Here is a 288,358-nt window from a genome sequence, read left to right on the forward strand (position 1 = left end):
TTTGGAGGTTCGGTGTGGACTGGTTGGGACAAAGGACCTAATCTAATCTACGCAGCCTTCAATAGAGAAAAGAAGGCACAGGTTAGCTTTGTGCTGCAAGATGGAATTGAAATGATGGGTCACATTTGCAAATTAAAACAGAACTGATTTTACATGGTTCAGTCAGAACTGGTAGTAGATAGAACATAGAATAATACAGGACAGGAACAGGCCATTTGGCCCATCATGTCTGCACTGACCACGATGCAGTGTAAACTAATCCCACCTACCTGTACATGGTCCATATCTGACTAATCCCCGCAGGGATGGGATGGGTCTGGGTGAAATGCTGTTCAGAGAATCAGTGTGGATTATATGGCCTGCTTCCACACTGTTCGGATTCTATGACGATGGTGACTTGACAATCACGATCATGTCTCTTAAAGGTATACTAACAGACTGGTTGTCAGATATAACAAATCCCTCTTTTTTTCCGAAGAACTTTTTCCAAACAGATATACACAGTTGTTTATAGCCAAATGTTGTCAATTTGATGATTGTACCAAAAGATAAAAAAAAGATCAAGATTGACATTTCAAAGTTCAGTGTAACACTTTGAATATTTGATGACACCTGCCCATCTGTTAATCATATCGACATCTAGAGAAGGGCACTTACTTGATAACTTGGTTAGTTGCCTTGCTACTAACTGCCACTCAACATCACTGCACAATCCCCATTGTTGGAGTGTTCTTCCTCACTCCCTTTGGATCTGATTGGTTTGCTGTACATTGTTCTGAGCTGCCTGCTGTTCTCTCAGAATGTAACTCCTTGATCAGTGATGTCTTGGCACGATCTGGGCTTGTTTGCTGGTATCCAAGTATTCGTATGTCAATTTCTAATTCACAATTTGTTGCTCAGTTTCCACTTCTGGTATTTCTCTCTCTGCATGTTACCTGAGTTAACATCAGTACATTAAAGCAAAGGAGAAGTCATCCAATAATGTGTCATGCTTCAAGTGATCCCAGGGTAAATGGAATGTGAGACCTGGAGATCCTCAAGTCATATACACTGATACAGAGATAACATCATAATCAAGTCTCTTAAATGTGTCCTGGTGTACTGACCATGAGGTAGCAGGATAGCTGGGTAAGGTGGTTATAAAGGTATTCAAGGGACACACTTTCTCAAATGTAATGGAAGCAGAGTCCTTGAGTATTTTATAAGGTATCAGTAGGGGATACCAGTCCACACTGACCCTCCAAAGAGCAACCCACCCAGACCCATTCCCCTACATATTCTGAATAAGAAAGGAGGAGAAAGCTTATTAAGAGTGGACAGGTCTGTAGAGTAATCAAATCAGACATGATCTTATCCAGCAGGTTCAAAGGTAAGTATCGCCTCCTCTTGCTCCTAATTGTAGGTTCATATTTTACTTTATTGGCTGAGATACAGAATTTAAGAACAGAAAGGTCATGCCAGTGCTATGTAAAATATGAGTTAGTCCACTTAAAATGCTACTTACATTTCTGGTCACCGCATTACAAGAAGGACTAGATTGCACAGAGGGGATGCACAAAGATATTTCCAAGAATGGATTTTTTTTAGCTATAATGAAAGATGAAACAGGCTGGGCTGATTTTCCTTGGACCAGAGGAAACTTTGTAGAGATTTAATTGGGGCGTATACAATTATAAAGGCCCGAGGTGAAATGGATAAGAAGGGCTTACTTCCCTTAGCAGAGAGATCCATTCGCAGTGAACATAAATTTAAAGTAACCAACAGTGGGGAATTCAGGAGAATTTACTTTCCTTGAGAGAGTTGTTGGGAAATTGAACTTGCTACCTGAAATAATTGTAGAGGCAAAAGATCCTCCACATCACCTTGAAATAATAAACTGTGGTGAAACAATGGAGGTGCTTTAACCTAAAAGGCTGGTGATCAGGAGCAGGGATGTGAGATTTCACTGCACTGACTCAGATACGGTGGCATCATTCTGGTGCAATCAATATTTCTATGTTTCTAAAAATAAATATGAATATGAATAAAAGTTGCTGCATTAATAGATGTTGAGAAAAGTTCTGACTTCTATTTAAATATTACAAGTGAAGGAGAAAGTTGGGCTGACATGTTGCTAATGCTAACAGCGTGAGGGGGTATCACTAAATTTTCACTGAACTATTGCTTAGCTAATTTAAAATAATGCTGGCACATTGGAACGTAGCACAATAAGCAATTCTGCTGCAAACTTCATGCCTGAAGTGTGTGAATAGGAACTTAAAACTTCATCCACAGAAATAAAGAATGTGTGGAATATCTGATTAGAGGAAAGAAATGAAGCAGCTTTTGATTAGGTATGAGATGCTAAGAAATCATTCTTGGAAGCTATTATAGATGACTTAATAATGTAATTACTTGACCAGGAAACAAGAAACCTGAGTCAAAATGACTGACCAAGCCAAGCATATTGCAGCTTCTCAAGTGCCAGAAATATATCAAAGGGACGGGAGGGATGGGTCTGATCACTGGTAATGATTCATTGAGGCAGGTGATAGGTCAACATCTTCTGAGCCAAAGGCTGTATGGCCTCACTTGCCACTGAGGGATGATTTCAGAATTCAGTACGAGGAGCACAAGCCCAAGCCAGCGCTAATTCAAATACTGTTCAGGTGTAGCCAGGTAGACTGTCTGCTACAAGGCAGGAAATCGCTGGGAACTGTGCAGCAACAGCAAACACATGGAAAATGAAGCAAAACAGACATACAACCGACATACTTCCCATGCATCAGTCAGTAACCTTACCCTCATTTAACATCCTCTTCTTGACCTTGCTTTCCCCAGTCTTTGTAACCTCCTCCTGCAATGCAAAAATGTTTATACCCTTCATTCTTCTGCTTATTGATGTTCATTGATGGTTGAATGTTCGATCATTCTGAGATGTCCTTCTAAATTCTCTTCCAAAGCCTTATGTTTAGCAACCTTCGGGAGTTTCTTTGACCAAGTTTTTAATTACTTCGCTCAAGTGTACCATTCAGTTGGCTGAGACGGTCAAGAAATCACAACAACATCCCTCCTTCTTCAGGAGGCTAAGGGAATTCAGCATGTCCACAAGGACTCTTACCAATTTTTATAGATGCACCAGAGAAAGCATCCTATCTGGTTGCATGACAATTTGTTTGGCAATTGCTTTTCCCAAGAAACTACAGCGTCTTCCCCGTAGTTATTTGAATGAACCTCAGAAATGTTAACTGTTTCTTTTTATTTACCCTTTATATGAAGTGATTTCTGCTGCAGCAAAAACACGTCCAGCTCCTTCTTACAGGATGCAAAGAAATTAATTTTGGAAGGGAGCACAAGAGAACAGATGTGATTTAAATAGAGAATAACTGCAGAAATCTGCAGCACAAAGGGATTTAGGGATACTTGTGCATGAAATACAGAAAGCTAGCGCACAGATGCTACAGGTGATCAGTGAGGCAAATTGAATGTTAGTCCTTATTTCCAGGGGTTTGGGGTTGTAATAGTCTTACTGTAATTGTACAAGGTGCTGGTGCGACCACAGCTGGAGTACTGTGAAATATCTAGTCCCTGAAGTTAAAAGATATTATTTTTGTTATTACTGAAGGCAGTTCAGAGCAGGTTCACTAGGTTGATCCCAGGTATGTAGGGATTGCTTTCTGAGCAAAGGTTAAACAAGTTGGGACTCAACTCACTGAAGATTAGAAGGATGAAAAGTGATCTCATTGAAATGTATGAGATACTTAAGGGATTTGACAGGGTAAATATTGAAATGATGTTTCCCCTCATGAGAAGGTCTAGGGCAAGAGGACATTATCGCAGAATAAAGGGGTACCAACTTAAGACTGAAATGAGGAGGAATTCCTTCTTTCAGTGCATTATGAGTCTTTGGAACTCCTTACCACAGCGAGCTGTGGGAGGTGGAGTCCTTGTGTATGTTTCAGGCAGAGATGGTTAAGTTCTTGATCGGTCAGGGAATCAAGGGTTACAGGGAAAACACAGGGAAGTGTACATGAGGAATCAGCCATGATCCTATTGAATGGTGGAACAGGTTTGAGGGGCTGAAAAGCTACTCCTGCACCTTTCTCTTATTGTCTAGTGGTCTATGTGACATTTATTACACAAGCTCATCATGTAACCCAGAGGTTCACTGCTCTCAGGGCAAAGAAAGGAATCATTTAACATTTGATCCCTTCTTATTTATGCATTTGTTAAAGGCATGTTCTCTCATCCTCCCAAACTAAACAATCAGGGCACACACAATCCAGATCTTTCATTGTTTTATATATCTCTAAGTCTAAACAGATCTAAATTAAATAGACCTAGCTCTTTAAGGCTATCTGCATAATTAAAGTCTATTGAAAGAGACACTACTTTAATCCAATGAATAACCTTGTTTTTAGTACAAGAATGGTTGGAATATAGTCTTAATCAGTTAATTTCCTGTGCTTCTAATTTTATAAAAATAATAAAAGTGCAATCCAATGACTCCCTTGGCATATGTTCACTCTTAAGGTGAACTATTCCAATTCCTTTCTATTAATGACAGCTGGATCTCACTCACCCTGTCTCTGACTTATGAGAACGGGACACTTACCTTAAGCCCGTTTGGTTGGATCTTCAGTTTCTTTAGGCCATCAGTCAGCTTAAGCAGCATGATTTAAAGACTGTCCCTTATTATGGAGTCAGGAAGCACCATAATTTAAGGACAAAATACATGTCCCAGGGCAAAGCATGACTAGATTATGTGTTTGATTAGGCAAGCTACTAAGGAAGCTGGTAAATTTACAAAATGTGGCCTCCTTAGGGAATAATGTTGTTATGATTAGCTCAGATCCTGCTGTATTAATAATAACTGTACCATTGTCAATGCTCACTGTTAACACAGGGCAAAACTGGCAACAAACTCTGACATCTGCATCTGCATTGTTATACACAAAAATCTGGAAGCTACCTTTAGTGATATCTGATCTTCCATAGGCAAGGAGAAAGTGAGGACTGCAGATGTTGGAGATCAGAGCTGAAAATGTGTTGCTGGAAAAGCACAGCAGGTAGGGCAGCATCCAAGGAGAAGGAGAATCAACGTTTCGGGCATGATCCCGAAGTTTCCTGAAGAAGTGCTCATGCCCAAAACATCGATTCTCCTGCTTCTTGGATGCTGCCTGACCTGCTGCACTTTTCCAGCAACACATTTTCAGCTCTTCCATAGGCAATACTATGACAGTCTTTGCTGATAGAATTTGTGTTGTATTACTGTGATGGTGTGAACTTAGTCTAATAACACAATACACTCACTCTAAGAATAGCTATCAGCGTTAGGGCTTATTCAATCAGTAGTAACTGAGGTTTTAACTATAAACAATATCTCTGGCCCTGATAAATTAATTTGACAATTTCTTCCCTGGGTATAAAATTACTAATTCCGATTTTTAGAAAGTGAAATTCACAATATTTTGTATAATTTTGTTTTTTAAAAGTGTTATGATTCTCTCTTAATCCTTTGTTGCCCTAATCTCTATTCATTTTCCAGTAATAAGGATGCACATGCAATGTATATTTCTTGCTTTCCACTTCCTGAACTAGCTGTCTGTTTCAGTCAAGGCTCTTTGGTCTGAATGGTTGTAAAGTCCCTGAGATACTTGGCCTATACAGAAGCCAAATATCTCTTGAGTTGATGGGGTTCAAGAGCTATTAAGTGATGAGAAATATACACTGACAGGTCTTTTAAAGGTTTGTGGGTGACTGCAAAAACAAAAGGCTTTTTTTTGGTCATTCATTGCAAAATCTAGGTCATTGGGCAGATATGCACTGCCAGTGCTGCTTCCAGGTCCCAATCCTGAAGGCCTCCCAACGACGTGATCGCCCCAGAAGCAGCCAATTATCAGGCTGTCATTCAGAGCTCCATCTAATGAACGATGGCAAATGGGTTGTGCAGGTGAGTGGACCATTTGGAGCATGCAAGCCTCCAGGACAATCAGCAGCTCCAATAGAGCACACCATCACCGTCACTGGCACCTCTGAATCATAAACATTTTCAATCAACTATTTTTCCATTCAGTATTTCCTCAGATTTCGAAGTCTGAGTTCTCATGAGAGGTTGAATAGGCTGGGACTTTTTTCCCTGACATGTAGGAGACTAAGGGATGACCTGATAGAGGTCTATAAAATCATGAGAGGCATAGATAAAGTAGTTAGCCCGCAGTTTTTCCACATGGTAAGGGAGTCTAAAACCAGAGGGCATCGAGACGTAGAGTCATAGAAATGTACAGCATCGGTCCAACTCGTCCATGCTGACCAGATATCCCAACCTATAGGTTTAAGGTGAGAGGGGAGAGATACAAAAAGGGCCAGAGTGGCAATCTTTTCACACAGAGGGGGTGAGGGTCTGGAATGGGCTGCTAGAGATGGTGGTGGAGGGGGGCACACTTTTGTCATTTAAGAAACATTTGGACAGGTACATGGATGGGATAGGTATGGAGCAAACGCAGGCAAGTGGGACTAGTTTAATTGTGAAAACTGAGCGGCATAGATACCTTGGGCCAAAGGGCCTGTTTCCATGTTGTAAACCTCTGTGACTGCTTTTATTGTGAATCCCTGTTTGGCCAATTCTTGATCAACAAATAATGTGTAAGTGTAGGTCAGTTCAGGAATAAAACTGATCTGTGATCAAAATGAAATCTCTTTGCTTAATTTAGCTTGTTATCAATGCCTTTGGAGGTAAGTTAGTTCAGTTGGCTGGATGGCTGGTTTGCGATGTAGAGTGATGCCAACACAGTGGGTTCACCGCCTGCACTAGCTCAGCTCACCATGAAAGGCTTTCCTTCTCAACCTCTCCCCTCACCTGAGGTACAGTGGCTCTCAGGTAAACCACCAGCAGTCATCTCCCTCTAATGAGAGAGCAGCCCGATAAGACATTATCCTTTAAATCAGTCATCATATTTCAGAAGTTAGTCGAGCTTCATCAATGGTCTCCAGTAGCTGTGACACTGCTGAGATTGCCAAACTGTCAGCCTCTGAAAAGAATAGAGTAGAAATTCATTGTCATATGTTCTTTTACATGAATAATACGGTAAAACATCACCACACTGCAGCACCTATTTTAATGACAGATGTTACTCATAATTTAAAAGAAGTAAAATTAAAATAAAGCTCACCATAGTTCAGTTAATGGTTCCAGGGTTCAGGGAAAACAGATTAAGGAACAATGGAACACTGTGATGACCCAGCCAGAACGAGACTGCGAGAATGCTACACCGGGCTACTGGAATACATGGGTAGTTCCAGTCTCCTTATCTCAACAAAGATATGATTGCCATACAGGAAGTCAATGAAAGTTCACCAGGCTCAGTTCCTGGTTGGTAGGACTTGTCCAGTGAAGAGAAATTGCGCAACTGGCCCTGTTTTCTCCAGAGTTTCAAAGAACAAGAAGTGATCACATTGAAACCTAGAAAATACTTTTCGAGCAGCTACAGGAAGATGTTTCCCCTGGGCAGGGACTCTAGAACTGGGGGAAGCACCTTTTAAAAACAAAAGGTGCCTCTCAGGTCTGAGATGATGAAAATGGTTTGAATCAAAGAGTTGCGACCCTTGGCATTCTTTACCACACAGAGCTGTGGAATCTCAGTCTTTGAATATATTTAAAGTAGAGAATGTTAGACATCTAATTACTGTTGTGGAAAGATCACCCAATACTCTGAGGAAATTACCAGGAGACACAGAAAATCCTTCACAAAGTTAAACTTATATTTGCGAATTCAAGCTGTTGCAATCAGAAAATGTCTTTCCTGTCTGCCCTCCCCTCTCTTGAGCCTCTTCTGTTTATACTTTGCTAGTTCTCGTGCTTATCTGGTAGTATTAGCATAATCAATTATACTTGCTTACTTTGTCTTTCTAAACTAATCCTCATCTGCCTCACTAATCTCCTGCTTACACTTGACCTATCGCACTAAGCCACCATCGTCTTTAGCATTAGCTCATCTATCACGTGATTTAACTAGCCTATCATAGTGTGCTACCACTATCTAAAGGAGAAAGTGAGGACTGCAGATGCTGGAGATCAGAGCTGAAAAATGTGTTGCTGGAAAAGCGCAGCAGGTCAGGCAGCAACCAAGGAACAGGAGAATCGACATTTCGGGCATGAGCCCTTCTTCAGGAATCCTAAAGAAAGGCTTATGCCCGAAACGTCGATTCTCCTGCTCCTTGGATGCTGCCTGACCTGCTGTGCTTTTCCAGCAACACATTTTTCAGCTACCACTATCTGTTACCTGAGCCCTGTAACATAATCCTATGCATGCATTACACCACGAAGTTAACTACATAACTGCCAAATTAACTTCCATATATTCAATAATACCAGTAGTGTAGAGGCTTGGGGGTGGGTTGGTGTGGGTAAAAGACAACATCAAAGTGTTCAATCAGCTATGATTATATTGAGTGCTGGGGCAGGTTCGACGGCCTGAAAGGTCTGCTCCTGTTCCCACGTTACCAATGTTTAAGAAAATGCATGTGAGCTCACAGGCCCACTAAAGCATAGTGGGCCAGAGTTCATTCCAATAACTGTGATGATAACATTGTATGAGTTTCAGCAGTCTTCACCTCCAGCAGTCACGGTCGAACTTAATTCATAGAATGGATGTTAATAATCATAATTCGAAATATAAGCCTAGGATATGAGAGCAGAAGTGTACTCGTATATTGGACATTGTATAGATTTGCACAGGCACTGCAGTAGTGTAGCGTTTAGGATGAGACTAATTTCGCATCACGTATCCTTGGATCACCTTTTCCACTCTTTGAGAATATTGTTGAATTGCCAGTCTAACTATGTCAAGTTATTTACATAAGCGATCTGGATATGAGCATAAGAGGTTTGGTTAGTATGTTTGCAGATGACACCAAAATTGGAGGCGTAGTGGATAGTAAAGAAGGTTACCTCAGATTACAATGGGATCTTGATCAGATGGGCTAATGATGTGAAGTGGCAGATAGAGTTTAATTTAGATAAATGTGAGGTGCTGCATTTTGGGAAAGCAAATCTTAGCAGGACTTATACACTTAAAGGTTAGGTCGTAGGGAGTGTTGCTAAACAAAGAGACCTTGGAGTGCAGATTCATAGCACCTTGAAAGTAGAGTCGCAGGTAGATAGGATAGTAAAGGAGGCCTTTGATATACTTTCCTTTATTTGTCAGAGTATGGAGTATAGGAGTTGGGAGGTCATGTTGCGACTATACAGGATATTGGTAGGTGACTTTCGGAATTGCGTGCAATTCTGGTCTCCTTCCTATCGGAAAGATGTTGTGAAACATGAAAGGGTTCAGAAAAGATTTACAAGGATGTTGCCAGAGTTGGAGGATTTGAGCTATAGGGAGAGGTTGAATAGGCTAGGTCTGTTTTCCCTGGAGTGTTGGAGGCTGAGGAGTGATGTTATAGAGTTCTATAAAATCACGAGGGGCATAGATAGGGTAAATAGACAAAGTCTTTCCTCCAGGTGGGGGAGATCAGAACTAGAGGGCATCGATTTAGGGTGAGAGGGAAAAGATATAAAAGTGACCTAAGGGTGGTGCGTGTGTGGACTGGGCTGCCAGAGGAACTGGTGGAGGCTGGTACAATTGCAACATTTGGATGGGTATATGAATAGGAAGGGTTTGGAGGGATATGGTTGGGGTGCTGGCAGGTAGGACTACATTGGGTTGGGATATCTGATCGGCGTGGACAGGTTGGACCATCTGATCGGCGTGGACAGGTTGGAGCGAAGGGTCTGTTTCCATGCTGTATATCTGAGTTTCAGAGACTTGAATGTAATTGTATCTCTACTACCTCCTCCAGTCCTTCTGTTGTTTTGTTTCTTCAACTCTGGTTTCTTCTGCAATCCCTACTTCTGTTGCCCCTGCATAGGAGGGTGAACCATCAAATTGTATGACCCTTACTTCTGTTGTTCTTTCTCTCAAACTGTCTGCCTCTATGTCAACCTTTAAGACATTCTTTAATACACATTTATTTGACCCATTTTTTTGGTCGCCAGTTCTAAAGTATCTTACTTTGGCTCAATGTTAATTTATGTCTGATTATACTTTTACAAAGTGTATTGGGACATTTACTGGTTTAAAACTGATATATCAATGAAGATTGTTGCTGTGAGGTCAATAAACTTTATTCAACATTGAAAATGGTGGGGGTCCTTCGGGTTTATAACGATAGCGTTCACAGCCATAGCCACCTCCTTCCATATTGCCCATTCCACTATATCTAATGGTATCTTCTCAGCTAATTTTAAATCAGAAGTCTACCTTCTTCTAATTTTGAACATCAATCTTAGAATACATCAATGCTCCTCTTTTTCCTTAATCAGCAGCCATCTAGTGGGTTCCTCGGTGGTTAGCGTTTCTGCCTTATAGTACCAGGTACCTGGGTTCAATTCCACCCTCATGCAACTGTCTGTGTAGAACTTGCATAGTCTTCCTGTGTCTGTGTGGGTTTCTTCTAGGTGCTCCAGTTTCAGTCCAAAGATGTGCGGATTAGATGGATTGGCCATACTAAATTGCCTGATGTCTGGGTTAAGTGGATTAAATCATGAGGAAATTCAGAGATAGGACATCAATGTGGACTCAAAGGGCTGAATGGCCTGCTTCCACCCTGTAGGGATTTGATAGGGTGTTCTCTTACCGCACCTCACCCAACCCCATTGTAGCAAGTTGTGCCATTGGTCTGGAATTTTCTGGGAGGAGTTCATTTCAAAAGGTATTTCCATTCCAGTATTCTGGTTTTTCAAACATATTGGCAAACATTCCACTGAATTAGTTGTTTAAAGTTTATAACTGGTCTCACATTATGAGTATGGTGAGCTGGTCAGACATCCACACTTGTATATTATTCTGAGAATAAAGTTTCACCAAGAATAATTGTACTACAAAATAGTTAAATCTATTACATCGATGTAACTCTGTTGGCAACGGTTGATAAAGTTTTTAGGCATGGCTTGGCCTTTTTTTTTAACTTCGGGCACTGGTTCAACTACTTTGGGGATATGGATCTTTCGGATAGGAGCAGGATCGTTGATGAAGCCAAAGGCAAAAACAGAAACCTTGACTACATTAGAATTTGTGAGGTACCAGCAATGGTTTTTGTCTTACAAATACAAGTCATTACTGCAGGAAAATGCTTCACACTGTTGGAATGAATCATGTGTTGACCTGGCAACTTGTGGTTGAGTTGTCAGGTCCTTTACAACATAAATCTTTACACAGCTATTTCTGGAGGATTTTGAATTTTTTTTGGTTTGATATATATATATATATGGAAATGCACTGCAACTGCTTCAAATAATAAACTCAATTGTGAAAAAAACAATTGCAGCCAGTACATAAGACAAAGTCATTATAATGAAAATACCTGTCATTTGTATCACATTTCTCAATAAAATCCTTCCAAAAGCTTCACAGAATAAACTCCAATTTGAGACCACTAACTTCTTCAATGGAGGGAAAAGCAATTCCACTGAAACAATGTTGCTTGGACAGGGTGCAATTTCTACAATATTCAATTGTGACCATGGCAGAAACTGCATGCAAGAAAGTAACTAGGAAATACCTGTAACCAATGTATTGTGAGATGCATCTGAGACAGTAAGCTGAGCATTTGTTGAGGGATTTGATGGAGTGTCATACTAAACAGCACTGATGGGCAGACATATTGAGAGGCTGGATGCATCATCTAGTCTGCCAGTCAGGAAGGAGAGATCACATCTGGACTATGGCACACTCTGAGCGAGTTTATAGTTTGGGGAATTTGGAGGCAGTGTGGGAATACAACTGGTAAATCTTTCTCTTCCTTCTCCATTTTAAAAGTTTAAAATTCAGAAGTCAAGTTAAAAGGTTACAGCGGGACACGGCCTGAATGAGTATATAGTTCAGGGAATTTGGAAGCAGTGTGGGAACTCGGTGAAGAGGGGAAGAGGTGCTTTTTGCTTCATTTTTATTCATAGTTTGCAACGTCTCTTTTACAGAATAAATTGAAGCTCGGGGCTGAACAAAAGCTAGAACAAAAGAAAGAGTGATGTCCCAGGAAAGCCGTAAGTTCATTGGTTGGTAACAGTTAATAGGGAAATAGAGTGTTGGCCTTTAAGACAAAGGGAATAAGAGTACAAAATTAAGAAAACTACTTACTAAAACCATACAAGGCACTAGTTAGACTACACCTAGAATACTGTAAACAGTGTTGTTCGTCCTCTTACCTGGGGATAGATATATTGGCATTGAAGGCAGTCCACTGAAAGCTCACTAAGTTGAATCCAGGTATGGAGGGATTTTCTTATGAGGAGAGGCTGAGTGGATTGGAGCAGGACTCACTAGAGTTTAGAAGAATGAATTTGAAATTCTTTAATGAAGAGCCCAGTCGAGGCAGGATTCAGATGAGGAATTTGACGCGGTGACATACAAAAGAGTACTGAGTGGCTGGCTGCATTAGCTGGTCTGCTTGTCTCCTGTCACTAACACAAGAACAGAAATTGCTGGAGAAACTCCAAAGGTCTGGCAGCATCTAAGGAGAGAAAACAGAGTTAGTATTTTGGGTCCAGTAACCCATCTTCAGAATTATTAGTAGCTGGGAAATGGTGGTGCATACGCTGAAGGCAGGGGGTCGAGGGAAAGGAGTAAGCACTTACATGGAGACAGAGCCCAGAAAGAACAAAAGACAGTTAGGCAGACAAAAAGCTAGCCTGGTAAGCCAGGGAGAAAGAAAATCTGATAATGAGGACCATAAGTAGGTGAGAATTGGTCAGTTGTGCTGAAGGCAGCCCATGTCATGATAGGGTCTGAGTTGTAGGAGTGGGTAAAGGACATAGAGGAAACTGTTCAGGCTCTAAAATGACTGAACTCAATATTGAGTCCTGAAGTAGGCATTGAGATGATGAGAGTCTCCTCTCACTGTCAAGAGGCATCAAGGAGTGCAACTCCAAGATAACAAAAGGCATCACATGGAGCTTGCTCTCTCTACGCACCATCAAGTGGACATGTTGCAGACCGAGAGGTAATGCAATAAACATCCCCGTTCCGGTTGAAGTTTTTGTGTGAATAGACAACCTAATCCCCTGCCTCCTCACGAGGATTCAATCAATGCTATCTAACAGGTCCAGGAGTTCACAACACCTTCAAACAATATTCCAATGCACTCCCATATAATCTGCAGTAGCAGAAGTTCCAAATAATGATTTTACCTGCAGGTTGAGTGGCTGACTTTTTAAATAATCATAGTGCAGGACTCTGCTTGCCATTCACTCTCTGAGTTTGCATTTAAAATGTTTTGGTCCAATGCTGTGACTCTCAAATGAGCTTCAACTGTGCAATAAAGATAAGTACAATGTTCTTAATCTGGGGAATCACCATTCTGTTCAGTATGTTGGCATAATTGCAGATTTGGAGAGCCTACAGTTAATATTCATGACAGTGAATTAAGAGACATTGAAATCATGTGAATTTCTAGTAATTCATCATTAGATAGTTGGCTTATATATGTTCAGATTTTCTTCAAACTGACATTCTAATCTGCCACTCGAAGACAGAATGAGGAAGTAAGTAGCTCAACAAGGTGAATTGAACCCAACAATGCTTCTGCTTTAGAATGAAAGGAGTAAACATGTACCAAAGCAATCCTGTGCCCATGAGTGAATTCAGCAACATGCTCACAGTTTATTAACATTGGGCTTCTCATTACTACACTCTGCAGCTTTTGGAAATTCCAATCTGCAGTTAAAAGCCATGCTCCGACTTTTTATAGTTGCTTTCTTAAAGTTTCCTTTCTTCTCCTGAATTGGTTATCAATTAGTCTAAGTAGTGTACCATATCAGGATATGATGGGGTCCATTCTTTGCTTCGTCTCCCAAATAGTTTTAAACCCTTCAATTTGAAATGTATATGGATGCACATCCAAGTTTGTCATGATAGTGGCTGATGGTAATACTGGACAGGTTAGATCTCAGAGTGAGACCTGGCTGGATCGGATCATGAGTTGTACTTTTGCAGTTGGTTACCATTATGGTTAGATATTGAACATATTCTCATCGGTTGGCAATGTTCTTAAAAGGACATAAGGTTATACAAAATACAAAAGAAACAAAGCTATGTATGTATATATAAACAATTTCAACAATTTGATATAGTGAGCAAAATGAAAGGCTTGACCTTTCTCCAAGCAATATGCTTTACTGTCATTCAATCCCAATAAAGTATCACTCCTAAATTAACTCTTTCATTTCTTACTGGAGTTACTGCTTCCGGTCCATTTCTCTGCATTGCTGAAGAAGCTTAAAACTTTTTCCAACTCTGAAGGCCTAGAAACTTCTTTCCAACATTGATAGCCTCGAGATCACTAACCAATTCTCACATCCTGGAGATTTCAACAAACTCAAAAAAAACATGGTTCTTCTGCTAGCATGACTTCTCATCGTCTGAACTCATCTTATTCATGACCCCTGACCACTTGTTTCTGTATCAGACAGTCTCAATTTTGAAGACATTCAGCAGTTAACCTTTTGAGGTAGCTGATTGAGTCATTTAACTTAATTCACATGCTTCCTTGGAAAAACTGTCCGTGGTTCACTGCTGACCTTTGTTTAAAAAGGTCACCTTCACAGAAATGAAAAATAAAATCTATTTTTCCTCTATTCAATTCCAAACTCCTAAATAATAAAAATATTCTACAAACCTTTATCATAACTTGCATATTCATATCAGCTTTACATGATCATATGAATGCTTCTGATCTTTTTTCACTCTCTGCAAATCAAAATATCAGTCATAATTTGAAGTTTTAGTGAAAAATGATGACACAGAAGAGGGTTAAATCGGCCCAACTATTGCATGTTGGTCTTCCAAATGAGCAATAAACTTAATCCCATTACCTTCCCTCGTCGTGTATTACTTTATCCATTGGTTTCTTGGAACAATTTGTCTAAAGGTTGAGATTATCCCTGCTTCGATAGTTCATTTCAGATTCACAACACTCAATACAGACTGCCCAGCCTTCTGCCCTACATTTTTTATATTGATATCATGCAGATAAACCTACCAATCTAGATTGCACAACCACTGGAAACAGTCTCTTTCTATCTCGCCTGGCCCAATTCTTTGTAATTTTAAGCTTTGTTAAGACATTTCTTAAAACACACTTCTTCAGCTGAGTTCTTGACCATCTGACCTAATATATCACTACATGGCTCAGCGTCATATTTTGTTTTATAAATCACGTGAGAAGTACCTTAGGATTTTTCATTATGTTATTAACTTACATTATTGTTAATGTTCCAGGGATTGGAGGACAGTAGGATGGAGCTGATCAAACTGCAGTCAGAAAACATATAAAGGAGCACAGAGGTATCCCTACATTACTATTTGAAACTAATTCAATTTAACTCTGCAGCTTATTACACTACATCCATGGCTAGCATGCTCCACTCAAAGCAGTTCAATTTGTCAGGGGATCATTAAGTTGCTTATTAACAGGTGCTAGGAACCTAGCATGTGCTTTTTGGCAGCCGCTCCAGATGAGTTTGGGCTCAGGACATTTTTCAGGTCTCCAAATGAGAGAAGAACAGTCCATGTGGGTGAGTCTGACTGTTTCTGCTCCCTGCTTTGCTCCATCCATTAGGAATGAAGAGTAGGTTTTCCTCTACTCAGGGAGACCTTTATTGTCACTAATCTGTTGACCACAAAATATGATGTCACCTGTTTTGGCAAGCTCTCATCTCTAAGTGCTCTTGCAAGGCTACGGTTCTGGATATAACATGTATCGTAGCTCGGTTAGTGCCACCTATTTAAAGCAAAGGCATTTCATATATTGTTCTGCAGTGGGTTCAGTTCCCTGTCGAATGAGTGGCATGTGGCTCAGTGACTAGCACTGCTGCCTCACAGTGCCAGGGACCTGGGTTCAATCCCATCCTCAGGTAAGTGCCTGTGTGGACTTGGCACCCTTTCTCCCTGTGTCTCTGCAGGTTTCCTTCGATTTCTTCCCACAGTCCAAAGACATGCAGGTTAGGTGGATTGGGCATGCTAAATTTCCCATGGTATCCAGGGATGTATGGGTTAGGTGGCTTAGCCATGGGAACTGAAGGGATAAAATAGGTCTGTGTGGGACGGTGTTAGGAGGGTCAGTGTGGGCTGAATGGTCTGCTTCCACACCGTAGAAATTCTATAATCTTCCCCTCCTCCATGTGACACCTGATCCTCCTTTTTCCTAAATCCCCACATCCCCCAGCCCATAGACAACCAGAGTATTCATCCATGATTGCAAACTACGAGATAGCCAGCAAAAGTGCATTGTCTGTAAAATCTTTTTCTCAGCAGGTAAACAGACGATTCTGGAGCTAATAAATGTACCAAGAAGTTAACCAACAACCTGAAAGGACAAAGTTCTACACAAGCTGTTTAAAATGGACTAATGAGTTCAACAAGTAGTAGTTATGTTTGAGATGTACTAAAATCAGAACAATTGATTAACATATTTACTATTCAGATGTGTGATCTCTTAAGTTAATTAAAAGGCTGATACAATATATCAGTCGACCAACACCAACAATCTGGCCTGAACCACACATGTTGATGTAACGAACAAGAAGGAACAACACTTCTTCTTGTTCAAGAGGCTAAGAAATTCGGCATGTCCAGAAGGATCCCCAGCTTTCTATCTGTATGCATCACAGCTTGGCACTGCAACTGCTCTGCCCAGGACCATCAGAAACTATAGACTAGAACATAGACTAGACCATTCCATTAGCTAACCTCCCATCTATTCACTCCATCTACATTTGTTTTTTGCCACGGAAAGGCAATCAACATCATCAAAGACCACTCGAACCCCGGTTATAATCTCTTCCGACCTCTTCCGTCAGGCAGAAGATACAAAAGCGTAAACACACACACCAATAGGTTTTAGCGAGTTTTGAGATTTGTAGCTCAAGTTGAGGTTCTGGATGTAGGTTTGCTCGCTGAGCTGGAAGGTTCATTTCCAGATGTTTCGTCACCCTACTATGTAACATCTTCAGTGGGCCACCAGGTGAACCAATAGGTTCAAGAACAGTTTCTGAATGGACCTGTCAACCAACATTGATCTTGCTTTTTGTGCACATTCTTTGCAGGTCTAATTTTACATTCCTTGCACTGTTTTACCACCCTTCGTATGATCTTTGCGTGGTATGATCTGCCTGTACTGCACGCAAAACAAAACTTTTCACTGTACTTAGTTACATGTGACAATAATAAATCAAATCAAATCAAATCAAACCAAATCAAACTTCTGGCTGGAAGTATTTGCAAGATTTCTGGATAGTCATTTGGTGGCTTAGGTGACTACTTAGTTGCCAAACAAAAGATGTTCACCATCAAATTTCTAGGCTGTAAAATATTGCCAATTGCCCATTCTCAGTATATTAAAATAATCAAAATAATGACAGATGTCATCTAGCTACAAATTTTAGAAAATTTACAAAGTATATTTTTCCGAGTGTTTTCTGTTACATGTGGTTGCAAACATGTTACATGGATTCGGGACATAGTTTCATAATAAGAATATTTATAACTATATTTCATAGAAATCTTGATCCAATCATAATCATATAATCACATTTTAAGCATAAGATTTAATGGCTAAGTAGTTGCAGATTTATCGTTATTTGACTGTACAATCATAAACAATTATGTCCTACAGCGCAGAGCAGTGGAAAATATAGTAATGAACAGTAATGCATTGCTTCATATAGACAATGGCCAATGGTTCACATAGCTTTTGATATTTTGCCAAAAATATACAGAAAATCCCGTGGTTGGTGTGTAATAGTTTATTTGTACCTGCAGAGAGAGACAAATACAGAAGCCTATTCAACTGTTTCATTCAAGTTGTTATAAATGTGCTAGTTATGCCAGAATCGGTTTTACAAGCTTACATCTGTATATAAATGTGTGTTTACTTGAAAACAAAGTGAAACAGTTCAGACAGATCCACACTCTATATTATACACAGAATTCAAAAAGGCAGTAATAGTTCTACAGTTTATGATCCTCCAACCATGGGAAGCTGTCTGTTTCTACAAACTAGTTGGTTTTACCCCTTCATAATTTTAAACATCTCAAACATATCATGACCAATCTGCTCTATCTGACAAAAAAACTCTTAAACCATCAGGTCTTTCTTCATCCTCGTACCAGATTCCATTCAAATATATTGGCCGTATCCTTTTTATGATCCTCATGCAAAATCTTAACATTTTGAGACTCTCCTTCAGATCTGTAGAATAACTGGTGGCATCTATGACTTGAGGTCTGGCTTTAGAGTCCATCACTTTGGTAAGAGCAGCAGCGATCATTAGCTGGGTGTACACAAGACAGCCTTTGTTCCTGAGCAGCTTCTGGATTTCTGTAAAGAAACAAAGCCAGCTGGAGTGACAGAAAACCTCAGGATTAACACATTACTACGGGATTGGACATTCACCAGCATGATGCATTGTGCAGAGAGACACAACACCACTAAACAGAATATTAGCCCCTTGTTGGTCCTTTATCACCATATGAGGGGAATACTGCATTAGAAATCCCACTATACTGGCAAAACCACATCCCTTCTCATCCTGCGTCTCTCCACTGAGGAAGAAAATTATATCTCCAACTAGCCCTTCATCTCCAAGCTGCATTGATAGACAGCACTCTCTTTTGCTGGCAAGGTTTCTTGGAGGTTAAAGTTCAATATCATAGTGACCTTTATAGTCACCAGCAGGACTGCCATCACTCATGGTTCAGTGACCATTTCTTTGTTCATTGTGAGTGACCTGTGGTACTACTGAGTGAAATGGAGGCGGGTGAAATTTCTCTCAAAAACCTGTGGCCAGGAGGGTCTTTCAGGGAGAGCCCACTTCCTCATCTGTCACTGTTGGGCTTCTCTGTCCGAGGCAATAAAAACACAGCTTCTATATCTTCTACAGAGTTGGATCATAAAACACCGTGTCTTCCCTGAATGTTCACATCAGCTCTACAAAATATCTCTAAACCCAATCCACAGCATTTCCACCAACACTGCTCAAAACAATATCTTCAAGCCCAATCTGCACAATCCCCACTAACACTTCTCAAAAAGAAGCCAAACATACCTCAACTGTAACTGATGGTTGGCTCTTTAATTAAAGCTAATAGGGATCCCTTCTACTGCTGAAAGCTTGATTAGCATATCTTTTGATGTGTGGTGCAGACCAGGTTTGAGGAAGTAAGTGCCTAGTCAGCTGGAATAGCTGGACTACATCATGGCAGAACCTACTCTAACTTTACCAGCAGATACAAAGCGCATTAGTGCCATCTGACTTAGAAGTGGTGAAGAGCACACAGGTCTTCTGTTGCACTAGGATCAGTATGGACTGAACGTCACAGTCTATATACTCAGTTGGGCCCCGTGTTTATACTGGGTTACACTCCCAACCTTCTTCCAATCAAGTGAATTGATAAGAACCAGGAGTAGGAGTAATCAATTCAGCCTCTCGGATCTGCTCTGGCGTTTGATATGATCATAGCTGATCTCATATCAGCCTCAACTCCACCTTCCTACCCGCTTTCCATAATCCTTCTACTCATTACTAATTAAACATCTGTCTATCTCCTGCTTAAATTTACTCAATATCCCAGCATCCAACATAGTCTGGGGAAGTGAATTCCACAGATTCATGATCATTTGAGAGAAATAATGGTTCTTCATCTCAGCTTTGAATCTGTCACCTCTTATTCTAAAACTATCACCTCGCATTCTAGATTGCACCAGGACAGGAAACATCAGAGTTCTGCAGATTTCTTTCAACCATCTATTTATTCATATCATATTTTGTTGATCATACATTTGAAATTTTCTAACAAGGGTCTTCATTTGCTTATACTATTGTTATATTTGCCTGTATTTTCTCATCTAAACAGAGCTTTTTGTAGTTTTCAGATCACTTACAAAAACTTCAAAATTTTAGCAAATACTTTTTTACCCTCAGTTTACACAAAACTTCTCAATTCAAATATCCTGATCAATTATAAACCCATTGCAGCAGTATAGATCACTTTCAGAATGTTACTCAACTAATCAAGATAGATTTTAGAAACTATCCTGCCAGATTTCAATTAGCTTTACAAAACCACAATTCCATTTATTTCATTGTCTCCTCCTTTCTCACTCCATTGAAGGGCAACAATGATAACAATCATCAAGATTTGGGGTGGCACAGTGGCTAGCACTGCTACCTCACGGTGCCAGGGACCCAAGTTCAATTCTGGCCTCGGGCGACTGTGTGGATTGCGCACATTCTCGTAGTGTCTGCGCGAGTTTCTTCCAGGTGCTCTCGTTTCCTTCCTCAATCCAAAGATGCGCAGGTTAGGTGAACTGGCTATGCTAAATTGCCCATAGCGCCAGGTGCATTAGTCAGGGGTAAATAATGGGTCTGGGTGGGTTACTCTTCGGAGGGTTGGTGTGGACTTGTTGGGCCAAAGGGCCTGTTTCCATAGTGTAGGGAATCTAATCAAATCTAAAAAGATCTTGTTCCGATACATGCGATGAGCCTTTGGCTGAAAGTAAGTTTACTTTTTTTCTTTCGTGTGGTGAATATTTGGATGGAATTAAACCTAAAGAGTTCAGTCTGGAACTTTATAATCATTAGTTAGACCATAAAACCATAAGAGAGCAGAGCGAGGTGAGTCATTCATAGGAAAGTGGAGCTGAAGACTGTCTTTCCCCCAAACTCTTGATTCCCTTACTATTAAAAATCTCACTATTTCCATCTTGAATACATTCAATGACCCAGCCTCAACAGTCCCCTACAGTTAAGAATTACACAAGATTGACTACCCTGAGAGAGAAGAAAGTCCTCCTCATCTGACTTAAATGTGTGACTTTCAGAAACATAGAGATGTGGAAACTAGGTGCACGAGTAGGCCATTCAGCCCTTCGACCCTACACCACCATTCAATACGATCATGGCTAGTCATGCAATCTCAGTATCCCATTCCTACTTTCTCTCTATACCCCTTTGATCTCTTTAGCTGCAAGGGCCATGTCTAGCGCCCTCTTGAATACAGCTAACGACCTGGCCCCAGCAGCTTTCTGTGAAAGAGAATTCCACAGGTTCACAACTGAGTGAAGAAATTATTCTTTTATTCCAAAAGTGTGCCTTCTGGTCGTAGACTCTCCCACAAGGAGAAACCACCTTTCTACATCTAAGCTGTCAAGTCCCCAAAGAATCTTGTACGTTTCAACAAGGTCTCCTCTCATTCTTCTAAACTCCAATAACCACAGGTCCAATCTATTCAAACTCTCTTCATAAGATAGTTTCTCAACACCTAATGAACCTTGGACTGACTCCATTTCCAATATACTTTCCTTAGATAAAGGATCTAAACTATTCACAGTATTCTAGTTGAGGCCTGACTAGTGCGGTGTATACTTCTAACAGAAATTGACAATGGACATTTTCAGCAAACGTGTAAAGCCTGAGACAAGAAACAAAGACAACATATGAACACATTAGCAGGGAAGAGGACCTCAAATCATGAGAAGAAAATATAGGATTGTCCTTCTTGGAATAGATGAGATTAAGAAGTAGCTTTAACAGATGTGGTCAAGATGATGAACTGGTCAGGTAAAGGATATTCTATTGTGCAAGCGGGTCAGAAAGGAGAAGAACCTAGAAAGTTCAAGAGGTCAATGAGGGTGAATGAAGGTGTAAGGAGAAACACAAAAGTAATCCAGTAATTATAGTGTTAAATTTAAAAATGGGACTAAGCAATATGCGAACCTGACATTTTGCCAGGAGCAAATTCTTAGATAGCATTGCAGACAGCGAAGGAGATATGAATGCCTTACATCCGCTTGTCTAATAAAAGGTCAAGCCAAAGACATTTCAACCTAATAAGAGATCACACTGGACTGGAGCATTAGTTTCACGACAGATTTGTTTGAATATCTATTTTGTTTTCTGTGGTTTTCAATTTGTTTAAATTTAAAGTTGAATTATTATAAACTACATTTCATTTACCATATACTCTATGATACTCATTACTACAATGTAATATCCCCAGAATTCCTCAGTCAGGAATTATACACATTGACATTGGTTAACTCAGACAAGTTATCTTTCATGCAACATGCTTGCAAATATATTCTATCTTGAGATAATGTTGCTAACTCCTAAGTGGGAGATATTTCATTACTAAATAGTCCTAGTCTTTAGCTAATAAAGATCTAAAATATGTTTTAGTTAAGGTTTTAGTCTAACAAAAAGTTCAACTGGATAGTTTTACCTTTGCCAGGGGTAAAGACAGTCGAACCATTGCCAAGGGATGCTGAAACTGAATTTACAATCCACTATTCTAAAGGTTCACTTCTTTATGAAACAAGATAAAATGTTCAATACTGTGAAGACTTCTGATCATAAATATGCCATTTAGAAGTTCATCTGCCTTAATCAATTTTAAATAACAATGACTCCTCATTTCTTACAAATTTCCTACTTTGTGCATATTGAAATATTTCAGACAGTCCTGGTAAAACACTGACATCTAGTGGCAAAATGCTTTGGTAATGAAAACATTTACATCTGGAGAAGAAGAAATTTGGGAAACAACAACTTGTATTGAGATAGCATCTTTAGCATAACAAAATGTTCCAAGGCACGCCACAAAAACACCATAAAGCAAAATCTGACACAGAGCCACATAAGACAATTGCAACCCTGAAAGTCAGAATTGAGGTGCAATAGCTCAGAACTGTTATTTCACATGCTATTGTTGCAGATCTATAGTATAAGAAGTAGGAACAGGAAGAGGCCATGTGGCCCCTCTAGCCTGCTCCACTATTCATTGCATCATGGCTTATTCCACATTCCTCACATTCACTTTCAGCCCTTTCCCCGTAACTCTTGATCTGCTACTGATCTCTGTGGTAAGGAGTTCCGAAGAATCCCAGCCCTCCGAGGAGTTCCTTGTCATCTGAGTGCTAAGTTAGTGGTCTTTAATTCTAAGATTTATGCCATCCTGTTTGGCCTTTGCTCATTAGACAATCTCTCTATCTGAATTGTCTCCAATTAAATAATATTTTTCTTTAAATAAGGGGAACAAAACTGTTCAGTGATACAGATATGGTCTCAACAGCACTTTGAACAATTTCAATAAGATTTTCCTGCTCCTTGAAATAACAGCCTTCCTAATACCTGTGTAGCTGGAGGACATCAAGTAAGGGAAAGGCAAGGCAAGGCCAGGCAAATAAGATGCAAATACTAAGATCAAGACATTGCTTTACCAGGAAGTAAGCCAGTAAGCACAGAAGGGATGTGTGAACAGAACTTGAGATAGTTAGGACAGATAATAGAACGTAGAATTACCTTAACTTTTCAAAAACTAGAATGTGATTACCAATGCCCTCATATCAGGACAAAGTCCATTTGTAACAAGGACAGTTGTGAAGATATCAGGTGAGCTGGGGTAGGAATAAATATGAATGATGATACAGAGCTGGAAATCATCCTGACACAAATATCCATCAACAGATCACTTTGGACCCAAATATGACTCCACATTTGTAAACAGTATGGTTCAACCTCAGTTTGCTAACCAAAGGGATGGTTGATAGCTAAGAAAGCAAGTTTATAGCAGGAACCCAAAGACAATCAGTCCCATTCTTTCCGGAATTCACCTGGCAGAAATTTCTGCTCATCTCAAAGTCAATCAAGCAGTTGGGGGAAAAAAAATAGTGACAGTGAAGAAAACAAACTCATTTGGGGCCTCCTGGTTCCAAGATACTATTGGACTGAAAGAGCATACATCATAGAGCATACTCTACAAATACTAGATAGTACTCAGCAAACAATGCTTCCTTCAAGGTCTTCAGATTCGAGACCACAGCGGACATGCTGAAACCTTCTTCAAGCTGCTTCCTTAGTACAAACAGCATTTGTGCACTTGGTGCTTCTAACCGGAACTCATTTTCAGGAGTGGATAGTCTTAAGCTGATGCTAACAGTGAAGTGATTAACATATTGTGGTGGGAAGTGGCAAGTAGATAAGATTTGCCTCGGATCTTCAAATCTTCTGCTCAGGTGTCTCTATAGGAAAGATTTCAACTGGAAGATATTTTATGTGATGGCTTTTCATTAAGATCTGAACAGGTAGTCAAATCAGTAAAGGTTCCAATTAGCCTATCAGATTTTACAGAAACACTGAGGAAATACATCCCCAAAGTCATCACCTGCTTACCTCACTAAATTTAACTGAGTCTCTGGCTAGGAATATATAAGGCCTCAAGGAGAGTGTGAGGTGGTGAGTTAAAGACATCAGGTCCAATGGAGAACTATTGCTAATATTTTACTAGAAGCTAGTTGCAGAAGGCCCACCTGGCCTTAAATGAAGTGAGGCCCTTAAGGGGCCAATTACAGAGTTTCCACACCTCTGGTATTTTACCAGTGTCAATTAGGCAATAAAATTGGAGTATCCATCCCCAAATTCTAATGACCAACTAATACAAGAGGGAGCTTACTAACTTAGCGCTCAGAAAAAGGGAAAGCATGCCATTCCCAAGTGCGTCTGTTATGACAGTTTTTTAGGTTTATTATTTGATTTTTTTTCTCCAGTTGGGTGAGCATCAGTTGGTTCAATAGCCCGTAACCTCCATTAACAGAATACACTGTGGAAGCAGCAGCAGTAGACCTTGCTTCAAAGTTAAAGCGTCTTTGAGATATGTAGATGATAAAACAAATGCAGGCAGGTCTACAAATTGTTCATTTAAAAAAAATCTACCCTTTCATATAATAACCACTTTACTGAATGTTTCCTTTGATCTTCTATCCATCTGAATGATTTCATACTGCTAAGAAATAAATATCGAAGATGTTATCCTGTTAAAGTAAATTATGAACTCTCACTATTCCAAAGCTTTTAAACATTTTTTTCAGATTTTTTTCTGTATGCCTTTATTCAGAATGAGTATTTGATATTGAAATTATATTCACAAATTGACAAACACAATCTGTAAAAGTGATACAGTACACAACCTCCTAAAAGGCTGATGTCTACAATGAACAATGTCTTCAAGGATGGACAGGGTAGACAAAAAAGACAAATAGAAGTTGGATACATGCAGGTTACCGAGAATTGATTTTTGACTAATGTTTGAGCCCAAGTGACTCACTTTTAGTTTCAAGGTTACTTAAGTGCATTGTAAAATTGTTAATGTGGAGCACAGAAATATTGTGAGTTTCGCCAATTCACAATTTACTACCTGAAATTGGTTAAACATACAAAAGTGAACCTATCTGTGGTTCTAGAATAAATGAATTGTGTTGAGCGCATTTGTTTAAACTTTCCATACAATACAATCTTAATGTTTGAAAATAAAATAGTGACAGTAAATTTTGTTACTACAGCAAACGGGTTAACTGCAATGGCTCCATTCAGTTGTATTTTAACTTGATAACTGCAATGAAGTTCTTCCACAGTTCTATCTACCAAGAATTTGAGCAAGTTCATACCACCAAAATCTATGCAAGTCTCTTTTTAAGGAACAAGAAGGCTAAATACCCTATTCCTCCCAGCAGACTTACAATAAAACTAGCCCCCAAAAATGATGGAGCACGTTTTTTCGCAACCCGAAAAGCAGTAGGCAGTACTGCTGACACTAAGATGTTGTTCACATTTCCCAAAACCTTCCGAAAAGTCCTTTGCTGTAACACACGATCATAATAAGTTTCTAAATTTGGCCGTTTTCCATTTCCCCAGTATTTTCTGGCAAGTCCTAGAAACTTAAGCCGATGCAATGTCACACTGAGAGATACATCTGCAAGACTGAAGAAGTCACCGCAGAGCCATGGCTGAAGTCCTTCATCTGCTTAAGAAAAAGATAAAGCAATCAATATTTCCACTAAGATGATGCAAGTTTAATTTTTTTTACAATTATTACAAGACAGTTTCAAAGACATCAAATTACCCGTTCAATAAAAACTCATCAATAAAGCAAAGATTTCAGCCAATTTTAGACTTGAATGTTCTACAAACTAATGTTTGGAGCACACAGAAACAGTTCTTTCTTAATTGTTATTTAATCCTCATTTTTGGTCAAACGTGCTACTTCCCAAGACTCAGTCACCATCTTCAACTGGAATGGATTATGAGGATTAGATCCCAGTTTCAAGGACAGATTGCATAGGTTGGGCCTGTGCCCGTTGGAGGGCAGAAGAGGTTATTGAAAGCTGAGGTTATTGAAATATACAAAATCCTTCGAAGATTTGACAGGGTGGATGCAGAAAGGCAAATTTTCCTTGTGGGAGACTCCAGGATCAAAAGGCCTTAATGTCAGAATAATTGGTCGCACATTTAAGACAAAGATGAGAAGGAACATCTTCTCTCAGAGTAGTGAACCTGTGTAAATTCTTTACCATAGAGAGTTGTCGAGGTTAGGTCACTAAATATATACAAGACTGATAAAGATTTTTAAATCACTCAGGGAATCAAAGGTTCTGGAGAAAAGGCAGGAAAGCGGAGTTGAGGATTATCAGATCAGCCAAGTTCTTATTGACTGGCAAAGCAGACTCAATGGGCTGAGGGAAAATATCACGTGCTGGAGATCACAGCAAGTCAGACAGCATCCATGGAGAGAAAGCAAGCTCAAGCTTCAGAGTCTAGAGCATTCTTCATCACAGCATCTAGACTTGAAACGTTAGCTTGCTCTCTCCACGGATGCTGTCCGACTTGCTGTGATCTCCAGCATTTTTCAGTATAGAATCCAGCATTTTTCAGCAATTTGCTCTTACAACGAGCCAAGTGACAGAACATACAACATAGAACAGTATAGGGCCTTCGGCCATTTACGTTGTACCGAACTTTTATCCTACTCTTAAGATCAGACAAACCTACATACCATTCATTTTACTATCATCCATGTGCCTATCCAAGGGTCACTTAAATTTCCCTAACGTATCTGACTCTACCACAAGCACTGGCAGTGCACTCCACACACCTACCACTCTGTAAAGAACCAACCTGACATCTCGCTAAACCTTTCTCCAATCATGTTAAAATTATGCATTTCTGCCCTGGGAAAACCTCTATCTTGTACCCTTCTATCAAGTCGTCTCTCACCCTTCTTCACTCCAATGAGAAAAGCCTTAGGTCCCTCAACCTTTCTTCCTAAGATATGCCCTCCAGTCCAGACAGCATCCTGGTAAATCTCCTCTGCACCCCCTCTAAAGCTTCCACATCTTCCTTATAATGAGGCGACCAGAACTGAACACAATATTCCAAGTGTGGTCTAACCAGGGCTCTATAGAGCTGCAGCATAACCTCGCGGCTCTTAAACTCAATTGGCCTGCTAATGAAAGCCAACACACCATATGCCTCCTTAACAACCCTACCAACTTGGGTGGCAACTTTGAGGGATCCATGGACATGGACCCCAAAATCTTACCTTACCAACCCTCCACACATTTTTGTTTTGGTCAGGAGGACGACAGATAGGAGAAACTACACATGTAGTGTCTCAGGCACAGCCACAGCCCGAGCAAGCCCCATCCACCCCTGTTGAGCCTTTGCTCCGCCTAGTTACAAGGTAAGTCTTTAACAGGAAAAGTTACCTTCCCAGCAGCCTCCTGGCCCACGCTCTCACCACTCCCGCTGCTGCCGTCTAGTTATGCTCCTACATTTTACTGTCTTATGGAAAAAGAAATGCTCAAATGTAAAGGTTTTTTTTGTTGCAAACCTGGTGTTTCCTCAATCCTTCGCTGCAGCTCAGTCTCCACTTGATCCAGAACAGCCTCCAACTCACAGAATATTTTTTTCAAGTAGTTTACATTATCATGGTCCCGTATCTTGGACTAAAGATAAAACAATTAAAAATTGGCAGCGTGCTTTATATAATACAGAAGATAAGGGTGAATAATACTTTTCTTCTTAACATATGCAAGGGATCAGTGGAATCTCTACAGTAAATCTCAAGAAATAATGATATTTTTCACAAATGTGATACTTGTACCATATCTGCAAACTTTCTGTACTCTGGACATGTCCCACACCCATAGGTAAAAGATTGGTCCAAAGATGTATGTATAAAACCTTAATTTCAAAAGATTTTGTGAAGCAATAGACATGGGGGCCCATGTTCTGGATGCAGTTAGGAGGATAAAACTGCATTATTCAGATTAATGAGTTACCATAAATGTTATAACCTAGATTGTATAGACAAAATTTAATAGTAGTAACTGGCCAAAAACAAAAAAGAAGAATTATCTTGATCACATTTGGATTGTCATAAGGCAAAGTAGTCAATCTTGAATGATGAGTCACATTGGTCTCAAAATCTTATGTAAAGATTTTTGATTATGGATTGAAATTGGAAGAGAACTGATTTAAAATCAAATTGTTGAAGGATGACTGCATATTTTAAAAACAAGTTACATGATACTAATTGTAAATGCTGTTTAAACTGGTTCAATCACCGGGGAAAGGATAATTACAATTGAATTGGAGCGAGAGGACGGTGTTCAAATGTAGTTTCAGCTTAAAATAAAAAGTAACTGATTGGTACCTGGTCACCATTGCACAGAACTACTGAACTGCCTTTCCAGTATTTCCTTCCAACCATAACACCCATTGTTGTATCTCTGTATATTCATGTCAAGGAGTGGACTGGAGTTTTAATTAGTAAGTTATATGCTGACACAATTGTTTATCTATAGTTAGAAGCGATACATTTGTCATAATTAGGAACTCTTCAGTTCAGAAACCTAGTCTATGCTTCTTGCCCACCTGGGTCTAAAAGGTGGGTAAACTGGGGGGGGGGGGGGGGGAAATCTGTGTAGATCCTAAAAATCTTAAGATTTTTGACAAATCCGGGAACATTGGGGCTTGATTCCCAAACTGTAGCCCGGTGAGATGGAACAGTTAACAGTTTCTCTCTCCACAGATGCTGCCAGAAAACATTGACTATTCCTGACACTTTGTTTTAAAAGTAGGCACTTAATCTATGATTATACATAGGGTATGTTATATTAAGTTCATATTTTGGTATATGTTTTCCATGGTACATAGGCAGCCTTACATTTTCTGAAATAAAAATTAATTTGATTTCATATCACTGTTTTTGCTTATAATGTCACAATTTAGAAACACATTTTAATGAAGTTAAATAAGTGTAATAAAGGTTTAGTCTTACCTTAATTTGTTTCTGCTTTGCTAAATATGCTTCACGCAAATCTGGGTGCTCTTCAGCAAGTTTTTTTAACTCAGATTCAGTGTTTCCAATTTGGCCTGAAAGTAAATGAAAGGGCACATTAAAGCGATAACTGAGTTGGAATTCAGGGAAGGGAAGGGGATTCAAATTCAATATTCGAGATATGGAATTTCAAAGTCATTGCAACTAATTGTCCATAATTAATCTTTTTATGTTACACCATATCAAGTCAAGAAAAACTGACAACAGCCCTGTTTTATTATGGGATGCAAGGCATTTGTTGTTCATCCCAAATTTCCCTCCAGAAAATTGGCGGGTTGTCTGTGCTGGTGGACCCACAGCACACAGAATCATAGAAAAGTTACAACACAGAAAGAAACCTATTGTATCAACACTGCTAAATAAACTAGCCACCCATTATAATCCCATTTGTCAGCCCTTTGTCTGTAGCCTCACCAATTCCATCAATTTATGTGCAAACCCTGGTTCCTTTGAAATGATTTGAGGTTTTCACTTTAACTGCCAAACTCTCACCAATGATGTTACTTAGTATGGGGTTTGAAATACAGCATAGGATCAAAGGGCTGCTCTCTCGTTAAAGATGACTGGTGCTGGTTTAACTGGAGGGTCACCACACCTCATGTGAGGGGAGGGACTGAGGACAATCCTTCATGGTAACCTCAGGAATTGAAACAATGCTGTTGGCATCACTCTACATCACAAACCAGCCATTTAACCAACTGACTCCACAACAGAACTGAGAAGTTTTGTAGCTCAAGTTGAGGTTCTGAATATAGGTTTGCTTACTGAGCTGGAAGGTTCATTTCTAGACGTTTCGTCACCCTACGAGGTAACATCTTCAGTGGGCCTCTAGGCAAAGCACTGCTGATAATCCCTGCTTTCTATTTATAACTTGGAGATGCCGGTGTTGGACTGGGGTGTACAAAGTTAAAAAATCACACAACACCAGGTTATAATCCAACAGGTTTAATTGGAAGCACACTAGCTTTCGGAGCGACGCTCCTTCATCAGGTGGTAGTGGAGGGCTCAATCCTAACACAGAATTTATAGCAAAAATTTGCAGTGTGATGTGTGATGTAACTGAAGTTATACGTTGAAAAATTGATTGTCTGTTAAGCCTTTCATGTTTTAGAATACAGTGATAGTTTCACTTCTTTCATGAGTAAATCACAAAACCTTTTTTATGTAAAAAGTTGCATTCGCGGGTTAGCTGTTAACAATGGTGATAGCTAGACAATATGTTGAAGGTGTTGGCCCCCTGTGTTCTCTGTCTATGCCATGATGTTCAGATTGATTCTAATTTAAAGAGTGAGATAATGGAGTTTACATAAATTCATGCAGTTTTTGAGTTCAGAGTTCTACATGAATGCATGCAGTTTTTGAGCAAAGTAATGTAACCCTGCAAGTACAAATTCACCACACAAAATATATGTGTGCATGTGGGTCTTTGTCTGTCTGTCTGTGTCTGTCTGGGTTGGGGGTTGTGAGTGTTAGAAAGTGTATGTGTGTGTGTGTAGTGAGTGCAGAGTGTCTTAGGTCTGTGAGGGGGTACACGTGAGAGTGTGGGAGTGTGTGTGTCTGTAAGGGTGTGTGTGGATGTCTGTGTGCTATCAGCCTCTGCTCAGCCACTTTTCTCTGCTGCCTGTCCCAAAGTCCACCTTGGAGGATGGTCACCCAAAGGTCCGAGACGGAATGTCCTGGACCACTGAAGTGTTCCCCAACTGGGAGGGAACCCTCCTGTCTGTTGATTGTTGTGCGGTGCCCATTCATCCGTTGTCAGAGCCTTTGCTCGGTTTCCCCAGTATACCATGCCTCCGGGCATCCTGGTCCAGGACATTCAGCCTCGGACCTTCGGGTGACCACCTCCAAGGTGGACTTTGGGACAGACAACAGAGAAAAGTGGCCGAGCAGAGGCTGATAGCTAAGTTCAGTGCCCATAGGGAGGGCCTCAACAGGGACCTTGGGTTCATGTCACATTACAGGGATCACCATTGCACTATACAGACACACAGATATTCTCTCTCTCACACACACAGACACCCACACACACACTCCTATACACAGACGCGCACACAGACACCCACACACACCCTTACAGACACACACACTCACACATGCACCCCCTCACAGACCCAACACACACTGTACTCACTACACACACACACACGCATACACTTTCTCACACTCATAATCCCCAACCCAGACAGACAGACAGACAGACACACACACACACACACACACACACACACACACACACAGACAGACAGACAAAGACCCACATGCACACATATTTTGTGGGGTGAATTTGTACTTGCAGAGTTACATTGTACTTTGCTCAAAAACTGCATACATTCATGTAGAACTCTGAGCTCAAAAACTGCATGAATTTATGTAAAACTCCATTATCTCACTTTTTAGATTAGAATCAATCTGAAACATCATGGCATAGACAGAGAACACAGGGGGCCAACACCTTCAACATATTGTTTAGCTATCACCATTGTTAACAGCTAACCCGAGAATGCAACTTTTTATATAAAAAAGGTTTTGTGATTTACACATGCAAGTGAAACTATCACTGTATTCTAAAACATGAAAGGCTTAACAGAATCAATTTTTCAACATATAATTTCAGTTACATCACACTGTAAATTTTTGCTATAAATTCTGTGTGTTAGGATTGAGCCCTCCACTACCACCTGGTGAAGGAGCGTCGCTCCGAAAGCTAGTGTGCTTCCAATTAAACGTGTTGGACTATAACCTGTGTTGTGTGATTTTTAACTTCTTTTTTGTTTGGTTTCTTTGGGTTGGTGATGCCATTTCCTGTTGTGATGTCAGAACATTATTTCAATGAGCCAAGACACACTGCAGCACAGAGCAACTACGCAGAGCAGAGGAAAATTATCTATACTGTGTATTCAAAAAGAATGAGTACCCAATGAACAGATTCTGTCGATTTCTCAGCAACAAACCCAAACAAGCAGAAAAACATGTACAGAAACCCTAGCCACACTCCCCTACTTCAAAGACATCTCGGAAATGACTGCCAGACTACTCAGACCCCTTGGCATCATGGTAACCCACAAACCCACCAACACAATAAAACAGCAGCTAATGAAATTGAAAGAACCTATACAGACAACAAGCAAAACTAACGTCATTTACAAAATACCGTGCAAGAACTGTAACAAACAGGCAGAAAACTAGCCACCAGGATACATGAACATCAACTAGTCACAAAACATGGCCCTCTCTCACTAATATCATTACATACGGATGAGGAAGGACACCACTTCAACTGGGACAACACATTCATCATAGGACAAGCCAAACAGAGACACGCATGAGAATTCCTAGATGCATGGCATTCCAACCAGAACTCTATACATCAAGTTAGACCCCATCTATCACCCCTGAGAAAAAGAACAGGAAATGACACCACCACCAGAAATGACATCACCAACCCAAAGAAACTCAAAACATATAAGTAGTAAACAGGAATTATCAGCAGTGCTTCGCCCAGAGGCCCACTGAAGATGTTACCTAGTAGGGTGACGAAATGTCTGGAAATGAACCTTCCAGCTCAGCGAGGAAAACTTACACCCAGATTAAAGAACAGCAAGAAAATGGTAGTTCCATAAAATATAATTACAAATACTTAACTGTTAGGTTAGCTGTATTTTCAGTGAATTGGAATCACAACAAACAGGGAGAAACACATTTCAACTCTAACAATTCTGTTTGATAACTTTACTTACTGCGAATTCTTGTGGTTGCGTATGCAGGAATCATGGAATCCAAAGTTAACTCTGGGTGAAGAATACAACCATGGGTATAAGCATCTATTGGGAGAGAGTCTAGCAGTTCTCGATAATGCTGAACTCGTGGATAATACAGGCTTCCTTCTTCTGGCATTAATTTGGGGATGTTTTCTAAAAGTACAATACATAAAGGATATTTTTATCAAAAAAAAAGGCAACTTGCTCAGAAAAGTAAATGGTCTACTTTCCGTGCAATTTATTTTTTAAAATTGGTATTTCATTTCCAAAGGGAACATTGATAAGATTGTATACATGTAAATATAGTGTTACAAGAATAAACCTTTCACATTTCTTGGATTTTCCAAATTCCAGTACTAAAATTGTTCACACACCATGCTAATAATAAATAAACCAGCATGAAATTCCCTTGTTACAACTTAACACAGGCAGTAAGCCATTTATTTTAAACATGTAATATCCCAGTCTGATTTTAATTCAAGATTTCTTTTAAAAATGCTTGGGGACTGCATTCAATACCAAATATGTTCTAATTTCCATAAGTAATTTGTTGGACATTGAAACAGAATGCTACAAATGTATCACAGAACAGGTTACCTCAGAAACTGAAACATTCCAGCTGTGGAGTCTGCTAGGTCTACATATTGTACATTAGTTCAAAATCACTATGACTTGACGTAACAAATGAATAACTGTAAAGAAAAAGACAAATGTGTAAATTTGCTCAAGAAATCAATGTGATTTATAAATGTTGAACGAAATATCAAAATAATGGGGAAAATAAACTTTGTCAAATGTGAAACAAAATACAAAGTTCTACAAGGTAAAGCACATTTACTCACAGTTCCCATTTATGTTCAAGTTGAAACAATATCACATGAACCTACAAGTTTCCCCCCCCCCACCCCCACAGCAGCACAGATGCCTACTCACAATGATGAAGACTCAGCTAAACTACCCAATTGAGGCAACTAAGAATTGTTAAAAATATCATCCAATTTATATATTTCACATGGCTATAATGACTTCCTATTTAAAACGCAACTGAATAGATAGATTTTCTTGACAATTTGATGGTTAAAAACTATATTATAGTACAAAACCTAGTGTTTAAATGCACTGACTATATGACAGTGCATTATCTTGATTGATTAGGGTCTCAAAGTTCCAGAACAATTCCTAGCCTATTCTAAGTTAGTTGACACTAAATGCATTACTTTTACAGTCTCAACACACTGGAGAAATAAATGAATAAAAAAGGTAGAACTTCCACTCATAGGTAATTATTTTTGTACAATAAAATAAAAACGTTAAATTTGGTTTTGTCCATTTTCTGTAATCATGCAAGGTACACATACTGTTTCACAGATCCCAAAATATCTCCCTACACGTTCATAACATCTTCTACGACAGTACCATAATTGGCAATTCCAAAAACCATTATTTTTAATTTTGGGATATGAAACTACTTATAAAGATGTAACTCGGATAAAGATGCAATTCTGAATTTGATCATTTAGTTATATTTATGGTTGTGTTAACGGGAATATAAACATTCCACAAAACTGTTAAATTGAACTCTTAAATTTAGAAAGTCATAAGTTAAAACAGCAGGGGATGCTGTACTCCACATACTATCAAGCTTTAAGATAAGCCATCAAGAGACAACTAATTCACATGGAGCTCAGCAACATTTACATTTCAGGCTCTCTTACCTATTTATAAAAAAAACAGATTTTACCATTTAAGCTTGTAACTGTATTTACCAGCTACATTTGTTTTCCAGACTGAAAATCTCAGACTTCAAACAACATTTAAAAATCCAATTTACAGGATTCCAGCTGGTCATGTCATTAAGTGCTTGAATCAGTCACAACTATTGTGCTAATCAGTCCAGCACAAGGATTGTGGCAGATTGCCAGAATCACCGTAATTCCATGTGGTTCAGAAGGGGAATCCTCTCCCAGAACTGTGAACATATGGATACATAGAACACAGGGTGAGGAGTAGGCCATTCGGACTTTCCATGCAAAAGTGAGTACTGCAGATGCTGAAACCAGAGTCTACATTAGCAAGATGGCCTTTGTGTGGAGCCGCAGGAAATGGGGCAGATGCTAAACGAGTATTTTGCATCAGTATTTACCGTGGAAAAGGACGTGGAAATTTTTGGGGATTTCAACATTAACCTGGATAGTTGTAGCATAAAGGACTAAAAGGAGGCAGATTTCCTGAAATATATTAGGGACAGCTTTTTATATCACATGTAGAAGGTCCAACAAGGAACGGTGCAGTGCTGGACCCAGTTTTGGGGAAACAAAGCCAGCAGGTGTTCAAGGTGGCAGTGGGAGTGGCATTTTAAAGTTTGTTATGGATAAGGAAAAAGATAGTCAGCAAAAAATAAGAGGTTTTGGACAGGGAGGTGGGGAGAAAATTTTACTAAAATCAGGCAGATTCTGGCCAAAGTATACTGGCAACAGCTTCTTCCAGGTAGATCTACTGAACAGCCGGGGATGCTTAAAATGGAATTGGCAAGAGAACAAGCCCAACATGTTCTCTGCAGGGTGAAATGTAGGAGCAATAAGCCCAGAGAAACCTAGATGACTAGGAATAGTCACAACAGGGAAAAGGAGGAAAAGGTTTTAACAGAAACAGAAGTCAATGGACATCCGAGTGGAGTCCAGTAAGTGCAGGGGGCACTTACAAAAGAAAATACGAGTGCAAAGAGAGACATAGAGATGTACAGCACGGAAACAGGCCCTTCGGTCCAACCTGGCTATGCTGACTAGATATCCCAACCCAATCTAGTCCCACCTGCCAGCACCCGGCCCTCCAAACCCTTCCTATTCATATACTCATCCAGATGTCTTTTAAATGTTGCACTTGCACCAGCCTCCACCACTTCCTCTGGCAGCTCATTCCATACACATACCACTCTCTGCGTGAAAAAGTTGCCCCTAAGGTCTTTTTTATATCTTTCCCCTTTCACCCTAAACCTATACCCTCTAGTTCTGGACTCCCCCACCCCAAGGAAAAGACTTTGTCTATTTATCCTATCCATGCCCCTCATGACTTTACAAACCTCTATAAGATCACCCCTCAGCCTCCGACGCTGGGAATTTGAGAAAAAACAGCCCTAGCCTATTCAACCTCTCCCTATAGCTCAAATCCTCCAACCCTGACAACATCCTTGTAAATCTTTTCTAAACCCTTTCAAGTTTCACAACACCCCCCCGATAGGAAGGAGACCAGAACTGCACACAATATTCCAACAGTGGCCTAACCAATGTCCTGTACAGCCACAACATGACCTCCCAACTCCAGTACTCAATATTCTGACCAATGAAGGAAAGCTTGCCAAATGCCTTCTTCACTATCCTATCTACCTGTGACTCCACTTTCAAGGAGCTATGAACCAACCTGCGCTCGAAGGTCTCTTTGCTCAGCAACACTCCCGAGGATCTTATCATTAAACATGTAAGTCCTGCTAAGATTTGCTTTCCTAAAATGCAGCACCTCACATTTACCTGATTTAAACTCATCTGCCACTTCTCAGCCCATTGGCACATCTGATCAAGATCCCATTGTAATCTGAGGTAACCTTCTTTGCTGTCCACTACACCTCCAATTTTGGTGTCATCTGCAAACTTAGTAACTACACCTCTTATGCTCATATCCAAATCATTTATATAAATGATGAAAGGTAGTGGACCCAGCACTGATCCTTGTGGCACTCCACTGGTCACAGGCCTCCAGTCTGAAAAACCCTCCATCACCATCCTCTATATTCTACATTTGAGCCAATTCTGCATCCAAATGGCTGGTTTTCCTTGTATTCCATGAGATCTAACCTTGCTAACCAGCCTCCCATGGGGAACCTTGTCGAACGCCTTACTGAAATCCATATAGATCACGTCCACCACCCTGCCCTCATCAATCCTCTTTGATACTTCTTCAAAAAAAAATTCACTCAAGTTTGTGAGACATGATTTCCCTCACACAAAGCCATGTTGACTATCCCTAATCAGTCCATGCCTTTCCAAACACCTGCCCCTCAGGATTCCCTCCAACAACCTGTCCACCACCGACATCAGGCTCACCGGTCTAAAGTTCCCTGGCCTGTCCTTACCATCCTTCATAAACAGTGACAATACATTAGCCAACCTCCAGTCTTCCTCCAGCTCACCTGTGACTATCAATGATACAAATATCTCAGCAAGGGGCCCAGCAATCACTTCCCTAGCTTCCCACAGAGTTCTAGGGCACACTGGATCAGATCCTGGGGATTTATCCACCTTTAAGTGTTTCAAGGCATCCAGCACTTCTTGCTGTGTAATATGGACATTTTTCAAGATGTTACCATCTATTTCCCTATATTCTGTATCTTCCATGTCCTTTTCCACAGTAAATACTGATGCAAAACACTCGTTTAGTATCTACCACATTTCCTACAGCTCCACACAAAGGCGGTCTTGCTGATCTTTGATGGGCCCTATTCTCTCCCGAGTTACCTTTTTCTCCTTCATGTATTTGTAAAAATCCTTTGGATTCTCCTTAACTCTATGTGCCAAAGCTATCTCATATCCCCTTTTTGCCCTCCTGATTTCTCTCTTCAGTATACTCCTACTGCCTTTATACTCTAAGGATTCACTCGATCTGCAGGGACAGCACGGTGGCTCAGTGGTTAGCACTGCTGCCTCACAGAGTTAGGGTCCCAGGTTCAATTCCAGCCTCAGGCAACTGTCTGTCTATGTGGAGTTTGCACATGCTCCCCGTGACTGCATGGATTTCCTTTGGGTGCTCGGGTTTCCTCCCACAATCCAAAGATGTACAGGTTAGGTGAATTGGCCATGCTTAATTGCCCATAATGTTAGGTGCATTAGTCAGAAGGAAATGGGTCTGAGTGGATTACTCTTCAGAGGATTGGTGTGGACTGGTTGGGCCGAAGGGCCTGATTCCCCACTGTAGGTAATCTAATCTAATCTAATCTAATCCTGTCTATACCTGAACCAAACCCTCAATTTCTTTAGTCATCCAACATTCCCTATACCTACCAGCCTTTCCTTTCACCCTGACAGGAATATGAGAAAACAAAGGGGTATGTTTAGGAAGAATCCCAAGATCTTCTATAAGTATATCAGGGAAAAGAATAGGGATCAAGTAGGCAATCTGTGCATGGAGCCAGAGGACATTGGCAGGATGTTAAACTAGTACTTCACTTCTGTCTTTGGAGGAGGAGAATGTAGGTATAGAATTCAGGAACAGGGGTTACGAGATTCTTATTAACAATTTGACATAGAAGAGAGAGGAGGTTTTGGTGAGGGTTAAAGTCAAAAAATCTCCATGCCCAGATGAGTTCAGTGCAGGGTGCTGTGGGAGACGATGGGGGAAATTACTAGGGCTCTTTCCAAATTCTTAATTCCTCGTTCTGGAGGACAACTAATTCAGTTTCATGTTTCAAGAGATAAACATCAGAATTACAGCCCAGTGAGGTCTCAAATCAGTAGTAGGGAAACTACTGGAAAAAATTCTGAAGCAATCATCACATAATCAGCATGACTTTCTCACAGGGAGGTCAAGCCTAACTTCTTCGTTTGAATTTTGCAAGGTGGTGACCAGGTGTGCAGATGAGGGTTGTGCAGTTAATGTAGTTTATAGGGACTTCGGCAAAGCTTTTGCCAAGGTCCAATCGGGAGACTGACAAAGAAGGTAAAAACACATAGGATCCAGGGTAACTTGGCAAGTTGGATCCAAACTTGGCTTGTGATAGGAGACAGTGGTGATAGAAGGGGTGACAGAGACCAGTGTCCAGTGGCATACTACAGGGATAAGTGTTGGGCCTTTTATTGTTTGCGAGAGAAAATGTAGGTGATAAGTGGTAAGTTTGCAGTTGACACCAAGATTGGCCAGGTGATTAATCATGAGGAAGGTAGACTGAGATTATAAAAGGATATGGAGAGTCTGGTCAGATAAGCAGGTCAGTGGCAGATGGAATCTAACCCTGATAAGTGTGAGGTGATGCACTTTGAAAGTACAAACAAGTCAAGGGAGTACCTTGGAAGCTCGGAAGGAACAGAATCAGCTTCGGTTGCTTGTCCACAGATCCCTGAAGGTGGCAGGACTGCTCAGTAGTGTAGTTAAGGAGGCATGCGGGACACACCTTTATCAGCTGTGGCATAAACTATAAGAACTATGTTGGAGCTGTACAGGACTTTGGTTAAACCACAGCTGAAGTACTGCATGCAGTTCTAATCAAGGCACTATGGGAAGGATGTGATTGGATTGGAGTCAGTGATATTCATCAGGAAGTTGCCTGGGATGGAACTGTTTTGCTGTGAAGAGTGGCTGAATAAGCTCAGTTTATTTTCGTTCAAACAGAGAAAGGTAGGGGGGAAACTGATGGAGGTATGTAAAATTGAGGGGCATGGAGAGGTTGATAGGAAACAGTTGATCCTTTAGTTGAAGGAGACATAATTTTAAGGACCAGGGCTGATAAGGATTTTGAGGAAATCTCTCTCACCCAGAGGATGAAGGGAATCCAGAATGCACTGCCTGGGAGGACACTTCAAGCAGAAAAACTCAACCAATGAGCATTTGAAATGTCAAAACATTCAAGGCTGTGGGCCAAATGCTGAAAATTGGGCCTTTATAGCATTAGAGTAGTTTTAAAAAAAACAGGGCAGATTCAGTGGGCCAAAGGGCCTTTTCTAGATGTTGGATGCTTTGATTCTAAAAATTCTTCATCCTGCAAATGAACCTTCTCTGAACTGGTTCCAAGTCAATTATATCTTTCAAATCAGAAGATTTCGAAAAGGAAAAATTACCCTTTTGCAAGCCCATGTCGTTTCTGCATGGTCATACCTTAATTTGCTAAGTCTCCTGCTATAACCTCCCTATTAATGGATTTTAGCACACTCCTTATGACAAATGTTTGGCTAACTGGATGAGAGCTTCCTTTGTTCTGTCCCCTGGTCACTCACGGCATCTAGATTAAATTCCAGCCATCTAGACTGGTCTTGCCACTCAGATAAGTCAAATTGAGAGACAGGCACAATTTTCACTCAATATTAACCAATTCACACCAAATTTAAGTTCATTATCTGCAGGCACAAAGCTCAGACAGACATTAGGTAAGTCTTGATCCTAATGTCTCCATAATTAGACAACCTGTCAGTACTCACTGTTGGAGCCAAACCACATTAACAAGTTATAAGAGATAACCAGAGAAAGGGAAAACAAAAATCAGCTAAGAGCAGAGGAGAACATACTTGGCTATGGGAATTCACCAAATCTTACCTTTTTATTTATATCAGGCTTCAAAAATCACATCTACACCAAAACACAGACATTCAGAAACACAATATTGTTTCACTAGAATATACCACATAAAATATTGTGATATTATAACACACAAATAAGGCTTCACTGAATATTACCAGCTTCAAAGGTGTTCTCCAAGTAGTCGATGATCTGAGTGGATTCACAGATAATGTTATCGCCATGAATTAGTACAGGCACCTCTCCTGCTGGGTTCAAACGCATAAACCAAGGTTCATTGTGCTCACTTAATGGTAGGTTAACATCATACTCTTCACATTTTAGACCCTTTTCCGCAATAACCAAACGAACCTGAAATGCAGCAAAGAGATATCATCAACACCATGTCATTTTTTAATCCTTTCACAGTGTGATATTATCAAAAGCACTTGGCTTGTTTTCGTTATCATATACACGTGCTTGACTTCTGCTTTTATTGACTAATTGTCATTGCAAAAAGAAATCTTACATATTAATTTTCTGTCTAAAATTATACAATGGAGTAACAATGTTTTCAGAAAAAAAAGCACAAAAACCATTTGAGAGTGAGGTTGATAAAAGCAAAGCCATCCTACTGCTGCTACTTACATCCCTATTCTGAATACTATGACACACCTGGCAAACAACTCAGATCAAGTCCAAACATACATAACCATTATTGAGATTACAGCAAGATTCCTTCCAAGTTGTTGTGTTATATTACAAAAAATGCAATCTACCACCCCTGAGGAAAAGAACAGGAAATGACACCACCAACCCAAAGAAACCCAAACATATAAACAAAAAGCAGGAATCATCAGCAGTGCTTTGTCCGGAGGCTCACTGAAGATGTTACTTAGCATGGTGACGAAACATCTGAAAAATGAACCTTCCAGCTCAGCAAGCAAACCTACAAAAAAAATGCACAAAAACATTCTTAGACCTTCAACATAAACCTTTGTCACCTACTTACTGCTAAAAACATGATCCCTGCGTGTATCAACCATAAGCTTACCTTGTCTGATATCCTGTGCAGCATCCCATATCTACCAACTTACAATCATTGAGAACTGTACTGTTGTTTGCATATTCAACTGAACCAAGTCACAGACAAATATCGCATCCTAGGCAAGTTCTGCAGCTCTTCAACTGCCGAAGCAAAACAATTTGAGGATCTCATACGTTTCAAATCACTCCACGGCACACACCCTTTCTTGGGTTTTTCCATTTAGTATTTCACAAGAGAGTGCTACTAGAAAGACCAGCATTTATTAACCATTTCTCTTTGTCCTCAAGGTGGCACAGAGTGTTCTTTAATTGCTACATTTTGTTTAGTGGTTATACTTTCATTTCATTAAGTAGTTCCACGATTTTAACCCAGAGGCAAGAAAGGAACATAGTTCATATATATATATGAGCTGATATGTTTCCAAGGAGAAAGTGAGGACTGCAGATTAGAGTCGGGAGTGTGTTGCAGGAAAAGCATAGCAGGTCAGGCAGCATTGAGGAGCAGGAAAATTGGGGTTTTGGGCATAAGCACCGCGACCTCAAGTTCACCTGAACCATCTCGGACACCTCCCTCCCCTTCCTGACCTATCCATTTCCATCTCCAGCGACCAACATCTACTGCAAACCCACTGCCTCCAGCAGCTACCTGGACTACACCTCCTCCCAATCTGCCTCTAGTAAAAACATCATCCCTTATTCCCAAGTCCTCTGCTGCATCTATTCCCAGGGTGACCAATTCCACCATTGAAAACCACAAATGACACCCTTCTCCAAAAGATGACAATTTCCAAAGATGACACATGGTCGACAGTGCCCTCCAGAGTATCGCATCCACTTCCCACATCTCCTGCCCTGAACCCCACCCTTCTCAACCCATCAGAACAGGACAGAACTGTACCCCCCGTCCCCAGTCCTCACCTATCTCACATCATCCTTCGCCATTTCTGCCAACTACAAACAGACCCCACCACTCAAAAATATAATTGCCATCTCTTCACTATTACTAGGTCGAAATCCTGGATCTCCCTTCCTAAAGGCTTTGTGGGTTAATTTACATGGACTGCAATGGTTCAAGGAGTCAGCTCACCACCACCTTCAAGAACAACATGGGACAGGCGACACCCAAGTCTCAGAAGTGAATAAAAAAGTATTATTGTGCCAGTTGACTGATTTTTTTTTTAACATTTAAACAAATGATAGCTTCAAGGTTACTATTAAGGGTATCACATTGTATTTCTTTTAAACTAATACAAAAACAAATTTGCAAACTGCTACAGTGGGATTTGAACTGACATCTCCAGAATATTAATCTAGGTCTGAGTTACTAATTAATTTGTTTCAATAAACTGTCAGACATTGATATAAAAATTTAAGGTAATTAATAATATTCCCAGAATAGGGTTATTTCCTTAATGACAGTTAATTCCAGCTAAATACATATTCCAATTACAATTCACAATCTCAAAATATTCCACCATTTGCTGATTTATTTATGAAAGGTCTGAATTTTGTCACATCTATTTCTGCTCAGAATTTATGCTTCTGCAGAATACTTTATTTAGATGACTTTTACAAAGTGTTATGGCCATCAGATTGGTCTAACACATGGTCAGTGAGCTGTTAATTTTGCTCATTTACTGACCCCCAACCATTCAATTTGAATAATTCAACTGCAAGGTAATTCAGCTTAAGGTGATTAATAGTAAGTTTATTCTAAATGACTTAAGGTTACTTAGGGGTAATGTTTTAACTAAAATTGATAGATATCAAGATGAAAATGAGTACTGAAAATTAAACAACGCTTAAAAGAAGAAAATCCCAATCAGTCTCGGTGATATTATTCGGGCCCACTGCAGAGTTGAAGCTGAAGCCAAGAGGTTAATGCATTCAGCTGTTTTCCTCACACTGCTGGACTTTCCTTCAATAGGCTAGAATTTCTCTGTGTAGCAATTCCGTGAAAACCTTTCTCAAAGCTCCCTCAGATGCCGATTACTCAAGCTTTCTTGGAGTTTGGCACACTGGCAGGTCCGGTTGGAATGCCATCCTTCTAGGAATTCTCGTGCATGTCTCAAGACATGGCATTTCAACCGGAACTCTGTCAACAAATACACTGGCTTGGATCCCCTTTACCACCCCCTGAGAAAAAGAATAGGACATGATGTCACCACAGGAAATGATATCACCAACCCAAGGATACCCAAACATATAAATAGAAAACAGGAAACACCAGCAGTGCTTCATCTGGGGGCTCACTGAACATGTTATCTAGTTATGGTGACGAAACATCTGAAAACCAACGTTCCAGCTCAGCCATCAAACTTACATCCAAGCTAAAGTATCACTATTATTTTGCAGGTATGAACAGGGAAAGAACAAAAGAATAAATTCCAAAACAATTCCTAATTATATTATTAGTCTACTACTGATAACCTAAAAGCAATGCATGGACGATTGGTGGCATTGTGGCGACATCTCTCTGGCAAAAAGCAAGGTGAAACAATCTAGAAAAGCAGTCATATAGTTGATAACTATGCATACAACATCAAGTGACTGATCTCTGTGTGGAGGCACAGGCTGTGCATTCCAAATTGTAACTCATTCCATATTAATAAATCAGATCACCAGTTCTCCAAATAATTTAAGTCCAAGTCGTATGGTACTGCCACTTGTCTGCAACAATACTTTCACTTTCCTTACTATAGCAAAATGCACCATTACTTTGACTCTCCAAAAACCTCTCTGTTCCAAAGCAGGCTAGTCCAGTTCAATTCCAACAAATCTCTTGTACCCTATTTGAGTCTTCACATTTTTCATAGTATTAACAATTTGTTCGATCAATACCTACCCAGTAGGAGCAAAATCCATGTGCTCAGTATTTGGAATGTTTTTTTTTAATAGACCACAAAGACTAGACTAGTGGCACCTAAACAATGGTGAGCACATTCCATGGGGTACACAAGGCACCTCTTGGTGGTTGGTGGGTGGGGGGGGGGGGGGGGGGGGGGGTAAGTGAAGTAATCTAATGGCAGATTTAACTGATATTTCCTTATTTTGGTTCATCAGGTTTGCATTACATGAGTGTAAAAAAATTAGGCAATGGCACATAATATGGTTCAGGGATGGGTTGATAAGTTTGTTCCAGGAGAACGGTTCTCTGTGCCATGTGGTCAATGACAATCCTCAATCTGCTCTTAGTGCTAGTACATATGTTGGAAGTCCCAGCATTCTTTTCCAAACTACTTTGGGTCAGAGTTATAGAGATGTACAGCACGGAAACAGACTCTTCGGTCTACTCTTCCATGCAAGATATCCCAACCCAGGCACCCAGCCCATATCCCTCCAAACCTTTCCTATTCATGTACCCATCAAGATGCCTTTTAAATGTTGCAATTGTACTAGCCTTCACTAATTCCTCTGGCAGCTCACTCCGTACATGTACCATCCTCTGTGTAAAAAGTTGTCCCATAATTCCTTTTTATATCTTTACCCCCTCACCTTACACATTTGAAGAAATGCACTTTCTCAGAGGAGTCTATCAACACAATTATATGGCTTTATGCCTGAGAAAGTGAGGCAACCTGTCATTCACAGCAGTTTCCTATGATAGCCAACTTCCTGACTAGAAAGGAGCTTCAAGGGATCAGAAGGAACGGGGTAACGTAGTGGCAGGGGTTCGAATTCTTCAGGCCACTAACCGCAACCAGCAAAAGGCTCTGAAAATGCCTGTCTTTCCAGGTTACCTCCTCCAGGAAAGGAGTTTTGAGACTCCAAAAGGAGTCGATTCCTTCAGGATTTCAGCACTGTTCTTCAGTGCAAAGCAATTAGATGGAGTAAGAAAAGCTCCCTGTGACTAGGGATTAGGAGTCCTGGAGGAGAAAGTGAGGACTGCAGATGCTGGAGATCAGAGCTGAAAATGTGTTGCCGGAAAAGCACAGGTCAGGCAGCATCCAAGGAGCAGGAGAATCGACGTTTTGGGCATGAGCCCTTCTTCATCAACCGAGGTAAGCAGTTCAGAGTTTTCCTATCTAACTGTTGACATCAACACATCATTTAACATTTTATCAAAGAAATATATAATTTGCATTCTTCATTCTGAAGAATCGCATTTGACTTGAAAAATTTAAGTCTCTCTCTCCACAGTTGCTGCCAGACCTGCTTAGTGTTGCCAGTTTTTAATTTCTGATTTTCAATATCTGTGATATTTTAGTTTTATCTTGCCTTCATATAGTTAAAACAAATCACACACAGGATTTCACGAATGGAGGATGGCATGATAAGGTACGACTGTCTTGAAGACAAACCTGTGTATGGGAACAGACTGGTGCAAGCACACAGGAATGAGGGAAAAGTGGAGTTAATACATGACCTACCACAAGTGAGATAAAGGAAGGGAATTTATATATTAAAAAAGAAAGACTCAGGACTGAAAGATGCCTATGCAACTAAATAAAGGCTTTGAGAATGCTTTAAAATATTGGATTCAGGAAGACCATAAAGATAAGTTTTAATGTAATGCATTGTAGCACATGGACCAGTGCAAGTCAATAATGGCAGAACAGATATTTGTTGTAGGACAGAATAAACACTACTCTGCACGCATGGATGTTCATGGAGGATAGGTCACTAGAATAATTGAGCCTAAAGGTAGCAAAAAATGGACGAAAAGTGTCAACAACAACAATGTTGCCCTTTGAGAAATAGATAATCTTCGCATAGGCTAGAAACAGTTTAGCTCATCCAACTGTGGAGTGCACAAAAAAAATGCCTTTATGCTTCAATATCCAATTATTTATGACTCAAGCTATTGTCAATCACACCAAATGTGGTGCATTTATGTTCAAACAAAGTTATCACATTAACCGTGTTGAACACATATTAATAATATTTACATTTTGTAACATGCTCAGCCATTGCAGTCATTAAAAGGTCCAATTTACATCCTGCCAGAGGTAAGCAATAATGACAGCTCAGGAACCACTGTTCTAAACTAGTTTAACACAATCAAACACCTTCCTTTTCTACACATTAAGAGACCAATTTGTCATGCTGCAGCACCAGACAATGTAAAAGTCAAAATACCAAATTGATTTGATTCTATACACTACCAATAAGGGTGGACAGGCTGTATCGCTATAGTACATAAGACAGTGGGACAACATTCCTGATGAAGGGCTTTTGTCCAAAACATCCATTTTCCTGCAACTCGGATACTGCCTGACCTGCTGTACTTTTCCAGCACCACTCTAATCCAGACTCTGATAGCCAGCATCTGCAGTCCTCATTTTTGCCTAAAACGTCCCTACTCACCGCTGGCATGAATCTATGCATAAAACAAGCTGAGTCCTCCCTAACAATAAAGCTTGAGGCATGAATTTATATAAAACAACAAGCCCAGTCCTCATGTAACCATAGGTTTGACCCAGGATACACCCACCCTCAGCTGGAGATAGGGCATCCATCAGTCTCCCTTGAGCGAGGAAAGACCACTGTCAAAATATAACAAGGACCTGCTAAATTGCAAGATCCCCTTGTCGTCTTAATGGGACTGCAAATAGTTTCCTTTTACGATGAGAAAAAACCACTTTCTACTGCAACAGAATTGAAGCTTTAAGGAGCAATGTCGAATTCCACTGTATTTTCTGCAGAGTCTGTACTGAATTGCATCTGGACCTTTCCACTTATTCATAGCTAATTTATGGATAAAGTATGTTTTTACAGTATAAAATAACAGGTCGACCTGTCAAGCAGGGAGACACAAGTCGTACTCCTCGACAGGAATGTAAAGGAGGGGGATGTTTGGGGAAGGAGGCCCAGGCCCAGGCCCAGGCCCTGGCCCTGGCCCTGGCCCTGGCCTGGTCCAGCCTGGAACCACTGCTCCCTCTCCGCTCATCTCGCCTTATCCGAGACAAACCCACCTTCTGAGAGGAGAAGGACTGTGACCAATGGTACAGAACCATTTTTTCGCGAGTGTTCTCGGGCTTGGGGGTCACCTGCAGCGACCCATCCCCTTCTTGCGGCCGGCGCACCTCCATCTCTCGACATCGCCCACCTCCGTCCGGCTCCCCCTGAGCAGCCGCCATCGCGCTAACACCTGCGAACGCCGACGGCGCTCCCGGGGCAGTCTGGGTAACGTAGTCCAAGGAATCGCAGAACCCGCCTTCGCATCAACATGTTGCCCCGCCCGAGAAAACTACAACTCCCACAATCCTAAGCGCAGCCCAGGTGATAAGGGCAGTCTGGATGCAGTGCTGGCAGCAAATTGTGGAACTTGTAAGCAGTATTAGGCCACAGTTAAAAACATATTGCACCTTGAATTGATTTGTGCATTAAAAGAAAGATAGTGGCAGGACTTTTGCAAACATGTCACATACTGGTTGATTAGATTGCTCACGTTTTATACCAGGTAGGCAAGCAGGAGGCTGGAAGAACACAGCAAGCCAGGCAGCATCAGGAGGCAGAGAAGTCAACATTTCAGGTGTAACCCTTCTTCAGGACTGGGGGTGGGTGTAGGGGGAGTTGGTGAAGTATGGATAGGTGAAGATGGTACGACCGCTGAGGAGCAGGAAAATCAACATTTCATGCAAAATCCATTCATCAGGATTCCTGATGAAGGGCTTTTGCCAAAAACATCGATTCTCCTGCTCCTCAGATGCTGCCTGACCTGCTGCGCTTTTCCAGCACCACACTCTTGACTCTAATCTCCAGCACCTGCAGTCCTCACTTTCGCCGAGAGGATATGACCTAGTTGGTCAATGGGAGGAATGGATCTAGTTGGTGGCAGTGAGCAGTGGAAGGGAAAGGAAGGGGAGGGGCTGAGTAGGAAGTCGAGGGATGGGGATGGGTAGGGAGGTTATTTGAAATTGGAGAAATCAATGTTGAGTCCTCCAGGCTGTAGGGTGCACAAGCAAAAAATAAGGTGTTAATCCTCCAATAGGCGCTGTTTGTTTGTTGTGGCAATGGAGGAGACCAAGGTGGTCATGTCAGAAAGGGAGTAGTTGAGGGAATGGAAATAGGCGGTGACTGGTCAGGCCCTGTGGATTTGGCTGCGATGCTCGGTGAGCCATTACCTAAGTTTACGTTTGGTTTCCCCAATGTAGAGAAGTCCACATCAGGAGCACCTGATGCAATAAACTAGATTGCAAGAGAAGCAGGTGAACCTCTGTCTCACCTGGAAAGACTGTTTGGGGCCCTGGATGGAGATGAGGTGAATGGTGTACTGGCAGAATTTGCATTTTTTTCTGCTTGCAGGGAAAGGTACCTGGGGGTTCGGTGGCGGGGGTGGCATGAACCAAGGACTGTCCGAGGGAATGGTTCTTGCAGAAGGCTGAGAGGGGTGGGGAGAGGAAGATGTTCTTGGTGGTGGAGTCTATTTGCAGTTGGTGGAAGTGTGTGAGGATGATACGTTGGATACGGAGACTAGTAGTGTGGTAGTTAGGACAAGGGGCACTCTGACCTTATTGCATTGGGGGGCCTTTAGAGTAATGGAACGGGGAATGGAGGTGGTACCGCAGAGGGTTCTCTGGATGACAGAGGGAGAAAAATCACATTGCTCAAAATAGGTGGACATCTGGGATACTCGCGAGTGGAATGTCCCCTTGTCCAAGCAGAGACAGAGGAATTGGGAGAATGGGATGGTGTTTTTGCAGGATACAGGGTAGGAACCAGGCAGTTATGGGGGTCTCTGGATCTTTGTAGACATCCGTCTGGCGATTGTGGCCAGAGATGGCCAGAGATTGAGAAAGGGGAGGAAGGTGTCCAAGATGGACCAAGTGAATTTGAGAGCAGGGTGGAAGTTGTGGGCAAAATCCATGAACTTCTATATAATCTATCTCTCTGGGTGTGGATGTCTTCTAATCAACCCGTTCAGAGATGTTATAATACACCTCTACAGCAGATAGGACTTTAACCCAGGCCGCCTGGCCCAGAGGTAAAGGCACTATCACCATGCCACAACAGCCCTTATCTTTCTGTGTATGACCCACGCTGCATATGGTCAGCTAGGTTTTTGTCTACTTCGTACTTGGTTGCCTGTGTGGAAAGGATGGTGATTCCTCTCAAGTCTGAGGTCTACCAGAACACAAGGTAGTTCTTGACTTGAGTTCAAACCTGCAATACATGACTCAAGCTCATCAATGGCCACGGCACACAAGGACACTCATCTGTAACCATCTATCAGAGATCCAGCATGTACAAGTCCTGACAGCTCCGTGGATATTACTGCGAAGATCTGGAGTATTTGGCTGTTATGGTTGCATTTTTTTTTAGATTCGATTACATTACAGTGTGGAAACAGGCCCTTCGGCCCAACAAGTCCATACCGACCCGCCAAAGCGCAACCCACCCATACCCCTTACCTAACACTACAGTCAATTTAGTATGGCCAATTCACCAGACCTGCACATCTTTGTGACTGTGGGAGGAAACCGGAGCACCCGGAGGAAACCCACACAGACACGGGGAGAATGTGCAAACTCCACACAGTCAGTCGCCTGAGGCGGGAATTGAACCCAGGTCTCTGGTGCTGTGAGGCAGCAGTGCTAACCACTGTGCCATCGTGCTGACCACATGATCTGGACATTAAGAGAGTGAAGCCTTTTCCTATTGCAAAACACCACTGGTTGTTGCCATGGTGCTCTGATGGCAATATGAGTGCAACAGATTGCACCTTGTACCTGTGAGAAACCTGCTATCACAGGAAATCTGATCACAATGGCTGCCTGTATCCAAAGGGAACATCACAAATTTGCGAGGTTTAACAAATAGAGTCATCTTCCAGATACATTTATAGGTGGCAAACTCAGAAATTCCACAGGTGTGCCCAGTGGCTCCCTGAATTGGTTCACATGCTTAAAACTTGAAGGTCGTTGTTTCCTAAAAGGTAACCAACATGGGATTGTTACACTGTCCTTGTGGCTGCAGGTGCTTATCTAGTCATTATGAGGCATTGGAGTCAACTTCACAGAAGATCATGTGGCACCTACTGCAATGTCTCTGAATCACTTGTAGATAGTTCCAGCAATGTCTGTAATTGTGGTTTCTGGCCAATGCTTATCACCAGTGTGGTTCCTGCTGGCCTGAACTTTACATATCTGCAGGCCAATCTGCAGTCTCTGGCTGCTTATGCTGCTCCTATATCCTACAACACATGTTCCCTCAGCTGCAAGATGACCAGAAGAAGGGCTTGGTTGACCTTTGCCATCATGCTGTTAGTTTCATGAGATTTTTGAGGATCGTTTACTGATGCATGCGGTCTTCATTCTCTTTGAGGTTGCCCTCCAAAGTTAATCAGAAAGAGCCATTTAAGTTCAGCAAGTTTTAATGAGTTGCAAATAGATGCTGGCACCTACAATTATGAAGGTTGACTCATATTTTGAGTTTGGCAGAACCTTATTGCAGAAGTTTATCTCACCAGTGAGGATTTGATTTTTTGACTCCAACCTAATGAAGTCCGCTCACCCACCATTTTTCTCACTTCCTCTAGGACTGGAAAATTCCAGGGAGATGACTGTCATCAAAATTAACCCAATGAACTTTTGTTGTGTATCCTGTAGATTATAGCTACTGTGTACTCCACTATAATCGAGAAGGATGGATACTGCGTCAAAGCACAGAGTGCCAACAAGTTAGCATGCAAGGTAATAAGTAATTAGGAAAGCAAATAGAATATTGGCCTTTTGCAAATAGAAACAGCTTATTACAACTGTACAGGCTGTTAGTGAGTCAACTGTTAATGCATGGCATGCAGTTTTGGTTTCCTTGTCTGAAATAAGGAAATGCTTGCACTGGAGGCAATTCAAAGAAGGTTCATTAGGTTGATTAATGGAATGAAGAGGCTCTAGAAGTCTTTCCCTATAAAACATATTGGCTACTATTTTGGTTGGGTTCAGTGGTGCTAAGTTTAGTCAACTGCTGCATTATTGTCAAAACTACGTCCCTTACTTTTCCACTGCCATTCATCTCTTGCATGCAAATTTGAATTTAAAGATTTTATGAAATATGCAGCCAGGTAATCCTGGCTGAACTCAATGTGAGAATTAGCAAACAGGTGTTTTTTTTTGCAGGACTCTTTTGGTGGTTCCTTCCATTATTTTATTGATGAGACTGATAACATTATAATTAGTCAGGTTAGAATTCTCGTGAATTTTTTAAGGATAAGCTACATGTAGCAATTTTCTACTTAAAGTTAACATTATTGATACAAAGTTGAACTGTAATTGATTGACCAAGAGAGTGGCTAGCTCTGGAAAGGACAGTCAGGTTAATATATTCACATGCAGGCTATAGCTCAGAGCATTTTTACTGCTACAGGTGAATATGTGCAGCTGTTGATATTCACACACACAAATATAACTGGACAGAAAACGTAGTTCTGAATCACTCCAATACCCATCCAGTGGAAATTGAGTGGACGTGCAAGTGTTGAGAGCTGTAGTATGGGGAACTCAGCCATGGCAGGAGCATCCTCTTTCCAGGATTCTTATTCAATGAAGAGGACAGGCAGCGAAGACACAGTGAATTTGTCAAAAGATGGATTTCTAGTTAAAAGGACCTGGACAAGAGTCAGAATGGCTGAACCTCACTTTGATGCCTGTGGTTTCAGCAAGTGAGATTATGTGTGCCAAGGAAGAAGAGACCAATCTTTCTAAACAAGCAAGTACTAGTTGGAAGTGTCTGAGGATATATACTGCTGTTTCGGTATTCTTCATCAGAGGTCCAAGATAAAACTGGACAAGCTGCTCCCACGCCACAGTTAAGGCAAACAGCAAGAAAGTGCAGATCAAATATAAGTAAGGTCCAAGTCAGGTGGACTGACTTTCAGCAAGGTAAAAAGCACCAATCAGGCAATAAGAACACACTTTTATATGATGTATTGTGAATAGCAGACTCTCATCTTTGCAAGCTACAACTGGTACATTTCAATTATTGTAAGCTTCTAACCTGTCAATTTCACTGAAGAAACTCACTTCACTGTCACCTTAGTCATAGAGATGTACAGCACAGAAACAGACCCTTCGGTCCAACCTGTCCATGCCGACCAGATATCCCAACCCAATCTAGTCCCATTTGCCAGCACCTGGTCCATAGCCCTCTAAACCCTTCCTATTCATATACCCATCCAAATGGCTCTTAAATGTTGCAATTGTACCAGCCTCCACCACTTCCTCTGGCAGCTCATTCCATACACATACCACCCTCTGTGTGAAAAGGTTGCCCTGTAGGTCTCTTTTTAATCTTTCCCCTCTCACCCTAAACCTATGCCCTCTAGTTCAGGACTCCCCGACCCCAGGGAAAAGACATTGCCTATTTACCCTAGCCATGCCCCTCATAATTTTGTAAACCTCTATAAGGTCACCCCTCAACCTCCAACGCTCCAGGGTAAACAGCCCCAGCCTGTTCAGCCTCTCCTTATAGCTCAAATCCTCCAACCCTGGCAACATCCTTATAAATCTTTTCTGAACCCTTTCGAGTTTCACAACATCTTTCTGATAGGAAGGAGACAAGAATTGCACGCAATATTCCAACAGTGGCCTAACCAATGTCCTGTACAGCCGCAACATGACCTCCTAACTCCTGTACTCAATACTCTGACCAATAAGTTTAGGGTCTGGTAAGTCAAGAGCCAACCATCTTCAGCTGCTTCACCTGTGATCTTTCCTCCAGCATTAACCAGAATTGAGATGTTTGCTGATCATTGCATTATGTAAGTAACTTTCTCTGGATTGCAACAGATTTAGGAGTCTTCTGTCCAGGACACGACATCTCCTTGCTGGTGAGTCAAAGAGGTTTTATTTTGGTTCTCCTGACCTGCAGTTGAGGTATTGCAGTGGTTTTCCATTGCTGTAACCTTTCTTTATATTCTGGCTGCTTATGTCTTCTCTATAATACTTGGTACCATGTGTATCATCTTGCTGCCACCATGTTTCCTCTTCTGGTCAGTTTGATGGGACTCTTGGTCTGCTGGTTAATCTGCAGCCTAGGTACATTTCATCACAGCCATTTATTTATGTACTAGCATTTCATACAGTCATTGATCTCCACTAACTCAGAGTGTCTTATCCATGTGCTCCTTTACAGATCTCTTTTGGTCACATGATGTTACATCAGGGGTCATAGAATATAGAACAATACAGCGCAGAACAGGCCCTTCGGCCCTCGATGTTGCGCCGACCTGTGAACTATTCTTAGCTCATCCCCTACACTATCCCAAAATCATCCATGTGCTTATCTAAGAATTGTTTAAATCTCCCTAATATGGCTGAGTTGACTACATTAGCAGGTAGGGCATTCCATGCCCTTACCACTCTCTGTGTAAAGAACCTGCTTCTGACATCTGTCTTAAATCTATTACTCCTCAATTTGTAATTATGCCCCCTCATACATGCTGACGTTATCATCCTAGGAAAAAGACTTTCACTGTCTACCCTATTTAATCCTCTGATCATCTTGTATGTCTCTATCAAACACCGTCTTCGCCTTCTTCTTGCCAATGAGAACAGGTTCAAGTCTCTCAGCCTTTCCTCATAAGACCTTCCCTCCAGACCAGGCAACATCCTGGTAAATCTCCTCTGCACCTTTCCCAATGCTTCCACATCCTTCCTGAAATATGGGGACCAGAATTGTACACAATATTCCATCAGCGCTTTATATGGTTGCAGCATGAGTTTGCGGCTCCGGAACTCAATCCCTCTACCAATGAAACCTACGACACCGTATGTCTTCTTAACAGCACTATCCACCTGGGTGGCAACTTTCTGAGATCTATGCACATGGACTCCAAGATCCCGCTGCACATCCACAACACCAAGAATCTTTCCATTGACCCAGTACTCTGCCTTCCTGTTATTCTTCCCAAAGTGCATCACCTCACATTTCGCTGCATTGAACTCCATTTGTCACCTCTCAGCCCAATTCTGCATTTTATCCAAGTCCCCTGCAACCTGTAACATTCTTCCACACTGCCCACTACTCCACTCACTTTAGAGTCGTCTGCAAATTTACTAATCCATCCACCTGTGCCTGCGTCTAAGTCATTTATAAAAATGACAAACAGCAGTGGTCCCAAAACACATCCCTGTAGCGCACCACTAGTAACTGGACTCCAGGCTGAATATTTTCCATCAACCACCACTCACTGCCTTCTTTCAGAAAGCCAGTTTCTAATCCAAACTGCTAAATCACCCTCAATTCCATGCCTCTGCATTTTCTCCAACAGCCTACCATGTGGAACCTTATCAAAGGCTTTACTGAAGTCCATGTACACCCCGTCAACTGCCCTACCCTCACCTACATGCTTGGTCACCTTCTCAAAAAACTCAATGACGTTTATGAGACACGACCTGCCCTTGACGAAACCATGTTGGCTTCTGAAATCAAATTGTTGCTTGCTAGTTGATTATAAATCTTATATTTATAATCCTTTCCAAAACCTTTCTACAATAGAAGTAAGGCTCACTGGTCTATAATTACCTGGGTCATCTCTACTGCCCTTCTTGAACAAGGGCACCACATTTGCAATCCTCCAGTCCTCTGGTACCAAACCTGCAAGCAATGACAACTCAAATATCAAAGCCAAAGGCTCTGCTATCTCCTCGCTAGCTTCCCAGAGAATCCTCGGATAAATTCCAACCGGCCCAGGGGACTTGTCTACTTTCACTCTTTCTAGAATTGATAACACCTGTTTGTGACTAACCTTGATCCTTTCTAGTCTAATATCTCGTACCTCATTCTTCTCCTCAATAATATCCTCCTTTTCCTGAGTGAAAACCGATGAGAAATGTTCGTTCAGCACCCACCCAAATAGCACCAGTAAATTTCCCATCCAGGATATTAGTACCCCTCTGGTTCAAGTGAAGACCACTCTGTTTGTAAAAGTCCCACCTTCCCCAGAATGAGCCCCAATTATCCATGAACCTGAAACCCTCCCTCCTGCACTATCCTTGCAGCCACGTGTTCAGCTGATATCTCTCCCTATTCCTTGCCTCGCTATCAAGTGGCACAGGTAACAAATTAGAGATAACAAGTCTGTTTGTTCTAGCTCTCAGCTTCCACCCTAGCTCCTTGAAATCCTGCCTTACATCCCTATCCCTCTTTCTACCTATGTCGTTGGTAACTACTTGGACAACAACTTGAGGCTGGTCACCGTCTCCCTTCAGGACCCCAAAGATACGATCCGAGACATCACAGACCCTGGCACCTGGGAGGCAACACACCAATCGTGAGTCTCGTTCGCTCCCAACAAACCTTTTATCTGAGCCTCTAACTAGTGAGTCCCCAATGACTAAACTCTCCTCCTTTTCCCTCCTTCCCTTCTATGCAACAGAGACAGGCTCTGTGCCAGAGACCTGGGCCCCAAACATGCCCTGGGTAAGTCGTTCCCCTCAACAGTATCCAAACGGTATACATGTTTTTCAGGGGAACGACCACAGGGGATCCCTCCTCTCACTGTTTTTCCCCCTTCAATCAGTCACCCAGCTTTCTTCGTGCCTAGGAGTAACTCTTATCTATCACAGCCTCTGCCTCCCAAATGATCCGAAGTTCATCCAGCTCCCGCTCCAGTTCCCTAACACGGTCTTGGAGGAGCGAGAGTTGGGTGCATTTCCTGCAGCTGTACTTGGATGGGACACAAATGGCGTCCCTCACCTCAAACATCATGCAGGACGAACATTGCTCTCCCTGCACTATCATCCCTGCTAGTCCCCTTATCACAAAAGTAAAAAAGAAGCGACGCTTAAGTGATATGTCCCTGGTCTTTAAGGTTAGAGGAGGTGGTTGGCTGGGAGGCCCTACAAAGGTAGGGTCTCGGGTTGAGAAGACACTGACTTATATAGCAGGACAGAAACAAAAATAAGAAGCCCCTCCTTTCCCAGAAACCTCTGCTCTCTGACTTCAAATTTAAAAGCACTAATCAGTAACTCACCGCTCCCGGCAGGCCCCTGGTGCAAGCTCCCGCCCTTCAAGTTGCTGCTGCCGCTGAAATCCGGTTAGCTTGGTTGGCTGGATGGCTGGTCTGCAATGCAGTGATTGCCCACAGTGTGAGTTCAATTCCTGCACTGACTGAGATTTCCATGAAGGACTCTCCTTTTCAACCTCACCTGAGGTATGGTGTACCTCATTAGAGAGAGTCACTATTGACAGAGCTCTGATAAGACTGTAGCAACTTTACCTTCACAGTATCATTACATCATGATCCCAAAGGTTCACACTGGTAAACCACTTGTCTACAACAGAGACACAGGAAAACCCACAAAGAAATCAAAGGATCAAGACAAAGGGAGCAACAAAAGAGAGCTCAAGAATGGAAAAAAAGGATGGACACAAAAACTAATAAATAGATAAAAATAAACAAACAATATGAAATATGATTTTTTTTACCAGAAATATTCAACAATACACCAGTCATATATTTACATTGAATGATGTTAAAAAGCAGAAAGGTATCAGCTGTAAGAGCATGGTGCACATTCTGAATGAAAATTGAATCAGTCATAAAACAACTCTTGACTATAAAAACAGTACAGATTCTTTCTCTGATAATTTTTCTGATATTTGCTTGCCTGACTTTATTATTCATGACATGATATCACACATCCTATCATTTATATTTGTACTTTATAATTTGTTTTAAGTACAGATCATCTCTCCACCAAAGAACATGAAATTACATTTAAAAACCAAAGGCAATCATTTACAAAGACACATTGTCAGTATGTACTTAAATTATAACTAATCATTTGCTTATCACTGATGATGTGCAGTGTGTTCTATGTTTTAAATATATTCAAACTTTAGTAGAAAAATAGCATTTTACAACAGCTGACAGTCACAGTTATCCTCAGACAACATGAAATTATGTACTTCCTTCAAAATGTAGCCATATTTCAAAAATTATAACAGCAACCAATCCCCTTTCCCCACCAAGTTCTCCCCAAAGCTCTCTACAAACACAATCTCAAAATCTTTCATTAAAAAGCAGAATATTACAGATGAGGGGAAAATCTGAAATAAAAACAGAAAGTACTGGAAATGCTGAGAATGGAGAAAAACAGAGATAACATTTCAGGTCTGGAATCTTTCATCACAGAATCACAGAAATGCAAAGACACAGAAGGAGGCCATTTGACCTATGCGTATCCAAATGTTTCTTCAATTCACCCTTGCTTATTTTACAGATCACATTAAATCTGTGCCCTCATTCCTATTCCTTGCATGAGTGGGAACAGTTTCTCCATTACCACACTATACAGCCCACTCATGATTTTGGAAACCTCTATCAGATCTCCTTCAAGCTGTCTTCTCTCCAAAGAGAGTAATCCCAGTTTCTAAAATCTAGCTTCATAACTGAAGTTCTTTTATCCCTGGAACCATTCTTGTAAACTGCTTATGCACCCTCTTCCAATGCATTCACACCCTTTCTATAATGTGATGTCCACACTGTACACGATACCGCAGCTGAGGATTATCAAGTGTCTTGTACAAGTTCAACATCACCTAGTTGCTTTTGTACTCTAAGCCTCAATTAATAATGCTGAGGATAGTGTATGCTTTATTTCCACCTGTCCTGCCACTTCCAATGGCCTGTGCATGTACATACCCAGGTCTTTTTGCTCCTGCACTCCACCCCTTAGAATTGTACCCCCTATTGTTTTTCAGTGTTCTTCACCTCACACTTATCTGCATTGAAACAAATATGCCACCTGTCTGCCCACTCCACCTCCTTGTCTATGTCATTCTGGGGTTCTACACTGTCCTTCCCACAGTTTACAATTCTTCCAAGTTTTGAGTCATCAGTAAAATGTGAAATTTCCCTCTGCAGATCAAGATCTGGGTCATTAATATGTATCAGGAAAAGTGAGGGTCCCAACACTGACTTCTGGGGAACTCTGCTACAAACCTTCCTCCAGTCTGCAAGATATCCATTGACCATTATTCTCATTTCCCTTATTACTCAGACAGTTTTGTATTCATGTTGTTGCAGACCCTTTCGTTCCTATAACTTTCCTCACAAATCTGTTGTGTGGCACTGCATCAAACACCTTCTGTATGCCCATGTATACAACATCACCAGAATTATCCTCATCAAAACTGTCTGTTGTCATTTCAAAATAAATCCCAGCAAATTAGTTAAATTGATTCCCCCTTTAGAAATCCATGCTGGACTCAGAAAGGTTAGAGACATTATGGCTCAGATCTTCTGATCTCCAGATAAATAGAATCTAGACATACCCAAAGGATATACCATAGCACCACTCTGATACCCAAAGCACTGTCTCTGCAGTAATAAGTCTAAATAAAAGTCTAATGCCAATTATGCATTATTTGGAACTCTTCTCATAAGTACCAAACACTGAGTTACAGTTAGACACTTCAAAAAATTCCAATTTATTTGCTTTACTGGTAATCAGGAAAAGTTAAAAGGATTAAAACCTGTTGTAATTCCTAGTTAATCATAAAACTGACCATTCATCCTTCTCGTTACTCATTCTCACATTAATCCTGCAATCAATCTCATTGATCCCCCACAATAACCAATACTCTGGACAGTTAACCAACTCCCTCGACATTTCTGAACAAGCCCAAAAATCAGACATTTCGGCCAGAGTCATGGTGCTCTCGGGCAGGGTAAGTGAGAAGTACTGCAGCAGCAACCTGATTCACATCAACACTTAATTTGTTAAGTTGCTTCTGGACTTAATTTCTTAAGGGTCACAGAATGGATATTTTTCAGATTGCAGCAAGTTTTCTAGCAGAGTTCCTTAGAGGTCAGTATTGAGACCCTTACTTTTCTTGATACATATTAATGATCCAGATCCTGATCTGCAGAGGGCACTTACAAATTTTGCTGATGACACAAAACTTGGAAGAATTGTAAATTGTGAGGAAGGCAGTTTCTGGGTGTGCAGGGACATAATGGTTTAGCTTGCCTCTTTAACGTGATTCTATATGCAGTATTGAGCTTCCCTGATCCTGTGAACAATTTCAGGTAACCATTCTCAAAGAAACTTTTAATCCTGTGTTGTTCTACTTATTAGACCTTCTGATAAAGATTGAGGGCAAAACATGCATTCTTGTTCAAAAGTGAGGTTTCTTGATTATGAACTATCATAATCTATCATCTTACACTCTTCGTGTTGCAGAGTTGCTTAAAGTATAAGTAAAAACAAGATGCTGCAGATGCTGGAAACCAGAGTCTAGATTAGAGTGGTGCTGGAAAAGCACAGCAGGTCAGGCAGCATCCGAGGAGCAGGAAAATCAACATTTCGGGCAAAAGCCCTTCATCAGGAATAGAGGCAGGGTGCCTGTTTGTAGTATAGGTTTGATCTTGAGAGCTATTCCACATAGTTTTATCTCTGTGGGCTCTAACATCCGTTTCTTCAACCACGGTAAATGATTTGGTGAGACAGTAATACTTGGTCTGGATCAAGTTTAAAATGAATGAGATGAGGATTAATGTAAACATGTCTGTCAAATCTGGGTTGCCTGGATCACCAATTTCCCCTTGGATTGCATTGGGTATCTTTTCTAATGTCAGTAGCTCCAATGCATTAACATCAATCTCTGAGTAGCCATTTGACCTTTCACTGGTCTGTAACTCTAGTCCTGAAATTGGTTCATGGCCTTCAAGACCTTTTTGGAACATAAACCAGTTGGTGAAATTCTTGCCTCACTTAACAACTGCTCTCCTTGAGACAACCGCTCAAGAAAACACAAGGATAGTGCTGGAGTTTATTCAGGAGGAGAAGTTCCAAAGGATCAAGTGCATGCTGAAGTCTGCAGATTTCCTGCCCCTACCACAATCCATAATCTCCATCCATCAAAGTTCCAGATAGGAGCAGTGTACTTTCAGGACAACTAGGTGGATATCAGAAACCAGTTATCATGCTTCCAGGACAAAGCCACACATAGAGACATGCTATGTAATTACAGAGAGGAGGTTCTTTCAGTCAGTTGAGCCTATATCTTTGGCCTGAATTAGATTAGATTAGATTAGATTAGATTACTTTACAGTGTGGAAACAGGCCCTTCGGCCCAACAAGTCCACACCGCACCCGCCGAAGCGCAACCCACCCATACCCCTACATCTACCACTTACCTACACTACAGGCAATTTAGCACGGCCAATTCACCTGACCTGCACATCTTTGGACTGTGGGAGGAAACCGGAGCACCCGGAGGAAACCCACGCAGACACGGGGAGAACGTGCAAACTCCACACAGTCAGTCGCCTGAGGCGGGAAGTGAACCCGCGTCTCCGGCGCTGTGAGGCAGCAGTGCTAACCACTGTGCCACCGTGCCGCCTAACTGTGCCACCGTGCCACCTAATGCCTGTATAGATGGACAATAAGTAATTAGTCTCCCTGTTAGATGAAAAATAGTTTTCAAAGATGCCTGTATGGATACTGGGTTCCAACTCCATCCATGGAGGTTTAAATTTGAGATAAAATGTGTGCGGGGAAGCTGTAGAGATTAGCAGATGCACTCAATAGACTGAGAGTGGACAGCTTTTCATCAAATGATGAGGAAACTGTTTGTAAAATTGCATTGTATACTCAGACCACTTTAGAGTGGTCAACGAGCCAGAAGAGCATCAATCAAATACTGTACACCAGGAATAACAGTAGGGCCAAGAGTGTGTTACCACCGAACAGTATTATGTTGAAATTTGGCCAGACCAAAGGCCCAGTAGGTTAATCATGAAGACTTACTTTGCACATTGACAGAATTTCACAATTGTGGATAGCATTTCAGTACTTGCTGAAAGGCTGGACATTTCCGTTTCACTGCAGAATGGTACACAAGGGACACTTAGAGATCATCAGATGTAGAGCAAGGGCTCAGTCATCAATGTGGTTGGCAGTAATCTCAAAGGAGATTAAAAATCTCACAGCTGACTGTGATATTTGTTGTATTCATAGGCCTAGTCGGCAAGGACCACTTTCTCCACCAGACTGTGGCAACAAGGGGAGCAAATCTATTTATGTTTGACAGACAATCTTACCTTATTGCTGTCGACTATTCTTCCTAAAGACCAGATGTGAGAAACTTATTTATTATCACCACAGGTGAGGTTCTCAGGGTCTTACCTAAAACATTTGATCACATGGAATCCCTGACATGGTCATGTCTGATAATGGACCACAATTTGCTAATGAGCCTTTCAGCCAATTGGTGTCCAGTTCTGGATTTGAACATGTCACAAGCTCACCATGACTCCAACAGATAAATGGGAAAGATGAACATGGCTTCCAGATGATCAAGGTCTTTTTGAAGAAAAATGTTGACAGTTGCACTGCATTTTTAAGTTATTGGTCCACCAAATCCAGCATGATTAATCATTATTGATGGGAAGAAATAGGAAGACTCAACTTCCTATGCTGAAAAAAAGTTTAAGGTTTTGGGACTGTAATAATGTATATAAGAAAGAACAGTCTTACACAGAATAGCAAGCTGCCCACTCCAATAGATATCATCTTGCAGAACAGTTGACACAAATGAGCCATGGCCAATAGGCGTAGATACAGGACCTTAACAAAAAAGTATGATTATTCAAGGGCAACGGATCTGCAGTGTTTGTATGTTATTCGTATGGCTGAGGAATTTGGAAAATGGAACCACAGGAACCTAATTTCTTTGAAGAATTATCATCCATGAATAATTGAATTGGGTTGAATCCAGTGAGAAACAACTGAATAGCAGCAATTTACAGACCTCACAGGAGCAAGAACAAAACCAAGGTCAACAATCCTTACGCCAAAGACCTACCAATCTTCCAAGTCTAAAGGAAGTGCATTCTGGAAAGATTGTGAAACCTCGATTTTACCTGACTTTGTGAAGTCAGAGAGTTATAGGTGGAACAGGAATAAATGTAATTATATATGAAGGCACTAATGTTAGCTGTGGGGAAAAAAAGCTTTGGAAGAGATGGTCATAGTCCTAAAAGGATTAAAGTTGGTAGCTGCTTTGAGCTCCACCCAATCCATCTACATCATAATGACCCAAGTGTGGAAAAGACAGAACATATGTACAGAATATATGTCTCATTGTGTCATAGAGTCTTGCAGCACAGAAACAAATCCTTCAGTCCAACTTGTTCACGCTAACCAGCCATCCCAATCTGACCTAGTCCCATTTGTCAGTATATGCCCATATTCCCCTACACCCTTCCTATTCAACCCATCCAGATGCCTTTTAAATGTTGTAAATTGTACCCACCTCCACCACATCCTCTAGCAGCTTGTTCCATACATGCACCATCCTATGTGTGAAAATGTTCCCCCTCAGGCCGTTTTTAATCTTTTCCCTCTCACCTTGAACATATGTCCTCTACTTTTGGATTCCCTCACCCAAGGAAAAAGACCTTGGCTATTCACTCTATCCATGCCCCTCATGATTTTATAAATGTTTACAGGGTCACCCGTCTGTCTCCAAAGCTCCAGGAAGTAAAGCCTGGAGTCTATTCAGCCTCTCCCTATAACTGAAACTCTCCAACCGTAGAAACATCCTTGTAAATCTTTTCTGCACTCTCTCACACTTAAAAACATCCTTCCTATAGAAAGGTGACTAGAATTGAATGCAGTGTTTAGATTAGATTCCATACAGTATGGAAACAGGCCCTTCGGCTCAACAAATCCACACCAACCCTCTGAAGAGTAACCCACCCAGATCCATTTCCCTCTGACTAATGCACCTAACACTATGGGCAATTTAGCATGGCCAATTCACCTGACCTGCATTTCTTTGGACTGTGGGAGGAAACCGGAGCACCCAGAGGAAACCCATGCAAACATGGGGAGAATGTGAAAACTCCACACAGACAGTCACCCAAGGCTGGAATCGAACCTGGGACCCTGGTGCTGTGAGGCAGCAGTGCTAACCACTGAGCCACCATGCTACCCCATTCTAACAATGGCCTCACCAATGTCCTGTGCAGTGACAACAACTCCTATATTCCATGTTTTGACCAATGAAGGCAAGTGTATCAACCGCCTTCTTCACCACCCCATCTACCTGCAACTCCACTTACAAGGCACAATGCACCTGCACCCGTAGGTATCTTTGTTTGGCAACACTCCCCAGCACCTTACTATTAACTGCTTAAGTTCTGCCCTGGTTTGCCTTTCCAAAATGCAACACCTCGCATTTAGCCAAATTAAAAATCCATCTGCCACTCCTTGGCTCATTGGTCCATCTGATCAAGGTCCTGTTGTTGTGGTTCTGTTCGCCGAGCTGGGAATTTGTCTTGCAAGCGTTTTGCCCCCTGTCTAGGTGACATCCTCGGTGCTTGGGAGCCTCCTGTGAAGCGCTTCTGTGCTGTTTCCTCCAGCATTTATAGTGGCCTGTCTCTGCCACTTCCGGTTGTCAGTTCCAGCTGTCCACTGTAGTGGCCGGTATATTGGGTCCAGGTCGATCTGTTTGTTGATAGAGTCTGTGGATGAGTGCCATGCCTCTAGGAATTCAGTCCTGTTGTACTCTGAGATAATCTTCTTCACTGTTCACTACACCAACCATTTTAGTGTCATCTACAAACTTACTAATCATACCTACTTTTTACAATTTTTTATAGATGCACCATAGAAAGCATCTTATCTGGATGCATCACGGTGTGTTATGGCTACTGCTCTTCCCAAGCCCAAAAGAAACTTCAGAGAGTTGTGAACGCAGCCAGATCCATCACACAAACCAACCTTCCATCCATTGACTCCATCTATACTTCCTGCTGCCTTGGGAAAGCAACCAACATAATCAACGACCCCTCCTAATCCCAGTTATATTCTCTTCCACTCTTTTCCAAAAAGCAGAAGATATAAAAGTTTGAAAACACATTCAAACAGATTCAAAAACAGCTTCTTCCCTGATGTTATCAGATTTTTGAATGGACGTCTTTGGTATTAATGTCAATCTCTCTCTGCACTTTCTCAACAACTGTAATATTGTAGCCTGCACTCTGTTTTGTTACCCTGATGCACTCGTATAATAGGATCTGCCTGTAAAGCACATAAGAGACCATTTTTCACTGTACCTCGGAACACATGACAGTAATCAAATCAAGGTCCTTCTTTGCTGAGTTTTATTTAAGGAAGGGTTTTGTTTTTGAACATATTAAATTGTTTCTTAAAATGTTTCCCACTGTTTATTGCTGCACCTTTTAGTTTGTGTACCCAATAACCTTTTGTCAGCTCTCCCTCTCTGTTTTGTCATAACAGAGGTAAAACATGGATGATTAGTTTTCAATCATCTGAGACCTTCATGTACCACTTCATAACTGAGACCTTCATGTACCACTTCCTTAGTGTACAGCACCATTTTTCAGAAAAGAGGTCAGCAACACAGGATAAAGACTTTTAAATCAAAGTACTATAAATTCTGGAATTTTGAAATTAAAAAACACTTGGAACTATGTAGCAGATCAAGCAGCATCTCTGAAGAGAGAAACAGAGTTAACATTCAACATCAAATAATGTAGCAATGGTTTTTCACTAGTTACTTTAATTTTCAATGCTGTCCAATTCATTCATGGTTTAAGTCCCTTCCCCATCATCAACCTGAGAATTATGCTTCTTACTGCTTCATCAACCCTACCCTACATAGTTTCCTGAAAGATTGTATTTACAAATAAACCTATTGGACTGTAACTTGGTGTTGTGTGATTTTTAACTACTTAGTTTCCTGCTCTACCCCTAGTCTTTTCTGGCTGATGTTTTTCCTTGCTGAGATAATTGCCTAAGCTGTTCTTGATTATTCTTTTCTTATTTCCCCACTTTTTATCCCTTCCCTTTCTTTCCTTTCCCTTCATTTTCTTAGTTCCCTCTTTCCTTTTACCTGATTCTCCTCTCCCTGTCCATCTGCCTCCTCCCTCTTCCTTTGTCCTTACCTACTAACAATGCTGGAGCTGAAAACTGCAGCAGGTCAACCCACAGGAGACTGACTACAATGTTTACAGGCAGTAACCAAATTATTTTTTCTTCATGAACGCTTGATGTGAAAGAAAGCCAATCAACAATGAATTTCCAACATACCCGACCTGAAAACCTTAGCAATTGCAATTTACTTAATATTAATTCAATAGTTTGGAACAAAAGAAATTGTTCAACCCAACTTCAACAGATTAGGTTTCATATGGTATTATTTAATTTACTTCTGAAATAAAGTGGGTATTGTCATGCAGTAGTGTTAAGGGAATTGAAAGTCACAGTGTTAGCACCAGGATCAATAGAAACATCAGCAGCTCCTTGTATTATATTCCAATGTCTCAGTGAAACAGTTTTGAAAAGATCCACATATATACGTGTTCTCTGTATCAAATGTTTTGAGTATATTGTAGATGAAGAATCAAACTGCGCACAGTTAATGTACAGCATATATTTATAACCATTTTTGTTGCCTTCTATACCTGTGTACTTAGTGACACACCAAAATATGTTACTGTTTCTTTGCGATGACCAAGACCATCTCTGTAGCAAAAGCAAACAATCTCTTGCCAATCTGAGTTGAAGATAGCAATATTTCTCAAAGACAATGCAGCTATATGAGAACTTTGAAAGGAATGCTACCCAAACCTTCTCAGGTTTCAACAACAATGTAGAAAAGCATCAAAACAATCCCTCAATAGCTTGAGAGATCAAATTTGGGTAGGCTGCTAGATAGAAAAGATTAGAGTTGTGCTGGAAATTGACGTTCATCCTGATGAAGGGCTTTTGCCTGAAACGTGAATTTTCCTGGTCCTCGGATGCTGCCTGACCTGCTGTGCTTTTCCAGCATCACTCTAATCTTGACTCGAACATCCAGCATCTGCAGTAGTCACTTTCACCTGCTAGATAGAAAAAGCAATCCAGCTGCTGAAGAACAACACGGTATGTGGTTCAGCCAATATTCCATGCAGTGACCTATAAAACCCATGGTCATAAGCTATTACTGAAACTCTCAAATCCTTTTGCAACAGTCTGGAAAGAAGTGGTACTACCTCTCAGCTTCCACAATGCCATCTTTATTTCACTTTTAAGAAGGGAAAAAAAAATCAATTTGTAGGAATTAAAGAGAAATATCCCCTTCTGTTCACTCTGAGTACGGCTCTTAACAAATCCTCCTGAACTTCTTCCAAATTGTCAATGAAGAAATTCTTGCAGAGATCCAATATGGTTTCCTGCTATCCACGGGAACCACAGAAATAGGTTTTATCACTCAACAAATCCAAGAAAGTCCACTTTTTTTTTTGGAACATTGCAAAGAGCTTTATGGCTTGTATAAATTTGTCAAAGGCCTGTTCCTCAGCCATAAAGCCCTGTTGAAAAACCTCCAGACAGCTGGATGTCCACCCGAACTTTGTTACTACCCTGACACTCCTACATAATATTGTGATGGCAACTGTCCCTAGATTGAAGACCAAGTCATTTTTATGTCCAGAAGTGTCGAGCAATGTTGTGTGATTTTGCCAATTCTTTTCACTATCTACCCAAGCTTGGTCATGGAACTCATTCAGGACCAACTTCCACATGGAGTGGCAACTGAGTTTCAACTTGATAGGAAGCTTTTCAACCTGAACAGGCTTTCAGAAAGACTAAGGTGACTGTGCTTCACATGAGTGCATATGAAAAGAAGAATTCATCTGTCTCCCAACTTGGGAGAGAGAAAACTTCACCATGGTGAAGGTTTCTTTGCAACAGTTTTGTCATTATAAATGCTTATCATTTAACAAACAACATATTACAGACTACACAGGTGACTTTCATTTGCATACTTTCGCATATATTTATAAAACCACGAAAGCTTAACTGAAACAAAATTAAATATATGTATCATTCAGGCTGAGTAAGTTCTAAGCATCATAGCAGTCACTGAATACAAACATCAGTATTTTCCCTTAGACTTTTCTTTTATCTGTATAAACAATATTCCAGTGAGGTCCTGAACAAATTGTCACCCTTTTCGTTAGCTGTAGGCAAAACTCCAGGTCTAAGTTAATTTTCCAACTCAAACCTGATAAATTATAACTTCTAGTCAAAAATGTCAAAATGTTTCTTTTGCTAACAATTTATCTCTGTCCCAATCAAAATCCCTTTTGGCTATTTCAAATATGTTATTCAGATTTGTTTTGTGTAATTATTTTATAATTCTATTTGTTTTAATAGATGGTTATTTTGAGATCTTTCACTTTCTTCCGATGCCATTCCGAACATGACTTATTTTATCTTTTCTGATCAATGTAAATGGCTGCTTAAACTGGATTATCATTTTCCTTTCCAACACTTTTAGTCTTCAAGGCATTTCACAAACCACATCTCCCCAATCCTCTCGAAAGCTTTGCCTTACACTTCTCTCTTACTGGAAACACACTTTCAATGCACCTTTAAAGTTTGGAAAACAAGCATGTCTGATTGACAATCAGTTTCAAAACTATTTTCCTCAATCACTTTCTCCATAACATATTTTGTTATTTCATGCCTGACAAAGTTATTACTGTATTTTGAAGGGATAAGCAGGAGACATAAATATTATTGGATTATTTGAATTTCCAAAAAGCATTTGATAAGGTACCACACAAAAGGCTACTTAATCAGAACCAATCGTACAGGGGGTAGTACATGAACATGGAATAAAGGAATTGCTAACATTAAAAAGACATATAGAAATTGAAGTAAATTTTCGGATTGCAAACTGTAACTACTGGAGTATCATAATGAGCAGTACTGATTCCAAAATCACTGATTCCAAAAGTCTACAGAGGGATATAGACAGGTTCAGTCAATAGGGAAAAAACATGACAGATGGAATATACCGGGGGGAAATGTGAGGTAATACACTCTGGCAAGAGGAATAGAAGAGCTGAATATTATCTAACTTGGAAAAGAAAGCAGGAAAGTACAGCACAGCATACTGTTCACAAAAAAATTAGCATCCAAGTTGAGCAAATAATAGGAAGGCAAATGGAATGAAGGAGAAAAATGGGGAGGTCTTGCTAAACATAAACAAGACACTCGCCCGACACACTTGGAATAATATGAACAGCCTTGGGCCCGTAATCTAAGGAAAAATGTACTGGAAGTGGAGCCAGTCCAAGGAGGTTCACGAGGTTTATTGTGGGTTTGGACAGACTGAAAATGTGTTGCTGGAAAAGCGCAGCAGGTTGGGCAGCATCCAAGGAGCAGGAGAATCGATGTTTCAGGCATGAGCCCTTCTTCAGGAATGAGGAAAGTGTGCCAAGCAGGCTAAGATAAAAGGTAGGGAGGAGGGACTTGGGGGAGGGGGCATTGGGAATGCGATAGGTGGAAGGAGGTTAAGGTGAGGGTGATAGGCCAGAGTGGGGGTGGGGGCGGAAAGGTCAGGAAGAAGATTGCAGGTTAGGAAGGCGGTGCTGAGTTCGAGGGTTGGGACTGAGACAAGGTGGGGGGAGGGGAAATGAGGAAACTGGAGAAATCTAAGCTCATCCCTTGTGGTTGGAGGGTTCCCAGGCGGAAGATGAGGCGCTCTTCCTCCAGCCATCGTGTTACCATGGTCTGGCGATGGAGGAGTCCAAGGACCTGCATGTCCTTGGTGGAGTGGGAGGGGGAGTTGAAGTGTTGAGCCAATGCCCCTCCCCCAAGTCCCTCCTCCCTACCTTTTATCTTAGCCTGCTTGGCACACTTTCCTCATTCCTGAAGAAGGGCTCACGCCTGAAACATCGATTCTCCTGCTCCTTGGATGCTGCCTGACCTGCTGCGCTTTTCCAGCAACACATTTTCAGCTCTAATCTCCAGCATCTGCAGTCCTCACTTTCTCCTGGAAGGTTTGGACAGACTGTCTTGTGAGTAGACGTCAAGCAGATTAGGCTTGTACTTGTTGGAGTTTAAAAGAATGAAAGGTGATCCTATTGAAACAAATTGGGGAATGTGGTAGGGTAGATGTAGAAAGGTTGTTTCCCCTTATGGGAGAATCTAGGACCAGAATGAGGAGTAACCCATTTCAGACACAGATGAGGAGAACATTCTTTTCACAGACAGAAGTGAATCTGTGAAACTCTTTCCTGCAGAGGGATGTAGAGGCTGGGTCATTAAGTATATTGAACGCTGAGACTAATGGATGATTTTTAATCATTAAAGGAATGAAACATTATGGGAAAGGCAGGAAAGTAGAGTTGAGGATAATCAGATCAGCCATATTATTGAACAGTATAATGGTTTTAAAATGCCAAAGGTTTACTTCTGCCCTTATTTTTAATTTAAGTTTATTGTTTATTAATTTTTATTGTCATGTCTACTTGAGAACAGGAATACAATGGAAAGTGTACATGTTGCCATTCTCTGGCACTACCTTGGTATACAAATGACAGAATAAAAAAAAATAGAAGCACAAATTAAAGAAACAGCAAAAAGAAAAGGAAATGTCCAGATCACTGCCCTGCCTTCGCCACCAGAGAAACAGAGGCACAAAGTCCATCCCTCAGTCTGCAAACACCCAGGTGCCCCAAGTCCCCATACACTGCTGCAGCCGGAACACCACCACCTACACCATCAAATACCTGCACTCAGCAATATCCTGGAGCTGTGTCTCCAATGCAAGAAACATGTCAGCATTCTTCAACGCCATCTTGGCTCCACTGCCATTAATCCACGCTGGGCTGATCTTGCAATGTAGCAGCTGCTGAAATTGTCGGGTCCCAACTCGGCCAAAACACAACGCTGGGACCACCAGGCTGAAGCATTCGGTGCCTCGTTCCGGCTTCTGGGACCATTTCAGTGCCCACAGTCTATGAAGGAACCGCTCCCCCCACTGCCCACACTCTGTAAAGGAACCACTCCCCCCACTGCCAACACTCTGGGATTGAGCCGCTCCCCCCACTGCCCACACTCTGGGATTGAGCCGCTCCCCCCACTGCCAACACTCTGGGATAGAGCGGCTCCCCCCCACTGCCCACACTCTGGGATAGAGCCGCTCCCCCCCACTGCCCACACTCTGGGATAGAGCCACTCCCCCCACTGCCCACACTCTGGGATAGAGCCGCTCCCCCCCACTGCCCACACTCCGGGATAGAGCCACTCCCCCCCACTGCCCACACTCTGGGATAGAGCCGCTCCCCCCCACTGCCCACACTCTGGGATAGAGCCGCTCCCCCCACTGCCCACACTCTGGGATAGAGCCACTCCCCCCACTGCCCACACTCTGGGATAGAGCCGCTCCCCCCCACTGCCCACACTCTGGGATAGAGCCGCTCCCCCCCACTGCCCACACTCTGGGATAGAGCCGCTCCCCCCGCTGCCAACACTCTGGGATAGAGCCGCTCCCCCCCACTGCCAACAGTCTGGGATAGAGCCGCTCTCCCCACTGCCAACACTCTGGGATAGAGCGCTCCCCCCCACTGCCCACACTCTGGGATAGAGCCGCTCCCCCCCACTGCCCACACTCTGGGATAGAGCCGCTCCCCCCCACTGCCCACACTCTGGGATAGAGCCGCTCCCCCCCACTGCCACAATTCTGGGATAGAGCCGCTCCCCCCCACTGCCAAAATTCTGGGATAGAGCCGCTCCCCCCCACTGCCAACACTCTGGGATAGAGCCGCTCTCCCCACTGCCCACACTCTGGGATAGAGCCGCTCCCCCCGCTGCCAACACTCTGGGATAGAGCCGCTCCCCCCCACTGCCCACACTCTGGGATAGAGCCGCTCCCCCCGCTGCCAACACTCTGGGATAGAGCCGCTCCCCCCCACTGCCCACACTCTGGGATAGAGCCACTCCCCCCCACTGCCCACACTCTGGGATAGAGCGGCTCCCCCCCACTGCCCACACTCCGGGATAGAGCCCCACTCCCCCCACTGCCCACACTCTGGGATAGAGCCCCACTCCCCCCACTGCCCACACTCTGGGATAGAGCCCCACTCCCCCCACTGCCCACACTCTGGGATAGAGCCCCACTCCCCCCACTGCCCACACTCCGGGATAGAGCCCCACTCCCCCCACTGCCCACACTCTGGGATAGAGCCCCACTCCCCCCCACTGCCAACACTCTGGGATAGAGCCCCACTCCCCCCCACTGCCCACACTCTGGGATAGAGCCGCTCTCCCCACTGCCCACACTCTGGGATAGAGCCGCTCCCCCCCACTGTCCACACTCTGGGATAGAGCCGCTCCCCCCCACTGTCCACACTCTGGGATAGAGCCGCTCCCCCCCACTGCCAACACTCTGGGATAGAGCGGCTCCCCCCCACTGTCCACACTCTGGGATAGAGCCGCTCCCCCCCACTGCCCACACTCTGGAATAGAGCCACTCCCCCCACTGCCCACACTCTGGGATAGAGCTGCTCCCCCCCACTGCCCACACTCTGGGATAGAGCCGCTCCCCCCCACTGCCCACACTCTGGGATAGAGCCGCTCCCCCCCACTGCCCACACTCTGGGATAGAGCCGCTCTCCCCACTGCCCACACTCTGGGATAGAGCCGCTCCCCCCGCTGCCCACACTCTGGGATAGAGCCGCTCCCCCCCACTGCCCACACTCTGGGATAGAGCCCCACTCCCCCCACTGCCCACACTCTGGGATAGAGCCACTCCCCCCCACTGCCCACACTCTGGGATAGAGCCGCTCTCCCCACTGCCCACACTCTGGGATAGAGCCGCTCCCCCCGCTGCCAACACTCTGGGATAGAGCCGCTCTCCCCACTGCCCACACTCTGGGATAGAGCCGCTCCCCCCCACTGCCAACAGTCTGGGATAGAGCCGCTCTCCCCACTGCCAACACTCTGGGATAGAGCCGCTCTCCCCACTGCCCACACTCTGGGATAGAGCCGCTCCCCCCACTGCCAACACTCTGGGATAGAGCCGCTCCCCCCCACTGCCACAATTCTGGGATAGAGCCGCTCCCCCCCACTGCCCACACTCTGGGATAGAGCCGCTCCCCCCCACTGCCACAATTCTGGGATAGAGCCGCTCCCCCCCACTGCCACAATTCTGGGATAGAGCCGCTCCCCCCCACTGCCAACACTCTGGGATAGAGCGCTCCCCCCCACTGCCCACACTCTGGGATAGAGCCGCTCCCCCCCACTGCCCACACTCTGGGATAGAGCGCTCCCCCCCACTGCCCACACTCTGGGATAGAGCCGCTCCCCCCCACTGCCCACACTCTGGGATAGAGCCGCTCCCCCCCACTGCCAACACTCTGGGATAGAGCCGCTCTCCCCACTGCCCACACTCTGGGATAGAGCCACTCCCCCCCACTGCCAACACTCTGGGATAGAGCGCTCCCCCCCACTGCCCACACTCTGGGATAGAGCCGCTCCCCCCCACTGCCCACACTCTGGGATAGAGCGCTCCCCCCCACTGCCCACACTCTGGGATAGAGCCGCTCCCCCCCACTGCCCACACTCTGGGATAGAGCCGCTCCCCCCCACTGCCACAATTCTGGGATAGAGCCGCTCCCCCCCACTGCCCACACTCTGGGATAGAGCTGCTCCCCCCCACTGCCCACACTCTGGGATAGAGCGGCTCCCCCCACTGCCCACACTCTGGGATAGAGCCACTCCCCCCCACTGCCCACACTCTGGGATAGAGCCGCTCTCCCCACTGCCCACACTCTGGGATAGAGCTGCTCCCCCCCACTGCCCACACTCTGGGATAGAGCCGCTCCCCCCCACTGCCCACACTCTGGGATAGAGCCACTCCCCCCCACTGCCCACACTCTGGGATAGAGCGGCTCCCCCCCACTGCCCACACTCCGGGATAGAGCCCCACTCCCCCCCACTGCCCACACTCTGGGATAGAGCCCCACTCCCCCCCACTGCCCACACTCTGGGATAGAGCCCCACTCCCCCCACTGCCCACACTCTGGGATAGAGCCCCACTCCCCCCACTGCCCACACTCTGGGATAGAGCCCCACTCCCCCCCACTGCCCACACTCTGGGATAGAGCCGCTCCCCCCACTGCCCACACTCCGGGATAGAGCCCCACTCCCCCCCACTGCCCACACTCTGGGATAGAGCCCCACTCCCCCCCACTGCCAACACTCTGGGATAGAGCCCCACTCCCCCCCACTGCCCACACTCTGGGATAGAGCCGCTCTCCCCACTGCCCACACTCTGGGATAGAGCCGCTCCCCCCCACTGTCCACACTCTGGGATAGAGCCGCTCCCCCCCACTGTCCACACTCTGGGATAGAGCCGCTCCCCCCCACTGCCAACACTCTGGGATAGAGCGGCTCCCCCCCACTGTCCACACTCTGGGATAGAGCCGCTCCCCCCACTGTCCACATTCTGGGATAGAGCCGCTCCCCCCCACTGCCCACACTCTGGGATAGAGCCACTCCCCCCACTGCCCACACTCTGGGATTGAGCCGCTCCCCCCCACTGCCCACACTCTGGGATAGAGCGGCTCCCCCCCACTGCCCACACTCTGGGATTGAGCCACTCCCCCCCACTGCCCACACTCTGGGATAGAGCCGCTCCCCCCCACTGCCCACACTCTGGGATTGAGCCACTCCCCCCCACTGCCCACACTCTGGGATAGAGCCGCTCCCCCCCACTGCCCACACTCTGGGATTGAGCCACTCCCCCCCACTGCCCACACTCTGGGATAGAGCCGCTCCCCCCCACTGCCCACACTCTGGGATTGAGCCACTCCCCCCCACTGCCCACACTCTGGGATAGAGCCGCTCCCCCCCACTGCCCACACTCTGGGATTGAGCCACTCCCCCCCACTGCCCACACTCTGGGATAGAGCCGCTCCCCCCACTGCCCACACTCCGGGATAGAGCCACTCCCCCCCACTGCCCACACTCTGGGATTGAGCCACTCCCCCCCACTGCCCACACTCTGGGATAGAGCCACTCCCCCCCACTGCCCACACTCTGGGATAGAGCCACTCCCCCCACTGCCCACACTCTGGGATAGAGCTGCTCCCCCCCACTGCCCACACTCTGGGATAGAGCCGCTCCCCCCACTGCCCACACTCTGGGATAGAGCCGCTCCCCCCCACTGCCACAATTCTGGGATAGAGCCGCTCCCCCCCACTGCCCACACTCTGGGATAGAGCCGCTCCCCCCACTGCCCACACTCTGGGATAGAGCCGCTCCCCCCACTGCCCACACTCTGGGATAGAGCTGCTCCCCCCCACTGCCCACACTCTGGGATAGAGCCACTCCCCCCACTGCCCACACTCTGGGATAGAGCTGCTCCCCCCCACTGCCCACACTCTGGGATAGAGCCGCTCCCCCCCACTGCCCACACTCTGGGATAGAGCCGCTCCCCCCACTGCCCACATTCCGGGATAGAGCCACTCCCCCCCACTGCCCACACTCTGGGATAGAGCCGCTCCCCCCCACTGCCACAATTCTGGGATAGAGCCGCTCCCCCCACTGCCCACACTCTGGGATAGAGCCGCTCCCCCCACTGCCCACACTCTGGGATAGAGCCGCCCCCCCCCACTGCCCACACTCTGGGATAGAGCCACTCCCCCCCACTGCCCACACTCTGGGATAGAGCCCCACTCCCCCCGCTGCCCACACTCCGGGATAGAGCCACTCCCCCCCACTGCCCACACTCTGGGATAGAGCCGCTCCCCCCACTGCCCACACTCTGGGATAGAGCCGCTCCCCCCCACTGCCCACACTCTGGGATAGAGCCACTCCCCCCCACTGCCCACACTCTGGGATAGAGCCCCACTCCCCCCGCTGCCCACACTCCGGGATAGAGCCACTCCCCCCCACTGCCCACACTCTGGGATAGAGCCACTCCCCCCCACTGCCCACACTCTGGGATAGAGCCCCACTCCCCCCGCTGCCCACACTCCGGGATAGAGCCACTCCCCCCCACTGCCCACACTCTGGGATAGAGCCGCTCCCCCCACTGCCAACACTCTTGGATAGAGCCGCTCCCCCCCACTGTCCACACTCTGGGATAGAGCCGCTCCCCCCCACTGCCAACACTCTGGGATAGAGCGGCTCCCCCCCACTGCCCACACTCTGGGATAGAGCCACTCCCCCCCACTGCCCACACTCTGGGATAGAGCGGCTCCCCCCCACTGCCCACACTCTGGGATAGAACCGCTCCCCCCACTGCCCACACTCCGGGATAGAGCCACTCCCCCCCACTGCCCACACTCTGGCATAGAGCGGCTCCCCCCCACTGCCCACACTCTGGGATCGAGCCGCTCCCCCCCACTGCCCACACTCTGGGATAGAGCCGCTCCCCCCCACTGCCAACAGTCTGGGATAGAGCCGCTCCCCCCCACTGCCGACCCTTCGGCCACAAACTGCTCCTCACATTGCCAACACTCCGGGGAGGAACTGCTTTTATGCAATGAAGACATTTTTCATCATACTTCCTTAAGACATCTGGCCCTTGAAGTTTAATTGAAGCCCTACCTTTGTTCAATTAGTTGCTACAAATGTACCAATGAAAAGTTTCAAATCTTCATTGACTTGTGTCACAGTCTGAGACCAATAGTCAAATATTATTCCAAAAATAATGCAAACGTATCCTCTCTGGTCACGGTGGTAATGTGTAGGCCTTTGGACATCATTCTACTTTCAGTACCTTGCTTTCTGATTTGTGTTCTCAGTTGTAAGTGCTTCTTCTGTTTTTCATCTTCATTCTCCCTCCCCCACCTTCAATCCTTCTCAGGTTTGTGGAACTACAGAAAAACAATCTCTCTCTGTGTAAGAGCTTGTGGACAGACTTATTATTACATCAGTGCTTGGCTGGCTTTTGAAACCATTTGGTTTTCCAACTTATAAAAGTAGTGGGTGATTTTCTTTGAAATACTTGAAGGCAATTACTTCCGTGAGGTTCTTGCGTATGGTCTCTTCTTTAATGCCTCCATAGATGATCAAATATAAGTTGTTTTACCCAAAGTGCACATAGGTCTGTTCAGGCTACTTTTGGAGGTTACAAAATTTCTGCCTAAGAGCTTCTGGGAAAAACACATTAGCACCAAGAATAGTGCTTTTGGCTATTTCATAATCTGTAGAGGTCTTCTCAGAAAGCAGTTAACAAACTTCATTTATATTGAACTTCATGTGAATTTTCATTCATGTGAATGTTCCTATGGGGGAGTTCCTAGAGGTCGCTATCAGGACACTTGCTTTTGCTGGTACATAGAAACAATCTAGATTTTCATTACAGGGGTTAGTTTCAAAGTTTGTGGATGGTACAAAACTTGAAAGAATTGCAAACTAATGATGGCGACAATGTAAAATTTCAAAATGACATTGATTAGTTAGTGCAGCAGGCACATCAGTGGCAAATGAAGTTCCATGAGGAGAAGTATGAGTTGATATGCTTCTGAACAGATGGCTTGGATAGACGTATAAACCAAAGGGTACTATTTTTAAGACTGTAAAGGAGCAGAGAGACTTGGCTGTGCGTGTGCATAAGTCATTAAATATGGTAGGAGAGAGCTGTTCATAAAGTCTACAGTACTCTGGATTTCATTAATAGGGGCAGAGAGAACCAGAGCAGGGAGGATCTACTGAATCTAAAGTGCAGTATTGTTCTGGAAATCACACTTTAGGAAGGTTGTAAATGCATTGGAGGGGATGCAGAAAAGTGTTACAGTAATAGTTCCTGGGTGAGACACTTCAGTAACAAGGATAGATTGGAGAAGTTGAGACAGTTTTCCTTGGAGGTGCAAAGGTTGAGGGGATATTTAATAGAAGTTTTCAAAATCATGAGGGGTCTGGATAAAGTAGATGGGGAGAAACTGTCCCTGCTCCCATCTCTTTTTGATTCTATTCTTCTACAAATACAGTTGCATTTTCGTGAAATAACTCTTTCCAATGTTTTAATCATGAGAATAACACTGTAAAATCAGTTTTGAACAGTAAAATCTTGGGAAGAACCGAGGATTAGAGGGATCTTTGTGTACATATCCACAGGCCCTTTAAGTTAAAGATCACCCAATACCGGGTTATAGTCCAACAGGTTTATTTGGAAGTACTAGATTTTGGAGCACTGCTCCTTTAAGGTAGCTGGACAGGTACACAAAGTGCTTAAGAAGGCATATAGGATAGAACATAGAACAATACAGCGCAGAACAGGCCCTTTGACCCTCGATGTTGCGCCGACCTGTGAACTATTCTCAGCTCATCCCTCTACACTACCCCAAAATCATCAAAGTGCTTACCTAAGGATTGTTTAAATCTCTCTAATGTGGCTGAGTTGACTACATTAGCAGGTAGGGCATTCCATGCCCTTACCACTCTCTGTGTAAAGAACCTGCTTCTGACATCTGTCTTAAATCTATCACCCCTCAATTTGTAGTTATGCCCTCTTGTACAAGCTGATGCCATTATCCTAGGAAAAAGACTTTCACTGTCTACTCTATCTAATCCTCTGATCATCTTGTATGTCTCTATCAAATCCCCTTAGCCTTCTACTTTCCAATGGGAACAGACCCAAGTCTCTCAGCCTTTCCTCATAAGACCTTCCCTCCAGACCAGGCAGCATCCTGGTAAATCTCCTCTGCACCTTTTCCAATGCTTCCACATCCTTCCTGTAATATGGCAACCAGAACTGTACACAATATTCCAAGTGTGGCCACACCAGCATTTTGTATAGTTGCAGCATGATACTTGCCTTAATTAGCCGAGGCACAGAAAATTAGCATCAGGGAGGTTATGCTGAAAGTATATTTAAAAATTGGTGAGGCTACAGCAAGAGCATTGCATGCAGTTCTGGGATCCAAATTGTAAGAGGGATTTAATTGCACTGCAGAGGATGCAGCAGAGATTTATCGAGATGTTGGCTGGGCTGGAGAGTTTCAGTTGTGAAGAAAGATTGGAATATCAACAGTTGTTTTCCTTAAAGCAGAGGAGACTGAATGGGGACATTATTGAAATGCATAAAACTATGAGGGGTATAGAGAGGTTAGAAATGAAGGAATTTTTCTGCTATGAAGGATCAGTGACTGGTGTTGGGGGGGATGGGCATAGATTTAAGGTTAGGGCCAGGAGGTTTAGAGTGATCTGAGGAATTCTATTTTCACTAAAATGCTGATGGAATCTGGAACTCACTGCCTGTAAGGTTGGTACAGGCAGAAACCCTCACAACATTTAAGAAATATTTAGATGTACATTGTGATACTAAGGCATACAAGGCTGTGGGCCAAGTGCTGGAAAATGGATTAGAATAGTGGGGTGGTTTTTGACTCAATGGACCAAAGGCCCTTGCTCAGTGGAGTGGACCTCTCTGACTGTGACAGTGATTTCTAATTGATTGCAAACACCGGAGACTTCAATAGTGCTCTCTATGGAGAAGAAAAGTATCACTGACAGCAGCTCCCAGATTTCTGCACATACCTGCACATATAATGATTCTTGAAGGTTTTTTTTTGTCAGATTCAGAGGCGTAATGAGGCTGAACACTGACAGTTTTGTCATCATTACTATTGCAATATCTGGGTCATTTTACCTCATACATTTGTCAAGTGAATGTAGAATACTGTTTCATTATGAGCTGAGGCACATTATTCAGTACAATACGTCCTGTGACGTGGAGATGGTTCCATTCTACACCTAACTTGATTTTACAGTTAGCAATTCTGGAAATGTGTTTTTTGTTACATTTTAAAAACAGTGATATAAATAACCAAACTAGCAAACAGCAATGCTGCCAAATTTGATGTATTTCAACAGTGCTCAGTTATGCTGGGTCCACACTTATTCCACGACTAGTTTCTCTGGGATGTTTTGTGGGGTCAAATCTTCATCCCTTTCCCCACTGCAAACAAGAACACACATGCAGGTGGCAGCACAGGTGGTGCTGAGGAAGCAGTAGACTTGGACAGGCAAGGAGAAAGGGTGAAGAAGTGGCAGATGGAATACAATGTGAAAAAGTGTGGGAGTATGAACTTTGGTAGGAAGAATACATTTTCCTTAGTAAAATGTTTATTTTCAAAATGGAGATAGGCTTTGGAAATTGGAACTACAAAGCTACTTCAAAATCCTAGTTCAGAATTCTCTTAAGGTTAACATTCCGGTTCAATTTATAAGGCAAATGCAATGTTAGCATTCATTGCAAGAGTGCTAGAATACAAGAGCAGAGATGTACCGCTGTGGCTGTAAAATGCTCTGCTTTAGACCGGCTTTGGAACATTGAGAGCAGCTTTGGGCACCATATCTAAAAAAGGATGTGCTGGCACTGCAAAGGGTCCAGAGCAAGTTGACAAGAATGATCCCAGAGATGATGGGCTTGTCATATGAGATTTTTTGAGGAGTTGAGAAGGATGAGGGGGATCTCAGTAAAACTCCCAGAATACTGAGAGAAACAAACAGAAGTTGTTGAAAAAGCTAAGTAGGTCTGGCAGCATCTGTGGAGAGAAATCAGAGTTAACATTTCATGCCAAGTGACCCTTCCTCAGAACTCTGAAAGGCCTGGATAGATTGAAACATAGAATCCCTACAGTGCAAAAAGACGCCATATGGCCTTGAATCTGCATCAACCCTCCAAAGAGCATTCCAGCCAGACACACCCTTATCATGGCCAATTCAACTAAACTTCACATCTTTGGACAGTGAGAGGAAACCTGAGTACCCAGAGAAAATTCACACAGATGCAGGGAGAATATGACAGTCAACCAAGTCTGGATTCGGACCCAGGTCCCTGGAGCTATGAGGCAGCAGTGCTAACCACTGTGCCACCAAGGAGTGGATGTGGAGATGGTTCCACTCATAGGAGAAACTAGAACCCAAGGTCATGGTCTCAGAGTGAAGCAACAACCCTTTGATGAGGATGAACTTCTTTAGCCAGTGGGCGGTGAATCATTGGAACTTATAACCACAGAAAGTGGTGGAGGCCAAGTTATTGATGGTTTTTAAGATAGAGATAGGTTCTTAATTAGTAAGAGGATCAAAGGTTACAAGGAAAAGGTAGGAGAATAGATACTAGTGTTGTGGTTGGTGTATATTTGGACTTTCAGAAACCATTTGACTGTAGGTTGTTTAGAAAATTTGAAAAGTCCTGTTTCCTGCATTCTGCATTATCATTTTTTTTAATGTTAAGATTATTTTTGGTCAGTAAGTGAAAGAACTGCTCAAAGTTTAAAGATCACAGGTGAACTTAGTTTCCATCAACATGTTTCAGCCTATCTATCTGATAGTAACTTGTGAGTCAACTCTCTTCTTGCATTAGGAATTAACTTGGATGAGAGCAGAGAACTCAGTATTTTGCCACATGAAGCAGCTTCATCAAAAACGTTTGAACAAGGGAAGCAAATAATGTTAACCCTGCTTTATTCATTGAATCTGGATTCTTGATACTTCAAGTGCAGAGACCATTAAGATCACTTTGTGAATCAACTTGTAGGATTATTCATTTAACATAAATATTTCACTCGGGCCCATTTTAAAAGAGTTAGTAACAAAAAGAAGAGAAAGCGATGCAGTACATTATCTCGTGGTCTTCTTTTGAAGATGCATCCCAGATTAATCCTAGTCCTGGTCCCTCATGATTCTATCAACATATTACTGGCTCTCTCAATATCCCCTCTAATATCCCCTAATCCAATCTCCCAAACTGTCTTTGTGTTTTTAGATTGATTGTCTGACATTCAGTCTCGATGAGCTAAAATTTTGTTTGTATAACATTGGGAAGCTGAAACCACTGTCTTCACCATTCACCTCAATCAATGTTTCCCAGCAGTTAGTGCCATCCTTTTCCTTGGACAATGGAGCAAGTTGAACAAGTCTCACTCTCAGCCTGCATCCTCAGCATTCTACTTCACTTGGAGTTGGGCATCCTGTCCATTACTCTTGCCACTACAGAGACTAATTTCACTTCAATAATATCACGTCATATTATGCCATCTGGTGCTGAAATCTTAAGCTATTCGGTGGCCCCTGCAGACCTTTATCTTCCAATGCTCTCTGAGGTGACGTCATTAAACCTGAGCTCATTCAACATGCAGTCCATATCCAAACTTGCACCAAATCTTATCCATCATCATCCTTCACATTGATCTGTTCTGACTTCCAGTCAACCATATGTCACACTAAAAATTTTTACTGGTCCATTCAAAACCTTCCATGGCCACCTATCTTCCTATCTCAACTTGCTCCAGACCTAAAATTGCTAATAACACTATATTTCTTCAACTCTGGCCTTCCTGAGCGTCGGAGGCTGAGGGGTGACCTTATAGAGGTTTATAAAATCATGAGGGGCATTGATAGGATAAATAGACAAAGTCTTTTCCCTGAGATGGGGGAGTCCAGAACTAGAGGGCATAGGTTTAGGGTGAGAGGGGAAAGATATAAAAGAGACCTATTGGGCAACGTTTTCACTCAGAGGGTGGTACGTGTGTGGAATGAGCTGCCAGAGGAAGTGGTGGAGGCTGGTACAATTGCAACATTTAAAAGGGATCTGGATGGGTATATGAATAGGAAGGGTTTGGAGGGATATGGACTGGGTACTGGCAGGTGGGACTAGATTAGATTGGGATATCTTGTCTGCATGGATGAGTTAGACGGAAGGGTCTGTTTCCGTGATGTACATCTCTATGACTCTTGGTCATCTCCACTTTCTTCACACTAGCACAGGCCGCCATATCTTCAGCAGTATAGGCCTGACGATCTGTAAAAAAAAGAAGTTGGCTGGAGAAACTCAGTAGCATCTGTGGGGAGAAGGCAGAGCTAAAGTTTCAGGTCCAGTGTTCTTTATCAGGTCTGTTTTGTCAAAGACTTTGTCAAAATTTTGTGCAATTCTGGTCTCCCTATCAAAAGGATATTGTGAAACTTGAAAGGGTTCAGAAAAGATTTACAAGGATGTTGCCAGGGCTGGAGAATTTGAGATATAGAGAGGGACTGAATAGCCTTGGGCTGTTTTCCCTAGAGCATCGGAGTCTGAAAGGTGACCTTATAGAGCTTTTTAAAATCATGAGGAGCATGGATAGGGTAAATAGGCAAAATCTTTTCCCTGGGGTGGGGGAGTCCAGAACTAGAGGGCTTGGGATTAAGGTGAGAGGGGAAAAAATTAAAAGGGACCTAAGGGGTAACTTTTTCATGCAGAGGGTGGTGAGTGTATGGAATGAGCTACCAGATGAATTGGTGGAGGCTGGTACAATTACAATGTTTAAAAGGCATCTGGATGGGTATATGAATAGGAAGGGTTGCGTGAGATATAGTACAAATGCTAGCAAATGGGACTAGATTAGGTTAGGCTTTCTGGTCGGCATGGATGAGTTGGACCGAAGGGTCTGTTTCTATGCTGTACATTTCTATGACTCTAAATACAAGGACAGGAGATGGAAGGTGAACAGAATGAAATGGAGTTCTATTGCAGAGAGGAGCAGAACTGAATATCTGTCATTCCCTCACCCAAAACTTTTCTTTTAACACTCTCTACCTCACACTCCTCCTTGAATGATCTCCATCTCTCAACCATGAGGCCTGAGTTCAAGTCCCACCTGCTCCAGAGGTGTGTAACACATCTCTAAACAGGTTGGTTATAAAAATAAGTTGTCCCTGGGAAGGTGCCAACTATTTGATGTGTACTGTATTGTACACACTTTGCGTATAGGAGCTGCATTTACATTCTAGTAATCAAGTGCAGTTTGTTTTTTTTCTCTGAAAGCTTACAATTTACAACAATGAAGATTTACACATATAATTAAGATGTTATATAACAGTTATTATTTTTAAGGAAACTCAGCAGTCTATATTATTTCGGAGTACTAAGTATATTGACTTCAGCTGTAGGTTATAATTTATTTGAACCGTGTTCCTGCACTTTATGATGGTATCTAAAAGCTTTTGTTTACACTTGACTTGAAGTCATTTCCAGAATCGAAGTTAAATATTTAATTTCAGCCAAGATCGATAAAATCATATCGGTGCAAGTTAAATTATCCCCTAAAGTGAATGTTGTGACAAGCCGCTGTTCTCTCTATTTAGCTACACGCGTGATTGACGCAATCAGGGGACAGAGTACACCACCTCCTCCCGCTACTGCTGTTGCTCGACTACTTCCCTGGTCTTCAGCGTGCAGGTTGACCGAGTCTCTGTGGGCTCTACCTGGGCCCCTCCCTGGCCCAATCACTGCTCCGTCTGGTCAGCTCCCTGACAAGTTCAGCAAGTGCATGCGAGAATCCTTTGCAGGCAACCCCACATGAACCTATTCACTCTCAGGAAAACGTCCCCCCTAATCCTCACCGCTGCACAACGATGACCATATTAATTCTTCCTTCTATTCTGGGAACCTCGTGACGCACTTTTTCTCCAATTACGTATTCCAGTTATAGTGTTTAACTGCCTTTGAAAAACATCTGGTGTTCGGCTTAAGCACCGTCAAAAATCAAACCATAGTTCTGTGTTTTAAAGCATTTTTGTCTTTTCTTCCTGCCGGTTAACCAACTTATAATAAAGTTCCTGCTTTTTAAAAAAATAGGTTTCGATTGCAAGTACGATAACAAGGTTTATGAATGTAGGTGTTTGCTATGAAACACAACATTCCTTTTGTTTCTGACTTATCGCTAAGCGAGTGTAAACTATGAATCACAACTTCTCCCAGTCAAAACAAACCACTTTGTATCAAACGTTCATCAAAAACGCATTACTAAATGTCGTGGATTTACACAGTATTAACGTTTCCTAAGAAAAATGGAATTAAATGAAAAGGAGACGGGTCGAATTGGTTGATGTAAATTCCAGCTTCAATAGATATTAGTGAAACAACAGGTTTGGATGTATCCTGTTGAAGGTTTGTTCAACTTTACTGGATCCCTCATTTCATCCTAAGTCACAATGGTGTTTCAAATATAATGCTGACTGCTCCTTCAAAATCTTTAAAACTTTAATTTACACTTCGGGACTGTTACGTTGGTTAATTTTGTACTCAAATCACGCGTGGATTATTTTCCTTCACTTTGTGTGTTTCTTTTGGTGTCTCAATAATGTTATTTTCATATTTTCAATTCGTTTAACTCCGTTTGAATTTTCACCCATTTGCGTCTCACTGGCTGCTCGGCATGTTACATTTCCCAATAGCAGTTTTCCAATTTTATGTTTAAATCTCTCTTCAGTATTGAATTTTAAGTCTTTATTTCCTTCCCCTCGCTCATTCAATTAGGCTCTTGTCCCTACCCTTCACCTTTAGCTTTTCTCCATCCGTGTTGTGGCTTCCTACATGTTCATTTTTCACACATTCTTTGCTGGGAGCCTTTTTCTTCCCGATTCTCTCCATGTTTGTGTTTTGTCTGCAAGAGTTGACTTAACTGTCTTTTTGATCACCCTTGCAAGGTCAGAATTACCAACCGCTTCAATGCTGTGCACACACCACCGGGACAGATACCGTGACTCTAAGTCACTCCACACTGCTCCCCATGACGCGCGAATGCCCACTTTCTTCAATTACACAAAGAAAACAAAAACTGCGGATGCTAACACTTTGAAACTAAAGTAAACATTGCTGGAGAAACTCAGCAGGTCTGGCAGCATCAAGGGACAGGAAAATCTTCCAGCATCTGCAGTCCTTGTTTATTACCGAGCATCTAGGGACGGTCCAGTGACACCCCAGGACGGTCCCCACTATTCGACTTCCTTAAACAACACAAAGGATTCTGAAAAAGAGAGATAAAAATAACTCAGCAGGTTTTGGTGTGCCTGTGGAGAGAGGGAAAACCGAGGTTGAGGTTTCGAGTCTAGTGCCTCCCTTAGCGCCCTTTCTCGCTGGTTTCTTAGCGACTCTAGCCATGCCCTGAGCCAAACTCTCACCGTCTCTGTTAGGCACTCTGCCCAATTACCCGCTGTAAAACGCCTCTCTCCATTCGCGGGCTGGGCTGCGCTGCACCCGATATCTAGTCGATCATCCAACTCTCCCCCCGCCCCCTTGCCCCAGCGTCCTCCCTGTCCTTCCAGCGCCTCTTGCCCTCCGATTCCAGTGGCAACCCCCCCACCCTCCTCCCTGAGCAGTCGGCGCCCGCCTCTCTCCGGAGTCTCTCTCCAGTAAGGGATGAGCCCGCCTCCCCTGACCGGCTCTCCAGTTAAAGGCAGCGGACCCGCCTCCCTGACGGTCTCTCCACTCAGGCGCCCGCTGCACTTGCCTTGGCATTTTTATTTGTAATTCCTCCCTCCTTGCCCTCGCACACGAGCTGCTTTTCACCCACCCACCCACCCACCACCACCACCTTCCCCCCCCCCCCCACCCCCCCTCCCCCCTGCCCTTGCTCCCTGTTCCTGTCCCCGCTCTCGGTCCGTGTGTACCGCTTCATGCATGACTGGAGGAAGGTTTGATTTCGCGGATGGCGGGAGTTACTGCGGTGGATGGGAGGACGGCAAAGCCCACGGACACGGCATCTGCACCGGGCCGAAGGGCCAGGGCGAGTACAGCGGCTCCTGGGCTCACGGCTTCGAGGTGGTGGGAGTGTACACCTGGCCCAGCGGCAATACCTACCAGGGCTACTGGACTCAGGGCAAGCGCCACGGGCTGGGGGTAGAGACCAAGGGTCGCTGGTGCTACCGCGGCGAGTGGACACACGGCTTCAAGGGCAGGTACGGGCTCCGTCAGAGCCTCAGCAGCCCGGCCAGGTATGAAGGCACATGGAGCAATGGGCTGCAGGACGGCTACGGTGTGGAGACCTACGGAGATGGCGGTGAGTAACCGGCAGAGCCTCCCTCCTCTCAGACTGACTCCCCACCTCAGGAGCAAAGCGGCTAGTTCACCTGAGCAGGAACTCAACCATCACCTCACTGCAGTCAGACTCTCAACACAATGGGGCGGGATCTTCAAAGGAAGCGTGCAATTTCCGAAATATTCCAGCCGCGAGGAGAGGCTAAAGTTCCTTTCCCTCCATCTCTGTCCTCTTTCCCCACTCACACCACCTCCTCTCTCTCCCCTCTCTCATCTCTCTCCTCCCCCTCTCCTCCCTCTCATCTCTCTCCCCCCTCATCTCTCTCTCCCCCCTCATCTCTCTCTCCCCCCTCATCTCTCTCTCCCCCCTCATCTCTCTCTCCCCCCTCATCTCTCTCTCCCCCCTCATCTCTCTCTCCCCCCTCATCTCTCTCTCCCCCCTCATCTCTCTCTCCCCCCTCATCTCTCTCTCCCCCCTCATCTCTCTCTCCCCCCTCATCTCTCTCTCCCCCCTCATCTCTCTCTCCCCCCTCATCTCTCTCTCCCCCCTCATCTCTCTCTCCCCCCATCTCTCTGTCTCTCCCCCATCTCTCTGTCTCTCCCCCATCTCTCTCTCTCCCCCCATCTCTCTCCCCACTCTCTCTTTCCTCCTCTCTCCCCTCATCTCTCTCTTCCCCCATCATCTCTCTCCCCACTCTCTCTTCTCTCCCCACTCTCTCTCGTTCCTCCTCTCTCTCTCCTCTCCCCTCTCCTCCCCCTCTCCTCCCCCTCTCTCCCCTCTCCTCTCTCCTCTCCTCTCTCTCTTCCCTCTCTCTCCCCTCTCCTCTCCTCTCTCTCTTCCCTCTCCCCTCACAGTCCCCGCGCTCCGCAAAGTTAGTCCAACTTCCACCTTCTCCTCGTCCTCCCTTTTCCCGGTGAGGCTCTGTCAGATTTATAGAGGCGAAGTGACCCTGTTGGTCATTTCACACGAATTGTTTGGGATCCCCTCCGATGTCTTATGAAGTCGTCTGAGGATTCGGGACAGGGGGCTGTGTAATTTTTTAATTTATTTTAATTCACGAGCGAACAGATGAGAGTCGAAACTGGATTACATCCTTATTCATTCCGTATTCATTCCACAGTAAGGGAGCATGTTGTGGCGGTATCGAACTAGTTTTCCCCCCTCCCCCCCCCCCCCCCTTTAAGTGCAGACAGCTCGGTGAAATCTATAGATGTACAAAACGTGCGAACTATTCCCAGAATCCAAGGTGTCCAAATTACTACATCATTTCACTGAATTATTGTCTACATTTAAAAAAACAAAGTCCGTAAATTTTGGAGCCGCTGAGTAAACGATAGTCAAATGCTATAACATATGCCTGTATCTGCATAACACATCTCCAGCAACAGCTGAATAAGTGAATAACTGGTGGGTGTATGTTCCTTGTCAAACGCCTCCAGAAGAAGTAAAGTATGTAGGGCAAGGGGGGAAGTTCCATACGTTTAATCATCGCGGTACGATTGCATAAAGACCATTGTAGTAGATAATTTGAATTAATATTAATAACTTCAAACTGGACCATTCTTTAATGTGGTCATAAATTTATGTTTGTAAAAGCTTTGCTTATGAGGATTAATGAACATAAACACCTTTTATGCATACTTCGAAGAAAAAAATAAACATTTAAATATTGTCTTTTGCTTCATTGCCAAAATACTATAATAGACACTAAAATGACTGTAGTCATTCATTTTTTTTCCATTTAAATCCACTAATATTGAATTTCCTGTATTTTGTGTTTCCATAGTTTTGTCCCAAGTTGCCTGAGTAGTCCCTTCCAGTTTTGTTTTGCTGCTGGCACAGTGTGCTACAGCTTGGCCGAGCAGATTTATGACTGGCACTTAGATGTCATCCAGTGCGAAAAGTGTAGTACGTATCATAAATTGAACAACCATTTATGACAAGGTGTATTTATTTACCAAATTCAATATTTGAGGCACGTTCATTTTGCGAACACTTAAGCATATTCTATATTACGAAAATACATGATAAATTAGAAGCTGTATCTGCGTATGCCACAGAATTGGCATTACCTGAAGGCATTACCTTAATTTATTATGTATTTACATAATATAGATTATGATTACATGTTCCCAAAATGAAAGTGATTGGAATATTGAATTCCCATCTAGAACCAGAACAGATTATTTGCAGGAAAAGAAGCCAAAATTATTCATGTGTGTTGTTAATCCAAATCCTCCAGACATCATGACCAGATTTGTCATAGGATTGCAATTGTTCTTGAGTGACTGCCTAAGTAATTATTAGTACTGTTTCAGCGTCATGCTTCATTTTCACAAAGGTGATTTTTATTTTTAAATATGCATTGTGAAAAAGTCGCAGATGTGCTAACAGAGAAATTTCTTGAGATTAAAGTGTAGCATATGTCACTGCTGCAAGTGCTACGAGTTATTCAAAAGATACACAATGAATAGAATATGCATAGTGAAAACGTTTTGCAACTTTAAAAATTTGGAACCATAATTTAATTTTCATCTTAAAAGCAACAGATCTGACCATAATTACAAATGCATGTTCAATCAATCTAAAGTATGGAGCAAGGTGCCTCAAAATGGCCCAGTAATAAAGTGCTGGAATATACAGAATACGCTTTCTGTATTGAGTTAGCTAAAGCAAAATTGGTTGTATGGGTGCTACAATGTACTTAAATATTCACGAGTTAGAGAGGAAAAGAGATTGTTGTATTCCCACTCACTGTCCTGAAATTTCTGATGTTATGTCTATGTTAGCTACAGTCTAGATTAGGATGGTCAGTTTAGTCCTTTTGAGATTAAATAGAGAAAAAGCAACTTGCATCATTTGCTACCAGGCTGCTGAGGTCTGTGGGATTATACTGCAGCATAAATTGCGTGTGAGTGTGGAGAGGAAACTCTGGGGAAACAAAATAAAGTTAGGATACTATTAGTCTTTTAATTAGAAGTCACGTAGTTTCACAGTGATAAAAGAAATAAAAATATGTTGAGTACAGACACTTTTTCTTCCCTAATAAGGAATATTAATATTCATTCACACTGTAGCTGCAATTAAACTTTATAAGTTAAACTTTATAAAACTGAATTCATCTCATTTATTTCCTCGAAGAGGAGCACTTTAAATTTTGTTGTTCCTTCAGGCTCTGAAACTTTTTAAAAAAATGTAAAGCTAGCATTTCATTTTTAAGAAAAAAAAACTGTGAACCTGCTTCAACATCTATGTTCAAGTAAACTGTTTTGTCAGCCATATCCTAATGGAAAGAACTAGAGTTTATCGAGGTAGTTGAGTGTGATCAGGTCATCAACTAAAAATAGTTTGCTAACTTACAAACTCATGTCATCATTGACCGAAATATCCAACTTGGAATACTCAGTGTGACATTTAAACACACTCACAAACATAAGACATAATCAATATCGCATCAAAAGAGAATATAATAAGGTTTATGTGGCTATGGATTGAAATTAAAAGCTGGAACATATTTATTGCACGTAATATTAAGATTGTTGCGAACATTTAAGCCCTTTAGTAGGCAATCCTGGAATGTAAAATCCTCTATACATTTCAAAATCGTGCAGAAGTAATATAGATTTGTATCCAGAATGCACCAATGAGGCAAAAATGTGAGCATGTAAATGAGTTATTACATTATCCATTCCTGATCCTTAGTATTACATTATAATTATTCAGATCTATTGATTTAAATTCCAGTCTATCATTATTAACTTTATATTTTTTGCTGAACAAGCATATGTTTAAAAGGAAATTTCTGGTATTCGGAACAATTATTCTTGAATAAATCAGTACACACTGTACCTAATGTGCATAATTGGTTCTCTCTGGAAATGTGGCCAAGGGTGTTCACAATTATAGAACTTAATTTGGAAAAGTTAATCAAGGGGTACTGTCTGATTACATACAGTCTTTATATGGCTAGTCTAAAGAAGTTGATTGCTTGAGGTAGTATGGCGTTCACCTTGAGTTTTGGTTATGGACAAATCAATTCTATTTTGATTTATAAATATGAATATATCACTTTGAAGTAGACTGCAGTTGTACTTCGTGATTCTACACAGATTTCAGATAGTTGAAGAGCAAGTCTACTCCATGTTATTGTTAGAGTACATCAAAATATTATCAGTTTTACATTGTCCAGAATTAGATTTGATTTGAAGTGCTTGGGAATGTTAGGACCAAATACTGAATTTTTTTTTCCCTTGATAATGTACATATTCTCAAAAAAAGGTAATGTGACTATCCACTTTGGTCAAATACAATTTTTAAATCAATAGCTTCTAATTTTTTGAATCTTGCCAGCCAACAGAGAGATGTTATATAATTTTGGGGTGTAACACAGATCTTTAAGTTTCTACTCAAGATAGCTTCCTGCACTCTAGATCAGTGATTCATTTTGGCACTTGAGAGGAAATTGAAAAGGCACAAACTGATATCATTATGGTCCACCATAAAATTCTCTCCATATGTTGTTTTGTAATTCAGTCCTTCAAACAAATGAATATTTTTGTTTTAGTTAGTTTCAATATTTGTTTCAAGCAATGCTACCCACTGCTGAAAATTCACTCAGCAATGTTGCCATGGAAACATGGTTGCTTTGGTTGAGAGTATGTGTTCAAGGCATTTTTTTTAAAGCTCATAGCATTCTGTTTCCTAGCTTTACGAAGCAGTTTTTATTTGGGAGGGCTAGAATTTCTGTTTGAAAATTTTATTATATTAACAGGCACTGAAGGGAAAGATTAAAATTGAATAGGGAATTCTTGTCAATAAAAATGGAATTCTTAAATTTCGTACTTGAAATATTTATGCATTCTTGATCATGTGGATGTCAGTTAACAGGAGGTCCTTATTACCATTCGTAAAGCATGTTAATGGATTAATTCTCAAACAAGTCGTTTAAAAATATGTGTGGTAATTACTCATTTAGAAAGTTAATATATCATAACAGTTGATATTCTCAAACTACTGATCAATATTTTTCCAAAAATCAGCTGTTATATTCAGACCTTACAAAGGGTTTTACAATCAGGCCTTAGTGTAATCAATCATATATGGAATATTGGTCAATCCTTTTATGCTCTTAGTATTGCTAAACAATCAGAAATAAAACACTACATTAATACACCATATGACTCAGACAAAAACTGCTAATTTAAAGTCATTTTATGTAATAACATTATACCGAGTCATGTATATTATCAGATAATTAGACAGCACTACATTTTTACACCAAAGTTACAGTAGCCAAGGTCTAAAATTCTGCCACCACAACTGTAGCATTTGTTAAGGAAATGCTGTTTCTGGCAAAAAGCATTACTTGTTTTATTACACCTTCCCCTTTTAATATTTACTTACCAATAATAGTTTGTATAACTATAGTGCTTTTAATAGAGCAAGATATTTTAATGCATTTCACAGAGCCATAACATGTCAAAAAAATTTGGAACTAAACAAGATTTAAGGAGTGTTCAGTAAAAGTTTGATTATAGAGGTAGACTTTAAGGATGGTCTCAGTAAGGAGAGGGAAGTGGAGAAACAGAAGTGATTTTGGAAGAGAATTCAAAATTCTGGATCTGAAGGGGTCTGAAGTCATAGTCACCTGTGAAATCTACAGATGAAAGTTTGTGCAGCAGATGTGCTGAGATGGGGATGAAGTCAGGTAATCATTGGAGGGTGGAAGTATGTCCATGTGAATGGAGAAGATGCAGATGCAGCTCAGTAGCAGGGTGGTGGCCAGAATGGTTTCTCCTATGACAGCAAATGGGAATGACACAGTGTATAGTGGGACCAAAAATGATGATTGTAACTGTAGGAACCTTTGGCTCACCCAAGACTGAATTTTGGTTCAGTAGCACAGTAACAGTAAGGAAGATGCTGAAGGGGTGGAGTCTGTCAGCTCAAACATTAAAAGCACCTTTTGCATGATGTCTCTAAGCAAAAATGTGTAGATGAGGAAGGAGAGAAGCCAAAAGTAACAGATTCACATAGGTTCTGTTACAAAGTCTGGAAGTGAAGGAGATGCTGTAGGAAAAGGCCTTGGATGATGTGGTAAACAATGTCAAAGGTTGCACAGAGGTCGAGGAGGAAAAGAAACACATCACAATCGTTTGCCATTTTAATTTGGCTAGTTCAGTGCTGTAGCTGAGGCTGAACCTGATCAGAAAGAATCAGACATGGAGTTGTATGCAAGACCGATGTGGATTTGGTTAGTAACAATATGCTCAAAGAATTTGAAGAGGAAATGGTGTTGGAACTGGGGGAGTAGTTTGGAAGGATTATACAGGCTGGTCAGCTTTCCTTGTCATCAGTTTGTATTCTATTCAGGAGAGGGTGCTTCCATTGTTAACATTTGCTAACTCAGAATACATCTGAATTTGTCTGAGCACTGTCCTTTCTTCTACTAGAACACAGTGACATCTAATCCTTGTGTAGAATTGGAATGTAGCATTTTCATTTTTTAAAAATGCAAAATGGATGTTAGACCCATCAACGATACGTCGTATTTTACATACACCTGCTGTGAGATCCAAATCAGCTCTGATACTGTCCTTTCCACCTTAATCCACTCAAAATAGTGCTGGAATAATGTTTCAGTTTTTTGGTTCCAGTGCCACACTTAGGAGATCATTTAAAAGTAACCAGTTGGGAAGACACATGTTGGTTTTAATGAAACGCAGGTGTAATGGAAAATTAACATTTACTGTGAAATCTGAAAGAGAATACTTTGCTGAACTTTGCAAACACTTTGCTGAATTCTGCAGTGGAGGCAGCTTGGCTTTGCTGAACTTTGCAAACGTTGCGAGCCATTGAATTCAGCAAAAAGGCTAAGGGAAACATAAAGACAGTAAGCAAGTATATCCATGGCAAAGAAATGGGAAAACAAGGAGCTTGAATGTTTCCCAGCTCTTGTCCTTGAGCGTGTGATAAGAATAGTATAAAAAGAATATGTGAAATTTGTTCAGGGCACTTACACAAGATGCTTTTGCCAAGTGTATTGGTCCCCTGCAGAGGTAAAAAATAAAGCTTTTTCCTTGCTCTTGCTAACAGTTGAGTCGAGTCAATTTAATTTCCACGACACAGGTCGTACTGAAAGAGGAAGGTGAATAGCCAGTGGTTGTGGTCCATATGGAGCTAATGACATAGGTAGGACTGGAGATGAGGTTCTGCAAAAGGAATTTAGCGAGTTAGGTAGAAAGTTGAAAAGCAGGATCTCTACAGTTGTAATCTTGGGATTATTCCTTGTGCCATGTGCCAGTGAGGCCAGAAGTAGGATGACATCACAGTTGGTATAGGAGAGAAGGATTCTGATATCTGAATCATTGGGATTTCTTCTAGGGCAGTTAGGATCTGTCTGAAAAAGGATGGGCTGTACCCGAGCTGGCAGGCAGCAACATCCTTGCTGGGAGGTTTGTTTGGGAGGGTTTAAACTCGTATGGCAGGGGGTGGGACATGGAGCAGCAGGTCAGCATGCGAAGGGAAGTTGTTGGACAAGCCGGGCCGGTTTAATGAGTGGGACAAGACTATAAAAAATGAATTGAATCAGACAGGAGAGAGAAATTATAAAAAGATGCTGAAGGGCAGGATAGAGTTTACAGCCAAAATACATTATGCAAGTGAGCTGGAGGCACCGATTCAATTTGGAAACTATAATGTAGTGGTCATTGTAGAGACATGGCTGCAGGTTGGTCAGGACTGAGCACTAAAGTGTACCAAGTTGTAAGCTTTACAGGGGGCCCAGAGAAAATGACAGAGGGATGGAGTAACATTACGGATTAGAAACAGAATCACATCTGTAGTGAGGGAGAATATAATGAGGTGAAAACACCAAATGGACATTTTATGGGTGGATTTAAGGAACTGTAAGGGAACTAAAACCCAATAGATATATATATAGACCAGCTTGTAGCAGCTCAGAAGTACTAGATTGTATAAATGCTGAAATTAGACCACTATGCAGTATAGGCCAGAGTAATATTAATGGGGGATTTTAATCTTAACATAGACTGGGTGAGACTGATAAGCACCTGTCAGAAAGGTTGTGAATTTCTAGTGTGTATCCAGGATAATTTCCTGCTACACTCTATCTTGTATGTGACAAGGATCAAGCAATACTGGATCTAGTAATGAGCAATGAGCCCGATTCGATTAGTAACCGAGCTGTTCAAGAGCATTTGTTGAATAGTGCTCATAACTTGATTGAGTTTCATATACTATTTGTTAAGAGGCAAGCACAGATCAGAAACTAGAATTTTGGATTTCAGTAAGGCAGACTTTAATGGAATGTGGTAGAGATGCATTGTAAACTGGGAAGCTCTGCTAATTGGTAAAACAACTGTGGGACGGTGGAAGCTGTTCAAAGAAAAACAATGCTATTCAGAAACAGTTGTGCCCATGAGAAGAAAATCTCCATCTCACAAAAATAACAGCAATTGACATCTAAGGAGGGAAGGGACAGTTTAAAATTAAAAGCAAGGGCTTGTAAAAATGCAACGAAATGTATGATCTCACAGAATGGGTCCCATACAAAGACCAACAAAGGGAGACAAAGCTGCTTATAAAGATGGCTATAATGGATTATGAAAGGAGACTTGCAACGAGCATAAAAGACAATGAGATTTTATAGTTATATAAAGGGGAAATGGCTGGTTAATAGTACTATTTATCCACCGAAGGCTGAGTGGGATAATTTCCATGGGAAAATGGCAGACACGCTGAAGCATTATTTTGCTTCAGTATTCACACCGAAAAGGAGGATAGCCTGTCAGAGGTCCCAAAGAAATTAACAGGATCAGGGACAGGGTGTAAGGAAAGCTTGTAAGCTTAAGTAAATCATCAACAATAATTTGAAAATTAATGGAACTGATTAGTGACAAATCCCCAGGACCATGGTTTCCATCTACAAACGTTCAAGGAGGTAGGAGAGCACATTGCTGATGTCTGAACTGTCATCTTTCAGAGTTCCCTGGATTCCAGGATTGAACTTCTGGACTGGAAATTTGCTCATGTCACTCTGCTGTTTAAGAACGGTTACAGAGGGCCATTAGGGGATTACAGACCAGCTAGCCTGACATCTGTGATGGGGAAATTGTTGGAGTCTATAATATAGGATAGGGGAACTAATCACCTCAAGATTTCAGTTAATCAGCGGCATGGACAAGTTGAACCAGAGGGTTTGTTTCCATGCTGTATATCTCTATGACTCCAAGGATTCATGAAAGCTAGGTCATGCCTGACAAACCTGTTGAGTTTTTTTTAAAGAACTGACAAAGGTGGTGGAGAGAGGCAAGTTGATGGATGTTGTTTAAATGAACTTCTAGAATGTGGTGATTGGAATGAAGTCAGCCAGGTGGACGTCTTAGAATATGAGTTCCCTGATTGGGGCTGTTAATCTTGTCCAATCAGGAAGCCCTAAGCTGCCTCTGAGGAAGCTGGACCAGGGTCAAGTAAATAAGAGGTGACTTGGTGACTGGAAACCGGCCTTTGTGGAGTTGGTTCACAGATGGCTTTTGATAATGTCCCACATGGAATTGGGAGGCAAATAACTGACACTGATAGGAAATTGTTTGAGTGGCAGGAAACAGAGAGTTGGAATGATGCTACGTGCTCAAATTAGCAGGATGTGACTGATTATGTTCCGCTGGATCTGTGTTGGGGCCTCAATCGTTCACAAAGTTCACCAATGGCTTGGATAATAGTATAGAAATTCAAATATCCAAATTTGCTAACATTACAAAACTGGGCAGCATTGTGGATAGTATTAATGGCAACATAACATTACAACCGCTAAATGGACAAAGCTGTGGCAGGTGGATTTTAATATAAGCAAGTGTGTATCCATTCAGGATCGAAAAATAATAAATCAGGGTATTTTTAGAAGGCACAAAGTTAAACACAGTGGATGTGTAATGAGATTTGGAGATTAAGATACAAAGCTCTTTAAAATGCAATGAATAGTTACAGAAAATCGTCAAGAAGGCTAATGGATTGCTGGCCTTCATATTTAAAGGGCTGGAGTCCAGGGATGTAGCAGATTATGCTGCAGGTAGGCAAAATGTTACTTCGATCCCACTTAGAGTACTGTGAGCAGATCTGGGCACCACACCTGAGGAAGGGTGGGCCCTGGAGGGATTTAATGTAGTTTTACAGGGATGATATCTGGACTTCAAGGGTTAAGTTATGAGAGTTGTGACAAATTAGGCCTAGTTTCTCTAGAATTTAGAATGTTATGGGTGTGATCTAATCGTGGTTTTCAGGATATTAACCGGATAGATAAGAGTAAACTGGTTGAAGATTCTAGAACCAGGGCAAAGTCTAAGAATAAGGGCCAGACAATTCAGGAGAGATGTTGAAAAGCACCTCTACATGCAAGGAATGATCAAGTCCAACAGCAGTCAATGCATTTCAGTTGTTCAATTTAAGTCTGAGATGTACATTTTTAACAAAGCAAGGGTATCAAGGGATATGGGCCCAAGACAGGCATATGGTCACAGAGCAGCCATGATCTTATTGAATGGTGGAGCAAGCTCAAGGGGTTGAATGGCCTACTCCTGTTCCTGTGCTCCCAGGTGAGTGTAGAACAAACACTGCACCCAGTTTAGTCAATTTTCTAATTGGTGAGTTAGCTTAAAATCACCCCGAATTGGATTGCAACCCCTTGCATGCTATGTAATGCAAGGTGCACTAAAGCTGTTGTTTTAGCCTAGTAATTAGAATAATTTTGGGTGATGGATTTGTTGGTCATTGAAAGTACTGGATGCATATGGAAATATGTCTCCAATGTACACGAGTTCCGAAATGTTAACTCTGATTTCTCTTCACAGACGCTGTCAGACCATAACTTTTTCAGCAATTTCTGGTTTTGCTTCTGATTTACAGCATCTGCAGTTCTTTCCGCATTTTATTTGTTACTGGGACAGATTGGTCAGGCTGGGCTTGTTTTTACTAGGCTTTAGGACAGTGAGGGGTGATATGATTATAGTGCACCTAGAGGAAGCAACTCATGGGGGGAAAAAAAACTAGGAACACTTTTAAAATTAGGGGTTGCAATTTTAGCTAGAGATGGGTCTTTTTTTTTTCCCCCAGAGTTTTGGCAACTTTGAAACACACTGCCTCAGGAAGTGGTGCAGCCAATGTCATTAAATTTGGGGGTGGCACAGTGGTTCAGTGGTTAGCACTGCTGCCCCTCAGTGTCAGGGTCCCAGGTTCGATTCCAGCCTTGGGCGACTGCCTGTGTGGAGTTTGCACATTCTCCCTGTGTCTGTATGGGTTTCCTCCGGGTACTCCGGTTTCCTCCCACATTCCAAGTTAAATCACACTTCACCAGGTTATAGTCCAACCCAGGTTTATGTGGAAGATCTAGCTTGCTCCTGAACACTATAACCTGGTGCTGTGTGACTTTTAACTTTAGTTTTGTAACGAAGATATGATATTGACTTGAAGGATAAACTTTCCATTGACTTTCCAAAATTTGTCATGCTCCAATCTTTCAATTTCATTCCTGCTTTTCTTTCCCCTAGATATTTCACTAGTAGCTACATCAATACGAATAAAGTAGCTTACCCCAGCAACTTTGTACAGAATCAACACTCTGTGAAGCAAAAAGAGAAATTATTGGAAAATCTCAGTGGGTCTGGCGGCATCTGTGTAGAGAGATGAGAGAGTTAACGTTTTGGGACCACTGACACTTCTTTTGGTGCACTGGACCTAAAATGTTAACTCTGATTTCTCTCCACAGATGCTGCCAGACCTGCTGAGATTTTCCAGCAATTTTTTGCTTTTGTTTCAGATTTCTAACATCTGCAGTTCTTTAAGTTTTTTTTACTGTTCTTAGTGAGCTCACTGTATTGTAACCTAAGTCGAGAAGAGCTTTTATATTGCCTGACCTTCCATCGACCTTCCCTGCAGAGTCAATCAAATATTTTAGCAAATCTACTGCACTTGTTGTTGAGGTGCAGTCACTGCCTGTATGCCTCACAGTTAAATGAAATCAAGCCTAATACACACATTGTCAGAGCCTTTCAGGCTGACCACTATTATCATCTTAAGCCTCCAAATTCTCTGTGCCATGTGTCACTTTGATAAACCTGTGATCCTGCTTTGTGCAGTTTACCCAGCAATTATATTTTGAATCATCCCTGAAGCACCTGCTCACTGTACCCCAGGCATTCTTTGGGTTCATTAGAGTATTATTGCTGCTGAAATCCAGTCATCTGCGGTACCCAGATCAGCTGAAAATGCTTTGTTTCTTCTTCTTTCTGTCTGTAGTTTATCTTTTCTACTGGTGCCTGAATCCAGAATCTTGTTATTCCTGAAATGCTGCAACCACTGAATCCTCCAACCTTTGATATCACCAAACATCTTGATTTTTGCCATTGAGGTTGCTGGAAATGACTGGCTCCCCAGAATTCTTTCAAAACAGCAACCATTGGCTTGAAATGAAAGCCTCTTCTCGCATCCTAATCGAAGTCCTGGAAGTGATCCGTGTGTGACACTTTAGCACAATATAGTGATTTACTTGTGAGCACTGAGAAAAGAAACCTTCAATTAAAATTTCTGTCATCTTTTCTTACAGTTTTATTTCAAATCACATCTATCCATGTGATTTTCAAAATCTATCAAACCTTGAGCATACCTTGTAGACATCTCTCAGATTTCTGGTTAATTTCATCCATGAAACATATTGGAAAAGAAAAATTATTTTGACTGTCAAATGACAAATTTCTAGCTCTCAAAAATATTTTGCTTCTGATTTTACTATTTTAGAGAGTGACAATGGCATGGCCATACCCTTTGGTAGGAATGTAACTCATGTCCTCACATTCACTTAATTTTTCCACTGATCATTAGGTTTAGATTCAGCGAACATGGGTCCGTAATCATATTCTGACATTTTATACTGATATATTTTAAGCCATTCTTCACAACAGCTCCTTGGATTATAATCCGTCTTCAAAAAATGCTTGGTTTCCAGCCTTCACTTTCAGGTTATTATTCACTGTTACCAATTTGCCCATCTTATAGCTATTAAGTGAAGAAGTCCATTTAGATTTATTCTCAAAATAAAACTGCACAAATGTACAATTTCTAACCCTGCAACAGTGTCAATAAGTAAGTCTTTATATTGTTTAGCTTATTGGATTTACTCAAATAAAGAACTACAGGTCGTTCTGCTATAATGTGCGTTTCATCAACACTAATTGGCTGTGACGCAATTTGATGAAACGGGAATACCGCTTCTAAAGCGCATACTTTTAAAACGTGTTGGCTGTAATGTGATTACATAGCCAACACTTTGTTATTTATATTGCACAATTGTTGTATGGTGCAGAGTGACACCAGAACATGAATATCGAGCTATAGAAGAAATGACTGGACCTTTTAAGGGGGCTCTCTGATGCTTATCGTTGCTTGGGTGCTATAGACTTAGACACTGCAGCAGAAAGATAACTTCCCAAAGATAGTTCATATTCTATCCAGTTTCAACCCTCTACCCCTTCCTAAGTCAATGATCCTTTATTACTCATGCTGTGTGTCAGTTTTCAGAATAACAACTTGCCACAGTTGTTGGACCTTCAATTCAAAGCATTCATGTCAAGGTCTATCAGTTTGTCAACATTTGCCACTAGTGTTTTAACTTCCAAGGTTGAGAGAGAACTCATTATAGCTGTATCCATCTTCTGTTTAAGTATTTTGGTGGCTGTGTTAACGCATTTAAAATAAGCTGGTGGATCTTAGTAAGTGTAAGGTCATCCATTTTGGTTGGAATGGACAGTTATTTGTAAGGCAAAAATTGCAGCATGCTGCTCTGTAGAGGGACCTGGGTGCTCTTCTGGATGAATCACAAAAAGTTGGTTTGCAGGTCTAGCAGGTTATTATGAAGGCGAATAGAATATTGGCTTCCATTGCTAGAGGGATGGATTAGATTACATTAAATTAGATTCCCAACAGTGTGGAAACAGACCCTTCGGTCCAACCAGTCCACACCGACCCTCTGAAGAGTAACCCACCCAGACCCATTTCCCTCTGACTAATGTACCTAGCACTATGGGCCGTTCACCTGGCTTGCACATCTTTGGACTGTGGGAGAAAACTGAAGGAAATCTGCAGCTGGAATTGAACCTCGGTCCCTGGCGCTGTGAGGCAGTAGTGCTAACCACTGTGCCGCCTCCCTCATGTTGAGGCTCCTCGATAGTTGCATGATTAGGGGCTTTAAAAACAGGGGGTTATGCTGAAGTTGTACAGGTACTGTTGCTGCTGAGGCCATGCCTGGAGTACGGTGTACAGATTTGGTCTCCTTACTTGAGAAAGGATGTACTGGCACTGGAAGTGGTGCAGAGGAGGTTCACTAGGTTGATTCTGGAGTCGAGGGGGTTGGCTTAGAAGGAAACATTGAGTCGACTGGGGCTATACTCACTGGAATTTAGAAGAATGAGGGGGGATCTTATAGAAATACACAAAATCATGAAGGGAATAGATATGATAGAAGCATGGAGAATGTTTCCACTAGCAGGTGAAACAAAGGCTAGGGGCAGAGCCTCAAAATCAGGGGGAATAGATTTAGGACTGAGTTGAGGGGGAACTTCTTCATCCAAAGGGTTGTAACTCTGTAGAATTTCCTGCCTACTGAAGCAGTTGAGGCTACCTCATTGAATGGTTTTAAGGTGAAGATAGGTTTTTGAACAGTAAAGGAATTGAGGGTTATGGTGAGCAGATGAGTAAGTGGAGCTGAGTCCATGAAAAGACCAGCCATGATCTTATTGAAAGGTGGAGCAGGCTCAATGGGCCAGGCGGCCTACTCCTGCTCCTAGCTCTTATGTTTTGATAGGAGACAATAAATACCTTAATGGCAAATAAAATGATTTAGGTCCTCTTTCTACTATGTCATGAGAATCAGTTTTTGTAAGCAGACTGATTCATACAAATATCTGCAACCATACGCTTGAAGTAATTGGATAGAGACAAGAAAAATTACAGATGCAGGAATCCAAGGTAGACAAGGAGGCTAGAAGAACACACTAAGCTAGGCAACATCAGGAAGGAGAGAAGTCAACGTTTCAGGTGTAACCCTTCTTCAGGATTCCTGCTTGAAGTAATCGAATAGTAATCTGAGGCTACTATTTACCCTTTACCACATCTAGCAAGGTGAGTTTATTATTCTGCCAGTGAAGGATTTGGACCTCACCTGACCGATCCCAGTGACTTTCAGCTGACATCTTTAAAGCAATCCCATTGAGTAAATAGAAAAATAGCTTTTATACTCAAGTGGGGTATATGGAGCTGATAATAGGGCTTGTCGATATCATCCGATGCCATTGAGTATTTGTTGCCCATTCCAAAACCCAGTGAAATGTTCTAATCACAACATCAAAGAGAGGCAGCATGATGTCCGAATGTCATATAGAGGTTTTTATAAAAAAGGTTTGTACTTCTATTTCATCTTTTTATGGCCTCAGGATGTCCCAAATCACAGTCAAATGGAAGTCTTTGATATGTAGTTGTTTAGGGAAATATTGCAGGCAATTGTGCACAAAGTCCCACAAACAACAATAGGACATGGCCAGGCCATTTATTTTAGCGATATTGTTTGAGGAATAAATATTGGCCAAGACACCATGAAGAACATATTTGAATAGTGTCATGAGATATTTCACATTCCCTGAAGAGAGAGCAGACGTGCACTTGATTTAGCAGCTCATTTGAAAGATGGTAAATCTGACAGTGTTACATCTCCTCGGTATTATCCAGATTGTTGGAACCAGATTGTGCTCAAGCCTTGAGTGGCACTTGAACCCACAATCGCGCCATACTTAAACTGACTCAGCAAGGAGAATGCTACCACAGGATAATCAAACTTATTTTTGTTTCTTTCAAATTCATGTGAATACTAAAGTTGTACTTTGTCTCATCCACAATGTTAATTGCTTTCTCTTCCATCCACTAAATGTTGGATGGCAATCTTCAGCTGACAGGACATTGATGGATAGATTCCAGCTATCAGACCTTTGACAATGCAACTTTGCAACTAACTGTCTAGTGTATACGAGAGTAACTTGATGTCAATTTTTCATTGATTTTCTATGACTCTACACCCCATTAACTATGTCACAAATGTGAGACGACTATGCAGTCACTCCACCTGTTACACAGTTATGCATGCAATGTGATCAACCCAATTACAGGAAGAACAGCTTAAGGCTTTTCTACCAGTATGCAATCACCAATTATAAAAACAGAATGTGATAGAAATACTCAGCAGAATTTTCCAGCATCTTTGGGGATGGAAACAGTTAATACTTCAGGCTGCTGACCCTTCACCTTCACTGTCTCTATCACAGAACAAAACAATTATAGGTTTGTGCTATTGTCAGTTAAAACAAAGTTCAATCCCAGCAAGATTGTGTGCTGAACTGAAGTATGAGGGGGGTCACATGCCTGAAATGCAAACAAAAAAAAAGATAAACAGAAAATGGTTTGTTTTTTAAAAGGATAGTTAGTTTATGGAGAGCGTACTGGCATGGTTGGTACAAAAGCAACAGATTGATTTCAAGAAGAAACCAGACAGTCTTGTGTGGGGTTTTAAAGTTATCAGAATGCACAATTGAATACGGCGACTGAATGGGACTGATGGATTGTTGATCTTCTCCCTGAATCCCCCACAAGTTATTTTCATCCTGGCCCAATGTTGTCCATCTCCCCACTACGCTGTTTGTCTCTGAGGATTGTCTGCAATCCGAGAAATGGTCACCAATCTCAGTGGTGCAGAATTAGACCATTTAGCCCATTGAGTCTGCTCTGTTATTCTATCATGGCTGTAAGAGAGTTGTAGGGCTCCCAGAAAGAAGGGAGAAAAGCTATGGAAGGGATTTCAAATTGAAGATGAGTATCTTTTAATCAGTGTTGCTAAACCTGAAACCAATGTGGACCGGCCGAACGGAGGAATGATTAAATGTGACTTTGTGCAAATAAGGATGCAGGCAGCAGAGCTTTGGATGAGTTCAAGTTTATTGAGAGTGAAAAGTTGAAGGGGAATCAGCAGAACTAGGAGTAATTAATCTAGCTGATAGAAAAGGAATTGAAGAGGGTTTCAGCAGAACGTAAGCTGACACAGGTAGGGAGATGGAACATTGTCTCGACCCAGAAAGATGCATCATCATCTGGTTCAGTCTTGCTCATTGGTCTGGGGGAGAGACCCAGTTGGTGGTGGGATTGTAAGCAATGGCTTCGGATTAGTTGGAGGAAGTTTTTTTTTAAACCATTACTGAATGTTCGAGAAACTGTGTGGAAATCAACGGCTGTGAAAGGATTGCCAACGATGCTTATGAGGTAAAGCTGAAAATAGATGCTTCCCTTTCAATGTGGGGAGTTGTTATTGGCTTCCACTGTGGTGTTCTTTAGATCTGAATGTTGTATATTAGAATTGCAGAGCATGGTGGGGCTGCAGAGCATTCTACAGAATGAAATAATACTAAACAATATTAATTGTAATTTTAGTATAGAACTTAAAGGATTAGTCTAGCACCCTTTTTAAAAAGTTGCTGAAGGTGGTGTATCCAGAAATACATTTTTTTGCAAGATGTGTTTTTTTTAAATTGAGTAACAAAGCTAGCCAAGTGTATGAATAAAGTGACGAACTAAAACCTGTCCAGCTTACTGCAGTAAATCCTTGTTATTGTTATTTGTGACTGATCCAATGTTACGGATCAATTTACAGTCTGATGAAAACAAGAATGGGAGTGTCCAAAGATACTGAACTGCTTGGCAACTCCTCATTCTCACTGGATGACAGTTTTGATGTATGATACCTTTTCAGAAAAAAAAGTACAGAGGTGACAACTTTGATATGTTTCCAAAAATGTTGTTTTGGTGAAAATGTAAGCTCAGCAGAGTTATTTCTCAGTTAAGTGACAGCTATACAGATAATATTTAGTCACCAAACATTCATCAATACATTTTACTGGATATTGTCTCGCTTCCATTCTGTTCTAGCCAAAGTATTGCTTTATATTGAATGTTTGTGATGAAATGAATGGTCTTGCTGCAAAACATCAGCTCACTGTGTGAATTAGTGACTGGCAGCTGTCTCTCTCTGTATTCTAATTTGAAATTACTAACTATATTGTTCTAATGCTTTGAGAAAAAGAAAAATCACTAAATATTTTTACTAAGGTGAATGCCCATTCATAGAAATTCTAAAAAAATTCAGAAGTGAAAAAGCTAATTTTGCTTTCAAAAGGTGGGGGTTATATCCCATAATGTTATATTTTCTTCCTTTTTCCAGTTCTATTCAATTCCAGTGTCTTAGTTAATTGTATTTGAGGATCAGTATATACATAGTCATGGCTTCAAATGAAGTTTGATTTCTGAATCTTCAAAATTTCACAAATCTTTACATATTATCCGTGAAAACCAAAGGCACAGTCTAGGCTATTTTAATTCTGAACTTTTACCTTTTAATATGTGCTCAAATGTTGTAAGGTAGTGATAAGCCTGAGCCACTGGAACAGCTCATTACAAGAAGAAGCTAAAAATGATAGCCTAGCTGCACAAAGTCTGCACAGTTGGGGTTGCCAGGAACATAGAACTCCAACTGAGCATTTCTACTGACTCTTTAGTTTCTCTCTCCAGTCGGCAATTGCATAATGTCTTTTTGCATCCTTTGTCCACTCAAAGCAACAATCTGATTCCTGCTACTGAGACAGACATCACTTTATGGTTGGCACACTGCTACAAATGTGATCAAGGCTTCTGTTTCCAAAAGACAGAAATTGACAACTCGAGTTGAGCTGTAGATTTAGCAGATTGACTGCAAGTAATCCTGCAGTACTGAGCAAGAGCATCACTCAAAATCACCAACCTATATCACAATGTTCATTCCTAGTTTAATATAATTCCTTATCTCCGCCTGCATGTTATATTGAGTTTTTTTGTATTGTCATGTAAAACTATTCTGTTAGTATCTGTACTGAATAAGTAATTCTGAGTGATGTTATACAAAAGCAAGATCGTGACATTTAATTACACTTGTTTGCCATTAATCTTGGTCATCTTTCATGTACAATTATTGTTACATGAATAAGAAGTTATAATTTGGTCTATACTGAATATTTAATCCTATCTTTGAGATTGAATGTTCAAAGACTGCGTTGTTTTAGTTTATAAATAATTGGCTTTACAAGCAAAATGTATTCAGGTTGAGAACATTAATTGTTCATGTAGCTGTGCAAAATCATTCCATGAAACAAAGCACTAAAAGTTGATATTTCATTGCTCGTTTCAAATTCTAGACTGATTTACTCTCAACTTGTTGAAAACTGCAAATATGAGCATACTATTTCTGAAGGGGCAGTAACAAATGTCAAAAGTAGGCCAAAATGTCTGTTAAGTATATTTGTTAGGTACATAAAGCTTGAGTTTAAGTTAATACACATTGTAATTCATTTTCAATCCATGTTCTGAAGGAACGTACCAGGGACAGTGGGCTGGAGGAATGCGTCATGGATATGGTGTACGCCAGAGTGTACCATTTGGTATGGCCACAGTCATCCGCTCACCTCTCCGCACTTCCCTAGCATCGCTCCGAAGTGAACAGAGCAATGGCACCATTCTACATGACATATCTGCAGATAGTCCAGCTGGTACAAGAGGAGGTTTCGTCCTCACGTTTCACAGTGACACAGAGTTAATGACAGGAAAGAAAAAAGGCTTTTTCCGAAGGGGATCACTTCTGGGAAATCTGAAGCTCAAGAGATCCGAGTCTAAGTCATCTCTGGCTAGCAAGCGTAGCTCTGCCCGGAGTGAGGCATCGATGAGTAGAATAAGTTCAGCAAATAGTGACGCCAATTCGACAATCAGTTTTGGGGAAGGCGATTCTGAATATTTGCCAGTGGAAGACCATGTCGATGCTACCACAACGGAATCCTACATGGGGGAATGGAAAAATGATAAACGCAGTGGGTTTGGTGTAAGTGAGCGCTCAAATGGTATGAAATATGAGGGGGAGTGGTTGAATAATCAAAGGAATGGTTATGGATGTACGACCTTTCCAGATGGCACAAAGGAAGAAGGAAAATATAAAAATAACATTTTGATCCGAGGAAAGAAAAAGCACCTTATACCCATCAGAACCAGCAAAATTCAAGAAAAGGTGGGGAGAGCGACAGAAGGAGCACATCGAGCAGCAGCAATTGCCAGGACGAAAGTGGATATAGCAGCTTCAAGGTGAGTAATTATGTTGTGTGGGTTACCAACACTCCTCCTAACATCTACAATTGTTCTGAACATGATTAATTTGAATATGAATTGTACGTAACGTTCCTGACTTTTTGAAGATGGAAATAGTAAATGACATTGCTCAAACCTATAATTATTTGAACAGCCTTGTATTATTACAACTTAATGAACCAATGCAGATTTAGGAAACATGCATTCTTTATTTTCTGTTGTACTTTTTCCCCAGCTCCTAAAAAATGATTACTCAATAATTATATCCCAGCTCGCCTACCACCCAGCCAAAAATGATGCAGCTTTTTTTAAAAAAACATTAAATCTGGTTTCTAAACTTGCATTAGTCTTCTGCTGGAATTAATCCATCAAGAACTGATCTTCCTTTGCAGTCTTCAGACTGCATTCAGGAGTTGCTGTAGACTCTTAAAGGTTAGCTTTCGAGTTGTTTTGCCCAATGGACCTTTTGAGCACAGTAATGGACACCTTCCGTTGTTGGTTTCCCTTCTTGGTCAAAATTCATTTATGGTACAATAGTCCTTAAAATGGTGACTTTCCAACCTAGGTATTGGTAAATGATGAACCTATTACAAGCAAAGTGGAGAAATGTGTAGAATGCTGCTCATAACATTTATTTATGTAAGTTGAAAATTGCAACACTGTTCCAATAATAATATTGAACAATTTTAAAGAATTTCATAAAATATGTTGTGAAATTTAACCTTGCTTTCTTGCTTGTAGTGAAATGATTGTAGTTATAACAGTAGCTCTTCCCTAGTAGTTCCTTCTGCACCCCCAATAATATTTACAGACGTTGCTCATATGAAAATGGGGAGATGTATTATTTGGACAAGATATATATTCAATAATTTAAAGTGGTTATTGAAGATTGAGATCACCAAGTCAACTTATTTTAAGCTGATGAAAGGACTTGATCAGTTAGAAAGGACAATGCTATTTCCTTTAGTCAAGGCATGCCCCTTTAGACAAGGTGGCTTAAGCATCAAATTGGAGTTGGTCATTTGAGGCTTCCTCTCAGCAATGGTACTGGAAATCTGGAACTCCTAAGTCTTCAAAAGACACTGTGAGCTGAACATGTCAGAATTGAAACTTCTGTTTGTTAAGGGCATTAAGGTTTATGAAAGCAAGACAGATGCTGTTCAGGTCCAGATCAATGATCTAATCTAATGGGAAAAGGCTCAAGAGGCATTACCATTTATTTTGACTTCCGGATTTTAATAGAAAAATCAAAAAGGATGATGTGTTCCCCTCACACCGGCCTCCCATTATCAAATTGCTGCAGATGCTGGAATCGCTACTGAAAATGCTAGAGATCACAGCGGGTCAGACAGCATCAGTGAAGAGAGAGCAAGTTAATGTTTCAAGTCTAGATGACTCTTCACCAAAGTTTCACTTCCACTGTGATCTTCAGCATTTGTTGTTTTCAGTGTATGATTGTATATGTTGTTCAGTAAGCTGGCTTGAACTCAGCAGGCTAAATGGCCTGTTTTTGTGTTGTAACATTTTCTGCGATTCGATTTTTATTCAGTCAGAGACATTAATGAACCAAAGTGATTGATTTACCTTTCACCATGACAGCACTAATAAATCTCACTGTAAATGAAATATGATTTTCTGATCTCATCTGGGTTATGTGATCTCATCTAGTGAAGTGAATGTCTATTCTACTCTCTGCCTCCTATACTGCATTCATTGACGTTGCATGTGCCACTCGTACAATTCTTTTTGTTATATTGTTATTGTTAGTCATTCATTTACAGAAGCAGAAGCCAATCTGTTAACCAGAACTATTTTTATTTGCTTTTATTGTTTCAGTACAAACTCCACTTTGTTCCCTCTCTTTACTAATTCTTCTTACTAGTGAAAATCAACGTTTAAATGTGTGCTTCAATGAGTGTTATTTCCCCTCTGTTAAGTCTGAAATAAGTCTTGTTATGATCTAAGCTGATCTGAATCTGTATGACTGATTTCTGAGTGAAATTAGTTTCGAGTCATAGAGGAGTACAGCACAGAAACAGACCCTTTGGACCAGCATGTCCATACCAACCAGGTATCCTAAATTAGTTGAGATCCATTTGCTAGCATTTGGCCCAGTTGCCTCTAAACCCTTTATTTTCATGTACCCATCCAGAAGCCTTTTAAATGTTGGAATTGTACCAGCTGCCAGCACTTCGTCTGGCTGCTCAGTCCATCCACACATCACCCTCTGCGTGAAAAAGTTGCCCCTTGGGTCCTTTTAAAATCTTTCTCTCTCACCTTAAACCTATGCCCTCTGGTTTTGGACTCCCATACCCTAGAGAAAGGACCTTGAGTATTCCCCCCTAACCATGCCCCTCACTTGATTGGAAACTATAAAACCTATCTCATTACCATGTTGGTCAGTCACTGAGCATTTTCACTTGAGGCTACCAGTATTCTTTAAATAAAAGAAATTGATTCAACTCGTTTCCCAGTGGTGTCCTTAATGGAAACTTAATACCAGTGAAGAATGATGTGATATTAACTTTAAGATTATTTACCCAACTGACTTCTTCCAGTTTGCTGACCTGGAGAATTCCTTCCAATCTTAATAGTGTGCATTTCCATTCAGTTTTCAGGACTCTGTAAAGTTCTCTCAACCTGGAGATTCCTTCAAGTCAACCTGCCCTTCTGATTTGAAACCATTGTTTAGGACTAAAACTTGATTCTGGCCTCCAATCACCTGTCTCTGTGTTGGTCATAAAATTCAACTTGTGGTGTGGTGGTAGTATCCCTAGCTCTGAGTCAGGAGGTCCAGAAACAAGTCCCCATCTGGACCAGAGGCATGTAATAACATCTCTGAATGTGTTGATTATATGTAAGACTCAACATTGCAGCTATTTAATCCACCTGTGGGCATGCTGTGACTTTCCTTCAGGGCAGATGAGACTTGAATCCGGACCTTCTGCTCCAGAGGTAGGGACACTGCCACTGCACCACAAGATTCCCTTCTTGTCCCCACCCCTTCCCAATCTCAGAACTGTAAACACTCAGCACTAGGCATTGGATTGAAGTAATTAACTGAAATTACACAGTCTATTGGAAATTGTCTTTAGTTCATTGTGAGAAGTCAGAAACTCATTTGGAACGGAGCAGAAGTCACTTGCACAGAACTAAAACCAAAATGTATTTTACTTTTATTTTAACATCCAAATTCCCAAATGATAATGTAACACTGTCTAACATACCTAGGGAGGATCATTGACAATACTAGTGCACACTTCTGTATTGAAGAAAATGGTATTGAAGTTTTGAGACATTTTTGGACTCCATAAATTAAATAACAAAAGGAATGCTGTTAGTAGTGAAGCATGTAATGTTTAATTCAGAGAATGATGTATTGGTTTTGGCCTGGAGTATAATAAGTGTATAGTATAATTGTATTTGTGAGGTTATCAATTTGAGATCGCTACACCATTTGAAATTTGGCCCGGGACCTACCCATTATTAAATGACCATGAGGAATGAAACTCAATTATTGTTTGCGGATAATCTAATTGATATTGTGTCTGTGTTTTTGTATCAGACTTTGGTCACTAGTGCGGTCATGCTAGTCACACTTGGGAACATTAATAATTTTGTGTAAAATTCCACCAGGGACAAGTGGTAATTATAAATATTGTATGGTCAGATTTCTACCCACAGTCGGAAAGTCAATTATTTGGTTTAGGGAACACTTGCAAAGCAATATTTCTGTCTGCTTTTATTAATGTCATCTGTCTGATTGATACTTCTGCTGAATCATTATCATTTAGTACAGAAATGCTCCTAGCATTTTCTGCTGTACACATTGAGTGTTCTTTTGAAAGTTTCTGGTGCATGGTAATAATTGTGTTCCACAATGACCAAGCTTTCTTCAATGGCGATTCCCTGAAATTTCATGGCATAAATCCCAGCTAAACATAAAAGTCTTGCTTTTTCTAAGGAATTTATCGTGTTGATTGCACTGCATTCCTAACAGTGGACAGTTACAGAACTCATGTACTCTGCTTTTTATAATCTGAATAGTTTTTATTAAATATATTTTGTTGATACCAGTTAATGCACTTGAGAAAGTTCCTTCTTGAAACCTTTGCCCCAACATAAAAGTTTGTAAGTCAACCCGTAGCAATGCTCTGCTTAAATTTTATACAAGGGATTTCGTCGTGAGGTTAAAATCTTATTCCCGTAATATCCAATTTCTTTTCCCTCTTTCAGGATGTGCCAGGCTATGCTTTGTTATACACTGATGTGAGCATATTTTGATTTGATTCAGTGGGTCAGCTTTCAGATTTTAACCTACCATTTGATCTGAAACAGTCAATTTGTGATGCTAAAATTTCAAATACTATGTGCCCAACCGCTGGGATGGGTCACCAGAGACCATCTGTCCTTAAACTATTTTGGCACAATAACAATCATATTTATGGTTAGAAGTCACACCACACCAGGTTATAGTCCAACAGGTTTATTTGAAATCTCAAGTGCTACTCCTTCGTCAGGTGGAGTCCAAGCACCAGAATCTTGTGATTTCAAATAAACCTGTTGGACTCTAACCTGATGTTGTGTGACTTCTGACCTTGTCCACTCCAGTCTGACACCAGCACCTCCACAAGTATGTTTATAGCCACTGAGTCTTGAGTTTTATTGTTGGTTAACAGCATGTGGTGTTTGACTAAAATTCCTTCCGTTATTTCAGAACAGTCATTAACCTGCTTAATGCGAATAGGCTAACATCTCCCCCAAAAATGACAGGCAGAAAAAAAAAATCCAGATCAATGGGAGTCGGTGGGTTTGTAAAAAATGTCAGTGTCAAGTCGGTCGTTACTAATGGAGATGGAGAGGTCCAGGAAGGGCACACGTATGGGCCCCAGCTATGCCTGTCTCTTTGTTGGCTATGTAGAACAGTTGATCTTCCGTAATTACACCGGCACCACTCCCCACCTCTTCCTCCGCTACATTGATGACTGCATTGGCGCCACCTCGTGCTCCCACGAGGAGGTTGAGCAATTCATCAACTTCACCAACACATTCCACCCTGACCTTAAATTTACCTGGACTATCTCTGACACCTCGCTCCCCTTCCTGGACCTCTCCATCTCCACTAGTGACGACCGACTTGACACTGACATTTTTTACAAACCCACCGACTCCCATAGCTACCTGGATTACACCTCTTCCCACCCTATCTCTTGCAAAAATGCCATCCCATATTCCCAATTTCTCCGCCTCCGCCATATCTGCTCCCAGGAGGACCAGTTCCACCATAGGACACACCAGATGGCCTCCTTCTTTAGAGACCGCAATTTCCCTTCCCACGTGGTTAAAGATGCCCTCCAACGCATCTCGTCCACATCCCGCACCTCTGCCCTCAGACCCCACCCCTCAAACCGTAACAAGGACAGAACGCCCCTGATGCTCACCTTCCACCCTACAAACCTTCGCATCAACCAAATCATCCACCGACATTTCCGCCACCTCCAAAAAGACCCCACCACCAGGGATATATTTCCCTCCCCACCCCTTTCCGCCTTCCGCAAAGACCGTTCCCTCCGTGACTACCTGGTCAGGTCCACACCCCCCTACGACCCACCCTCCCATTCTGGCACTTTCCCCTGCCACCGCAGGAACTGTAAAACCTGTGCCCACACCTCCTCCCTCACCTCTATCCAAGGCCCTAAAGGAGCCTTCCACATCCATCAAAGTTTCACCTGCACATCCACCAATATCATTTATTGTATCCGTTGCTCCCGATGTGGTCTCCTCTACATTGGGGAGACTGGGCGCCTCCTAGCAGAGCGCTTTAGGGAACATCTCCGAGACACCCGCACCAATCAACCAAACCGCCCCGTGGCCCAACATTTCAACTCCCCCTCCCACTCTGCCGAGGACATGGAGGTCCTGGGCCTCCTTCACCGCCGCTCCCTCACCACCAGACGCCTGGAGGAAGAACGCCTCATCTTCCGCCTCGGAACACTTCGACCCCAGGGCATCAATGTGGACTTCAACAGCTTCCTCATTTCCCCTTCCCCCACCTCATCCTAGTTTCAAACTTCCAGCTCAGTTACTGTCTCCTTGACTTGTCCGACCTGCCTATCTTCTTTTCCACCTATCCACTCCACCCTCTCCTCCTTGACCTATCACCTTCATCTCCTCCCCCACTCACCCATTGTACTCTATGCTACTCTCTCCCCACCCCCACCCTCCTCTAGCTTATCTCTCCATGCTTCAGGCTCACTGCCTTTATTCCTGATGAAGGGCTTTTGCCCGAAACGTCGATTTCGCTGCTCGTTGGATGCTGCCTGAACTGCTGTGCTCTTCCAGCACCACTAATCCAGTATTTGGTTTTCAGCATCTGCAGTCATCGTTTTTACCCAGGAAATTTCCATATCCAACATTTATCCCTCGATCAACATCACAGAAACAGATTGTCTGACCACTTTCTTATTGATATTTGTGTGAGCTTGCAAATTGGACGATGAGTTTCCTCTTTTCCAACGGTAATAAAACTACCGCATTGGCTGCAAAGTGCTGATGTTACCAAACTTCGGTTTCATCAGTATTTAGTCATCGGGCTACTTGGTTCTGTGGTCATGGAGAGTGCCATATTAATGGAAGTCTGTCAATCTATTATTGTCAGATTCTTGTAGCTTGAAATTGTTTTGTTGAAAAATCTTTGTTAAACAGTTTGTCTTGTTTATTTCAGAAAATATATATGAGCTATAGATTTTATTGTACACTCTGTGATACTAAAGGGGTCAAATATTTGATTTACCTTGAACTATGATCTAAAAGCTGATTAAATCTGTCACCATAAACTACGAAGCAAGAGGTGTTATCTAATTTGAATGAAATTCTTCCTGTTATCTGTATTTGTTTCTCTTTGAGACATTCTTCCTGCTACCATTGCTATTGTGTACTCCAGGCAAATATTCAGAACACTAGATTGAGGGATCCTGCACAAAGTGCCAAGGGTGCTTCTCTAGAGATGCCATTAAGGTGACACATAGAAACCGCTCAAACAGATCTGCAGCACTATCACCGATAAATTTAAAGGTCCCTTTTTCTAAATATCACATTGTGTTTGAAACAAAAATAAGACAGTGATATTTCAGCAGAATTGTAAGCATCAGCAAGACCGTAATGAACGCATAGACATTCGTTCTCTAGTTTCAAACGGTGGTTTGTCTGTATCAATTCAGCATTGTGACATGGGAGCAGGAGTAGGCCATTTGGCCCTTCAAGCCTGCTTGCCATTCAGTAAAGTTAGAGCTGATCAGTGTGTGGTTTGGTCTCAACTCCACTTTTTTCTGTCTGTCCCTTGTAACCCTTGACACCCTTCTGTATCAAAAACGTCTACCTGTCTGAATAAGTTCATTGAGGCAGCCTCCAATACTTTCTAGGGAAGAGAACTCTATTTACTAATGACTCTTGTCAGGGACAAAATTATCCTGACCCCCATCTTGAAAGGGAGACTACTTATTCTTAAACTGAGTCCCTCAGTTTTAGTCTTTCCCATCAGATGAACCATTCTAATATCCATTCAGATCATATTCCCTCAGGATTTTACATATTTTAATAAAATCACCTGTTATTCCTCTCCACTCCAATGGATTTAAACCCAACCTGCTAACATAGATTGATAAGATGACCCTTCTGCTCAGGAATGATTCTGGTGAACTCTCTCTGAAGTGTTTTTAACATGACTTTGTGTCTTTTACAAACAAAGAGACCAAGACTGTACCAGAACTCCAGATGCAACTCTCAGTAAAGTCTTATACAGCTGCAGCAAAAGCTTCCCTACTTTTATACTCCATTCCCATTGCAATAAATGCTAATTTTCCCATTTATCTTCCTAAGTTTTGCCTGTGTGCTAAATTTTTGTGTTTCATGTAGCAGGACACCTCTGTACAAATCCCTCCATATCTCCGATTATGGATGGATTGAGATTTTCCTCATTTGCACAATTTGTCCATGAGCAGATTATGATTTGATTTTTTTTCCCCTTTTAAATAATATTTCTGTTCCAGCACTGTTTGTGGACTCTGACTTTATATTGACTAAAATGACACTGTTTTGCAATTAAACCATAAGGAAGGTTTTTTGCATATTCTTGGAAATGGGGTCGAGGGTGGCATGCTTTGCAATATTGGCATGCTCACAAACAAACCAGGAGAGAAGTGAATCAAAAAAAAATTATTAAATTGGAAAAAATATCAAACCACTGAGGAATACCAATTTTTCAACATTCAATAAAAACCCAAAAGAACTGCGGATGCTGTAAATCAGAGACAAAAACAGAAATTGCTAGAAAAACTCAGCAGGTCTGGCAGCATCTGTGGAGAGAAATCAGAGTAAATGTTTCAGGTCCAGTGACCCTTCCTCAGAATTGATGGTAGCGAGGAAAGTATTGGTTTCTAGAGTTGTTGGGCTGATTGTCTTATAGTTTTCTGCTTTCTGTCTCACTCTCATTTCTTGAATAAGTGTTAGATTCGCTATTTGCAAATCCACTTGGGCCTTCCTGGCATCCAGAGATTATTGAATAATCAGTGCATCAATTATCTCGGCAGCCACTTAAAAACAAGGTTCTGTTTTGGGAATAGAGCTTGACGGTGCAGGCTTAGAATAACACACCTTACGTTTTTGATATTCGGTAATTGATTTTGCCAAACAAGCTTTCAGGAATGGAAGCCTGAATTTGGATTCTCATGATGGCACAGTTTGTGTTTACTTTGGTGAATGCAGTGCTTCTCGGTTTGGAGAGATTTGCCACTGGCCCATGTTAAAAATGAACATTGCACGGAATTACATGGAAAGCACTGAAGCAGGACATTTGGTCAATGTTGGAGCCTAGTGATCCTCAGGAACCACCTCCTACTCTTTACTTCTTTTCACCACAACAAAATACTCTACAGATTCCTTTTTTTTTCTTAATTATCTTATCATGACACCTCCATGTGGTAATAAGTTCACACCACACTATAAACTGAGTTTTCCCAGAATATTTTTTGTATTTATTAGTGACTATCTTGGACTTGCATCCCTCTAGTTTTGGAATTTTCTCATTAGTGGAAACATCCCATCTCATGTATCCTGTTGAACCCTTTCATAGGCATACAAATTTCCAGCAGCTCAATTTTGTCTTTTTTTTTAATGCAAAAGTTCCTTGACAATTGTACGTACTTGGTTCGGTAGTGCTTCAATATCCACTTTCTAAGCTGGAAACTTGAAAACAGAATCATAACCAAACATGTGATAGAAATGTGACACAACTTTTGAAATGCTTTTGAATTTTGTTCTGTGCTTTGTTTGCTTGTTTCGTTGCATTGTCAGCCTGCATTCCTGTTTGAGGAGTTGCTTCTTCACATGCCATTATGTGTGGTTCAACCCCATATAAATTCTTGTTTTCGATTATGACCTCCATAATCTTGCTATTAGACAATAGACAATAGACAATAGATGCAGGAGTAGGCCATTCTGCCCTTCGAGCCTGCACCGCCATTCAATATGATCATGGCTGATCATTCCTAATTAGTATCCTGTTCCAGCCTTATCTCCATACCCCTTGACTCCACTATCTTTAAGAGCTCTATCCAATTCTTTCTTAAAAGAATAAAAGAATTGAAATATACCATCTCAGATTTCTGTACTGAAAATCATTGGTCATTGACATGTCCATTCTGCAAGCTTGCCAGTATCCTTTTTTTTAATATTCACTTAAAGGTTGTGGGTGATGCTAACTGGTCAGCATTTATTGCTTATCCCGAGCTGCTCTTGAGAAGATGCTGTTGAGCTGCCTTCTTGAGCTGCTCCAGTCCATCTGCTGTGAGATGACCCACAATACCCTTAGGGAGGGATTCAGGATTTTGACCCAGCACTAGTGAAGGATTGGCGATATATTTCCAAGCCGATGGTGCGTGAGTTGGAGGGAATTTGCAGGTGGTTGTGTTCCACCATGGTGCTGGTATCGTTTTCGACTTTGTCAATTTTGCTCAGTTTTCAGGGAACCTCCCAATTTGGTGTCATCTGTATGTTTTTTATCTTGTACTTCCAATTGCCAAATCTAAAACATTTACGTAAATGGTGCACAGCAATCATCCCAGCACTGAGCTTCCCCCCCTCCCCCCCCCCCCCCCCCCATCTAATTCTGCTAGCCTGAATGACTATTATAAACCAGATTACTTTATTTATTTTTTAACTAACTTGTTCTTCATTTTACTGCTTGATCCTTGACTCCACATGCCGTGATAATAGCCATGACTCCATTATGTGGTGTCTTAACCAAAAAGGTTTTTGTAAATCCATGTTGATGTGTGTTGTTATTGTTGAGTGCTGATTGGATTGAACCTTGGCTCGGTGGATTGAACCTTGGCATCGAGAGATGCTGGCCATTTGATTAGTTGCATTAAATTTACAATTTAGGTTAGACGGTGCTCTGATTGAAGTCCTTAAGATAGTAACAGGAAAGACAGGGTAGATAAAGATAAACTATTTCCAGTGGTTGGGCATTCTAAAACTAGGGGCATAGTCTGAGAATTAGGATCAGACCTTTCAGGAGAGGATGTTTAGGAAGCACTTCTACACACACACGGTGGAAAAAGTTTCCAGGAACAGTTAAAAGTCTCACAACTCCAGGTTATAGTCCATTCATAAAATCAAACTTACCCAAGACTAAATGGAATTTTCAATGTTTCACAATTATTCTCCATGTTCAGGGGAAAACTTTTTTAACAAGTGTCTTTAAAGTTTCTGTCACAAATTAATATTATGACGTCTGGGAGGCAAAAGGGGCTTCACTATAATTGCTTTTGGTATTTGCCTGTTCACAATATTATAGGTTGGACTGTGATGAATCAATATTAAAAACCAAACTAGGATCGGGGTATTGTGTGTATTAAATAACTTTGCGTAATAAGAATGAGAAACCGCACGGTGTACGGTTTGTAAACACATCAACCCGCTGCTACTCCTTTTAAATAATGGTCTCCAAGTTAGTAACTGATAACAAGTTCCTTTTCCTTTGGTTGGACAAGTGTTTGCAGGTAATTGAATGCAAGTATCAATACTACCCAAAATCGAAAGTTTAGCTGTTTTATTGCTTTTAATCTGTTGAGTAAACTATTAAAAATAGACTTCTGGGATTTCAAGTAAAGCCTGGTGCATTATAAGTTTCATTTGTAGAAATGTTTCCATTAATATCTTGTTCTAACAATTTTAAGGTTGAAAGCCTCAAACAGTTATCACTTCATGCAAGATTGTCAGATAATATTGGCTATGACTCTTATGAACAGAAGTATTTGAGACCTGAGGAATCCCTTACTAAGTACTCTGATTAATTGGTACCTTTGTAATTAATTCTTGCTCCTTAATGTTCTAATGGTTAGTTCCTAATGGCCAGTTTATTCAATAATTACGTCTGGTCCTTTCAAAGCTAATCTGTCTGATCTGGGGTAATTTAAATAGACCAATGATTATATTGGCTGGAGTGGAACTGTCTACCTTTTTTATTACAATCACTGTCAGTGCACTTCATTTTATTTTATTGTTATATAATTGTAAAGGCTGAAACAAGGGTAGCAGACTTACATGAACACCTACATCTGCAAGTTCGGTTTCATTGCCATCTCAGCCCAGAATTATGTCAGCATTCCTTTAACTGTCGCTGGATCAGAATCCTGGAACTCCCTTTCCAAAAGAACTGTAAGTGTACCTGCACTGAGTGGATTCCAACAGGCCATTCCGGATGGACAGTAAATGCTGGTCTTGGTGGCAACACCCACGTGCCATGAACAAAGAGGGAGCAGCCTCCTCTTCCAAAAAAAATGGAAAGTCGATCACAAAAAGCAGGCATGTCACTGAAATATTTGAGCTTGAATTAAATACCTAGCGATTGTTTTTATTAAGACTGTAGGAGCAACTGGTCAAGACAAGATGGTAATTTTATCAATTGACTTCCACAGTCACATTAGCAAATAGAATTCTTAAATTCATATTGGAAATCAAGGCTTAATTTTCTAGCAGTGATTTGAATTTACCTATATCTAGGTGTAGTGATTGGAACCAGGTAGATCTCATTGATTGGATTAATCAGGGCCAACCAGGAAAGCCCAAGCTGATTGTGATAAACTCCTCAGTTGAGATGACTGACTCTGAGCTGGCTGGCTGGCTAGCTCGCTAGCGACAGCCAGTGTACTGTGCATGAATTAAATAAAGGGTGACTTGGTGATAGGATACTGGCCTTCTGTGTAGTTATTTCACTAGGTATGCTGTGTATCTGCAACTAAAATCAAGTGGAGTTCCCCACCTAAGCAGTATGTTCCACTTTCTGTTTTTGCAGCATGTATTTCGTTGCCTTTGCAGTGCTAGAAATGAATGATTCATTTGATTGCACTGCCTTCCTGCCCTCTGTTCGTAAACACTGATTTTCCATCTCATTAGCATTGTTTTAAAGGATTGGATCTACACTTTCTGTGCTGACATAGATGAGGTGCCTTCTGGAAGTGACAGCTTGCATTATTCCATGTGGTCTAGAGGTTAGGCAGAAACTCTGTCCATAAGTGTTGAAATATGTTATCGGGGATTGACAGCATCTCTAAGGGAATTCCTTTTTTTAAGACCTGTATTAGCAGTAGAAAACAGTAGTGAGAATATTAACACTCAGTTAGTGTATGCTTCACCCTGATCCTTCAGGAGCTGTGATGTACTGATATCTCACCCAGAACTTGCCATTATGTGCATGGAATATGTAAAGTTGCTGACTCTGTCCACTTGGTACCTATAATATGACAGAAGAAATCGTCATTTGTCTATTCGGGTGAACACAAAATTTTAAATCTTCAGCGCAGTGAAACAGCCTCTCTGGTGCTGAAAATGAATAGTTTTTACAAGTGTGGCATCCTTTTGCTTTAAGTTGCAATCGCTGTTGGAGTATGTTTTGGGAAGAGTACCACCCACAAAGTTTAAGACCTCTTTAGGTCTTGCTAGCCACATTTTGAACATTGTTTTGCATTCTCCTTGTGATCATTTGACATCTAACTGAATGTAGGGCAGCAAAGCCTTCTTGCGACACCAGCATAACAAACTCCGTATAATCTGGTAAACAGAAGAGCCTCACCAGGCAATGACTCTTCTAATCAAATTTAACATGAAGGGAAATGGTGTTTTAGGAGGACAATCTCGCCTCAATATGAGAACATGACTGCCAGAATTCTTCAGGGTAAATATTTTCTATCGACATATTTTCTAATGTTATGACATGTCTTTGCAACAGGTGGGACATGGATGTGATCCTCCTGGCTCAGGCTGGGATACTACACTACTGCATCCACAAGGGCCCCCAATTCTTCCAGCTAGTGTCCTACGCACAAACATCTTTGACTGCTTCATTAATGGTCTTCCCTGCTTCGAAAGGTGCTAATGTTCAACGCATTCACAATCCCTTGGGTCATAAAGGAGTCCATCCTAAAAGCAGCAGTGTCTCGGGCAGTGGCAAGGCTTGGGCTGGTATGTGGCAAGTGACATTCATGTCACTCCCATGCCATGTAATGACCATCTCCTGAAAGAAAATCTTGACTGTGTCTCCCCATGACAATCAATGGCTTTAACATCACTGAAACTCCAACTTCCAATATCCTGTGGGTTACCATTGATCAGAAACTGAACTGGTCAAGCCATATAAATGATGTGGTTACAAGAGCAGGCTGGAGCTGGGAATTCTAATGTGACACCCTAAAACCTTTCTACTATCTACTTTCTATAGCTCCAGCCTGTTCTTGGCGGCACGGTGGCTCAGTGGTTAGCATTGCTGCCTCACAGCGCCAAGGACCAGGGTTCAATTCCAGCCTCTGGCGACTGTCTGTGTGGAGTTTGCACACTCTTTTCCCCCCCCCATGCGTTTCCTCTGGGTGCACCGGTTTCCTCCCACAATCCAAAGGTGTGCAGGTTAGGTGAATTGGCTGTACTAAAAATTGCTTATAGTGTTCAGGAATATTTAGGCTAGGTGCATTAGTCAGGGGTGTCTATAATAGGATAGGGGAATGGGTCTCGGTGGGTTACTGTTCAGAGGGTCGGGGTGGACTTGTTGGGCCTAAGGGCCTGTTTCCACGCTGTCGGAATTCTTATTCTAATTCCAATCTGCAAGGCACGAGTTAGGAGTGTGATGTAATATGCTCCCTAGGCAATTAAGAGTAACTCCAACACTGTTGCAGAAGCTCAGCATTGTCCAAGCCACAGCAAGCTTCTTGACATTCCAGTCACCAGTACCACTGGTGCCCTGGGACCTCAGTCTGCGCCCATGTTCTCATCCTATTCATATACCCATCTGATGCCTTTTAAATGATGTAATTGTACCAGCCTCCACCACTTCCTCTGGCAACCCATTCCACACGCACGCCACTTTGTGCATGAATAAGTTGTCCCGTAGATCCCTTTTAAAATCTTTTCCCTTCTCATCCTAACCTATGCCCTCTAGTTCTGGACTCCTCAACCCCAGGGAAAAGACCTTTCAGTTTACCTTATCCATATCCCTCATGATTTTATAAACCTCATTAAAGTCACCCCTCAGCCTCCAACGCTCCAGGGAAAACAGCCCCAGCCTATTCAGTCTCTTCCTGTAGTTTAACCCTAGCAACATCCGTGTAACTCTTTTCTGAACCCTTTCAAGTTTCACAACATCCCTCCAATAGGAAGGAAGCCAGAATTGCATGCCATATTCCAAAAATGGTCTAATCAATGTTCTGTACAGCCACAACATGACCTCCTATATCCTATACTCAATGCTGTGACCAATAAAGGAAAGCATACCAAATGCTGCCTTCACTATCCTATCTACCTCTGACTCTAATTGCAAGGAGCTGTGAACCTGCACTCCAAGGTCTCTTTGTTCAGCAATACTCCTCAGGACTTTGCCATTAAGTGTATAAATCCTGCTCTGATTTGCCTTCCAAAATGCAGCATCTCCCATTTATCTAAATTAAACTCCATCTACCACTCCTCAGCCCACTGACCTTCATGTGACCAAGATCCTGTTGTACTCTGAGGTAACCTTCTTTGCTCTTTCACTTTCTGATGGGAGATTGGGGTTCAGCAATAATGAGGTTTGCCACTGGCACCTGTAATGCAAACAGAAGTTTTCAAGGATTTTTTTGCTGTGAATTTGTATGTATTGTGCACATTTTCAATTCAATATTGAATAAGTCTTTGCACTTTGGTCTTCAGTCATCTGGGATATTTCTGCCTCTGTCCTTGCCAGATTGCCACCTTCTGCATATTCAAATGGATACACCATAACTGTTGATCTGCTGAACGTTCCCCCATCTCTAAGCTAATCAGGAGTTGGTTTGAAACAGCTGAAAGTATCAAGGTATTATCACCCCATAAAAGCTCAAGGTCAGGAAATTAGATCATGCTGCACTCATTTTCCTTTCATGAAATGGCACCTAAGAGTTGAATCTTATTGGCGGTGTTTGTGCCGTCTTTCTGTTGTGGAAATACTCCACCTGCCATGTTGATCATGTTTCTCCATCAGCAGCATCTCTGAAATGTACATTAGGTCTTTCAATCTGCAAATGACTGCGGCCATGCTTGTGCCGCTACTCCAAGCAAAGCTGGTGACAATTCCAAAGGGGCCACTGGAGATTTCAATAAACAGGTAAGTCTTACTCCTTCTACGTATTTTGTGGAACCAACACACCTTGCCTAGTTGCAAATTAAACCCGTGGACCACTGATAGCCAGTGATCTGATTCAAGTACAGTGCAGCTTCTAGGTCCAACATAAAGCTGCCATGATGGAAAGTACAAGCATAAAAGTAATTCTTTTGAAATTGTTACTACAGGGCTCTCTGGGAAGGAAAGAGCAGATGCTGATTTCACTTTCAAAGCAGAGTGCTTTTCGCTCAGTGTGGGGAAGTGGAGGGTTAGACTTTTTAGTTTGCCCCCCCCCCCCCACATGTCAAATCCAATCTTTTTAAGAGCCCTTTAAAAACCACATGTAAATCTGACAACAGGCACTGGCAGGGCTTTGTTACATTTTTCACTGCATTATAGTCCTCCTTTCATTGGAAAGTAGCAGTAAGGCACGAACAAATGCACAAGCTGGAGCGTCGGAGGCTGAGGGGTGACCTTGTAAAAGTTTATAAAATCATGAGGGGCATGGATAGGATAAATAGACAAGGTTTTTTCCCCTGGACCGGGGGAGTCCAGAACTCGAGGGTATAGGTTTGGCGTGAGAGGGGAAAGACATAAGAGACGCAGAGGGTGGTACATGTATGGAATGAGCTGCCAGAGGAAGTGGTGGGAAGCTAGTACAATTGCAACATTTAAAAGGCATTTGGATGGGTATATGAATAGGAAGGTTTGGAGGGATATGGGCCGGGTGCTGGCAGGTGGGACTAGATTGGGTTGGGATATCAGGTCGGCACGGACGAGTTGGACTGAAGGGTCTATTTCCGTGCTGTATATCTCTATGACTGTATGACTTTAAGTCTGGTCAGTGTAAGAGTAAACCTGTCTTGGAAATGATCACTAGAATGAACCATTGCATAAAAACACACTGAATCCAGTACAGAACCTAATAGTGCCATTTGCAGGTATGAAAATGTTTTGTGCTTAACTTTCAGAATGTTCCAAACTCCTCAGCCAGTTTGCCATTGTCATGACAATCTCTGAAAACTGTCATTTCTTTTTAAAATGTGCTTACAAAACGTTTTGCTCCACCAGATATAAATGGTTTGCTGCAGGAGGTCTATTTGTCCCTGTTGGAAATGGGGAGCTGTCATCAGAAGGGACAGTGTCGCTTTGCACGCTAAAGATGGACAGAACAGCCAGAGGAGAATGGCACAAAGTCGGGAGCCTGGGGGAAAATCCAATTCCCTTCAAAAGAAAACTAAATGTGACTGTTCACTCACTGACATGTGTCTCTGAACACAGAGAAAGATCTGGCCCTGTAACTGCCTAATTTTTTTCTCTAAAAATTGGAGACAACAAAAGCTTTATTTTTGCAAATGCAGTTGGCAGGATGAGGATAGAAAGAAAAAAATTACTCCATTCTTCAGCATTGTAATCTCTTGCCTTGGTGAGCACATGACAGCTGAAATATGTAATGTTAAAAAGAGATATCACAGATCTTCTGCCAGCCACTGCACACATGCTTTCAAAGTGGCAAATGGCATTCAGTGCTAAAGGATTAATATTCAGTGGGTGTATCCATCGGGCTAAGGCAAATGTGCTTTCTTTAGCCTGGTTCTTATTAGAAGATCCAACTGGTCCGTCTAGTTCATAAAGAAATAGCTTTCCCATGTAAAGTATTACACAGAGTGTGTACACACACACACACACACACACACACACACACACACACACACACACACACACACACACACACACACAACACGGAAGGGAATGTTTAATTTGCAGTAAATGAGTTTAACATTCACGTGTTTAGATATGACTAAGAGCCAGGTCTTCAGTGCCATAAAATCTAGATTATTTGTAGCATTTCATTAAAAATAGTTGGCTTAGCAAGAATGAAAACTCTTAGGTGAACAGAATACACATGTTGCGCTGGTGTGTCAGCAGACAGCTCTTACTAAATAAGGCAATGCACGAGTTGGCTTATCAGCAGTTGACAGGAATATAGTCTACTAACAGCTGATATAGAAGCCCATCACTACCGCGCTGTCAACTGCTGGAGTTTTATACAGATTATGTTTATCACCAACTAGACTGCTGATTCAATGAAAATTCAACTGCTACAGTGCATTTTACATTTGACTGTTCAAGCCAAATCCATCTTGAGTGCACATTCTCCATAACATGTGCCTCAAATTTACTGTACAATAGCTTAGTTTTTCATGCCTAGTGTCCAAAATGGTGAAGATTTATAGTTCCCTGTTGCTCTTAAAAGGCACTGTCTGTTTTGACTTGCTTTATTGTATAATGCATTCTACAGATCTCATTTTTGGGGTCACTCCTTAGTTGGTGAAAGTTCAAATCTGCAATTGAAAGAATAACGTTTTGAATTTATTTGTTTCAATTGGTGCCACTCTCAAACTCGATGCACGACTGTTGGAGTGCAGCACGTATTTCATTATGAAATACTCAAATTTTATTTCAACATTCTGTTCATACATAGATGAGTAATGTTAGTGATTAGGTTCAGTATAAAAACTCGCTCATTTTCTCACTGCCTATTGGGTGAAATAGATACTATGATCTTAAATTCCTTTCCAAACACCTGTCAGGTTCATTGATCAGTGGGTGTTCTGTCAGAATTCAAAGCTGAACTTCTGCATGTTTTGTGTTTGCAAGAATAAGCAATAATAAATGTCACCAGTAAATTCAGTGGCATCGTTCATTCCTATATGACACAAATGAATCGAAGTTATTCATATGTGTTTTGTACACAAATGATAAATGTATGAATTTGATCAGCTTATAAAATCATCTTCCCTTGAAATTATATTTTGTAAAACATCTGAAATTAAAGTTAAACTTTGATGGGATGAAGAATTTAAACATTTGAAAGCTTCAAAACTTGCTATCTTAGCATTTGGATTTATTTTGCAAGTTAGTGTACACCTGTAAATGATAACATTTATCAACCATATGTATTGGATCTGAACGGTCTTGTATATAGATCAAATATAGTCAATGCTGAAGATTGTGATAGGCACCAATGACTGTGTGCTAATGTCAAACACTGTTCTATCCAGAAGACTATAAGATTTTAGGAGTAAGACCTAATATTTGTTTCTGTAAACATGTCTGATATATCAAAGTAACTTGAACTCATTGCTAAAGCACAATAAGCTGCTTCTAGATCAAGAATCCCATCAAGTTAGACCAGTGTGTGGTTTTCATTTTCCACACTAGCCTAGTTGTGCCTTTTAGGACAGAAACAAAAACAGGAATTGCTGAAAAAGCTCATCAGGTCTGGCAGCATCTGTGAAGAGGAATCTGAGTTAACATTCCAGGTCTGGTGACCCTTCCTCAGAACTCTAGGTCTGTATGTATGGAAGATAGTGGCAGCGAACTTGCCTCTGGGTGCATTGCAGACTTGGTCTACCCACATGTCCGCTGTGCTGGCACGAGAGGAAGCCTAGAGATTTTTTAGTATTTTCAAACATTGCTTTAACTTACCTGTTCCTGCAGCAAGCAACAGGGGAATACAGAGCATTTAAAAACCTGATAGCAGAACACCTCCCAGCCTTGGAGAGATTCAACACAAAACAAATCTATTGCAAGAGACACTGCAACAGAAGAGTTAGATTGACTCTGAAGCAGATATAGGCTGGAGGTGATCTGTCTGACAAATCCAGAGAGTTACAAACAGCAGAGATTTTGTGAATAAAGTTTTTAAAAAAAAACATACTAGAGTAAGGAAAACCTTTTTAAAAACCGTGCAGTACTTCAGACTGTGAAAGTAAAACGTTCAGTAGTTGCAGCTCAACTGAACTGTGTTGCTAGGGCAGGTGGGCATCATAAGATAGACCTGCAGCAAGGAAACATCAAGGGCTGCAAAAGTAGTTTAAACAGATTGCAGACCTACTGACATTGCAAAGCCAGAATTAAAGGGACAAATTAGAATTCTAAAAACAGAAGGATGTGAGGCGACTTTATCAAGGCTGCAGGAACAACAGGAGAGTCTTCATTAAAACTGTGTTTTAAGGACACCTTTGTTTCTGTCCTCTGCATTTTAAGTAATCTAGGAATAATCTGACAAAGAAAGAAGGATCATTATTAGAGCTGCTAAATGTGGAATTCATCTTGTACGTGTAATGGTTACTGCAAAGTAAAAACCTTTTTTAAGCAAAGTAAATTAGTCATGATATTAGGAAGACATGGCATCAGAAATAATGTTGGCAGAAAGATTTAAATTCATTGATAGGCTGCCACAGAGAACACAAGATTTAATTTCCCCAAGATGTCCCAATTTTAAGATACAGAATAACTTTCATTATAGATACTAAGTCTGAAGCTGAGCAAGTAAAGATCTATATGCAAATAAGAATATATCTGTTGATTGTTATAGCTCACCAAGATGCACATGAAGTACAGAAAGCCTTTGACAAGTACTTCAATCTCAGGATGAATTAAATTCTTGAAAGAGCAAGATTTACTGGAAGAGTTCGGCATCCAGGGAATTGAGAGATGCTTTCATGCACAATCTCCACAGAATAGTTGGGAAATGTGACCACACTGATCCTGAAGTCATAATTCATTCTATACAATTGTCAGAATTTTTCTCAGATTTGTTACAGTTTAAAGAAGATTGGACTATTGAGAGGTCCACTGCAATGGTGAATGAAGTAGGAGTCTGGAAGCAACATCGATCACTCCTAATTTGAGAAACATCAAGCTTGATATAGGAGATTAGCAGATTACATTAAGTTCTTAAAGTACAAAAAGATGCAGGTGAGAACCCAATAAAGCGAGTAGGATAAACACCCGACTCTAAGCACAGAAGCCACACAAGGACAGACAGTGGCTGGAGAGCTACAATTGGCTCAATGAGATCTTACAGGAACAAGTGAGGAATGTCTCTTCAATACTCAGTAATGTGTGGGAGGCTGGCCAGACTAAGGGGTCATAGTCATGCAGCATGGAAACCAATCCTTCAGCTCGACTTGTTCATGCTAACCATGCTTGTCCATCCTAAACTGAACTATGCCCATTTGTGTGCATTTAGCCCACATCCTCCTATACCTTTTCCAATGTATGTACTTGTCCAAATGTCTTTTAAATGTTGTAATTGTATTTGCCTCCACCACCACCTCTGGCAGCTTGTTCACATGCAGCACCCTTTGTCTGCACCTCAGGTTTAAGGTGAGAAGGGAAAGATATAAAAGGGACCTATGCCGTCTAGGACGTTTCTACCCTGGGGAAAAGACTTTTGCTATTTACCTTACCTTTGCTCATCATGACCTTATAGACCTCTATAGGATCAGCCTTCAGCCTCCTTTGCCCCGGGGAAATGTTCCCACTCCTTACAACTCAGTTTCCATTCTCTGTCACCCTGCACCCTGGGAACTCCATTGAAAAATGGAGCAAAGTCAAAGGGCAATGGGAAGTTGGGTGTATTTCTGAATCAGAAGGTAATGAGACCCATGTTTGAGCATGTGTGGCCACTATAGTAGGATAATTAAGAGGATTGTTTGGTAGAGTACTACTGGAAAGACCCTAAGAAATGTCACCTCTGAAAATAGTAGTTAACTGAGGTAACATAAAGTGAATTCCTGAGGATTGTGATACCCTTTGGTTTAATGACGGGTGCAGTGAAGGAACTTTAAAGATCCTGTAATATTAAAGAGAACCCTTCGGTGGAATAGCAATAGAATAGGGAGCTTCCTGTGGAGATTTTCAGGCTTTAAGGAAAAAGAGAAATAAGTGTTTATAAAATATGGCTTGAAGTTGGTACATGCTTTGTTTGGCTCGAGAACACATGAAATCTTGTGTTGTAATTCTTTAAGAGCTGGGAGATTGAATTTGTTTTACAAATTGATAGTCTCCCTCAAGATCAAACCAAAACCAATAACTTTTTAAAAGGAAAATGAATTTCCCAGCCACCACTGGAAAGACATTTCCTGTTTTAAGATATTCTAGTAACCAATTAAAATCAACTTGGAAGAAATATTACTTCATAGGCAACTACTGTATCAAACTACAGAAGAGGTGCTTCCCCAACAACTACTTTGTTTCTGTGCTATTCCACTCTTTCAAGATAAGTAACCTTTTAGACTAAGCCACAAACTCCTCTCAACTTTAAACAGATTCCTTCTCTCTGTCACCTTAGGGTAAGTTTTCCAATATCCTTTGAAAGTCCCTTCCTTCAATCATTTTTAGCATTATCCCAATGACTTTGAAAAGCTAGGTACCCTTTGACAATTTGATGGCCCTTAATATCTACAAGTCCTGCCTCTTTAAGGAAGTCTATTCTCAGCAAGATTCTATTTGGTGTCTAACACTATAAAACGGCATTTCCCTCTCAGCCTTTCTGTCTGAGTCTGAGATTATGTGACTTGCCCAGACCAAATTCACTTGATTTTTATGCTGAAGTGTGAAACCGGCCTTTTGTGTCTCTATGGGTTTGGATCTGGGCCTATCCACAGATAGAATTCAAAATCATTGCACCATTTCCCAATTTAGAGCATTTTGTTTTACCTAAAAGTGTGAGTAAAAGTTGGAGGCCACCTCATTGTGCAGTAGATGCAGTCCTCTATTCAGTGCCATCTCCCTCTGCTACCTCCTCTTGTCTCTCTCACCTTCTATTCTTCCCTAGATGAGCTGTCTCCTTCCAGGCCCTCATTGTCCTCCTTTCAGAAGGCCATGTAATGGTGGGTGGGGAAGACTATCACAATGACTGAGATCCTTGCAGATGGCTACTGACCAGCATCTCACACACGCACATGCACGCACACACACACACACTCTTTGTGAATCCATTGGCGAAGCCAGGGTTGCTCATCCTCAAGAAGAGGAAGTTAGGAGATTTGATAAACAGTGTTTAACATTGTGCGATGTTTTGAAGGATAGACAGAACCTGTTCCTTTTGACAGAAAGATCAAAAACCTGATGGCCCATATTTAAAGCCATTGTCAAAAGAATCAAAAGTAGCATAACCACTCTGTGCAAAAAAACCCCTTTTCTGATGTGATGTGGAATGCACTGTGTGAAAGGGTGGTGACAGCAGATTCTGTAAGGGCATTGGGTAAGAACCTGAAGGAAAGTAGGTTACAAGGCTATACGGGAAGGGTAAGGCACTGGCGCTCATAGTATTGCTCCAGCAGAGAGCTAGCATGAAGTTAACAGACCAAATGGCCTCCTCTGTGATGACCATTTTATAATCTTAATTTGAGATTAATGCATTCGTTTATTTTTTTCCCCTAATCATAGCAAGATTAAGATAAGGAAGTGATGACATTTTCTGTCTGAGGGGCATGCTCAAGCACATTATTGGCTCAGAATTCATGTGACTTCTGCTTTAATAACTAATCCTTCTCGACACTCCCTGGGATTTTTTGCATGCTCTAATTCTCAAGATGCTGGATTTGTTCCATTTTCAATCTTATTAATGTTTCAGTTCCCTTTTTTTTAAACTATGCATTTTTATTTGTGTGGAACATTTGTACCAAGCAAGCAATCACCATGACTGAAACTGAGAACTTGAAGCTTCACTCATAATTCAGGGAATTTATCATTACTTTTCTGTGTCATGATGAAGATTTAATAAATGAGTTATGTTTACATGTGTGTCAAACCCAATTAATCACGCTGACTTTTATGGAAGTTTCAAGCTGCAGATGCTGCTGTGTAATAAAACCCAACTCACTGATTTGCAGAATGTTACAGTTCACCATCCATTTCAGAATAATGCAATGAAGGTACTCATTTAATCACAAGTCCAATCAGCCAGGATGTGCATTATGTGGAGAATAGCAGATATCTTTGTTTAAACTTGATTAAATGGAAATAGCCAGTTTTATTGGTAAGTAGAGTCATTGAGTTGTACAGCATGGAAACAGACCCTGCACTCCGAACTTGTCTGTGCCAACCAGATGTCCCAATCTGGCCTAATCCCACATGCCAGCATGGCCCATATTCCTCTAAACTCTTCTTATTCATAAAGCCAACCAGCTGCCTTTTAAATGTTGTTATTGTATCTGCCTCCACCCCTTCCTCTGGCAGCTCATTCTATACGTGCACCATCCTCTGTGTAAAAAAAAAGTTACCTTCATATCCTTCTTAAATCTTTCCCCTCTCACTTTAAACCAATGCCCTCTAGTTTCGGAGATTTTCCCTCCCCCACCCTAGGAAAAAGACTTTTGAGTATTCACCTTATCCATGCCCCTCAATTTTATCAATCTCCTGCTTAATTCTAATTCAGGGAAGTGTCAATGGGATATCCCTCCCATTGTCAACACACACAGAAAAAGGACAAATGCCTGTGTAGACAAATGACCAAACAGGAATGATACAGGAGGCAATCAAATTGCTGGAAAATCTTAGGAGGTTTGGCAGCATCTGTAAAGAGAAAGCAGAGTTAACATTTTGGGTCCAGTGACCCTACTGCAGAGCTGGACCCCAAGTCTGATTTCTCTTCACAGATGCTACCAGAGCTGTTGAGTTTTGTCAGCAATTTCTGATTTCCAGCATCCACAATTCATTGCTTTATTTATGATACAGGAAGTGGGAGAAAGTGAGGACTGCAGATGCTGGAGACTGAGTCAAAGAGTGTGGTGCTGGACAACTGGTTAGGCAGCATTCAAGGAGCAGGAGAATAGACTTTTCAGGCATAAGCCCTTCATGAGGAAGGGCTTATGCCAAAACGTTGATTCTCCTGCCCCTCCAATGCTGCCTGACCATGATGCAGGATGTGTCTGTCCAAGCCAGAGATCGCTCCCATCGATGAGGAAAGGCTGAGGCACTTGGGTATGTTTTCATTGGAGAAAAGAAGGTTTAGGAGTGACTTGATAGAGGTGTACAAGATGATTAGGGGTTTAGATAGGGTTGACCATGAGAACCTTTTTCCGCGTATGGAGTCAGCTATTACGAGGGGCATAGCTTTAAATTAAGGGGTGGTAGGTATAGGACAGATGTTAGGGGTAGATTCTTTACTCAGCGAGTCGTGAGTTCATGGAATGCCCTGCCAGTAGCAGTGGTGGACTCTCCCTCTTTATGGGCATTTAAACGGGCATTGGATAGGCATATGGAGGATAGTGGGCTAGTGTAGGTTAGGTGGGCTTTGATCGGCGCAATATCGAGGGCCAAAGGGCCTGTACTGCGCTGTATTTTTCTATGTTCTATGTTCTATAGTATTGAGCTATTAAGGATCAGAAGGCTGACAAAGCTTTTGCAAATCCACTACAAAGGATGATTCAGTGTTTTTATTATTTTTCCCTGCGTTATTGTGGTTTATTAAATCAAAGCAAGATGCCAGACCATCTGTTACTTTATACTCTCACACGCTGTCTTTTTCATAAAGTGAGTTTTCAATTCACATCTGGGTTGATCTCACCCGCTTTATTCCTAATGAAGGGCTTTTGCCCGAAACGTCGATTTCGCCGCTCCTTGGATGCTGCCTGAACTGCTGTGCTCTTCCAGCACCATTAATCCAGTACTCACCATCAGGTTCCCTGCTTACCGTGGGAATAGGTTGTAGAAATGTGCAGGAGGGCATATGGAAAGCAGTGTGCCCAGAAAGTTCACTGACATTCTCTGGCAAAGCTTCAGCAGAATCCCTGGCAATGTGGCACGAAGGTCTAACTGTTCTACCAAGACCATTTCGGTAATCTTTGTAATCAGGTTGCTGTAGTAAATAGTGAAAACTCTTTGGAATTTCAGGGCAACAATAACCAGTTCAAAGTGACAAGCTGGTTCTGTTATTGCCATCTTAGGTTAAACTATGATATATTGGAAGATCTAGGAACACCCCTGGGTGTAAGTCTTTCCCATGATAGGCTGCATAAATAGGGTTCTGTTTACCTTCTAATGCTAATTGCAATATTCAGCTGGGACAAACCCTAAGCAAAATCTTGATGTTGGTGGTATGACATTCTCTTCAAATGAAGGGTTGTGTGTACTTGCACACAAACATTTGCTCTTCAATTTTATAACCTGGTATCTGATTTCTCTCCATGATGACACTTGGCCTGGAAATGGATCATGCTGAAATTGAAGCACTATTCATTCTCTAAGTTGACTCATTCTTGAGACTTTCAAGTGCCTCTTGTTGTAAGACGTGTGTCTACTGCCTAAAGACACTATAATTTTTCCATAAGTGGTGTCTTTATTGCTGTGGAATGAGCTCCATTCCAAATAGCACTTTAGAACATAGTTGGTGGGCTGGTTTTAAACATGAGTATTCTGATCCCGACAGGCAAGACAGCTGCAAAAGGCCAGAGAGTGAAAGAGAGAGGGTGTGGGGGAGGAGTGTCCTGCTATCAGCTGATAAGACTGTGTCTCTACATAAAATCCCACTACCGCCAATTGTTCCCGGAGGGTGGGAGCTGATGAATCTTACAGGGATCCTAAGCGTAAAACTGATGTCAGAGCAGGTGCTGCTGGATGGTTCCCCTACTTATCATGGTGAATCTGAACCCCATGTCTGCTTGAGGAACTGCCTCCCCCACAGATCTCACCTTTATGTCCATTTTTTAAAAAAAACTGTTTAATAATTCTTGTTAACCCCTTCACTAAGAGAGCAAACAGCATTCTTTAGCTTTACTTGCAATGTCATTTCTATGCTGCATTGGATATCAAACAAAGTATACCTGCACTTCTGTTGCCAAAAAACTGAATATTGAAAATGGGAAGGAATATAGGTGACTGAAATCTATTCCGTTTTTATGCTAACTTTTATCTTGTCACTCACTGAAAAACAAATAGTAATATTTGCGGCAAACAAATGCAAGATAATAACCACGTCCAGTTAAAAACAATCTAACCATCATCTCTTGGCATTCAAAGGCATTACCATCGCTGAATCCCCCAGTATTAATCTCTTAGGGGGTAACTATTCCAGAACTTGGCTGGACTCGCCATATAAATACTGTGGCTACAAGAGCAGGTCGGAGGCATGGAATACTGCAGTGAGTAACTCTCCTCCTGACTCCCCACAGCCTTTCCACCATCTACAAGGTTCCAGTCAAGGGTGTGATGGAATACTCCCTATTTACGTGGATGATGTAGCCTCAACAACACTCAAAGTTTGACATCATCCAGGACAATGCAGCCCACTTGATTGGCACCACATCCACGAATAACCACTCCTTTCATCGCTGAGCCTCAGTGCACACTACTGCTACTATCTGCACTGATACCACTGTATCAATTCACCAAAGATCCTTAGTACCTTCAAAACCCATGACCACTACCAGCTAAAAGGTCAAGGACTTGCAGGTACATGGGGAAACCACCATCTGCAAGTTCCCCTCCAAACCAATCAACACCCTGACTTGGAGATACATCACTGTCCTTCCAGCTTTGTTGGATCAAATTCTTGGAATTCCTTCCCTACAGCACATGGACTGCAGCAGTTCAAAAGGTAGTTTGCTACCACTTTCTCAAGGGCACCTAGGTATAGGCAATAAATGCTGGCCCAGCCAGTGACGCCCATATCCCACAAATTAATTTTTAAAAAGCCTTTCATTGATACTAGCATTTCAATACAGAGTACGCACAATCTTTCAGTGAAAAATGACAAAAATATAGCTGGATAGAATCAGCTGGATAGATCATAGTTCTTGGGTTTTTTACATGCTATATTTATTTTCTATGTGCTTCTTCAGGCTTTCTTCACATCTCTATGATGTGGGGAGGAAGCTTGTAGATTGTAAATTGAATACTTGGCCTGAATTGACTCAAACTAATTCAGGGCTTCCTCCTTGAGGAATATCAATGTTTCGCTCTAGGTTTCTGATCTGATGACAAAGTCAGTGTTGTGTTATGAAGTGAAACACCTTTACACTGATGCCTGAGTTATATTATGCATTTACCCTTTTGTATCCTATTAAATTGTTTGCTTGTCTTTTATAATATTGTGAAATATATTCGCAACATATTTTTAATATGACTAGCTATGTTTGGTAAATACTTCTGATTGAAAAGTAATGAAAATAGCAATTTAAATTCTTCTTTCCAAATCATTAGCTTTAAGATCATTGTCTATCATTGGAAAGCAAACTAATTTTCACAACTATACCATGGCAACTTTGGCTGATTTTGTGAACGTATACAAAGGATGATCTTACAATTTAACGATGAGTACATCACCAAAAAGCACAAAATGCTTGCTTTAAAATTTTACACAGCACTCTTGTTAGTGTCTTGTCCTAATAACAAAGACACAAAACTAGGATTATTCACACATACAAAGAAATTTAATATAATGGATGTGGGTTTGCTCTCTGAGCTGGAAGGTTCGTTTTCACCACTAGGTAAAATCTTCAGTGAGTCTCCGAATGAAGCTCACTTTTTCTATTTATATGTTTGAGTTTTCTAGGGTTGGCGATGTCATTTCCTGTGGTGACATCATTTCCTATGGTGATCACCACAGGAAATTACATCACAAACCCAAGGAAACTCAAATAAATAAATAGAAAGTGGGCTACACCACCAGTGCTTTTCATTTGGAGGCTCACTGAAGATGTTACCTAGTATGGTGATGAAACATCTGAAAACAAACCTTCCAGCTTAGCAAGCAAACCTACATCCAGAACCTCAACCTGAGCTACAAATCTTCTCAAAACTCACTAAATTTAATATATCTAAAGAGCTCCATATTTTGTCATCTATTTGTTCAAGGTGAAGATCAGAAAGAGCAGCAAGTTTTCCGATATGATATTTGCTCCAACTAAAGAACCTCACACACTCAACTCCTGATATTTTGTCCCGACAATTAGCTCAATTATTTTTAATGTATGTATTTCTAAATTTTAGGTTTATTGTAGGTTTTTGGGAGGTTTCTATCCCAGAAGGTCTGTGCAAGGTTTTTCTTTGAGTAAAATCCACATCTCTTAATATCAGCCACTTACTTCCACTGAATTGCAAGTATCTTGTGAATTTAATTGTTACATGGGGTGTCAGAGTCCCTGGACACCAGGAAATGCACCAAGGAAGCTAATAAAACAAAGTTAAAAATCACGCAACATCAAAGTTTGTAAATCCATTTTTGTACCACAGCATGTAGGCAGGTAGCTGAACAAAGTGTTTCCACTGGGAAGTGATTTGCCTACTCACTTTCAAGTATTATGCATTGCAGATGGTTGCCATAGAGATTACTCCTATTTCATTGTCTATGAACAATGGTTGGTTTTCAATGTGAAATTATCACCTGTAAAGAGTAATTCTATTATTGTTTTGGATTCAATAATAGTCATTTCAGCCAACATGAGAATACTCTTCACTAGTTGTATAATAGCCTGCCGAGTGCATGTGATTGCTTTGATCAGTTTTATTAAACATAGATGAATGGATTCTTAGCAAAGGTTACTTAGTTCACCAGTCAATGCTATGCAGCTGCATATATTATGTATTTTAACCTTTTATTTCAATTATTTAATGCAATAAATTTGTATTACTAGTTTATTATTTTTCCTTTCTCTTTTTTATGCACAGAACGTTGAACAATATTTTTCTGTCTTACAAAGCCAACTTATATCTAATTATTTGCCTGTATGATCATTTTATGGAGACAACAGGTAGATGAAACAGTCACAATGTGTTATCATATTACTCTGTCCAAGTGAAAAGCAATATTGAAACTCCAAACAATTACATCCTCAACAGCACAGAAGTGATAATGACTAAATACTTGAAAGACCTGGGCATATATAATGTATAATAGTGTAGTTGCTGAGAGTTTTATTGAGATTGTTAATGTAATCATAGAGTCATAGAGATGTACAGCATGGAAACAGACCCTTCAGTCCAACTCATCCATGCTGATCAGATATCCCAACACAATCTAGTCCTAGCTGCCAGCACCCAGCTCATATCCCTCCAAACCCTTCCTATTCATATACCCATCCAGATGCCTTTTAAACGTTCCAATTATACCAGCTCCACCACTTCCTCTGGCAGCTCATTTCATACATGCAGAACCCTCTGTGTGAAAAGGTTGCTCCTTAGGTCTCTTTCATATCTTTCCCCACTCACCCTACACCTCTGGCCTCTCGCTCTGGACACCCTCATCTCAGGGAAAAGACCTTGACTATTTACCCTATCCATGCCCCTCATGATTTTATAAACCTCTATAAGGTCACCTCTTGGCCTCTGATGCTCCAGGGAAAACAACCCTAGCCTATTGAACATCTCCCTATAAGTCAAATCCTCCAACCCTGACAACATCCTTGTAAATCTTTTCTGAACCCTTTCAAGTTTCACAACATCCCTCTGATAGGAAGGAGACCAGAACTGCATGCAATATTCCAAAAGTGGCCTAACCAATGTCCTGTACAGCTGCAACATGACGTCCCAACTCCTGTACTCAATTCTGACCAATAAAGGAAAGCATACCAAACGCTGCCTTCACTATCCTATCTACCTGCGATTCCACTTTCAAGGAACAATGAACCTGCACTCCAAGGTCTCTTTGTTCAGCAACACTCCCTAGGACCTTACCATTAAGTGTATAAGTCCTGCTAAGATTTGCTTTCCCAAAATGCTGCACCTCACGTTTATCTGAATTAAATTCCATCTGCCACTTTTCAGCCCATGGGCCATCTGGTCAAGATCCCATAACCTTCTTTGCTGTCCACTATACCTCCAATTTTGGTGTCATCTGCAAACTTGCTAACTGTACCTCTTATGCTCACATCCAAATCATTTATATAAATGACGAAAAGTAGTGGACCCAGCACAGATCCTTGTGGCACTCCACTGGGCACAGGCCTCCAGTCTGAGAAACAATCCTCTATCACCACCCTCTGTCTTCTACCTTTGACTCAGTTCTGTATCCAAATGGCTAGTTCTCCCTTTATTCCATGAGACCTAACCTTGCTAATCAGTCTCCCATGGGGAATCTTGTCGAACAACTTACTGAGGTCCATATAGATCATGTCTACCACTCTGCCCTCATCAATCCTCTTTGTTACTTCTTCAAAAAACTCAGTCAAGTTTGTGCGACATGATTTCCCACGCACAAAGCCATGTTGACTATCCCTGATCATCCTTGAAATGATGAAAGTATGTTTTAAGTGCAGGAATCATTTCAAATAGATTAGGGAGACCATATTAAAAAGGAAATATCCTGAAATGTAAATCAGGGTCAGTTCAGTGCCTTTGTTAGTTCACTTAAAGAATACTGAAAGGAATTTTCTTGATCTCCATCCCCTACACCCCCGACCCCCATTCCTATCCCTTGAGTTTTTCTGTTTTGTTGCCTTACACAGGTGATTAACAGGTTTGGGTAGATATGGCTTATTTGTATTGTGATGATAATGCCTCTTGTGTTATTTGAGCAAGACTCAATGGTCCAACTAATCATTTCTTGTACAACATTTTTGTACATTTGTTTGGTGCTGAATTAGCACTCTTGGACAGATTGCCCATTTTTGGAGCTGAGCAGCTAACTTGGCTTTTCTGTCACAGGCCTCAGGTGGCCATTGGTCGTTCAAGGGAGAGCGGCAGACAGTTGCATGTGGGAAGGTTTCTGCCAGGGATCCAGGGCAGCACCTGGAGAGGTGGTGAGGGGTGGTGGGTGGAGGGGGTGGGGGGGGGGGGATCTGATTCAGGCCTGGTCCAATGACTGTAGGTGGAAGTAGGAATCAGCTCAGGTCAGGTATTATTGGGAATCATAGCCATAGAGTCATACAGCACAGAAAAGGCCCATTGGGTCTCCACCAGTTTGCTCATCTTAAATCTGGCAGTCGAGGTAAGATGTCAGGTTAAGGTCCAATGGGGGTGGCATTGAGCTGGTAGAAGTGTGTGTAGTCCTGGGTGAGGGCTGATGCCAGGTCTGTCCAGTGGGTGGAAAGGGGAGCTTGGCTTGGTGCAGCAGGGAGGGGGGCATGGGGCCTCTGGGGAGTTGTGTGTGTTGTAGTATGTATTAGATCAGTTTAATGTTTGCTCAGGAGTTAGACTAAGTACTTGACTGCCCAACTCTTGCTGAGTAACTCTTGTACTTAATTTCATCAGAACCCTCAGAAGCAGCTGATTTAAATGAGTGTACAATTTGAAAAATGCTCTCTAGAAATTCACCGAGACTCCTTTGATCGCTCCTTCCAAACCCAGAATCACTACCATCTGGAATCGATGGGGATTCTGTAGGGTCCACACACACACCTCCCATCTCCAATGGCACATGACTGGCTGGTCAGCAGAATTCAGGCCGTTATGTGAATGTTCCACCATGCGAGTTGAATTTTCAATTGCGTGAGAAATGAACTTTCCTTTTGTCAAAATTAGCCCCTTGAGTTTGCAAGTCCGTGTTTACTAAAATACACAAAACACAGTGTTGAAATGGTAGTTTGGTGGTAGAACAGATCAGGCTGCTATGATATGAAGAGTGAATGGTGCTGGTTTGGGACTGTTTAATAGTTGTTATACTGATCACTGTGGTTACTGTCCTCTTGGGCTGAGGAGTGGCAGATGGAGTTCAACCCTGTCAAGTGTGAGGTTGTCCATTTTGGAAGGACAAATGAGAATGCAGAATACATGGTTAACGGTAGGGTTCTCAGTAAGGTGGAGGAGCAGAGGGATCTTGGGGTCTATGTTCATAGCTCTTTGAAAGTTGCCACTCAGGTGGATAGAGCTTGTAAGAAGGCCTATGGTGTATTAGCGTTCATTAGCAGAGGGATTGAATTCAAGAATCGTGAGGTGATGTTGCAGCTGTATACGACCTTGGTAAGGCCACATTTGGAGTACTGTGTGCAGTTCTAGTCGCCTCATTTTAGGAAAGATGTGGAAGCTTTGGAGAGGGTGCAGAGGAGGTTTACCAGGATGTTGCCTGAAATGGAGAATAGGTCATATGAGAATAGGTTGAGAGTGCTAGGCCTTTTCTCATTGGAACGGCGAAGGATGAGGGGTGACTTGATAGAGGTTTATAAGATGATCAGGGGAATAGATAGAGTAGACAGACTGAGACATTTTCCCTGGGTACAGCAGAGTGTTCCAAGGGGACATAAATTTAAGGTGAAGGGTGGAAGGTATGGGGGGATGTCAGGGGTAGGTTCTTTACCCAGAGAGTGGTGGAGGCATGGAATGCGCTGCCTGTGGGAGTGGCAGAGTCAGAATCATTGGTGAGCTTTAAGCGGCAATTGGATAGGTACATGGATAGGTGCTTAAGCTAGGACAAATGTTCGGCACAACATCGTGGGCCGAAGGGCCTGTTCTGTGCTGTATTGTTCTATATTCTATGTTCTATGTTGGGTGCTGAAAAGAAAAGGATTGTAAAATAGGTTAAACATGCAGGGTACATCAGAAGTGCAGGAAAGGACCTGTAAAACGTCAATCTTCTACAAATTTCATTGGTTCGTTTAGATTAGATTCCCTACAGTATGAAAACAGGTCCTTCGGTCCAAAAGGTCCACACCGACCTTCTGAAGACTAACCCACCCAGACCCATTTCCCTCTAAATGATGCACCTCACGCACTATGGCAATTTAGCATGGCCAATTCACCTTATCTGCACATCTTTGGACTGTGGGAGAGAACCAGAGCACACCCACACAAACACAGGGAAAATGTGCAAACTCTCCACAGACAGTTGCCCAAGGCAGGAATTGAACCCGGGTCCCTGGCACTGTGAAGCAGCAATGCTAACCACTGGGCCACCGTGCCGCCCAGTGGCACATAGACACAAGTGTCTATGTCCTTCTGCAGACCTTCACTGTCCTCTTCACAATGGAAAAATGTGAACCAAATGGAACAACATTTTGGACAAATACCATCTCTATTTCAATAATTTCCAGGTTTGACCTTATTGGAAAAATGTGCATGTTCAATTAGATTTGGTTTTTAGACCATAAGACATAGGAGTGGAAGTAAGGCCATTCGGCCCATCAAGTCCACTCTGCCATTCAATCATGGCTGCTGGGCACTTCAACTCCACTTACCTGCATTCTCCCCGTAGCCCTTAATTCCCTGAGACAACAAGAATCTGTCAATCTCTTTTTAATATTCAATATTTTTAAATATTATTTTTTAAATTTAATTATTTTTAATTTAATTATTTAATTAATAATTAAATTTAATTATTTTTAAATAATTTTAAAATAAATAATCAATATTTTTAATATTCAAGTCTGTAAATGGATACCAACACGATTATTTCGCTTTGAAGGGAGATGCTTAGTGATAAACATCCTAAAACACTGAATTGATGTGGACTAACTAAATCTTCAATGTTTGGTGAAGTTGTGAGAAAGGTGACAGGCCTTGCAGATCTTGGTTTGCTATTTTCGAAATGCAGTTCACCGAGTAAGATTGCAGACCTGATTTGACAAGGAAAACCAACAAATATGGAATTGTGTGTGTCAAAAATCACTTCTTCAGAACTTCTGTATGCATTTGCTGGAAACCAGTGACCATATTTTAAGTATCATTAACACAAAGTTATTTTTTTGTTCATTGGTGACCAAGTATATAAGAGGTCATGAATGATAAGTAATTCCTGGTCCCTTGAGAATTATGGTATTTTTAGTGCACATTGTATCAACACATAGATAACTGAAGAATATCTGTGTTGGAGTGGTAGGAAGGGAGGAGGTTGTGATGGAGCACACGCACTGCAGTGTTTTTTTAAAGTGAAAAACTACAGCTACGAGAATAAAATATGAAATAAAACCAAAAGTGCCACTCGACTTCTTCAGGTCAGGCAGCATCTGGGGAGTGAGAAACAGTCAATATTCCAATCCAATGAGTGTATTACTGGACTTAGAAAAGGTATATGAGCATCCATTCCCTCCACTACTGACAGTACCTACGAAATGCAGTGTAGAAATTCACCAAAGAACCTTTAAAACCTCCAAACCCACAACCAGTTTCATCTAGAAGGACAACAGCAGCAGATACATGGGAACACCACCACCTGCAAATTCCCCTCCTAGCCACTCACCATCCTGACTTGGAAATATATTGCTGTTCTTTCAGTGTCGTGATGTCAAAGTCCTGGAATTCCCTCCCTAAGGGCATTGTGGATCTACCGACAGCACATGGACTGCAGCGGTTCAAGAAGGCAGCTCACCACCACCTTCTCAAGGGCAACTAAGGAACTGGCAATAGTTGCTGGCCAACCAGAATGTCTACATCCCATGAAGAAAAAAAATACAGTGCCACGCAGCAGATTTGTTAGAACATTTATAGCTTGTGGAATAAGAGGACAGTAGTAATGTGGATACAAAATTGGCTGCTCCATGGTCAATAGATATTTTTCAGACTGGAGGAAAATTTGTAGTGGGAGGGTATTGGAACCCTTGCTCTTCCTTAGGATTAATGAATGTTCTCGAACCTGGTATGCTGGATGCAACTTCAATGTTTGAGGATGATCTGAAACTTGGAAAGATTATAAACTGTGAAGAGGATAGTGAAGATCTGCTGAAGGACATAGACACAGGCGTGTCGTGAGCAGTTATATGGCAGATAAGGTTTGATGTGGAGAAGTGCAGTGATGCACTTGAGTAGGAAAAATATATAAAGACAATATAAATTAGGGACTTAAATACTTAAGCGGGGTGCAGGAGCAGAGGGAGCTGGATGTATGTGTGCATAGCTGACTGAAGGTGGCGGGACAGATGGATAGGACAGTTAATAAAGCATAGACTGTGAGGCATAGAGTACAAGAGCAAGGAGGTTATACTGAACTTGTACAAGACCATTCATATACCTCAGCTGAAGTATTATGTACGGTTCTGGGTACCAAACTATAGGAATGCATTGGAGATGGTGCAGATGTGATTCACAAGAATTGGTCCAGGGATGAGAAAACTTGTGTTAGGAGGTGAGGTTCGAGAGTTTGTGGTAGTTCTGCTTGGAGACAAGTTCCCAAAATTGAGAGAGCTTTGGATAAAGTCAATGGGGATAAACTGTTCCGCTCTTAAAAGAATCACAATTGAGAGGGCAATGTACTGTGAGAATAAACTTTATCACATGAGTGTATCAGGTCTGGGATGCATTGTCTGGAAGTGTGCCAGAAATGGGTTTAATTGAGGCATTCAAGAGGGCATTGGATCATTACTTGAATAGAAGCAATGTGCAAGAGTATGAGAGCAAGGCAGGAATATAGCGTTGTCATATAGTTCATCAGAGAGATATTGCAGATGTGATGGATCCATTAACCCCCTTCTCCGCCATAACAGTTCTGTGACTCAAAATATTACCTCTGTTTCTGTTACCACAGACTTGTTGAGTTTTTCTGTTTTTATCACTGGCATGGACCGGTTGGGCCAAATAATGACCACTATGAGGAACATGTTTGCTTATGAAGCACATACATCGATTCCTGGAGAAAGGCAATGCCACAAACTATCTTCATAGCCACTTCAACTTACTTCATTTAATAGCATTGAAGACATCCATGAAGTTAGCAGTCTGTGGCACTTTCCACTTAGTGCTATGCCAAAGAGTTTTTGTTTTAATATTACCCCCTTATACTCCTGTCTTCAAGTCCAAATGTGGAAGTACATACAATCAGTTGAAAATGGTATGCAGTGTGTTAACTTGATGGACCATTTTGCAGAGTCTGGGATCAACACAAAATGTTAATTCTGGTTTTGCTAATTTTAGAAGCATGGAATTATAAAGAGGGATAATCAGCATTCACGACATTGCACAGTGACTACTTAAAATGTCAAAATTCCTGCTCTACCAGTCTGAAGGAGTATATCACTTAAAAACGCAAGATAACCTTGTTTAGTTGTCAGTCTTGATGTAGTTCAATGCGATTGAAAACATATTGCCAATATGGGGTTATCCCTCCCAGCATTCTGCAGCTGATTCAGAATGATTTAGCATTTCATTTCATTCCTGATATCTGTGAAGTATTGGTATCTATACCATTCTATTTACTACCATTAAATAAATATTGCCGACCAATATTTTATGTAAAGTTTCAACACAAAAAGAAAACAAACAAAAAAATGAATGCAGGCATCAAATTGCCTTGTGTATAATGATTTCATCTCTTCAAAACCAGCAAGAAATCAAATTAAATTTGACTTGGCTGAGAGTTCATGATGGATGTAGGGACAGATTTTTCTATCAGTGTAATTGTGTGGTCACCTAGAACTTCTAGTGCACAAAACAGTGAAGCAATTTAAGGTGAATGCAGAAAAGTGGCAAAAACAAATCTCCAAAAATTGCTGTGCAAATGATTCTCTTCCATCATTAACTTTGTGAAAATGGTCCCTCACTGTTTGCCTCACCAACAAAATTGATTTAATGGGGGAAATGTAGTTTTATTTAGATAGCTGAACCCACCACGCACATTTTTGTGCTAGTAATTCCTAAGTATCCTTTTAATGACGTGATGATAGTGTGAGTAATTGCCAGTCAAGCTCTGTGGATCTGAAAACTAACTATTATAATGTGGAGTCACTTTCTCCTGGGTTATGGATTGTGTTAGGTCATTTTAAATGTTAATTTTTTTTTGTTCTTTTTGTCTTCATTCAAGCTTCCTCCCAAGTAAAATGCTGTGCTCCCATTAGAATTACAGCCTGGTATTTTTCAAAAAACGTACCTTCTGATGCTCAGGTAGTTCCACTAATATTGACCTATCTGATTAAATCTCAACAACTCAGTAATAATTGAACTTGTTGAGAAATGGAGTCAGTAATTGTTGTTCAAATAAATAACTGACTTTAATAGATGGCAACAATATCGGCCACTGTTTCTTTGGTCTCGAATACAGTCAGCCTATCAGTAATTACCCTTCCTGTTGGCTTCTGTGTTGACCATCTGATGTCATCATTCTATTGAGATCTTCTTGCTCATCTCACCATCTTATCTGTTGGCTTTTTCCCCAGTTATGACCGTCTTCCAGCAACTGCTGCCTATACTGATCCTCAGTAATGCTTGCTCAGTCCCTGCTTGTTGAAATTTTGTCACATTACAAGTTGTGTTACCTTAGATAGAAACCTGGAGATTTGTTGACACTATGGTAGCATTGCACATCAACATTCTCAAACTCAGATCAACGCTAGCCTTGGTTTTAAATGCCTGCATTGCACTGATGCATGACAGTTTAAAGTTCTCACCATCTCATTCGCACCCCTCCGTGCTTTCAATTAGGCCGAGTAGGGTTTTCCTCACAGATGACAGAATTCCATCGAGGGGCAGAAACCCACACTTTGCAGGGAATGATAACCCAGTTGTGATTGGCCCTGAATTCCCCCAAATAATGGCCAAAGCACCAGCTTGCTGTCCAATTAAGGACGGCATGCAGGTTTTCAAAACTGCTGCTGGTTACAATTGTAGAGCTTCTCAGCTTGTCTCTTCCTGATGAAGGGCTTACGCTCAAAACATCAATTCCCCTGCTCCTCGGGTGATGCCTGACCGGCTGTGCTTTTCCAGCGCCACACTCTTCGACTCTGCCCACCTGGTCTGTCAAGGTCAGAAGTCAGACAACGCCAGGTTATAGTCCAACAGGTACTGACACTGGGAGCCCACCTCTAGGCAGCTATACTGTTCCTTGTCTCTGGGAACTTTGATTTGATTTGGTTTATTATTTTTACATATACCTAGGTATAGTAAAAAGCTTTTTGTTTTGTGTGGAGTACAGGCATATTACCTTACAAAGTGCACAAGAGTAATAGAACAGAGTGAGGAATACAACGTTACGTTTGCAGAGAATGTGCACAAAGAACGAGATCAACATTAGATTTGAAATTTGAAAGGTCCATTCAGAAGTCCAATAACAGCGAGGAAGAAGCTGTACTTGAATCTGATGGTACGTGTGTTTCAACTTTCGTATCTTCTGCGGAAGGGGTTTTGCAGAGATTATAGCCAGGGTGGGAGGGGGTCTTCCTGAGGCAGCAGGAGGGGTCTTCCAGAGGCAGTGAGAAGTATAGATTGAGTCAATGGATGCAAGGTTGACTTGCATAATAGATTGGGCTGTGTTCACAGATCTCCAGTTCCTTCCAGTCCTGGGCAGAGCAGTTGCTGTACTGAGCTGTGATGCATCTATAAAGATTGGCCAGAGTCTTCACGGACATCCTGGATTTCTTCACAGCTGGGTAGAAAGTTCCAGTAAACTCCCGTGTCAACAATAGTCCTTAAAAGGCAATCGGCTGAATTGGCTACCGGATGGCAGGTATCCTTGCCATCTTCCTCATCCCATTTCTAGGAAAATAACCTGGCAGTGGAAAACTGGTACACCAACCAGCGATCTAGAATTCTGCCCCTTCGTCCCACCATTATTGCTGGGCCTTTAGCAATGGTGGCCCAGAACTCTGAAACGTCCTCACTATACTTGGCCACCTCTGAACCTTTTAGACTGTCATTAAATCTTTGATCAACCTTTGGTTGATGTCAACATTTATCTGATAATGTACCAATGAAGAGCATCTTAGCCTGAGAAATCCAAGTTGCTGTAACTTCAGCAAAGGACAAGAGAATTTGATACAATTGCAGTGGGCATGATACAAAAATGCACAGTGAAAAGTCCAGGTGACAGAATTCAGCAGGTTGAAGTTTTCAGGCTGCTGTGGTGCACTAAGAGTGGAATATCTACAGAAGTCAGCTGTGGCCTGCCTGAAGACCCTCAGGCAGCAATATCACTTTAATTCTGCACTTAGCAATAATATTCCTCCTTTACAATCACGATGAACGTCACAACTTTTTGTCTGGATTATTAAAGTCATTGTTGAGGTAAAGCCTGTGGCCTTTACTCTAGCTCTGAATCCAGATGGCATTTAGAAACTGCTTAAACTTTTTCAAGTCATTTAATTTCCAATTATTCCCAGATAATATACTTGTCATCCTAGCATGTTTATTGACAAATAAAAGTTATTGTATATAGTTTTGGAGGGGAGAAGCCTGAACGTCAATGTTTGCTTAGTGAGTCATAGACTGTTATATAACACATAAACAGACTCTTCAGTCTAAACCGTCCATACTGACCAGATATCCTACATTAATCTAGCACTTGGCTCATATCCCCCAAAACACTTCTTATTCATATACCCATCCAGATGCATTTTAAATGTTGCAATTGAACCCACTTCTTCCACTTCCTCTGGCAGCTCGTTCCATACACGCACCACCCTCTGTGTGAAAAAGTTGCCCCGCAGGTCCCTTTTAAATCCTTCCTTTTTCATTTTAAACCTGTGCACTCCAGTTTGGACTCCCCTAACATGGGAAAAAGGCTTTGGCAATTCACCCTATCCATGTCCCTCGTGATTTTATAAACCTCTACAAGGTCACCCCTCAGCCTCCAATGCTCCAAGGAAAAGCCCCAGCCTATTCAGCCTCTCCCTATAGCTCAAACTCTCCAACCCTGGCAACATCCTTGTAAATCTTTTCTGAACCTTTTCTAGTTTAACAACATCTTTCCTCCAGCAGGGAAACCAGAATTGAGCACAGTATTCTAATAGTAGTCTAACTAATGTCCTGTATAGTCATAACGTGATGTCCCAACTCGTATACTCAATGCACTGAACAATAAAGGCAAGTGTACCAAATTCCTTCCTCACTACCCTGTCTACTTGGCACTCACACCTCAAGGAAATATAAACCTACACCCCCAAGGTCTCTTTATTGGGCAACACTCCCCAGGGCCTTAGCATGAAGTGTGTAAGTCCTGTCCTGATTTGCCTTACTAAAATGCAGCACCTCACATTTATCTAACTTAAACCTGTTCTGCCACTCCTCGACCCATTGGCCTATCTGATTAGATCCTGCTGTAGTACGAGAGTTTTGCAGCATATTTGAAATATTATGCAGATTACATGTTCTATTCTACAGAGTCTGCTAGAATGTGAATAGACGATTAAACAACAAACCAAATGAATTCTGCTACGTTTCATTTCTTAACTTCCAGAACTTCAACTTTTGATCCTCAAAGCAGGAGCACCCAGCTCCTCTTGGTAATTGCTGTATATTTGCAAACACTGAGTGGATTAACACATGTATCCCCAAAATTCTCAAACATGTCTCAGAAATGTAATCAAAAAATATGCAACAATAACTTGCAGCTGTTTTCTCCTAGTGTTTCAGTGCTTTAGTGTGATATGTAGTTGATCAAATTTCAGAGCCTAACTATAGCTATGTCAGGGCCATATCACAAACCTAAGCACTTTCTCATCTTGCTAAATTCTGGGAGGTAATGGAAACCTAAAGGGGGGTCGGTTAGCTGAATCGGTCAGATGGGTAATGTGTGGTTTAGATTAACACTAAGTGGGCAGTTCAGTTCCTGTTCTGACTGAAATAGACCTGGGGCCTGTCTCCTTACCCTGGTCAGGAGGGCGGAAAGCAATGGTTCAGGATAAAACATCAGACAATGAAGCAATTACCCGCATTTGGGTAGAGCACACGTGAAGGGAAGGATAGGAGTCCGATTAAAATGCTTTTCAAAGATTTAATAAGACTTGGATTTTCATGTCTGATTTTGAGTGGCACAAAACAGGTAAAGGACAAAAGGGCAGGAAGCCACTGGAATTCTGCCATAACAGTATTCATCCCAATTTTCTTCTCAAAAGCCCAATTGCCAATTGTGCACTGAGACTGTTCACCTGCATGTAAATGAAGGCTGAGCTCTCACTGAAAACAGCGGGTCAGGCAGCATTTGTGGAGAGAGAGCAAGCTAACATTTCGAGTCCAGATGACTCTTGATCAGAGCTGAAAATTTCACTGTCTGCACCAGGATTTCCTTGTATCTATAGCAAGTTCCCGACCCAGGAGATGTTAGTGATAGGACCAGTATAGTTCCCTGAAGACAGGGATTCCATTAATTAATATCAGCTTTGGCTCAGTGCTGTTTCTTATATTTGTTCATGAGAAGTGGGCATCGGCAGCCTTTATTGCTTTTCTTGAATTGCTTTTGGGATGGTGGTGGTGAGTCTCTGCAGTTCCTGGGAGGCAGATGCACCCTCAGTGTTGCTGGGAAGAGAGTTCCAGAACTTCTACCCTGTGACAGCGGAGGAGCAGCAATATCATTCAAAGGCAGGATGGTGTGTGGCTTGGAGGGGAACCTGCAGCTGGTGATGTTCTCACTGCATCTGCTGCCCTTGTCCTTCTGGGTGGTGGAGGTGGTGGGTTCGGAACATGCTGTTGAAGGCACGTGTCCATCTTGTAGGTGCTACACACTGCTGTAACTGTGCGTTGGGGATAACGGAGGTGAATATTGAAGATGGAGGCCAATCAAGTTGAGAGCTTTGTTCTGGATGGAGTTGAGCTTCTTGACTGTAGTTGGAGCTGCACCCATCCAGGCAAGTGAAAAATATTCCAAGGTATTGCTGATTTGCCCCTTGTGGCCAGATGTTGGAGAGACAAAAGATAAGCTACTTGCTGCTGATTTTCCAGCTTTCATAGCCGCAGCATTCAACATATAGAGTCATAGATAAGGAGGGCGATAAAGATACGCCAGGGAACTATAGACCGGTGAGCCTGACCTCGGTGGTGGGCAAGTTGTTGGAGGGAATCCTGAGGGACAGGATGTACATGTATATGGAAAGGCAAGGACTGATTCGGGATAGTCAACATGGCTTTGTGTGTGGGAAATCATGTCTCACAAACTTGATTGAGTTTTTTGAAGAAGTAACAAAAATGATTGATAAGGGCAGAGCAATAGATGTGATCTATATGGACTTCAATAAGGCATTCGACAAGTTCCCCATGGGAGACTGATTAGCAAGGTTAGATCTCATGGAATACAGGGAGAACTAGGCATTTGGATTCAGATTCTGGATTAGTGGTGCTGGAAGAGCACAGCAGTTCAGGCAGCATCCAAGGAGCTTCGAAATCGACGTTTCGGGCAAAAGCCCTTCATCAGGAATAAAGGCAGTGAGCCTGAAGCGTGGAGAGATAAGCTAGAGGAGGGTGGGGGGGTGGGGAAAAAGTAGCATAGAGTACAATGGGTGAGTGGGGGAGGGGATGAAGGTGATAGGTCAGGGAGGAGAGGGTGGAGTGGATAGGTGGAAAAGGAGATAGGCAGGTAGGACAAGTCTGGACAAGTCATGGGGACAGTTCTGAGCTGGAAGTTTGGAACTAGGGTGAGGTGGGGGAAAGGGAAATGAGGAAACTGTTGAAATCCACATTGATGCCCTGGGGTTGAAGTGTTCTGAGGCGGAAGATGAGGCGTTCTTCCTCCAGGCGTTCTGGTGGTGAGGGAGCGGTGGTGAAGGAGGCCCAGGACCTCCATGTCCTTGGCAGAGTGGGAGGGGGAGTTGAAATGTTGGGCCACGGGGCGGTGTGGTTGATTGGTGCAGGTGTCCCGGAGATGTTCCCTAAAGCGCTCTGCTAGGAGGTGCCCAGTCTCCCCAATGTAGAGGAGACCGCATTGGGAGCAACGGATACAATAAATGATATTAGTGGATGTGCAAGTAAAACTTTGATGGATGTGGAAGGCTCCTTTAGGGCCTTGGATGGAGGTGAGGGAGGAGGTGGGGGCACAGGTTTTACAGTTCCTGCGGTGGCAGGGGATGGGAGGGTGGGTTGTTTGTGGGCGTGGACCTGACCAGGTAGTCACGAAGGGAATGGTCTTTGCGGAAGGCGGAAAGGGGTGGGGAGGGAAATATATTCCTGGTGGTGGGGTCTGTTTGGAGGTGGCGGAAATGTCAGCGGATGATTTGGTTTATGCGAAGGTTGGTAAGGTGGAAGGTGAGCACCAGGGGTGTTCTGTCCTTGTGCCTAATATATTTCCCTCCTCACCCCTTTCCGCCTTCCGCAAAGACCATTCCCTCCGTGACTACCTGGTCAGGTCCACCCCCACAAACAACACACCCTCCCATCCTGGCACTTTCCCCTGCCACCGCAGGAACTGTAAAACCTGTGCCCACACCTCCTCCCTCACCTCTATCCAAAGGCCCTAAAGGAGCCTTCCACATCCATCAAAGTTTTACTTGCACATCCACTAATATCATTTATTGTATCCGTTGCTCCCGATGCGGTCTCCTCTACATTGGGGAGACTGGGCGCCTCCTAGCAGAGCGCCTTAGGGAACATCTCGGGGACACCTGCACCAATCAACCACACCGCCCCGTGGCCCAACATTTCAACTCCCCCTCCCACTCTGCCGAGGACATGGAGGTCCTGGGCCTCCTTCACCGCCGCTCCCTCACCACCAGACGCCTGGAGTAAGAACGCTTCATCTTCCACCTTGGAACACTTCAACCCCAGGGCATCAATGTGGATTTCAACAGTTTCCTCATTTCCCTTTCCCCCACCTCACCCTAGTTCCAAACTTCCAGCTCAGCACTGTCCCCATGACTTGTCCGGACTTGTCCTACCTGCCTATCTCCTTTTCCACCTATCCACTCCACCCTCTCCTCCCTGACCTATCACCTTCATCCCTCCCCTCCCCCACTCACCCATTGTACTCTATGGTACTTTCTCCCCACCCCCACCCTCCTCTAGCTTATCTCTCCACATTTCAGGCTCAGTGCCTTTATTCCTGATGAAGGGCTTTTGCCCGAAACATTGATGTCGAAGCTCCTTGGATGCTGCCTGAACTGCTGTGCTCTTCCAGCACCACAAATCCAGAATCTGGTTTCCAGCATCTACAGTCATTGTTTTTACATTTGGATACAGAACTGGCTCAAAGGTAGAAGACAGAGAGTGGTGGTGGAGGGTTTTTTTTCAGTCTGGAGGCCTGTGACCAGTGGAGTGCTGGGTCCTCTACTTTTTGTCATTTACATAAATGATTTGGATACGAGCATAAGAGGTAGAGTTAGTAAGTTTGCAGATGACACCAAAATTGGAGGTGTGGTGGACAGTGAAGAGGGTTACCTCACATTACAACAGGATCTGGAGCAGATGGGCCAATGGGCTGAGAAGTGGCAGATGGAATTTAATTCAGATAAATGTGAGGTGCTGCATTTTGGGAAATCAAATCTTAGCAGGACTTATACACTTAATGGTAAGGTCCTAGGGAGTGTTGCTAAACAAAGAGACCATATGGCTGGTCCACTTCAGTTTCTGGTCAATGGTAACCATCAGGATATTGATACTGGGGTATTCCACAATGATAATGTCAATGTGAGATGTTTGACTCAGTTGCAAGGAGGTCAAAAGCTGAGTAATCCTAACCGAACACAAACTGAGCATCAGTGAGTGGGCTATTACTTATTCTCTCCATCGATCCAAACAGCATGGGCTCACATTATGCTGTGAATTAAGCATATACTAGACTCTTGAGTTATACACTGAAGGCGGGTTGCATTATTGGATAAATGTCATTTACAAGAACTACTCAATGTCATCTTCAGGTGAAATCCTGTGAAGCGGGCAACACGGTAGCCCAGTGATTAGCACTGCTGCCTTGGCACCAGGAACCCGGGTTTATTTCCACCCTCAGGTGACTGCATAGTGTTTGCATTCTCCCTGCATCTGTATGGGTTTCCTCCAGGGGCTCTGGTTTCCTCCCACAATCCAAAGATGTGCAGGCTAGGTGGATTGACCGTGCTAAATTGTATCCAGGGATGTGCAGGCAGGGAGGGTTAGCTATGGGGGATGCAGGGTTACAGGGATAGGGAGGGACGGGCTTGGGTGGGATGCTGTTTAGACTTGATGAGCTGAATGGCCTGTTTCCACACTGTAGGGATTCTATGATTCAAGGAGTAGAACCGTTTTTCCGATACCCTGCTGAATATTTCACTCAACCAATATCTCTGAAATGCATTACCTAGTCACTTGATTCATTGACTGCCCACAAACAACAATGTCATATCACCTGATTTAATGATAGGATTTCACCCAAGTTGTTGATATCACGCCTGTAGTATAAGTGAAAATTTGAGCTCTTGCTGGGTGGACAGTTTGAACCAGAAGCTCATTAACCAGTAGTATGTGAAAAAGAAAACTTATCATGCAGTCTGTGTGTATTTTAAAAATCATTTTCCGAAGGAAAACATGAATGTACGATATATCTGGACTCTTGGTTATATTGTTGGTGTGAAGTCTTAGTTGCCATAGTCTGCAATAAATTGTGATAAGCGTCTACGCTGAGTCTCCAGAGATAATATGCTTCGATAGCTATTGTCCCAAAACTGAGATTCCTCATTATTAATTCAGTGGACATTGGTGTTGATGTTTGACCTGGAAGCAGTATTCGAAGGAAAACTTTAATTTCTTTCAAATGTTGGCGAAAGCCGTAATTGTTTGTTCGTAATTGTCAGAATGTTTGTGAAAAATATTTCTAAGAGACTGCACCAATTGCATAGTGAAAAGGTCAGTGCTGTTTGACATAAAAGACGACAGAAACTCTTGAAGACAGTGCAAGTTGACAAAAAAGATCTTGAAATTAGGGCTGAATTGTGCCAAAAATTGGCCAATTATCAATTTCACAGAGTTTCATGGAGGGGTCCCTCTGTGAGATTTAACATTTTATCTCATGCAGTTTTAGGCTGCTGAACTCATAATATGTATGCCATGTCTGTACAGTACCACACACTCACTTTCATGAGTTCAGCTGCAACAGATGTACTCATCATAGCCAGAACCTCCTGGGAATCGTGAATCCTAGGTAATTAGGGATGGACAGTAAATGTTGGCCTAGCCAGTGGCATCCACATCTGACGAATGAATTTAAAAAAAATGAGAACAGCGCTGTACTTAAGAACCAGCTGTGCACCAGGTCAGTCACTGAGTCACAGTACACATAGTGGGAGGGTAACTCTTCTGAAAGCACATAGGTGGTGGTTCATTTCAGATACAATCCCACATCCGAAAACGTGTTGCTGTCTTACGTCATCACCTTTTCTGATTGACTGTTATAGTGGCTGCAGCTACAAAAGCCAAGCTCCACAAGCCACCTGTCCTTAACGCTAAACCATGTTAGATCTCTGTCTGAGGGAGTGCTTCCTGAATGCCTGGCATAGCATAACATCTCATTATCATTCAACTGTGGGAGCATCACATGTTGGAAAGCCCTCAACTGTTAAAACCTTAACTTGTATTGAACAAGAGGAAAAGTGAAGAAAAAAAAAGGCAAATGGAATAAAAAGGGGCTTTTTACCTTTCGAGCATTAATAAATTTTCAACCAATGATTGGTCACTTCACCTAACCCACATCTACTGGAATCAGGGTTAGTTAAGTCCTGTCTGACTTGTTGTGCCTAGCATTGTTTGCTCTATCCTGCTGAAGGTGATATTCCTCTTGCTTAATGTCTTCCTCATCCACCATGGAAGACAGCTGCTACTCTCCCAGCTCTTCAGCAGCCATCATTATTTTTCCCTCTTTGAGTGCTCCAGTTGTGTATGATGCGTGGAGGAAGAACACCTCACCTTCTGCCTTGGGACCCTCCAACTACACGGGATCAATGTGGATTTCACCAGGTTCCCCATTTTCCCCTTCCCCCACCCCACCCCACCCGATCCCAGTCCCAACCTTCCAACTCGGCAGTGCCCTCTTGAACGGTCCTACCTGTCCATCTTCCTTCCCCCATCTGCTCCACTCTCCTCTCCAACCTATCACTTTCATCCCCACCTTCATCTCCCTATCACATTCCCAGCTACTTCCGACCAGCTGTGCTTTTCCAGCTCTTTGACTATGACACCACATCCCAGGACTATTTCTCTTTCGTATTTGCAAGTCAGATGAGAATGGGCGACAACACAGGTGACGTTTCACAAGATCAGCCTGATAATCTGGTGGGGAATGGGGGCCTCCAAACCCTCATGTTCCTTTCTTTCTTTCACCCCTTGTTGACCTCGTCAGACGTGAGCTTCCCCACACAACACTCTCAATTAAGTCTTCACCTTAACAACAATAACTGCAGTGATACAGAGTCCTGGCCATGACCACCCCAAGCTGCTGACTGGCCTGTCCCAGACTATGGACTGAGGATTGGATCCTTGCCTTGACTATGGCAATACCCCAGAGTGAAGACAATCCCCCTTTGACTTGTCGGAGCACCACTCCCTTTGGCCTTTGGGACATGGCTATTTGGTTGAGTCACATGCAGTATGCACATAAGCTTTTGGCACATGCTGCAGGTGTGCATTGACCTAGCACGGAGCCAAACAGAAGCATGTCCAAGCCCCTTGACTGATCGCTGCTGACAACCACGACAAACTGCCTGGCTTTGTGTCTGTGCTAAACGGCAAAGTATGATACAACTACTGTGAGATTTCAAGTTCTGAATGAGATGGCAAAGCAATGCTTGGTGTCTCTGAGTAGGCATATAATATCTGAGTGCTAAGAGAGCAAGTGAAGATACCCGCTGTGCACCCTGTTCCAATTGCTTCATCAATGACATTCCCTCCATCATAAGGTCTGAAGGGAGATGCTTGATGGTGATTGTAAAATGTGTGGTGCCTTTCATGATTCCTGTCATACTTAAGCTGTCTGTGTCCAAATGAAACAAGACTGGATTAAGTTAAAAATCACACAACACCAGGTTATAGTCCAACAGGTTTAATTGGAAGCACTAACTTTCAGAACGCTGCTCCGAAAGCTAGTGCTTCCAATTAAACCTGTTGGACTATAACCTGGTGTTGTGTGATTTTTAACTTTGTACACCCCAGTCCAACACCAGCATATCAAGACTGGATTATATCTCGTGGATGGTAACATTTGCACCACACAACTGCCAGGCAATGACCAACACAAAGGAAAGCTTGACACCATCCAGGACAAAATAGCCTGCTTGATTGCCACCAAATCCTCAAACTTCCACTCCTTCCTGCTCCTATGTTCTGTAGCAACAACTACAAAGTGCACTGCAGAAATTCACCAAGGTTCCTTCGACAATACCTTCCAAACCAGCTACTAGAAGGACAAGGGCAGCAGATATATGGGACACCACTTACCATCGTGACTTGGCAATATATTACCTTTCCTTCACTGTCACTGATCAATATACTGGAACTCCCACCTTTAACGTTATTGTGGGTGTAGCTACACCAAACGGATTACAGCACGAAGGATGGACAAGGCCAGTGAAGCTCACATCCTCTGAATAATCATGGAAACAAATTAGCTAAGTAATGTATGGTGGGGTTATGATGCCCTTTCTGTGCAGCCACTTCACTGGCTTTTTACCCTTTCATGCCTCTGGGAGTATGGCCTTTTGGAAAACTGGGCAGCCCTCACCAGTTTGTCAACTTGATTTTTTTTCTCTCTGCTAATCAGGTATGTTAACAAGGGCAACATGGTGGGCATGGGCCAAGTGTTTGCTTCTGTATTATGGCTCCTGTTCATTAAGCAACCAGTGACGATGAGTTTTCAATGGAAAACTAATGGAATTGATAGTTCCTTCAGAAATCTAGTTGATAATTAAAGATACTCTCAAAGGTAAACATTAGAAATAACTTTAAGTTGAATTTATTTCACTTTGACAGGATTCCTATATCACAATATCATTATTTTGGTACTTAAAATCAAAATATGTCCTTTGTAAACATTTAATCGTAGCATGATCAAGGAGCAACCTTTGTTGAAGATAATTTATTAGATGTTGAAAGCAATATTTTGTTGAATAAAAGTATTACTATTCCAGGAAAAGTGATTAAATTATCTTCAGTAATGCCATTCCTTTTTTTGTATTGATTATCATATAATGCTTTTGTTGATCCATAAAACAACATTTATGAAACTGGTATTTATTTTTATCTTTATTCAAGATGGCATGAAGGATTGGTTCATTGTAATTATTTGAGAAAATGCACAGTTTGATGTTATGCACTTGATAGTTATGTCATGTAAATTATATACAGATGAATTAATGCTCGTTAAATGGTAAAATCAATGAGGAATATCTTCCCTCCTTTGTTGTGCATGTGACAAATATTATCATTGCTACATTGTTGTTCAAATCATTTTGTTTAGGTATGCATGAACTCCAATAGGGAGAACCCTACTCAATTAGACAATTCCATATAAGTCAATAAACCAAGTACTTTTAAAAATTTGGCCATGATTTTGCTGGCTAGACCAGCTATCAATTGTTCACTCCTAGTTGCCCATTGGGTCTGGAGTCACGTATCGGCCAGATGAGGTGAGGATGGTCATTGTTGAGACTTCTTTAAATATAGAATTTTTATTGAATTTAAAATTCAAACTGGTGGGTTTTAAAACCCATGTCCTCAGAACTCTAGCCTGGAGACTCTGCATTACTAGTCCAGTGACATTGCCACATCACCACCTCCCTGAAGTACGGGGTAAGAGATAAAATAATCCTGGCAGTATATTGCTGAAGTTTACTTCTGGTTTCTTTAATCTAGAACTGCACACGCGAGGGCCAAAGCTGATGCAGCAGATGGAGCTGCACAAGCTGCAAGCCAGGAATCGGACATTGCGAGGGGAGTTGCCAGGGAACTGTCGCCAACCTTCTGCCAGCCAGGTAAATGTCCACATCCAAACACCCAGAAAACTAATTGTGCAAGAGAATTTAAGCCCATGTTTTCAAAAATAGCAGTTCAGTACTTGGAAATTAAGAGACCTTTCCTTTATAAGTAAGCACACTTGCAATGAATGATGTGGTACATGCATTTAAGGTGGCATTGGTTTAAATATTGCTCATAAATATCATGATCTTTTATTCTATTTTTCCGTTTTTATTCTAACTTCAAATTTTAAAACCTTTCATGTTTTCAGCATCACAATCATAAGTGACAGGTAAATCTGGGTAATTGCTATATTGATAGCAGAAGTTACAAAGCAATAGTCTGACTTCTCATGTAATGATTCATGAAAACAGTTCCAACAGTTTATAATTAAACATTTAAATTGGATAATAGCCTTTACAGCCTCACGCACTGTTCGGAAAAGTTTTATTTACTGGTCAGTTGGCTTCGAAATTGTAGTGAAATTACTCATCTAATCTTGTCTCTGATGCGTGAAGTCATTCACATTAAAATGTCAGATCTTCAGTACTTATCCGGACATAGAAACATAGATTTTACCATTTAGAAGGAGGCCATTCGACCCTTTGTGTCTGTACTGGCTCCAGAGACAGCTACCCAACGATTCCCATTCTTCAGCCGTGTCTCTGTAGCCCTCTAAATTCTGCATTTTCAAATATATATCAAGCTCTCTTTTGAAACTTTGTATGGAATTCACCTCCACTGCTTTCTCAAGCAGCCATTCCAAGATTCTTGCAATTCTCTGGAGTAAAGAAGTTTCTCATCATCTCACTCCTAGCCCTCTTGCTGACAATCTTGAAATTGTGTCTCTTAGTGACTGACACATCAGCTAATGGAAACAGAACATCCTTCTTTACCCTGTCAAAAATGTTTATAATTTTAAACAGCTGAATAAGGTCACCTCTTCATCTTCACTGCTCCAAGGAGAATGAGCCCAATTTCTGTCATGTGGAAGCAATTGTGGTAAACACATATATCTAGCCCATATTTTAAACTTCATTGCAAAATCTTCTTTTGCTTGCATCATAGGTAATAAATACTGGCCTGGACATCACTGCCCACATTCCGTGCGTGAATAAATATTATTGATATTATTTATAGCAACAGGAAATGCACTTCTTAATTTATGAAATTCATGGGGTCTTTCATCGAAGCACTTTTAACACAACATATTTTTGTTGTGTCTCCTCAACTGAAGTTATTGATGTAAACTGGAGGGATGATTTGACTTCTGTTCCTGAGATGATAATGGCAACAAGTGCACGGGAATGCCACCAACTGTTAACTCCCCTCTGAGTCACATTCCATCCTAACTTGGAAATGGGTCCCAGTCTGTTCACCATCACTGAGGCAAAACTCCTGGAACTCTCTTCCTTATCAGGCCTGCAAGTATTTCCATCTGACAGGCTGCAGCACTTCAAGAAAGCAATTCCCTACCATCTTAATAGCAGTTTTCAATGGGCAATATATTCTGACCTTGCCAGCGATGCCTATATCCCTTGAATTAGTTTTTAAAACATTTAACAGGTATGGGAATCTGCATTAAGTTTGGGGGCTGAAATCACGGGTGCACCAGTCAAAGCACCTGACATTCCATCTAGTCAAGACACCCAGTAGGTTTGAACTCTTGTATTTCATTTGAACACATCGGTCATGATTCTTCACCACTGGTCAAAAGCAGAATGTCACAGAGGGTCAGGCCATCACTGGAGACCCATGGAAATGATTCCTGACAGCATGAGTGAGGAAGGAGACTAGTTGGAGAGGACAGCGGTTGGAATATGGAGTGATTAAAAGCAGAGGAAATCCACAGCATCTCTGCGCTCTTGGAAGAGCCCCTCTCCACCACCGAGCCACAAAATATTGACCCCAAAGTATTTCTTTCAGTGCTGTTTCTGATCACTCTGTACTTTGACTCTAGTTATGTTTTGGGGGCATGTTGAGTTCAGGTTTCCCATAATGAGGAATCTTATCCTGCCCCTTTCCCCTACTCATGAAAACTGGATCAGTCAGAACTGAGGGTGGGACTTCTCGATTAGAGGTCCCCTTTCCATTTGGACAAGCTGTAGTCTCCAAAAACAGAGTTCCAATCTCCAGTTTTATCTGACACTCACTCCAGCTAATTTAATGTCCATTTTGTTTGTATAAACTGATAATGTATATTTCTTAATAGTGAAACAATAAAAGGGAATAATAAAGCACAAATGATTTGCATTTATTTATCTTTTAGTAACCTCTCATGGCAATTCTAATGTATTTTTTTGTTAAATAAGCAAGCAATAATTTCATACCAAATGATTGATATACCATATACTAACTTTAATATAAAAGTTAACCAAAAACAAAAAGAAATTTGCTATCAAAATGTCAACAATACTTCTATTTTCCATCGTGAGATAGATGGATATTTAAACCAAATTACATTTGGAGACATATCACAGTCCCACACGGCTCACTAACATTAAAATATAGACCTCGGGCAATGAAGCTGAATAGGATAAAGTTAGGTAGCTTTGTCAAATCCTTGAGCTAAGATGAACTTTATGTAGTATTCTTGCCCTACCACAGGGGTTATATATTACTACTCAGAATGCAGAGTAGGTAAAATGAGACCTCATCAGCTTTCAAGTACCATGCAGAATAATTGTAAAGCTTTTGAGGTGAGTAAGACAATATTGGTAAAAAGCAGAGTCTGATTTTAATATTAAAATTCATTTAAAGCTGTTCTTAAAATCAAAGGTCACCTTTTACAAAAGAAATACAAAATTGACATGAGACAATGTAAAGTCAGAATTCTATTAATGGAACATTTGTCTCTCATACCTCCAGAACTCCATGTTCGAACCTGGTCTGTCTTTTGATGCTTGTTTTGTGGTGTTAAAAGATTTTCTAATGAAGGTTAGAAACCAATTTCTTTTGGTTAACGGAACGTCATGCAGCACAGTACATTCGCGATATTGGGCCACACACCTCAGGTGGCATGCCTGTAGCTTCACGTGCTGCGTTCACCGTGAGAGCAACGTCCCACTGAGGAGGCGGAAGGAAAGGATCAGCCCTTGAACCCGAACCCTTCTGCACTTTGGACAGATGGAAAACCCACAATCAGTCTGAACAGAATGCACACGCTGTTTGCCAATTGCACCATAACTTTAAAGGAACAACAGCACTGAATCAGTTCATCCTATATACCAGGCGGGGGAAGGAAGTGGACATGAGAGAACGTAAATCACTGGAAATAGGGAATAAAAAGGAAGAATTGTGTAACAATTGGGGTGGCACGGTGGCACAGTGGTTAGCACTGCTGCCTCACAGCGCCAGAGACCCGGGTTCAATTCCCGACTCAGGCGACTGACTGTGTGGAGTTTGCACGTTCTCCCCGTGTCTGCGCGGGTTTCCTCCGGGTGCTCCGGTTTCCTCCCACAGTCCAAAGATGTGCAGGGTCAGGTGAATTGGCCATGCTAAATTGCCCGTAGTGTTAGGTAAGGGGTAAATGTAGGGGTATGGTTGGGTTGCGCTTCGGAGGGGCGGTGTGGACTTGTTGGGCCGAAGGGCCTGTTTCCACACTGTAAGTAATCTAATCTAATCTAATCTAATCTAATCTAATTGGCTGTTCACTTGAGGCCAATCCAACTGGTTAGTCAGGTTATGAATTGCTGTTGGTGGTATTCCTACTCCCCATTACCATAACCACCTCTGGCCAAATTGACTTCAAGGACATTCTGAGACATCCTAATCAGATTTGTGGAGATAAAGGGCAGTACAGTGGCTCAATGGTTAGCACTGCTGCCTCACAATGCCAGGGATCTGGGTTCAATTCCACCCTCAGGTAACTGTCTGTGTGGAGTCTGCACATTCTCTGCGAGGGTTTCCTCACACAGTCCAAAGATGCACAGGTTAGATGGATTGGCCATGGAAATTGACCATTGTGCCCAGGGATGTGTAGGCTAAGTGGATGAGTCATGGGAAATGCCAGGGTTACAGGATAGGGTGGGTCTGGGTGGGACGTTCTTCGGTGGGTTGGTGTGGACTAAATGGGCTGAATGGCCTGTTTCCACACTGCAGGGAATTTTATATAAAACATTGCAAGCACAAGATTAGAAAGAATTTCCGCCAGTTTACTTTTCTTCCAAAGACAATTCGCCCAAAGTAGTAGCCAAACTAGCACAAAGATTACAGAATTTAAAATGTAAAGTTAATTTCTGCAATTTTTTTTTAGTCATCTCTTTCTTGAAAAAAATCAAGGTTGGAAGCCAGTGTAACTAACAAATTCACGAGGCCCGAGAACAAAACAGATGAAAGTGAGTAGTGTAGATGCTGGAGATTATAGTCAAGTGTGTGGTGCTGGAAAAGCATAGCTGGTCACACAGCAACCAAGGAGCAGGAGAATCGATGTTATAGGCAAAAGATAAAGGACTTTTGCCCAAAATGTTGATTTTCTTGCTCCTCGGATGCTGTCTGACCCGCTGTGCTTTTCCAGCACCACACTCTTGACCCTAGAACAAAATAATCAACATCATAGGTTTCACCAGTAGTATCTGTCTGTGCACCTTCAAAGTGACTGTTATAATTACATTTGATTTTGATATAAGGCACAAATAAATACATTTTGAAAAGTTTTGAATGATTGCTTTTTCAGTTTACAAGTATTGGTGAGGTGATGGCCTAGTGGTGTTACCGCTAGGCTGTTAATCCAGAGACACAGGTAATGTTTTGGAGGTCGGGGTTCGATTCCAATTCAGTTATTTGAAGTAACATCTGGAATTAAGAGTCAAATGGTGACCATGAACTGTTGTGAATTTTTGGGAAAACCCATTTGCGTTGCTAATGTCCTTTAGGGAAGGAAGCTGCCATCCTTATCTGGTCAGGTCTACATGTTGACTCTTAACTGTCCTCTGGGCATTTAAGGATTAGCAATAAACACTGGCCTAGCCAACACACCTCCCACCCTGTGAATGAATGAGGTGGAGGTGCTGATGTTGGGCAGGGGTACACAAGATCAGAAGTCACACGACACCAGGTTATAGTCCAACAGGTTTATTCGTCCTCACCTGACAAAGGAGCAGCGCTCCAAAAGCTTGTGATTTCAAATAAACCTGTAGGACTATAACCTGGTGTCATGTGGCTTCTGTGAATGAATGAATTAATTAATTAAAGAAATGAAGTAATAACGAGTGGAAGTGGGGGGTGTAGGGAAAGAACATGGAAGGAAGTGCTCAGGCTCCAAATTGATTGATCTTCTAATGAGTCCTGTGGGCTGCAGAAAATGAGCTGCTGTATTTCCAGCTTGTGCTGACCTTCACTGGAGCACTGCAGCAAGTCCGAGACAGAGAAGTTGGTCAGGGAACACAGTGGTGTGTTGAAGTGGCAGGCAACTGGAAGCTCAGGATCAGTTTTACAGACAGAACGTAGGTGTTCTGTAAAGGGGCCACCCAGTCCTCATTTTGTCTCCCCAGTGTCGAAGAGGCCACGTTGTGTGCAGCAAATACAGTGGAGTAGTTTGAGTGAAGTGCAGGTATATTTGCTACTTTACCGGCAAGTTGTATTTGAGGCCTTGATGAGGAGAAAGGAAGCAAATGGGACAAGTGTTGAATCTTCTACGATTGCACGGGAAGGTGTTGAGAATGGAGGAGGAGGAGGCCAGAGGGAATGGTCCCTGCAAAACGCTGACTAGGGAGGGGAGGAGAATATGTGTCTGGTGGTGACATCCTGTTGGATTTGGCAGTATTGACTGCTTTATGATCCTTTGGATGTAGATGCTGGTGGGTGGAAAGTGAGGACCGAGGTGTCCCTGTCGCTATTGTGGGAGAGAAGAGAAGGATAGGGCAAAAGTGTGGGAACTTGTGGTTTAAATCATTATAGTTTTTACGCATAGCTTACGCCCAATTACCAGTTGCATCCAAAAACTCTTTACTTATATTTTTTGGATTTACAATAAACTACAACAGAATTGCACTAATTCTTTCAGAGGAGTCCAAGTGGACAAGGAAAAGTGATTCATGCGAACAAGTTTCTATGGTAATTAATAGTTTGTACTGGATAATTAAAACATTAAACTGATTAGAAACTTGTCATAGCAGGGCGAGATGATGGCCTATTGCTATTATCACTGAACTGTTAACCTAGACACCCAGATAATCTTCTGGGGACCCAGATTTTTTTTCCCCACAATGGCAAATGGTGAAATTTGAATTCAATTAAGAAAAGTTTATTGATGCCCATGATCCATTGACGATTGTCGAAAAAGCCCATCTGGTTCCCGAATATCCTTTAGGGCAAAAGATCCGCCATCCTTACCTGATCTGGCCTGCATGTGACTCCAGGCCCACTGCAATGTGGTTGACTCTTAACTGCCCTCTGGGCAATTAGGGATGGGCAATAAATGCTGCCAAACTGGCAATGCCCTCATCCCATGAATGAGTAGAGAAAAAGAAATACCAGTATCATATTTAATTTGTGAGAAATGGGAAGGATGGGGAATGTGTTTATCACTTCAGCTTCGGCCAAAATTTGAACTTAACGTCGATGATCTTGTGTCTACATTTCTAATGAGTCTGGGCAAGTCTGTGACTTCTGTAGGTCTGTTTATACCATGAACTATGACCAGCTTGGGCTTAGGCTTAGGACTGCAGCTCATAACAGTGAAATGTATATTTTGCTGTGTACTTTTTCCTCTTAATATCTTACTCATATCATAACAATACGGTAATATGAAAAATACTTTGATTTTATAGCAACTTAATTGTCATGGAAAGGATACTCATTCCTTGCTGACAAAGTAATTGGGACGTTTCACAGTAGTTACAAAATAATTCAAGCATGAGGACAAAGAAAAACACTTTTATTGCATGCAAATTTGCTGAAGTATGCAGCCTTTATTAATTCTTTATGTGACCAGTATTTGCCATAACCTAAAGGAACTGACATGTGCATGGTCTGCACAGGGAATCTTGGAGAGAAGAAATATTACATGTAAAGCAGATTGAGGTAGTGGTGAAAGCTGGGATGAGGGGCTATCTAAATTCAGTTGGGCCTGAGTTATGAGATAAATGAGAGAATGCCAGACTGCATCCCAGCTGTAAAAAGATAGTGTGTTATCTTCAGCACCGCCTCAGTAACTTTATACTCCATCTTTCCCGCTGTCTAAGATTACCGAACTGTCTTCAGTTACAAATGTTCAGAATCCTTGGTTGGTAATCACGTCCAAACTATACTAGGTCAAATAAATGCTAGATAACCTGATAGAAATGCTGGAGCATTGAGAAATATTTAGGGTTAATATATCAAGTAAATACTCCCAGATGGCACTTTAATGCCGCTCTCCATTTTCTTTAACACTAACCATTCTATTTCTTTTCAGCATTTCATAATGTTTAGACATCATTATAGACTGCCGTGTTTCTAATTGGTTTCTAGGACATCTGTACCTAGGATGGATTGTCACAAAAACCTATTTAGTCCCAGCAGTTAGTTAGATAAGGCCAACATCATTATCAATCCCTTGTGGATTGATTCAGTACCACCCAGCTTTAACTCACAGCCAAAGTCAGAGAGTCTGGTTAGCTCAACTGGTTATCTCTGAGTCACTGAATAACAATTTAATGAGATAGTGATTAAATAATCCCAGACGCCCTGTCAAAAGATCTGAAGATATGGGTTCAAATACAACCACAGGACCTGGTGGAATTTAAGTTCAATTAATAGATTCCACCTGGTTCACTGATGCCTTTAGGGATCTGACATCCATACCTGGTGAGGCCTACATGTGACTCCAGACCCATCGAAATGTTGATGGCCTAGCATGTCAGCTAGTTCAACGGCAGTTATGAAAAGCAACAAACCAGATCCCAAGAAAGAATAAAGTGTGGCCAAGAATCAAGACAGATTGGAACCAGCCAGCCATGTTTTATACTGATATCATTACAAAGATACCTTTTCAAAATCTGCACAAATTGAAGGCTTGAACATATTTGGCTTCACAGTCTGTCAGTTTACTCAGTTACCTAAACCATATGCGACACAAATGTCAGTGGTGTCATCTGTCGAACAGCCCTGGAAACCAATGGGTGTTGTGAACTGCAGGAGGCCAGCTAATTTTATAATTGAGCAGTCGTGCTTTGCAAGATCAGCAACAAATAAAATACATCCTGTGTTATACTGAACTCATCATGGCAGGAGAATAGGGAGTAAAGCACCCAGAATGATGACTTCAAGCAAACATCTGTGTTTGCTAGGAGAAAACCAGTCATGTAGTGACAAACGGAATTGAACAGTGAGGTCAGTAAATTGTACAAACATTGTAAGATCCTTTGGGACCATGGAAAGGCTGAAAGTTGCTCAGTGCAGACCAACTGCACCAGGTTGAATGGCTTTTCTGCAAGCATCCATTTTTCTTATTCAACTTGTGGAGAAAACATGCTATGAAATCCTATTTTGTTTTACTCTAGGACGCTGCTGATGAACTCAGTCTGTCTATCTACTCCCTCGGTGATAGCAATGACCATATGTTTATTATGTGATAGGATGCCCTAGAAGGTAGACTCCCTAGATGATGAGCACTGAGCACTACATTTTGACTGAGTAATCATTGGTGGTTAATAATAATACCATCATTTGTTTTAGCTTACCAATGCTACAATTAAATTCCCATCAGTTCAACAAAAGGACTGATTTGCAGTTTCAGAGTTCTAGAATTCATCTAATGTTTGGCCATTTCCCTCCAGGTGCTTAATTTGGGTTCAACATAGGCAATGTCCCAGGCACATGACTTAGAGTTACTAGTGTGTGGTTAGTGAGTCATTAGCACCAGTGGTTAGTAAGTCAAAACTTAGTGCTCAATGCTCATCATACAAGGAGTCTACCTTCTAGGATATCCTAACCTAGAGTAAACATATGGTCATGCTACCACTAAATCCCTTTTATTTTGTAAAAATAACGCAGCTGCAAATAGTTGGGTGCTTTTACTGTTAAAGTCTGAGAATTCAGCTATACTAATCTTTAGTTTTGGTGTCACCCTTGTCTCACTGGTAAGTTGCTCGCCTGCATCAGAATGTGTAAGCCACAGTTGATAAACTTGAGTGTAAAATCTAGACTGGCGTTCCAGTGTGGCACTGAGGGGATGCAAAATATTTGGAGGTGCCATCATTGTTGAGATGTTAAACCAAGGTTTTGTTTGCAAAAAAATTCCACATAGGTGGCACGGTAGCTCAGTGGTTAGCACTGCAGCCTCACAGTGCCAGGGACCTGGGTTCGATTACGGCCTCTGGTAACTGACTGTGTGGAGTTTACACATTCTCCCTGTGTCTGCATGGGTTTGCTCCGGATGCTCTGGTTTCCTCCCACAGTCCAAAGATGTGCAGGTTAGGTGAATTGGCCTTGCTAAATTGCCCATTGTGTTAGGTGCATTAATCAAGGATAAATGTAGGGTAATGGGTCTGGGTGGGTTACTCTTCGGAGGGTCGGTGTGGACTTGTTGGGCCAAAGAGCCTGTTTCCATACTGTAGGGAATCTAGTCTAATACTTTTGAAAAGGAAAACAAAAGATTTTTCTCTGGTCTTGGGCTTCTATTTATCCCTCAGTCGTCATCGCTGAAACAATTTATCTGGTCGTTATCACAGTACTGTTTGTGAGAGGTTGCAGAGTGCAAATTAGCTCTTACATTTCTTGCATGACAAAGTTAGAAGTCACACGACACCAAGTTATAGTGCAACAGGTTTATTTGAAATCGCAAGCTTTCAGAGTGCTGCTTCCTCGTCCAGTGAAGTGAAGACTCATCTGACGAATGAGCAGCGCTCTGAAAGTTTGTGATTTCAAATAAACCTGTCGGACTATAACCTAGTGTCATGTGACTTCTGACCTTGTCCACCCCAGTCCAACACATTTTGTACATGACAACACTGACCATTCTTCAAAAAAATTTCCGTTTACAGTAAATATATTAATGGAAAAGCACTTTGGAACACCTCAAAGTTATGAAAGGTATTTAAAATAAAGCAAGATTTTTTTAGTTTACTAATAAGCTCACTTTTAAGCAACCAGTGAAGTCTTGTACTTTGCAAATCTACTTCAAATCAAATGCATTTTTCTTCTTTGTGAGCATGAAAACTGTTTTCCTGTTACATCACTTTATTTGTTCCAGTCGAGATGAAAAGTGACCTTCATTCGTTAGTGCCACATAACATTTGTTATAAATGAAAAGGGAGGGAAAAGTAGTGGTTGCAAACTTAGACAGTGAGTTAAATTAAAATTATTTGGAAACATCGATTAATTTAGGATTTGTCCTTTATATAAGACACAAAATCATCCTCGCATTACTTGCCAACAGAATAATAGTGTACCGTGTAATATTTTTAAGAAACTATTTTGAAAAACCTGAGTGTAAAATCTAGACTGGCGTTCCAGTGTGGTACTGAGGGAATGCTGCATTTTTGGAGCCACCATCTTTGTTGAATGTTAAACCAAAGCTTTGTTTGCAAAATTATTCCACGATACCTTTGAAAAGGAAAACAAAAGATTTTTCACTGCTCTTCGGGCTTCTACTTATCCCTCAATCATCATCGCTGAAACAATTTATCTGGTCGTTATCACAGGACTATTTGTGAGAAAGTTTGCGTATTGCAGATTGGCTCTTATACTAATAAGGACTTCTTTCCCTTTGTTATAAAGTACTTGTTATATTTTCCAGCTATCTTTGTTATTTGTGCATCAAGGTTCGAGAAAGCTGGTGACTTGAACAAAAATAACTCCTTATTATTCTCCTTGCAGCAACTCCTGTCAGCTGGGACCAAATGACGGCTGCCGATGCTGGAGATCAGAGTCGAGAATGTGGTGCTGGAAAAGCACAGCAGGTCAGGCAGCTTCTGTGGAGCAGGAGAATCGATGTTTTGAGCATAAACTCTTCATCAGAAATCTGTGCTTTTCCAGCACCACACTCTTCAACTCCTCTCAGCTGCTTATGTTTTCCCATGTCCCACTCCCCCCAGTCAGAATTTCTCTACAGCAACCAAACTAAGCTGAGATGGGTCATTCAGGGAGTGAAATCAGTCTTGGGCATTGCATCACTTGAAATTCTGTATTCCATCCCACCCCAATTGTCTCGTCCATTCATTCAAATGGAATTTGAGAAATGGACAGGTTGTAAAATATCTGCAAATTTGCTATCACCATTTTGTGCTACTATTCAAGACCAGTGTTAGCCCAAAGCAGCAAGGGATTTCGGGAATGAAGCCAATGTACCGACACATTACTTGGCTGTGTATTGGTAAACACTTCATTTATAATATTGCATGGATCCAGTGTAATGTGAAATACCAAAAAGTAATGCATTGTAATTTCTTTAACTGTAGGGAACGATAGAAGGGGGCATATTTTGGTGGCTTTTCAGTTAGTGTAAATCTATTTGAATCCAAAAAACAAGCATTTCCACCCCCTAACATTTGTCATCTTTCCTTTTCGAATGCTGATAAAAATTATCATTTTTCTTCTCAATGGTACAAGACACAGTAGTTAAACAGAACTGACTTATACATGTGGAAAACTACAGTGTATAAGTAAAAGATCTGAGATGGGTCCAGTTTGGATTCCAAGGAAATCAACGTATTATTAATTCTAAAGTAGAAATGGCAGCTGATATAAAATGGCAAGGGATTACCCTAAATAATTTTACCTTTGAAAGAATGACCTTTACTTGCTGTCAATTTACATAGTTCCAGTTCCAGCTGATGAAACTTCATACAGATGGTGAAGCGACATTAATATGAACTATATTAGGCAAGTACAGGTCTTCAATGACGGCTAGCGGAGACATAGCTGAAATCCCATAGAGTTGGAACCCATCTGGGAGGATGCTACTGATAAACTTCAGCTCAGTGAGAATCTGCAGCAGCTGTACATTCTTTCTCTTTCAAGCTTGATACAGCGCCCACTGAAAACAAATAGTAAACCATTTTCGGTGCAATCTAACTCTGTCCTTTGAACTTCAGTTTGTACTTCAGAGTTGAAATTCTGTAGAGGCAAACTTCTACTTGCAACCATTGTGATGGGCAAGTGTGGCAGTTATCAGAAACCTCTTTCACACATTTGTGTCCATTATAAAATGTCAGGGAAAATATACATTTGACTGCTGGTAACTGGCCATAATTTAGCAAACATCTAAATCCGAGAGAGCAGACAAATTTTCAGAGCCCATCTGGAGACGGGGCAGAATTTGTGGTTCATGATGTTGGTCAGACTTTTAGTTCTCAGCAGTATTCAATTGAATTGACACGGTCTGTCTATTAAATAAAATCTGAAAGAACTGTGGATGCTGAAAATCAGAAACAAAAACAGAAATTGCTGGAAAAGTTCAGCAGGTCTGGCAGCATCTGTAGAGAGAAAGCAAAGTTAACATTTTAGGAACCTTCCTCAGAACAGGCAATGGTCTGGAGTTGGTTTTGCATTTAGCAACAAGTTGTGGATATTCGTTAGCCTGCTGGAATTATCTTCACAATTTAGTTGACGAGACATGTGTGTTCTTAACTAAAAATACCAGTACTTGGTGGCTAGAGTTCTTCCTTCAATCTTTGGTGAGAAAACAACTATTTAATTACTTGGCTTCTTCAAAATTGAGCAAGTTCAGACATAAATGCTTTCAGTGTCAAGGGCTGAAAGTTTTCAATGTTATTAAAGAAGGAAGCAAGGGATAAAGCAGGAACCTGGAGGCCAGTTCATCCATCGTCAGGGACAGGGAAGCTACTGCAAGTAATTCTGATGGCCAGAGTTAATCTTCATTTGGAGAGGCAGGGGTTAACCAAGAACCGTCCACGTGCTTTTGTTAAGGGGTGGTCATGCCCGACCAACTTGATTGAAGTTTTTGAAGAGCTGTAGCCCACTTTGACTTCTGAAAGGCTTTTGATAATGGGATCAAAGGAAATTTGGCAAATTAGATCCACAATTAGCTGAATGCCATGAAGCAGAGGGTGATAGTTGAGAGAGAATTTCCAACTGGAGGCCTTTGTCGAATGGAGTCCTACAAGAGTTAGTGTTTGTGGCCCGTTCAGTTTGTGGTTCATATGAATGGTTTAGACTTGAATGTAGGAGAGTTGATCAATAAGTTTGAGAATAATACAAAAATTGGTGGGGTGATAAATACTGAGGAGGATAGCCTCAGATGACAAGAGGATGTGGACAGGGTGGTCAAATGAGCTAATCGGGGCCAATGGTTTTCAATCCAGATGAATGTGAGGTGATGCCTTTGGGCAGGACACACAAGGCAAGGGAATATATAATGAACGCTTGGAATTTAGGAAGCAGCAAAGATCAGAGGGATCTCTGTGTGCATGTACATTAGCCCCTTTAAAGTATCATGACAGGTGGATAAAGTGGTTTAAGACCAAGGAGGTTATACTGGAACTGCATAAAATATTGGTTAGGCCACAGCTAGGGGATTGTGTGAAGTTCTGGAATACACGTTATTGGAAGGATGCGATAGCACTGGAGAAGGTGCAGAGGAGATTTACGAGTTTGCTGTATGGGTTGGAGAGTTTCAGTTTTAAGAGAGATTAGTTGGCCTGGAGTTGTTTTTCTCAGAGCACAGGAGACTGAGAGGGGACATGATTGAGATGTACAAAATTGGAGCAGACAACAAGGTGATGTGATGGTTGCTCAGGAACTGGGTGAATGAGAACAGTTTCCCAAGGAAGAGGAGAAGGGATAATGGGGAGGAAGAAGCTTTCTTTGTGCTGGAAAGAGCCCAATTGATCTGGGTGTAACAAGCCAGAGAGGAGCTGGTTTACATCCGGGTTCCAGTACAGCTGGCTGCAGTGGGCAGTCATGGAACTTAAATAGTTGTTGGTCATCATGGCAGCTTTCATGTGCAGTATGGAGAAGAACTGCAGCTTCTAGTAACTTTGGTTTGTGTTGTCTTTTGATAACTCCAAATAAAAGCTACTCTGAAATAGTCCAAATGCCTGCCCGCCGATGACAGTGCCCCACTGGACAACGAAAAGGTGCTGGTCTTCAATAGGTATTGGGAACATATTAGGAGGGTGATTTGGAGAGTGTGGTGGGGTGGGTGTGGCTAAGGACGGGTAAGCTATGTGACCTGGTGATTATACAGTGACCGGGGCAAGGAAGAGGAGTACAGTATGCTGGGAATTGGAAGGCAATGTGGAGTGCAGTGTGCCTTGAAATGAAGTATAATGTGCCAGGAAACATCCACCATGTGAGCAGCCTGTGTTACATTGCTGGTGAAGGGAAACTTTGGAATGCCAGTGCTTGGCCAAGCATTCAGCTGGGGTTTATAGATGACGCCGATGCCAGTTCAGTCTGGTGAGTGTCAGAATCAGGCTAACATCAGACAAGAGATACTCAATAGGGCCGTGGTACGAGGTTACTGAGGTAGATTCAGGATGATACGATGAGAAAATCCATTAACACTAATGGAGAGAAACCCTCGATGATATTAACACAGCTGTAATATCGTAAAATTCAATCCTCTATTACGTTGTTTGGGAAAGTCTATGTCAGCTGTACTTTGAAATGCACCTGAAACATTGATTATACCCGAAGCAGTTCTGGGATTCATTTCCTAATTGTAAATCCCAAACTCTCTTCACTTCTCAAAATTATCAATAGCTTTTCTGTCCTTATTTCTCTTAATTGCTGTTCTACTTTTGTACTTTCGCCTGTGACCTGTATGTAGCCGATCTCTCCAATTTGTTGGCATCATGTTATCTATTTTCTCTCTCATTGCCAATTGCCTCCTTTCTATTACAATTGAATGTTTTCCTCGGATTTTTTTTAGTGCCTCCATCAATCATCCCCATAATGTATGTTTAACCACAAAGTTAACTCTGATCGAAACTAGAAATCTGTCTGTATTTGATACTTTGGCACAGGCCAACAACTTAAATGCCAGCACAGAACGGGGAATTTCCAGATGAAATTTCTGCAAGCAACCCAGTGAATTTTATCATGCACTTTTCCACAGTACAGTCCTCATCTCCCTAACTTGACAAAATCTGACCGCGCCTCATAAGTTAGTCAACAGATTATCTTTTTGATAATATTTATCCATGTCAGTTAAAAATCCACCCAGTCTTCATCTGTGTTCTGCTTCAATTCCAAATAAAATCTTTGCTTCTTATGTTGTCTCTATATTAGTAACAAAAGTGCACAGGCCAATCCTTGTTCCCTCTTTGGTGAAGAAGTAACCTGGCTCCACATTGCAACTTCACCCTTCCACTGGTCATGGGCCCATTTTCAAAAAAACAGGGATGGAAATCATACCCTAAAACTTTACATTGTGTCTCAACCATCCTCTGCTATCACTGTTAAGCACTAGAAGAGAACTGCCTTTTTTTAAATCAGACTCCATGTCCACATGTTTAGTGAGAGCTTCATTTCAGTTAAGCCATAAAACTTAGGAGCAGAAGTAGACCGTTCAGCCCATTGACTCTGTTCTGCCATGTAATGAGACCAGATAATCCTCACTCAAGCAGTTGATGTGGTATGTATGGATTTCAGTAAAGCATTTGATAAGGTTCCCCACAGTAGGCTATTGCGGAAAATAGATCCCTGAAAGTTGCCACCCAGGTTGATAGGGTTATTAAGAAGGTATACAATGTGTTTGCTTTCATTTGTAGAGGGTTTGTGTTTTGGAGCCATGAGGCCATGTTGCAGCTGTATAAAACTCTGATGCGGCCACATTTGGAGTATTACATACAGTCCTGCTCACTATTATAGGAAGGATTTGGAAGCTTTGGAAAGGGTGCAGAGATGATTTACCAGGATGTTACCTGGTTTGGAGGTAAGGTCTGATGAGGAAAGGCTCAGGAACTTGAGGATGTTTTCTTAGAGAGAAGATGGTTAAGAGGTGAGTTAATAAGGCATATAAGTTGATCAGAGGATTAGATGGGGCAGACAGCGAGAGCCTTTCTCCTTAGATGATAATGGCAAAAATGTGGGAAAGTAGCTTTAAATTGAGAGGTGATAGATATAGGACAGATGTCAGAGGTAGTTTCTTGACTCAGAGAGTAGTAAGGGCACAAAACGCCCTGCCTGCAACAGTAGTGGACTCACTAGCCTTGGGGACTTTTAAATGGTCATTGGATAAACATATGGATGATAATGGAATAGTGGAGGTTACATGGGCTTTAGATTGGTTTCACAGGTCGGTGCAACATTGAGGGCCGAAGGGCCTGGACTGCTCTGGAATGTTGTATGTTCCCACTCCATTCTCCTTCTCCATATCCCGGATCAAACCCTATTTCAGCCTTGAACATACATAGTGACCCAGCCTCAATAGCTCACTTTAATAAAGAATTCCATGGATTCACTGTTGTCTGGGAGTTAAAATTCCTCCTCATCTCTACCATAAACGTGCAACCCTTACTTTTGAGATTATGTCCTTGATTCTCCCACAAGGAAAAACAACTTTTCTACAGCCATCCTGTCAAGTCACATAAGAACCTGCCATGTTTTGAGGAGGTTGCCTCTTATTCTTCTATATTCCAACATGTACAGGCCCAATCTACTCAAATTCTCCTCCTTAGAACATCCTTCCATACCTAATGTCAGCCTTGTGAACCTTTTCTGGACTGCCTTCAATGCCAGTATATCTTTCCTTAGATAAGGGGGGGCTAAAACTGTTCCACTGAGATCTGACTAGCACCTTTTGAGATTATAGTTGACCAATAAAGACCAACATTCCATTTGCCTTCCCTGTCATCTGCAGCATTTGGAGGCTAGCTTTTTGTGATTCCGGGACAAAGACTTCTAAATCCCTCTTCCATGGTTTTCTGCAGCCCTTCTCCTTTTAAATAACATTCAGCTCCTCCTCTTCCTACCAAAGCGCATAACCTCACATTTCACCACATTGTATTCCATCTGAGGAGTTTTTCTTGCACAGTTGCTCAACTTGCTTTTATTCCTGTGCAGACTCTGTGTCACCCTCATCACTCGCTCCCACTTATTTTGGGTCATCCACAAACTTGACTGAAGTGCATTCAATTCCTTCATCCAAGTCTCTAATATATATTGTAAGTTATTGTGGTCTCAGCATTGATCCCTGTGGCATGCCACTAGTTATAATCCTGTAAAGGATGCCAAGACTCTCACTCCATTGATAACTCCACTATTTATACATCAAATTCACACCCAGTTAGCCCTTAATTCATATATCCACCAGCTGTTCCCTCATTTCATCAGATCCCAGGTGTTGCTTCAAACCATATTTGATCATAATCTCTCATTTAGCCCATTCTTGAATATGTAATTATTTTTAAAAGAAGCAATCCTTTGGGAAAACCAGTTCCAGAGAAGGCACAGAATCATAGAACCCCTAGGGATGGAAGCAGGCCATTCAGCCCATTGAGTACACACCGACCCATTGAACACTATCCCACCCAGGCCCACCCCCTACCCTATCCCTGTAACCCTGCATTCCCCAAGGTTGATCCACCTAGCCTGCACGCCCCTAGACCCTATGGGCAATTTAGATTAGATTACTTACAGTGTGGAAACAGGCCCTTCGCCCAAAAGGTCCACACCGACCCTCCGAAGACCAACCCACCCAGACCCATTCCCCTACATTTACCCCTTCACCTAATAGTATGGGCAATTTAGCATGACCAATTCACCTAACCTGCACCCAGAGGAAACCCACGCAGACACTGGGAAAATGTGCAAACTCCACACAGATAGTTGCCTGAGGCGGGAATTGAACCCGGGTCTCTGGCATTGTGAGGCAGCAGTGCTAGCCACTGCGCTGCCCATTTAACATGGCCAATTCATCTGACTTGCACATCTTTTGACCTTGAGAGGAAACCAGAGCACCCGGAGGCAGCCCATGCTGACATGGGGAAAATGTGCAAATTCACACAGACAGTCGCCCAAGGCTGTAATCGAACATGGGTTCCTGGTGCTGTGAGGCAGCAGTGCTAACCACTGAGCCACCATGCAACCCCAAATATCACTTTCACCTCCACACTGCATCAGAAACAAAAATTCTGCATTAGGCTTCCTATCGCCTTGGTTTCAATCCTACGTGATCTTTATTAGAGTTATTCATTCCTCCTTTTGGGAGGACCACCTCCATGCATTTGTCTCAAAATTCTTGCATGACCATAAGAAACAGAAACCGGAATAGACCATTCACCCCTCTTGAGCCTGCTCTATGATTCAATAGGATCGTGGCTGATTGGACATTCCTCACATCCACATTCCTACATTTTCCTTGTAACTTCTGATTTTTCTACTGTGCAAGATTTGGTCAGGAATAAATGAAGTGGAGGGATCCACCATAGATTTCCCCGATTAATAATCTACTATCTTCAGCCGGAAATAGATCCATTGGGGTGTCAAGAGCAATTAGTATTTCTCTCTCAGAAGAAGCTCAAGGTGAGATCCTTTGCTCTTAAAAGATTTTCCCTTTAGACATCAATTGAACCTTTTCAATTTGTAAACTCATTTCATACTAATAATTGAAATCCCACTGAGCCTAAGCTACTGTATTTAGTTTTAAAATCAGGAGTTCTTTGTAAAGGATCCTTAGTAAGTCAACACTTTTCATGTTTGTTCATGTTAGATTAATATTGTTCACTGTCCTGCACATCAACATTGGCTTGATGGGGGAAATTGTGCAATATATTTTATAAAGGCCCTGTGAACCAAACAGTACATCAACCATTGAGTCATAGAGATTTACAGCATGGAAGAAGACCCTTTGGTCCAACTCATCCATGCCAACCAGATATTTTAAATAAATGTAGTGCCATTTGCCAGCATTTGGCCTCTATCCCTCTAAACCCTTCCTATTCATATATCCATCAAGATGTCTTTTATATGTTGTAATTGTACCAGCCTCCACCATTTCCTCTGGCAGCTCATTCCATACATGCACCATCCTCTGTGTGAAAAAGTTGTCCCTCGGGCTCCTTTTTAATCTCTTCCCCTCTCACCTCTAGTTTTGGACTCCCCTACCCCAGGAAAAAGACCTCGTCTGTTTATCCGATCCATGCCCCTCATGATTTTATTAACATCTATAAGGTCACCCCTCAGCCTCTGACGCTCCAGGCAAAACAGCTCCAGTCTATTCTGCCTCTCCCTACAGCTCAAACCCTCCGACCCTGGCAACATACTTGTAAATATTTTCTGAACCCTTTCAAGTTGGATTAAGAATAATTAAGTCTTGCAAAATTTGAACCTTAAATGCTTAAGAAAGAGTCCAAAAGTCCAAGATGATAAAAGCAGTCAAAACTGATTCCTTTTGTACTCGATTCCCAAACTCTGGTAATGATTTTACTTTGACTTTTACCTTCACTGCTATTTTGTCTGGCACATTAAACTGAATGTTTTATATCTTTGTGTAAAGAGTTTTGTCATCTTACTTATTTTCACTTTGTACTAATTTGAATAGTGTGTCTGGTCCTCATTGGCTCACCTTGAAGATATATTCTGGGTTTATTGAGTGCATGTCAGCTAATATCCTATGTACCTCAAGTGATGCCCCTGTTACATTGTAGAATTTGAGATTCCCTTATATAGGTTTTATGACCAAAATCACAAAGCTGCAGTACCACTGAAGAATTAGGACGAGGGAGAAGCTATATGGCTTGTTGAGCTGTGGTTGCCACTTAATATGATCATGGCTGATCTTGGGCTTCAACTTCACCTTCCTACTTGCCTCCTGTGTGTGTAGATTCCCTGAGAGCCAATCAATCTGTCAATCCCAGCCTTAAATGTAGTCAATGGCGGAATATCCAAAATCTCTCACGTTAGCGAATTCCATAGATTCACATCCTGATGAATGATGTAATTTCTCCTGCTCCCAGCCCTAAATGGTCAGGCCCTTTACCTTAAGTCTGTAACCTTGTTGTAGATTTCCTGACCAGTAAAAAAAAATCTCTCAGCATCTACTCTATCAGAGCCCTTCAGAATCTTGTATTCCGATACAAGACTGTCATTCTTCTAACCTTCAGGAAATGTGGACCCAAATTTAGTTAAACTCTCATCGCAAGTCCCAAGAACCAAGTTAATGAACCTTTGCAGCGTCACCTCCAGTGCAAGTATATTCTTTATATAAATTTAAAATCACACAACACGGGATTATAGTCCAACATGTTTATTTGGAAGTACTATCTTTTGGGTGCTTCTCCTTCATCAGACAGCTGCACACCTCCGCACCTCCCCATCATGGCTTTCCATAAATAGGTGACCAAACCAACCTACAGCGCTCCAGATGTGATCTCCGTCAAACCCTGTACAAGTTTAGAAAGCCTATTCTTTTTTCATGTATTTGAATACACTTGTAAAAAAAAAGTCAACATGCCCATCCGCCTTCCTAACTGCATGCTACACCTGCACGCTGGCTTTCTGTGTGGTAACCCAACTTACAAGAATATCAACACTTACTGGCTTTACATGTTTTAACAAAAAACATGCTGTTTCTCTATTCTTACAATTACTGTTCTTACCATCAAAAAAGAAGCCAGATTCCAAATGGCACTAACACAGGGTGACTGTTTGCATGCTGTCGACAGCAGACCTTTGATCTCCCATTTCTTACAACAGTTCCACACTTTTAAACCTACATTCTAAGTCACGGCCGTAATCTGGTATGCTTCGCTCTGTTTACATACCTTATGATCTGTTCGTCCTTTTATGTTATAATCTGCCTGTACTGCACACAAAACAAATCATAAATTCGTGTAACAAAAATAAATCCAATCAAATGAGAATAACTTCACAGGACCCTACATTCATTTCCATGATGCCTACTCACATAACTGGAATTTGCCCTTTGCACTATCCATCTACTATATAACCCAATATTTATAGCTTATTAATTGTTTCTCAATTTGTCTATACTAGATGACTTATTTCTATCTATTTTAGTTTTCTCTGCTAATTCATTTCTAAGTGTCTCTTTTTTTTGAACGAATTTGGTTTAATAATTGACCATTATTGCTAAAAAATTGCACCTAATATTTGGCTGCCCAGTGGCGTTACTGTAAGTAGTTCGTGAAGCTTTCACTGCGTTTGCTCTCTCTACTGATCTGCCAATTTCTGTGGCAATGCAAAATCTCGATCACGAGCCCAGAATTTGCAACTGGCAGTGAGGGGACAGCACTGACCTTGAAAGCTGTCCACAGAGACTTTGCACGTTCTTCGGTGTGATTTCCCCTGTTTCAACATCACTTTGATTCTGGCAGCTGCTTGAGGGAATTTGTGGTTTCCTTGATCAAAGTCTTGCAGCAAGCTCAGCAGCCTATCTTTAAGAGTAGTAAACCAAGAAATAAAAAGGACTGATTGTTATTAATTGTTTTAATCATTTCATTGAGTGAAATAAACATTGTGAGCTGTGTGATTAAGGGAGAGTCTGAACTATCATAAATGTCTATGAAATCACATGGAAGGAATGACACTGCCCAGGGCCAAAGAGGTTGATCAGCAAATATTCTGGTTTAACGATCTCTTAATATATCAGTTGTGTCCCATTCAACAAGGTTTAATTTTTCACTTATTTCTACAGTATGCTTAGAGCACGGTGGCACAGTGGTTAGCACGGTTGCCTCACAACACCAGAGACGCGGGTTCAATTCCCGCCTCAGGCAACTGTCTGTGTGGAGTTTGCACATTCTCCCCGTGTCTGTGTGGGTTTCCTCCGGGTGCTCCGGTTTCCTCCCACAGTCCAAAGATGTACAGGTTAGGTGAATTGGTCATGCTAAATTGTCCATAGTGTTAGGTGATGGGGTAAATGTAGGGAAATGGGTCTGGGTGGGTTGGTCTTCGGAGGGTCAGTGTGGGCGTGATGGGCCGAAGGGCCTGTTTCCACACTGTAAGCTGCAAGACACAAGTCAGGAGTGTGCGCCCATTTGCCTAGACAGCTGCAGCTCCAACAACACTCAAGATGTTTGTTGCTATTCAGGAGAAAGCAGTCACTAGACTGACATCCCATCCACAAACATCCACTCCCTCCACCAGAGACATTCCGTAGCAGCGGAGTGTACTATCTACAAGAATCGTTGCAGGAATTTGCTGAAGATGCATAGACGGTGCCTTCCAAACCCATGTCCATATAGAAGGAGAAGGGCAGCCAATACATGGCAACATCACCACCTTCAAGCTCCACTCCAAGCCGCTCCCCATCCTGACTTGGAAAGATATCACCATTCCTTCACTGTTGCTCGGTCATAATCCTGGAACTCCTTTTCTCAGGGCATTGTGGGTCTAACTACAGGCACGTGGACTGCAGTGATTCAAGAGGAAAAATTCACTGCCACCTTCTCAAGGGCACCTACTGACAAGCAATAAATGCAGACCCGGCCAGTGACATCTATATCCCATGAATGAATCATTTTAAAGAAGACTGAAGCACCTTATCCTGGGGCCTGCATAGGGATGGGTAATAAATGCTGATGTTGCCCACGCCCTGAGAGTTAAGTTTCAAAAATTCTGTCAGTGCAGCTCTTCGTAGCGTATGGAACATGCCCTCTTCACAAATGATCAACACGGTTTTTAGCCTTTTTGTTTTAACGCCATAAGAGTTTCAGATATGTTAAAGTGGCAGATTAAAAAATCTGGGGTTGAGTTTGTGCAATTTAATTAACTTAGCACAGTTTTAAAATGCACATTGATTGTTTAAACACTCCATTGCCCCTTTAATACTGTTGGGTGTCTTCACTTCAGTCAAATGAGAACTAACGTGGAGGTGGCATTAAAAGGAAAAATTCTAAATACATCAACTTTCCAGATGTCTGGATGCCAGTGGAAAGCTTGTGATGAACGGGAGATTGTTTAGACTTGTCTACAAGAGGCCTGTAAGAAATGCTGGAGTATACCAGTCACTCCTCCGATCTAAGGCAGACTTAGGGTGAGTACCCACTCCTTTGGGCCACAGATGATGCCATAAAGATTGTGTTGATCGTCCTGGAGAACTGAGTGACTTGTAAGGGAATGTCAAGAGGTATTGAGACTCAATCATACTTTGTGGAGTAGAAGTCACTTGGAAGCCAGAACAATTAGTGCAGCATGTGGCTCAGTGCTTAGCACTGCTGCCTCACAGCATGAGCAACCTGAGTTCGATTCTATCCCCAGAAGACGGACTTTGTGGAGTTTGCACATTCTACCCATGTCTGTGTGGGCTTCCTCCCACAATGCAAGTGTGTGCAGGTTAGGTGGATTGGCCGTGGTAAATTACCCACAGCATTCAGGGATGTGCAGGCTAAGTGAATTAGCCATGAGAAATGCAGGGATGGGGTGGCATGCTCTTCCACACCGCAAGGATTCTATGATACTAATTAAGATTCCCTTTTCCAAAGGTCATTTGTAAACTAATTGAGATTTTAAAGCAATCCAACAGCTCAGCAACGCAAAGGTTAGATCTAACATGATGTGTAACTTTTGAGTTCCTAGTTCAGAACCTGGACAATATGATGAGCTAATGAGAGTAATATTATGTTTAGAAAATAAATTTTATTCATATGTTAATTTTTCAGAAGCTACTTTAGAAACACTTTGAAACAAAGAAGCGTGTTATGTTTGCTTATAAAAGGCATATCTCTTTTTTTTTAAAACTGTTTAAAATTCAGGCATATTTTATTAGTTTTGTGAAGATAGCCTTGCTATTGCACCACTGCTGAGTTTTAGACATATGAATTACCCTCTCCACATGGAAAGCAGAGCAGATACCTGGCAAATTCAGCTCTGGAAAACCTCCATCTCTGAGTGTGCTCCGTGGGCACCAGCCACATGGATTCCACATCCACGGACATTGGCATCCAATCACTAAGAACCCTCGCGGTCCATTTCTGGTCCATTTACAGAATGCTTCTGCTCTTAATACTGTCACTTGGGCTGCACTGACAACTGTCATGTCATACTGTAGCAAGGACACTGTGCACTCAGAGACAAGCACCCAGCTTATGGACTGGACCAGACTGCATCTCCAGGTGCTTTGCTAGCAGTTATGGTGCTCACTAACTCTGGACCTACCTGGATACTCTCCATGTCCCTGCCTAGCATTGCCCTGTATTGTCTTATTGTGCTTCTCTTCATTGGCCAGAGATACAAGTCTCATTTTTCTACTGTTGTGTTGTGCCATTTAGTGCAGACACAAAGCCAAGAAGCTTGCCATAGTTGTCAGCAGTCCTCAGTCAAATCAAGGGAGATAACCTTGGGTGCAGGGTTCCTGGCACAATAAGTGGAGAGCAGTCTGACACCAGTCCAGGGATTTGGTTGTAGTCAGTCAGCCACTCAGGGAAGTCGGAGTCAGGAAGTTCCACATGAGGGGTGAGGAGCTGAATGTCGGGCAGTCCACCACCCATCTCTGCGCCACTGGATGGCAGCTTTCCTCAGGAAAAGAGGGGGCTGCAAGTGGGTGGCACAACTCTTACTTTTGGTGCAGGTGAGGAGATGTCTTGAGTGAGTGAGTAGGCAGCACAGAGGGTGCACAGGTTTAGAGGTGTCAGGGACAGTGTCACTGACTGTGACTGAGGGAAGATGTTGCAGGCAATAGTGAGAGTGGTAGGGCATGAGCCTTGTGGGAAGTGGGCGCAGTGGCAGAGATAGAGTGTAAGGTATCAGAGAGAAGATTGTGGCACTTACACCAGCAGAATGGAGTCCTGCAGACAGCAGAGGCCACACTGACCCACAAGGCAACCTGAGAGCAGCCGTGTATGGTCTGGTTTTGTGCCCCCTCCCCACTGCTGGTCCTGGGGTTAGAGATTGACCTGTCTCTCTACCACCCCATCCAGCAGAATGCCCAGGACTCTGCCCACAAAGCAGGTTGCAGGCTTTGCCCTATCTGCTGTGTCGGGAAGCACGCAGCACAGCTCCAACTGACGGTGTTGTCCAGATACGTAGCGGACTTTCACAAATGGTGTGGGCGCAAGGGCTGCCTGGGAGTTCTGGCTGAGAGGGTGAGTTGTTCCAGGAACAGCACATAGTAAGATGGAGCCAGAATCAGATGTTGCAGACTCCATAGATGCAAGATAAGTAGTTAATGAGGCAAATTTAAGGTACTACTTTATAGTGGAGATTCCTCCCAAAAACTGGGTGCAACTTGGACTTTGCCAAAAATAAAGTTAAGTTTCAGCCCATTGTGAATAAAAGACCATGTTGTTTTGAAAAGTTGTTGTCCTTTCTATAATGGAAGCTAAACCAAAAATCCTTTATTTCCCATAAAAGGAAGTTCCCTTCATTTGGGATGTTTTTAAATGAGGAGGAGGCAGCAGGTTCAACTGTATATAAACTCAAAGTAGGTATTTGAAGAGCCAGGGCTTTTAGAATTGCTTCAAAATTGAGCAATTAAAATCCTCCTGGTACGCCACTACTGGAATATTGCGTAAAATTTTGGTCTCCTTCCTATCGGAAAGATGTTGTGAAACTTGAAAGGGGTCGGAAAAGATTTACAAGGATGTTGCCAGGATTGAAGGATTTAAGCTATAAGGAGAGGCTGAACAGGCTGGGGCTGAGGGGTGACCATCTAGAGGTTTACAAAATTGAGGGACATGGATCGGGTAAATAGAAAAGTCTGTTCCCTGGGCTCGGGGAGTCCAGAACTAGAGGGCATAGGTTTAGGGTGAGAGGGGAAAGATATAAAAGAGACCTCGGGCAATGTTTTCACGCAGAAGATGGTACGTGTATGGAATGAGCTGCCAGAGGAAGTGGGGAGGCTGGTACAATTGCAACATTTAAGAGACATTTGGATGGGTATATGAATAGGAAGGGTTTGGAGGGATATGGGCCAGGTGCTGGCAGGTGGGACTAGATTGGGTTGGGATATCTGGTCGGCATGGATGAGTTGGACGGAAAGGTCTGTTTCCATGCTGTACATCTCTATGACTATGACATTAAAATTGGGAGTGAGTGTTTTCACGTACCTATTTATATGTGATTATATTGATCTGACTATTTCCATTTTCCCTAAAATCAGCATAACAATAGAAGATACAGGTAGACATTTACATTTGGCATCATCCCACCAACTGTTGTAACATCCCGTGACCCCTCCACCCATCTCCCTATTCCATAGCTGAAGAGCACAATAAAAATGCACTGTTTGGTGCTGATAAGGATGGTACGATCGCTACATTTATTATCATCCTACCTTCAGCAAAAATACTCTAGCGTTATGTTTACTGTATCTTTAATTTTGTAATATTAGTTGGTTTCCTCCCACAGTCTAAAGATGTGTAGGTCAGGTGAATTGGCCATGCTAAATTGCCCATAGTGTTAGGTGCATCAGTCAGAGGGGAATGGTTCTGGGTGGGTTACTCTTGTGAGGGTTGGTGTGGACTGGTTGGGCTGAAGGGCCTGTTTCCACACTGTAGGGAATCTAACCTAATCAAACAATGACTGCAATCAATTTATTTCTCAGTGAATACTCTGTGTAAATACTTAAGGATTTCAATTGAGATTGCTTTTTTGCACAGGACAGAAATATTCTTTACCTGTAGAGGGAAAAGTTGCTCAAACTCCAAACATGTGATGTTTATCCTTTGACCTTTGCTGCTTGTTTTCCTGACCTCTGGTCATACTGTGTTCAGCTGTTATGTAACTTTTACTTCTTTTCTCCAAGTGTAACGAAGGATTGAATCTAGGTACTCTGTACCTAAGATGGTGCTGTGTGTTGGTAACATGGTTACACTGTAACTAACCTTGTCACTGAAAAAGGTGTACCTCGGCACCTTTGTACCTAAATGCACTGTAAGTGGCGACTTATAAACTTTTCGCTGTCCTCAGTGACAATAAAGTTAATTTAATTCAATTCAACTCAGTTTTTGGTACCTAATTAATCTCATTGCTGAGAGCTAATAGAATCTTGCCATCATCAAATTCTGACAGTATTACTACATTAATAATGGATTCATGTTAGAAATAGTAACTTTAATGAGAATTTATACCAAATGGTATTATTAAATCATATAAATCTATCAAGGCAAGAAACATCAGTACCACTAAATAGAAAACTTCATTTTGACACTTCGATATTAAAGTGAAGCTCCCTGTGTTTTACCCAAATAATCCGGCTTCCATTCATCTTGTATGGTTAATGAGATACTGTACAATGCAATTTTTTTTCTGCAACCTTCTGAGAGTGATTAATAATTTGGGGTTGATTTCTGCCAAATTGTGAGTAGTTTGTCTTCTGGAGTCATATCAAACCAAAATGATTTAATTCAGGCAGCCAATGGTCAGCTGTTTAGCTATAGCATGACATAAGGGAGTCAGCTGACTAACTTCGTCCACGATCTCAAAGCCAAAGTTATCCAAGCACAATCTCCATTGTTTCTCCAGTTGCCCTTTTTATCGTCTTTTGCTTTAAATATTTACTGAATTAATTAATGCATTCACGATGTTCCCCATCACACTCTGAGTGAGAAAGTTCGTCCTAAGATCTTGTGTTGTTCTAACAGGGCCTCTTTTTAATTTGAAGCACCCTCACTACTGACTCTTCAAGCAAAGAAAATAATCGTTTTAGCATTTACTCTGCAATAAAGTCATGAAGAGGTTTTCATAATTATTGTAACCTTCTCTGCTCCAGTAGAAACAAGTCTCTCCTCATAACTATGTCAGAGGTCGCATGACATAAGGTTATAGTCCAACACGTTTATTTGAAATCTCAAGCTTTTGGAGTGCTGCCCCTTCATCGGGTGATGAAGGAGCCCTGCTCCGAAGGCTTGTCATTTCCAATAAACCTGGTGTCGTGTGACTTCTGACTTTGCCCACCCCAGTCCAACACTGCACCCCCATCTCATAACTGTAATCTCCTGTCCTGGACATCAGCTTGGTAAATCTACTTCTCTTTGGCTTCAACGTTCTTTTAGATAGTGGGGCACCTAAAACTGCACATGGTTCAGTGAAAATTATTATTTACAAATCTGTTGTTACTTTATTACCCTTGCCCTGGATATCCTTATTTGTAAAACTACAAATATTGTTGGCTTTTCTAGTGCTTTAACTATTCACATTTGCACATTCAACAAAGCATGTACCAGAATGCTGTTAGTTTCCCTAACCATTAGACACTAATTGTTCTGGTACACCAGAATCCCACCTCAGCAACATTCATTTGCAAAATTTATTGTTTTCTGTCTCTCAGCCAACATTATCAGCATATTACTATATTTTTGCCTTCTGCCATGGCAACTACATTTTTTCCAACAAGCTTGTTTGAAACCTTTTAATGACATGGTTTCATTTAATTATGACTAACGTTACTACCCACAGGCCACTAAACAATGGAGTTAGAAGTAGAAGTGTTCAGCTAGTACTGTGTGGCAATTGATGATGTAAGAATTGGGCGGCACAGTGGTCCAGTGGTTAGCACTGCTGCCTCACAGCACCGGGAATCTCAGTTCAATTCCACCCTGGGCAACTGTCGGTGTGGAGTTTGCACAGCTCCTATGTCTGTGTGGGTTTCCTCCTGGTCATTCAGTTTCCTTTCACAGTCCAAACATATGCAGTTTAGGTGGATTAGCCATGCTGAATTGCTTAATAGTATCCAGGGATGTTCAAGCTAGGTGGATGCGCCATGGGGGAAGCGGGGTTACCGGGCTGGAATGGATCTGGATGGGATGCTCTTCAGAGGGTCAGTCTGAACTCGGGCTGAATGTCTGCTTCCACAATGTTGGCATTCTATGGTTTATGCTTGCCATGTTCCATTAGGTCCAGTGTAAAATTGAAAATGAATTATGAGCAGACAATGATGAGGGTGCTGGACTTGAAAAGGACTAAAACTAAGTGAGGAATGATGGGAATTTTCCCAAAATAACTGGATAGACAGGTTAATAGATCATCATTTCAAAATCTTCAAATGCCATCTGGCCTCTGTTGAAGATAAATACAGTCAGGCAAAATTGGGGCATATCACAAAGTTGTGAGTAACAATACTTAAAACAATTGTGTGGGTTCTGACTTAACACAATCGCAGTTTAGCATTTTTTCAGTGTTCTTTGCTAAAAATGCTACCCTGTAACCATTCTTTCTCTCCCCATCTGTCCTGAAAATATGTTAAGGAATTTGAATATTGGAATCAAAAGACACATTGTTCAAACTTTCCATCTTGCACTCATCAAGACAATGCACAAAAAGTACGCCTGTCAAGGGCAGAACAGACCTCTATCAATCAGAGTCCACTTGCTAACCAGTGTGCTCTTCCCATTCAGTATTAAAATGTTGTTTCCTTTTACTTTGGTATTCTTGTGAATTATCCTGATTTTTGAAAACAAAAAATGTTTGACAAAATATGGATCTATTAACAGTATTCAAGTTCTGTACTAATAATGACTGTTTGTACCAAAGAATATTAAGTTTCCAGTCTAATTATATCTCAGTCAAATTCCAACCCATCGGTTTGGACGAAAAGTAACTTCAAAATGAAAAAACAGTGTCTAAAGTACACCATCTTGACATCTTTGGCATCCAGAGCAGGCATCAAACACTTCCAGGCTAAGTAACCCTCCAGCCATATGCAGCGTATGTTTCCTTCAATCCGACTGTAATGATGTGATCCCATTTCAACATGATGAGATAACCTCTAATGTATCACTGTATTCAGTTATCCAGAGTTCATTATTTACATGTTCGGTTATAATTCTTAGACATTGTGGCAGTAGAACATCACCTGCCTGCATTGTGTTTTGATGTGACTGTAACTGTTGGTTGACAGCATCATGTCAGTAAACAAAAACAAATACTTCCACCATAATCCACCATGATTCCCAAAATTAATGCTGTATTACTGGTGGGAATTGAGAAAGAAGAATTGTTTTTCAATTTAAACTACCCCCACTAGAGAGAGAGAGAGAGAGACTGTGTTTGTGTGTGTGTGTGTGTCCTACACTACACATTGGAAGGAATATTGAAATGTAGCTAAAATAAATTTTAACAGCAGCCCTGTTTTCAAAATATGTGCAGCAGAGCCAAGACTTAATAGCTGTTGTCATGGTTTCATTTTCTCACGACAATAATGTTAATTACATTTTGAAATACAATTATATTAGAATTCCTTCAAATCAATTAAAGTTGTCCTTTAGATTTTCAATTCCAGATGTCTGTTTTTGGCTGTATTTTGTTGTATTACAATTTAGCTATTTTTTACAATGATGTTTATTTTACGAAAGCTTTTCGCGAAGGAGGCTTTCATTTAGGCTGTTCACAGCCTAAGAATATGTGCTGTAACATGTCCTACTTTTCGTGCTTCACAGATTTTGAGGATATTCAACAAATATTTTGTAGCTTTACTGCTTTGCATCTTTCTTACTGTATTTCTGTACAGTATCTGGCTGCTGTTCATGATATGTCACAATCAATCAGATCTTTGTGACTTTGCCTACATTTTCTGATGAATTTCCTCAGGAAACTGGAGATAGAAATTTTGTTCCTGCCCTCCATGAAAGCACATATCCTGAAATTGCATGCTCCCAGCTGATTTCCATACATGAAAATTAAAGGCTGCAAAAATCAAACAGTGATTACAGAATTTATTCTCCCGTCACTTGCCAAGAGAGCGGAAGCTGAATTTTTACCCCGTTGTGCAAAACTTATTCAGTGCCTTATACTCATTCTGTTGTGTGTATTAATTACCAGTTCACCTTTTAACAGGAGAGGATTAAGTTTTATTCACAGTGTGAAGATACTATGGCTTGAAGAGATGTATTTTGTCCCAGGTTTTTTATGAAGAAAGGTTAAGTCAGAGGTGCCGATTAGTCTACTCAGAGCCACTAGTGTTAACAGTTTGTGAGGCCTTTTTTTTAAAAAAAACTGGAACAATACAAGCAGCCTGAATGGGTGGGGTCAAGCTCCCACAGAACCAGGAATTTCAGTAGTGGTTGCTGGGGTCTCAAAGCTGGGGTTGGAAGTTGCAGTACATCTCTCCCTGCTACTCTCTCTCTGTGAGTTTACTATTGATGGTTTACCTTCTGGACTGGAGAATTGCCTGTGAGACAACCTATTTTTTTCTGAACTTGCCTTTGCCAATGGTCTGTTTATGGAATGTTACGATATTGGGACAGTTACTGTTTAGTAATTAAATAATCCATTATTTGGTTAATTTTTCCAATAGTATTTAATTTATTCCAATTTCTTCTTTCTGTTGTTATATTTTAACTACATTATATGAATAAAGTATGTTTTTCTTCAAATGTGATAATTTGACCAGTCGAATTACATCTGGAATGCAACATCTGCTGCTTGCCTTTAAAATGAGAAAAAATTAGCATCTCGGTTATTTGCACAATGTGTTTTGAGGGGGTTTGGTTTGGTCTGGGCCATAACAATGGTCACAATCTTACTACATGATAATCGCCAACTTAGCCGAGAGGTTCCTTGCACTTTTGTTTCAAGTGTTATTCAGAAATTTTAAGACTTATATAGGACATGAAAAAATATTAGGTTTACAAGTTAGGAGTAAGTAATGCTCTAGAATTAATCCATTCTTTACTTTGAATACAACAGCCTTGACGTTCTGTCAGTGTCCCAAAGATGATCGGGGTAGATGGAAATGTGGAGTTGAGGTCATGATGAGATAAATGATGAAATTATTGAAAGACGGAACAAGTAGGAGGGACTGAATTGCCTACTTTGTACATTCGTAACCCTATTTTTCACCCTATTTCCCTATGCTAACTTTAAGTACTTTGTTTTATGCAATACAAGCCATTAATTAACCATTTAAGGGTCTTAATTGCCAACAAGATGAGAGTTGCCAAAAGACCACCTTGCTCAGCATTAGTTGTTGAGGGACGAACTCTTTCAATTATTTTCCTTTTCACCACCTTCAGGAGAGGGAAAGATTGCACCTCATGTCACATAATAACAAATCATGTTTTGCTGCCTCCAGGGCTAACTGAAATTTCTCAGGATGTGCCATAGTTAACTAGTTTGCTAAAATAATATTCATTGACCACTTTTTTCATATTTTCCGTCATTGTCTGAACCTACTTCTCGTGGGAAATGAATCTGGTAGCTGCACTGTCACCTGATATCTCCTTCTAAACATTATCAATGTTCAACAGGCGAACAGCATTCTGAAATAACCTTCAGTTATAAGTGGACCTTGCTAAGCTTTGTTAGTAGTAAAAGTACATCACATAAGATCATGTTCACTGTTCCCATAGGATTTTGAAAACAAACATTTCATTTTCTCAATAAGGTAGTATTCTTAATAGTAATTCTCTGAAACGTTCCAAAGTGTGTGCTGCTTCAGTTAGCATAAAGATGCTGAAGTTTTTTTTTGCTTTTAAGAAGGATTAGAGAGGATTTGTAGCTGTTATAATTACCGATTATAGTTAGGGTGAAAGAACGACGGGTAACTAGATTCATAATCATTGATTAAGCCATGAGCTAAAATCCATGTCGGAGTACATCTCTGTACCTATTTTTCAATGTGTTATGTAAATAATCTAGATGCTTTTCATGTGATATCCAGTAACCTGTATCAGTGATGTTACCTGGTCACCCACTGTTTGTATTCCTTTTCTCCATCGACTAGAAATACAAAGAAATCGAGCCCACCTCCAGAACCAATTTATTCAGATAATAAAGGCTGTGGCAGTTTTATTTAAATTTCAAGTTTTGAAGTGTCTCAGATGCTTTTGGTAATCCTCTTTTAGATAAAGTTTGAATCTGGGTTAAGCCTGCCCTAGCCACAGATGGGGATAAAAAGGTGCCTCCAGCATTTGGGGTGGCACAGTGGCTCAGTGTTTAGCACTGCTGCCTCACAGTACCAGGGTCCCAGGTTCAATTCCAGCCTTGGGTGACTGTCTGTGTGGAGTTTGCACATTCTCTCTGTGTCTGCGTGGGTTTCCTCCGGGTGCTCCGGTTTCCTCCCACAGTCCAAAGATGTGCAGATGAGGTGAATTGGCCGTGCTAAATTGTCCATAGTGTTTGGTGTATTAGTCAGAGGGAAATGGGTCTGGGTGGGTTATTCTTCGGAGGGTCGGTGTGGACTGGTTGGGCCGAAGGGCCTGTTTCCACACTGCAGGGAATCTAGTCAAAACTGGAGTTACACCCCCGACCCTTCTCCTGACTTGTCAACTATGAGCCCATCCAGGTCCTCCTCTCCAGACCTGATCACCAGCAGCCCTCATCCGGTACTTTGTGTTGTTGGGGACTCCTGTCAGATCATGGCTACTCTCTGCTTTGGAACCTCCTCATGACTGAGGTGTAAAAAGGTCAAATAGATGGAATACAGAGAATTGCAGAGGGACATTGAAAGATGGTAAATGCTGAGTGAACAGAGAATATGAGAAAGAGCAAATAAAAGGGGCCCTAACATTCTTTTATGATTCTATAAAAAGGATAATTAAATAATATAGTTGATTAGGGACAAAAAAAAACAAAATCCTCTCAAAGCCCAGGCAAATACTGAGGTACTGAATTAAGGTGTGCATCTGTCTTGCATTGTCAAAGTAGTGGAGTAGGGAATAAAAATCTAGAGAAGGATCAGAAATAGATAGAAAGGAGTTTGGCACATCCCAGTTTTCCAAGATAGAGATATTATAAGCTCTGGCTGCAATCTTTCAATCCCTTTGGATATTGGAATGGCAATAGAGAAGTGAGGATTGTAAACACTGTGCTCCTGTTCAATAATTATTCTGGTACCTATAGGCCAGTCAGTCTAAGTGGAGAGAACTTTTAGGACTATTATCAATGACCCAATTAACTTTAATTTAAAGAAACATGGGATACTAAAGGATAGCCTGCATGGATTTGTTGAAGGCAAATCTACCAAATCTGAAGTAGGAGAGAGGACTTTATGGTCTGCCAGCTGTAAGGTTAGGAACTGCCTGCCCACAATCTCAACAGTTGGCCCACGGTGATTTAACATGAGATGGGAGCATGGCAATATTTACATAAGGTCTCCGTACAAAGTCCTACTTTGTGGCCAGCAGATCAAATCTCATCAACACCACTCTCAACCCTTTAAGGGGCAGCACGGTGGCTCAGTGGTTATCACTGCTGCCTCACAGCTCCAGGACCTGGGTTCAATTCTACCCATGGGTGGCTGTCTGCGTGGAGTTTGTGCGTTCTCCCTGTGTCTATGTGGGTTTCCCCTGGGTGCTCTAGTTTCCTCCCACAGTCCAAAGATGTTCAGGTTAGGTAGATTGGCCGTGCTGAATTGCCCCATAGGGACCAGGGATGTGCAGGCTAGGTGCATGGACCATGGAAAATGGGGTTACGAGGTAAGGGTGATGGGGCTGAGTCTGGACAGAAAGCTCTTCAGAGGGTCAGTTCAGACTCAATGGGCCAAATGGCCTCTTTCTGCTATGTAGTGATTCTATGATAAGCCCGTGATAAAATATCAGGCAGGTTGGGGCAAGAAGACTGCATGTTGGAGTTTTGTTCGCGCCTCCTCTCTTCAAACCCATTTGTGGGGGGATGGGCAGTGTGAAATACAGCCAGAGGTTTTCAGGTATTTGATGAAGTTCTTCATGGCAGATTAACTCATAAAATGGTATCATATTGTATATAAGAGAAAGCAATCACTTTAGCTAAGCTTGACTTCAGTATAGGGCGAAGGGAATGGTGGTGAAAGTTCTTCGGATTGAAGAGCATTTGGGTTCTCCCTAGATTAGCGATCTGAGCATTTTCTAAGGTTTAGATACCCTAGAGTTAGACTAGGGAGTGCAAAACTTGGTAATGATACACATTATATTTACAGATTCCAGGATTTATCTTGGTAAAATAGACAGTTGCTTGACATTCAATTGAGTGGAAGAAAGTGAGGACTGCAGATGCTGGAGATCAGAGTCAAAAAACACAGCTGGTCAGGCAGCATCCACGGAGCAGGAGATCATTCCTGGTGAAGGGCTTATGCCCGAAATGTTGACTCTCCTGCTCCTCAGATGCTGCCTGACCTGCTGTGCTTTTCCAGCACCACACTTTTTGATACAAATGAGTGGGGCAATAGTATAAGCTCAATGGTGTTATTCTGAGAAGGGGCAAGACCAGGGCAATGTGGAATGCATGTTCATCCAATCATTGAAGCTGACTGGGCAATTTGATAACGTGGTTAAGAAAACATATAGGATATTTGCCTTTGTACATAAAGCCATTCATTGAATACACATGGAAGTTATGTAAGCCATTTAAGTCTTTGTTAGGTCTCAGCTGGAGTATTGAATGCTATTCTGGGTAATTGGAAGGATGTGTAGAGAGTAGATTGACAGTAGTCATTCAGATGGTATCATAAATGAGGGAGTTCAGTTAAGTGAAGAGATTGGGCACGCCAAGATTGTTGTTCTTGAATTAGAGAAGGTTTAAGGGGAGAACTAATTGAGATATTCAAAATAAGTAGAGACTTTAATTCTGTCGGGAGCTACCACTTCCTCTGACAAATCAGAGGTCAGAGGTACAAAATAATTGACATAGGACGAGAAAGGAAGTGAGAAGTATCTTTGCTTTCAGGTTAAGATGCAGAAAGCATGATGAGAAAAATAGTGGAATCAAATTCCATTGCAGTTTTTGAAATGCAATTGGAAATGTTCTTGAAGAGAAGTAATTTACAGGGTTATGGGGGGGTAAACCAAAGATGTAGGAGTAAATTGGATAGTTCTTTATGTACAGATACAATAGGCTGAGCAGCCTTTTTCTCTGCTGTAAAAAATCCATGATTCTTAGTATTACCCTATTTGTGTTGAACAGGTAATAATTTAAAATAGAGGGAGAAATTTCAGGCCGTGAATTAAATGGTGTTGCTATGATATTTTCAGGCTCTTTTGATTCTGTATTTGATTGTCTGCATTCTTTTTTATTGCCCAATAGTAAGCTGGAGCCATTTTCTTTAATACGTACATCTTTTCAAAGTTTCCTTGCATGTCATTTTCTTTGTTGAACCCAATCTTCACATGTTGCATTTGGTCTTCCTCTTCTCTTCACTACTTTTTCTTCACTACCTTATATTTTCTCCTTATTTCTCAAAACTTAATGGCATCTCTTTCTATTTTACTTCCTTTCTTTGTCTCTATTATGTTTCTAAGTGTTGTTGTCTCTAAGGGTCCTGAAAGATAAACTTTTATCAGCAAAGTAGCCATTCAACTCCAGAATGGTGAACTCTCTGCAACTCAACATTTAAAAAAGAATACATTTCAAAAATACTTTTAATTGTCTCAATTTCCAAAAGGATGGCATTGTGACATCAGTCAGTGTTAACTGGTGCCTACTATTACCTTTTGACAAAATTCTAAGAGCAGCGCATGAGCAAATCATTGCTTGAGACTGTGACCTCCAACAATATGTCTGTTAGAAACTGAATGTAAAAGGTAACTTGCCCCATCCACCAAATTATAACAGCCACTGGCTGTTCCAAACATTTTAAAATTTTGTTACAACATTTTCCAAATGCAAGTTTTTGTTGACTATCCATTTTATGGTGTGGAGGTGTCGATGTTGGACTAGGGCAAACAAAGTCAAAAATCACATGACACCAGGTTATAGTCCCAACAGAGTCAAGATCAGAGTGGTGCTGGAAAAGCACAGCAGGTCAAGCAGCATTCCCTCATTCCTGATGAAGGGTTTTTGCTGAAAACATCGATTTTCCTGCTCCTCTGATGTTGCCTGACCTGCTGTGCTTTTCCAGCACCACTCTGATCTTGACTCTGATCTCCAGCATCTGCAGTACCCACTTTTGCCTATAGTCCCAACAGATTATTTGAAATCACAAGCTTTCAGAGCGCTGCTCCTTCGTCAAGTAACCAAGGAGCAGCACTCCAAAAGTTTGTGATTTCAAATAAACCTGTTGGGACTATAACCCTGGTGTTGTGTGATTTCTGATTTTATCCATTGACAGAAACTGAAAGGACTGTGGATGCTGTAAATCAGGAACAAAAGCAGATGTTGCTGGAAAAGCTCAGCAGGTCTGGCAGCACCTGTGAAGAGAAATCGGAGTTAACGTTTTGGGCCCAATGATCCTTCTTCAGAACGTTAACTCTGATATTTCTTCACAGATGCTGCCAGACCTGCTGAGCTTTCTCAGCAACTTCTGCTTTTGTCTATCACAGTGATTGTTTTCACAACTGAAAATGGTTAAAGAGGTCTGTTCCACGTTCTTTAATTATGTTGAAATATATTTACTTCTTTCTTTGACACTTGCTCCTCTATCAATCAGTCTTTTCCTAATTATTGTTGCATCACAAGTAATTCTGTTGTTGCATCACAAATAATTCTGTCTTATTCTAGGACTGGATTACATTAAACAGAGAATGCCGGAGGCAATGGGATACACTGAAAAGAAGGAAGAGCCTCCACCTCCACAAGAGAAGAAATCTTCTTCAGCAAATAACAGTCCTCATTTCTACAGGAAAGGTACAACTCCACCTCATACTCCTGGACACAGTCCTGGCCCAACCCCACCTCCATCACCACCAATATACAAGAAGACGTCAAATACCACCTGGAATAAAGGCTCTTCCAGCAGCGTTAACAAGGATGTTTTGGGAGCGTCAGGGAATAGATCATCGTCGAAAGGTACTGCCAAGATGATGACAAAGCAAGGGAATGAGTGGAAGCAGCCCAAGTCAGCAGTCTACCCTGTCACAACTGCTGGCAATGGACAATTACATAGTGCTTACCATAGTTACTTTGTGCGCACAGACGTAAAACTGCCACCAGAAGAGCCAGAGGAAGAGTCGAATCCTTCACCCATTGCGCTTGGGAGGTTACCTCCACCGCCAAAGCCAATGCCTACAAAGTCACCTGTCAAGGAGATTAAACCTGAGCCAAAATTGAAGAAACAGTTTTCTGTTATTGTACCCGAACCAAAGAAACTATTGAAATCTCAATCGCGTGATGTCAGTGTGGAAGAAGTTGAAGAAATTGTGGAGTCGGTATGTATCCACTTGTTATTGCAGTTTTCCATCACACCCTGAGATGTACAATGGAAGGAGAAATAGAAAGATTAATCAGGTTAATCCTGCTCTAGTTGCTGTTAGTTGGCATAAACTAAGCCTATCATACATTACCAATCAGTTTTGTTCACGTCTTTGAGGCTATCCAATTGCTTCACCTGAGAAGAGAGACCTTCTAAACCTGCAGGTACTTCAAGTAATATTTCCAGGAATGTAAAACAAGCAAAGGGTAACCCTCAAGAGCTACATGAAATATGCCTTGGCACATTTTGGTGATATCAGATTACCAAACACATTACCTAAGAGCACTTGTATGGGGCAACAAGTGACCTTGTCCCACAGATTTTGTGTACAGCCACTCCATCCTCAATCCTTCTATCTACCTATCCATCTGGTTCCTGGGCTCTCCTTGCAAATCTTCTAGCTCCACGACCAGAGAAAGCAGGCTACATGGAAAGGCAATGTTTGTTGATATTTTTCCATCATAGCAATGGACTAATTTTAATCCATTAAGTAACTGTGACCTGGGACAGGTAGATGGATTCGAAAGTGTGTTTTCCTACTGGTTATGGATGAGGGCTTACTATTGGTTGACAGCGTGGCTGCTTACTGACTCTCCTATACAGCTCATGGGAGATCCACACTATCAGGGAAGCTAAGCTTCTGTGTTTAAGTGCTTCATAACATAGCACGCACCTATCACCAAATTATTACAATACAGAAGAAGGCCAATCAGCCTGTTAAAATCGCACAAACATGCATGTTTATAAACATCGTAATTTTTAAAATAATGGTATATGTGCGAAATAAAAAGTCAAATCCCAGAAAATTAATCTACAGCATACCAAATTGAAAAATTGCCCTTGCTATCCCATGATTCCTTGAAGATGTATTAAGTATGAAGGGGAATCAATCGATGTACACTATTGTGTTTTGATTTCTAAATGGTGCCACAGTGATTGCCTCAAGAGAAGCGCTCATGACAGTAGGGATAAAATATTAGGAGGGATAGATGATCAGCTAACGAACAAGAAACAGACTGTGGGTTAACAAATCATTTCCAAGTTATCAAAATGTATCTTGTGGAGTCTGAGGGATCAGTGCTGGGGCCTGAACTTGTTTCTGGTCTACATTAATGACTTGGACGAAGCGACCAACTGTTTTGAAGCCAAATTTGCTGACAATATGAAAATAGAAAACAAATTGCGCAGAGGATACAGAAAGTCTGTAAACAGTGATCGAGTAAGTGAACAGGTGAAAATTTGGCAAAGGGAGCAAAATATGGGAACTTGAGAGTTTGTCCACTTCGGCAGAAAAAATAAGTGTTTTAAATAGGGATAAACTGCAGAATTCTGTGATACGTTGGGATCTGGATGTTCTTAAATCACGAGAAATTAGTGTGCAGGTAAAGCAAGTAATTAGGAGAGTAAATGGAATATTGACCTTTGTTGAACTAGGATGGTGTATAAAAGTAGGATAAATCTTCCTACAACTTATGGAACATTGTTAAGACCTTATGTAGGGTACTGTGTTCAATTTTGAACTCCTTAGATAAGGAGCAATTTATCTGCATCGCAAGTTGTTCAGAGGAGGTTCATAAGGCTGATTCCCGGAATGAGGTGGTTGTTTTGTGAGCAAAGGTGAAACAGTTTGTGCTTCTTCTCATTGACATGAAGAGTAACTTTATTGAAGTGGCCATATTGAAGATCCGGAGGGGAACAAGCACAGAAAATGCAGGAGAAACTCAGCAGGTCTGCTAGCATCTGTGGAAAGTGAAACCGGGTCAACGTTTCAAGTCTGGTATGATCCCTGACTAAAATACCTGAAAGAAGACATATGTTGGACTCGAAATATCATTTCTCTCTCCCACAGATGCTTTCAGATCTGCTGAGTTCTTCCAGTATTTTCTGTTTGTTTCCGATTTCTGGCATCCCCACAGTATTTTGTTTTTATTTAGGATCCTGAGGGAACTTAACTAGGTTGAATGGAGAGATTATGGCCTGGGCTGTGTAAGCTACTTGCTGTTCCTGATGTCATGACTAGAATCATTGCGACACATCTGGTTTCTCTCTCATTGCCTTTTCACGTACGATTATCATTAAAATTCGATGTCCTTGTGGTATGCGTGCAAAACACACGCAATTTAGCTAGCGAAGCTTCTCATTGATAAAACACACCATAAGCTGTCAATACTACATCGACAGGCAACCTATTGAGAAAATCTAAATAAAAACCAAAAGAACTGCAGATGCTGTAAATCAGAAACAAAAACAGAAATTGCTGGAAAAAGCTCAGCAGGTCTGGCAGCATCTGTGGAGAGAAATCAGAGTTAATGTTTCGGGTCAAATGGCCTTTTCTCAGTGAGGAAGGGTCACTTGACTCAAAACGTTAGCCCTGATTTCTCTCCACAGATGCTGCCAGATCTGCTGAGCTTTTTCCAGCAATTTCTGTTTTTATTCTATTAAAAGGTCTCCTGGTCAACAATGAGGCTTTGCATCATGGTCATAGCTTACCTTGCCCTACTCAATAGCTGGTAACATAAGATTTGAGGCCACAAAAGGTGATTTTCACAATGAAATTTCACTTGTAAATATTTCACTTTTACATTGGTTCCACTTTATTGATGAGTGCATCATCATTATCTGTTGAAACCATCTTGGAGTGCAAAGTGAACTGGCCTCATAGTTAAAAAAATTCACACAGGTGGTTGTGAAGGAGCAGCGCTCCGAAAGCTAGTACTTCCAGTTAAACCGGTTGGACTGTAACCTGGTGTTGTGTGATTTTTAACTTTGTACACCCCAGTCCAACACCAGCATCTCCAAATCATGGCCCCATAGTTGGCAGACATTGATGGTTACAAAGTGATTAGGACCATTACTCTGTGTTGAATGTTTGAGTCCAGTGTTGTACTCTGGGACCTCCAGTACTGTGGGACCTAGGTGAACATGTGACCTCAGCTAACCCTTCTTTCTCTAACCCCTGTTGATATAGGAGCCAACACACTAGCATGGACAGACAATTGGCTGGACAATAGAAAACAGAGATGGTGTATACATTGGTTCAGATTGACAGGGTATGACAAATAAAGTTCTGCAGGGATGTGGGGTGGGCCCTCAACTTTTTACAATTTATATCATTGACTTAGATGAAGGAAGAATGGCTAAATTTGCAGATGGCACAAAAATTGGTTGGAAAGTTTGTTGTGAAGATGACATTACAGTGACGCAGACCAATCTGGGCAGGTTAAGTGAGTCTGGCAGATGGAGTATAATGTGGGAAAATGTGAATTTGTTCATTTTGGCAGATAGGAAGAATGAAAGAGCAGGGTTCTGACCTAATTAGAGAATAGCTGCAGAATTATGAGGTGCAAAAGGACCCTCGTGCATGAGTCACCAGAGATTAGTATGAAGTCACAGCACTTAATCTGGAATGCTGGTGGGATGTTAGACTTTTGTTACAAAAGGAATTGAACATGATAGAAAGGATGTTATCAAACCTATTTCTAATTAAGGATGTTTGGATGGAAATGGTGTGCAGGGATTTTAAAGAAAAGGCCAGAAGTGGGCACTATGAATTAGAACTGGGGCAGGTAAAATGGACTAAATAGCCTTCTCTTATGCTGTGGCAATTCTGTGATGTTTTAGCTGTGCAGGATGTTGGTGAAACCCAACCTTAAATGTCATGTGCAACATTATTCTCCTGATTTAAGGAAAGACATAATTATATTGAAGGCAGTTTACAGGAGGTTTACTAAGATTGATAGAATATGCAAATTGTTTTGTGTGGATAGCTTGAACAGACTGGGCTTGTTTTCACTGGAGTTTAGAAATAACAAGAGCTGATCTTGATTGAAATGTATGAGATCCTGAAAAATCTTGACAAAGTGGACGTGGGAAGGATGTTTCCTCTTGTGGGTGAGCCCAAGTGGGTAGACATGTTTAAAGATTAAGAATCAACCCTTTAGGACAGAGACAAAAGGGGACTTTTTTCTGCGTGTTGTGCAACCTTCAGAGGTTAGTACAGGCAGTGTCAGAGGATATTTTTAAGTTGGAGCTGGATAGATTCTTGTTAGGTGAGGAATTCAAAGGTTATCAAAGGGTGGGTGGGAATGTGCAATTCAGAACATAGATTGGTCATGATCATATTGAATGGTGGGCCAGGCTTGATGAGCCAAATGGCCTACTTCTGCATCTTATTTGATGGTGCCTGAAGAATATTATCTGAGGACAGTCTCTGCAGCCGTACTTGAAATGTTGTGGATGAGTTCAGAGGCCTATAAGGGCTTGTCAGCCTTCGCTCCGAGACGGACACCGATTTGAACAATTCTGACACTGTCTTTTAGGCCCCTATTTATCTTACGTTGGCAGATGTCCCCATCACTAGCTCCCTCACATGCCACCCGCCCCAGCCCTTATCCCATGTGCCATTGCTAGTACAGAACCTCTGTGCAAAAGTCCATTCTCCTTTTCCATTCCTTTGTGCTATAGATTCAAGAAAAGGAAACTTACTGACTTCAGACGCAACAGCACAAAGTGGACCGGGCACACTCGATCTTTCAATGATTCCAAGCTGATCTTCCACAGGATTCTCATGCTCTGCAGACTTTTTCTTGAACATAGGACTTTATTGAAAACTGTTTCACATAATTACATACTCATGCATTGTAGATGTATTACAAACACAAGACCATGGGATTTTTGACATGCCGTTGACCTTATTGACCTACCGTCAGAAAACAAAAATCACCCTGGTTTCCGCATTCTCTTTTCTTACCTGATTAGGGGTCTGAATTGGTGGAAGTTGAGAAGGTCTTTCTCATGATCTTTCTTATACGGAACCTAATTGCTGAGGTTGCAGGCAGGAGTTGAGTATCTCTTGAGAGCAAACCCCACCTAATTGTTTGTCCTTCTCGCCATCAACACTGAGAGGAGTACCATGTAGAAATTCACCAAAGATCCTTAGATAGCACCTTCCAAACCCACAACCAGTTCCATCTGGGAGGACAAGGGCAGCAGGTACTTGGGAACACCACACCCTGCAAGTTCCCTTCCTAGCCACTCACCACTCTGACTTGGAAATATACCACCATTCCTTCACAGTCATTGTGTCAAAACCCTGGATTTCCCTCCCTAGTGGCAATGTGGGTCAACCCACAGCAAGTGGACTGCAGTGATTCAAGAAGGCAGCTCACCCCACCTTCTCAAGGGCACATAGGGATGGGCTATCAACGCTGGCCAACCAGCGACATCCAAGTCCCACAAATGAATGTTAAAAAGTCCCTATTCTGTAAATAATGAAGAGGCACATCGGTTGACTATTCCTGTATATTGGAATTATATGTTTTAAAAAGGCACAGATATTCTAAGGATTATGACAAGTAAATCAAAATATGGTGTAAAAGTTACTTGGTTTAAAATGTATTTGGCTAAAGTCTCCACACAAGTCTTGTCTCATTAGCCATTATTTCCAGTTAGCAGAGACCAACCAGCTCTTTAAATGTGTTCTACTTTTATCAAATGGATGTTAATTTCTAGCTTTAGTCTAAATGTCTCTCATCATACAATATTGAACTACATTCTATTTGTAGTCCTTGCGTATTCAAATACGTTATTAAGGTCTCATAAAAATTCATGTTGAATAATTATAGCACCTTGAATGGTTTAAATTTTTTAATAATTCACTGCTAATTTGAGTAAAAGCTCTTTGGAGTGAAAATTGGTGGATGTTTTATTTTTGTTTTTAAATTGCAACATTAATATAACGTGTATCATTCACATTAATAATATCCCTTTTTACAAAAATTGCAGAGTCCAAATACCATCTTGGTCATCCTGGTGATGCTGTTGAATATTGGGTTAGCTATTCTTTTTGTCCATTTTCTAACTTGACAAGAATTTGCCAAGGTAAGAATTTAATTTTCTTTGTCAAAGATTGATACTAGAAATTTTTCATTTACAGTATCTCTTATCAGCCAGTAAACTCTTTGTTTTCTCTTGTCTAACTTTAGCTAGGCCTGAATGTGATGGAACATAGTTATTTAATAATCTAACTGTTTTGACCCTTCAGTGAAGTCATGAAAACTAAGGGTATTAGCCCACAGTTCTGTCCAGTTGTGCCATCAGCCTTATTATTGACACCAGACCTGCTGAGATACAGGGAAAGAGTCTTGGAATTGGAGTGGGACTCAGGAAAGATGAGACATGGAAATTAAGTCAGGGGCTGATGTGGGCCCCGGTGATGATTTGCGGCTCTGGATCCTCTGAAAACTGAAGCAAGTGGCCACGTCGTTGGAAAAAATCTGCTGAACCAGCCTAACCACTGAAGTGCATGGCTGCTCCATCTGCTCTAGTGGAGTGTGACTTAACTGGAAATGTACAGACTGCACTTTTGTTGATGGACATTAACAGCTGCCTTACTTTTTTACTGTCTCAACGTTTAGTTGGGAGAAGGGAACCGCTGCCAGAGGAATGTGGTTGGACGATTCTGTGCTGTGGATGCAATTTCCAGTCGTCTCTCCTATCGCATTAGACGTACATTAGCAGCATCACTCAACCAGTCTTATTCCATTACTGGCTGCTCCTAACATCGTGTACAATGTTCTGGGAGATTATTTTGAAAATGTTCACACACTTTATGCATGAAAATTATGATTTTTTTGTCAGATTAAACTTTTCTGTCTAACATTTACAGCATTTACTAAGATCAATCTGAATTGGTTTCCTTTGCATTCAGTGATCAAATTAGGAGCCGACATTCAGTTTATGTGGTCACTGTAATGCTGGTGACCAGTAACCCAAATTATCATATATGTCAACACTGAGAAACCACCAGTTAAGGAAGGAATTTGTTTTGCATGTAGATTTTCTTTTCCAAAGTGAAGTAAATTTTATTGTACATTCAGGTAGAGCATTGTAATTTTAATGTTAACAGAACTGATGCCTTTATAAGTCTTCAGAAATTATAATGTTTACCTCAAACATATTTTTTTTTCTTGGAATGCTGGTTGAATCTTTGTGTCTTAATCATTTTAAATGACACTAATTAATGTAGTTAAAGATTATTTCTGTACCATTACCTTGTATTACATTTCATGTTATTGTGTTGGCATGTTTATTTCAAAGGGTTGAGTATTTGGTGTGAGTAATTTTAGATGAATACTCTAGATTTATTTTAATCATAAAAATGCAAGGGCTGAATAACTTAAAATAAATTATATATATATGTGTTGAAGAATGATTTCGTATTCCATGAGTACTGAATTTAAATGTAAACTGTATGTTAGTTTGCATGGTTTTATTGCAGAACTTTGTCATCGATACCCAAATTAAATTAGCAACATGGAAGTTGACGGTTTGTGGAATGTATAGATGCTACGTTATTCATTATCTGAAATCAGCCTGATTTCAGGTCAGTAATAGATGGTGTTTTGCTGCAGAGGCATTTTCTGAATCCAGTACAAAGTGTGAAAGAGGAAAAAAATCAAAAAGATGAAATGAAGAGAATGAAAGACAAATTGTTGCCAATGTACAGCAAATCTGACTATGATTTAATTGGAAATTAACACAATATGTGTTTGGGTCAGTGCAAATGTAATAAAAGCTTATGTAAACCTTTTTGTCTGGCACAAAAATCAAGAGTAGTTGGGAATGTTTTTTTTTGAAATGAAGTTCATTTTAGTAATTTAATTTAAGAAAAGGATTTTCTTATATATTAAAATCATGAGCTTTTCTAAGGAGCATGAGCCAGAGACTGTTGGGTTTTTTTCTAATTGTACACAACTCTATTTTAGCATGAACCCTTTTTCTTTTTTTTTAATAAATGACATGCTATATACTGCTTTATATTTATCTAATGATGCTTCAAGTGGATAACGCTTGACAGTTTGTCAATAAATTGTTATATATTCTAATATTTTGTCCTTTTTTGGTGTTTTAAGACAGAATTATTTAATTCTGTTCTTTGTAAACTTAAAATATTTTATTTGTTCTGTACAGTTTTCTTGACTGTAATTGCTTGAGAATAAAACTATTATTTGTTCCTACAGTCATGCTGCGTGTGTACTGGTTATCTGTATGCCAGCTACATGGTACTCAGGTAGCTCCTTTATTGCTGTTATATTTTTAAGGATATTTTGATCAATTTTGCAGAGGAATGCTTCGGTGAAAGAGATTACTTTCAGATAATTTTTTTTTCAAAAAACATTGAATATTTGCATTTCTTAAGTAAAGATGGGGATCACTAATTTAACAATACAATATAAGTACCAATTTTCTAAAAAAGTTCATGTTTGGGATGTTGGCGTCTCTGGCTGGCCAGCATTTTATTGCCCATCCCCAGTTGCCCTTGAGTAGGTGGCGGTGAGCTGCTTTCTTCAATCACTGCAGTCCACCTGCTGTGGGTTGACCCACAATGCCATTAGAGAGGGTCTTCCAGGATTTTGACCCAGCAACAGTGAAGGAACAGCAATATATTTCCAAGTCAGGATGGTGATTGGAGGGGCGCTTGAAGGTGGTGGTGTTCCCATATATTCGCTGCCCTTGTCCTTCTAAATGGAAGTGATCATGGGTTTGGAAGGTGCTGTCTGAGGATCTATGGTAAATTGATGCAGTGCATCTTGTAGATAGTACACACTGCTGTGACTGAATGTTGGTGGTGGAGGGATGGATAATTGTGGATGCAGTGCCAGTGAAGTGGGCTGCTTTGTCCTGGATGATGTCGAGCTTCTTGAGTGTTGGGGCTTCACTCAACTAGACAAGTGGGGATATTCCATCACACTCCTGACTTGTGCTTTGTGGATAATGGACAGGCTTTGAGGAGTCAGGAGGTGAGTTACTCGCCGCAGTATTCTTGGCTTCTGACCTGCTTTTGTCGCCACTGTGTTTATGTGGTGAGTCCAGTTGAGTTTCTAGTCAATGATAACCCCAGGATGTTGATAGTGGGAAATTCAGTGATGGTAACACCAATTAATGTTAAGGGGCGTTGATTAGATTGTCTCTTATCAATATGATCATAGTCTGGCGTTTGTGTGGTGTGAATGTTACTTGCCACTTGTCAGCCCAATCCTGGATGTTGTCCAGATCCTGTTGCATTTGAACATGGACTGCTTCAGTATCTGAGGAGTCGCATTGTGCAATCATTGGCAAACATCCCCATTTCTGACCTTATGTTGGAGGGAAGGTCATTGATGAAGCAGCTGAAAGTGGTTGGGCCTAGGACGCTCCCCTGAAGAACTCCTGCAGAGATGTCCAGGAGCTGATATGACTGACCTCCAAAAACTCACATCCATCTTCCTATGTGTCAGGTTTGACTCAAGTCACTGGAGAATTTGTTCCCTGATACCCATTGATTCCAGTTTTGCTTGGGCTCCGTGATGCCACACTCAGTCGAATGTAGACTTAATGTCAAGGGCTGCCACGCTCACCTCCCCTCTGGAATTCAGCCCTTTTTCCCATGTTTGAACCAAGGCTGTAATGAGGTCCGAAGCCTTGACAGAATCTAAGCTAGGTGTCACTGAGCAGGTACTGCTTGATAGCACTGGACATTTTCCATCACTTTACTGGTGATCGAGAGTAGACCAATGGGGCAGTAATTGGCCGGGTTGGATTTGTCCTGCTTTTTATGTATAGGACATACATCAGCAATTTTCCACATTGTCAGGTAGATACCAGTGTTGTAACTGTACTAAAACAGCTTGGCTAGGGGAGCAGCAAGTTCTGGAGCACAAGTCTTCGGTACTGTTGCTGGAATGTTGTCAGGGCCCATAGTCTTTCCTGTATCCAGTGTCTCTGACCATTTCTTGTTATTACATGGAGTGAGTTGAAGAGTGTGGTGCTGGAAAAGCAAGCAAGTCGGCAGCATCGAAGGAGCAGGAGAGTCGATGTTTTGGGCATAAGCTCTTCATCAGGAATGAGGCTTGTGGGCCAAGGGGGCTAAGAGATAAATGGGAGGGGGGTGGGGCTGGGGGAAGGTAGCTGGGAATGCAATAAGTGGGTGAGGGTAGGGATGAAGTGATAGGTTGAAGAGGGCGGGTGGACCGGATAGATTGAAAGGAAGATGGACAGTTCAAGAAGGCCATGCCGAGTTGGGAGTTTGGGTCTGGGTAAGATTGGTGGTGGGGGGGGGGGGGTGGAAACTGGTGAAATCCACATTGATCCCATGTGGTTGCAGGGTCCCAACGTGGAAGATAAGGTTTTCTTCCTCCGGGCGTCGGGTGGCTAGAGTTTGGCGATGGAGGAGGCCCAGCCCCTTCCACATGGAGTGAATCGAATTTCATTTCCAGCAAGAAATGGGGCCACCTTTGAATGAAGTGGACACTGGGACCACAGAGCTACAGGTTTTCTGAACACGGTCGGAGTCCAGCAAGAAAATGTTTTGTTAGAGCTCTGTAGAACCAAGAGGAATGGATCCTAAGAGTCACTGTCAACCAACAATGGGCTTCCATTCATTTCAACCTGTTCCTGCAGCAAGAGGCACAACTACTTCATATAGGTGGGCTATCACTGATAACGTTGTACACACTGACTTTGTGCTTAAATGATTGAAAGGAGCTTGAAGCACAGTTTTGGATAATTCAGTTGGTATGTGCTCCCCATAAGCTCCATCAGTTATGACCCTGAATGCATGACTTAACCCAATTCTTTGTGAAAGATCTCCGACACCACAGGTAATCAAAATGTTAATCAAGAAGAGTTAATATTGTTTCTCCATTGACAATAACTAATACCTAATCCATCAACTATTCTGATGATTGAAAAATACCAAAAACCCATTGTTCAGGAAGGTCTTTGGTCTATTATCGGGCTGGGGCTAATTTGAAAAGAAAATGCTGAAACACAGACTAATGTACTAACCTAAGTTTTGAAACAGAACATTACAAGAGAGTTGGGTGCTAAAGGTTGACTGCAAGAAGGAATACTAAGAAATCATTTTGTTAATTCAAGCCAAATTATACTTTGATGTAGTGAATGTGGTTATTTCACAAATGGATGATTATGTAGAGACAAGTTTATGCTCATAAAACCAAGTGAATCTAATTATAATGTTGGCTGTGTATATTTCTACTTAGTTACATTCTTAAGGAGCTTCATCTCCTCAAATTTAGTGTCTCCGAGTGATTAAATGTTTCATTGTCAGAGTGAGTGAAAAAGTTCCTGTGCAAAGGATACAAATATCTGCTTCAGATTGCAAGAGGGTGCTATTGTTATGTACCATACAATTCATTTGCAGAGACCATGGTTAAGTTACTGTGATAAGTAATTCAGACCACTTATGAATACAACTGTCAGCACTGAACTTACAAAAGGACGTCATCTCATATTGTCCTTGAGGCTTTTTAACGTGCACTACCTGAGTACCATGCAAAATGAAAGAGTATAATCTGCAGTTTGGTACTTGTCATTTTTGATGCAGATTCAGAAAAGTTAGCTGGACTATGGGACAAGGAGTAAAGAGGCCGTCTTTTCTGATCAAATGCTGACAGAGCTTTCTGCTTCATCAGCAACACAGGCTGACACATGTATTCCACCTCTGCTTATGAGTAAGTGATCATGAGCAAATCTCCTGTTTGAACATTTTTGCGCACACACAAAATGTATTTTATATAATACCATTTCCTCAGTCTACACTTTAAGAAACAAGATTACCTTCTTCATTAAAATAAAACAATGGTAGGTGTCTTTTTTGATTCAAGGCTAAGGTCACACTTTTAATGTGAGAGGAGTGAGATTTAAGCATGACTTGAGAAGCATTTTTTTTACACAGAGGGAGGTTAGTGTGTGGAATGAACTCCCTGAGGAAGTAGTGGATACAGGTAGAGTTGCAATGTTTAAAAGACATTTAGATAAGACCATGAGTAGGAAAGGTGTGGAGGGATATGGGCTAGGAGCAGGCAGGTGGAACTAGTTTAGGATTATGTTCGGTATGGAGTGGTTGGACTAAAGGGTTTGTTTCCACCCTGTATCACTCTATAACTGCAGATGCTGGAAATCTGAAACAAACTGCTGGAGAACCTCAGTGGATCTGGCAGCACATGTGGAGAGAAAACAGCTAATGGAGAGAAAGACCACATTTTCCCTAGTTGCTGTCATTCTGATAAATGGTTGCTGGACTGGAAATGTTAACTTTGTTTGGGTGGAGGGACAGGTGGTTTGACCCTGATCTGACTTCCTTCAGTTAGTCCCTTTTTTCATCAAACATGTCAGCTCACAAGATTAATGACACCCTAAGGCCACTAGAGGAAGTTAGAAGTGTAAGTGAATAACTACAGCTGCCACAAACTGATGAAAACTTAAGTTCAAATTCAGAATAACAAGAAAAACGCAAATAGGGTGTTTATGTCATGCATGAGTTTACCTTTCAAATGTCTGGACTTTTTAAATGCTATCAGTTCCAACACCATCAACCCCAGCTAGTTTTTAATGAGCACTTGACATCCCACAGTCCAAAAATATGGATGAAGTGGGATTCAGGTGAGAAACAATTCTTTCAAATTTCTCTTCAACACTTGAGCACTCCAAATCAACTTGTGTGAACAAGTTTGCCAAGAATGTGCTTGTACATTAAAATATAAGTGACATTACATGTTTTTGCTTCGGACATCTGACTCCAAGTTTCAATCGCGACCTAAGTCCCAAGTTATGCTGCCCACGTTTCATAAGTGCATCAAGATGGTAATGAAAGTCTAACTGGAATCAAGGGAGAAGATCTTAATTGAGAGTGGGTTTTGAATGAGTAGCAAGTCAACCCGAATCAAGAGGGTTTTCTTTTTTTTTAAACAAGAATTGGATTTTTGAGCAGGAGGAAGTGCCAGGCAAACATCGCATGCACTTATCATTAGTTTGAAAGCCAGGCTATTTTAGGTCCCAAATCTCATCAACAGCTATGGGCAGCATGGTGGCCCAGTGGTGAGCACTGCTGTCTCACAGCACCAGGGTCCCCAGTTTGATTCCCGCCTCAGGCAACTGTCTGTGTGGAGTTTGTGCATTCTCCCCATGTCTACATGGGTTTCCTCAGGGTGCTCCAGTTTACTCCTACAGTCCAAAGATGTGCAGGTCAGGTGATTTGGCCATACTAAATTTCCCTTACTGTAGGTTATTAGTCAGGGGTAAATGTAGAGGAATGGGTCTGGGTGGATTACTCTTCGGAGAGTTGGTGTGGGCTTGTTAGGCTAAAGGGCCTGTTTCCACACTGTAGGGGTTCTAATTAAAACTCCCACCAGTGCTGTGTTGATGCAGTTGGATCAAGATGTGCATTGACATGAATCCCCCACCTTATTGAGTGAGATAGGTGGCCCCATCTAAAATTACCATAGAATACGAAAGGTGTAGATAATTGACTTCCTTCTCCTTAAATTGACCTTTCCCCTTCCTGATCTAATCCTTTTTGACTAATGCTTTCATTAAAATTATATACAATGGACAAGAATCAAGCCTCAGCCCTCTGACAGGAGAGTCGATACGTGTGGCACTGGAAAAAACCACAGCAGTTCAGGCAGCATCTGAGGAGCAGGAGAGTCGACGATTCAGGCATAAGCCCTTCATCAGGAATGAGGTCCAGAATAGGGTGGTGCTGTCATCGGCAAATCGAAAGCAGCACACCACTTCCTTCCTGTGAGTGTATTGCATGTCTAGTCAGGAGGTTAATATTGAGATACAGCAGGGAAGAAGTAGAATTGGTGATTATGAGTAAAGTCATTAAAGTGTGTAAAGCCTGCTTTGACACCAGCTTCCGCACCTTTGACATCTGCCGACTAAAAAGCTTCAGCTCCTTGGGAACACTAACACTGGCAAGTTCTTTTCCAATAATCTAGACCTAGAATTAAATTGCTGTTCCTTCATTGTCACTGGGTCAAAATCCTGGAACTCCCTTCCTAACACACATGGACTACAGGTGTTGGAGAAGGTAGCTCACTGTCACCTTCTCAAGCTGACTCATAGAATCATACAATGCGGACAGGTCCACTGTGCTTCTATATTGCCAAACCTACACAAAATCCCACTTCCCAGCACTAGGCCCATAGCCTTGAATATTGCAAATGCTCATCCAAGTACTTTTTAAAAGTTGTGAGGTTTCCCACCTCAACTGCTCTCCCAGGCAGTTCATTCCAAACCCCCACCCTCTGGGTGAAAAGTATGTTCCTTAAATCCCCTCTAAACCTCCTGCTTTTCACTTTAAGGTTATTGATATTGAACTTGCTATTGATCCTTCAACCAAGTTGAATAGCTGTGCTCTATTTCACCAGGCAATGCGCCCTTCAAAGTCTTGTACACCTCTCTCAGGCCCCGCCTCAACTTTCTGTAAAGTAAGCAACTGGAGTTTATCCAGACTCCATTCAGATCTAAAGTGGTCCTGCCTGGCTACATCCTGGTGAATTTAGGATTGGGTAATAAACGCTGATCTAACTAGCAATACTTTAATCCAATGAAGGATTGGATTACCCAGTTACAACGCAGGTGACAGCAGCTAAGATCTGGGCCAGTAATTCTGTTTCTCCCTCTTCTGTGGTTACTGTGGTCCATGAAGAGGGAGCAAGCTGTGTCCCATTGATGCGCTTGATGCCTTTGAAGAGAGGTGGGCACCACAGGGGATGGAGTTCTTTATTCCCTCCTCCAACTCTATTTTGATTTAGTCCCCTCCTTCTCTCCCTACCCCTCCTCCTCACTTTCTAAATAACATTGTTGTCCTTATGTGGCTTTGTGTTTCAATAGCCACATGGGGTCTTCCTAATGGTGGAAAACAATGTATAATAAAGTCTTTGCACAATGGTATCTTTTTACTATGTCGTTATATAAAACAACCACATAGACAACCTCGGTTTGATTTGGGACAAACATAAACATTACTGCTGAGCCCTCTTGGTGGTGTGGGGGCTAATAAAAACATGGACCCTGAGAAGCCAACTTGTGGCACCATGGTAGTGTCCCTACCCTTGGGTCAGGAGGCCTGGACTCAAGTCCCACCTTCTCCATCTCTCTGAACAGGTTGATTAGAAAAATAGGCTTTTTTTTTAAAAAAGGCAGATGTAGAGTGGCCCTCTTGTGGTGCAGTGGTAGTGGCTCTAACTTTGAGCCAGGAGGCCGAGTGCCAATCTCAGCTGCTCCCAGAGGTGTGAAAGAACAGCTCTGAACAGATTGATTAGAAAATATCTTAACTCCACTTCCAAGACTCTTGTGGTGCAGTGGTAGTGTCACTAATTCTGGACAAGGAAGCCTGGGTTTAAGTCCCATCTGCTCCTGAAGTGTGTAAATAACATCTCTGAGCAGGTTGATCAGAAAATATGAGAAATACTCTGTTTCTCTAATAGATGCTGGCTGACCTGTTCAGTGTTTCCAGCATCTCCTATTTTAACCCCAAAAGTTTTTATAGCTTCCTAAGAGAGTTCCAATTTCCAATTTTACTTTTTATGATAGGGTGGCTCAGTGGTTAGCACTGCTGCCTCACAGCACCAGGGTCCCAGGTTCGATTCCAGCCTTGGGTGACTGTCTGTGGAGTTTGCACATTCTCCCCATGTCTGTTTGGGTTTTCTCGGGGTGCTCCGGTTTCCTCCCACATTCCAAAGATGTGCAGGTCAGGTGAATTGACCATGCTAAATTGCCCATAGTGTCAGGTGCATTAGTCAGAGGTAAATGTGGGGTGGTTGCTCTTCGGAGGGTCGGTGTGGACTTGTTAGGCCAAAGGGCCTGTTTCCATATTGTAGGGAATCTAATCATCTCATGATATTTAATGTGTGAAAGTAAAACAGTTGATAAGGTGATTGAAATCATATTCCCAAAACTTAATTGAGAAACCTAGGCTAGAATCTTGCAGCATCAAATATCCCAATGGCAGGGTGAAGGTGAACTCACCATCGTCCCACTCTTTCATTAGAGACAGAGAGAGATGACTGGTGGTGGCTCAATCTGAGGGTCTCCACATCTCAGGAGAGGTTGGGTAAGAAAGGACTTCATGCCAGAGGCATTTGGATGGGTATATGAATAGGAAGGGTTTGGAGGGATATGGGCTGGGTGCTGGCAGGTGGGACTAGATTGGGTTTGGGTATCTGGTCAGCATGGACAGGTTGGACCAATGGGTCTGTTTCCATGCTGTATGACTCTATGTTAACCTCAGTCAGTGGACATGATTTGGAGATGCCGATGTTGGACTGGGGTGTACAAAGTTAAAAATCACACAACACCAGGTTATATCCAACAGGTTTAATTGGAAGCACACTAGCTTTCGGAGCGACGCTCCTTCATCAGGTGATGGTCTATTAAACCTGTTGGACTATAACCTGGTGTTGTGTGATTTTTAACTCAGTCAGTGGAGGAATTGTTGGTGTCGTTCTATATTACAAGCCAGACACCCAGCCAAATGAGCTAACCAACCCACAATGGGCTAGAAGCCTGGAGGATATCATATGTAGGATGGTTCGCCACACATAATCACATGATGCTAGATGTTAGATTCTTCATGAGCCAGCTGCCCTGTCAGTCATGCAACAAAGATGGCATGAGGCCAATGATCTCACCATAGTTTCACTGATTTGATCGTCCAGGGGCCAAACTGAAAAGGCACCCTACGCTATAATTCTCTGCAATCCAGCAGCATCCATCTGGCTGTGAAAGTAGATATCGTGAGACTACAGCTCCTGCCAAAAACTTGTGATATTTCTTCACTGCATAACCTCAACTGCCAATACCACCTGCTGTTCTGGAGTGAGGTCTCAGAACAGGCAGTGAGTGGCCCCACAGTACAGCGACGCCTCTCTGCTGGTTCCAGGCAGCTCTGTGATCTGCAGGAGGTCCACTTTCCCTCCTGTTTGACCAAGGCAGCCTGTAAACTGCAATGGAGTTAGCAGCTGTGGCGTACGTGAATAGGAGCAGCTCCAGGGCAATAAAAGGAGTTCAATGTTCTCCTGAACTCTACAAGGTTAAATGGCACAATGTGGACACTGCAAAAGGTAGAGGGCTGCCAGATAGGAGCTTGTGTTCTGGGTCTGAATACGAGATAAACTATCGAGACTAGCACGTCAGAGGCAGTTACTGGCATCAGCTCGCATGCTCATTAAGGAGTTATGGTTCCATGAAAATAATACACAGTTCTTCTTGCTGCTGGCGGGATAAAAGGTGCATAACATCAGAGAGTGGGCAAGGCCAGGGAAAGACCATAAAGCATAGAAGCAGGCCAGTCAGCCCATCGAGTTTTCTCCATTATTCAGTGAGACCATGGCTGATCTGATGATCCTAAACTCCAAATTCCTGCCTTTTCCACATAATCCCTTGATTCTCTTCCTGATTCAAAACCTGTCTATCTCAGACGTGAATATACTTCATGACCCAACCTCAGTAGCCCTCTGTAGTAAAGAATTTCACAGATTCATTACCATCTAAGAGAAGAAATGCCTTGATATCTCTGTCTTAAATGTCCAACCCGTCCTTCTGAGATTATGCCCTTGGTCCTGGATTCTCTCACATGGGGATAAAACCATTCTGCACCTACCCTGTCATGTCCCCTCAGAACCTTGTACATTTCAATAAGGTCATCTCTCATTCTTCTAAATTCCAGTGAAAAAAGGGCTAGATTTACTCAGTGTCTCCTCATGAGACAGTCCTTCCATACCTAGTACCAGCCTCTGGGTTGCTTCGAAAGACTTAGATAAAGGATCCAGAACTGTTCACAGTTTCCCAAGTGTCGTCTGACTAGTGCCTTGTATAGTCTTAGCAAAATCTCCCCACTTTTGTACCCCATTCCCTAACAATTTAAAACCAACATCATATCTGCCTTACCTCTGTCTCCCTCAGTAGCACACATCCTAATCCCTCTCACACAACTAGCGATCACACTCAGTATATCAATGCCTTCTCTCCTGCATCCAAAAACAAACCCTGGTGGAAGAAGGAAAAGGTCCTGCACACTCCAAATCCACAAAACTAGAAAATGTCGGAATGGAATAGGCCGTTCACCCCAATGGGTCTGCTCTGCTAAGTGATCATAGCTGAGATGTTTCTCAACCCCATTCCCCATAATCCTTGATGCCCTTACCTATCGAGAACCTATGTAAATCTATGTTAAATACACTCAAAAGTCTTGACCTCCTTAAACCAATGAGTTCCACAGATTAACCAACCTCGGCTGAAGAAATTCCTCATCTCAGTTCTAAAGGGTCAATCCCTTCACTCCAAGGCTGTGCCCCTGGATGTGCTTTTTCTATTTGTGGAACATTTTCTCCACATCTACACTATTCAGGCCTCTCAGTATGCTGTAAGTTTCACCAGCAGCATTATCTCCTACTACATGCCACCTTTAACCAGTCATGAATCTGAAGGAAAAGGTTTTTCATTTGCTGCAGAGTTAATTGCTAAGGTACACTTTAATCTGGTGCAGTAGTGTTTTAATGAGTAGGCCTGACATGGTAATGCATTAAAAATAGGTTTTTTGTCACTTGCCTTCACAAAGCTCGTTCTTGTCTTCAATCCACTGTAACTCTAATTACCTACTTTCATCCCAGTCTTGGTGAGCTGACAGTATACCTCCAGCACAATGAAGTGCCCCATTTCCCATTACGGAACAAAACACCAGCCCTAGTCACAATTTTAAAACAAAACTCGTCAACTATTCCTGTTTTATGGTGAACTTTTTGGTTAATTCACAGAATTGTTCCAGTGCAGAAGGAGGCCATTTGACCCACTCTGCATTGGCTCTGAACAATTCAACTAGTACCACTCTCCTACCTTCTCCCTGTAACCCTGCATTGTTCCTTTCCAAATATGCAGAATTCAAATACTCTACAGCATATTACTGATGTTAGTTTCATATTTCTGGTATATGTCAGTCCGGTAAACTGAGGGTCAATGTCTTTGTGTAGATGTCAACAAAGATAAAAGTTTACTCATTCTTCCAATTAGGGTGTCTCACTAGTTACACCCTGAAGCAGGAGTTACTTTGGTTAGCTGACGCTGACAGCAATGAGTAATGCTGAGTTCCAGGAATGGATTGGTGGAGCTTTGAAATGGTTCTGCTTATTTTGAATTTAACAAAATGAGGAAAATCCAGTTCTGACAGAGAAAAATTCCAGAATTGCGCAATGTGTTTCAAATGAATCACTTTACTACTCAAAGCTCTGCAGTAGTTTAAGTCAACAGGTGGATATTTCAATCAAAATGTAACTTGAAATGTTACGAATGGTGAATTTGAAGTGTGTTTCAATTTTCCTGTAGTTGGCATCTTGTATGCACTCAACCACTGCCCAGTTTCTCCAGTGGAAGGCCATAGCCTCAGTGATAATTTACTGCACACCCTGAATGTCTTCTCATGATTGCTGCTTATCTTTAAGCCAGTGCTACGTTGGATACATATAACAGTTGGCAGAAAAGAAGATCCAAGGTTGCAGACAATCCTGCAGTGAAGAAGTCTTGAACAGCAATGACCATCCTGTCTTAAATGTGTGAAAGTTAGAGAAACGTTCCTGCACATATTGGCCATGCAAATCAAACACAACATTTTATACTCAGTGGGACATCCATGGCTTATACTCCACCTCATAAATTGCATTGAGGTCGTAAACATAAAGCAGAGGCTAGGGAAGGTGATTCAGGAAGGAGGGCTTTAGATCCTTGGAATTACTTCTTGAGGAGGTGAGGCTTGTACCAGTCAGATCTGAACAGTCCGGACCAATTTCAAGACAATGTGCTTTTGGGGTGAGATTAAACTAGTTTAGCAGAGTGAGGGAGCTAGGGGATAATACAAGAGAGTAATATCAAGGAGAACAGAACATTGAGAGTAGGAGATAGCACTATAGTATGAAAAATAAGGTGTTAGATGCTTTCATTGTTAAGTACCAAGTCTAAATTTGGTTTACTGTGAATATATGTGAGTGCATAAAGCGGTTAGAATAATTGCTGAGTTGCAGTCACAGATAAACACATGGAAATACGATGTTCTGGTGATAGTACAGACAAACAAGCTCAAACAAGGGCAGCACTGAGTATCAAATATTCCCAGATACCTGGGTTTCAAGATAGATAAGGGTAACGATTGGCTGTATTTATTCAGTAAAACATTGCAGTGTTGGAGAGAAACCATGTACCTGATAGGTCAAGAATATAATACATTTAGTTCAAGTTAAGAAACAAAAAGCTGCAATTACGTCACTCAGTGTAGAGAAAATCATACAATGGCTGAGAGGGTCGAGAATATGTTCAGGAGAATTTTCTGCATGATAATCATCTATATAAATGATTTGGATGCGAGCATAAGAGGTATAGTTAGTAAGTTTGCAGATGACACTAAAATTGGAGGTGTAGTGGACAGTGAAGAAGGTTACCTCAGACTACAATGGGATCTTGACCAGATGGGCCAATGGGCTGAGAAGTGGCAGATGGAGTTTAATTCAGATAAACGTGAGGTGCTGCATTTTGGGAAAGCAAATCTAAGCAGGACTTATACACTTAATGGTAAGGTCCTAGGGAGCGTTGCTGAATCTTGGAGTGCAGATTCATAGCTCCTTGAAAGTGGAGTTGCAGGTCGATAGGATAGTGAAGAAGGTGTTTGGTATGCTTTCCTTTCTTGGTCAGAGTATTGAGTCCAGGAGTTGGAAGGTCGTGTTACAACTGTACAGGACATTGGTGAGGCCACTGTTAGAACATTGCATGCAGTTCTGGTCTCCTTCCTATTGGACAGATGTTGTAAAACTTGAAAGTGTTCAGAAAAGATTTACAAGGATGTTGTCAGGGTTGGAGGATCTGAGCTATAGAGAGAGGTTGAATAGGCCAGGGCTGTTTTCCCTGGAGCGTCGGAGGTTGCGGGATGACCTTATAGAGGTTTATAAAATCATGAGGGGCATCGATGGGATAAATAGACAAGGTCTTTTCCCTGGGGTCAGGGAGTCCAGAACTAGAGGGGATAGGTTTAGGGTGAGAGCAGAAAGATATAAAAGAGACCTAAGGGGCAATTTTTTCACGCAGAGGGTGGTGCATGTTTGGAATGAGCTGCCAGAGGAAGTGGTGGGGGCTTGTACATTGCAACATTTAAGACGCATTTGGATCGGTATATGAATAGGAAGGGTTCGAAGGGATATGGGCCGGGTGCTGGCAGGTAGGACTAGATTGAGTTGGGATATCTGGTCGGCACGGAAGGGTTGGACCGAAGTGTCTGTTTCCGTGCTGTACAGCTTTATGACTCTATGACTCTATATGTTCACAGCCAAACAAGAAAGTAGGATTTGCTAGACCTGGTTCTTGGGAATAGTTCACTAAGAGGATAGATCAGGCAAAGAAGTCCATAGCAAACTGGGTGTCAAAAGTGATAGAAATTAAATTGAAATTGAAGAAAAAGTGTGCTTGTGATAGATGTCAGGTAGAAATATAACTGAGAACCAGGCCGAATATGGGAAGGTTGAGAGATTTACCAGGATGTTGCCTGTGCTGGAGCGTTTTAGTTATGGAGAGAGCTTGGACAGGCTGGGGTTGTTTCCCTTGAAGCAGAGGAGACTGAGGGACTATCAGATTGAGTTGTATAAAATTATGAGGAGCATAGATAAGGTAAGCAGGGAGATTTTCAATGACAGGGAAAGGGCATAAATACAAGGTAAGGGGCAGGAGGTTTAGAGGGGATCTGAGGAAAAGCTTTCACCCAGATGTTGGTGGGAATCTGATTTTTAAGAAGTCGCAGGTAGACAGGGTGGTGAAGAAGGCATTTGGCACACTTGCCTTCATTGGTCAGTGCATTAAGTATCAGATTCGGGATATTATGTTGTGACTGTACAGGACATTGGTGAGGCCACTTATTAAATATAGTGTACAACTCTGGTCTCCCTGCTGTAGGAAGGATGCTGTTAAACTGGAGACGGTGCAGAAAAGGATATTGCTGGGACTGAAGTTTTTGAGCTATCGAGAGAGGTTGAATAGTCTGGGGATATTTTCCATTGAGGATCAGAGGCTGAAGGGTGACCTTATACAGGTTTATAAAATCATGAGGGACATGGACAGGGTGAATAGACAAAATATTTTTCCCAGGTAAGGCGAGTCCAAAACTAGAGGGCATAGATCTAAGGTGACCTGTGGGTAACCTTTTTCACAGTGTGTGTGGAATGAGCTGCCAGAGGAAGTGGTGGAGGCTGGCACTGTTACAACATTTAAAAGGCAACTGGATGGGTATATGAATAGGAAGGGTTTAGAGGGATATGGGACAAATGCTGGAAAATGGGTCAAGGTCAGATTGGGATGTCTGGTCAGCGTGGATGAGTTGAAATGAAGGGTCTGTTTCCTGGCTGTGTGACTCTATGACTAAAAATGTTACAGCCTTTGCGATGGTGAGTAATGTTTCAACATTTTCAAAACCGGGTTTAGATAAATAAAAATGCTTTGTGAACTCCTGTGGTGATGCAGGAACAGAGCCTGCAGTCACTTGATGAGCAGCATAACAGTCCACTCCTAAAGAGGAGACAGTGCCAAATGAAACTGGAATAGCAATTAAAACCAACCTCCTAATAAAACAACATTGGAATGAGGCCAAATCAAACGATGAGGACAGAGTTGAGAATAACTAGTGCTGGAACTAATAGAGTTAGCCCTATGATGCACGCTAGCTAAAGGCTCACTTCTAGTTATTTTTGACCTGGAACTTATAGTCAATTCCACAAAGTAATTGTTACTTTGCACCTTTGAAAATGAATATGGATTAATATATGTACATCCTGCCTCACCTGCAAATTCACCTGTCTAAGCGTTCTTCCTGTGCTTCCTTCAAAAACATAAGGAATGGAAGAATTCCCATTGGGAAAATAATTATTCCATATTGAGAACATTTCACAAAATGGCAAAGATGTGACAAATTCTGCTGGTCAATCATTTAGGAATCAAATGAACAAGAAGATGGGTGGTGGCATGGTGGCTCAGTGGCTAACACTGTTGTCTCACAGCACCAGGGACCTGGGTTTGTTTCCAACCTCGGGTGACTGTCTGTGTGGAGTTTGCAAATTCTCCCCATGTTTCCTCCCGGTCCTCCCGTTTCCTCCCACAATCTAAAGATGTGCAAGTTAGGTGCATTGGCTATGCTAAATTGCCCATAGTGTCAGGTGCATTAGTCAGGGGTAAATACAGGGGAGGGGAATGTGTCTGTGTGGGTTACTCTTGGGAGGGTCAGTGTGGACTTGGGCCAAATGGCCTGTTTCCACACTGTAGGTAATCTAATCTAAACGTTAGATTCTGAAATAATTTCACCATTCTGCTACAAATCTTGTTGAAGAATCCATTAAATGCAGTTCCATAAATAACACTCATCAAAATCTAAATCTTTATTTTTATATGAATTGAAGACAGATTGTTGCATTGATATAAGCATGTATCGAGAGGGTATAATTTTAACATAATTAACTGCAAACTGCAGTGATTCTGTTGTATGTACTGAAAATGACTAAAAAGTCTGGATTGGCTGCTAATTGGGCAGAAATCTAGCAAAGTAGATTTCCAATTATATTTCCAATCCATAATGACCATGATACATCATTTAATTAGAAATAATACAGCTAAATCTTCCTTAGTCACAAGTGGATATGGAAAAATGTTTGAGGAGAACACATGAAACTGCAGCAGGGATTATCATCAAACCTGACACTGGAAGAATCAATAGCTGCGAATAGATTGGATGAGGTTAAAGCAGCCCATGTGTGGGGGAAGGACATGGAAGAAGGTGTTTGGACCCTACAATTATTGAATTCGATATTGAGTCCTCAAGGAACATCAGCTCCGACTTGGTAAGGATATATTATGTCTGACTAACTTGCTTGAGATTTTGAAAGGGTAATAGAGAGGGATTGATATGGGTAATGCTGCTGATATGGTGAACATGAATTTTCAAATAAGCATCCAACAACGTGGTCAAAGCACATTTGTGAATAAAAGCTAAAACTCCTGTAATAAAAGGGACAAGAGCGATTCGGACACAAATTTAGTTGAATGGTAGGAAACAGTGGCTTTGAGAACCAGAGGAAGATTTGTGTTTCTCGGGTTTTGATGTTAGGACTCATGCACTTGGTGTATATTCCTGAGCTAAATGAGATACAGAATACATTTAAAACTTTGTACAGAGCACAAAAATTGGAAGTATTGAGAATTGTGAGGAGCACAATGTAGAACTTCAAAAGGACATAGATTGGTGGAAAGGCAGATAAGTGGTTGTAGATAGAATTTAGTGCAGAGAGGTTTGAAGTGACCAATTGCAGAATCAAGAATGCAGATAGACAATATAATGTAAAGAGAACATTTAAAGAGGGGTATAGAAGCAAAGGGACCTGGGGTATATGTGCTCAAATCATTGAGGGTGGCAAACTGGGCAAGAGATTAATTAATAAAGTGAACAGCATCCTGAGCTTTTTAAAGATGGACAAACTGCACCTTAGAAGAAAACGAAGACTTTAGAGAGAGCGCAGACAAAAGTAAAAACCACTAGATCTACAATTACGTAGTGGATTGGAGAATCTGAAAACGTCTCCTCGGAGAAGACGAGGTTGAAAGGAGGTTTAACAAAAGTATTCAAAATCATGAGAATGAATCCACATTGTTGGGAGAATCAAGAACTAAAGGGTGCAGATTTAAGATAATTAATAGAACGGGCAATGGGCAACGCGGAAGGAAATATTTTTAAACAGCCAGTGGTCCAAACCCGGAATACCTGTCTGAGAGAATAGTGGAGGAGAAGAGTTCAGTCTTAGCATTCAAAAGAAAACTGGATCATCTGGAAAGAGGAAATGTGCAGGGCTGCAGGGAAAAGGCTGGGAACTGGCACTTCATGAACTGCTTTCGAGAAGCTGCATGAACACAAAGGGCCTCCTCCTGTGTCATAACCATTCTATGATTCTATGCTTCTACATCATTGAACCCAATTGCATTGAAGTACGTCAGGGCTAAAGGCCTGAATTAAAGTGGTGCCAAAGCAGCAGTGGAGCAGTAGATCAATACTAACTCTGCCATTGGCATCTTTCTACTGAGTCGAGGGAGTTAAAATCAGCCCTTTCATGTTCAAACTGTCACACATTCCAAAACAAAGGTGTCTGGAAGCCCCTTGAATTTTACCTGGATCCCAGTGAAGGGTGAAGATGAACATTATAATTTCCTACATATAACCAAGTCCTGTGCATTTTGACAGGGTATTACATGAATAACTAGAGATTATTTAATGCGAGAAAAAAAATGGTCATTTTGGAGTTCCATTGAGAAGTGGGGTTTGTAGTCCAGAAACCCATTAAGATTAAGCCAATTGGTAGCAAAATCAGACATGCATGTATCAGGTGGCCAGTCCACAGTGTACTAGTACAGTATTCCACTAATCCCTAAAGTGAGAGTTACTGATGTCCTGATTATGTTGCGCATCTCAGATTGCTCAATAATTAACATGTCACTCATCTAGGATGGTCCACGATTCCTCTAGACACTTCACTGATACACCTTCAGTGCTTCATTCTTCCTAATAATAAACATTGATTTAATTTATATTGACTTCCCAACACCAGAGTAAAAACTTAATCCTTGTAAAATAACTGGTACATCCTCAATTCTTAGTCTTTAATGTACACTTTCAATATTAAACTTAATGGGTTTTTTTTAATCACCAGCATGAAGGATATGCATCATACTAAACTTATGTTAAATAGCACTTGCTTGCTGACAGCTGTTCAGTTGGTCAAAAGATCAGTGCAAAATCTACCTGCGGTTGGATAGAAACTTCCAGTACATTATTTAAGCTCTGTTTTCCGTGCACAGCAAAGTCTGGAAAATTGCCTAGGTATATCCTATCCACTAAAGTCCAATCAGTCTACTCCCTGACATCAACAAGGTAATGGAAGAATTCTCAACAGTTCTGTCAAATACAATTTATTTATCCACCACTGATCACTGATTCTCAGTTGGTTTTGCTCTGGGGTTGTTCAGTACGTTGATCTCATTACAGCCTTAAGCCAAACATCGATAAGAAAAGGTTTACCAAGTATTTCTGCCCTTGACATCAAGAAAGAATGTGCCCTGAAGATACCCTGGCTAATTTGAAGTTAATGAGGGAAATGACACTGATTGGAGTACATAGCTCAAAAAGAAAATTTTCTGGGTATTAGAGGGCAATTGTGCCAGAACTTAAGCATTGATATAGGGGTTTACCAATTTGGCATCCAAACCCGAATGTTTTCAGCTGCTTCAACAATGACCTGGTCTCCATCCATACGGTTCACTTTAATTTTGATCACTGATGTTTGTGTAATATTCAGATCCATTTAAAATTTCCAAATAATAGAGTAACCCCGGCTTTGTTGACGAACATTGTTGTTGAATTTTTGTCGTTACAAAGAATGTCGTTGTAATATTAAAACTGAAAGCTGTTCAAGTTTCTGCTGCACTAAACACTGCATTCAATGTAAAATTCAGGTCTCCTTTACTGATACGGCACCTTCATAGAGATGAATGATATCCATTTTCTTCCTCACGCCATCCCAACCAGTACCCTTCCACTGACACCCTCATCCGCCTGGCTGAACTGGTCTTCACCCTCAACAACTTCTCCTTCCAATCCTCCCACTTCCTCCAAACCAAAGGGATGACCATGGGCACCGGGATGGGACCCAGCTATGCCTGCCTGTTTGTCGGGTACATGGAATGTCCATTTTCCGCAGTTACATCAGCACCACCCCCCAACCTGTTCCTCCTTTACATCAATGACTGTATCGGTGCCACTTGGTGCTCCCACGCGGGGGTTGAACAGTTCATCAATTTTGCTAACACCTTCCACTCTGACCTTAAATTCACCTGGACTATCTTAGACACCTCCGTCCCCTTCCTGGACCTCTCCATCACCATCTCTGGTGAACGACTGACCACAGACATCTACTACAAGCCCACCAACTCCCACATCTACCTAGACTACACCTCCTCTCACCCTATCTCCTGTAAGAATGCCATCCCTTATTCCCAATTCATCCGCCTCCGCCGCATTTGTTCCCAAGATGACCAATTCCACGTCAGAAAGTCCCAGATGGCCTCCTTCTTACACGATCGCAACTTCCCTTCTCACGTGGTTGACGATGCCCTCCAGAACATCTCCTCCACTTCACGCACCACTGCCCTTGAACCCCACCCCTTCCAATGCAACAAGGACAGAACCACCCTGGTCCTCACCTTTCACCCCACCAACTTCCGTGTACAATACATCATCCTCTGCCACTTCCATCACTTCCAAATCAACCCCATCACCAGAGATGTATTTCCCTCCCAACCCCTATCAGCATTTTGAAAGGCCATTCCCTCCGCGACTCCCTCGTCAGGTCCACACCCCCCACCAACCCACACCCCACTCCTGGTAACTTTCCCTGCAACGCAGGAAGTCTAAAACCTGTGCCAGCACCAACTCCCCTCACCTCCATCCAAGGCCCCAAGAGATCCTTCCACATCCATCATAAATTCACCTGTACCTTGACCAATATCATCTACTGCATCCATTGCACCCGGTGTGGTCTCCACTACATTGGGGAGACAGGGCGCCTTCTTGCAGATCGTTTCAGAGAATGTCTTTGGGGCACCCGCACCCACCAACCCCACCGCCCCGTCGCTGAACACTTCAACTCCCCCTCCCACTCTGTCAAGAACATGCACATCCTGGGCCTCCTCCACCGCCAAACCGTTACCACCCGACGCCTGGATTAGGAACGCCTCATATTCCGCTTGGGACCCTACAACCACACAGGATCAATATGGATTTCGACATTTCCTGTCCCCCACAGTATCCCAGTCCCAAACCTCCAACTCGGCACCGCCCTCTGAACCTGTCCGTCACTCCCCTTCTGACCTATTACCTTCTCCCTCACCTTCATCCATCTATCGCTTTCTCAGCTACCATTCTCCCAACCCCACCCTCTCCCATTTATCTCTCAGCCCCCAACCCACAAGAGTCATTCCTAATGAAGGGCTTATGCCCGAAATGTCGATTCTCCTGCTCCTCAGATGCTGCCTGACCTGCTGTGCTTTTCCAGCACTACTCTCTCGACCGAGATATATATGGGTTGCTATATCTTTCCAAGCACTGGCAAAAATTCAGCTCCGTGGGTGGTACAGCTGCTGAGTTTGGGAATTTGCATGAAGTGATTCAGAGAGCACAAGGGAACACAAGCAGGTATAGGTTTAAGGCCATAAACAGATTGCTAAACAGCGAGCTCACATCCTCGCATTATTGAAGGAACTTGCACTTTAAGGAAAATAAATGCTTTTTAATCCACAGCAACGTGTTCGAACAAGCACATCATTTTAGTTCAGCAAAGCCACTGTAAGTGCCACAGATTTGAACTTGGAGGCCCAGCAAATATATTTCATGGAATCCCAGAATGCCCACAGTCCAGACAGAGGCCATTCAACCCATCAGGTCTACACCCACCCACTAAAGAGTATCCCATCCAGACCCAATTGGAATGAACTTGGTGTGTAAATGCATGCGTCAATTGAAAACTAGACAGCTGATCAATGCATGCAAGGAGAACAGATATTTGCTGGTATTTTATCTGGTTTGGGAGTTGTTGGCAAAGCCAGCATTTATTACACTTGAGAAGGTGATGGAGATCTGCCTTTGTGAGCCTCTACGGACCATCTGGTCCTGTGGGTACTCTCACAACGCTGTTAGGAAGAGAGCTCCAGGATGATCCAGATACTGGAGTGGAACTTGCAGCATCCCATTCATGTGCTTTTGTAAATACAGTATTTAATTGGCAGATCCAGTTCAGTTTTTGATCTGGAAACTGATCACAGTTATAATTATAAACCTCAAGATATTGATTTGTGGGGAATTCAGTGCTTTTAATGGCACTAAATGTCCAGGGGAGATGGTTAGATTCTCTCTTGCTCTAGATGGTCTTAGGCTGAGAAGTAGGAACTAAAACTATGCTGCACATTGTCAGGCTAAGTCTGAATGTTGTCCAGTTCTTGCTTCAGATAGACATGGACTGCTTCGTATTTGAGTGCCACAAATATCGCTGAATGTGGTGCCATCATCAATGTGTATCCCACTTCTTCCCTTATAATGGAGGTTGATGAATGATGAAGCAGATGGATTGACTTAGGACACTATCCTGAGGAAGTCTTGAAGTGATGCTCTGGTACTGAGATGATTGGCCTCGAGTAACCCCTATCTGAAGATGATATAGATGGTGGATTGTTAAGTACATTCAAGGCTGAGATTTTTAATCATTAAGAGAATCAAGAGATTACGGTAAAAATGCAAGAAACTGGAATTGAGGATTATCAAATTAGCCATGATCTCATTGAATGGCAGAGCAGATTTGATAGATCAATGGCCCTCCTTGGAATATAGAGAAACATCAAGGCAGCCAGCAATCTGCTCAAAGGATAATTCACAAATATCTAGGTCAATATTTTGCTGGTGAGGGTGAGCATGGGTGTGAGTATGCATTGAAAATTGGTGTATCGCAATGTCCTTGAAGTGCAACAAAAGAAGAGAGAGCACCCTTCCAGTTAACTGGCTGTTGGGCTTATTAAGTAAGCTCATTAACAGTTTCCCAAGGAGTTGTTGTAAGTTGTGAGACATTTGGGATATGTCAGGGTGTAGCCATCGTGAGTACAGCAGGAATGATAGCCAAGTACACAAATGGTCAACCTCAGCTGGAGGACACTATTGAGGGTTGAGATGAGAATAAACTTCTTCAACCAGAGGGTGATGAGTCTGTGGAATTTGCTATCACAGAAAGCTGTCGAGGGCAAAACATTTTGTATATCAAGGAATTGGCTATAGAACTCAGGACTTAATGGATCAAAAGATATAGGAGACAAGTGGGAATAAGTTATTGAGTTAGATGATCAGCAATGCTCAGAACGCCTGCCAGAGCAGCCTTGGAGGGCTGAATGGCCTACTCCTGTTCCTATTTTCGATGTTTCTATGTCACACAATTAGGTAGCAGAGAGCAATACTCAGCTGACACAGAGTTCCCATCACTGGTGCTGAGAGGCTTTTATCTGAGATCAGTGAGTGGGAGATATCCTAGAATGAACATAAGGCTCCCAGCATCACTGGGTAGCAGAGGATGGTAGACAAGGCTCCAGTAAATAATGCAATGCACAGGAGTTGAGGAGTTTGGAGCAGATAGGACATAGAATATAGAACATAGAACATCACAGCTCAGTACAGGCCTTTTGGCCCCGCGATGTTGCTCTGACCTGTGAAATTAATCTAATGCCCATCTAACCTACACCATTCCATTATTATCCATATATATGTCTAATGCCCATTTAAATACCCTAAAGTTGGTGAATCTACTACTGTGGCAGGTAGGCCGTTCCACACCCCTACTACTCTCTGAGTAAAGAAACTACCCCTGATATCTGTCCGAAACCTATCACCCCTCAAATTAAAGCTATGTCCCCTTCATGTTGACCTTCACCATCCAACTGGGGCCGCTTTGTAGGATATGTGGAACAGTCTATCTTCCGCAGCTACACCGGCACCAGCCCCCACCTTTTCCTCCGCTACATCGATGACTGTATCAGCGCGGCCACATGCTCCCACGAGGAGATTGAACAGTTCATCCACTTTACTAACACCTTCCACCCCGACCTCAAATTTACCTGGACCATCTCAGACTCCTCCCTCCCCTTCCTAGACCTCTCCATTTCTATCTCGGGCGACCGACTCAACACGGACATTTACTATAAACCGACCGACTCCCACAGCTACCTAGATTACACCTCCTCCCACCCTGCCCCCTGTAAAAACGCCATCCCATATTCCCAATTCCTTCGTCTCCACCATATCTGGTCCCAGTAGGACCAGTCCCAATACCGAACAACCCAGATGGCCTCCTTCTTCAAAGACCGCAAATTCCCCCCAGACGTGATCGACGATGCTCTCCACCACATCTCCTCCACTGCCTGCTCCTCCGCCCTTGACCCCCGCCCCTCCAATCACCACCAGGACAGAACCCTACTGGTCCTCACCTACCACCCCACCAACCTCCATATACATTATATCATCCGTCGTCATTTCCGCCACCTCCAAACGGACCCCACCACCAGGAATATATTTCCCTCCCCTCCCCTAACAGCGTTCTGAAAAGACCACTCCCTTTGTGACTCCCTTGTCAGGTCCACACACCCCACCAACCCAACCTCCACTACCGGCACCTTCCCCTGCAACCGCAAGAAATGCAAAACTTGCGCCCACACCTCCCCCCTTACTTCCCTCCAAGGCCCCAAGGGATCCTTCCATATCCACCACAAATTCATCTGCACCTCCACACACATCATTTACTGCATCCGCTGCACCCGATGTGGCCTCCTCTATATTGGGGAGACAGGCCACCTACTTGCAGAATGTTTTAGAGAACACCTCTGGGACACCCGGACCAACCAACCCAACCACCCCGTGGCTCAACACTTCAACTCCCCCTGCCACTCCACCAAGGATATGCAGGTCCTTGGACTCCTCCATCGCCAGACCATAGCAACACGACGGCTGGAGGAAGAGCACCTCATCTTCCACCTAGGAACCCTCCAACCACAAGGGATGAACTCAGGTTTCTCCAGTTTCCCCATTTCCCCTCCCCCCACCTTGTCTCAGTCAAATCCCTCGAACTCAGCAATACCTTCCTAACCTGCAATCTTCTTCCTGACCTCTCCGCCCCTGCCCCCACTCCGGCCTATCACCCTCACCTTAACCTCCTTCCACCTATCGCATTTCCAATGCCCCTCCCCCAAATCCCTCCTCCCTACCTTTTATCTTAGCCTGCTTGGCACACTCTCCTCATTCCTGAAGAAGGGCTCATGCCCGAAACGTCAATTCTCCTACTCCTTGGATGCTGCCTGACCTGCTGAGCTTTTCCAGCAACATATTTTCAACAACATTTGCTATTGTCCAGCTTCTGGCACTACTCCTGTTGACAATGATGACATAAGGATCAAAGCCAAAGTCTGTGCAATCTCCTTCCTGGCTTCCCAGAGACTCTGAGGATAAATCCCATCCAGCCCAGGGGTCTTATCTATTTTCAGATCTTCCAAACTTTCTGAAACCTCCTCTTTATCAACCGCAATCCTATCTAATCTTGTAGCCTGGATCTCCGTATTCTCAGTAACATTGCCCTTTTCTAATGTGAATACTGACAAAAAGTATTCACTTAGTGCTTCCCCTATCTCCTCAGATTCCACGCACAACTTCCCACTACTATCCTTTGATTGGCCTAATCTTACTCTAGTCATTCATTTATTCCTGATATACCTATAAAAGACCGTAGGGTTTTCCTTGATCCTATCCACTAACTACTTCTCAATGATACTCTGGGCCTGAGAAAATGCATAAGTGGTAAAAAATCCCTCTGTGGCTTTGCTGGTCTATTATATCAGTGGCCTCTGCCCTCTAGAATAGTGTATCTGATGGCATGATGCACTGCTGACTGTGAAACACTTTCCAGGTCCCAAGAACAATCCTGAAGCATAACAATTCATGCTGATGATTTTCTTGATGGCTGCAGGTAAGGGAGTACTTTGGGGGCCGGGAAGTATCAGGTCTGTGTGGACCAAAGCATAAATATACAAGAAAAACTGCATGTATAGATGTAACCTCCCATAGTATTAGTATTCTGTTATTTGAAGATAGCTCACGCTTGGGAGATACATCAGTAGACTTGGATAGCACCTAACTCCCATTGCCACTGATCTTCTCTGAAGCATCCTCTGAAGCAACTCCTTACTGCTCTGTCCAATGTCAGAGTTCATCTGATATTGGATAGAGCAGTCAGGAAAGGAGAGGTCACCCTGTTGGGCGTTTTCTGTAGGCCTTCAAATTGTTCCAGGGATGTAGAGAAAAGGATAGCAAAGATGATTCTCGATAGGAGCGAGAGTAACAGGGTAGTTGTTATTGTGGTCTTTAACTTCCCCATTATTGACTGGGAATACTATACCCATTTATCAATTCAGCACCAACACACAGCCAGTTGGATTCCTGAACAGAAAAGATTTCCACTCAATCTACATCCAGCTGACCTGTGACCACAGGAAATATATCTTGCAGGTCTCACTCAGTCTCTGGGGAGCATTCACAGTGGCAGTATCCTGCAAGTGTCCCAGATGCCAGACCTCTTAAGAACAAATTCCAGGTTCCATAGGTGGCTGCTGGGGATAAAGTTATGAAAGCACGTGCTCACAAAGGCTATCTTCTAAAGATGCTGCCAGAACTGGTGAGTTTCTCCAGCACTCTCTGCTTTTTGTTTCAGATCTCCAGTATCTGCAGTGTTTAGCTTCCACCCCTCCTAATTGTGATCTTGACTTAGATCCAGTTGAGGTGCACGTCCCTGCACTGGCATAAGGCCAGAGGAATAATGTGACAATGTTTCTCTGAAACATCTCTGCCCAGCAAGGAGCTCAGTGATGACTGGGCACTCACCTCCCCTCCTCTTCAGCCCCCTGGGGGAAACCAAAGCAGGGGTGATGAAGAACACAGGCGCCTCAGCAAGCCCCTAATCATGCAACTATTGAAGAGCCTCAACATGAGGCAGGGGTTTTCACCCATGCCCTTCAGCTAAAAATACTACTATCAAATGATCTTGATCTCACTGATCCTTCTCTCTCCAGCCTGTGATAGCCCACCATCCTGGCATTCTCGTAATGCCCACTTCAGCAGAGTCAGTTTATGCGTGTCTGCCTCACCACCTCCTTACGGAACATCTCCTGATTATTCTGAGCTCCCTCTTCCTAATTGTTGAGAATGATGTATGAGTAACCTGGCCTCTCTCAACTATGACAGCTTGACATCGTCCTGCATTCTGTTAGAGTCATCAATGATACCCCCTTACCACTGGAGCCTGTGTGTGAGGATAGCTGACTCCTCAGTGATACACCTCGCCATGCGTTCTGCCAGTGCTGGGGACAATCTTTGGAAAATCAGTCTCTTGAGCTTTTCTGAATGCTTCTCCGTTGAGGGTAAGAGGCCTGTCACCAAGGTGTTGCTTGCTACTCATATTTCCAGATCTTAGCAGCTTTTCCAACACTTGGTAGCAGTCACTTGCTGATTGGTGATCTTCAACACCACCTCCATCCAGGCCCTTTTGGTGTCACCGGGTGGATTTCATGCCAGGACCAGTAACTCTCCTGGTTTAGCAATCACCTCAGTTATCATTTTGAGAAAGGCATCTGAGAACGTTAGGGATGTCCATTGCCCTCCTATACCATCTCCTCAGTGAATAGTGTGCCCACTGGAGAACGGCTTGTCTCGTCAGAGGGTCATCCATATCTGGGTCCCGTCTTCATGCAGCTCCCAGCACACTTTATATCTCATTAGACTCTTTACATTTCAAAACGGCTTTGTATCATTGATATTTATTTGATGCAGAGTCAGGACCCTAATCTTCCTTGAGTTGAGCTCTCAACTCTGAACAATAATTCAAGCCCATGGTAACAGATCATGCCGGTTCCCCACCGAAAATCTCAACATTTTTTTATATAAATACAAAATAAAGAAAGTAAATTGCATATCAATAATTTTTCAGCAAAAGTTTAATATCAAAATTTATAGGTTTAGTTTTCCAAGCACTATTGTCCAGCTACTTAATTTCATTGAGAATTTATTGGAATGCTTAAAAGTTGATGGTAAGACAGTGTTTCTATTCCAATCTATTTATAGATTCTAACCATCACAAAGTTACATGCAATGCCAGTTTAAAACAATGTTACTTCGATGCTTTCAGCAAAATAAATTTCAGATATCAAGGCTGATTTGACATGTATGTGGTTCTTCATGCACAACAGATTCCAAGTATCATTTCTTAGATCAGTTCCTCCCCTCCCCTTCTCACCCACAGCGCTATTCAGCTTATTTTAATTAGCATCTTATCAAAAGGAACATTAGAGAGCATGTTGATAAAGGTGTTAGTTTAATGACAATGAGGCATTTCAAAAACATTACGTTGAAAAGATGCCATTACAGCCTTTAATTATCAAAGCAGCAAGAAAGCAGAGGCATTGTATACAGATATTCAACTTATGAAATACATTGGTCTGGAGCCCCCAGTAATTGACTGCAAATTGTTTCCCAGTGTATCTTTTCACAAATGCAACTGGGGTTTTCAGAAAATGTTTTTAAAGTAAACAATTGCAACTTTCATAATAACAACATTTGTACTGTCCATGGAAGTGCCTGGTGTAACTTTTATTGCCTTCATTAAAATTTAACTAGGAAGCTTCAGCCTATCCCAATGCCCTACAGTTGGACTTTATTCTGAATAAATTGAATATTTGTGTTTTCTGATACAACTGAAAGCATGAACCACTCGAAGATAGTGTATTGACCGATAGCTATGATTTCCATAAGCAAAGTCAAAGGAATAGAAATAAAAACAGAAGATGTTGAAAAACCCTGAAGGTCTGGCCATACAGTTAACAACTGGATAGAGAGCCAAGACCAGTAACTTGTCAGTGGTGTGATGGTCCACAGTGGTGACCCAGTGATCTACTATCTTGATACAGCTGTACACAATGTCTTTGGAACACATGGCGTATTGGGAATTAAAGTGAAGCTCGTGGTGCCATGGGACCCAAGTGGTGAAATTCAACCCAAGAAGCCTCTGGCTTAATATGTCAGTGTCTGTTGAGCCTAAGGATGAGATCTTGTCACTTGCACTGATTTCAGAACAGAAAGGAACCTGTGATCCAGGAACATGGCCCAGTTCCAACTGCATGGTCGGTGTACCAAGACTGAAGAGAAATTTCTAATTTTCTGTATTTGTTCAAATAAAACAAAAATAAAGCTGAATTTTACCAGTCATCTGCAAATGGGCAGAATGGGGTGTGCTGTAAAATGGTATGGAAAAGCAAGTGGTTGAACCTATTGTTTCCCACTTTCTCACTGATACATCTGACTAACAGCCATAAGGATGGCAGAGTATTCACCTACGAAGAGTCAATCGAGCCAAGTAATTGGTCGACTAAGCCCCTCTTCCCATTTCTGATGTCATTTATAATCAGTAGAGACAGCCATCCAACAAGTGATTGTTAAACTAGAGCAGCCTCACTGTGGGGAATGGGACGGGGGCTCTCTTTCATGCTTTCTCATGTGGATAAGGACATTTAAACTGAATTGTTGGGGGGAATAGGCACAACCATTATTAACGAACATAAATTACATAAAGTGAGAATGCTGGATTGTACAAGAGAGTAGAATTATTCCATACTGGATAGAAGAATACAAGGAATCAAGAAACAATTACAACGCATGTTAATACCAACAGTTCTGAATAAGCTAGGAAACTGCAAGTGTGGAAATAGGAAGCATTGGCAATAACAGAAATGTGACTTTAAAACTGTGATGACTGTGGACCTTACATTCAAAAGGATACAATGGTTCAGCAATTGTTCAACAAATGAACAGCAAATTGTTCAATAAAGACAAGAAAGGGAAAAAAGGGAAGAGGAGTGACTGAATTGGTTAGAGATGTCGTTGGAAAGCAGAGGTATCCTTGAAGATGTAAGGACAGAATCCATTTGGTTAGCGTTGAGAAACAAATGGATATTGTTATGCTATCAGGAATATCATATATGGGTTCTAAATGGTGAGGAAGAGACAGAGGAGCAAGTCAGCAGTGAAATGTGCAAGAACTCTACTGAGGTGATATTGGGGCACTTTAATTACGAAATACTAATTGGAATTTTGATAGAATTAATTATATAGAGGGGGAGGAATTTCTGAAACACATTCAGGAGAACTCCCTTTGTCAGCATATTCTCAGGCTAATGAAAATGGTGGTATTAGAACTTAGAACAATACAGCACAGAAGAGGCCTTTCAGCCCTCGATGTTGCGCCAACCTGTGAACTATTCTCAGCTCATCCCCCTACACTATCCCATCATCATCCATGTGCTTATCTAAGGACTGTTTAAATCTCCCCAGTGTGGCTGAGTTGACTACATTAGCAGGTAGGGCATTCCACGCCCTTACGACTCTCTGTGTAAAGAACCTGCCTCTGACATCTGTCTTAAATCTATCACCCCTCAATTTGTAATTATGCCCCCTCGTACACGCTGACATCATCATCCTAGGAAAAAGTCTTTCACTGTCTACCCTATCTAAACTTCTGATCATCTTGTGTGTCTCTGTCAAATCCCCCCTTAGCCTTCTTCTTTCCAATGAGAACAGACCCAAGTCTCTCAGACTTTCCTCATAAGACCTTCCCTCCAGACCAGGCAACATCCTGGTAAATCTCCTCTGCACCTTTTCCAATGCTTCCACATCCTTTCTGTAATGGGGCGACCAGAACTGTACACAATATTCCAAGTGCGGCCGCACCAGCATTTTGTATAGTTGCAGCATGATATTGTGGCTCCGGAACTCAATCCCTCTACCAATGAAACTTAACACACCGTGTGCCTTCTTAACAGCACTATCAACCTGGGTGGCAACTTTCAGGGATCTATGCACATGGACTCCAAGATCCCTGTGCACATCCACACGATCAAGAATATTCCTGGATCTTATGCTGAGAAATGAGATGGGCTGAATGGACCAAGTGTTTGACATTCAGGTCAGAGTGATCATGGTGTCATAAAACATAGACTAGTAATGTAGAAGAGAAAGGAATAATTTCTGATGATTGTATTTTTCCTGTGTTTCTCCCTCCTTTCCATTTTCTGATTTACAGCTGCTTCTGGGATGTTGCTTCAATCTTCTGTACTGAAGACACCATCCAGAAGGACAAGGACAAGCAGATACATGGGAACACCAGCACCACAAGTACCCCTCCAAGACTTGGAAATATATCGCCATTCCTTCACAGTCGCTGGGTCTAAATACTGGAACTCCCTTCCTGATGGCATTGTGGGTCAACTTACAGCAGGTGGACTGTAAGAAGGCAGCTCACCACCACCTTCTCAGAGGTAACTAAGGATGGGCAATAAATACTAGCCAACCAGTGAGACCCACATCCCACAAGGGAATAAAAGCAAAATAAATCTTGTTACCTGTCACCAAATTATTTTGATCCTGCAAGACAGCATTCCTTCTAAGTTTTGTACCAGTTCTGAGGATCTCTGAGGTCCCTGCACTGTGGTAACTTCCAGAACTGGATGTTAAAGCCACAACTGGACATGGAACTGTACATGGAGCTGTGCATTCAACTTAAGGGGAATGTTGCTTAGGGATAGAATAAACTTCCACCAAATAATTAGCTTCTTCTCTTGTAGCAGAGTAAGAAACAATTTTCAGAGGCTGAAAATGTTAAAAACAAGCAGAATGAAAGGAGCATCTCTTTCCCCCTCTTGCCTAACTCCTTAAAGCACTGTGATTGTAAGTCACAATCACATTCTAAGTCATACTTAGTTGGAAAGGTTGATATTAACACAAAAGTTAAAATTCACACAACCCCAAGTTATAGCCCAACAGGTTTATTTGGAAGTATTAGCTTTCAGAGCGCTGCTCATTCATCAGGCAGCTAGTTACCTGACAAAGGAGCAGCAGTCCGAAAGCCAGTATTTCCAAATAAACCTGTTGGACTATAACCTGGTGTTTAACTTTATCCACCCCAGTCCAACAGCAGCACCTCCACATCATTAAGACAAAAGGTCTAGCTGACCCAGTTACAGACTGTAATCTGTTTCTGCTGTTTCTTTAGTTAATTAAAACAGTTGTTAAAGCGACACAATGCTGGGAACTTCAGAATTTAAACTGTAGATTTCAGATAAATTACAAAAAAATGCATTTCTAGAAAAAGATTTAAACTTCCTCCGCACCAATTGCCAGCATTTGGGGAGGACAGACTAATCTCGGCAAGCTTATGTTCAGCCTGGAAGTTGGATACACAGTCTAATAATTTGGCAATATTGGAGGCAGTGGCAGGCAGACTTGGATGTTATCAGCTTGCCAACATATTGCCTTTGGATGATGTTCATGTCAGAACAATAAATTTCTTGTCTGGAATAGTTTGCTGCAACAATGGTCTGAAACTTAATATTTTGACTACGTTTCATTTTCATTGAGTTTCATGAAGGGTTTTCGAACTGATTTATGGGATGGGGGTGCCACTAGCTAGGCCAGCACTTATTGCCCATCCCTAATTGCTCAGAGGGAAGTTAAGAGTCAACCACATTGCTATGATCTGGAGTCACATATCGACCAAACCAGGGAAGGATAGTGGTTTGCTTCTCTAAAGGACATTAGTGAACAAGATGAGTTTTTCCAACAATCAACAATGGATTTATGAACATCATTAGACCCTTAATTTATTGAATTCAAATTCCACCATCTGCGGTGGCAGGATTTGAACCTGGTTCCCCAGAACCTTCCCTGGATCTTTGGATTAGCAGTCCAGTATTAATTCCCATAGGCTATTACCTCCCCAGCAAAGCTGAGGGATTTTGCTCATGTGACCATCACAAACCTGCCTCATACCCCGACAGATACCTACCTCTCCACTCTGATGCTAGCCCAACCCTACTACTCCCATAGCCGGAGCCCCTAGGCTCAGTCGAAGCATTTCTTGATGTCAAGGGCATTTCACCTCACCTCTGGGCTTCAGCCCTTTTGTCCATGTTTTGACCAAGGCTGTAAAGAAGTCAGGGGCTGGATTGTCCTGGTAGAACCTATAAAGGGCATCAGTGAGCAGATTGTTGTGGAACAAATGTAGCTTGATAGCATTGTCGATGTCTCCTTTGTTGGTTGGTATATGAACTGATAATCAAGTAGAGATTGATGGGATGGTCATTAACCAGATTGGACCTGTCCTGCTTTTTGTGCACAGAAAATACCTGTCCAGCTTTCCAATTGATTGGACAGGTAGCTGCACTGGAACAGGGCACGGCTGATTCTGGAACACGTCCTACGTTCTACCACTGGAATGTTGTGAGAGCCTGCAATCTTTTCAATACCTACTGCCTTCAGCTGTTTCCTGGTATTATATGGAGTGAATCGCATTGGCTTCAGACTGACATCTGTGATGCCATGGACCTCAGGAGGAGACCACGTTCCATTCTGAAGGAGAGTGAATGCTACATCTACCATCCATGATGCAACCTGTGAATGGGAGCTGGTCTTCAGTATAAGGCAGAACTGGAAAGGAGTAAATGACTGGAAGTTTTGTTTAGTTGCAGCCAAGGAATCTATAGTAATCAGCACAGTTATAAATAAAAGTTAACCTTTATTTCAAATATACAAACACACAAAATAGGAGCAAAAGTAAGCCCTTCAAGCCTGCCCTGCCATTCAGAAAGATCGTGTTTGTGTTTCGAAGTTGGAGATCTATAAGTGAACAGCTTGTTTGCAGTTTAAAACCATAGCAGTGGGCTGTTGAAAACAAAGGGCTTTTTCTGAACTTTTAAGCCATTGTACGGAAGTTGCTGGGAAGCTTGAACCATTGAAGCTCAGTGTCACAAGGTCAATAAAGAAATTGGCGCATCACTTAGCCAGAAGCTAATAGAAAAACCCATTGAAATCTGGAACCTTTGCGAACAAATGATATACTAAAGAGAGATCAGAGTGAACCCTGGAGATTGGTGACATACCTTTTGGGTTGGTTTTGGGAATAGCAAATGCAAGTTGCGATCACTTATGATAAGGGAACTCCAGAATGAAAGTGAGAGTGGGGCAGAGTTTATTCCAACAGTTTTTATAAATTATTGTGAAAAAGTTTAATGGTGCTTACTTTTTTAAATTCTTTCTGATATTAATAAAGTTATTTTTGCTGAAAAACATGAAACCTAGTTGTGTTGTTCTGTCAATTATAAATGGATATCTGGATTTCTTCTTTAAACTTCTAATAGTCTCAGTAGGATCATAACAAGTAGTATAAAGATGGTCGAATGATGAATTAGGCACCATAAAATCAGGCAGGTGATGTATTAAATGAATATGTCGCATCTGTCCAAATAAACGAAGAAGATTCTGTTCAGGTCAAGGTGAAAGAGAAGATAGTTCAAGCACTCGAAAGGGTTAAAATTGATAAAAAGATGGTATTGGTTGGGCTGTCTCTGTTTAAGCCATTAGAATTGAGTAAGATGCAGCCAAGGATATTGAGGGAACTGAGACTGGAAATTAGGGAGACACTGGTCCCAATTTTTCAATCTTCATTAGACACAGAATTGATGCCAGAGAATTACAAATGTTACTTATCGGGTTCTAAAAGGGGGATAAAGATAAGCCAAATATCTAAAGGCCAATCAGTTAAACATCAATGATGGGGAAATGATTATTAGTCTCTTGGTCAGGTATTTTAAGGAAAGCCAGCATTGATTTATGAAGGGCAGACTGTATTTAACTGGGTTTTTTTGAAGAGTCAAATAGAGTGATGCTGTTGGTATTGTATGCATGGACTTCCCACAGGCATTGTGGGAAACTCAGCAGGTCTGGCAGCAATGATGGAGAGAGAAATAAAGGCAATGTTTTCTGTCGGAAATGACTCTGAAGAAGACTCTGCCAGACCTGCAGAGTTTCTCCAGCACTCCCTGTTTTTATTTCAGCTTTCTAACATCTGCAGTATTTTTGCTTTTATTTGAGGAATGGTTACTGGGTGAAGGTTTTTAGTGGAATTTTCAAGGGTTTAATGTTGCTCTTCCTAATATATATTAATGACCAAGCCCTCATCTACAATTTCAACATATGAAAATGGTACAGGACTCAGAAGTATTGTGAACTGTAGGAACTATAGTGTAGAACTTTAAAAGGAGATAGTCAACTTGGTGGAAAAGGTGGACAAATAGCAGATGAAGTTTGGTGCAGCTAAGTGTGAAGTGATTCATTGTAGTAGGAAGAACACATATAAAATATAAAATAAAAGATATAATTCTAAAGGGTTGCAGGAGCAGATTGACCTTGTTGTATCTGTGGATTGAAGGTGGTAGGACAGGTTGAGAGGTGGGTTAATAGGTACTGCTCCCCCTTCATTACGTTGGAAAGTCACCAGCTAGAACGCCAGCTCGATGATACTGAACCAAAGAGATTCAAAATGTGTTCATTAATTTGATTTATTATTGTCACCGAGGAACAGTGTAAGGTTTCATTTTGCATGCAGTACAAACAGATCATACCATCGAAGATCATAGGATGATTAAACAGAGTGAGGAATACAAAAGTACTGTTGCAAAGAAGGTGTACAAAAAGCAAGACCAACATTTGATTTGAAATTTGAGAGATTCATACAGAAGTCTTGATCTGGGCCCTGCTTTCTTTCCCATTCCCTCTTGAACTATTCCTCTATTTAAAATTGCCCAAAGTAAACAAGGTAGGTAAAAGAGACAAAATAAACAAAGCCACCAAATCTTTGGTCCCTATCATAATCTCTCCTCTCTTTGCTTTAAAATAAAATCATTGTCATTGTAGCCAGCTGTTTTGTCACAATTACCAATACATAATTTATTTTTTGCATACTAGGCTGTGCTGTTAAATGGATGATTAAAGGCATAATATGTGCAAATGCATCATTATATGTCACTAAATGCTCTTCCTCTGTCAGCAAGAGATCTGTTTCTCTAATGCCTAATGGCTGATGAAGCAACAATCCTTTTAATTTGCTACAAGGCAAGCCACAATGTGCACGTGCACTTTATAAAAACAGTGTGGAATCCAGCATAAAGAGACAATATTTTTATTATATCCATCCAGTAACTATTAAGGTCAAAGTGCAATTCAATTCTCTCTGGATTTTCTGCTTATCTTGACCGATAATGACAGGGTACTGTTGTCTAAAGAAAGATTACTAAGGTGTCTCCACAAGCTGATTATTGACATAGTCTATTGTCAAGAGATGTACGGTAACTCATGTGAAAGGAATTCTGATTCATTTCTTTCCCCTCTTTCTCAATGACTGCACCGTGTTATTTATTAACAAAGTGCATGGGAAAAAAATAGTCAAGGATTTTGCATGTTTAACTTTATAAGTAACATGAACCAATCTCATTATTTTCTGCTCAGCCAAGCAAAGATCTTAACAAAACGTCCATTTGAATGGGTTGAGTTAATTTTCACTGAGAATAACTGAGGGAAGAGGAAACTGAATATCTTGCTCACAACAACAGTCATGCAGGCTTGCTGGATAAATTAAATCATAGAATCATAGGATCCTTATAGTGTGGAAGCAGGCCATTTGACCCATCCACTCCGTACTGACCCTTCGAAGAGCATCCCACCCAACCGTACTGACCCTTCGAAGAGCATCCCACCCAAACCCAACCCCTTAACTTATCCAAATAACCCCATGCCTAATCCACCTAGCCTGAACGTCCCTAGACACTGATCATTGAGCTAAAAATGTACAGGAAAAAGGACTTGGCAGGCCTGATGAAGATAAAATTTATCCAGCTGTGCAACAAACTTCATCCTTATAGAACCATTGAATAGTTATGATACAGAAAGAGGCCATGCAGCGTTTCACGAAGGCAGCTCACCACCATCTCCTCAAAGGCAAGTAATGATGGGAAATAAATACTGGTCCAGCCAGCAACACCAATGTGCTGAAAGTCAAAAGGAAAAATTCAGCCTATCAAATCCAGGCTTGTCTTCTGGAAGAGTAACTCACCTCACTGCATTTCCCCACCTTTCTCTCATAGACCTGCAAGGTCTTCACTTCAGATAATTATCCAGTTCATTGCAGGATGCTTTGACTGAAACTGCCTCTGTCACAACTGATATAAATTACATTCTGAAAGAGCATAAAACAAAATGCTATACAGTAAAATATTAAACAGCGCATCAATTTAAAAAAAAGCCTACAATTGGATGTGGATAATTAAGCAACAGACAGAATAATACGACAGATAATGATAGAAAGATTGCAGAACTATTAATTAATTACTTAATCTGATATTTACCAGGGAGTTCAAAGAGGTGGATTTGATGTTCAAAGATAAAGTGAGTAGTGTAATAAGTTTCATTTCAAATAAAAACTAAAATATATTGAACATGATTAAAGAGGATGAAGTAACTGGTCTGGATGGGTTAGAGAGTCAGAGGCATACCACATAGAATCAGACCCGTCCCACTTGCCTGCATTTGACTTATATCATCCTAGACCTTTTCTATTCATGTTCCTGTCCAAAAGTCTTTTAAATGTTGTAACCGTGCCTGCGTCTCCCATTTCCTCTGGCAGTTCATTCCATTTACGAACCACACCCTGCGTGAAAACATTGCCCCTCAGGTCCTTTTAAATTCTTCTCCTTTCACCTTAAGAATATGCCCCCTAGTTTTGAACTGCCCTACTCCAGGGAAAATAGCTTTGCTATTCAACTTACCTACGCCCCTCATGATTTTATAAAGGTCAGCCCTCAATGCTCCAGTGAAACATGTCCCAGCCTATCCAACCTCACCTTATAATGCGAACCCTCCACTTCCAGTAACAACCTGGTCAATCTTTTCTGCACTCTTTCCAATTTATTTATATCCTTCCTGTAGCAGGGCAAGCAATACTGTACATAATATTCCAAAAGCGGCCCAACCAGTGTCCTGTATATCATCATGCAACATGATATCTCAACTCCTATATTATATCCATATATTTTATAGAATTTAGGGAAGCGATAGCAGAGACAAAAATGTGTAGTAACAGAAACCTGGTGGATTGCTAATTGAATTATCTGATTTAATAAGAGTGATAGAGAAAACATGTCCAGGGAAATATAGACCAGTCAGTTGAACACCAAAAAATGAGAACAAAACAAATCTGTAAAGGAAAAGTACTAATAAATAAACATTGTGGACTTCAAATGGGGACGTTTTGCTTGAGCAACTTATTGATATTTTTGATTTGATAATGTAGAGGATAAAGGTACTGGAGAGACATCAAGGAAGATTTAAAAGGATTATATTGCTCGAATTCAGGAAAAGATTAACAGGTAAGGTTTCTTTTCTCTTGAAGAATGAAGACTGAGGTATGTGTTATGGACTGGACCAGACCCCCTCAAAATACTTTAAGACAGTAACCCAGACCCTGACTTTTCTCTTTGGTTTAAGCAGGTGTAAGGAGCAATGCAGCTGGTCAAACCATTCTGTTTTAAACAAAACAGAATTTATTTACGCATGAACAAAAGTAAACCCAATTTAGAATAACATAACTATTTGAAAACCCAATCGACACAAAAATACAACTTAGCAAAGGGCTGCTCCAATTTCCTGCAACATCCCATCAACACACCCTTTGGCAAAACAGTAAATTCAAACACAGGTTCTTACAGGAGAGAGAGGTCACAGAGACAGAGAGAGGATCAGCATGGAGCTGTGTCTTTGGGTCCCCAGCTAAAACTAACCCAAAACTAGAAAGAAAACCCTCAACTGGGAGAACTGGCCTTCCCCTTTCATTGTACAAGTGTTTTAAAACAACATACCTGAAAGCCTTTCTGATTGGTAATTTAGGCAGCATCTGTTGGCTATTATTAAAGTGGCCAGTTCAGACATTTCAGCACCTCCGTCTTTATGTCCCCTCTCAAACCAAAACCAAGGACTGAATAACCTTGTTAAAGGAGCAGCATCGTCACATGTGACCTTATAAAGGTAAAGGTGTGATAGAATGAAAATAGTATAAGGAATAGGATAGTTGCAAACAAATGCAGTAGGATAGTCAGAGGAAGAGTCTTTCATCAAAGTCTGGTGAGAAAGTTGAACCTGTTATTACAGCGATTAGTAGCATGGCAGGCAGCTCAACAGAACACTCTTAAAAACAAAACTGAATTTCAGAATTTAGTGAGTGAAGGAATTTGGCACAATGAGGGAAGAGAAGCTATTCGGTCTTTTACAGAACAAGGAGTAATCTGAGAGAAAGAGCAAGGAACTGCAGGCCTGTGAAATGAAGTCCGGAGGTATTAGTTAAATACGTAAGTGATTGGTAACTTTAATTTGCTTTTTTCTCTAAACTGGGTCTATAGCAGGCTAAAGTGGTTCTGAGGAGATATTAATTTTGTATGATGCTTATACTCAACCAATTAAAGTACTTAATTTCACTACAAATTGTTATTAAGTGGTACTTCTAAACTTAAATCCTAATTAATTAATCAACCACAAAGAAGATGGCAGGGCACATGATGTATTAAAGTTGTGGTGAGTAGGAAATTATGGTTATCCATATGACCCACAGCAGCCAGCTTTGCAAGAAGTGTCTGCAGCTAAAGGAGCTTCAATTTAGAGGTGACGAACTGTAGTCTATGAATCAGACAATGTGACACATTTGAGGTAATGGGACTTACCTGGATAGGGTAGTGATACTGGAACTGAGAACAAGGACATGACAGGTAGTGTAAAGATAAGGGTGCCTCAGCAAATTAAGACAACATCAGGAAATATGGCAAAATGACAGAATTACTATTCTTCATTTGAATGCACATAGCAAGAAACAAGTTGGATGAAGTGATATTGCAAACAAACATAAATGCATATGAAAGGATAGTCATTTATAGAGACATGGTTGCAAGGTGACCAAGACTGGCAATTGAGTATTCCAGAGACTTTGACATTTTGGGAGAATAGGAAGAAAGGTAATGCAGGAGGTAGCTTTGAAAATGATGGATGAGATCAGTATAACACATAGGATCACAATAGGGAAGTAGTTTGAATAGAAATAAATAAGAAGAGAAAGCAGTCACTGTCAGTAGTGATTTCTAGTTCCACTAACAGTAGCAACATTATAGAACAAAGTATAGGTCAGGTCATAATGGGGGCTTGTAAGAAAGATTCTTCAAGAATCATGGGCATTTTAATCCGCATTTGATTGGATAAATCAAACTGACAAGATTCAGAGAGTGTATTTGGAACAGTTTCTGAGAACAGTATGCTCTGGACCAACCAAGGACCTGGTAACATGTATCAAGATATGGTTAATTAATGCTGTCATAGCAAAGGATTCTTGAGACAATGGAAATCATTTCATGTTTAGTTATTCAGTTGAGCAACCTGGATCTGAAACTGCTGTGTTAAACTTAAATGAGGAAAATGATTAAGTTGTGAAGAGAAAAACTATGGCCACAGTAGACTTTGAAAATAGATTAAAGCAGCAAATGACAGTGAAAAATGGAACAACCTTGATTATCCGAACATCAATTATCCAAATTTTGGATGATCCGAACAAGATGTCAAGGTCCTGTAAAAACACTACCAATTATGCGAACAATACGTTATCCGAACTCTCAGCTATCCGAACAAAATACTCCCTACCGGTCTCATTCAGATAATTGAGGTTGTTCTGTAGTGGCAGACATTGAGGGAAATATTTTATTATTCTGAACAAAGTTATATTCCATTGAAAAGGAAAGCTGCCATCTGTGGCTAGCAAAAGAAGTTAAGATTGCATCACATTGAAAGAAAAGGCACAAAATGCTGTGAAGGTTAGTAGTAGGCCTGAAGGTTGGAAAAACTATACTTCACTGAAGAGTGGCTAAACAAAAAAAGGGACAAATAAGAGAGAATAGCAAAAAAATATAAAAATAGACAGAAAGAGTTTCAAATGATGTATAAAAATGAATAGATGAGCAAAAATGACATCATTCCTGATGAAGGGCTCTTACCCGCAACGTCGATTCTCCTGCTCCTCGGATCCTGCCTGACCTGCTGTGCTTTTCCAGCACTACACTGTCAACTAAAATGACATCAGTCCCTTTGAAGTTGAGACCAAGGTATTACCAATGAAAAATAAAGCCAATGTCAGGAAGTTAGAACAAGTATTTTGTATCTGACCTCACAATGGAAGACACAGCAGTGTCCTGGTCTGGCCTACATATTACTCCAGATCCACACAATGTACTTGATCTAAGCAGCCCTCAGAAATGGTCTTATCATTAAGTTCAAGGCACTTAGAGATGGGCAATAAACACTGGCCCATCCAGTGACACTAACATATGATAAACAAATATACCAGAAATTGACTAGTGGTTAGATTCTGTCTTGGAGGTACTCGTTATCCAACACTTGTGTGGTGCAAATATTACTTACCATTTGTCAGCTGAAGCCTTGTTGCATTTGAACTTGGACTGCTTCAGTATCTGAGGAGATGCTGGTTATTGTGCACCCATCAGAAAATCCCTGCTTGTAAGCTTATGAATGAGGTATGGTCACTGCTGAAGCAGCTGAAGATGACTGGGTCAGAGGCATTACCCTGAGGAACATCTGCAGAGATGTCCTGGAGCTGAGATGACTGACGTCCAGCAACCATGACCATCTTCCATTGTGTGAGATTTTCACATGAGAGGTCCAGTTGCACTCCTTCCTGTCCCCCAATGTCCATTCCCTAGAACAGCCTGGATTCTGTTGGAATATATAAATCTAGAACACTTGGAAAACAAAAGATTCCAACAAGAATTTGAGATACCAAGGGACAGAGACTGAACCTTTCATAATCCACCCATTGGTATAGATTGTCTATTCAGCACTGTGTAAAGAAATCATTTCAAGAAGCTGACAAAAGGTTAGTCTGTTGCAAAGGTTTGAGGAACCGGAGGAAACTTACATCACCCAATGCTAACACGTCAACACTCTCCTCACTACAATTATCTCTGCCACCCATCTGCCTTGAAGCTGTCATTTCAGCTCAACTCCACCCAACAAGCATTGCCTTTCCTGCTAATCCAAAAGGCAGGCTGCCATGTATTGCTGGTTCAATATTTCTAGTTTGTCATGTGGACGTGCACACAAAGGTCCATGAACTACGAATGTGCCTGGCTCACTCAGCTCTCCTCCAGTTTATCAAGTGTTTGAATTTAAAAATAGCCAGCTGCAATGCTTTACCCTTAAAGACCACACAGATAGGTTTATCGCAAACCTACTGCTGGACAATACTGAGTAAAAGGTGGTACAGCTACTTGCATTCAGAGATCAAAGGTTGATAATGGTGAAAATAAAATCACCCTGAGATTTCTGGAAGCCTGCTTTACGTGAATAATTATATTTCTGAAGTGAAGGTGGTGAAAAATTTGAAGTCAGAATTAGAAACCGCGATGGTTTCCTTAGCCAAAATGGAGGCCACTTCCACAGGTGGGGTCTTAAGGGAGAACACCCATCATGTGCGTGAGAGACAGGGAAAGGGAGAGAGCAAGAGAGAGAAGGTTCCTGGTCTTGGTGTTCCTGAGGATACAACACATGTAGATTGCCTGGACACTTTCAGCAGAACAGCAGCTGATTTCTAAAAACCATTCCCCTTTGGCTGAGAACTCTCTTGCCACAGGCTTCTCCCTGTGTCCTTCCAAATACATTCAGCCAAAATGGTGCCACGTGGTCCATCTTATCACAACCAAAACAAAATGGCTGCTATGTGAGGAAACATTGTTCCACAAAGCAAGATCAATTAATTGGAAATCCCCTGTAGCGTCCTTCCATTCTTCTGCTGTCTCAAAATGTTTGAATTCCCTCACATGCAGGACTCATTGTGATGTCCCAAATGTTAAGTTAATTCTGAGTGTCTCCCTTCATGACTAATGCTGAGAGAACACATTGGGCTGTCTGCTTTATTTTTACTGTGGCAAATCAACAAGTGCAGTTGTGAATATTCTAGAAGCCATTGGCTATCCATTATAAAAAGACAGATTAGCTTCTTCACCAAATGCATAATATCATAAATACACACTCAGGACTTATGTAGAATGAAACATGACCTGGCCATTAAGATGTCTTCAGTCCCCTTTCCAAGAACATTTGCTGGTGCGACCACAGCTCCAGCCACACACCCACTGTCTACTCAAAGAACAACTCCATGTTGCCAAACCAATGCAGTCAGACTCCAAGATCCACATGCCAGAATTATCAAATGCTAGGACCACTTCAAAGTCCTAGCAAAACCTAGACCAAGTCTAGGCTGATTCCACAATTCCATCTCATTCCCCAGTATTATCAAAGGGCAAGATCCGACCCTTGTGCAAATACTGCCTCAGCACAATGCAGTTAAAACCCAATCCCTTTTCCGAATGCAATTTCTCTCATAGACAAGGGTGTGGTGCTGGAAAAGCACAGCCAGTCAGGCAGCATCCAAGGAGCAGGAGAATGGGCGTTTCGGGCATAAGCCCCTCTTCAGGAATGAGGTTTGTGAGCTGGGGGCTGAGAGATAAATGGGAAGGGGCTGGGGCTGGGGGGAAGGTAGCTCAGAGTGCAATAGGTAGAAGAAGGTGGGGGGAGGTGATAGGTTGGAGAGGAGGATGGAGTGCATAAATGGGAAAGATGATGGACAGCTCAAGAGGGCGGTGCCAAACTGGAGGCTTGGGACTGGGATAAGACAGGGGGAAGGGGAAATAAGGAAACTGGTGAAATCCACATTGATCCAGTGTGGTTGCAGGGTCCCAAGGTAGAATATGAGACGTTCTTCCTCCAGGCGTCGGGTGGTAATGGTTTGGCAGTTGAGGAGGCCCAGGACCTGCATGTCCTTGACAGAGTGGGAGGGGGAGTTGAAGTGTTCAGCCACGGGGCGGTGGGGTTGGTTGGTGCAGGTGTCCCAGAGATGTTCTCTGAAACATTCCGCTTGTTGGCGTCCTGTCTCCCCAATGTAGAGGAAACCACATCAGGAGCAATGGATACAGTAGGTGACATTCTCCACAATTTCTTTCATAGCAACATCGTATTTTGCAAATTAAAAATTAGTTCTAAAATTTAACAAACATGTAAACTAATAAAGTGATTCATTTATAATTAACACTGAATAACAGATTGAGATGCGAATTTTGATCTTGAAAGCGACAGCAGAGATTCTAAAATAACATTTATTAAAAATTGAACTTTTTCCACTCAGTTCCTGCTAATCAACTTGAATTGAATTGAATGATTTATTGTCACTTGTATTTAACAAATAAACACAGTGAAGAGTGTAATATATTGCCATGCTCCGGCGCCATTTTGGGTTACAGACGATATTAAGATATAAGTAAACATATGCTCTGTTCTGCTTGACATTGGCGGGGGCAAGGTTAGCACCACGATTACAGTTCCTGCGCCTACAACATCACCACCAGGAACACCACACCAAGCCTACCGCACTGCCACCAGAAGCACAACACCAAGCCTACCACACCTGTGTCGAGACCAGGTTCTACAAACCTGTATCTGACCTGGGATTGACCCTGGTTGAGAGTGGGGCCCCAGCTCTTTGGTTACTGCACTGGATGACTTGATTGAAGCGGTGGAAATAAAGAGAAATGTCCTATACTCACAGCAAACGGGAAACACATGGTGTTACAGCAGAGAAAACAGATATCTGTAGAGATCAAACCAGGAGTGAGGTCCAAGGATTTAGATACAGTGACAAAAGAAGTTAAATGGCTCTAAGTGAGTGGTCAAGCTCAGTGAATGCATCATTGAATACCATTTCCGAAGAAATGCATCACCAATCTCATACAATATATAATGTATTACCTGCGTTCATCATTCCTTGATAGTTTCTATCAAAACGCATTACTAACATCCACATGAACCCAGTCACCATGATACATTTCATATTAATACAAATCTTAAATCCACAGCTCACAGTTTGTACACACTGACAGCTATTCAAAGCCATAAGACTATAGGACATATCAGCAGAAGTGGGTAATTCAGCCTATCGAGCCTATATGATCTGATCTGATCTGATCCTGATCTGAATGATCTGATAATCCTCAATGCCTGAAATTCCCCATAACCTTCGATTCCCTTATTGAGTAAACATCTGTCTAACTCAACCTTGAAAATATTTCATAACTTCGTGCATGAGCATTCCCAGATTCCTCTGTTCTGCAGCTTTCTACAATATTTCTCCATTCAAATAATATTCAGTTCCTTTAATCTTCCTGCCAAATTGCATATTTCTCAAAATTGTACTCAATCTAACAAGTTTTTGCCCATTCTCTTAGTCTCTTAATATCCTTTTGCAGAGTCTTTGTATAATTCTGGCTACATGCTTTCTCATCTACCTTTATGTCATCCCTAAACTTGCCTGTAATACGTTCACTTACCTCATCCATGTCATGAATAAATATTGGAATAATTGTAGCCCCAGCACTGATTCCTGTGACACAATCCTTGTTACAGGTGCCATCCTGAAATGGCTCCTTATCCCAACACTCTATATCCTATTAAAGTTTTTAAAAAATCACAAAATCACCCGGTTATAGTCCAACCAGTTTATTTGGAAGTGGAAGCTTTCGGACCACTGCTCCTTCATCAGGTAGCTAGTGGGGCAGGATCCTAACAAAGGTGCAGCGCTTGTACTTCCAACTAGACTACAACCTGGTGTTGTGTGATTTTTAACTTTGTCCAACACCAGCACCTCCACATCATATATCGTATTAGTTAGCCAATCCAATCCTCTATCCATACTAATTTACTACCTTCAGTACCATGGGCTCTCAATTTATTAAGTTGCATAATTGTGATACCGAATCAAACAACTTCTGTAAGTTTGATCGCTGAGCTGTGAGGTTTGTTTTCAGACGTTTCGTCACCATACTCGGCAGCATCATCAGTGAGAGTCTCCAGTGAAATACTTATCATCAAGCTGAGCAAGAAATCTTCTCAAAAATCGCTATCTTCTGAAAATCTAAATATGACATCAAGTACTTCCCCTTTATCTATCCTGCTCATTAGCTTCTCAAAGTGAATTTGAGACATCTTCATGACACCATGCTGATTGTGCTTGATCAGATTAAGTATTTCTTAAATGCTCTGCTGTGATATCCTTTACATTAACTCTAACATCTTCCCAACAACAGACATTGGGTTAATTGGCTGATAGTTACCTGTGTTTTTTTTTCATCCCCTTCCCTTTTTAAATACAGGTGTTACATTGCAAGTTTTCCAATCCTCTGGGAATTTTAAATTTTAAATAATTATTCCTTCTTCTCTGTTAGATCTTTGAATGTTGAAAACGTTAGGAATGCCATTAGTGCCTTCCACTATGAGAATTGATGTGAAGTATTCATTCAGCTCCACGTCCTTTCCTGGCTCCCCATTATTATTCCTTGAGCCTTATTCTCTAAGGGGCCCATATTCACTTTGGCTTAACTTTGGGATCTTGCCGGCATAAAGCACTGCAATTATGTGATGCCAGTTTACCCAAAGGGCCATGAGGAAGAAAGCTCCAGGTTTTGATTCAATGACAGATATAATCTTCTTCTATATTCTTTACATATTTAAAGAAACTTTTGCTGTCCCATACCATTTGAAAAGATTGCAAGATACGCACTTCCCTCTCTGTTGCAGGAGACAGTGGTGTCTAACCAGAGGCAATAGGCCCGCATGCTCTAACTCACATGGAGAAGACTGTTTCAGCTGTTAAGGGAGGAATAGTGCTGTGGCCACTGAAAATTAGTTTGTTCATGAATCTAACCTGTCCTCTCTCATCTCGTCTCTCCCTCATGCCACATGGTCTTCTGGTTAATAAGATGGAGGTGGTGTAAGAATGCATTTCTTAATTTCTCCTCATCCCTCATGACAAAATGAGGTTTTTCACTTCAGCTAACCAGGAAGTATAATAGGTTCAGGCAGGAAGACAATGAAGATGAAGACACATGAACCTCTCTTTTTATTCTTGCAAGTACCAAGTCAGAAACTGATGCAACCTGTTCTGTGCATATGATAAAACAGTAAGCAAAAATACATAGCAGTCACAAAAAGACAGTGCAGGAGACAACTCAGTGCAGACTGAGGTTGCATGATAGTTCCTGTGCAGTGAACTTCGATGAGGAGTTTGATGGGCTTGGTCTCAGAAAAGTGCTGGTGGATGTGCCTAGCCAAATCTTTGAATCATGATAAAACCTGCTAGAGAGTCTGCATCCAATGTTGTGGAGCATGGACCAATCTAGCACCAGCTTGGCACAGGGCTTAGCACAAATCTTGGAGCCATCTTTGATCATATGGATTGGATGGACAACTCCATTAGTATAGGTGTAGAACTAACTATGACACAGCATGTGATGGTCAATGACTCAGCTTCTATAATACTGAACCAACACCTATCCAACACCTGAGTACTGCCAAAGGTGAGGCATAAATGTTCACAGAAGGTAATGTTAAGTCACTATCATGAACAGCAGCAATGATGGGATGCCTGTATAACTAATATGCCATTAGGAAGGCCTTTGATCCAATGACAGTAAATGAACTGCAATATGGTTCCAAGTCAGGATGTTGAAGTAGAACTTGATGGGTTTTCTATGCATCTGTTTCTCTTGTCCTTCTAGGTGGTAGGGATTACAGATTTGTTAGCTGCTGTTTGGAGAGCCTCTGTAAGTTGCACATGTGCATGACATAGACCCTTGTAGACCTTGTCTTACAAACCACTGCACACCAGTGGCAGAGTCAATGAATGTTTAAGATGAATGTTAAGCTTGGCTTTGGGTGCAGCTCATTCTGGAGACTAACATTCGGGACTGTATCCAACTGCTGTTAGCACTTTAACAGTTTCCAGTATCTTCAGCTGTTCCACGATATTGGCCAAAAACTGGCATTTGTGATCCTGGGAAGCTCTGGAGGTGACAGATTTGGATCAATCACTCAACTCTTTTAGCTGTAGCCTTGCTTTTGTGCTGTTGTACTTGCCTTCCCATCATTCCATACTCAAAGATCCATCTCACCCTGGCAATGTTTTTCTACAATCTCTACCATTGGGGAGAAGTTACAGAAGCCTGAGCACACACCCTCCAGTTTCATAACAGTTTCTACCCTACTGATGTTAGAATACTGAATGGACTCACAAACTCTTAACATTTGCCTATACCTGTGTTTTTGTTTTTGCTGCTGTTTACTTATTATTTACTTATCTATGCTACTTAACAATGTGATCTGCCTGTATTGCTCACAAGACAAAGCCTTTCACTGTGCCTCCATACGCGGGACAATAAATTCAATTCAATTCAATTCAGGGTGGTGCAGTTCATGCTGGAAGTTAATGTGCCCATCCTCAATGGCATCCTGAGGGATCACATAGTACCAAAGAAACAGGAATTACTGAGTCCAATTTTATCTATAGGCCATTCTCATTTAGCACGAACAGAACTCCGGCAATTTCTAGAAATAACTGAAGTGTCATACCAAGTGGAATGCTCTGTTTTCAATGTCTAGCTTCTACAGACTGTGGTAATGGGCTTAGGGAATGGGAGAATCAGCCAGGGTCACCAGCAATCCAGCTAGATAAAGCTGGAACCATCTCTGCATTGAGAGGCTGGAATCATGTTGACACACAATTAGTTAAACATTGCTCTCAGCGGAAGGGGAATGATATCGAAAAAAGGGGACCTGCAACTTGTTTTATAAATGGCTGCATAAAAATATGTTCCGTTGGATAAAACCTTAGTTTGTACAACTGGGAAAAGAATATATCATGATTGAGAATGAGGTAATTAGTTATTTAATTGATGAATGAGAAATATGAAAGGAAATTCCATTTAGGCATAAACAACTGCGTGGATTACTTGGGCTGAATGACCTGCTGCTGTAAATTCTCTGCATTAAGATATTCTGGTCCTCACCTTACCACACATGCACTTTCCAGTAAAGCCCTTAGTGGGCAGAAACACTAGGGGTTTGCCCTCTCCTTGACCAGTAGAATAAAAGTAGTTATAGTTCCAACTACCATCAGCTAAATTAACTCAGCCTGGGAACTGAAGTAGGAAACATGACTTCATACTGTCTGGCTGTGCCTTTCTACATTACGCTTGTAAGGGAAACTTTACTGCATTTTTGCTTGAAATCAGTGAAGCGAATGAACAATAAGTCACACAGACTACTTTATCAGCATCTCAAAAACCTCCATCACCTCCCAGGACAAGGTCGCAGGTACGTTAAAACATGGACATCTCTAGGTTCACCATCCTGACATAGACGTATGTCAATATTTCTTCAACATCACTGAGTCATATTCCTAAGGCTCGCCATCGAACAACATTGTAGAACAATCTTCATCATAAGGACTGCAGCAGTTCAAGAAGAACCTGACTTCTAAAAGGCTTCTGATTGTGAATAACCTGTCCTATGTCTAGAAAACATAATCCAGCAGTGAAATGGAAGATTATCTATTCATCCATCGGGTGCAGCTGCAATTATACTTATAAGGATTGATACCATTCAGGACCATTCGTTATTCCCAGCTCTGTCACCACATGCAATAGCTACAACCTATCCACCACCAATGCACTGTGACTATAATTTATACATACTATAATATACATCAGCTATAACACTGGCATCTATTCAATACAGTGGAAAATACTTCAGACATTTCTTATACACATAAAGCAGGACAAATCTAACCTTGCTAATTATTGCCCTGAGTCTATTCACAATCATCAGTAAAGTGACAGACAGTGTCAACAACAGTCCACCTGCTCAGCAATAGACAATAGACAATAGGTGCAGGAGTAGGCCATTCTGCCCTTCAAGCCAGCACCACCATTCTTTATGACCATGGCTGATCATCCTCAATCAATATCTTGTTCCTGCCTTATCCCCAAAACCCTTGATTCCACTATCCTTAAGAGCTCTATCCAACTCTTTCTTGAAAGTATCCAGAGACTTGGCTTCCACTGCCCTGTGGGGCAGATCATTCCACACACCCACCACTCTCTGGGTGAAGAAGTTTCTCCTCATCTCTGTCTTAAATGGCCTACCCCTTATTTTTAAACTGTATCCTCTGGTTCGGGACTCACCCATCAGCTGAAACATGTTTCCTGCCTCCAGAGTGTCCAATCCTTTAATAATCTTATATGTCTCAATCAGATCCCCTCTCAGCCTTCTAAACTCAAGGGTATACAAGCCTAGTCGTTCTAATCTTTCAACATAAGATAGTCCCGCCATTCTGGGAATTGACCTCGTGAACCTACGCTGCACTCCCTCAATAGCCAGAATGTCTTTCCTCAAATTTGGAGACCAAAACTGCACACAATATTCCAGGTGTGGTCTCACCAGGGCACTGTACAGCTGCAAAAGGACCTATTGGCTTCTATACTCAATCCCTCTTGTTATGAAGGCCAGCATGCTATTAGCTTTCTTCACTGCCTGTTGTACCTGCATGCTTGCTTTCATTGACTGATGTACAAGAACACCTAGATCTAGTTGTACAGCCCCTTTACCTAACTTGACTCCACTTAGGTAGTAATCTGCCTTCCTGTTCTTGCCACCAAAGTGGATAACCATACATTTATCCACATTAAACTGCATCTGCCATGCATCTGTCCACTCACCTAGCCTGTCCAGGTTACCCTGTAATCTCCTAACATCCTCCTCACATTTCACCCTGCCACCCAGCTTAGTATCATCAGCAAATTTGCTAATATTACTTTTAATACCATCATCTATATCATTAATGTAATTGTAAAAAGCTGCGGTCCCAGCACTGATCCCTGCGTTTCCCCACTGGTCACCGCCTGCCATTCTGAAAGGGAGCCGTTTATCACTACTCTTAGTTTCCTGTCAACTAACCAATTTTCAATCCAAGTCAGTATTTTGCCCCCAATACCATGCGCCCTAATTTTGCTCACTAACCGCCTATGTGAGACTTTATCAAAGGCTTTCTGAAAGTCCAGGAACACCACATCCACTGGATCTCCCTTGTCCATCTTCAGAGTTACATCCTCAAAACATTCCAGAAGATTAGTCAAGCATGATTTCTCCTTCATAAATCCATGCTTACTCTGACCTATCCTGTTACTTCTATCCAGATCTGTCGTAATTTCATCCTTTATAATTGACTCCAGCATCTTTCCCACCACTAAGGTCAGACTAACTGGTCTATAATTCCCTGCTTTCTCTCTTCCTCCTTTCTTAAAACGTGGGACAACATTAGCCACCCTCCAATCCACAGGAACAGATCCTGAATCCATAGAACATTGGAAAATGATCACCAATGCATCCACGATTTCTAGAGCCACCTCCTTCAGTACCCTGAGATGTAGACCATCATGTCCCAGGGACTTATCAGCTTTCAGATCTAACAGTCTCTCCAACACCATTTCCTGGCAAATATAAATTCCCCTCAGTTCAGGTCCTTCAGCCACTGTTACCTCAGGGAGATTGCTTGTGTCTTCCCCAGTGAACACAGGTCTGAAATACCAATTCAACTCTTCTGCCATTTCTTTGTTCCCCGTAATAAATTTACCCGTTTCTGTCTTCAAAGGCCCAATTTTTGTCTCAACCATTTTTTTTCCTTTCACATACCTAAAAAAGCTTTCACTATCCTCCTTTATATTTTTGGCCAGTTTACCTTTGTACCTCATTTTTTTCTCTGCTAATTTCCTTCTTAGTAATCCTCTGTTGTTCTTTAAAAGCTTCCCAGTCCTCCGTTTTCCCACTTATCTTTGCCATGTTATACTTCTTCTCTTTTGATTTTATATGTTTCTTAACTTCCCTCGTCAGCCACAGCCACTCCTGCCTCCTCTTAGGATCTTTCTTCCTCTTTGGAATGAACTGATCCTGCATCTTCTGCATTATACCCAGAAATACCTGCCATTGTTGCTCCACTGCCATCCCTGCTAAGGTATTGCACCATTGAACTTTGGCCAGCTCCTCCCTCATAGCTCCATTGTTCCCTTTATTCAACTGAAATATTGTCACTACCGATTGTACCCTCTCCCTTTCAAATTGCAGATTAAAGCTTATTGTATTATGGTCACTACTTCCCAATGGCTCCTTCACTTCGAGGTCCCTGATTAAATCCGGTTCGTTGCACAATACCAGATCCAGAATTGCCTTCGCCCTGGTAGGGTCCAGCACCAGCTGTTCTAAGAATCCATCTCGGAGGCACTTCACAAACTCCCTTTCTTGGGGTCCTGTACCATGCTGATTCTTCCAATCTACCTGCATGTTGAAATCCCCCATAACAATTGTAGTAATATCTTTGCGACAGGCCAATTTCAGGTCCTTATTCAACTTACACCCTACATCCAGGCTACTGTTTGGGGGCCTGTAGATAACTCCCATGAGGGTTTTTCTACCCTTAGAATTTCTTAGCTCCATCCATACTGACTCTACAGCTCCTGATTCTCGGTCCCCCAGCAGAAGGGACTGAATATCATTCCTTACCAACAGGGCCACCCCACCCCCTCTGCCTGTCAGTCTGTCCTTACAATAGCACGTGTAGCCTTGAATATTCATTTCCCAGCCCTATCCACTTGAGGCCACTTCTCAGTTATCCCCACAACATCGTAACTGCTAATTTCCAACTGAGCCTCAAGCTTATCCATCTTATTTCTAATGCTTCAAGCATTCATATATAATATTTTTACTTTGGTACTGCCCTCACCCTTCCTATCAATTCCTATTTAGCAATAACCTACTCAGTGATGCCCAGTTTGGGTTCTGCCAGGGTCATTCAGCTCCTGACCTCATTACAGCTTTAACTCAAACATAGACAATAGAACTGACATCAAAGCCACATTTGACTAAATGTGACATTAAGCAGCATTTTCAAAACTGGAGTCAATGGGAATTGTGGGAAAATTCTCCACTGGTTGTGTTATACCTGGTACAAAGGGAGATAGTTGAGGTATTTGGAGGCCAGTCACCTTGGCTTCAAGACATTGCTGCTGTCATGCTAGGATCCCTATTATTGCTCATTCCTAATTGCTCAAGGGCAATAGGAGCCAAATACATCACATTTTTGTCAGAAGTCACATGTAGGTCAGACCAAGCAAGGATGACAGGAGGGACGTTACAGAATGGTATAGGTTGCTACAACAATCAACAGTGGTTACATAGTCATTGAGCTGGCTTTCTATTCCAGATAGTATTCTGGAATTCCCTATCCAACTGCGCCATTGGAACAAGAACTGCAGCTATCAAGAAGAGCACCCACCACCTTTTCAGGGCAAGTAGGGATGGGCAAATGTGCCACCTTGCCACCTGTGCCCTCAGGATAATATTAACATAAATAATTTTACCACTTTCAGTACATGTGTTTTGGACCAGGCCAGACCCCCTCAAAACATTTTAAGAAGGTAGCTCAGACCTTAAGGTTTCTGGTTGTTTCAGGCAGATGTAAGATGGATATCCCAGGAGCGATGCAGCTGATCAAACCAATTGACTTCAAGTAAAACAAGTTATTCACAAAGCATCAAATAAAATACAAAGAAAAGCAGAATTTAGAATAACAATGATTTGAAAACCTGACCGACACGATCTAACTTATTAAAGAGCTGTTCCGACTTCATGCAACATCCCAGAAACCCCCCTTGGCAAAAAAGGAAAAATCAAACACAGGTTCTCACAGATGCCAGAGACAGAGTCAGCTAAAAAAAAAACCTCTGTTCAACCTTCCTCCCCATCAGCTTTCTTTGATCAACAGCTTCTTAGACTTCCTCGCTAAAACTAAACCAAACTAGAGAAACCCCTGAAATGGGAGAACTGGCCACTCCTCTTTCATTGTAGAAGTGTTTATATCAAAAGACACTCCTCTGATTGTTGATTTGGGCAGTATCTGTTAGCCATTATTAATGTAGCCAGTTCAGACATATCAGCACCTCGCTTCACAGTCCCTCTCAGAAAAAAACAAGGGCAAAATAATCTTGTTGAAGGTGCACCATCATCATCCATGGTAAGGAGCGATGTTCATCACAAGCAAATGGCAGATATTTACACTGTCTGTTACCAATATGTTGCTCCACAAGAGTGGAATGCAAATCCGCCAAAGTTGCCTTGTAGTGTCAATGACAGTAATATGACCTAGCTGTCAGAAGTGACATGGTGAATAACTGAAGACCAATTATGACCATATATAATATGGTTCTATGTTTCATTCTCAGACAGCTGATCCCTGAAGGTCCAGCAGTGGCCTAGTACCTTATTGTAATGAGGGGACAATTGGATCAGGTTCTGGCTCCTGATAATATTCTGTGATTTTTAGCTGGGTAGCGTACAGTTGTGAAGGTCATGTACTAACTAAGGTAGGCTTGACTGCAGTGCCCATTGCAACCAAACAATGGCATCTCGAAATGCTCAGAAAGTGTAGAATCGTATGCCACCAAAGAACTGACACTTTTAGGAATAGAGTGGAGAAGTGAGAAAATTTGAGAGAACAGTAGAGTTCGATTGTAAAAGGCAACAAAAGGCTGTGAAGCTTTTAACTGAAGCAAAGGCCATCAGAGCCTTTCATCAAACGGCTGCTTATTTTCAGCACTGACCCAATCCGTGAAGCTGACAGGCTCACTCAGCTGGCAAGCATTTCACAGACAGCTGAAGGGCCAACAAGTAACTTCTACTTTGAAAGCATATTTGACCCAGCAAAGTGATTTATATGCCAAATAATTAAAAGTTCTGTTTGTTTCATCAAGGAAATGAACCAGCGCTTGTCACTACCCTTCCCTGTGCATTGATATTTGCATCGTTGTAAAGTACATTCGAGGGAACCATCCTGTTTCATGAGCTCCACTTTATTTCAAAAGGAAATAATTTATAGGAACAACCCAATTTCACCCAGATCTTCTTCCCTGCTGCTCTCAGGATTAGATGCATATCAGCTGCTTTTATGAAATTTAACGGCAACATGAAGTACATTGACTTAATTAAACTGCAAGCTACGATCTTGTTTATTTGAATAAAAATCTAAACTGTGAATGTCACAGTGGTAATGGGGAGGGGGATTGGTGCTGGAATTTAATTACCTACTTATAATAATATTCCACATTGCTGGTTGCATGAAGAAAGACCATGAGCAAGCATGGACTTTAAAGGGTATAGCAATCTATTTTAGAGCTGATTTTCTGTTAAATGCACTGTAGCCATGTGGTAAATATAGGCATCAGAATAATATTACAATTCCGCTGGGGATGTGACTCATGATGTTGGAGGAGAACTCACAAACATTGAAACACATCAGCTCCCCTGCTGCTTGAGTTCAGTTTTTAAACGTCCGCTTTCACACTTGTTGCCACTAAAGGAGCTGAATTAAGGAAATGAAAAGAATGTCAATGCTCAACAAGCAGACTGTAACTAATAAAGATTTGAGAACAGAGACATTACTGCTTCTGTTCAGGTGCCATCATGTCTAACAAATTCACTGTAAAAGGCAAGAAATGCTTTTGCTATTTAAACACTTCTTTTTAAAAAAAGTGATTCTCTGTGGTTTAAAAAAAATCTGGGATGCTGTACTATTCCTGCACATGAGCTGAAAAATTGGATCCCACAAAAACAGTAAATGCATTTGACTATTAGATTATTAGACTCTTGGACAATTAGACTATTAAACTATTAGACTCCCCTCTCATTCTGGTTATAATCTCTTCCAACCTCTTCCATCAAGCAAAAGGTACTAAAGCTTAAACACGATTTGGAGATGCCGGTGTTGGGACTGGGGTGTACAAAGTTAAAAAGCAAACAACACCAGGTTATAGTCCAGTGGGTTTAATTGGAAGCACACTAGCTCCGAAAAGCTAGTGTGCTTCCGATTAAACCTGTTGGACTATAACCTGGTGTTGTGTGATTTTTAAAGCTTAAACACACATACCAACAGATTCAAGAACAGCTTCTTCCCCACGTTATCAGCTTTCTGAATGACTTCTCAAATTTTGAATTTAATATTGACTTCTCTCTTTCTGCACCTTCTCTGCAGCTGTAACATTGCATTCTCGCTCTATTACCCTAATGTGCTTTGAATGGTATGCTCTGCCTGTACTGCACACAAAACAAACTTTTCACTGTACTTAGGTACTTGTGACAATAATAAATAAACTCAAGTCAAAATAGATGAAACAGGTTATCCCATTAGGGTCGCTAGTGGGGCTGGTTTGGAATGAGTTTTGTAAAGCTTAATTTACTTTGGAGACATCTCAGAGAAAACCGACAAAATAGTTTCAGACTCAGCCTCTAAATTATGAAGAAGATATATTGAAAGATGGGAAAAGAAATCTGGAGAAGAGATCTGGATAGTCAAGCTTCCCCAGATTGTTTAGGCACTACAGAGGTTCAGGATTGACTTTGAACTAGAACAGCAGCTGAGCTCATATTCAGTTCAAGATATCATATTACAGGAGCTGAAATCTGTACTGTAGATGGCCACCAGAGGATTGGTTAAAAGCTAATTATCAGTTAAATTGCTCACTAGAGTTCATTAACAAGGCAGCACAGCATTTTAAATGCAAGTAGGACAGCTAAAGAAACTCATCAGATCTGTAGTATCTGTGGAGGCAGAACCAAAGTGAATGTTGCAACTATGCTGTGACTCTTCTTCAGAACTGCACAGCATTTTGGTAGAGAAGTGATTTTATTTTGTCAGTCCAGAATTGATGCACTGAGTGCTCTCTTTTACACCTCTCTGATCAACTTCTCAAGGGGTGTGGGGGTTGCACAATAAATGCTGGCCTTGCCAGTTACACAGCCATCCAAGGAGTGAATCAAAATAAAAACTAATGCTTTACCCTCACAGCGACCAACAGGGATTGGGATTAAGCTAGTCAGTGGAAAGAATATTGAGCACTGTTTCTGTTTACGTGATCATGGAGATCTGAAGATAATTCAGAGGCGCATCGGGATATTTTATCAAGACTTCACCAACATTTTATTAGCCTTTATTTTGGTAATTCACAAAGGACTTAATCTGAAAAAGTGTTGAAGCTCTGCTTTTTCATTTGGTCGGACACTGTGTGGGAGTCAATAGGAAAATATGATTGCTTGACCATCAGCATTGCTGGGAAGGAAAATTGTGAGAGATGATCGAGACTTGGAAGATGATTTTCTCAGTACACGTGCTGTGAGATGCAGTCTCCACTAAAGCCAAACTACAACTACAGACAAATGGGTTAAATTAAAAATAACCTTTTACCTCACAGCCCATCTGTATGACAACATGGTTTGGTTTGAGATGTCCCAAAACAAACATGTCAATTCATTATTTCACTTTCAACGATCATTTTGATTCCATAACCTTTATGACTAATCCATATTTCTCATGGAGATTTACAAATCCCTTCTCCCAAATTGTTTGCTTTTTGATTATTCTTTGAAAATAAAGACAGACTCCCTGGCTCAATCCATCATTCAGTAATTTTTATGCTTCCAGCTCTCACCTTGAAAGTAAACATAGGTTAACCTTTACCTGTAAATAGCACCAAACTTGTTTGTATTGCATTTATTTCGAAGATGTTTATCAGCCTCCTGATCAGACACCTTTGGTTTTCTATAGCTAATACTTTAATTCCCAAAGTTAAACATTATATTCTAACGCATGTGAATTATCAACTGGATATTCACAACAAAACATATATTGCTCATGTGAAGCAAGTCATTGACAATATTTTATTTTGTGTTTTGGGTTCCTTACTTCACGGATGATGTCAGGGCATTGGTGTGGGTACAGAAGACACTTACTAAACAAATAAATATGATAATTATGATTACTGTGACTATAGTAACTGTCTAAAAATCAAGGGTCACCTATTTAAAACTGAGATTACATGATATTTTTCTTCTGTTAAGGGGGTTGTGAGTTGTTTGGACTCTCTCGCTAAATAAGTGGCGGAAACATGGATCTTGGATATTTCTACGGCAGAAGTAGATAGATTGTTGTTAAGTAAGGGGATGAAAGGTTATGAGTAGTATATGGGAATGTGAGGTTGAGATTATAATCAGGTCAGCCATGATCCTATTGAACAGCAGATCAAGCTCCAGGGCCTGAATGATCTACTCCTGTTCCTAATTTGTATGTACCATAAAACTACATCAAAATGTGTAGCTGATTTCATGTTAAATTTTACAGCCCTTCAGAGTTGACCAAATTCTTCTAACTATTGTAAATATATGGCTTAGTTCAAGGCATTCAGAAGCCATTAATGATATATTTATTCAGTTACTTATAATACAATGCTATACTTAACCATTAACTAGCACAGTGTGTGGTGTAACCCTTGTATGTACGAACAAACAGTGGAGACTGTTTCGCGCGCAAGACGAGGTCACGTGGAGACTGTTTCGCGGGCAGAAGGAGGTCACATGGGGTCAGACATCCGGGAACGCGAGAAGGCGGAGAATGGAGTCAGATCAACAGCCAATCAGAAGACAATCCCACCTCAGTGATTGCATGACATTCTGTACTGTATAAAAGACTGGGTCAGGGACAGGAATAGGTCGGACTTCGTGAACTGACACACTTTGCTGTTTGTCAGGGACGGGAAGACCTAGACCCAGAGCTCTGTATACTTTATCCACTTACTGCTAAAATAAACTAAGAGTTTGGGACCGAATATCTTCACCTATTGCTTCATTGAAAGAACACGAAGGACTCGGCTCACACATAGAGGAAAGTAAGCTGGTAGTTTGAGCCCGAGTCCAACACTATCTTAGTTTTAATTCCCAAAACAAATCACCTGACTGGATTGGCTACTGTAAGGTGTGTCGACACCCCTCTCCAGTTCAGCAAACCTACCCGTCATTTCTAAATATATCCTCCGAGCTGATAACCTCAAAAAATAACAAGACCCCAACAATCAAAGAACACTGGATGTCCATGTGCTCCAATTGCATTTGTCCCACCATCTACAATTAAATTTTAATTTCTAAAACTAAAGTTTTACAAAAGCACATGAATCATGGCCTAGCTATAACATGAGTTAAATTAAGGGTAATTGGTTCCGTAGATTAGAAAGTGAAGCACATCATCAGGAGAGCTAAAGATAAAGTTAGGAGAATTTCTTTCAACTCAGCGAGTTTTTTGAACATGAAAAGCTTTACTGAAATCAACGTCAACAATAGAATACATAATCAAATTCGAAAGGAAAATGAGTACATATTTTGAATTAAGACAAAGTTGAAAGTTAAAGGGAGTGATTAGGGGAATGGTGCTGAAAAAATAGCATCGACAGATACCTGCTACAGTGAATGGGTTAGTTCTGTGCAGTGCTATTAACCTATAAGCTACTGACAGAGCAACTATGATGTGGTTTGTGGAAGGAAGAATCTTGATGAGCCAAATGTTCCGTGATTTTTTTATATTCCTAAGTGCCTTTACACTTGGCAAGATTTGCCACTCTGACAGATGCACTGTGATTTCTTTCATTAAAATGGGAAAAGGAACTTCGCTTTGATTCCTACGTTTGCTCTCCGACAGTTTCTATTGCGGGTTTTTTTCCAGTTTCTTTTGGCTATTTGACACACAGGTGACAGTAGTCCACTATGACCTCACCTGAAGGCCACTCCCTCCATATAACTGTCAGTCCAGAACGTGGCCAAATCAAACAATGCTGTTTTAATTCTGTGCTTATTAACACTGTGACATGCTGGAGAGTGGGTGAGAGGTAGAACACTGCAGAAACACTGCAGTGCAATATAAAACAGATCAAAAAAGTTACGAGGCTGTTGTTGACTGGAATTTTTATCTGGTTATTTTAAACCTTAACGTCAAACACTGTTTCTGGGACAACGCTGAGCACAGGATAGCAACACTGATTCCCTGCAACAGTTATCTCTTTCAGTGATGCTTTGTTGGCTGTGGGGGACATACAGTGGTGGTGAAATTTATGATACAAATGCCAAGTTCCTTTCTCTCTGCAGTAATTTAAGTAGCATTTGAGAACTGGCTCATAGCTAAACCCATTGTGTAGCACTCTGACCAAAATGGTTTCTGGTTTATTAGAATTGCTCCATTGATGTGAATTTCTTTTTTGATGATTGTGGATTCCATAGTCAACCCAACCTGTCTCACTGTTCAGGTTTTCCATTCCACAGACAGGCTCTGAAAGGGAAAGATGTCACTCGGCCCATCGTATCTAGGCTGGTTTCCTTCTAGGGATGGCAAACAGATACTGGGATTTTTGTCCGAGTGCTGATCTTGCCCCAAGAGACAGAGTTCCTGATTCAGTGAAGGGGGTCAAAGGAGGTCAATTAGCAGGGAGGAGGAGAAATGGAAAAGGGGTCTGATGCATCCAATTGAAACCCGCTGCAACTTTGGCTGCCATTTCACCACATTATTTGCTGGAATCAAGTTGTAGGAAGGGAAGCAGAGAGAAGGCCTTGTATAGTGTGCACTATTCTGGACAAAGTGTGGACTGCAGATGCTGAAGATCACAGTCAAAACATGTGGTGCTGGAAAAGCACAGCCGGTCAGGTAGCATCCAAGAAGCAGGAGAGTCTATGTTTCAAGCATAAGCTCTTCATCAGGAATTTGGCTTGTGGCCCAAGGGGGCTGAGAGATAAATGGGAGGGGGTTGGGGCTGGGGGGAAGGTAGCTGAGAATGTGATAGGTAGATGAAGGTGAGGGTGAAGGTGATAGGTCAGAGAGGAGGGTGGAGCAGATAGGAGGGAAGGAAGATGGACAGGTAGGACAGTTCAAGACCACCTCCCAGTCCTACCTGTCCATCTTTATTAATGGTACCATTACACTGCTGAAGTTTGGAACAAACTCCAGATAGAATCCGTTGAGTCCTAAGAATCGAAGCACCTCTTTCTTCGAGGTTGGTCGTGGAAATTCCTCGATGGCTGTCATCTTTGCGTTCTGTGGGGTCAATCTTCCATGACTGATGTTATGTCCCAAGACCATTACTCTACTTTCCCGAATTTAGCTTTATTTAAGTTTATCACCAGTTTTATCTCTCATAGTTGTTCAAAGAACTCTGCTAACTGTACCATGTGATCTTTCGAGGATTTACTAAAGATCACGACATCGTCCAAATAGACAGCACAGTTTGTTAATCCAGCCACAACTCTGCTCATGAGTCTTTGGAATGTGATGGGTGCGATCTTCATTCTGAAGGGCATCACTTTAAACAAATTTAGCCCACTTGGGGTTACAAATGCGGAAATTTCTTTCACCATCCCTGATAAAGGTACCTGCCAGTAACCATGCGTTAAATCCAACTTGGTGATGTAACTGGCTTGTCTGATTTTCTCGATACAGTCCTCCAATCTAGGAATTGGATATGAGTCCGATTTTGTAATAGCGTTGACTTTCTGATAATCAATGCAGAATCATTGAGTCCTGTCCGGTTTGGGAACTAAGACGATCAGCGAACTCCATTCACTCTGGCTTGGTTTGATGGTGTCCTCGTCAAGCATGGCCTCCACCTCCATCTGAACCTGTTTGGCTTTGAAAGGATTAAGCCGATAGGGGTGTTGTTTTATTGGAGCAGTATTCCCTACATCTACTTCATGTACAATAGCATTAGTCCTCCCCATCTGATTCTTACATATGTCCTTATACTGCAGTAACAAATCTTTCAACTGTGTTCTATACTCCTGAGACAGATAGCTTACTAACCTATCCCAATCCTCAAGGGTATTTTCATTTTTTAATCTATTTTGAGCCACATCAAAATCCACATCATCTGGATTTGATTCCTCACTTTGCAGGGCAGTAACTAACACCTGTTTCTCCAGTTCTTTCTCTCTAGTATAATATGGTTTCAACAGGTTCACGTGAAATACCCGATACTGGTTTTTCCTACCTCGCATTTTTACTAGATAGTCCACCTGACTCAACTTTTTCTCAACTTGATAGGGACCACTAAACCTGAAAGGATCTCCTATCACTGGTAACAGTACTAACACGTCATCCCCTAGGGGAAACGTCCGAGTCTCAGAGCTTTTATCTGCCGCCTGCTTCATTCTATACTGTGCCCCTTTAGGTGCTGTTTAGCTAACTCACCTACACAATTTAGTCTCTCCCTCACCTCCGTGTCATAATCTGAGTGTGAGATCTCTGACTTTGGTCCTGTCAATTTCTCTTGAATTAATTTCAAAGACATCTCACTTTCTGCCCAAATATTAACTCGAAGGGAGTGAACTGAGTAGATTCATTTTGGGCATCTCTAATGGCAAACAATATGAATGGGATACCTTTATCCCAATCATTCAGGTAATCCTGACAGTATGCTCTCAACATTGTCTCCAAGGTCTGATGCCACCTTTCTAAAGCTCCCTGGGATTTAAGACGATATGCAATGGATTTAAAGTCCTGTATACCTCAGCTATCCATAACCACCTCAAACAGCCTTGCAGTAAAATTTGACCCTTGGTCTGACTGAATCTCTCTGGGTAGCCCATACCGTGTAAAAAAAGCGGCTAACTCCTCGACTACCCTTTTTTGCCTCGATACTCCATAATGGTATTGCCTCCGGAAATCTAGTAGACACATCCACTATGGTTAACATCTACTGGCTCCCACTTTTAGTTCTCGGGAGGGAACCTACACAATCAATTGCAATCTACATGAAAGGTTCTTCAAATGTGGGAATTGGCAACAAAGGTGCTGGCTTTATCACAGCCTATGGCTTACCTACCATTTCGCACATATGACACGTATGGCAAAAGTTAACCCCATTCTTGTGCATTCCAGGTCAACAAAAATGTTTGTGTACCTTAGCCTGAGTCTTTCATATCCCTGGGTGACCTCCTACATGTGCTACCCATAACACCTCCTGTCTGTACACTACCAGCAACATAATCTAGTGCATCCTGGCCCATTTCTCCTCTGCACTAACCTGCCAGAGTCTCCATTTCTATCTTTCAGATAATAATCCTCTGGAATTTTCGCTGCTTCCTTTTCAGAGTACATATCCACATATATATCTTTTATCATCTTGTCTTGCTGTTGCAAGCTTTTTAACCTTTCAGGACTAAACACTTCTGCCTGTTCAGGTTTTTCTTGCATCATTACATCAAACAGGGTGCCTGCTAACTGAACCTCAGTCCTTCATCTTTCTCTTTACTTTTCTCTTTGTGCTGTGAGTTATAGTAGTGAGATCTGTTTACTGCACAGTCTGGGTAAATACCAGGATATTTCTGTTTTAACTCCTCAGTTTCTTAGTCTTCCTGGGGCAAGGGGTTTCACCCCCACCTTGATCCTGCCAAATCATTTCCAAGAGCAAACTGAATTCCTGGAACTGACACTCTGTCAATCACTCCCACTGTAACTTCCCCAGTCTTAAGTTCAGACTCCAACCTGATCTTATATAAGGGAACGCTAAATTTCTGTCCATCTATCCCACAAATTACCACACTCTTGGGTAATAGATCAGAAAGAGTGCATATTCACTCATCTCTTACTATCAGCGACTGGTTAGACCCTGTATCTCTCAAAATTATAACTTCTTGTCCTCCCCCGATCCCCTGTTCTTTCTGAGTAAACTTTACGCACGGAGAACATTTTTTTGTAGACAGCAGGTACTAACTCCATACCCAGCCCCTGCCAAGTCTGTGCACTCTCCTGCAGCTCCTCAGATCTTTCTGGGGTCTCCTTTACTACCTTCACTAATGCCACTGCTTTTGCTTCTTTTACCATAACTTTTCCCACAGCCTTTCTTTAACAACCAGCACTGTGTCTTTACCTGTCCCACTTTACCACAGTGGAAGCACCTGAGGCCTTCCACCTCCTTTCTACCCACTTGAGCTTCTTTGTTAACCTGTGGTAAACTGCTACCTGTGTTCTTTACTCTTTGTTTCATAGTGTAGGATCTCCCCTTATCCCAACTTCTATCCCTCACAGGATGAAACTCTGACCAGAAGCTTGTCTGATGCACCAACATGTCCTCATCTGCTAATTCTGCTGCCCTTCTCACTTCCTGAACTTTCTGTTCCTCCACGTCAATTCTTACCATCTCTGGAAGTGTTTATAAACTCCTCCAGCAGAATAATCTCTTTTAGAGCCTCATAGATCCTATCTATTTTTAAAGCATGCACCCATCTGTCAAAATAACTGTGTTTAATTCTTTTGAACTCAACATAAGTCTGGTCAGGTTCCTTCTTTGTGTTTCTGAACCGTGGTCTATATGCTTCTGGTACCAATTCATAAACACTTATAAAAGCCTGATTAACCTCTTCATAATGTCTTGACACCTCATCTGACAGCACAGTAAATACCTCATGAGCTCTGCTCACTAGTTTAGTCTGAACTAGCATTACCCATAATTTCTTGGACCACACCATCTGCTTAGCTAATTTTTCAAATGAAATAAAGAAGGCTTCAACATCTTTCTCAGAAAAATGTGGCAGAGTTTTGACATGTTTGTATGTAGCACTACCTTCTGTTTTAACCTCCATCCAGTTAACTTGACTTTGCTGACTAAGTCACAGCTTCTCAAGCTCAAATTCTCTCTCTTTTTGCTCAGCTAAGAACCTTCTCTCGCTCCTTTTCCTCTCTTCCTCTCTTCTCTCTCTCTTTCTTCTCTCTTTGTTTCTTCTCTCTCTCTTTATCTTCCTCCATTCTCTCTTTCTCTCTCCCTTTGTTTATCTCCTAACTCCATTTTCCTCAATTGTAATTTAAGTTTTTCTAACTCTACTGCACTTGTCTGTTTCTCTGACACACCTAAGTGCTTGAGTAACTCCCTTACAATTTCAAATTTACTTTTATCCTTGGTTAAACCTAAATCTAACTTCTTTGCTAATTATAAAAGTATGGCCTTTCTCTTTCCTTCTTTCTTGGCAAATCTGAGAATGATCTTCAAATCCCAGAACCTCTTTAGCAATTTTAAGAGCCATGTCTTTTGCTTTTAATTTAATCAACCACAGGTCACTGAAATTAAACAAATCATCTCACCTATGTTTATTTAAAGATCTAGGACACTAACCTGGAAGTGTTTAAATCTGCTGGGATTTTTCATACCCCCAAATCTATTCAAATCTGTCTAAACCATGAATCAGAGACCCACACTGTTGAAATCCCAATGACGAACCACCAATCTGTTACCACAAGGGGTAAACGCCTCCTCTAATTTAATCAAAAACACAGAAAAGTTTCACCCTGTGCTGTAATCTCTTAGGATTCAAGAGGCAAAGAACTATCCCAAAGTCACTATGTAAAGTAAAAATTAACTTTATGTTTTTAAGTCTAATAGAGCATAATTAACTGACAACTATTTACAACTCCTTTCTCTAAACCTATCTTTTACTTTCCCCTCTACAATACTGGCCTGATAAAATATCCCGATTACGATTTACAAAAAATATATAACCACGTTTCAAAACCAGGCGGCCTTGCCGAGTGTCCTCTATAGATTTTCCTCTGTCTTCTTTTCTTCTTCTAAGGGATTCAGCTTCACAGGTCTTTGATAGATAAAGGTACCTTTAAGTGAGCAGTTCTGTGGGCAGTCTGTATTGTTGTGTTTTTGTTGGTGCTTTTTGCTGCTCTGGGTAACTGTTCAAAATGTCTGATATTTATGCCGCAAAGCATCGGATCGTTTCATTGGTTTTAATATTGTCAAAATACTAAATTCAAACTTGATTGGAGTTTAGTATCTTGGGGCATAATTTAAACTGCATAGCCAAATTTGAATTTGGTTTTGTCTCATAGCAACTGAGGTACCATTAGCTATTGGACTAAAAGTTACATTTTAAATTTTCTGCTACTCTGTGTGCTTGCTAAGTCATTCAACTCTCTTTAAGGTATAGTACACATACAATTTCATAACACATTGAAGCCAAACATGGATGCAGTACAGCCTACTCTTCCACTTGGGCTGATACTTGGATTAGTCTGGAGGTACATTACAGTGCACCTCAAACAAAGTGCTCTGCGTAATCTGAGCATGCAATGCTCTGCACAAATGGAGCAGGCAAAGAGATGGTTGTGATGAATGTAGAAAAGGTGAGGCATCCCACGTGTGTGAGTAGAAAGTGCAGAAATGTTTAGTCATGTCGGGAGATGAAGTAGATGTGAGTCATTTGAGCAAAGGTGTTGCATGCAATTTTGAGAGTTATAGACCATGAATCTTGGTAAGTGGTAGCTGAGTGAGAATGGGTGTGAGCGAGCAGAGAGACAATGCTGGCATCTACAATTGCAGTGTACATTTGCTTATTAATCTCCTGGTGGCATTGCTCCATGTCCCTCCAGACCATTGGCAACACATTGATCCTTGAGGCTTCTTCTGACTGAGCTGCCCCGGTTTGAAGCCAAGGCCTCCTCTGACTACCTTGAGGAAAGTGAACAGCCCTCCTGTCCACCCACATCCCTGCTGGCAAAGCAGGGTGCCAACCTGCCCCTCTCCGCCATGGCCATTCCAAATGTGCAGCAACACACTAAGGGCAGCTTCTGGCTTGTAGCGTTTTAGGTGACACACGGCTGGATATTAAATATGACAGCTGCAATGTGGACATCATAAGGTCCCAGCACCTGTGGCACTTCCACCATTGCTTAGCGCAAAATTGCTTGAGAGTGGTGCCCTGGAGGTGAGATGCAGGATTACCGAGGTGGGCAGTGAGAATGACACGCAAAATGTTTCCTCACGGGGGAAATGCTCCTTGAAGTTCCATGAAATTGACACTTGGCTAAAATTCAGCCTCCCGTGTCCTGAAAGTTTTCTCTTTTGTGCAGTCACACTCATAATTCTGTATCCTGAAATTATTTCTGTTTATATTTTGTGACATCCAACTTGGTTTGCCCAGAGGATATTGCCCTTTTCACTCATTTATTTCAAGTCAATTTATTTCAATTGCAAGTAAATACACTGAGACATTACAAGAGAGATTTCAAAATATAGATGCAGACTAAATAAACTTCAACTAGCTATAGTATTTTCCTCATTCAGCTTTTTCCCAAAGTATTTATATTCGCCTGAGTTTGAATATGGCAAGTAAGCCAATAGCAAATTGACTGATCTTTATATCAAAATTATTTTGCAAAGTATGCACGATGACTTTAAGTTGGTTGTTATAAAGTTATATTAGTATATCTTCACAAATCACAGTATGGGTTTTAAATATTAGTTCTCTTTAGGAAAGGACAATTTCATAACACATTGAAACCAAACATGGATGCAGTACAGCCTACTCTTAGGAAAGGACAAGAATGTCTAAATTGACACCATTGGCTGGATCCTTAATCCACTGGGAAGCCGACAACTCGATTATTTCCTGAGCCAACCCTGCACCAAACCAGCATCAGTGACATCCTGCAATTTTGAAATGCAAAGGCATTAAATGGCCTGGGATTGGTTCATCACCAATTAGAATTGCCTGGAGTGGCCCACATGGAGTTACAGAGTTGTACAGCATGGAAACGTCGGTCTTACTTGCCTATGCCAACCAGATATCCTAAATTCATCTAGTCCCATTTGCCAGCATTTAACCCAAATCCCTCTAAACCACTGTACCCATCCAAATGCCCTTTAAATAAAAGAACATACCCTTACTTGTGTACTGTCTACCTCAGATATGGAACACATACTCCCGTCAGTGAATGAAATCCCAGTCTCCCATGTGACAGGCAGGGATCCCAACATACACCAGCCTCCACCATTTCCTCTGGCAGCACATTTCATATAAGCAGCCCCTCTGTGTAAACCAAGTTGCCCTCTTAGGTCTCTTTAAATCCTACTCCACTCACCTTAAACCTATGTCCTCTAGTTTTGGACTCACCTACCCTGGGGAAAAGACCGTGGCTATTCACCTTATCTATACCCCTCATGATTTTATAAACTTCTATAAGGTCACCTCTCAGCGTCCCATGCTCAAGGGAAAGAAGTCCCAGACTGTCCAGCCGCTGCTTATAACTCAAGCCGTCCAGTGTCAGAAACACTCTTCCAAATATTTTTGTCGCCCTTTCCAATTTAATAACATCCTTCCTATTACACAGAGTACTCCAAATGTGGCCTTGCCAAAGTCTTGTAAAGCCTTAGCATGGCATACCAACTCCCGTCCTCAATGCTCTGACTATGAAGTCAAATATGCCAAATGCCTTCTTCACCACCCTGCCTGCCCGTGATATCACTTTCAAGAAATTTTGCACCTGCAGCCCATGGTTTCTCTTTTGACAATATTGCCCAGGGCCCAAGCAATAACTGCACGAGTCCTGCCCTGATTCGTCAAAATGCAACACTTTGCATTTATCTAAATTATATTCCATCTGCCATTCCTCAGTACAGAGGCCCAGTTGATCAAGATTGCATTGAATTCTTAGATAGCCTTCTTTGCTGTCCACTATACCACCAATTTTGGTGACATCCACAAACTTACTAATCATGCTTCCTATATTCTCATCCAAACCATTTATATAAACGATGAACAACTGCAGACCCAGCACTAATCGTTGTGGCGCAGCACGGTTACAGGCTTCCAGTCTGAACAACAACCCACCACCACCACCCTCTGAGTTTGCCTTCAAGCCAATTTTGAATCCAATTGGCTATGGCTCCCTAGATCCCATGTAATCTAACCTTACTAACCAGTCTACCATATGGAACCTTGTTAAAGGCCATGCTAAAGTTCATCTAGACAATGTCTACCACTCTGGCTTCATCTATCTTCTTGGTGATCACTTCCAGATACTCAATCAAATTTGTGAGACAGGATTTCCCATGAACAAAGCCACAGTGACAATCCCTAATCAGTCCTTGCCTTTCCACATATATCCTGTCTCTCAGAACCCCCTCCAAAAACATACCGCTACTGACTCAGGCTTGCCGGTCTGTAGTTCTCTGGTTTTTGTTGCAGCCTTTGTTAAATCATGTCACAGCCACACTCCAATCTCACCTGTGACTATCATTGATACAAATATCTGAGCAAAGGGCATCAATGAATAATACAAACCTGCAGGCATGTATCATGTTGGAATGGGTAAAGCCTTCTCAAAACCTGTCTCTCTTCATCCTGAAGAGAGCACCTCATTCCCGAGAACTGGCGTAGACTAGTGATAGAGTGCTGCAGCTTCACTCACTGGCCCCAGTGAGATCTTGAGAGCGCAATCACAATCTGCCTCAGATATTGGTGAAATGGTAGGATGTGAAGAATACAGGGAAAGGTTTGAAGTATACCCCTGCCTAATGTGTGCGGTGCTATAGAACTGCTATTACCTGTCGAGTGTGCTGAGGGACCTGCTGACTAGCCTGAGCTCTCTTCACCATTTTATTAGGTTTCCCACAGGATCAGTTCCCGAGAGGAAGCAGAATGTCCCAACGCAGTCACTGCTGGCCTCCTCACCAGGTAGTGATGTTCCACAGCCAGCAGTTCATCTCTCCTTCCCACCTTCTGCCTGTACACCATCAGAGGGGCAGGTAGCACAGAGGATGCGGGGAGGCTACAGAAGGATTTGGACAGTTTAGGAGAGTGGACAAAGAAGTGGCAGATGGGAAGGTGTGAGATCGTGCACTTTGGTAGGAAGAATAGAAGCCTAGACCATTTTCTAAATGGGAAGAAAATTCAGAAGTCTGAAGTGCAAAGAGACTTGAGAATTCTAATCCATGACTCCCTCTCAAGGTAAACTTGCAAGTTGAGTCGGTAGTTAGGAAGGCAAATGTAATGGAGGCCTTCATGTTGAGAGGACTTGAATATAAAAGCAGGGATATACATCTGAGGCTCGATAAGGCTCTGGTCAGACCACATTTGGAGTATTGTGTGCAGTTTTGGGCCCCACCTCTCAGGAAGGATGTAGTGGCCCTGGAGCAGGCTCAGAGGAGGTTCACGAGAATGGTCTCAGGAATGAAAAGCTTAACTATGAGAAACATTTGAGAATTCTGGGTTTAGACTCGATGGACCTTAGAAAGATGATGAGGAATCTAACTGAAACTTACTGAATACGAAATGGGCTGGACAGAGTAAATGTTGGGAAGATGTTTCCATTGGTAGGAGAGACTATGATCCAATGGCACAGCCTTAGAGTGAAGAACATAGAACATACAAAAGTACAGCACAGAGCAGGCCCTTTGGCTCATGATGTTGTGCCGAGGTTTAATCCTAATATAAAATATGAGTAACATTCGAGAATTCTGGGAGGCATGGTGGCACAGTGGTTGGCACTGCTGCCTCACAGCGCCAGAGACCCAGGTTCAATTCCTGCCTCAGGTCACTCTCTGTGTGGAGTTTGCACATTCTCCCAGTGTCTGCGTGGGTTTCCTCCGGGTGCTCCGGTTTCCTCCCACAATCCAAAAAAATGTGCAGGTTAGGCAAATTGGCCATGCTAAATTACCCATAGTGTTAGGTGAAGGGGTAAATGTAGGGGAATGGGTCTGGGTGGGTTACACTTCGGTGGGTCGGTGTGGACTTGTTGGGCTGAAGGGCCTGTTTCCACACTGTAAGTAATCTAATCTAGAAAAAAGTAATCTAGTCTAATCTAATCTTAACCCACACACCCCTCAACTCACTGCTATCCATGTGCATGTCAGGCAGTCGCTTAAATGTCCCCAATGACTCTGCTTCCACCACCACCACTGGCAACACACTCCATGCACTCACACCTCTCTGCGTAAAGAACCTACCGTCTCCTCTATACCTTTCCCCTAATATCTTAAAACTATGACCCCTCGTACCCGTCAATCCTGCCCTGGAGAAAAGTCTCTGGCTATTGACTTCTAGAAGAGAAGACCTTTTAGAATGGAGATCAGGAGAAATAAGGAGATAAGGCGATGTGGGTGACACAGTGGCACAGTGGTTAGCACTGCTGCCTCACAGCACCAGAGACCTGGGTTCAATTCCTGCCTCAGGCAGCTGACTGTGTGGAGTTTGCACGTTCTCCCAGTGTCTGCGTGGGTTTCCTCCGGGTGCTCCGGTTTCCTCCCACAGTCCAAAGATGTGCAGATTAGGTGAAGGGGTAAATGTTGGGGAATGGGTCTGGGTGGGTTGCTCTTTGGAGGGTCGGTGTGGACTTGTTGGGCTGAAGGGCCTGTTTTCACACTGTAAGTAATCTAATCTAATCAGAAATTTCTTCAGCCCGAGAGTGGTGAATCTATGGAATTCATTGCCACAGAATGCTGTGGAGGGCAGGTCATTGAGTATATTTAAGACTGAGACAGATAGGCTCTTGATTGTCAAGGGGATCAAGGGTTATGGGGAGAAAGAAGGAGAATGGGGATGAGAAACTTATCAGCCATGGTTGAATGGCGGAGCAGTCGCGATGGGCTGAATGAATACTCCTGTGTCTTATGGTCTTACCACTCATCTCATTCTGACCTTGATCTGCTTTAGAGTGGGATACATTGGACAAGCAGCACCTCCTGAGTGAGCATGAGGAGGGGGAGAGTCATCCATGTAGAGGAGGACAGGCACAGCCACGTTTCACAGGGCAGAAATGTTCAGGCTTGGTTCACAAATAAGGAGTCTCTTAGAGCATTAGAGGCAGATGAATTCTTGAAAACTGGAGATCCCTCTGGCATTTCAGAGCCACAGGCTGACAACAGTGAAATTCATGCAGTGCAATCCTTCATTGAATATATAGCCACCCAATAGAAGTTGTATTCAGTGTCACTGTGAGTGGCTGCAGCAGTAACACAGTGGCAGGATTAGAAACAGTGAGACTTTCTGTCACATCTTCGTTCTTAGTGTTGCTATTTATAACAAGAAGGATATAGAGTGGATATCAGTGTAATCAGTTTTCCTGATGAAGGGCTTTTGCCCAAAGCATCGATTTTCCTGGTCCTCGGATGCTGCCTAACCTGCTGTGCTTTTCCAGCACCACTCTAATCTTGACTCTAATCTCCAGCATCTACAGTACCCACTTCTGCATAGAGTCGATATCAACTGCATTCTAGCTACTGGGCACAATCAAAGGACCAAGTCTAATGTAGGGACCATCCCTCAGGCATCTCCAATGCAGAAACCATCCAGGTCTCAAGGTCCTGTGACAATGGCTGCCTAAAGATGGAGCAGCAATAGAACCATGAAGGTGCATGAGGATTGTTCTTTGAATGTAGCGAGCTCTATTGAGAGTGTGATCAATGATGCATGAGTGATCTTTTGCTTCATAAACAAATGCATTGAGTATAAAAGCCGAAAAGCTGTACTGAACCTGGTTAGGCCTCAACAAAGAGAATTGCTTCCAATCTGGCTACCACACTTTAGCGAATGTGTGAAGGTCTTTGGGAGGATGCAAAGGAGATCTACCAGAATGGGTTCCGGAACAGGGTGGGGTCTGGGGGTGGGGGTGGGGGTGGGGGGCGGGGGGGGGTGCGGGTGGGGGGGGTGGGGGTGGGGGGGTGGGGATGGAGGGGGGGTGGGGGGGTGAGGTGGGGGGGGGGGATGCGGATACAATTATAATGCTAGGTGGAAAAGACTGGAATTGTTCCTCATGGAGCAAAGGGGAGATTTGACAGGGGTGTACAAGATTCTGATAGACTTAGATAAATCAGACAAGACAAAAGATCACCCCATTAGCTAACTGCAAAATAATTAGGGAATATAGACTTAACATTTTGAGCAAGGAATGCCGGGAGAAAACAAGAAAGAAGCTTTTTTATGCAAAGACCCTGAACTCTGTCCATGAGGACAGTCAGTGCAGAAATAATCGATGGTTTCCAAAGGAAATTGAACATGAATTTGAAGCAAAGCAACTTGCAGGTGAACGAAGGAGTGTGACTGACTAGGTTGATCCATTGGGAGCCAGAATGACCTCAATAGACCAAATGAGTTCAGACAGTGCAGTAAAAGTCTCTATGGTTGAAACTTCCGCTCCTGAGATGGGTGCGCAGATTCAAAATATTCCCAGTTTGCCACACCCACCTGAAAGTGCCTCAAATAACAGGATTTTCATTTTGGGGGTGGGAAGGGTGTAGGATGGAGGTACGAGGGTGTTTGCAGGTACACCAAGGAACCAGAGGAACCCAATGATGATTAACATAAACATCATGTGATGTGTTCTATGCCATTTCCATTCTTTTCCAAAATAGCTGTCTACGTCAGGGCAGACATAGTCAATGTCAACTTCCCTTTCAGCAGAAGGTCTCAAATATGAAAGTGGGGAGCAGGGAATGTGCTGAGCAAGTACAGGTGTAATTCTCTATCTCATCCATTCAAGTTATATTATTCAAGACAGTGTAACTGCAACAAAATTAAGGTCAGTTGAAACAATTCCAGGATTGCTGGAGCCTCTCAGAGTGCCATCCTTGGCCCAATCATCTTTAGCTTCTTCACTGATGACCTTCCTTTTGTTCCAAGGTCAAGTTTGATGATAATCCCTAATGCAGTTTCATATATTCTCCTCAACAATCATTCTTCCACATCCATTTGTGTCTGAGGAAGATTTATCTGCATTATACCTAATTAAATGATGTCATTATGGATTGGAAATATAATTGGAAATCTACTTTGCTAGATTTCTGCCCAATTAGCAGCCAATCCAGTCGTTTTAGTCATTTTCAGTACATACAACGGAATCACTGCAGTTTGCAGTTAATTATGTTAAAATTATATCCTCTCAGTATCAATATATGCTTACACCCATGCAACAATCTGTCATCAATCCATTTACACAAAAATAAAGATTTAGATTTTGATGAGTGTTATTTATGGAACTGTATTTAATGGTTTCTTCAACGAGCTTTGTAGCAGAATGGTGAAATTGTTTCAGAATCTATCATCTTGTTCGTTTGGTTTCCATTAAATTGACCAACAGAATTTGTTAGTTCTTTGCCATTTTGTTAAATGTTTTTAATATGGAACAATTATTTTCCCAATGGGAATTCTTCCAGCACTTATGTTACAAAGAACAAAGAATAAAGAAAATTACAGCACAGGAACAGGCCCTTCGGCCGTCCAAGCCTGCGCCAATCCAGATCTTCTATCTAAACCTGTCAGCTATTTTCAAAGGATCTGTACCCCTCTGCTCCCTGCCTATTTGTGGATCTTTCTAGATACATCTTAAATGATGCTATCGTGCCTGCTTCTACCACCTCCGCAATGTATTCCAGGCACCCACCACCCTCTGCGTAAAGAACTTCCCACGCATACATCCCTTAAACTTTTCCCCTCTCACTTTGAACTTGTAACCCCTAGTAATTGAGTCCCCCACTCTGGGAAAAAGCTTCTTGCATTCTATTCTGTCTCTACCTCTCATGATTTTATACACTTCAATCAGGTCACACCCCAGCCTCCAACTTTCTAATGAAAATAATCTTAATCTACTCAACTTCTCTTCATAGATAATGCCCTCCATATCAGGCAACATCCTGGTGAAACCCCTCTGCACCCTCTCCAAAGCATCCACATCCTTTTGCTAATGTGGTAACCAGAATAGTATGCAGGATTCCAAATGTGACAGAACCAAATTCTTATACAATTGTAACATGATCTGCTAAATCTTGTACTCAATACCCCATCCTATGAAGGAAACATGCTGTATGCCTTCTTGACCATTCTATCGACCTGCGCTGCCGCTTTCAGGGTACAATGGAACTGAACACCTAGATCTGTCTGCACATCAATTTTCCCCAGGACTTTTCCATTGACTGTATAGTTTGCTCTTGAATTGGATCTTCCAAAATGCATCACCTCACATTTGCCCAGATAGAACTCCATCTACCATTTCTCTACCCAACTTTCCAATCTATCTATACTCTGCTGCATTTTCTGACAGTCCTCTTCACTATCTGCTACTCCGCCAATCTTAGTGTCATCTGCAAGCTTGCAAATCAGACCACCTATACCTTCCTCCAGATCATTTATGTACATCACAAACAACAGTGGTCCCAGCACGGATCCCTGTGGAACACCACTGGTCACAGTTCCCCATTTTGAGAAACTCTCTTCCACTACTACTCTTTCTCCTGCTGCCCAGCCATTTCTCTATCCAACTAGCTAGCACACTCTAGACCCCATGCGACGCCACTTTCTCCATCAGCCTACCATGGGGAACCTTATCAAATGCCTTACTGAAGTCCACGTATATGACATCTACAGCCGTTCCCTCATCAATCAACTTTGTCACTTCCTCAAAGAGTTCTATTAAGTTGGTAAGACATGACCTTCCCTGCACAAAAGTGTGTTGTCAATTACAGATAAGCTCATTTTCTTCCAAATGGGAATAGATCCTATTCCTCAGTATCTTCTCCAGCAGCTTCCCTACTACTGGTGTCAGGCATGTTTTTGAAGGCAGCACAGGAAGAATGCTTAGACAGGTGAATTTGCAGGTGAGGCAGGCTGTATGCATATTAACCCATATTAATTTTCAAAGCTGCAAAGCAACAATTACTTTGTGGAATTGACTTCATAAGTTCCAGGTCAACTGAAAACTAGAAGTGAGGCCTGCAGCTAACATGCATCATTGGGCTAATTCTACTAGTTAACCAGCACTAGTTATCCTCAACTGGGCCTTCTTCCTTTGATTTGACCTCATTCCAATGTTGTTTTAATAGGAAGATGTTTTTGATCGCTATTCCAATCTCATTCAGTACTTTATTAACCATCAGGCAGAGGAGTGGACTGTTATACGGCTCATCAAGTGATCGCAGGCTCTGTCACCACAGGATTTCACAAAGAATTTTTATTTAACTAAACCCAATCTTGCAAATGTTGAAACATTATCAACCATTGTAACATTGTTCTTTTATTCAAACTTTTCTGCTTCTGACTTGTTGCATTAATATATATTTGAAATTACTGTTACCATTTATGCTTCATCCTCATGCATAATTATTTTATATTTCCATGAGATCATTTTCTCTCCATTAAATTAGTTACTATTCATATAAGTTGATTAAAATTTACCAGCCTGCGCACAATGGTTAATTGAAAATGGCTTGTGACTTATACTTTTATTTATTCAAACTATTGCTCAATTCTGACATCTCATTAATAATTTGATTATATCTCACTCAGTGCAGCTTCCCTGGAAGGTTCTAGATGAAGATTTTTCAGATGAAAACACATAGCTTTGCTCCATCATATTCTTAGCTAATTTTCTTTTGATAGAATTCTAGTTTTGAGGAGTTTTATACAGATATATAAGTATATATATATACATACACACACATAACTCCTCAAGAGTTACATATTACTTAGAGTGCGGAACATTTTTGGTAGAAAAGACCAAAAATCTGAAGTTTCTGTCCATGGAGTGACACAATAGTTAGCATTGCTGCCTTACAGCGCCAGGAACCCAAATCCAATTCTAGCCTCAGGGCAATGGTCTGTGTGGAGTTTCTACATTCCCATCCCCCCCTCTCCCCAACCCCCCCATGTCTGTGTGGCTTCGTCCCACAAAGTCTAAAGATGTGCAGATTAGGTGGACTGGCCAAGTTACATTGCCCATAGCATCCAGGGATGTGCAGGCTAAGTGGACTAGCCATAGGATATGCAGGGTCATAGGGATAGGCTAGTGAAATAGATCTGGGAAGGATGCTATTTGGAGGGTTGATGTAGACTTAATGGGTCAAATGACCCACATCCACACTGTGAGGATTCTACCATTGAGATGACAAGAGCTATTTGGATTTTTCTATCCATTTTTATTCCCCAAATAACACCTAAAATGAATTATCTGGACATTATTACCTTTCTGCTTGCAGCATCTTGCTTTGCTCTCATTGGTTCCTACATTTCAAACATTGGTTCCTACAACACAACAGTGACTGCACTTCAAAACTATTCACTTTGCTGTTTTGGAACAACATGAAGTTGCGAAAAGCAGGACAATAAATGCAAACGTTTTCTTGTGGTTTCTGGGCAACAGCTCAACTTTCCTCTCTATGTTAAGAGTTTGACAACATACCGGCCATTATTAATCGAATCCCTGCTGTGTGGAAACAGGTCCCTCGGCCCAACAAGTCCACACCAACACTCTGAAGAGTAACCCACCCAGAACTATTCCCTCCCATATTATCCTACATTTACCCCTGACTAATCCTCCTAACCTACACATCCCTGAACACTATGGGCAATTTAGCGTAGCCAATTCACCTAACCTGCACATCCCCTGGATTATGGGAGGAAACCAGAGCACAACAGAAGGGGAGCATATGTCATCCACCCAGAGGAAACGCACACTGACACAGGGAGAATGTGCAAACTCCACACCAGATGGGCACCCGAGGCGGAATCGAATCTGGATCCCTGGTGCTGTAAGATAGCAGTGCTAACCACTGAGCCACCGAGCCACCCCAAATCTTGAACTCAATACTTGTGGATTAATTGCTCAAGACTTGAACAATTCTGGCCGTCAGGAAATCCCTATGCATTCTTGAAATCCAACACTGGTAAGGAAATAGAGATGGGATTTAACATTTAAAAGGCCTCATCGCACAGTGCAAATTTGGAGATACACTTGAAAATGAAACACTTGCAGGGTTGTCAGGAAAGACCGGGAGAGTGCAACAAATTAGGTCGCTTTTGAAAGAGCTGGCACATACACAATGGAAACCATAGTCTCCAACTGTGCTCAATGATTTTGAAAATATCACTTTCCTTCCGGTGAAAATCAAGGAAATACTGCATCCTTCAATATTTTTAAATGTGGTATTAATCTATATATAATCTTTTCATATCTCTATTTTTCCAATTTCTGAGTTTAATTTCTTTGGTTTCCTGACACCATTAACTCTTCGACCAGCTGATGTTCTAAGGATGAGAGACACTCCCAGGTACTTTTCCCAAGTGGCACAAAAGACAAGAATAATCACCTTAGTTATTGATGACTTAGCAGACCCTTCATACTTTAACAGGAGCTGCTGACTGGTACAGTGTTAGAGAGATAACTAAACAGGAAAATAAAAAGATTAAGTATGAAAATGGATAATGTATAAGATAGAATATAAGGGTTAATAGCTATTAGGTTAATGTCAAAGTGCATCATCAGTGACGTAAGATCACTCATAACTGGAACCTGAGAAGGAAAGATTCTGATAGAGTACTGCAAATGTTGACCTGATAACTAGTGTATGTAGTCAGAACACTTCATCAGGAATGGCCCCGAAAAGTCGGTTTTACTGCTCTTCGGAAGCTGCCTGACCTGCTGTGCTTTCCCAGCAACACACTCTCAACTCTGATCTCCAGCATCCGGAGACCTCGCTGTCAACTCATCTATGTAGCCAATAAATGCTTATTAGTTAATTATAGCTTGGTTTCGTGGTCTGTAGAAGACATTGGTAGATCTTAGTGATGGTATTAATGCAAATGAAATGTGACACCATTGAATGGCAGATGCAGTATAATTTGGATAAATGTGAGGTTATTCACTTTGGAAGCAAAAACAAGAAGGCAGATTACTACCTGAATGGCTGTAAATTGGAAGAGGGGAGTCTGCAGTGAGATCTGGGTGTCCTTGTGCACCAATCGCTGAAAGTCAGCATGCAGGTGCAGCAGGCAGTAAAGAAGGTAAATGGCCTTTACTGCAAGAAGTTTCAAGTTCAGGAGCAAGGATGTGTTGTTGCAGTTATACACGGCCTTGGTGGGGCAACACCTAGAATACTGTGGGCAATTTTGGTCTCTTTTTCTGAGGAAGGATGATTTTGTTCTCAAGGGAGGGCAGTGAAGGTTTCCCAGGCTGATTCCGGGATTGACATATGAGGAGAAATCGGTTAGGTTAGGATTGTTTTCACTTGAGTTCAGATGATTCTTCTCTGGTGTGCGTGTGGAATTCATTACAACAGGAAGTAGTTGATGCCAAAACATTGAACGTATTCAAGAGTCTGCTTGATATAGCACTTGGGGTGAATGGGATCAAAGGTTATGGATAGAAAGCAGGATTAGGCCATTGAGTTTGACGATGAGCAATAATCGTGATAAATGGTGGTACAGGCTTGAACGGCCAAATGGCCTCCTTCTGCTCCTACTTTCTATGTTTCTATGTTTTCTATGAAGTAAATGTAGAATGTTAAATATGTTTCAAGCGTCTGGCCTCCCTTAGATATACTTTCCCAGGGCTGCTGATTACTTCCACAAATAATCAGGAATGCAGCCATACCGCACAACGTTTAACTACATAATAGTGCAATCCAATTCCTTATCGATAGTACTGTTTTGTCATCTGAACGGGATATTCATGTTTTTCACCACATGTTGACTTCTCCAAACCTTTCCAGAGCCAGACTGAATCACTTGGGATGACAGCAGTTACAAATTGTTTGACTCTTTTATCGCATGAACAAACTGATTCTCATTCATTTTGTTGAACTAGAGAAAAGAGATACTTCATCACATGCCCCAGTTTGTGGATTGATTCATTCATGTCTAACGTGCCTTTCTCTGGAGACTCCATCAAATCACAAGTTCTGCTTTCTCAAATTTTAATCATCCAGCTCTGGTCCTAATCCTGCAATTTGTTCAAAGCATAACTACCTCAAATATGGATTTTTCCTATTTTTCTGTTAATGTTGGCACTCAGAAGCAAAGGGATAGTGACGCCTGTTCATGGAAAGATCTTCCCTCCAGTCTGCCAACCCAAAGATGACAATTTGCATTTGTAGAGAAATTTTTGGGCAAAGTTAGGGAACATTACAAGAGCATTATCAAAACCCAAGCCACCCAGGAAGATATTAGGACAAGCAAAACGTTAGTTTTTAAAGAATTGTCTTAAAGGAGAAAGAGGTGGAATCATGGAGGTTAAGAGATTGAGGCCCAGAGCTGAAGTCGTAGCTATGAACAGTGGAGACATAAATGTCAAAGATGAACAAAAGATTACAGCTGAAGGTGCGTGCAGATTTTTGTAGGTCATGGGAGTGGAGGACAGCTTTAAAGAGAGGATGAGGCAATAGATGGATTTGAAAATAATATGAGTCACTGAACACAGGAATGAAAGAGACATAATGCAAGTTGGAACGTGAACATCAAAGTTTTGGATAGCTTTAAGCTTTTAGAGGGTGCAGGATGGGAATTCGGCCAAAGGAGAACTTAAATAGACAAGTCTCAAGGCAAAAAAAATCACAGACAAGGGCTCCAGCACCATTTGAGACAATGCAAGCTCAACACTGGGCAATGTCTCACAAATGGAAAGAGGCAGCATTGGAATTGTAGTAGATATGTGATCAGAAGCTCAGCTCAAGATCAAATGGGACACCAAGTGTGAGCAGTCAGGTTGAACTTCAAACAATATCTAGAGTTAGAATGGCATCTGTGCCAGAGACCAAACTCAATTGCTTTGGGTTTCTACTATTTGACTGAAGGAAATTTCTCCTCCAGAACAGGGAAACAAAGGGAGAGTCAGGCTTTTAATGGGGACAAACCCATTAAAGATGAAGAGGAGGATGTGATGAGCTGGCATATGATGAGAATGGAAGACTAGAGGCTAAATATTTGGGAACTCTAAGTGTGTTAAGGTCATGCCTTCTTTCCAAGGATGAAAGTGGGGTTGGGGGAGGGGTGGAGTTAATCACATTGTTGAGGGTCTTGAGATACCTGTGGGCCAGACCTGACAAAGACAGCAGATTTTCTTTCTTAAAGGACATTATAGAGTCATAAAGATGTACAGCACGGAAACAGACTCTTTGGTCCCACTCGTCCATGCTGGTAAGATGCCCTAAATTAATCTAGTCCCGTTTACCATCATTTGGCCCATATCCCTTTAAACCCTTCTTATTCATGTAACCATCCAGATACCTTTTAAATGTTGAAATTGTACCAGCCCCCACCTCTTCCCCTGGCAGCTCACTCCATACACACACCACCCTCTGTGCAAAAACGTTGCCCATCAGGTCTCTTTTAAATCTTTCCCCTCACACCTTGAACCTATGGCCTCTAGTTTTGGACTCCCCCACCCTGGGAAAAAGACTTTGTCTATTTACCCTATTCATGCCCCTCATGATTTTATAAACCTCTGTAAGATCACCCCGCATCCTCTGATGCTCCAGGGAAAATAGCCCCAGCCTTTTTAGCCTCTTCCTACATCTTAAATCCTCCTACCCCAGCAACATTCTTGTAAATCCTTTCTACACCCTTTCAAGTTTAAGAACATCCTCTCTATAGCAGGGAGACCAGAACTGAATGTGGTATTCCAAAAGTGGCCTAATCAATGTCCTCTATAGCCACAACATGACCTCCCAACTCCTATACTCAATGCACTGACCAATAAACCTATGGCCTCTGGTTTTGGATTCCCCCACCCTGGGAAAAAGAGCTTGTCTATTTACCCTAGTGAACCAGAGGTGTTTTTCTGACAATTGACAATGATTTAATGATTGCCCTTAGATTAAGTGTTAATTCCAGATTTCACTGAACTCTAGGTTCACCATCGATCATGGGTGATTGGACCCATGTCCTTAGACTTTAAGTCTGGACCTTTGGATTACACATCCAGTGACTGTTATGCCACCATATTTCCTGAGAAATGAGATTGCTAAAGCAAAAATGAATTATTTGGGCAACACTATGTGCTAAATAGCACCTAGGGTTCTTGCCTAATACCGTCAAAATTGGCCTTTCTCCAATTTAGAACTTCAACTTTTAGATCTGATCTATCCTTTTCCATCACTATTTTAAATCTAATAGAATTATGCTCGCTGGCCCCAAAGTGCTCCCCCACTGACACCTCAGTCACCTGCCCTGCCTTATTTCCCACGAGTAGGTCAAGTTTTGCACCTTCTCTAGTAGGTACATCCACATACTGAATCAGAAGATTGTCTTGTACACACTTAAGAAATTCCTCTCCAACTGAACCCTTTACACTATGGCAGTCCCAGTCTATATTTAGAAAGTTAAAATCCCCTACCATAACCACCCTATTATTCTTACAGATAGCTGAGATCTCCTAACAAATTAGTTTCTCAATTTCCCTCTGACTATTAGGGGGTCTATAATACAATCCCAATAAGGTGATCATCCTGTTCTTATTTCTCAGTTCCACCCAAATAACTTCCCTGGGTGTATTTCCGGGAATATCCTCCCTCAGCACAGCTGTAATGCTATCCCTTATCAAAAATGCCACTCTCCCTCCTCTCTTGCCTCCCTTTCTATCCTTCCTGTAGCACTTGTATCCTGGAACATTAAGCTGCCAGTCCTGTCCATCCCTGAGGAATGTTTCCATAATTGCTATGATATCCCAGTCCCATGTCCCTAACAATACCCTGAGTTCATCTGCCTTCCCTGTTCGGCCCCTTGCGTTGAATTAAATGCAGTTTAATTTATTAGTCCTACCTTGTCCCTGCCTGCCCTGACTGTTTGACTCACTTCTGTTCTCAACTGTACCAGTCTCAGATTGATCTCTTTCCTCACTATCTCCCTGGGTCCCACCCCCACCTCCCCCCCCCCCCCCCCCCCCCGCCCCCACCTTACTAGTTTAAATCTTCCCGAGCAGTTCTAGCAAATCTCCCTGCCAGTATATTAGTCCCCTTCCAATTTAGATGCAATCCATCATTCTTGTACAGGTCACTTCTACCCCAGAAGAGATTCCAATGATCCAAAAATGTGAATCCTTCTCCAATACACCAGCCATGCATTCATCTGCTCTATCCTCCTATTCCTGCCCTCACTAGCTCGTAGCACCAGGAGTATTCCAGATATTACTACTCTCGAAGACCTCCTTTTTAAATTCCTGCCCAACTCTCTGTAATCTCCTCTCAGAATCTCAACCTTTTCCCTTCCTATGTCATTGGTTCCAATGTGGACAATGACCTCCTGCTGGTCCCTCTCCCCCGTGAGAACATTCTGCACCCTCTCAGAGACATCCTTGATCCTGGCACCAGGGAAACAACACACCATTCTGCTTTTTCTCTGCTGGCCGCAGAAACGTCTGTCTGTACCTCTGACTACAGAATCCCCGAACACAATTGATCTCTTGGAAGCCGACGTACCCCTCATTGCGTTAGAAACTTGGCTGTTCGTGCTACGTTCCCCTGAGAATCCATCACCCCTACATTTTCCAAAACAGCATTCTTGTTTGAAATGGGGATAGCCACAGAAGACTCCTGCACTAACTGCCTACCTCTCTTACCTTTCTCAAATAAATACATAGAGATATTGGCAAATAAAAAAGATTTTAGGTTGTGCCAAGACACATATAGCTTATATTCTAACACCCCAAAATTACCCTGAGGCAAATATGGAGACGAGAGAAACTATTGCAGAAAACTGCACAAACACATTCTTAGCAACCACCCTCCTCACAAGAATTCAATGTGACAAATCTCATTAAAATTTCACAAGGGATTCCTATATTTGACAATCTGGCTGTGAAACACCCTCGAACCACTCAATCATGGTCGCCTTAATGATTACTCATATTCTGATAGTTCACCTTTCTTTCCTGGAACTACACTCCCCTAGTTTCTAAAAACTACATTCTAGCACCTACTTACTGGAAGAAACCCAGATGTTTCACAACTAACAAGCTTCACCAAGCCAATGCTGTCACTGGGCTTGTTTCCTGAGCTCCATTGTGGCTTCATTGCATAGAGCAATTACTGATTGTTGGCTTTCAATGCCTATTCTCAAACCTACTGAACCATTCATTATGCATAGAGTTTTTTCAAGCCACAACTTAATAATGAGTTGCTTACTTAATTCGTGGAACATGTTCCAATCTAAAGAAGCTATCCAACTAATCACCTTCTGACTGAGCTCCAGATATAATGTAGTTTATTGCATATTCGGTAACCCAGCCAACCACTTCTTTTCTGTATGAAGTGCCCTCCTGTCTTTCTCTCCCTGTCTTCGAAAACTGATTGTGACTAGGCTTGCCTCTTCTAGGGCCCCTGTTCTGGCTCCTACAGCACAGTTTGCATACAACCAAAAGAAGTGAGTCACAGCTCAAAGAGGTTGTTAAAGAATTAACTTCCTTCAAACTCTGGTCGTGAATGCAAATTCTTGTTTTACAAGGGATTAACACTTGAGAAGATTCAGATCTATTACATAGGCCTTCATAAATAAAAGTACTTTTTTTAATACAGTGAATTCTGTAATAAATTTTAAAACTTTTTTTGACTCCTGAGATGTGGATACTGGATGAGTTGACCTAGAGGGTGAAAGGCAAAGGTGCTGGTGAGTTTTGTGAATTGGCACAAAATTTGAATACATACTATAAGGGCCTGGAAATGAGGATAGGAGTTGGCATGTGTTGGCATGAGACATGGTTTTGGTTGTGGGTGGCGAGGGCTCGAGGACCTAATGTATAACAAAACAACTGTCCAGCCAGAAGCCTAGGTTTCCAGCAACCTCCCACTCCCCACAGCTAGACAGAGTGTGGTGCAGGGGCAATTGTCCCTGGACTTGTTCCGTCTTGGAGCATGGATTCAAATCCCATGATAGCAGCTAATACAAGTTGAGTTAAGTAAATCCGGAATACAGATACGCTAGTCTCTATAAAGGCATTATGAAATGACCAGTGGTCTTTTTTAAAATTCTGGGTTACTGGTGTCCTTTATGCCAACCTTACCTGGTCCGATCTGACTTACATGTGACTTTAAATTAAAGTTCTTGGTTCTAATGCATCCTCTGAAATGGCCTAGCAGCTCATTTAGTTGTAGAGTAATTGGGAACCAGGGCAATCCATGTTGGCCTTACCAGAGAAAGCCAGGTCCCATGAGAAGAGAAAAGAGAAGCTGCAGGAAATCACTGTGCCGAGACCTGATTGTTTGAAAAACTCATTGGGACACAGCTGAAGTGCCGAATTGGCACTTGAACTGCTGGGATTTCCTACGGTTGGGGGTGGGGTATGCTGTATCCTTAAAGATGCCTATCTGTCCACATCTAGACCACGATAGATCAAACCCTGACCAAAGAGTTTTAAAGCAGGGTGGAACAGAGTGAGAGCTTTAAAGGAGGGGAAGGTGCTGGGAGCATTAGTGGACAGTCCTAAATATGATTCGGTGACAAAGGTAGGAATTTTGAGCAAAGCAGTCAGGATGTGAAATGTGGTAAAAGGTTCAGCCAAGTCACTACTCTTTATTAAGAGAAAGATATCATTGCCCATCAGCCAAATTTTGAATCCCTATAGTGTGGAAAGAGGCCATTTGGCCCACACTGACCCTCTGGAGAACATCCCACCCAGATCCAGCACCGCACGTTTCCCATGGCTAATCCACCTAGCCCATACTTCCATGGACTATGGAAGAAAATCCATAAAGATCCAGGGAGAATGTGCAAACTCCACACACTCAGGCTGGAATTGAATCCCAGGTCTGTGGTACTGTGAGGCAGCAGTGCTAAACACATAAACATAATTGGCCCAACCAAAATGCATATGAAATGTCATAAACAAAATAATGTCAATTTGTCCGACATATTAACTGAGGTAAATAATGTATCCCCATTGAATCAGTTTGAAGCAGACTGTGAATTGTGACCGTCCATTTTCCCAAATTGGTTTATTTTGTTGTATGCATCCTTTAGTATCAGCAGGTTGTGACTTTCCTTTTCACACAGACGTAAATTAATTGTTTCATATAAAATCCTTTTTACAATAACTGAAGTCCAAAATCCTTTCAATGTAGATCAAAATGATTGCAAATCCTGAGATTTAACAAGACTTAAATATTCAGCATTATTTTCAGACAAATTACACAACTGTAGGACAAGTCAATGAGGTAAAAACAATGACTGCAGATGCTGGAAACCAGATTCTGGGTTAGTGGTGCTGGAAGAGCACAGCAGTTCAGGCAGCATCCAAGTAGCTTCGAAATCGACGTTTCAGGCAAAAGCCCTTCATCAGGAATAAAGGCAGTGAGCCTGAAGCGTGGAGAGATAAGCTAGAGGAGGGTGGGGAGAAAGTTCTAAACTTCCAGCTCAGCACTGTCCCCATGACTTGTCCGGACTTTTCCTACCTGCCTATCTCCTTTTCCACCTATCCACTCCACCCTCTCCTCCCTGACTTATCACCTTCATCCCTTCCCCCACTCACCCATTGTACTCTATGCTACTCTCTCCCCACCCCCACCCTCCTCTAGCTTATCTCTCCACGCTTCAGGCTCACTGCCTTTATTCCTGATGAAGGGCTTTTGCCCGAAACGTCGATTTCGAAGCTCCTTGGGATGCTGCCTGAACTGCTGTGCTCTTCCAGCATCACTAATCCAGAATGTAGGACAAGTCAATACTAGCAGAACATTCACATTCAGATTTGAAACAGGAACCACTTCATTGCACAAAAGGCAATTACAGTATGAAGTGGTTTTCAGAGCAGAATAACAGAAGGAAAAGCTCTGCATTCATTCAAGAGACAAGAGTGATTGGAAACTTTAGACATCAAGAAAAATGTGAGCTAGATGCCCTAACCACTTCACTTGGGAGGACTTATCAGAGGAGGAACAAAGAGTAAATACAATGTGCCATTTTTAAAAAATATATTATACAGTTGACAAACTTAGGTGCAACAAAAAGTATGTCAATAGAAGTTCATTGTTCAACATGTACAAGCTGAATCTCATTCCTCTCCAACAGTTCAAGAGCTCTTATTGCAAGTGTCTCAGACTGTGTTATTATGCTTTGTTGCTGCTGAGTATCTGACAGCTTTAGAATCAGCTAAAATAAACTGCAGCTGGAGATATCTTGCTATTCAACTAAAATTAAATCTAATTAAAAGCAAAACTGCTGCATATAATTGGGTGTGATGCACTTATTCAATCTTACATTTTATGTTTTTCAAATTAAAATGTCACCCTGGGCTATAATGGATCACTTGAAGATAGTGGCACTTAAAAAAAATGACTGCTTATTTATTCTAATCTCTAAGTGCATTCTAAATAAAGAAAAAGTGCAGCTGTTTCCATGCAAACTGTGTCGGCACATTCCAGCCACCACCTTCCCACCTGGCATCCCTACCACATCTCTTAGAAGTTCTTTAATTAACTCTGCTTCATCTTACAGCCATTAGCACAAGATTAATAGTCAGCTGGGGTCAGAGGTAATCTTTACTGTCAATAGGCAGCGCAGTCAGCTGCTCCAACGCAAGAAATTGAAGCTCCACCTGTTTGTGTCTGTCACATTCTAGTACAAGTGGCTCTTAAGAGTACTTGAAGATACAGCAACTTTTGCACATTAATGCACAGCACTGTTGAGAATTATGTTTCTTGGACTTTGCAATGTTAACCTTTAAATGTCCATATTTTTGACCGATGTTCCACCACATAGTGCCCAAGGAAGGGAAAGTTCAAAGGTTTTTCATTTGTGACGTGTGCACGTAACTGACCATATTTAATTGCATTTTATTGCATTTAAAAGTTGAATTTTGTTTGCTGTTCTAACCCTCCCACTCCCTCTGCTTTGTGGAGGAGTGACTCATTTGCAAATTATGTTGGAGTGAGAGGGAATGAATAGTGGCCTGGGTTTTGCAGTCAGCAGCGTAGCAATGGGACTCACTGCTAAGCTCAAAGATAACTGCGCTAAAAGTTCCAACAATTGCTGTGGCAGGTCTTTCGCCTTTCCTGTCAGCAGTCCAACCCCAATGCCAAGTTAGGGGATGTGTTGGCATGTAACAGCAGTGAAGTCACCAAACACTGAGAGAGCCAATTAAATGAAGTAATCACATTCAACATGCTTCATTTTAGATTAACATTTTCAAAGAGCGAAATAAATGTTTTGTAGTTGCATTAACATAAAAATTAAGGATCAATAAAAATTGAAAAAGTTACATAATAAAGTAATTATTTTTGTAAAAGATGAGTTTTACATTTTTAAATATAAATAGCTTTTCTGGGCCAATGAGAGTGATTAGCCGTAATCATGATGTTGATCCTTTTGTTAATAATCACAATTGCACCTTAACAACATAAACATTGCAAGGCATTTTACAACAAAACTAATGGTGTAAGAGTGGAGGTTTCCATCAAATCACAATTGTAATGAAGTTTGCAGTTAGGAAAATCTCTACAGTGTAATTTCTGGAGGAACATAGATTAACTTACAACAGGTTGTACATTTTTTTAATTCATTCACAGGATTTGGGCATTTATTGCCCATCCCTAGTAGTCATTCTGACAGTGGTGAGCTGCCTACTTGTACTGCTGCAATCCATGTGATGTAGGAATACGCACTGTATTGTTAGGGAGGAACATCCAAGATATTCACCCAGCACAGATTTTCAC

At 41.9% G+C, this 288,358-nt stretch overlaps 2 protein-coding genes and 1 long non-coding RNA gene across 4 annotated transcripts; 2 read left to right on the top strand and 1 right to left on the bottom strand.

Annotated features, from left to right (window-relative positions):
• The first annotated feature begins 11,998 nt into the window (after window positions 1-11,998).
• Window positions 11,999-16,402, top strand: LOC140476786 (uncharacterized). The gene is made up of 3 exons (XR_011960608.1): window positions 11,999-12,064; window positions 15,297-15,362; window positions 16,329-16,402. It is a non-coding gene; the product is annotated as an uncharacterized lncRNA (long non-coding RNA).
• An 8,065-nt stretch (window positions 16,403-24,467) lies between these two features.
• gdap1 (ganglioside induced differentiation associated protein 1) lies at window positions 24,468-47,429 on the bottom strand. 2 transcript variants are annotated; one of them, XM_072571381.1, is made up of 6 exons: window positions 47,227-47,422; window positions 40,444-40,636; window positions 32,990-33,163; window positions 29,193-29,287; window positions 27,741-27,855; window positions 24,468-25,874 (listed from the first exon to the last, which is right to left on the bottom strand). In XM_072571381.1, exons 1-6 carry the CDS (start codon window positions 47,389-47,391, stop codon window positions 25,528-25,530), a joined length of 1,089 nt encoding a protein of 362 aa, XP_072427482.1. In that variant the 5' UTR covers window positions 47,392-47,422; the 3' UTR covers window positions 24,468-25,527. The 2 variants fall into 2 exon arrangements, with proteins under 2 accessions (XP_072427482.1, XP_072427483.1); XM_072571382.1 differs by having other exon boundaries at window positions 24,475-25,871; window positions 47,227-47,429.
• A 37,975-nt stretch (window positions 47,430-85,404) lies between these two features.
• On the top strand, window positions 85,405-201,935 carry LOC140477451 (junctophilin-1-like). Its single transcript, XM_072571383.1, has 6 exons — window positions 85,405-85,844; window positions 105,329-106,088; window positions 155,923-156,041; window positions 193,225-193,871; window positions 199,700-199,795; window positions 199,959-201,935. Exons 1-5 carry the CDS (start codon window positions 85,466-85,468, stop codon window positions 199,778-199,780), a joined length of 1,986 nt encoding a protein of 661 aa, XP_072427484.1. The 5' UTR covers window positions 85,405-85,465; the 3' UTR covers window positions 199,781-199,795; window positions 199,959-201,935.
• The last annotated feature ends 86,423 nt before the right edge of the window (window positions 201,936-288,358 follow it).

The sequence above is a fragment of the Chiloscyllium punctatum genome, chromosome 5, assembly GCF_047496795.1.
Source record: "Chiloscyllium punctatum isolate Juve2018m chromosome 5, sChiPun1.3, whole genome shotgun sequence".
NCBI lineage: Eukaryota > Metazoa > Chordata > Chondrichthyes > Orectolobiformes > Hemiscylliidae > Chiloscyllium > Chiloscyllium punctatum.

Bases quoted from the DNA above. Each gene is read 5' to 3' on its own strand.
- gdap1 (XM_072571381.1), bottom strand. From the start codon at position 47,391: ATGGCGGCTGCTCAGGGGGAGCCGGACGGAGGTGGGCGATGTCGAGAG. The intron at 40,637-47,226 runs GTGGGTTTGTCT...GCTGCATTTCAG, and splicing joins AGTCCTTCTCCTCTCAGAAG to GTTCGTTTGGTTATTGCGGA. The intron at 27,856-29,192 runs GTAAGACTAAAC...TTTTATCTTTAG, and splicing joins CAAAGCAGAAACAAATTAAG to TCCAAGATACGGGACCATGA.
- LOC140477451 (XM_072571383.1), top strand. From the start codon at position 85,466: ATGACTGGAGGAAGGTTTGATTTCGCGGATGGCGGGAGTTACTGCGGT. The intron at 85,845-105,328 runs GTGAGTAACCGG...CATGTTCTGAAG, and splicing joins GGAGACCTACGGAGATGGCG to GAACGTACCAGGGACAGTGG. The intron at 193,872-199,699 runs GTATGTATCCAC...CAAAAATTGCAG, and splicing joins TTGAAGAAATTGTGGAGTCG to AGTCCAAATACCATCTTGGT.